This window comes from Motacilla alba, chromosome 19 (assembly GCF_015832195.1).
Source record: "Motacilla alba alba isolate MOTALB_02 chromosome 19, Motacilla_alba_V1.0_pri, whole genome shotgun sequence".
NCBI lineage: Eukaryota > Metazoa > Chordata > Aves > Passeriformes > Motacillidae > Motacilla > Motacilla alba.
In genome coordinates this window covers 7,627,000-7,906,585 of record NC_052034.1, presented here as the reverse complement: position 1 = coordinate 7,906,585, position 279,586 = coordinate 7,627,000, and the positions used below count along the sequence as shown (strand labels likewise).

General features: G+C 48.9%; 6 protein-coding genes and 2 long non-coding RNA genes across 12 annotated transcripts; 2 read left to right on the top strand and 6 right to left on the bottom strand.

Annotated features, from left to right (window-relative positions):
- Positions 1-14,157: 14,157 nt before the first annotated feature.
- On the bottom strand, positions 14,158-17,761 carry LOC119709954. The gene is made up of 2 exons (XR_005259462.1): positions 17,456-17,761; positions 14,158-15,020 (listed from the first exon to the last, which is right to left on the bottom strand). It is a non-coding gene; the product is annotated as an uncharacterized LOC119709954 (long non-coding RNA).
- Positions 17,762-59,559: 41,798 nt separating this feature from the next.
- LOC119709851 lies at positions 59,560-61,489 on the bottom strand. Of its 2 annotated transcripts, XR_005259431.1 has the most exons (4): positions 61,424-61,489; positions 61,036-61,177; positions 60,773-60,866; positions 59,560-60,465 (listed from the first exon to the last, which is right to left on the bottom strand). It is a non-coding gene; the product is annotated as an uncharacterized LOC119709851 (long non-coding RNA). The 2 variants fall into 2 exon arrangements; XR_005259430.1 differs by lacking the exon at positions 61,424-61,489 and having other exon boundaries at positions 61,036-61,415.
- A 5,608-nt stretch (positions 61,490-67,097) lies between these two features.
- Positions 67,098-73,424, bottom strand: LOC119709758 (E3 ubiquitin-protein ligase RBBP6-like). Its single transcript, XM_038157911.1, has 2 exons — positions 71,359-73,424; positions 67,098-71,101 (listed from the first exon to the last, which is right to left on the bottom strand). The coding sequence occupies exons 1-2, from the start codon at positions 71,522-71,524 to the stop codon at positions 71,028-71,030; spliced, it is 240 nt and encodes a 79-aa protein (XP_038013839.1). The 5' UTR covers positions 71,525-73,424; the 3' UTR covers positions 67,098-71,027.
- Positions 73,425-73,581: 157 nt separating this feature from the next.
- Positions 73,582-168,773, bottom strand: CLIP2 (CAP-Gly domain containing linker protein 2). Of its 3 annotated transcripts, none has more exons than XM_038157909.1 (17): positions 168,660-168,773; positions 138,525-138,743; positions 117,626-118,164; positions 105,546-105,670; positions 99,726-99,939; positions 98,601-98,798; positions 97,365-97,468; positions 95,852-95,912; positions 91,928-92,032; positions 89,468-90,412; positions 86,977-87,034; positions 85,477-85,560; positions 84,929-85,085; positions 83,635-83,794; positions 81,458-81,643; positions 78,018-78,080; positions 73,582-77,527 (listed from the first exon to the last, which is right to left on the bottom strand). In XM_038157909.1, the coding sequence occupies exons 2-17, from the start codon at positions 138,634-138,636 to the stop codon at positions 77,516-77,518; spliced, it is 3,123 nt and encodes a 1,040-aa protein (XP_038013837.1). In that variant the 5' UTR covers positions 138,637-138,743; positions 168,660-168,773; the 3' UTR covers positions 73,582-77,515. The 3 variants fall into 3 exon arrangements, with proteins under 3 accessions (XP_038013837.1, XP_038013835.1, XP_038013838.1); XM_038157907.1 differs by lacking the exon at positions 168,660-168,773 and adding an exon at positions 155,479-155,961; XM_038157910.1 differs by lacking the exons at positions 91,928-92,032; positions 168,660-168,773 and adding an exon at positions 155,479-155,959.
- A 5,728-nt stretch (positions 168,774-174,501) lies between these two features.
- Positions 174,502-182,465, top strand: RFC2 (replication factor C subunit 2). Its single transcript, XM_038158388.1, has 11 exons — positions 174,502-174,768; positions 175,861-175,930; positions 176,731-176,772; positions 177,168-177,274; positions 178,425-178,526; positions 179,253-179,353; positions 180,010-180,167; positions 180,532-180,597; positions 181,072-181,152; positions 181,491-181,604; positions 182,249-182,465. The coding sequence occupies exons 1-11, from the start codon at positions 174,650-174,652 to the stop codon at positions 182,357-182,359; spliced, it is 1,071 nt and encodes a 356-aa protein (XP_038014316.1). The 5' UTR covers positions 174,502-174,649; the 3' UTR covers positions 182,360-182,465.
- A 2,217-nt stretch (positions 182,466-184,682) lies between these two features.
- On the bottom strand, positions 184,683-201,222 carry LAT2 (linker for activation of T cells family member 2). Its single transcript, XM_038158371.1, has 13 exons — positions 199,025-201,222; positions 196,833-196,935; positions 195,633-195,672; positions 194,210-194,253; positions 193,350-193,404; positions 192,647-192,690; positions 191,863-191,901; positions 191,259-191,289; positions 191,042-191,121; positions 190,579-190,644; positions 189,749-189,811; positions 188,826-188,928; positions 184,683-187,620 (listed from the first exon to the last, which is right to left on the bottom strand). Exons 1-13 carry the CDS (start codon positions 199,208-199,210, stop codon positions 187,602-187,604), a joined length of 873 nt encoding a protein of 290 aa, XP_038014299.1. The 5' UTR covers positions 199,211-201,222; the 3' UTR covers positions 184,683-187,601.
- An 8,358-nt stretch (positions 201,223-209,580) lies between these two features.
- EIF4H (eukaryotic translation initiation factor 4H) lies at positions 209,581-221,207 on the bottom strand. Of its 2 annotated transcripts, XM_038158078.1 has the most exons (7): positions 221,056-221,207; positions 215,508-215,689; positions 214,527-214,591; positions 214,319-214,418; positions 213,586-213,651; positions 211,575-211,733; positions 209,581-211,453 (listed from the first exon to the last, which is right to left on the bottom strand). In XM_038158078.1, exons 1-7 carry the CDS (start codon positions 221,112-221,114, stop codon positions 211,317-211,319), a joined length of 768 nt encoding a protein of 255 aa, XP_038014006.1. In that variant the 5' UTR covers positions 221,115-221,207; the 3' UTR covers positions 209,581-211,316. The 2 variants fall into 2 exon arrangements, with proteins under 2 accessions (XP_038014006.1, XP_038014007.1); XM_038158079.1 differs by lacking the exon at positions 213,586-213,651.
- Positions 221,208-223,306: 2,099 nt separating this feature from the next.
- Positions 223,307-279,357, top strand: MYBBP1A (MYB binding protein 1a). Its single transcript, XM_038158225.1, has 27 exons — positions 223,307-223,495; positions 223,669-223,764; positions 224,569-224,652; positions 225,069-225,143; positions 225,564-225,671; positions 226,517-226,707; positions 226,997-227,164; positions 227,350-227,467; positions 228,777-229,066; positions 229,687-229,794; positions 230,380-230,508; positions 231,227-231,430; positions 232,072-232,180; positions 232,607-232,694; positions 233,743-233,894; positions 234,601-234,690; positions 235,295-235,420; positions 236,113-236,277; positions 237,281-237,438; positions 238,282-238,416; positions 239,628-239,733; positions 241,984-242,115; positions 243,638-243,706; positions 265,318-265,431; positions 276,929-277,030; positions 278,124-278,248; positions 278,740-279,357. The coding sequence occupies exons 1-27, from the start codon at positions 223,307-223,309 to the stop codon at positions 279,236-279,238; spliced, it is 3,930 nt and encodes a 1,309-aa protein (XP_038014153.1). The 3' UTR covers positions 279,239-279,357.
- The last annotated feature ends 229 nt before the right edge of the window (positions 279,358-279,586 follow it).

The following is a 279,586-nucleotide window of genomic DNA, read 5'->3' as shown; positions in this document are numbered from 1 at the left end:
GAGAACTACACTGCTTATGATTAAGTAGAGCTATTATTGACAGAGCTAATGAAAACAACTAATTGGAACAGGGAATTAGAAAGTTGTGTCATTTCCAACAATTCCCCCCTTTGAAAGTGATCTTAATTATTTCTTTTAAGATTACTTCCACCTAAATCATTGAATATTTAGAAAGACTTCAGACACTAAAATGCAATCATTACTATTAAACTACTTAATAAAACTTTTTGGCAAACCTTATCATATTTTATATCTAGAGCTATTTGATTTTGCCAGCATTTTATCTTGGGCTTGTTATTCTGGGGTTACATTTGAAAGGTCACACATTTTGTTGCAGCAACTATTAGGATGCTTTTGTCTGCCACCCCTTTAGCAGCTTTGTCTGCCAGTCGGTTTCCTACACTAATTGATGTATTTCCAAATGGATGAACTTTACAATGCATGAGAGCCACTTTGGCATGTACCTGAGCACTTTCTAGTAGTTGTCTGATAATGTCTTCACCTTTGACAGGAGATCCTTGAGCTGAAAGGAGCCCTCCTTTGTTCCAGAGAGCTCCATGGGCATGTACTGCTCCAAATGCACGTTTAGAATTAGCCCATACGTTCCCCTTCTTCCCCTGAGACAACTCCAGGCTGCCATAGACTGAGCAGCTCAGCTTTGTGTGCAGAGGGGGTAGAGGTCATGAGATGGCTTGGATTGGGCCCTACTGCACACCCAGATTTCTGCTTTCCTTTGCTCACAGAATTGCTCCCACCTGTGGACAATTCCCAGTCCGCATCTTCTACCAGAAGATCTCCTCTGCTGGAGTGAAGCTGCTCAATGGTTAGAACACAGTCATGTTGTGAGGCTTCTTTCTGCTACAGACTCCAGGAACACGGCTGGGTGCAAGGCAAAGGACTTGTTTGCAGTCCCACATCATCCCGGTCCAACAAGACAACTTGTGACTGTTATAGGTAAAATGCCAATCAGGCCAAATCAATAATTTGTGAAAGCCAAATTTTTAATAATAAAAAACCAGAATTTATTTCGCATTTTGGATTAAAATTTGTGCCAGCCACGAATCGACAGGACAGGGCTGAGCCCGGGACTCGGCTCTGGGTGAACGCAGATCTGAGCCCCTCGTGCATCAGCCCTGGTGAGGTCACAAAGTCTGCTTGGATCAGTCCAGGTTTTATACTCCTTTTCTTGCCCGGAGCTACTTTTCCTTTGTCCTTTTCTTAGTCTGACGAGCTTTCCGATGTTTCTCCAGTGTGGAAGAATTCTATCTGATGGACAAACAGTGCTGAAGCTGGAGTCTCTGGAATATTCATGCCGTCCTCTTGTTCTTTGTCCGGCGTGTGCAGATACCTGTCTCCCCCTTGGACAGAAGCCACGTCGCAATACACAAACGGCGTCAGGGAACACATACACGTTGAAGAGAGTTTACGGGAATCGGGTACTTCACAAGCTGGTGAGATCCCCAGAACTGGCTATTCATGCTAGGCTGACTGTCAGGAATGACGCTATCTCTGGTTATCGGTGGCCACGATGGGCCGCTGATGTCTCGGGCGCTCCGTGATTTAGTCAGGAGTTCTGCAATAGCGGAGCTTCTCCTTCACTTGCTAATTTCAGCTTCCAGTCAGTGTGCATCTGTGTATACTGTGTTTCAAATGAAGCATGAGGTAACCAGTTTCCCAATCCCTGTGGCTGATTCTGTGAGCTCAACAGTTTTATGTCAGTCCCCAGTGACATGTCTGGACATGTACCTCTGTGTATTCTATCCCTTCTGAGTACAATCATATTGTATTCAAACATGAATTTTAATAGATTTATAACAATACTTTAGCATTTGACTTGGGGGTAACCAGTGGCCTCCTTTTTGTCCTAGAACAGAGAGGACCAAGGGCGGAACATGAACAGTCATTATCTGGCCCCTGGTCCATTCTGGGCTTCTTGTGTTAAAAGGCAGTTGCTGCTACAAGTCAAAGGCAGTTCAGGAACATCCCTTAACTTACACTGTCCACTTGTTTGGAGAAATATCCTGCGGCCCTTTTCCACGTCCATAACCTCTGAGCTAACACCCATAGTGCAACATGTCAGTGTTCATGAACAAACTGCTCAAGAGGCTTGGTCAAGTCAGGTGATGCCTGTGCAGGGCTGACATTAGAGCTCTCTTGGAGTCTCTGAAAGCCTCTGGCATTCTGGAGTCCACTGTAGCACCTCCTTGGTGTAGCACCTCCTTGGGCATTTCTCAGGGCCTCATATAAAGGTCTTACCATGGGCCAGAATTAGGAATCCAGAGCCCACACCAACCACCCGTTCCTAGAAATGCTCTTAACTTGCAACTAGACCTTGGCTCTGGAGTTTGGCTCTGTCCTTTGGGTTCCAAGGCTTTGCTGTCCCTGAGAAATGGTGAACCTCAGATAGGTAACATGCTCTTTGGCACTTTGGGCCTTCTTCTTGGGTACCCTGTAACTGGCTTGCCCCAGAAAGGTCCGTGAGCTTAGAGTCATTTCAGTGCATCCAGCTTGAGTCCCTGTAGCAATACCACCTCCATACTGCAGCAAAGTGATATCCTCATTCTCCTTTTCCCATACCTCCAATCTTTTGCCAATTGGTTCTTGTCTTGGGGTGACAGTATGATACTGTGTCCCCTGTTGTCTGCTTTATGCCCAGACATGGGTCCTGTTACTTTAAGCTAGGTCTGAGAGAGGGGTGGAAAGCCGATGGAATTCTTTTGTGCTGTTTTCACCCATCCTCCCCCAGGCTCGCTCAGCTGTGTTGTGCAGCACATACAGAGGGAGTACATCTTCGCTTTTAGCTGGCTTCTTGTTTCTCTGATGATGCAAGAAGTTTTTCCAGGACTGTGGCTTCTTCTCCTGGAACTGTCTGGCTTTTCCCCGGTCCAAAGCACCAGAACATCGCCGGGAGCCCTGCGCCACGGCCCGCGGGGAGGCCCTGGGATGCGGCTCCGGACTCGGGAGGAGCCGAGCCACACCTACAGAAAGAGCTCTGAATCCAACAGCTTTCTCTGCAGCGAGAAGGTTTGAATGTCTAACATTATTCATTCTTTTTCCCCTGCCTGCCTGCACTCTGTGTGTTAAATAAACAGCTTTTTTCACTTCCTCCAAAAAATCCCTTGCTGTGGGTGGCAGGGAGTGCCAAAACCTGTTTTCTTTAGAGGAGATGTTTCCTCCTAACTTGTCTCAAATTGAGACATTTCTCAAACAATGTGGGGCAATTTTTGAACCCTGGAGGAGAAGTCCCACTTCAATTTGGTTTCATGGCCCATCGAGGAACTTTCCATTCAAGAAACAAGAGTTGACTTTCAGTTTCAAGGGCAATGCAGAAAAAAGCATCTTTAACATCCACAACATTGGACTCATCAGGACTCATCAGATTCCTTAACTGGGGTAAAAAGTGTATAAGGACTTGCTACCACCGGCTCCAAGTCTCACACGATTTCACTGACTGCTCTGACACCTTTTACTGGCCTGTGTTCCTTAGTATGTGGTTCCTTTACTGACAGGAGAGGAGTCCTGTACTGTGACTCACAATCGCCTAGAGATCCATCTTGCAAAATTTAGCAATTCATTCTTCTAACCCTCTTCCAGCTTCTAACTTCAAGGAATAATTTTTCTGCCTAACCAGTTCTCCGTCAGGCTCCAACTGAATCCTTACTGGTTCCACTGCTTTTGATTTCCCTGGAATTCTGTTGGTCGATACCAACACAGTGACAGTGTTTTCCACCTCCTCCCACCAGGGATGTGCAGGAGGGAAATATCGATCCCGCATTCCCTGCTGAACATTATGAGCATGCTCGCTCTCAGCCTCTTCCCCCAATTTTGCCATTGCCACAATTCCTCCACCTGGAGTTAACAGTGTGTCTGCAACTACCTTACTAAAATCCCAGGGGTCTTTGCCTTGGACTCACTGGATTAGGGCATCGGAGGATCTCCCTGAAAAATCTTTGGAGTGCACTGGAGTCCTCTCAATCCTGTGAATCCATGGAGCAAAAGAAGGAGGAAAGTTCCATCTGGGTCATTAGAAACTGTCACCAAAACTAGGATAAATGAAATCCTCAAACATGGCCTTTTTACATTAGCCAGTTAGGAGATACTTTATTCTGGTCAGGGCATGTGGAGGGGATAGTTCCAGCCACACACACACACAAAACTTTTGACTTAGTTATCTGTTTTTAGCAAACAAAGAAATGAATGGTCAGCCATTCTAAATCACAGAATTCTCTGCATTACTTTGTATTCTAACCTCTACAAGTTAGAGCTTTCTTGCTTCTCATCCTAATCAGCCCACATTTTCCAGTCTGTTTATTATCTTTTTCAAGGTACGGAGTTTTCCAGCATATACTGAATTGTCTTTATTATTCTCTTCTTTGTCCTCTGGTCTATGCAACAACTCCTTGGAGGGCTATAAATTCTGCATTTTACATGTCCACTTTTCAGCTTTGTTCACTGAAGGTGTTCAGGATTAGCTTAGCAAAACAAAAACTCTCCCTGATTTTCCCAATCAAACTCTTAATAATTAAACACCCTCTGAAAAGAAGTTTAGCTACCTGCTGGCTAAGAATTCAACATACACTGCTAAAGACTAATTTGAAAAATTAATTATAAGTTATATATTGCAAGCCCCTAAACCTGCTGAAGAGCTTTGGAGCAGGAAGGGCTAGGGGTGAAGAGAGCATGTTTTGCAAAGGGGCAGGTGGGGGTGGATGGCTGGTGTTGAAGGGGAGAACTGGCTTTGTCTTCCACCACAGTGGTGGGGACATTGGCAGGAGAAATGATTTCATTGTCTTCTTTCTGGACTGTCAAGCTGACATAAAAGCTGACTTGCAGGAAAACGTACAAAGGCTTCACCCACGGAGACTCTTTGCCCTGAACTCCTGAGGAGAAAGGAGTCTATGCCCCAACAAGCCTAGAGCTCAGCCAGGGGCTCACGCACAGCACCCCACTGCTTCCCTGGCAAAGGCTGATCCCAGTGGATGCTCCAGACCAGGCCTCAGCTTTGCAGCAGTGGAGGAACTGGCTTAGATGGAAAAATGCACATCTTACGCTGATCAAAAGAAAAACAACGAGGCTCTGCTCTCCTGGGAGACCTTTGAGCACTTTTTGGCAAATCAAAGGACTACCAAAGGGCTGGAGGGGGACTTTGAACACGGGCCTGGCATGGGAATGGCTTCACACTGAGAGAGGGGAGAGATGGCTGGGATATTGGGAAGAAATTCTTCCCTGTGAGCGTGGTGATGCCTTGACAGAGTCTGCACCACTCCCGCAAGTGCCCAAGACCGGCTTAGATGGGACTTGCAGCACCCTGGCCTAGCGGAAAATGTTCCTTTGCCTGGCCCAGACTGGGTGAAATGCCATGATCTTTTAGGCCCCTTCCAGCCCATGCCATTCCAAGACTCCATTAATCTATGACTTCATGACTCTGGCAGTGGAGTGGGGTGCGCTGCCTGGCAACGGGAGTTGTGATGAGCAGGGGCAGCAGCAGAGCCGGCCCCAGTCCTGCAAGGGATACGGAAGGAGGAAGGAGCCTGCTGGCTACTCCGCCTTTTTATTATCGCTTTTGCTCGTTGCGTCTGTCTCCCCTCTTGTTCATCCCATTTGTCATCCATTGTGCTCATCCCCGACAGACCCAAGTGGGAGAAAGGCTTGTGAGAAATCGGGGACAGAGTGTGTGCAGTCATGGCAACATCCCTGGACACACTCAGCCTCTCCCAGATGCTGGATCTGGCCATTGGGATGCCCCAGGAGGGGACTGTTCACTTTGCGGCCATGCGCAAACTGCTGCAGGCCATGCTGGAGCACCTGAACGTGCAGTACCTGACCAGCCAGGAGCCGTGGCCGGGCCAGCTGAGTGGCCCCTCGCTTGCTGATCTGGCCACTAACATGGAAAAGATGAAGAAAGAGATGGAAGACTGCAAGAAGCAGATGTCCGAGGTACAAGCTCTTCCCAGCCCCCTGGGCACTCCCCACCAGACAGCCCCTCCCTGCTTCCTCAGGCAGCAGTGCCTGGCTCTGCCCTCACGGCCCTGGCAGAGCCGCTGGCAGGGGCTCTTTGCTGTCTGGCTGGGCTTCAGCGCTCTGGCCCTGAGCCCACTGGGGCAGGTGGCACTGGGACTCTCCCTGCTCACCTGGCTGTGCCATGGGCTGCCCGTGGCAGGCTGGGGCTCTTTGGGCTCTTGCTGCCCTGGCCATCACCTCTGACATTGCTTTTTCTCGGACTGTTTCACAGGTTGTTCATGAAGTGGTTGGTGGAATAAAGGCAGAACTTTCCCATCTCTCAGAGGATTTTAGGAAGATGCAGAAGGCCCAGGTTTGTGCAGACCACGGTGGTGGTGAATGTCATGTTGCCTCCACTCCTTGTCTCTGATACTACTTTCTCCTACAGTCCTACATGGAAGAGGAAATTAAGAAGATGCAGGACGAGGTGAACTGCTGCTGGGAGCAAGTTTTGGGTCTGAGACCGCAGCCCGTAGCCTCTGCTCTGCTGGCTGGAGGCTCAGCAGCCTTGGCCTTGCTCGATGCACGGACCGTGCTGCCTGCAGAGCCCTGCCAGCCTGGCTGAGCCCGGCCCTGCACTGTCCCCAGCGCTCCGCCAACCACAGCAGGGCTCAAGGGCTTGCGGCTCCCCACTGACCCCGCGAGAGGCTCACTGCCACCACCACTGCTCTCTCCTAGGGCATGGATCTCCGTGAGGAGGTTGACAGGATAAAGACAACACAGATCCGCATGGAAGGAGACGTGAAGAAGCTTAAGGAGACCCCTGCCTTAGTGAGCTGTTGGGTCGTGTCATCTTTGGGCTCTCATGGGGAACTTCGTGTGGCTCCACAATCAGGGTTTGGGAGCAGGCTCTCAGGAGCAGGTGGAGGACCCTGGCTCTGCCCATGCAGCTGAAGGGCCCCCACGCTGGGACAACATGATGTCTGTGCCCTGACTCTACTGTCGCTGGCATTCCTAGATTAAGAAGATGGGAGAGGACCTTAAAAAGCTGAGGGAGGATGCAGCCAAGTGGAAAGAAGAGAGCAGCAACGAGATCTCTCAGCAAATCGAGTAAGAGGACAGGAGTGGGTTTCATAGCCTGGGGGGCTGCAAGGGAGCCCAGATGGTCTGGCAGCATCCTGGTTTGTGGGCACGGGATGCCCAGCAGCCCTGCAGGGGTAACCCTGCCCTTGCCCCCCTCCCGCTGGCCAGGGCTTTGCGGCAGGAGACAAAGCGTGAGCTGCAGATGATGGGAGAGCAGCAGGAAATGAGGTATACCACGCTGGAGCAGCTGGTGACTGAGACAGTCAACAAAGTGAACGAGCAGGTGAGGTCCTGGGGGAGCACTCCCATCACTCCTGGCTTGGTGCAGTAGTCCTGGAGCAGTTTCCAGCCATATTCCTTAACTGGCTGGGGCCACCCAGCACTGTTGATTCCATTCATCTCATCTCTGAGCCAACTTCTTCTGCCTCTCCTGCAGCTTGGTGAGAGAGGCGAAAGTGAGGGCCTGGAGGATGAGCAGGAAGACGAGAATGGAGACTGCTCCAGTTGCACCTTCAACATCAGAGCGTGTGTGGTGAAGCTCCTCCGGCGCTGCGAGAAACTCCAGGAGCAGGTGGAATCCCTGGAGTCACGGCAGATGGCCATGGGAAAGAGCAACAAAATGATGAGGAAAAGTGTCAAGGTAGGCATTTGGCAGCAGGGAGGACTGAGGACATCCCCTGGGGTAGACCCACACTGCCCCAGATTGGCCTGGACCAGTCAGCGGCGTGAACAGAAATTAAAGCCTTGATGCAAAACATCCTGCTGACACTGAGAGCTCATGGCCACTGGCTGAGTAATGCGGGTCTGCCCCTGTGGAGCAGCCAGACTGCCTTCTGCTCAGTACCCGGTTTTTCCTTCAAAGGAGCTGGAGCATGACCAGGAGCGGCTGCAATACGTGGAGGCTACAGTTGCACAGATGAAAGGAGACTGTGAGAAGCTCAGCTTTGTTTCTGGGACCCTGCAGAAAGACTCTAAACAAAAGCAGAAAGAAATCGAGGTGTGTGGCTGAAACTCCTGTGGTGTCAGAGCATCCCCCAGGCTTTCCTTGTGATTCCCGGCAGAGATGACAAGGATGCCTCCCAGCTGACCTTTTCAGCACTGTGCTGGCCCCAAGTGCCTTTCCTCAAGGTTTTTGGGCAGGGGGAGCAGGTTGTGTTCTCCTGGCCAGGATGCAGCTCCAACATAACTGTGGTGTCATGGGTTCCTTTCTGTGCTGAAAGATGCTGTTCCAGTCTCTGGAGAAGCTGCAGACGGAAAAAGCAGATCAGCAGGACGTGATGGCAGCGATGGACATGGTACAGTCTAGAGGGGCCTCTGTGCATGCCCAGGGGTCCCCAGGCAGGGTGACAAATGCCACCTTGTCCCTTTGGGGGCTGGGTGGGAGAACTGGCCTGGGCAGGGAGAATTTCCCAAGCTCATGGGGTCCCTGACCCTTCAGATGGTGGGACCAGCTCACCAGGGTGCTGGGGCAAATGGGGCCACAGCAGCCTGAAAGGGGCATGATGGCCTGCAGGAAGCACGCCTGCCTCTGCCCCTCACACACACTGGCCCTGCCTGGTGTTCCTCATCCCTTTCCCCACCCCTCTCCTGCTGTTCCCGTCTGCTAGAAGGCGGACAAAGCTGCCCTGGGCCGCAAAGTCAATAGCAGCCAGTTTGAAGCAAATATGGAGCGTCTGGATGAGAGGCTGCAGGAGTTGCAGAGCCAGATTTCAGGCCAGGAGCAGCAGTGGAACAATACGCAGCAGCAGCTCAGCCTTGTGGAGGAGGAGAAGGTGAGGACTACCTCGTCCCCAGCGTGAGGAACTGGCACCTTTGGGACTTGACAGCCTGAGGCAGCATCCCTCTGAGGATCCCCCTCCAGGCTTTTCCCTGGAGGGCTCCATGTCGCATCCTGGAGCAGCTGGCTGAGGCTGTGCACCTCTCCGCAGCTGGATCGCCAGGAGCTGAAGACTTTCAGTAACCAGATGGAGGAGATGTGGAAGAGAAGCATTGAGGATCTCGAGAACAGGCTGATGCGTGAAAACGCTGCTGGGTATAAGAAGTAAGTTGGTGATGGAGATTCCGATGGCTTTGGGGACAGCGACGGTCCCATTGCCTCCAGCTGTGCCACACACTGCCCCTGTGGTCCCCTGCCACGGGACCGATTCAGCTGTGAAAGGAAGCACGGGGATGCTGATGAAGCAGCTGCAGCTTCTCCTTGCAGCAGCAGCGGGTTCCACGCAGGAAAGGAGCAACGGGGAGAGGGCAACTGCAGGGTGGAGCCCTCCCAAAGCAAAATGGGGGTGTGGGCGCAAAGGCTCCCAGAAGCCAGGCCGGGAGATGGCAAGCGCTCCTCCCAGGCAGGGCTGTGACACGCAGCGTCCCAGAGCTGGCTGCTGCCCTGCCCTGCTGCCCGTGCACACAGGGGACTTTGGTGCCAGAGAGGGGCTGAAAGGGCTGCAGGGGCTGCTTGGGACAGTGACATGGGTGCCCGTGCCCTTGACCTGGCCTCAGCCAGCACCTTGGCGATGGGGAGAAACAGGCTCAAGAGCCCACGGTTCAGCCTGCAAACGCCGTGGCCCTGTGCAGTGCCCTGCCCAGCCAGCTGCTGCCTGTGTGCTGCAGGGCTGTGGCCCCAGGAGCTCAGGCAGCCCTCTTCCCTCACCCTCCTTAGGCAGCTGCCGGTCCCTTTCACGTGCCTGTCCTGTGACCGCATGCTCACCGTGCAGGTTCCTGGCCAGTGAGTAGCACCGGTGCAGCGGGGACAGCGGGGCTGGCATGGGGGCACGTGGGTGCCAGCAGTGACCCGCTGTGCTGGGCGCAGGGGTGACAGTGTCTGCTTGGGAGGGGCTGATGTGGGGAGCCCCCTCTGCAGCCCTGCCCATCCCCAGGGCGTCTGGGGACTCATGCCAAGGGCCACGGCCAGCGGGATGCCATGGGCTACAATCCTAGGGCTTTGGGGCTGCTGCCTCCAACAGGAACAGGTCGTTTGTGCCCTGTCCCACACCTGTGACTCCTGCCCTGCCCAGGTACCCCGAGACACTCCCGTATTTGCAGCCGCTGCCCCCCAGCAAGGAGCCCCAGCAGAGCAGCCCAAGGTAAGCGCCCTGAGGACACATCCCCGGCTCCCGGGGTGCAGGGTAGCCCTGGCACAGCAAGGAGGGCTCTGCACCCGGGCTGGGGCAGAGGAGCCTGGCGGCACTGCGCAGGGCAGGGGAGCAGAAGGCAGCTGTGCAGGGCCAGTGCTTGCCCCATGTCTGGGGGCTTTTGCATTCCTTGCCTTGCACTACCCTGTCTGGCCCACCTCTCTGTCCCAAGGTTGCTGAAAGCACATCTGATGGGCTGTGTCTGTTTTCAATCTGAGCTCAGGCTTGGTGGGGAGTTGTGTGCCTCCTGTGAAAGGACTTCCCAAAAGCAATCCCTGCAGCTGGGACAGTCCAGCTCCTGCCAGCTGGTGTCTTGTGCACAGGCACCTGCCATGGCCATGGCCAGCACACCTGGCCGTGGCGACAGAGCCAGCAGATCCAGCCTGGTGGGATGGGCTTGGGGCTCCTGCAGCAGGTGGGCAGGAGCTGGCAGGGACATGCCCCTGCAGGCAGCACTGCCAGTCCCCTCCCGGGCACAGCAGGGTGATGCCCAGCATGCCGCAGGGCTGGGCACTGAGTGTCCTCTGCCCCATCCCACAGGTGGACGGTGGTCCACGGCAGGGTCTCCCGTGTGCCACAGAGCTCTGGGGACCATCAAAGCTCCACAGTGCCGAACATCAAGGCTTCCCCAGAGAAAAGTGGTCAGTCACTCTTGACAGTCCCGAAAAAGGTGGGCATGATGAAGGTGGGGACACAGAATGGTGACTGAGGCTTGATGGCATTGCTGACTATCCCGCAGGAATCTGTGCCTTCGGTCCCCGGGGAGAACTGGGTTGGGAGGGTTATTGGGGGATGCTGGATTGGGCCCTGCATTGCAGCCAGTTGCCTCTCCTCCTCAGCCCAGTGTGACCCTGCTGCAGCGCAGTGATGGACACATCTCGAGGGGCCGTGATGAGCAGCTTCCTGTGGTGAACAGGACTCTGAATGAGTCAGGTATGGCCCTGTTAGGGCATGGGGCTTCATGTCGACAGGGGGCTGATTATCTGCTTGGGTACAGGCTGGGAGATGAGTCGGGCTCTGTGTACAGAGCTGGGTAATGTGGCATGGGTATTTTACGTCTGGGGCAAGAAGGAAGGGGCAGAAGGGAGCAGGAGGACTGGCCCATGGGGAAACTGAGCTTGGAGCTGGAGTAAGACGGGAGAATGGCCAGTGTGGGACAAGAGCTTGAGACCTGGTGGATGGGGCCAGCACTTGTGGCAGCTCAGCCTTGCCCTTCACCCCCCAGGCCCTGCCGCCTCACGAGAGCACCGTCCAGGCACAGCCAGCAGACACGTCTCATGGGCACGAGGGCTCGTCCAGCCTCTCCAGCTGCGCCAGACATCATCAGCGCCCAGCCAGCTGGAGAGGACTCAGCGCCCAGTGCTCGATCTGGCACATCTTGTCAGAAGCGAGAAACGCCTGTGACAGCAGTCACAGATATGACTGTTTAGTTGTATTAAGTTACTAAGTTAGTATAATTAGGTTATGAAGTTAGTTGTATTAAGTTATTAAGTTAGTGTTATTAGGTTATGAAGGTAGTTGTATTAGGGAATGAAGTTAATAAAATCGTTTAAAATGCCAGGCAGAGCCTTGTGTCAGCAGCCCCTGTGTTCCCTTGGCTGCCCGGCGCTCCTTCAGCTCCTTCCCCCCCGCCGTGGCTCTGCCCCCGCGCTGAGCAGATCGAGCCCCGGGCCGGGCCCTGCGGCTGCTGCTGCTCCCGTGGCGCCTGCGGGGCAGCTCTGAGGCTCTGGGCCTGCTGTGGCAGCAGCAGCAGCGCTGCAGAGCCCGCGGCCCTGATGGGCTGGGGAGCCGCGGGCACATGGCCACGGGGCCCGGCTGGCACTGCCGGCGCTGCTGCTCTCGGCTGCCGCCTGAAACGCTCCCAGGCAGCCCTGGCGCCGCCTCAGGAGCCGCCTGGAGCCGGGCCCGAGGGCTGGCCCCGAGCCGGCCGCCAAGCGCACTTGTGCCTTCATCTGTGCGCGGGGAGATTCCAAGCTCGTCTGTCAGCTTCCTCCTCGCCTTCCTTGCTGAGGGGCAGCGTTGGCGGCTGGCGCAGCGGCTTTCCTCCCGCACGGCTGGCAGCCCCTTGGCCACAGCTCCCTGTCAGGAGCCAGAGCTGCTTTCCAGCCGGGCCCCCCGGCGTGTCCCGCAGCCTGGGCCGGCTCCTGCCTGGCTCCAGCTCCCTAAGGAGGGTGAGGGAAGAGGGCTGGCTGGGCTCCTGGGGCCACAGCCCTGCAGCACACAGGCAGCAGCTCGCTGGGCAGGGCACTGCACAGGGCCACAGCGTTTGCAGGGTGAACCGTGGGCTCTTGAGCCTGTTTCTCCCCATCGCCAAGGTGCTGGCTGAGGCCAGGTCAAGGGCACGGGCACCCATGTCACTGTCCCAAGCAGCCCCTGCAGCGCTTTCAGCTCCTCTCTGGCACCAAAGTCCCCTGTGTGCACGGGCAGCAGGGCAGGGCAGCAGCCAGCTCTGGGACGCTGCGTGTCACAGCCCTGCCTGGGAGGAGTGCTTGCCATCTCCCGGCCTGGCTCTGTTATAAATAAGAAGCTTGACTAGGCCAATATTCAAGCAGCAATCAATTTATTAATTAAGGTGGTAAAGTATGAGCAAAACAGCGCTGGGTACAGTGGGGGAAGTTTTCCCTCCAACTGCACGCTGATGGTTGGGGCGTACAGATATTTATAGGGGCACACATAAGCTTTTTTCAGCAGTTTCTATTCCTAATTTTTACGTCACAATTCTATACACTATTGTGAGTTAGTTTTTCTCAGGATGTACCCCAGAAAGGAGTATTCCCAGATGGTGGGGTCCGACTTCCGAAAGAAGAAAGAGGTCTTCCAGCTGGTGCGGTCCAGACTCCAGATGTGGGCCCACCTTTTAATTGCAAAGACTATAAATCTCATAGCAGTGATGTCCAGCTTCCCTTGGTCGAAGCTATCAATCCTTGGGTTGATGTTCATCTTCCTTTCTCAAGCTGCTTTTTACTGTTTTGCTAAGGTGTTGAGATAAGCATATTTCCTTTACATATATTCTAAACTTATATTTTCAAAGTTCCTTACTACAAGTAATATTCTAAAATTATACTTCAAAAGGTTATTATTGCAAAGCTGTTTAATGCTTAGCTACGTGCAAAAAGTTCCTGTCCAGTAGCAACATCTTTAAAGCTTTATTTCAGATGCTATAAAAGTTAATTGCAAACAAAGGATAAGTTCAAAGGCCTTCTTCCATGCTTTACTCCCTCAGTTATTTTTTTGGAATTCATCCTTTAATTGTCCTATGATCAGTTTCCATACATATCACAATCACAAGCACACATGCTGCCTGTATGTACCTGACACGAAACACAGCTTTGTATCTCACAGTCCCCCCTCTGCTTGTATAAATTTTCATTTATCTTACTCATTCGTGTCTGGGCTTCAAATCTGGCCAAAACTTTGGAAACTTTTCCTTTTTTGTCTTCTTTCTTTAATTTCATTATTTTGGCTATCTTAACTGTTTTCTCAAATTGGCCAGCTTCTCCTGTAGCCAATTCCGGGTTTACAGGCAGCACAGTAACCTGTGTGCTTTGAATAACTGAGTGGATTAGTCAGGTGAAACATGGAATAAGGCAAGGTAGAAACAACACCTCAGCTAATGAACATAATATCATGAACTCCATTTTATTTCACTAAGCTCCCCCTCTTATTCTTTGTAAATCATTTGGCTTGAGCAATATTTCTTGTTTACTTGCATCTTCTGGACTATGCTGGTAAAATAAAACAAGGGGATTACACAAAGAAATATCAAAACAGTTATAACATATAAAAGGAAAAAATCTTAATTTCTTTTATCATTTTATCTCTAATATATTACTCTACCAGCTAGGATTTTATATTGTTTTTCTAATTTTGGACTGGTACCTGGGTTATTTTATTTTATTTTTTTTTTTTTTTACATATATATATATATCATTTACTTTTTCTAAAATGAATTTTCTGTGGCTATCAATTTTCAACAATCTGATATATTTAAAACAAATCCATCTCTCTCCTTTTGGACACTCAATTCCTTGTCTATTACTAAATTTTCTTAAGTTTCTTGCAATCTAATAATTTTCTCCATTTTACCTATAGGTTCTTAATTAGGATGGGTTATAACAGTGGCTGTTGACATGGGTGTGTGTAATAAAAGAGGAACTTTGGTTTCTTTCTATATGATGCTTTCTGTAGCATTTGTGACATGATCTTGCTGGTATCCCGAAAGGGAAAAAACAACAAATGAGTGACAGAAACAGGAATAACAGAGGTCCAGTATGGCTTATATTCCCACCTCCCACGCCTGTGGAGTTGCAATCCACAGCAGGTGTATTTGATCTTCTTGGTGGCGAAATACAGAGGCCAATCTGGTCTTGCCCTCTATTTCCTTCTCACTTTCTCTCAGCTAATTTCCAGACAAATTCTTAATTATGGTTTCTCACCTGTTCCTCAGGTACTTCTCATTCAACCGATACTAATAATTCCCATCCACAAAACAAAGTTATTACTTTAACACTTCTTGCAATAAGAGTATAAATTTTGTGAACCACAATACTAATTATTCCCACAATTCACACATTTACTTACAACCTAGGTACCATGTCCAGTATCAGGATGAATCAAAAAAAAAGTAAACCAGTGATGTAAGCTTTTCCTTATTTCTTAATTAAGTGTTATTCTTTGTACATTTCTTGGATCATTGGGTTTTCTTAAACTATTACTACTCAATCCCGGTTTGAAAGTCAATTCGGTATCACCCAGTTTAAATGTGATAGTCTATTCTTCAGGTTTCTTCACAAGTTCTTTGATTTTGTTGGCATAAATTCACTCTCTTTTCATGGTTCAGACTGCTGTTTCAGTAGTGCTTGGAAAGGACTTCTTAATAGCACAGTGTTAAAAGAAAAACAATACTGCATTAACTTTTACCATTAGCTTTCTTCAAAACTTCTGGGTTTAGTTAAAAGTTTTTTCTACAGCTGTCTCTTCTTCTTGTACCCAGCTGTGCTAACAGCTGCAGGGGCAAACTCTTCTTTTTGTGCGACACAATTAGTTAAACAATAAAGGCTAGGCCAAATTTAACATGAGATGTCTCACACCTATTGCTTTTTTACCTTTTTGACACCATTTACTTGTTTTAACTTTACAGACCTATTCCTCAGAACAAAAGCCTCCTCTTTTTAACAGCAAACAAAACAAACAAACAAACAAAAAACCCACAAAAAACCTTACTTAAAAAAATAAACCACTTTGCGAGGTTTGGAGAGTCAGCAATTTCTGCCTTGATTTTATCTCTTTTAGTGCTGGCCTTCCTCCCCCTCTTTTTCACAGCATTGCTGTCAAAGCTGTTCCTCGCTGTTCCCTCTCTTTCTCTTTTTCTCTCTCTTCCTTTTTCTCTCTCTCTCTCTCAACCTACTTGCTAGGGCTGAAGCTGCCATCCTGGACTCAGGACCCTGACAGTCTGGGAGCCACCCCGGCATCTCTGCCACTGGGCTAGCCTGCTCCCGGCCCGCAAACCTGTTTAATCTGCGCCCAGCACCGCCGCCGGATCACCTCCGTGAATCGGTCCCTGCCGCAGCCCCAGAGACCCCGCTGCTCCTACGGGAGCGGTCAAACACTTCTCAACCTTGACAACTCTAAATTTGGCGTCCTGGGTGCTCCTGACATTCTTTTTCTTTCTTTAGTCTGCATATCCTTTTTTCTTTTCAAGGAGGGGCTGTTCTGCTAAACCTTTTCTGGACCCCAGTTCGGCATTGAGCCGAACAACCTAACAACCATGTGTTAAGACCCTTCCCTGCCCTTTATGCAGAAACTTCATTCACACTTCTGCTCTCTTCTAGCACCAAAACATCACCATTCCACTTTCCAACATCTCAGAGTCCACTAACAACCCCCTTTCTTCAACTTCCCTCTTTCTTCTCTTCTTACTTTCTTTTCCTTTTCTTTTCTTTGATTCAACACATCTCAAACTGTACAAGATGTACACACAACTAGTTTACTTCTTTTTATAGCTTCCTCCTCTTGAGTACTATAGTTTTTTTGTTTTTTTTTTTTTTTTTTTTTTTTTTTTTTTTTTTTTTTTTTTTGCAGTTTTTTGCAGTTTCTCTTGAATTTCTCTCCATAGTGTTCAGCTGGATAGTCTCTTTTAATTTAAAAGCTGCCTCCTTTGCAGCTTGATCAGCTGTGTTATTTTCCTCTTACTAAATGCCTTGACCCTCGTTGGTGACCTTTTACATGTACTACTGCTATTCTCTTAGGTCTTTTCAGGGCTTCAAGCACTCTAATTATTAACTCTTGATGGATCAGTTTTTTCTCTTGAGTATCTATTAAATCTCTTTCCATCTAGATTTTTCCAAACGTGTGTATAATTCTAAAAGTATATTTTGAATCTGTATAAATAGTCCCCACCTCATCTTTTAAAAGTTCTAAAGCTCAGTATAAAGCAAATAATTCACAAGCTTGAGCTGACCAGTTAGAACTTATTTTTCCTCTTTCTATTACAGACATGTTATCTCCTTCTACAATAGCATATCCTGAACTTTGTTTCCTTTCTATCACTCTTTTTTACTGCAGCTACGAAAACCTCAGCTTAAACTTTCACCTTCTCTTCCTCTCTTCGCACATAAACTTTTTGTGTTTCCCTTAACAGTTCTTGCAAACCTCTCTCCTGCCATCCATCTAACTCTTCAAGTTTCTTTCTAATATCTTCCCATGATTTTGCCACAAACTGAGTTTTGATTAATGCTTCCTTCACAGCTGTATCAGGATCTAATCCTGAATACATTTGTATACTCTTCTTTATTCTTTTTCACATTTATTCCACAATTTTAACATTACCCCAAGGGGCTGTCATGGGGTATATCTGGAAAACTGCTCCCTTTTTTCCGGTACCTTCAGTACCTCTATTATCCAGCTGGTTTATACCAGCTCCTGGGTTTCTGCTTTGGCATTTACCCATTTTATCCTAACAGGTGTTCCCTCACTTGCCTCGACCACACTTGTTCAGAACTTGGTCATTTCTTGTCAAGGATTTCTATAATAAAAAGTCCCTTCTGCCAGTACTGCGTCCCGCCTCTGATTCACTAAGAAAAATCCCCCCTGACTATTACTGCATACCGCCCCCGACCTTTTATATACAGAAAATCCTCCTTCACTCGCTTCGTTCCTTCACCTGCTGCTCCCCTCGCGGGGATACGGAACCGAGGTTAGAAGAACTCCGCAATCACTTCGTGACCAGGTCACGTCTCACACACACACCATTCACACTCTTTCACGTCTACACCCGTTCTTATCCCACCTAACCAAGCGATACTTACAGCCTCCTTTTCTCGCCTGGGTCTTCGTGCACGAGTTATTACAGGTGAACTTACTGCAGTCTACTCCGGGAGCTCAAAATTCTTTTGCTCATAATTTACCTTAGAAATTTCCTCTTCCCTGAAAGATTCCCCAGTCACTCAGGGCCACCTGAGGCAAAAGCCTGCAAGGTGGGGCGCCTCCCTGAGATCAGGAGTCTCCCTCAATGGATTTGGAAATTTTCCCGGCCAACGCACCAAATCTGTTATAAATAAGAAGTTTGACTAGGCCAATATTCAAGCAGCAATCAATTTATTAATTAAGGTGGTAAAGTATGAGCAAAACAGCGCTGGGTACAGTGGGGGAAGTTTTCCCTCCAACTGCACGCTGATGGTTGGGGCGTACAGATATTTATAGGGGCACACATAAGCTTTTTTCAGCAGTTTCTATTCCTAATTTTTACGTCACAATTCTATACACTATTGTGAGTTAGTTTTTCTCAGGATGTACCCCAGAAAGGAGTATTCCCAGATGGTGGGGTCCGACTTCCGAAAGAAGAAAGAGGTCTTCCAGCTGGTGCGGTCCAGACTCCAGATGTGGGCCCACCTTTTAATTGCAAAGACTATAAATCTCATAGCAGTGATGTCCAGCTTCCCTTGGTCGAAGCTATCAATCCTTGGGTTGATGTTCATCTTCCTTTCTCAAGCTGCTTTTTACTGTTTTGCTAAGGTGTTGAGATAAGCATATTTCCTTTACATATATTCTAAACTTATATTTTCAAAGTTCCTTACTACAAGTAATATTCTAAAATTATACTTCAAAAGGTTATTATTGCAAAGCTGTTTAATGCTTAGCTACGTGCAAAAAGTTCCTGTCCAGTAGCAACATCTTTAAAGCTTTATTTCAGATGCTATAAAAGTTAATTGCAAACAAAGGATAAGTTCAAAGGCCTTCTTCCATGCTTTACTCCCTCAGTTATTTTTTTGGAATTCATCCTTTAATTGTCCTATGATCAGTTTCCATACATATCACAATCACAAGCACACACGCTGCCTGTATGTACCTGACACGAAACACAGCTTTGTATCTCACAGCTCCTGGGAGCCTTTGCGCCCACACCCCCATTTTGCTTTGGGAGGGCTCCATCCTGCAGTTGCCCTCTCCCCGTTGCTCCTTTCCTGCGTAGAACCCGCTGCTGCTGGAGGGAGAAGCTGCAGCTGCTTCATCAGCATCCCCGTGATTCCTTCCCAGTTCTTCCGACTGTAGCCAGGCAGGAGGCGGCCCAGGCTGCGGGACACGCCGGGGGGCCCGGCTGGAAAGCAGCTCTGGCTCCTGACAGGGAGCTGTGGCCAAGGGGCTGCCAGCCGTGCGGGAGGAAAGCCGCTGCGCCAGCCGCCAACGCTGCCCCTCAGCAAGGAAGGCGAGGAGGAAGCTGACAGACGAGCTTGGAATCTCCCCGCGCACAGATGAAGGCACAAGTGCGCTTGGCGGCCGGCTCGGGGCCAGCCCTCGGGCCCGGCTCCAGGCGGCTCCTGAGGCGGCGCCAGGGCTGCCTGGGAGCGTTTCAGGCGGCAGCCGAGAGCAGCAGCGCCGGCAGTGCCAGCCGGGCCCCGTGGCCATGTGCCCGCGGCTCCCCAGCCCATCAGGGCCGCGGGCTCTGCAGCGCTGCTGCTGCTGCCACAGCAGGCCCAGAGCCTCAGAGCTGCCCCGCAGGCGCCACGGGAGCAGCAGCAGCCGCAGGGCCCGGCCCGGGGCTCGATCTGCTCAGCGCGGGGGCAGAGCCACGGCGGGGGGAAGGAGCTGAAGGAGCGCCGGGCAGCCAAGGGAACACAGGGGCTGCTGACACAAGGCTCTGCCTGGCATTTTAAACGATTTTATTAACTTCATTCCCTAATACAACTACCTTCATAACCTAATAACACTAACTTAATAACTTAATACAACTAACTTCATAACCTAATTATACTAACTTAGTAACTTAATACAACTAAACAGTCATATCTGTGACTGCTGTCACAGGCGTTTCTCGCTTCTGACAAGATGTGCCAGATCGAGCACTGGGCGCTGAGTCCTCTCCAGCTGGCTGGGCGCTGATGATGTCTGGCGCGGCTGGAGAGGCTGGACGAGCCCTCGTGCCCATGAGACGTGTCTGCTGGCTGTGCCTGGACGGTGCTCTCGTGAGGCGGCAGGGCCTGGGGGGTGAAGGGCAAGGCTGAGCTGCCACAAGTGCTGGCCCCATCCACCAGGTCTCAAGCTCTTGTCCCACACTGGCCATTCTCCCGTCTTACTCCAGCTCCAAGCTCAGTTTCCCCATGGGCCAGTCCTCCTGCTCCCTTCTGCCCCTTCCTTCTTGCCCCAGACGCAAAATACCCATGCCACATTACCCAGCTCTGTACACAGAGCCCGACTCATCTCCCAGCCTGTACCCAAGCAGATAATCAGCCCCCTGTCGACATGAAGCCCCATGCCCTAACAGGGCCATACCTGACTCATTCAGTGTCCTGTTCACCACAGGAAGCTGCTCATCATGGCCCCTCGAGATGTGTCCATCACTGCGCTGCAGCAGGGTCACACTGGGCTGAGGAGGAGAGGCAACTGGCTGCAATGCAGGGCCCAATCCAGCATCCCCCAATAACCCTCCCAACCAGTTCTCCCTGGGGACCGAAGGCACAGATTCCTGCAGGATAGTCAGCAATGCCATCAAGCCTCAGTCACCATTCTGTGTCCCCACCTTCATCATGCCCACCTTTTTCGGGACTGTCAAGAGTGACTGACCACTTTTCTCTGGGGAAGCCTTGATGTTCGGCACTGTGGAGCTTTGATGGTCCCCAGAGCTCTGTGGCACACGGGAGACCCTGCCGTGGACCACCGTCCACCTGTGGGATGGGGCAGAGGACACTCAGTGCCCAGCCCTGCGGCATGCTGGGCATCACCCTGCTGTGCCCGGGAGGGGACTGGCAGTGCTGCCTGCAGGGGCATGTCCCTGCCAGCTCCTGCCCACCTGCTGCAGGAGCCCCAAGCCCATCCCACCAGGCTGGATCTGCTGGCTCTGTCGCCACGGCCAGGTGTGCTGGCCATGGCCATGGCAGGTGCCTGTGCACAAGACACCAGCTGGCAGGAGCTGGACTGTCCCAGCTGCAGGGATTGCTTTTGGGAAGTCCTTTCACAGGAGGCACACAACTCCCCACCAAGCCTGAGCTCAGATTGAAAACAGACACAGCCCATCAGATGTGCTTTCAGCAACCTTGGGACAGAGAGGTGGGCCAGACAGGGTAGTGCAAGGCAAGGAATGCAAAAGCCCCCAGACATGGGGCAAGCACTGGCCCTGCACAGCTGCCTTCTGCTCCCCTGCCCTGCGCAGTGCCGCCAGGCTCCTCTGCCCCAGCCCGGGTGCAGAGCCCTCCTTGCTGTGCCAGGGCTACCCTGCACCCCGGGAGCCGGGGATGTGTCCTCAGGGCGCTTACCTTGGGCTGCTCTGCTGGGGCTCCTTGCTGGGGGGCAGCGGCTGCAAATACGGGAGTGTCTCGGGGTACCTGGGCAGGGCAGGAGTCACAGGTGTGGGACAGGGCACAAACGACCTGTTCCTGTTGGAGGCAGCAGCCCCAAAGCCCTAGGATTGTAGCCCATGGCATCCCGCTGGCCGTGGCCCTTGGCATGAGTCCCCAGACGCCCTGGGGATGGGCAGGGCTGCAGAGGGGGCTCCCCACATCAGCCCCTCCCAAGCAGACACTGTCACCCCTGCGCCCAGCACAGCGGGTCACTGCTGGCACCCACGTGCCCCCATGCCAGCCCCGCTGTCCCCGCTGCACCGGTGCTACTCACTGGCCAGGAACCTGCACGGTGAGCATGCGGTCACAGGACAGGCACGTGAAAGGGACCGGCAGCTGCCTAAGGAGGGTGAGGGAAGAGGGCTGCCTGAGCTCCTGGGGCCACAGCCCTGCAGCACACAGGCAGCAGCTGGCTGGGCAGGGCACTGCACAGGGCCACGGCGTTTGCAGGCTGAACCGTGGGCTCTTGAGCCTGTTTCTCCCCATCGCCAAGGTGCTGGCTGAGGCCAGGTCAAGGGCACGGGCACCCATGGCACTGTCCCAAGCAGCCCCTGCAGCCCTTTCAGCCCCTCTCTGGCACCAAAGTCCCCTGTGTGCACGGGCAGCAGGGCAGGGCAGCAGCCAGCTCTGGGACGCTGCGTGTCACAGCCCTGCCTGGGAGGAGCGCTTGCCATCTCCCGGCCTGGCTTCTGGGAGCCTTTGCACCCACACCCCCATTTTGCTTTGGGAGGGCTCCACCCTGCAATTGCCCTCTCCCCGTTGCTCCTTTCCTGCGTGGAACCCGCTGCTGCTGGAGGGAGAAGCTGCAGCTGCTTCATCAGCATCCCCGTGCTTCCTTTCACAGCTGAATCGGTCCCGTGGCAGGGGACCACAGGGGCAGTGTGTGGCACAGCTGGAGGCAATGGGACCGTCGCTGTCCCCAAAGCCATCGGAATCTCCATCACCAACTTACTTCTTATACCCAGCAGCGTTTTCACGCATCAGCCTGTTCTCGAGATCCTCAATGCTTCTCTTCCACATCTCCTCCATCTGGTTACTGAAAGTCTTCAGCTCCTGGCGATCCAGCTGCGGAGAGGTGCACAGCCTCAGCCAGCTGCTCCAGGATGCGACATGGAGCCCTCCAGGGAAAAGCCTGGAGGGGGATCCTCAGAGGGATGCTGCCTCAGGCTGTCAAGTCCCAAAGGTGCCAGTTCCTCACGCTGGGGACGAGGTAGTCCTCACCTTCTCCTCCTCCACAAGGCTGAGCTGCTGCTGCGTATTGTTCCACTGCTGCTCCTGGCCTGAAATCTGGCTCTGCAACTCCTGCAGCCTCTCATCCAGACGCTCCATATTTGCTTCAAACTGGCTGCTATTGACTTTGCGGCCCAGGGCAGCTTTGTCCGCCTTCTAGCAGACGGGAACAGCAGGAGAGGGGTGGGGAAAGGGATGAGGAACACCAGGCAGGGCCAGTGTGTGTGAGGGGCAGAGGCAGGCGTGCTTCCTGCAGGCCATCATGCCCCTTTCAGGCTGCTGTGGCCCCATTTGCCCCAGCACCCTGGTGAGCTGGTCCCACCATCTGAAGGGTCAGGGACCCCATGAGCTTGGGAAATTCTCCCTGCCCAGGCCAGTTCTCCCACCCAGCCCCCAAAGGGACAAGGTGGCATTTGTCACCCTGCCTGGGGACCCCTGGGCATGCACAGAGGCCCCTCTAGACTGTACCATGTCCATCGCTGCCATCACGTCCTGCTGATCTGCTTTTTCCGTCTGCAGCTTCTCCAGAGACTGGAACAGCATCTTTCAGCACAGAAAGGAACCCATGACACCACAGTTATGTTGGAGCTGCATCCTGGCCAGGAGAACACAACCTGCTCCCCCTGCCCAAAAACCTTGAGGAAAGGCACTTGGGGCCAGCACAGTGCTGAAAAGGTCAGCTGGGAGGCATCCTTGTCATCTCTGCCTGGAATCACAAGGAAAGCCTGGGGGATGCTCTGACACCACAGGAGTTTCAGCCACACACCTCGATTTCTTTCTGCTTTTGTTTAGAGTCTTTCTGCAGGGTCCCAGAAACAAAGCTGAGCTTCTCACAGTCTCCTTTCATCTGTGCAACTGTAGCCTCCACGTATTGCAGCCGCTCCTGGTCATGCTCCAGCTCCTTTGAAGGAAAAACCGGGTACTGAGCAGAAGGCAGTCTGGCTGCTCCACAGGGGCAGACCCGCATTACTCAGCCAGTGGCCATGAGCTCTCAGTGTCAGCAGGATGTTTTGCATCAAGGCTTTAATTTCTGTTCACGCCGCTGACTGGTCCAGGCCAATCTGGGGCAGTGTGGGTCTACCCCAGGGGATGTCCTCAGTCCTCCCTGCTGCCAAATGCCTACCTTGACACTTTTCCTCATCATTTTGTTGCTCTTTCCCATGGCCATCTGCCGTGACTCCAGGGATTCCACCTGCTCCTGGAGTTTCTCGCAGCGCCGGAGGAGCTTCACCACACACGCTCTGATGTTGAAGGTGCAACTGGAGCAGTCTCCATTCTCGTCTTCCTGCTCATCCTCCAGGCCCTCACTTTCGCCTCTCTCACCAAGCTGCAGGAGAGGCAGAAGAAGTTGGCTCAGAGATGAGATGAATGGAATCAACAGTGCTGGGTGGCCCCAGCCAGTTAAGGAATATGGCTGGAAACTGCTCCAGGACTACTGCACCAAGCCAGGAGTGATGGGAGTGCTCCCCCAGGACCTCACCTGCTCGTTCACTTTGTTGACTGTCTCAGTCACCAGCTGCTCCAGCGTGGTATACCTCATTTCCTGCTGCTCTCCCATCATCTGCAGCTCACGCTTTGTCTCCTGCCGCAAAGCCCTGGCCAGCGGGAGGGGGGCAAGGGCAGGGTTACCCCTGCAGGGCTGCTGGGCATCCCGTGCCCACAAACCAGGATGCTGCCAGACCATCTGGGCTCCCTTGCAGCCCCCCAGGCTATGAAACCCACTCCTGTCCTCTTACTCGATTTGCTGAGAGATCTCGTTGCTGCTCTCTTCTTTCCACTTGGCTGCATCCTCCCTCAGCTTTTTAAGGTCCTCTCCCATCTTCTTAATCTAGGAATGCCAGCGACAGTAGAGTCAGGGCACAGACATCATGTTGTCCCAGCGTGGGGGCCCTTCAGCTGCATGGGCAGAGCCAGGGTCCTCCACCTGCTCCTGAGAGCCTGCTCCCAAACCCTGATTGTGGAGCCACACGAAGTTCCCCATGAGAGCCCAAAGATGACACGACCCAACAGCTCACTAAGGCAGGGGTCTCCTTAAGCTTCTTCACGTCTCCTTCCATGCGGATCTGTGTTGTCTTTATCCTGTCAACCTCCTCACGGAGATCCATGCCCTAGGAGAGAGCAGTGGTGGTGGCAGTGAGCCTCTCGCGGGGTCAGTGGGGAGCCGCAAGCCCTTGAGCCCTGCTGTGGTTGGCGGAGCGCTGGGGACAGTGCAGGGCCGGGCTCAGCCAGGCTGGCAGGGCTCTGCAGGCAGCACGGTCCGTGCATCGAGCAAGGCCAAGGCTGCTGAGCCTCCAGCCAGCAGAGCAGAGGGTATGGGCTGCGGTCTCAGACCCAAAACTTGCTCCCAGCAGCAGTTCACCTCGTCCTGCATCTTCTTAATTTCCTCTTCCATGTAGGACTGTAGGAGAAAGTAGTATCAGAGACAAGGAGTGGAGGCAACATGACATTCACCACCACCGTGGTCTGCACAAACCTGGGCCTTCTGCATCTTCCTAAAATCCTCTGAGAGATGGGAAAGTTCTGCCTTTATTCCACCAACCACTTCATGAACAACCTGTGAAACAGTCCGAGAAAAAGCAATGTCAGAGGTGATGGCCAGGGCAGCAAGAGCCCAAAGAGCCCCAGCCTGCCACGGGCAGCCCATGGCACAGCCAGGTGAGCAGGGAGAGTCCCAGTGCCACCTGCTCCAGTGGGCTCAGGGCCAGAGCGCTGAAGCCCAGCCAGACAGCAAAGAGCCCCTGCCAGCGGCTCTGCCAGGGCCGTGAGGGCAGAGCCAGGCACTGCTGCCTGAGGAAGCAGGGAGGGGCTGTCTGGTGGGGAGTGCCCAGGGGGCTGGGAAGAGCTTGTACCTCGGACATCTGCTTCTTGCAGTCTTCCATCTCTTTCTTCATCTTTTCCATGTTAGTGGCCAGATCAGCAAGCGAGGGGCCACTCAGCTGGCCCGGCCACGGCTCCTGGCTGGTCAGGTACTGCACGTTCAGGTGCTCCAGCATGGCCTGCAGCAGTTTGCGCATGGCCGCAAAGTGAACAGTCCCCTCCTGGGGCATCCCAATGGCCAGATCCAGCATCTGGGAGAGGCTGAGTGTGTCCAGGGATGTTGCCATGACTGCACACACTCTGTCCCCGATTTCTCACAAGCCTTTCTCCCAGTTGGGTCTGTCAGGGATGAGCACAATGGATGACAAATGGGATGAACAAGAGGGGAGACAGACGCAACGAGCAAAAGCGATAATAAAAAGGCGGAGTAGCCAGCAGGCTCCTTCCTCCTTCCGTATCCCTTGCAGGACTGGGGCCGGCTCTGCTGCTGCCCCTGCTCATCACAACTCCCGTTGCCAGGCAGCGCACCCCACTCCACTGCCAGAGTCATGAAGTCATAGATTAATGGAGTCTTGGAATGGCATGGGCTGGAAGGGGCCTAAAAGATCATGGCATTTCACCCAGTCTGGGCCAGGCAAAGGAACATTTTCCGCTAGGCCAGGGTGCTGCAAGTCCCATCTAAGCCGGTCTTGGGCACTTGCGGGAGTGGTGCAGACTCTGTCAAGGCATCACCACGCTCACAGGGAAGAATTTCTTCCCAATATCCCAGCCATCTCTCCCCTCTCTCAGTGTGAAGCCATTCCCATGCCAGGCCCGTGTTCAAAGTCCCCCTCCAGCCCTTTGGTAGTCCTTTGATTTGCCAAAAAGTGCTCAAAGGTCTCCCAGGAGAGCAGAGCCTCGTTGTTTTTCTTTTGATCAGCGTAAGATGTGCATTATTCCATCTAAGCCAGTTCCTCCACTGCTGCAAAGCTGAGGCCTGGTCTGGAGCATCCACTGGGATCAGCCTTTGCCAGGGAAGCAGTGGGGTGCTGTGCGTGAGCCCCTGGCTGAGCTCTAGGCTTGTTGGGGCATAGACTCCTTTCTCCTCAGGAGTTCAGGGCAAAGAGTCTCCGTGGGTGAAGCCTTTGTACGTTTTCCTGCAAGTCAGCTTTTATGTCAGCTTGACAGTCCAGAAAGAAGACAATGAAATCATTTCTCCTGCCAATGTCCCCACCACTGTGGCGGAAGACAAAGCCAGTTCTCCCCTTCAACACCAGCCATCCACCCCCACCTGCCCCTTTGCAAAACATGCTCTCTTCACCCCTAGTCCTTCCTGCTTCAGAGCTCTACAGGAACAACGCTTGGTGAGCGGATACAGAGCTGACTTACGAGCCAGCAGAGGAAACAAACCATAGAGGACTCTCAACTCCGCTTCCAAGTGTTGGGAAACCTGACCACATGCATAGGGAATATATGTCCTGCACCCTGGCCTTGTCAGCCACTTTCTGCTGTTTCTTTGTCACACATGGGAATATGGGAGACTCCTTCCAATCCTCTCTGGCACATCTTCTCAGCTTTAATTTTAGCTGAGCTCTTTGATTCGATATCTCTAATCACTATTGCCTTGGTTTGTTTGTTTGTTTCACCTTTCAAGATGTTTTCTTATCCCAAATTTCCTGAGCTTTTCATTGCATACAGTATGAGAAAGAAAACCAGCAGCAAAGGCAGCTGTCTGCCGTAGTGACCAATCAAGTGCATTTCCAGGGACATGACAAGGCTTGTAAGAAGCAGCACATCTAGGGAAAAGTAGAGCAAAATCAGTTCCTTTCCATGCGGGGTTGTTTATTGTCCAAATCGGTCTTGCAAGAGATGGCAGGAAGATGAAATAAGAAGAGTGAAGAAGAACAAGAAGTGAACAATTAATCACCAACATGAAATAACAACAGTGAATAAAGAACAATGAAATAAGAATAGGAAGGTAGAACAAGAAAGAAGAGCAAACAATTTAAAACATGAATAAAAAACGGGAATGAAGAATGAAGAATATGAGTTAAACTGGCTTGTCTGTCTTCTTGACTTTCTTCATTGGAGGCTCCATTCCAGCTGGAGACCTTGGCTGTGGATGTTGTCTCCTCTATGGGTGAAAGAAGGACACGATGAAGTTAATTCAAAGAACCCACTCAGCCCGCCCAGTGCAGAGGGCACTACAAATGCCTTGGTGTGAGCAGCCAGCGCAGAGCTCTGCGCTCCAGAGGGCATTTCCGCAGGGAGCAATGGGTGAGTAGAGGGCTGGGAAGTGGGCGCTCCGTGCCAGCAACGGGGAGAGCAAAGGTAGGGCAGCTGAGCGAGAGGGAGAGGCTCCATGCTCTGGTTCTTGCACACTGATGGGGAGCAGGGGCACCGGTGCCCTTTAGGGGCACTTGCCACCTCGGAGCGCCAGCTGCTCATGGCCTGTCTTCTGGCTCAGCCCAGCCAGGCCCCTGCTCCAGGGACCAGCAGTGAAACGTGCCTCAGGCAGCTGTTGGCTGCTTTGCTCTGCCCCAAACTATGCCCTGTTTGACTTGTCCACCGCAGATGCAGGGGGAAAGGGCAGGTTGTGAGCCCTCGGGCAAGCTTTGCAGCTTGCAGGGAGCAGCCTGATGCTGCCCAGCATGCTCGCTGCCCTCCTGCACCTCACAGGCTCCTGTTAGCTGTGGTGCTGGAGCCATGGGAGGGACGGTCACATTTCTTCTTTGCTTCTTCTCCCTTTCTAGCAGCTCCTTGTCTTCTGCTCCTTGCTTCCCTGCTCATCTTGTCTTCACCGGGCCATTCTGTGCACACGCAAAGCCTAAACACCTTCAAGAAATCTCCCTCTAGTGCTTCAGAGAGTGCCCTGAAGGGAAATGGTAGGTAGCATCCCATGGACATCGGGTGTTAGGTGCACATGTACAGTACCCAGCCAGCTCTGGGTAGGGCAGGACCGTGCACTGTCCCTCGCCCTGGCCCTGCTCCAGAATGGAGAGCGGCGGAGGTGTACCTGTCACCAAAATTCAGAATAAAACTTAACAACAACGTAGTATTCAGAAGCGGGCATTTCTTTCTTGCGCAGCCCAACTACAGCTGTGGATGCACAGGGGAGAGCTCCACCAAAGTGCAGGCATGGGGCCAGACGGTATAATAGGCATTTATTCCCCAGGGCATTTTTAAATGTCTTTATTAGCCATAAACATTGAGTATCCCTTCTACTTTAGGTGTCCGCAGAAGCCCATCATTGCCTTGGGCCACCTTGATTGGTTACTGAGCTCTCAAGGTAGCAGTGACTGTTTCATGAAGTGCCTCTTTGGCCAAATTTGCTCTGCTGCTTTCAGCAAGGTTTTCTTGCCACACAGCATTGTGAGAAGCATCCCTGCAGCGTCCTTTCTCCGCTCAGAGCACAGACATTGCTTCCTCTGTGCTCGGGTCCATGCCAGCCCCGCACAGGGCGCTGCTCTGCGGCAATGGGGACACGGGGAAGCGGTGCCCGCCGTGTGTCCCCCGTGCGTTGCCGTGTGTCCCCCCGTGTCGCCCTGTGTTCCCCCGCCGGGGGAGCTGCTCTTGCCCGGCATGGCCGGGCCCAGCCGCCGGGGCTCGCCGCCTCTGGGCAGGAGCCGGCCCAGGCTGCGGGACACGCCGGGGGGCCCGGCTGGAAAGCAGCTCTGGCTCCTGACAGGGAGCTGTGGCCAAGGGGCTGCCAGCCGTGCGGGAGGAAAGCCGCTGCGCCAGCCGCCAACGCTGCCCCTCAGCAAGGAAGGCGAGGAGGAAGCTGACAGACGAGCTTGGAATCTCCCCGCGCACAGATGAAGGCACAAGTGCGCTTGGCGGCCGGCTCGGGGCCAGCCCTCGGGCCCGGCTCCAGGCGGCTCCTGAGGCGGCGCCAGGGCTGCCTGGGAGCGTTTCAGGCGGCAGCCGAGAGCAGCAGCGCCGGCAGTGCCAGCCGGGCCCCGTGGCCATGTGCCCGCGGCTCCCCAGCCCATCAGGGCCGCGGGCTCTGCAGCGCTGCTGCTGCTGCCACAGCAGGCCCAGAGCCTCAGAGCTGCCCCGCAGGCGCCACGGGAGCAGCAGCAGCCGCAGGGCCCGGCCCGGGGCTCGATCTGCTCAGCGCGGGGGCAGAGCCACGGCGGGGGGAAGGAGCTGAAGGAGCGCCGGGCAGCCAAGGGAACACAGGGGCTGCTGACACAAGGCTCTGCCTGGCATTTTAAACGATTTTATTAACTTCATACCCTAATACAACTAACTTCATAACCTAATTACACTAACTTAATAACTTAATACAACTAACTTCATAACCTAATAATTCTAAGTTAATAACCTAATACAACTAAACAGTCATGTCTCTGACTGCTGTCACAGGCGTTTCTCCCTTCTGGCAAGGTGTCCCAGATCGAGCACTGGGCGCTGCGTCCTCTCCAGCTGGCTGGGCGCTGTTGATGTCTGGTGCGGCTGGAGAGGCTGGTCGAGCCCTCGTGCCCATGAGACGTGTCTGCTGGCTGTGCCTGGACGGTGCTCTCGTGAGGCGGCAGGGCCTGGGGGGTGAAGGGCAAGGCTGAGCTGCCTCAGGTGCTGGCCCCATCCACCAGGTCTCAAGCTCTTGTCCCACAAGAGGACATTCTCTCATCGCCATTCTCCCATCTTACTCCAGCTCCAAGCTCAGTTTCCCCATGTGCCAGTCCTCCTGCTCCCTTCTGCCCCTTCCTTCTTACCCCAGACGCAAAATACCCATGCCACATTACCCAGCTCTGTACACATAGCCCGACTCATCTCCCAGCCTGTACCCAAGCAGATAATCAGCCCCCTGTCGACATGAAGCCCCATGCCCTAACAGGGCCATACCTGACTCATTCAGAGTCCTGTTCACCACAGGAAGCTGCTCATCACGGCCCCTCGAGATGTGTCCATCACTGCGCTGCAGCAGGGTCACACTGGGCTGAGGAGGAGAGGCAACTGGCTGCAATGCAGGGCCCAATCCAGCATCCCCCAATAACCCTCCCAACCCAGTTCTCCCTGGGGACCGAAGGCACAGATTCCTGCGGGATAGTCAGCAATGCCATCAAGCCTCAGTCACCATTCTGTGTCCCCACCTTCATCATGCCCACCTTGTTGTGCAGTACCAGGAGACGCTGGAGCTGCGCACTGGTATGTGGGGAAGCCTTGATGTTCTGCGTTGTGGGGCTGCTGCTCTGATGGTCCCCAGAGCTCTGTGGCACACGGGAGACCCTGCCGTGGACCACCGTCCGCCTGTGGGATGGGGCAGAGGACGCTCACAGTGCCCAGCCCTGCGGCATGCTGGGCATCACCCTGCTGTGCCAGGGAGGGGACTGGCAGTGCTGCCTGCAGGGGCATGTCCCTGCCAGCTCCTGCCCACCTGCTGCAGGAGCCCCAAGCCGAAAGCAAAAGCCCTTTCCACACAGGGAAAAGCCCTCCGTGCTGTGCCAGGGCTACCCTGCACCCCGGGAGCTGGGGATGTGTCCTCAGGGCGCTTACCTTGGGCTGCTCTGCTGGGGCTCCTTGCTGGGGGGCAGCGGCTGCAAATACGGGAGGGTCTCGGCGTTCCTGGGCAGGGCAGGAGTCACAAGTGTGGGACAGGGCACAAACGACCTGTTCCTGTTGGAGGCAGCAGCCCCAAAGCCCTAGGATTGTAGCCCATGGCATCCCGCTGGCCGTGGCCCTTGGCATGAGTCCCCAGACGCCCTGGGGATGGGCAGGGCTGCAGAGGGGGCTCCCCACATCAGCCCCTCCCAAGCAGACACTGTCACCCCTGCGCCCAGCACAGCGGGTCACTGCTGGCACCCACGTGCCCCCATGCCAGCCCCGCTGTCCCCGCTGCACCGGTGCTACTCACTGGCCAGGAACCTGCACGGTGAGCATGCGGTCACAGGACAGGCACGTGAAAGGGACCGGCAGCTGCCTAAGGAGGGTGAGGGAAGAGGGCTGGCTGAGCTCCTGGGGCCACAGCCCTGCAGCACACAGGCAGCAGCTCGCTGGGCAGGGCACTGCACAGGGCCACGGCGTTTGCAGGGTGAACCGTGGGCTCTTGAGCCTGTTTCTCCCCATCGCCAAGGTGCTGGCTGAGGCCAGGTCAAGGGCACGGGCACCCATGTCACTGTCCCAAGCAGCCCCTGCAGCCCTTTCAGCCCCTCTCTGGCACCAAAGTCCCCTGTGTGCACGGGCAGCAGGGCAGGGCAGCAGCCAGCTCTGGGACGCTGCGTGTCACAGCCCTGCCTGGGAGGAGTGCTTGCCATCTCCCGGCCTGGCTTCTGGGAGCCTTTGCGCCCACACCCCCATTTTGCTTTGGGAGGGCTCCATCCTGCAGTTGCCCTCTCCCTGTTGCTCCTTTCCTGCGTGGAACCCGCTGCTGCTGCAAGGAGAAGCTGCAGCTGCTTCATCAGCATCCCCGTGCTTCCTTTCACAGCTGAATCGGTCCTGTGGCAGGGGACCACAGGGGCAGTGTGTGGCGCAGCTGGAGGCAACGGGACCGTCGCTGTCCCCAAAGCCATCGGAATCTCCATCACCCACTCACTTCTTAATCCCAGCGGCGTTTTCACGCATCAGCCTGTTCTCGAGTTCCTCCATGTTCCTGTTCCAGGCGTCCTCCAGGTGCTTACGGAAAGTCTTCAGCTCCTGGCGATCCAGCTGCGGAGAGGTGCACAGCCTCAGCCAGCTGCTCCAGGATGCGACATGGAGCCCTCCAGGGAAAAGCCTGGAGGGGGATCCTCAGAGGGATGCTGCCTCAGGCTGTCAAGTCCCAAAGGTGCCAGTTCCTCACGCTGGGGACGAGGTACTCCTCACCTTCTCTTCCATTGCATCGCTGATCACCTGCTGCGTATTGTTCCACTGCTGCTCCTGGCCTGAAATCTGGCTCTGCAACTCCTGCAGCCTCTCATCCAGCTCCTCCATGTTCTCTTCAAACTGGCTGCGATCGACTTTGCTGTCCAAGGCGGCTCTGTCCACCTTCTAGCAGAGGGGAACAGCAGGAGAGGCGTGGGGAAAGGGATGAGGAACGCCAGGCAGGGCCAGCGTGTGTGAGGGGCAGAGGCAGGCGTGCTTCCTGCAGGCCATCATGCCCCTTTCAGGCTGCTGTGGCCCCATTTGCCCCAGCACCCTGGTGAGCTGGTCCCACCGTCTGAAGGCTCAGGGACCCCATGAGCTTGGGAAATTCTCCCTGCCCAGGCCAGTTCTGCCACCCAGCCCCCAAAGGGACAAGGGGGCACTTGTCACCCTGCCTGGGGACCCCTGGGCGTGCACAGAGGCCCCTCTAGACTGTACCATGTCCATCGCTGCCATCACGTCCTGCTGATCTGCTTTCTCCTTCTGCAGCTTCTCCAGAGACTGGAACAGCATCTTTCAGCACAGAAGGGAACCCATGACACCACAGCAAGGTTGGGGCACACTCCAGCACGTAGGAGCCCACCCCTCTGCCCCTGCCCAACAACCTGGAGGAAATGCACTTGGCACCAGCACTGTGCTGTGAGGAGGGCAGAAGGAGATTGCTGCTCATCCCTGCCTGGAGTCGTCTTGGGGGATGCTCTGACCCAAAAGCGCTTTCAGCCACACACCTCGATATCTTTCTGCTTTTGTTGAGAGTCCCTTTGGAGGCTCTTGGAGGCAAAGCTGAGTTTCTCGTAGTCTCTTTGCATCTCCAGAAGCTTGTCTTCCATGTGCTGTCTCAGCTCCTGATCCTGCCCCAGGGATGAAAGAACAGAAGGTGCTGACCAGAGGGGGTCTGGCTGCTCCACAGGGGCAGACTGGCATTACTCAGCCAGTGGCCACGAGCTCTCGGTGTCGAGAGGACGTTTGCAGCAAGGCTTTAATTTCCGTTCATGCCGCTGACAGCTCCGGGCCAATCTGGGCAGGTTGGCTCTCCCACATGATTACAGCAGAGCACAAGACAGCACGAGGGAGGATGTGGCATGGACCTCCTACAGGACTGAGCCAGGAGTGCTGGGAGTGCTCCCCCAGGACCTCACCTGCTCATTCAGCTGGTCGGCTGTCTCAGTCACCAGCTCCTCCAGCATGGCATTCCTCTTCTCCTGCTGCTCTCGCATCTTCTGCAGCTCACGCTTTGTCTCCTGGCGCAAAGCCCTGGCCAGCGGGAGAGGGCAAGGGCAGGGTTACCCCTGCAGGGCTGCTGGGTATCCCGTGCCCACAAACCAAGATGCTGCCAGACCATCTGGGCTCCCTTGCAGCCCCCCAGGCTATGAAACCCACTCCCGTCCTCTTACTCCATTTGCTGAGAGATCTCCTTCCTGCTCTCTTCCTTCCACTTGTCTAAATCCTGCCTCAGCTTTTTAAGGTTCTCCTCCAGCTTCTTCATCTGGGAAGGCCAGTGACAGCAGAGTCAGGGCACAGACATCATGTTGTCCCAGCGTGGGGGCCCTCCCTTCAGCTGCATGGGCAGAGCCAGGGTCCTCCACCTGCTCCTGAGAGCCTGCTCCCAAACCCTGATTGTGGAGCCACACGAAGTTCCCCATGAGAGCCCAAAGATGACAAGACCCAATAGCTCACTAAGGCCAGAGACTCCTTAAGCTTCTTTATGTCTCCTTCCATGAGGATCTGTGTTGTCTTTATCCTGTCAACCTCCTCACGCAGATCCTGGGTGAGAGCCATGTCCTACGAGAGAGCAGTGGTGGTGGCAGTGAGCCTCTCGCAGGGTCAGTGGGGAGCCGCAAGCCCTTGAGCCCTGCTGTGGTTGGCGGAGCGCTGGGGACAGTGCAGGGCCGGGCTCAGCCAGGCTGGCAGGGCTCTGCAGGCAGCACGGTCCGTGCATCGAGCAAGGCCAAGGCTGCTGAGCCTCCAGCCAGCAGAGCAGAGGCTACGGGCTGCGGTCTCAGACCCAAAACTTGCTCCCAGCAGCAGTTCACCTGGTCCCGCGACATCTGGACCTTCTTCACTTCCCCTTGCACATGGCGCTGGCCAGCCTTTAACTTTTCAATCTCCTCCAGATGCTGGGAAACCACCATGGTCTAGGAGAAAGCAATTGTCAGAGACAAGTCTCTGGGGAGTGTGTTTAGGAAACACGACCTTAGAAGAACCACAGTGATCTGCGCCGACCTGTTCCTCCTGGAACTTCTTCATCTCCTCTGATATGCGGGAATGTTCTGCCTTTAAGCCACCAATCTCCTCACGAAGCACCTGTGACACGGTCCAAGGAACAGGGATGCCAGAGGTGATGGCCAGGGCAGCAAGAGCCCAAAGAGCCCCAGCCTGCCACAGGCAGCCCATGGCACAGCCAGGTGAGCAGGGAGAGTCCCAGTGCCACCTGCCCCAGTGGGCTCAGGGCCAGAGCGCTGAAGCCCAGCCAGACAGCAATGAGCCCCTGCCAGCGGCTCTGCCAGGGCCGTGAGGGCAGAGCCAGGCACTGCTGCCTGAGGAAGCAGGGAGGGGCTGTCTGGTGGGGAGTGCCCAGGGGGCTGGGAAGAGCCTCTACCTTGGACATGTGCTTCTTGTATTTCTCCATCTCCTTCTTAAATACTTTCATGTCAGAAGTGACCTCAGCAAGCGAGGGGCCACTCAGCTGGCCCGGCCACGGCTCCTGGCTGGTCAGGTACTGCACGTCCAGGTGCTCCAGCACGGTCTGCAGCAGTTTGCGCATGGCCGCAAAGTGAATGGCGCCCTTCTGGGGCGTCCCAATGGCCAGATCCAGCATCTGGGAGAGGCTGAGTGTGTCCAGGGATGTTGCCATGACTGCACACACTCTGTCCCCGATTTCTCACAAGCCTTTCTCCCACTTGGGTCTGTCGGGGATGAGCACAATGGATGACAAATGGGATGAACAAGAGGGCAGACAGACGCAACGAGCACAAGCGATAATAAAAAGGCGGAGTAGCCAGCAGGCTCCTTCCTCCTTCCGTATCCCTTGCAGGACTGAGGCCGGCTCTGCTGCTGCCCCTGCTCATCACAACTCCCGTTGCCAGGCAGCGCACCCCACTCCACTGCCAGAGTCATGAAGTCATAGATTAATGGAGTCTTGGAATGGCGTGGGCCGGAAGGGGCCTAAAAGATCATGGCATTTCACCCAGTCTGGGCCAGGCAAAGGAACATTTTCCGCTAGGCCAGGCTGCTGCAAGTCCCATCTAACCCGCTCTTGGGCACTTGCGGGAGTGGTGCAGACTCTGTCAAGGCATCACCACGCTCACAGGGAAGAATTTCTTCCCAATATCCCAGCCATCTCTCCCCTCTCTCAGTGTGAAGCCATTCCCATGCCAGGCCCGTGTTCAAAGTCCCCCTCCAGCCCTTTGGTAGTCCTTTGATTTGCCAAAAAATGCTCAAAGGTCTCCCAGGAGAGCAGAGCCTCGTTGTTTTTCTTTTGATCAGCGTAAGATGTGCATTATTCCATCTAAGCCAGTTCCTCCACTGCTGCAAAGCCGAGGCCTGGTCTGGGGCATCCACTGGATCCACTGCGGTGCTGGTGCCATGGGAGGGACGGTCACATTTCTTCTTTGCTTCTTCGCCCTTTCTAGCAGCTCCGTGTCTTCTGCTCCTTGCTTCCCTGCTCATCTTGGCTTCACCAGGCCATTCTGTGCACACACAAAGCCTAAACACCTTCAAGAAATCTCCCTCTAGTGCTTCAGAGAGTGCCCTGAAGGGAAATGGTAGGTAGCATCCCATGGACATCGGCTGTTAGGTGCACATGTACAGTACCCAGCCAGCTCTGGGTAGGGCAGGACCGTGCACTGTCCCTCGCCCTGGCCCTGCTCCAGAATGGAGAGCGGCGGAGGTGTACCTGTCACCAAAATTCAGAATAAAACTTAACAACAACGTAGTATTCAGAAGCGGGCATTTCTTTCTTGCGCAGCCCAACTACAGCTGTGGATGCACAGGGGAGAGCTCCACCAAAGTGCAGGCATGGGGCCAGACGGTGTAATAGGCATTTATTCCCCAGGGCATTTTTAAATGTCTTTATTAGCCATAAACATTGCTTATCCCTTCTACTTTAGGTGTCCGCAGAAGCCCATCATTGCCTTGGGCCACCTTGATTGGTTACTGAGCTCTCAAGGTAGCAGTGACTGTTTCATGAAGTGCCTCTTTGGCCAAATTTGCTCTGCTGCTTTCAGCAAGGTTTTCTTGCCACACAGCATTGTGAGAAGCATCCCTGCAGCGTCCTTTCTCCGCTCAGAGCACAGACATTGCTTCCTCTGTGCTCGGGTCCGTGCCAGCCCCGCACAGGGCGCTGCTCTGCGGCAATGGGGACACGGGGAAGCGGTGCCCGCCGTGTGTCCCCCGTGCGTTGCCGTGTGTCCCCCCGTGTCGCCCTGTGTTCCCCCGCCGGGGGAGCTGCTCTTGCCCGGCATGGCCGGGCCCAGCCGCCGGGGCTCGCCGCCTCTGGGCAGGAGCCGGCCCAGGCTGCGGGACACGCCGGGGGGCCCGGCTGGAAAGCAGCTCTGGCTCCTGACAGGGAGCTGTGGCCAAGGGGCTGCCAGCCGTGCGGGAGGAAAGCCGCTGCGCCAGCCGCCAACGCTGCCCCTCAGCAAGGAAGGCGAGGAGGAAGCTGACAGACGAGCTTGGAATCTCCCCGCGCACAGATGAAGGCACAAGTGCGCTTGGCGGCCGGCTCGGGGCCAGCCCTCGGGCCCGGCTCCAGGCGGCTCCTGAGGCGGCGCCAGGGCTGCCTGGGAGCGTTTCAGGCGGCAGCCGAGAGCAGCAGCGCCGGCAGTGCCAGCCGGGCCCCGTGGCCATGTGCCCGCGGCTCCCCAGCCCATCAGGGCCGCGGGCTCTGCAGCGCTGCTGCTGCTGCCACAGCAGGCCCAGAGCCTCAGAGCTGCCCCGCAGGCGCCACGGGAGCAGCAGCAGCCGCAGGGCCCGGCCCGGGGCTCGATCTGCTCAGCGCGGGGGCAGAGCCACGGCGGGGGGAAGGAGCTGAAGGAGCGCCGGGCAGCCAAGGGAACACAGGGGCTGCTGACACAAGGCTCTGCCTGGCATTTTAACTTCATTTTATTAACTTCATACCCTAATACAACTAACTTCATAACCTAATACAACTAACTTAATTACCTAATACAACTAACTTCATAACCTAATAATTCTAAGTTAATAACCTAATACAACAAAACAGTCATGTCTCTGACTGCTGTCACAGGCGTTTCTCCCTTCTGGCAAGGTGTCCCAGATCGAGCACTGGGCGCTGCGTCCTCTCCAGCTGGCTGGGCGCTGTTGATGTCTGGCGCGGCTGGAGAGGCTGGTCGAGCCCTCGTGCCCATGAGACGTGTCTGCTGGCTGTGCCTGGACGGTGCTCTCGTGAGGCGGCAGGGCCTGGGGGGTGAAGGGCAAGGCTGAGCTGCCTCAGGTGCTGGCCCCATCCACCAGGTCTCAAGCTCTTGTCCCACAAGAGGACATTCTCTCATCGCCATTCTGCCATCTTACTCCAGCTCCAAGCTCAGTTTCCCCATGGGCCAGTCCTCCTGCTCCCTTCTGCCCCTTCCTTCTTACCCCAGACGCAAAATACCCATGCCACATTACCCAGCTCTGTACACAGAGCCCGACTCATCTCCCAGCCTGTACCCAAGCAGATAATCAGCCCCCTGTCGACATGAAGCCCCATGCCCTAACAGGGCCATACCTGACTCATTCAGTGTCCTGTTCACCACAGGAAGCTGCTCATCACGGCCCCTCGAGATGTGTCCATCACTGCGCTGCAGCAGGGTCACACTGGGCTGAGGAGGAGAGGCAACTGGCTGCAATGCAGGGCCCAATCCAGCATCCCCCAATAACCCTCCCAACCCAGTTCTCCCCGGGGACCGAAGGCACAGATTCCTGCGGGATAGTCAGCAATGCCATCAAGCCTCAGTCACCATTCTGTGTCCCCACCTTCATCATGCCCACCTTGTTGTGCAGTACCAGGAGACGCTGGAGCTGCGCACTGGTATGTGGGGAAGCCTTGATGTTCTGCGTTGTGGGGCTGCTGCTCTGATGGTCCCCAGAGCTCTGTGGCACACGGGAGACCCTGCCGTGGACCACCGTCCGCCTGTGGGATGGGGCAGAGGACGCTCACAGTGCCCAGCCCTGCGGCATGCTGGGCATCACCCTGCTGTGCCAGGGAGGGGACTGGCAGTGCTGCCTGCAGGGGCATGTCCCTGCCAGCTCCTGTCCACCTGCTGCAGAAGCCCCAAGCAGAAAGCAAAAGCCCTTTCCACACAGGGAAAAGCACTCCGTGCTGTGCCAGGGCTACCCTGCACACCGGGAGCTGGGGATGTGTCCTCAGGGCGCTTACCTTGGGCTGCTCTGCTGGGGCTCCTTGCTGGGGGGCAGCGGCTGCAAATACGGGAGGGTCTCGGCGTTCCTGGGCAGGGCAGGAGTCACAGGTGTGGGACAGGGCACAAACGACCTGTTCCTGTTGGAGGCAGCAGCCCCAAAGCCCTAGGATTGTAGCCCATGGCATCCCGCTGGCCGTGGCCCTTGGCATGAGTCCCCAGACGCCCTGGGGATGGGCAGGGCTGCAGAGGGGGCTCCCCACATCAGCCCCTCCCAAGCAGACACTGTCACCCCTGCGCCCAGCACAGCGGGTCACTGCTGGCACCCACGTGCCCCCATGCCAGCCCCGCTGTCCCCGCTGCACCGGTGCTACTCACTGGCCAGGAACCTGCACGGTGAGCATGCGGTCACAGGACAGGCACGTGAAAGGGACCGGCAGCTGCCTAAGGAGGGTGAGGGAAGAGGGCTGCCTGAGCTCCTGGGGCCACAGCCCTGCAGCACACAGGCAGCAGCTGGCTGGGCAGGGCACTGCACAGGGCCACGGCGTTTGCAGGGTGAACCGTGGGCTCTTGAGCCTGTTTCTCCCCATCGCCAAGGTGCTGGCTGAGGCCAGGTCAAGGGCACGGGCACCCATGTCACTGTCCCAAGCAGCCCCTGCAGCGCTTTCAGCCCCTCTCTGGCACCAAAGTCCCCTGTGTGCACGGGCAGCAGGGCAGGGCAGCAGCCAGCTCTGGGACGCTGCGTGTCACAGCCCTGCCTGGGAGGAGCGCTTGCCATCTCCCGGCCTGGCTTCTGGGAGCCTTTGCGCCCACACCCCCATTTTGCTTTGGGAGGGCTCCACCCTGCAGTTGCCCTCTCCCCGTTGCTCCTTTCCTGCGTGGAACCCGCTGCTGCTGGAGGGAGAAGCTGCAGCTGCTTCATCAGCATCCCCGTGCTTCCTTTCACAGCTGAATCGGTCCCGTGGCAGGGGACCACAGGGGCAGTGTGTGGCACAGCTGGAGGCAACGGGACCGTCGCTGTCCCCAAAGCCATCGGAATCTCCATCACCCACTCACTTCTTAATCCCAGCGGCGTTTTCACGCATCAGCCTGTTCTCGAGATCCTCCATGTTCCTGTTCCAGGCGTCCTCCAGGTGCTTACGGAAAGTCTTCAGCTCCTGGCGATCCAGCTGCGGAGAGGTGCACAGCCTCAGCCAGCTGCTCCAGGATGCGACATGGAGCCCTCCAGGGAAAAGCCTGGAGGGGCATCCTCAGAGGGATGCTGCCTCAGGCTGTCAAGTCCCAAAGGTGCCAGTTCCTCACGCTGGGGACGAGGTACTCCTCACCTTCTCTTCCATTGCATCGCTGATCACCTGCTGCGTATTGTTCCACTGCTGCTCCTGGCCTGAAATCTGGCTCTGCAACTCCTGCAGCCTCTCATCCAGCTCCTCCATGTTCTCTTCAAACTGGCTGCGATCGACTTTGCTGTCCAAGGCGGCTCTGTCCACCTTCTAGCAGAGGGGAACAGCAGGAGAGGCGTGGGGAAAGGGATGAGGAACGCCAGGCAGGGCCAGCGTGTGTGAGGGGCAGAGGCAGGCGTGCTTCCTGCAGGCCATCATGCCCCTTTCAGGCTGCTGTGGCCCCATTTGCCCCAGCACCCTGGTGAGCTGGTCCCACCGTCTGAAGGCTCAGGGACCCCATGAGCTTGGGAAATTCTCCCTGCCCAGGCCAGTTCTGCCACCCAGCCCCCAAAGGGACAAGGGGGCACTTGTCACCCTGCCTGGGGACCCCTGGGCGTGCACAGAGGCCCCTCTAGACTGTACCATGTCCATCGCTGCCATCACGTCCTGCTGATCTGCTTTCTCCTTCTGCAGCTTCTCCAGAGACTGGAACAGCATCTTTCAGCACAGAAGGGAACCCATGACACCACAGCAAGGTTGGGGCACACTCCAGCATGTAGGAGCCCACCCCTCTGCCCCTGCCCAACAACCTGGAGGAAATGCTCTTGGCACCAGCACTGTGCTGTGAGCAGGGCAGCAGGAGATTGCTGCTCATCCCTGCCTGGAGTCGTCTTGGGGGATGCTCTGACCCAAAAGCGCTTTCAGCCACACACCTCGATATCCTTCTGCTTTTGTTGAGAGTCCCTTTGGAGGCTCTTGGAGGCAAAGCTGAGTTTCTCGTAGTCTCTTTGCATCTCCAGAAGCTTGTCTTCCATGTGCTGTCTCAGCTCCTGATCCTGCCCCAGGGATGAAAGAACAGAAGGTGCTGACCAGAGGGGGTCTGGCTGCTCCACAGGGGCAGACTGGCATTACTCAGCCAGTGGCCACGAGCTCTCGGTGTCGAGAGGACGTTTGCAGCAAGGCTTTAATTTCCGTTCATGCCGCTGACTGCTCCGGGCCAATTTGGGCAGGTTGGCTCTCCCGCATGATTACAGCAGAGCACAAGACAGCACGGGGGAGGATGTGGCATGGACCTCCTACAGGACCGAGCCAGGAGGGCTGGGAGTGCTCCCCCAGGACCTCACCTGCTCATTCAGCTGGTCGGCTGTCTCAGTCACCAGCTCCTCCAGCATGGCATTCCTCTTCTCCTGCTGCTCTCGCATCTTCTGCAGCTCACGCTTTGTCTCCTGCCGCAAAGCCCTGGCCAGCGGGAGAGGGGCAAGGGCAGGGTTACCCTTGCAGGGCTGCTGGGTATCCCGTGCCCACAAACCAAGATGCTGCCAGACCATCTGGGCTCCCTTGCAGCCCCCCAGGCTATGAAACCCACTCCCGTCCTCTTACTCCATTTGCTGAGAGATCTCCTTCCTGCTCTCTTCCTTCCACTTGTCTAAATCCTGCCTCAGCTTTTTAAGGTTCTCCTCCAGCTTCTTCATCTGGGAAGGCCAGTGGCAGCAGAGTCAGGGCACAGACATCATGTTGTCCCAGCGTGGGGGCTCTCCCTTCAGCTGCATGGGCAGAGCCAGGGTCCTCCACCTGCTCCTGAGAGCCTGCTCCCAAACCCTGATTGTGGAGCCACACGAAGTTCCCCATGAGAGCCCAAAGATGACAAGACCCAACAGCTCACTAAGGCCAGAGACTCCTTAAGCTTCTTTATGTCTCCTTCCATGAGGATCTGTGTTGTCTTTATCCTGTCAACCTCCTCACGCAGATCCTGGGTGAGAGCCATGTCCTACGAGAGAGCAGTGGTGGTGGCAGTGAGCCTCTCGCAGGGTCAGTGGGGAGCCGCAAGCCCTTGAGCCCTGCTGTGGTTGGCGGAGCGCTGGGGACAGTGCAGGGCCGGGCTCAGCCAGGCTGGCAGGGCTCTGCAGGCAGCACGGTCCGTGCATCGAGCAAGGCCAAGGCTGCTGAGCCTCCAGCCAGCAGAGCAGAGGCTACGGGCTGCGGTCTCAGACCCAAAACTTGCTCCCAGCAGCAGTTCACCTGGTCCCGCGATATCTGGACCTTCTTCACTTCCCCTTGCACATGACGCTGGCCAGCCTTTAACTTTTCAATCTCCTCCAGATGCTGGGAAACCACCATGGTCTAGGAGAAAGCAATTGTCAGAGACAAGTCTCTGGGGAGCGTGTTTAGGAAACACGACCGTAGAAGAACCACAGTGATCTGCGCCGACCTGTTCCTCCTGGAACTTCTTCATCTCCTCTGATATGCGGGAATGTTCTGCCTTTAAGCCACCAATCTCCTCACGAAGCACCTGTGACACGGTCCAAGGAACAGGGATGCCAGAGGTGATGGCCAGGGCAGCAAGAGCCCAAAGAGCCCCAGCCTGCCACGGGCAGCCCATGGCACAGCCAGGCGAGCAGGGAGAGTCCCAGTGCCACCTGCCCCAGTGGGCTCAGGGCCAGAGCGCTGAAGCCCAGCCAGACAGCAAAGAGCCCCTGCCAGCGGCTCTGCCAGGGCCGTGAGGGCAGAGCCAGGCACTGCTGCCTGAGGAAGCAGGGAGGGGCTGTCTGGTGGGGAGTGCCCAGGGGGCTGGGAAGAGCCTCTACCTTGGACATGTGCTTCTTGTATTTCTCCATCTCCTTCTTAAATACTTTCACGTCAGAAGTGACCTCAGCAAGCGAGGGGCCACTCAGCTGGCCCGGCCACGGCTCCTGGCTGGTCAGGTACTGCACGTCCAGGTGCTCCAGCACGGTCTGCAGCAGTTTGCGCATGGCCGCAAAGTGAATGGCGCCCTTCTGGGGCGTCCCAATGGCCAGATCCAGCATCTGGGAGAGGCTGAGTGTGTCCAGGGATGTTGCCATGACTGCACACACTCTGTCCCCGATTTCTCACAAGCCTTTCTCCCAGTTGGGTCTGTCGGGGATGAGCACAATGGATGACAAATGGGATGAACAAGAGGGGAGACAGACGCAACGAGCAAAAGCGATAATAAAAAGGCGGAGTAGCCAGCAGGCTCCTTCCTCCTTCCGTATCCCTTGCAGGACTGAGGCCGGCTCTGCTGATGCCCCTGCTCATCACAACTCCCGTTGCCAGGCAGCACACCCCACTCCACTGCCAGAGTCATGAAGTCATAGATTAATGGAGTCTTGGAATGGCGTGGGCCGGAAGGGGCCTAAAAGATCATGGCATTTCACCCAGTCTGGGCCAGGCAAAGGAACATTTTCCACTAGGCCAGGGTGCTGCAAGTCCCATCTAACCCGCTCTTGGGCACTTGCGGGAGTGGTACAGACTCTGTCAAGGCATCACCACGCTCACAGGGAAGAATTTCTTCCCAATATCCCAGCCATCTCTCCCCTCTCTCAGTGTGAAGCCATTCCCATGCCAGGCCCGTGTTCAAAGTCCCCCTCCAGCCCTTTGGTAGTCCTTTGATTTGCCAAAAAGTGCTCAAAGGTCTCCCAGGAGAGCAGAGCCTCGTTGTTTTTCTTTTGATCAGCGTAAGATGTGCATTATTCCATCTAAGCCAGTTCCTCCACTGCTGCAAAGCCGAGGCCTGGTCTGGGGCATCCACTGGATCCACTGCGGTGCTGGTGCCATGGGAGGGACGGTCACATTTCTTCTTTGCTTCTTCGCCCTTTCTAGCAGCTCCGTGTCTTCTGCTCCTTGCTTCCCTGCTCATCTTGGCTTCACCAGGCCATTCTGTGCACACGCAAAGCCTAAACACCTTCAAGAAATCTCCCTCTAGTGCTTCAGAGAGTGCCCTGAAGGGAAATGGTAGGTAGCATCCCATGGACATCGGCTGTTAGGTGCACATGTACAGTACCCAGCCAGCTCTGGGTAGGGCAGGACCGTGCACTGTCCCTCGCCCTGGCCCTGCTCCAGAATGGAGAGCGGCGGAGGTGTACCTGTCACCAAAATTCAGGAATAAAACTTAACAACAACGTAGTATTCAGAAGTGGGCATTTCTTTCTTGCGCAGCCCAACTACAGCTGTGGATGCACAGGGGAGAGCTCCACCAAAGTGCAGGCATGGGGCCAGACGGTATAATAGGCATTTATTCCCCAGGGCATTTTTAAATGTCTTTATTAGCCATAAACCTTGCTTATCCCTTCTACTTTAGGTGTCCGCAGAAGCCCATCATTACCTTGGGCCACCTTGATTGGTTACTGAGCTCTCAAGGTAGCAGTGACTGTTTCATGAAGTGCCTCTTTGGCCAAATTTGCACTGCTTCTTTCAGCAAGGTTTTCTTGCCACACAGCATTGTGAGAAGCATCCCTGCAGCGTCCTTTCTCCGCTCAGAGCACAGACATTGCTTCCTCTGTGCTCGGGTCCGTGCCAGCCCCGCACAGGGCGCTGCTCTGCGGCAATGGGGACACGGGGAAGCGGTGCCCGCCGTGTGTCCCCCGTGCGTTGCCGTGTGTCCCCCCGTGTCGCCCTGTGTTCCCCCGCCGGGGGAGCTGCTCTTGCCCGGCATGGCCGGGCCCAGCCGCCGGGGCTCGCCGCCTCTGGGCAGGAGGCGGCCCAGGCTGCGGGACACGCCGGGGGGCCCGGCTGGAAAGCAGCTCTGGCTCCTGACAGGGAGCTGTGGCCAAGGGGCTGCCAGCCGTGCGGGAGGAAAGCCGCTGCGCCAGCCGCCAACGCTGCCCCTCAGCAAGGAAGGCGAGGAGGAAGCTGACAGACGAGCTTGGAATCTCCCCGCGCACAGATGAAGGCACAAGTGCGCTTGGCGGCCGGCTCGGGGCCAGCCCTCGGGCCCGGCTCCAGGCGGCTCCTGAGGCGGCGCCAGGGCTGCCTGGGAGCGTTTCAGGCGGCAGCCGAGAGCAGCAGCGCCGGCAGTGCCAGCCGGGCCCCGTGGCCATGTGCCCGCGGCTCCCCAGCCCATCAGGGCCGCGGGCTCTGCAGCGCTGCTGCTGCTGCCACAGCAGGCCCAGAGCCTCAGAGCTGCCCCGCAGGCGCCACGGGAGCAGCAGCAGCCGCAGGGCCCGGCCCGGGGCTCGATCTGCTCAGCGCGGGGGCAGAGCCACGGCGGGGGGAAGGAGCTGAAGGAGCGCCGGGCAGCCAAGGGAACACAGGGGCTGCTGACACAAGGCTCTGCCTGGCATTTTAAACGATTTTATTAACTTCATACCCTAATACAACTAACTTCATAACCTAATACAACTAACTTAATAACCTAATACAACTAACTTCATAACCTAATAATTCTAACTTAATAACCTAATACAAATAAACAGTCATGTCTCTGACTGCTGTCACAGGCGTTTCTCCCTTCTGGCAAGATGTCCCAGATCGAGCACTGGGCGCTGAGTCCTCTCCAGCTGGCTGGGCGCTGTTGATGTCTGGCGCGGCTGGAGAGGCTGGTCGAGCCCTCGTGCCCATGAGACGTGTCTGCTGGCTGTGCCTGGACGGTGCTCTCGTGAGGCGGCAGGGCCTGGGGGGTGAAGGGCAAGGCTGAGCTGCCTCAGGTGCTGGCCCCATCCACCAGGTCTCAAGCTCTTGTCCCACAAGAGGACATTCTCTCATCGCCATTCTCCCATCTTACTCCAGCTCCAAGCTCAGTTTCCCCATGGGCCAGTCCTCCTGCTCCCTTCTGCCCCTTCCTTCTTACCCCAGACGCAAAATACCCATGCCACATTACCCAGCTCTGTACACATAGCCCGACTCATCTCCCAGCCTGTACCCAAGCAGATAATCAGCCCCCTGTCGACATGAAGCCCCATGCCCTAACCGGGCCATACCTGACTCATTCAGAGTCCTGTTCACCACAGGAAGCTGCTCATCACGGCCCCTCGAGATGTGTCCATCACTGCGCTGCAGCAGGGTCACACTGGGCTGAGGAGGAGAGGCAACTGGCTGCAATGCAGGGCCCAATCCAGCATCCCCCAATAACCCTCCCAAGCCAGTTCTCCCCGGGGACCGAAGGCACAGATTCCTGCGGGATAGTCAGCAATGCCATCAAGCCTCAGTCACCATTCTGTGTCCCCACCTTCATCATGCCCACCTTGTTGTGCAGTACCAGGAGACGCTGGAGCTGCGCACTGGTATGTGGGGAAGCCTTGATGTTCTGCGTTGTGGGGCTGCTGCTCTGATGGTCCCCAGAGCTCTGTGGCACACGGGAGACCCTGCCGTGGACCACCGTCCGCCTGTGGGATGGGGCAGAGGACGCTCACAGTGCCCAGCCCTGCGGCATGCTGGGCATCACCCTGCTGTGCCAGGGAGGGGACTGGCAGTGCTGCCTGCAGGGGCATGTCCCTGCCAGCTCCTGCCCACCTGCTGCAGGAGCCCCAAGCAGAAAGCAAAAGCCCTTTCCACACAGGGAAAAGCCCTCCGTGCTGTGCCAGGGCTACCCTGCACCCCGGGAGCTGGGGATGTGTCCTCAGGGCGCTTACCTTGGGCTGCTCTGCTGGGGCTCCTTGCTGGGGGGCAGCGGCTGCAAATACGGGAGTGTCTCGGCGTTCCTGGGCAGGGCAGGAGTCAAAGGTGTGGGACAGGGCACAAACGACCTGTTCCTGTTGGAGGCAGCAGCCCCAAAGCCCTAGGATTGTAGCCCATGGCATCCCGCTGGCCGTGGCCCTTGGCATGAGTCCCCAGACGCCCTGGGGATGGGCAGGGCTGCAGAGGGGGCTCCCCACATCAGCCCCTCCCAAGCAGACACTGTCACCCCTGCGCCCAGCACAGCGGGTCACTGCTGGCACCCACGTGCCCCCATGCCAGCCCCGCTGTCCCCGCTGCACCGGTGCTACTCACTGGCCAGGAACCTGCACGGTGAGCATGCGGTCACAGGACAGGCACGTGAAAGGGACCGGCAGCTGCCTAAGGAGGGTGAGGGAAGAGGGCTGGCTGAGCTCCTGGGGCCACAGCCCTGCAGCACACAGGCAGCAGCTCGCTGGGCAGGGCACTGCACAGGGCCACGGCGTTTGCAGGCTGAACCGTGGGCTCTTGAGCCTGTTTCTCCCCATCGCCAAGGTGCTGGCTGAGGCCAGGTCAAGGGCACGGGCACCCATGTCACTGTCCCAAGCAGCCCCTGCAGCCCTTTCAGCCCCTCTCTGGCACCAAAGTCCCCTGTGTGCACGGGCAGCAGGGCAGGGCAGCAGCCAGCTCTGGGACGCTGCGTGTCACAGCCCTGCCTGGGAGGAGCGCTTGCCATCTCCCGGCCTGGCTTCTGGGAGCCTTTGCACCCACACCCCCATTTTGCTTTGGGAGGGCTCCACCCTGCAGTTGCCCTCTCCCCGTTGCTCCTTTCCTGCGTGGAACCCGCTGCTGCTGCAAGGAGAAGCTGCAGCTGCTTCATCAGCATCCCCGTGCTTCCTTTCACAGCTGAATCGGTCCCGTGGCAGGGGACCACAGGGGCAGTGTGTGGCACAGCTGGAGGCAACGGGACCGTCGCTGTCCCCAAAGCCATCGGAATCTCCATCACCCACTCACTTCTTAATCCCAGCGGCGTTTTCACGCATCAGCCTGTTCTCGAGATCCTCCATGTTCCTGTTCCAGGCGTCCTCCAGGTGCTTACGGAAAGTCTTCAGCTCCTGGCGATCCAGCTGCGGAGAGGTGCACAGCCTCAGCCAGCTGCTCCAGGATGCGACATGGAGCCCTCCAGGGAAAAGCCTGGAGGGGCATCCTCAGAGGGATGCTGCCTCAGGCTGTCAAGTCCCAAAGGTGCCAGTTCCTCACGCTGGGGACGAGGTACTCCTCACCTTCTCTTCCATTGCATCGCTGATCACCTGCTGCGTATTGTTCCACTGCTGCTCCTGGCCTGAAATCTGGCTCTGCAACTCCTGCAGCCTCTCATCCAGCTCCTCCATGTTCTCTTCAAACTGGCTGCGATCGACTTTGCTGTCCAAGGCGGCTCTGTCCACCTTCTAGCAGAGGGGAACAGCAGGAGAGGCGTGGGGAAAGGGATGAGGAACGCCAGGCAGGGCCAGCGTGTGTGAGGGGCAGAGGCAGGCGTGCTTCCTGCAGGCCATCATGCCCCTTTCAGGCTGCTGTGGCCCCATTTGCCCCAGCACCCTGGTGAGCTGGTCCCACCGTCTGAAGGCTCAGGGACCCCATGAGCTTGGGCAATTCTCCCTGCCCAGGCCAGTTCTGCCACCCAGCCCCCAAAGGCACAAGGGGGCACTTGTCACCCTGCCTGGGGACCCCTGGGCGTGCACAGAGGCCCCTCTAGACTGTACCATGTCCATCGCTGCCATCACGTCCTGCTGATCTGCTTTCTCCTTCTGCAGCTTCTCCAGAGACTGGAACAGCATCTTTCAGCACAGAAGGGAACCCATGACACCACAGCAAGGTTGGGGCACACTCCAGCACGTAGGAGCCCACCCCTCTGCCCCTGCCCAACAACCTGGAGGAAATGCACTTGGCACCAGCACTGTGCTGTGAGCAGGGCAGCAGGAGATTGCTGCTCATCCCTGCCTGGAGTCGTCTTGGGGGATGCTCTGACCCAAAAGCGCTTTCAGCCACACACCTCGATATCTTTCTGCTTTTGTTGAGAGTCCCTTTGGAGGCTCTTGGAGGCAAAGCTGAGTTTCTCGTAGTCTCTTTGCATCTCCAGAAGCTTGTCTTCCATGTGCTGTCTCAGCTCCTGATCCTGCCCCAGGGATGAAAGAACAGAAGGTGCTGACCAGAGGGGGTCTGGCTGCTCCACAGGGGCAGACTCGCATTACTCAGCCAGTGGCCACGAGCTCTCGGTGTCGAGAGGACGTTTGCAGCAAGGCTTTAATTTCCGTTCATGCCGCTGACTGCTCCGGGCCAATCTGGGCAGGTTGGCTCTCCCGCATGATTACAGCAGAGCACAAGACAGCACGAGGGAGGATGTGGCATGGACCTCCACCAGGACTGAGCCAGGAGTGCTGGGAGTGCTCCCCCAGGACCTCACCTGCTCATTCAGCTGGTCGGCTGTCTCAGTCACCAGCTCCTCCAGCATGGCATTCCTCTTCTCCTGCTGCTCTCGCATCTTCTGCAGCTCACGCTTTGTCTCCTGCCGCAAAGCCCTGGCCAGCGGGAGAGGGGCAAGGGCAGGGTTACCCCTGCAGGGCTGCTGGGTATCCCGTGCCCACAAACCAAGATGCTGCCAGACCATCTGGGCTCCCTTGCAGCCCCCCAGGCTATGAAACCCACTCCCGTCCTCTTACTCCATTTGCTGAGAGATCTCCTTCCTGCTCTCTTCCTTCCACTTGTCTAAATCCTGCCTCAGCTTTTTAAGGTTCTCCTCCAGCTTCTTCATCTGGGAAGGCCAGTGACAGCAGAGTCAGGGCACAGACATCATGTTGTCCCAGCGTGGGGGCCCTCCCTTCAGCTGCATGGGCAGAGCCAGGGTCCTCCACCTGCTCCTGAGAGCCTGCTCCCAAACCCTGATTGTGGAGCCACACGAAGTTCCCCATGAGAGCCCAAAGATGACAAGACCCAATAGCTCACTAAGGCCAGAGACTCCTTAAGCTTCTTTATGTCTCCTTCCATGAGGATCTGTGTTGTCTTTATCCTGTCAACCTCCTCACGCAGATCCTGGGTGAGAGCCATGTCCTACGAGAGAGCAGTGGTGGTGGCAGTGAGCCTCTCGCAGAGTCAGTGGGGAGCCGCAAGCCCTTGAGCCCTGCTGTGGTTGGCGGAGCGCTGGGGACAGTGCAGGGCCGGGCTCAGCCAGGCTGGCAGGGCTCTGCAGGCAGCACGGTCCGTGCATCGAGCAAGGCCAAGGCTGCTGAGCCTCCAGCCAGCAGAGCAGAGGCTACGGGCTGCGGTCTCAGACCCAAAACTTGCTCCCAGCAGCAGTTCACCTGGTCCCGCGACATCTGGACCTTCTTCACTTCCCCTTGCACATGGCGCTGGCCAGCCTTTAACTTTTCAATCTCCTCCAGATGCTGGGAAACCACCATGGTCTAGGAGAAAGCAATTGTCAGAGACAAGTCTCTGGGGCGTGTGTTTAGGAAACATAACCTTAGAAGAACCACAGTGATCTGCGCCGACCTGTTCCTCCTGGAACTTCTTCATCTCCTCTGATATGCGGGAATGTTCTGCCTTTAATCCACCAATCTCCTCACGAAGCACCTGTGACACGGTCCAAGCACAGGGATGCCAGAGGTGATGGCCAGGGCAGCAAGAGCCCAAAGAGCCCCAGCCTGCCACGGGCAGCCCATGGCACAGCCAGGTGAGCAGGGAGAGTCCCAGTGCCACCTGCCCCAGGTGGGCTCAGGGCCAGAGCGCTGAAGCCCAGCCAGACAGCAAAGAGCCCCTGCCAGCGGCTCTGCCAGGGCCGTGAGGGCAGAGCCAGGCACTGCTGCCTGAGGAAGCAGGGAGGGGCTGTCTGGTGGGGAGTGCCCAGGGGGCTGGGAAGAGCCTCTACCTTGGACATGTGCTTCTTGTATTTCTCCATCTCCTTCTTAAATACTTTCACGTCAGAAGTGACCTCAGCAAGCGAGGGGCCACTCAGCTGGCCCGGCCACGGCTCCTGGCTGGTCAGGTACTGCACGTTCAGGTGCTCCAGCACGGTCTGCAGCAGTTTGCGCATGGCCGCAAAGTGAATGGCGCCCTTCTGGGGCGTTCCAATGGCCAGATCCAGCATCTGGGAGAGGCTGAGTGTGTCCAGGGATGTTGCCATGACTGCACACACTCTGTCCCCGATTTCTCACAAGCCTTTCTCCCACTTGGGTCTGTCGGGGATGAGCACAATGGATGACAAATGGGATGAACAAGAGGGCAGACAGACGCAACGAGCAAAAGCGATAATAAAAAGGCGGAGTAGCCAGCAGGCTCCTTCCTCCTTCCGTATCCCTTGCAGGACTGAGGCCGGCTCTGCTGCTGCCCCTGCTCATCACAACTCCCGTTGCCAGGCAGCGCACCCCACTCCACTGCCAGAGTCATGAAGTCATAGATTAATGGAGTCTTGGAATGGCATGGGCCGGAAGGGGCCGAAAAGATCATGGCATTTCACCCAGTCTGGGCCAGGCAAAGGAACATTTTCCGCTAGGCCAGGCTGCTGCAAGTCCCATCTAACCCGCTCTTGGGCACATGCGGGAGTGGTGCAGACTCTGTCAAGGCAACACCACGCTCACAGGGAAGAATTTCTTCCCAATATCCCAGCCATCTCTCCCCTCTCTCAGTGTGAAGCCATTCCCATGCCAGGCCCGTGTTCAAAGTCCCCCTCCAGCCCTTTGGTAGTCCTTTGATTTGCCAAAAAGTGCCCAAAGGTCTCCCAGGAGAGCAGAGCCTCGTTGTTTTTCTTTTGATCAGCGTAAGATGTGCATTATTCCATCTAAGCCAGTTCCTCCACTGCTGCAAAGCCGAGGCCTGGTCTGGGGCATCCACTGGATCCACTGCGGTGCTGGTGCCATGGGAGGGACGGTCACATTTCTTCTTTGCTTCTTCGCCCTTTCTAGCAGCTCCGTGTCTTCTGCTCCTTGCTTCCCTGCTCATCTTGGCTTCACCAGGCCATTCTGTGCACACACAAAGCCTAAACACCTTCAAGAAATCTCCCTCTAGTGCTTCAGAGAGTGCCCTGAAGGGAAATGGTAGGTAGCATCCCATGGACATCGGCTGTTAGGTGCACATGTACAGTACCCAGCCAGCTCTGGGTAGGGCAGGACCGTGCACTGTCCCTCGCCCTGGCCCTGCTCCAGAATGGAGAGCGGCGGAGGTGTACCTGTCACCAAAATTCAGGAATAAAACTTAACAACAACGTAGTATTCAGAAGTGGGCATTTCTTTCTTGCGCAGCCCAACTACAGCTGTGGATGCACAGGGGAGAGCTCCACCAAAGTGCAGGCATGGGGCCAGACGGTATAATAGGCATTTATTCCCCAGGGCATTTTTAAATGTCTTTATTAGCCATAAACCTTGCTTATCCCTTCTACTTTAGGTGTCCGCAGAAGCCCATCATTACCTTGGGCCACCTTGATTGGTTACTGAGCTCTCAAGGTAGCAGTGACTGTTTCATGAAGTGCCTCTTTGGCCAAATTTGCACTGCTTCTTTCAGCAAGGTTTTCTTGCCACACAGCATTGTGAGAAGCATCCCTGCAGCGTCCTTTCTCCGCTCAGAGCACAGACATTGCTTCCTCTGTGCTCGGGTCCGTGCCAGCCCCGCACAGGGCGCTGCTCTGCGGCAATGGGGACACGGGGAAGCGGTGCCCGCCGTGTGTCCCCCGTGCGTTGCCGTGTGTCCCCCCGTGTCGCCCTGTGTTCCCCCGCCGGGGGAGCTGCTCTTGCCCGGCATGGCCGGGCCCAGCCGCCGGGGCTCGCCGCCTCTGGGCAGGAGGCGGCCCAGGCTGCGGGACACGCCGGGGGGCCCGGCTGGAAAGCAGCTCTGGCTCCTGACAGGGAGCTGTGGCCAAGGGGCTGCCAGCCGTGCGGGAGGAAAGCCGCTGCGCCAGCCGCCAACGCTGCCCCTCAGCAAGGAAGGCGAGGAGGAAGCTGACAGACGAGCTTGGAATCTCCCCGCGCACAGATGAAGGCACAAGTGCGCTTGGCGGCCGGCTCGGGGCCAGCCCTCGGGCCCGGCTCCAGGCGGCTCCTGAGGCGGCGCCAGGGCTGCCTGGGAGCGTTTCAGGCGGCAGCCGAGAGCAGCAGCGCCGGCAGTGCCAGCCGGGCCCCGTGGCCATGTGCCCGCGGCTCCCCAGCCCATCAGGGCCGCGGGCTCTGCAGCGCTGCTGCTGCTGCCACAGCAGGCCCAGAGCCTCAGAGCTGCCCCGCAGGCGCCACGGGAGCAGCAGCAGCCGCAGGGCCCGGCCCGGGGCTCGATCTGCTCAGCGCGGGGGCAGAGCCACGGCGGGGGGAAGGAGCTGAAGGAGCGCCGGGCAGCCAAGGGAACACAGGGGCTGCTGACACAAGGCTCTGCCTGGCATTTTAAACGATTTTATTAACTTCATACCCTAATACAACTAACTTCATAACCTAATACAACTAACTTAATAACCTAATACAACTAACTTCATAACCTAATAATTCTAACTTAATAACCTAATACAAATAAACAGTCATGTCTCTGACTGCTGTCACAGGCGTTTCTCCCTTCTGGCAAGATGTCCCAGATCGAGCACTGGGCGCTGAGTCCTCTCCAGCTGGCTGGGCGCTGTTGATGTCTGGCGCGGCTGGAGAGGCTGGTCGAGCCCTCGTGCCCATGAGACGTGTCTGCTGGCTGTGCCTGGACGGTGCTCTCGTGAGGCGGCAGGGCCTGGGGGGTGAAGGGCAAGGCTGAGCTGCCTCAGGTGCTGGCCCCATCCACCAGGTCTCAAGCTCTTGTCCCACAAGAGGACATTCTCTCATCGCCATTCTCCCATCTTACTCCAGCTCCAAGCTCAGTTTCCCCATGGGCCAGTCCTCCTGCTCCCTTCTGCCCCTTCCTTCTTACCCCAGACGCAAAATACCCATGCCACATTACCCAGCTCTGTACACATAGCCCGACTCATCTCCCAGCCTGTACCCAAGCAGATAATCAGCCCCCTGTTGACATGAAGCCCCATGCCCTAACCGGGCCATACCTGACTCATTCAGTGTCCTGTTCACCACAGGAAGCTGCTCATCACGGCCCCTCGAGATGTGTCCATCACTGCGCTGCAGCAGGGTCACACTGGGCTGAGGAGGAGAGGCAACTGGCTGCAATGCAGGGCCCAATCCAGCATCCCCCAATAACCCTCCCAAGCCAGTTCTCCCCGGGGACCGAAGGCACAGATTCCTGCGGGATAGTCAGCAATGCCATCAAGCCTCAGTCACCATTCTGTGTCCCCACCTTCATCATGCCCACCTTGTTGTGCAGTACCAGGAGACGCTGGAGCTGCGCACTGGTATGTGGGGAAGCCTTGATGTTCTGCGTTGTGGGGCTGCTGCTCTGATGGTCCCCAGAGCTCTGTGGCACACGGGAGACCCTGCCGTGGACCACCGTCCGCCTGTGGGATGGGGCAGAGGACGCTCACAGTGCCCAGCCCTGCGGCATGCTGGGCATCACCCTGCTGTGCCAGGGAGGGGACTGGCAGTGCTGCCTGCAGGGGCATGTCCCTGCCAGCTCCTGCCCACCTGCTGCAGGAGCCCCAAGCAGAAAGCAAAAGCCCTTTCCACACAGGGAAAAGCCCTCCGTGCTGTGCCAGGGCTACCCTGCACCCCGGGAGCTGGGGATGTGTCCTCAGGGCGCTTACCTTGGGCTGCTCTGCTGGGGCTCCTTGCTGGGGGGCAGCGGCTGCAAATACGGGAGTGTCTCGGCGTTCCTGGGCAGGGCAGGAGTCAAAGGTGTGGGACAGGGCACAAACGACCTGTTCCTGTTGGAGGCAGCAGCCCCAAAGCCCTAGGATTGTAGCCCATGGCATCCCGCTGGCCGTGGCCCTTGGCATGAGTCCCCAGACGCCCTGGGGATGGGCAGGGCTGCAGAGGGGGCTCCCCACATCAGCCCCTCCCAAGCAGACACTGTCACCCCTGCGCCCAGCACAGCGGGTCACTGCTGGCACCCACGTGCCCCCATGCCAGCCCCGCTGTCCCCGCTGCACCGGTGCTACTCACTGGCCAGGAACCTGCACGGTGAGCATGCGGTCACAGGACAGGCACGTGAAAGGGACCGGCAGCTGCCTAAGGAGGGTGAGGGAAGAGGGCTGGCTGAGCTCCTGGGGCCACAGCCCTGCAGCACACAGGCAGCAGCTCGCTGGGCAGGGCACTGCACAGGGCCACGGCGTTTGCAGGCTGAACCGTGGGCTCTTGAGCCTGTTTCTCCCCATCGCCAAGGTGCTGGCTGAGGCCAGGTCAAGGGCACGGGCACCCATGTCACTGTCCCAAGCAGCCCCTGCAGCCCTTTCAGCCCCTCTCTGGCACCAAAGTCCCCTGTGTGCACGGGCAGCAGGGCAGGGCAGCAGCCAGCTCTGGGACGCTGCGTGTCACAGCCCTGCCTGGGAGGAGCGCTTGCCATCTCCCGGCCTGGCTTCTGGGAGCCTTTGCACCCACACCCCCATTTTGCTTTGGGAGGGCTCCACCCTGCAGTTGCCCTCTCCCCGTTGCTCCTTTCCTGCGTGGAACCCGCTGCTGCTGCAAGGAGAAGCTGCAGCTGCTTCATCAGCATCCCCGTGCTTCCTTTCACAGCTGAATCGGTCCCGTGGCAGGGGACCACAGGGGCAGTGTGTGGCACAGCTGGAGGCAACGGGACCGTCGCTGTCCCCAAAGCCATCGGAATCTCCATCACCCACTCACTTCTTAATCCCAGCGGCGTTTTCACGCATCAGCCTGTTCTCGAGATCCTCCATGTTCCTGTTCCAGGCGTCCTCCAGGTGCTTACGGAAAGTCTTCAGCTCCTGGCGATCCAGCTGCGGAGAGGTGCACAGCCTCAGCCAGCTGCTCCAGGATGCGACATGGAGCCCTCCAGGGAAAAGCCTGGAGGGGCATCCTCAGAGGGATGCTGCCTCAGGCTGTCAAGTCCCAAAGGTGCCAGTTCCTCACGCTGGGGACGAGGTACTCCTCACCTTCTCTTCCATTGCATCGCTGATCACCTGCTGCGTATTGTTCCACTGCTGCTCCTGGCCTGAAATCTGGCTCTGCAACTCCTGCAGCCTCTCATCCAGCTCCTCCATGTTCTCTTCAAACTGGCTGCGATCGACTTTGCTGTCCAAGGCGGCTCTGTCCACCTTCTAGCAGAGGGGAACAGCAGGAGAGGCGTGGGGAAAGGGATGAGGAACGCCAGGCAGGGCCAGCGTGTGTGAGGGGCAGAGGCAGGCGTGCTTCCTGCAGGCCATCATGCCCCTTTCAGGCTGCTGTGGCCCCATTTGCCCCAGCACCCTGGTGAGCTGGTCCCACCGTCTGAAGGCTCAGGGACCCCATGAGCTTGGGCAATTCTCCCTGCCCAGGCCAGTTCTGCCACCCAGCCCCCAAAGGCACAAGGGGGCACTTGTCACCCTGCCTGGGGACCCCTGGGCGTGCACAGAGGCCCCTCTAGACTGTACCATGTCCATCGCTGCCATCACGTCCTGCTGATCTGCTTTCTCCTTCTGCAGCTTCTCCAGAGACTGGAACAGCATCTTTCAGCACAGAAGGGAACCCATGACACCACAGCAAGGTTGGGGCACACTCCAGCACGTAGGAGCCCACCCCTCTGCCCCTGCCCAACAACCTGGAGGAAATGCACTTGGCACCAGCACTGTGCTGTGAGCAGGGCAGCAGGAGATTGCTGCTCATCCCTGCCTGGAGTCGTCTTGGGGGATGCTCTGACCCAAAAGCGCTTTCAGCCACACACCTCGATATCTTTCTGCTTTTGTTGAGAGTCCCTTTGGAGGCTCTTGGAGGCAAAGCTGAGTTTCTCGTAGTCTCTTTGCATCTCCAGAAGCTTGTCTTCCATGTGCTGTCTCAGCTCCTGATCCTGCCCCAGGGATGAAAGAACAGAAGGTGCTGACCAGAGGGGGTCTGGCTGCTCCACAGGGGCAGACTGGCATTACTCAGCCAGTGGCCACGAGCTCTCGGTGTCGAGAGGACGTTTGCAGCAAGGCTTTAATTTCCGTTCATGCCGCTGACTGCTCCGGGCCAATCTGGGCAGGTTGGCTCTCCCGCATGATTACAGCAGAGCACAAGACAGCACGAGGGAGGATGTGGCATGGACCTCCACCAGGACCGAGCCAGGAGTGCTGGGAGTGCTCCCCCAGGACCTCACCTGCTCATTCAGCTGGTCGGCTGTCTCAGTCACCAGCTCCTCCAGCATGGCATTCCTCTTCTCCTGCTGCTCTCGCATCTTCTGCAGCTCACGCTTTGTCTCCTGCCGCAAAGCCCTGGCCAGCGGGAGAGGGGCAAGGGCAGGGTTACCCCTGCAGGGCTGCTGGGTATCCCGTGCCCACAAACCAAGATGCTGCCAGACCATCTGGGCTCCCTTGCAGCCCCCCAGGCTATGAAACCCACTCCCGTCCTCTTACTCCATTTGCTGAGAGATCTCCTTCCTGCTCTCTTCCTTCCACTTGTCTAAATCCTGCCTCAGCTTTTTAAGGTTCTCCTCCAGCTTCTTCATCTGGGAAGGCCAGTGACAGCAGAGTCAGGGCACAGACATCATGTTGTCCCAGCGTGGGGGCCCTCCCTTCAGCTGCATGGGCAGAGCCAGGGTCCTCCACCTGCTCCTGAGAGCCTGCTCCCAAACCCTGATTGTGGAGCCACACGAAGTTCCCCATGAGAGCCCAAAGATGACAAGACCCAATAGCTCACTAAGGCCAGAGACTCCTTAAGCTTCTTTATGTCTCCTTCCATGAGGATCTGTGTTGTCTTTATCCTGTCAACCTCCTCACGCAGATCCTGGGTGAGAGCCATGTCCTACGAGAGAGCAGTGGTGGTGGCAGTGAGCCTCTCGCAGAGTCAGTGGGGAGCCGCAAGCCCTTGAGCCCTGCTGTGGTTGGCGGAGCGCTGGGGACAGTGCAGGGCCGGGCTCAGCCAGGCTGGCAGGGCTCTGCAGGCAGCACGGTCCGTGCATCGAGCAAGGCCAAGGCTGCTGAGCCTCCAGCCAGCAGAGCAGAGGCTACGGGCTGCGGTCTCAGACCCAAAACTTGCTCCCAGCAGCAGTTCACCTGGTCCCGCGACATCTGGACCTTCTTCACTTCCCCTTGCACATGGCGCTGGCCAGCCTTTAACTTTTCAATCTCCTCCAGATGCTGGGAAACCACCATGGTCTAGGAGAAAGCAATTGTCAGAGACAAGTCTCTGGGGAGTGTGTTTAGGAAACATGACCTTAGAAGAACCACAGTGATCTGCGCCGACCTGTTCCTCCTGGAACTTCTTCATCTCCTCTGATATGCGGGAATGTTCTGCCTTTAAGCCACCAATCTCCTCACGAAGCACCTGTGACACGGTCCAAGGAACAGGGATGCCAGAGGTGATGGCCAGGGCAGCAAGAGCCCAAAGAGCCCCAGCCTGCCACGGGCAGCCCATGGCACAGCCAGGTGAGCAGGGAGAGTCCCAGTGCCACCTGCCCCAGGTGGGCTCAGGGCCAGAGCGCTGAAGCCCAGCCAGACAGCAAAGAGCCCCTGCCAGCGGCTCTGCCAGGGCCGTGAGGGCAGAGCCAGGCACTGCTGCCTGAGGAAGCAGGGAGGGGCTGTGTGGTGGGGAGTGCCCAGGGGGCTGGGAAGAGCCTCTACCTTGGACATGTGCTTCTTGTATTTCTCCATCTCCTTCTTAAATACTTTCACGTCAGAAGTGACCTCAGCAAGCGAGGGGCCACTCAGCTGGCCCGGCCACGGCTCCTGGCTGGTCAGGTACTGCACGTCCAGGTGCTCCAGCACGGTCTGCAGCAGTTTGCGCATGGCCGCAAAGTGAATGGCGCCCTTCTGGGGCGTCCCAATGGCCAGATCCAGCATCTGGGAGAGGCTGAGTGTGTCCAGGGATGTTGCCATGACTGCACACACTCTGTCCCCGATTTCTCACAAGCCTTTCTCCCACTTGGGTCTGTCGGGGATGAGCACAATGGATGACAAATGGGATGAACAAGAGGGCAGACAGACGCAACGAGCAAAAGCGATAATAAAAAGGCGGAGTAGCCAGCAGGCTCCTTCCTCCTTCCGTATCCCTTGCAGGACTGAGGCCGGCTCTGCTGCTGCCCCTGCTCATCACAACTCCCGTTGCCAGGCAGCGCACCCCACTCCACTGCCAGAGTCATGAAGTCATAGATTAATGGAGTCTTGGAATGGCGTGGGCCGGAAGGGGCCTAAAAGATCATGGCATTTCACCCAGTCTGGGCCAGGCAAAGGAACATTTTCCGCTAGGCCAGGCTGCTGCAAGTCCCATCTAACCCGCTCTTGGGCACTTGCGGGAGTGGTGCAGACTCTGTCAAGGCATCACCACGCTCACAGGGAAGAATTTCTTCCCAATATCCCAGCCATCTCTCCCCTCTCTCAGTGTGAAGCCATTCCCATGCCAGGCCCGTGTTCAAAGTCCCCCTCCAGCCCTTTGGTAGTCCTTTGATTTGCCAAAAAATGCCCAAAGGTCTCCCAGGAGAGCAGAGCCTCGTTGTTTTTCTTTTGATCAGCGTAAGATGTGCATTATTCCATCTAAGCCAGTTCCTCCACTGCTGCAAAGCCGAGGCCTGGTCTGGGGCATCCACTGGATCCACTGCGGTGCTGGTGCCATGGGAGGGACGGTCACATTTCTTCTTTGCTTCTTGTCCCTTTCTAGCAGCTCCGTGTCTTCTGCTCCTTGCTTCCCTGCTCATCTTGGCTTCACCAGGCCATTCTGTGCACACACAAAGCCTAAACACCTTCAAGAAATCTCCCTCTAGTGCTTCAGAGAGTGCCCTGAAGGGAAATGGTAGGTAGCATCCCATGGACATCGGCTGTTAGGTGCACATGTACAGTACCCAGCCAGCTCTGGGTAGGGCAGGACCGTGCACTGTCCCTCGCCCTGGCCCTGCTCCAGAATGGAGAGCGGCGGAGGTGTACCTGTCACCAAAATTCAGGAATAAAACTTAACAACAACGTAGTATTCAGAAGCAGGCATTTCTTTCTTGCGCAGCCCAACCACAGCTGTGGATGCACAGGGGAGAGCTCCACCAAAGTGCAGGCATGGGGCCAGACGGTGTAATAGGCATTTATTCCCCAGGGCATTTTTAAATGTCTTTATTAGCCATAAACATTGCTTATCCCTTCTACTTTAGGTGTCCGCAGAAGCCCATCATTGCCTTGGGCCACCTTGATTGGTTACTGAGCTCTCAAGGTAGCAGTGACTGTTTCATGAAGTGCCTCTTTGGCCAAATTTGCTCTGCTTCTTTCAGCAAGGTTTTCTTGCCACACAGCATTGTGAGAAGCATCCCTGCAGCGTCCTTTCTCCGCTCAGAGCACAGACATTGCTTCCTCTGTGCTCGGGTCCGTGCCAGCCCCGCACACGGCGCTGCTCTGCGGCAATGGGGACACGGGGAAGCGGTGCCCGCCGTGTGTCCCCCGTGGGTTGCCGTGTGTCCCCCCGTGTCGCCCTGTGTTCCCCCGCCGGGGGAGCTGCTCTTGCCCGGCATGGCCGGGCCCAGCCGCCGGGGCTCGCCGCCTCTGGGCAGGAGCCGGCCCAGGCTGCGGGACACGCCGGGGGGCCCGGCTGGAAAGCAGCTCTGGCTCCTGACAGGGAGCTGTGGCCAAGGGGCTGCCAGCCGTGCGGGAGGAAAGCCGCTGCGCCAGCCGCCAACGCTGCCCCTCAGCAAGGAAGGCGAGGAGGAAGCTGACAGACGAGCTTGGAATCTCCCCGCGCACAGATGAAGGCACAAGTGCGCTTGGCGGCCGGCTCGGGGCCAGCCCTCGGGCCCGGCTCCAGGCGGCTCCTGAGGCGGCGCCAGGGCTGCCTGGGAGCGTTTCAGGCGGCAGCCGAGAGCAGCAGCGCCGGCAGTGCCAGCCGGGCCCCGTGGCCATGTGCCCGCGGCTCCCCAGCCCATCAGGGCCGCGGGCTCTGCAGCGCTGCTGCTGCTGCCACAGCAGGCCCAGAGCCTCAGAGCTGCCCCGCAGGCGCCACGGGAGCAGCAGCAGCCGCAGGGCCCGGCCCGGGGCTCGATCTGCTCAGCGCGGGGGCAGAGCCACGGCGGGGGGAAGGAGCTGAAGGAGCGCCGGGCAGCCAAGGGAACACAGGGGCTGCTGACACAAGGCTCTGCCTGGCATTTTAAACGATTTTATTAACTTCATACCCTAATACAACTAACTTCATACCCTAATACAACTACCTTCATAACCTAATACAACTAACTTAATAACCTAATACAACTAACTTCATAACCTAATAATTCTAAGTTAATAACCTAATACAACTAAACAGTCATGTCTCTGACTGCTGTCACAGGCGTTTCTCCCTTCTGGCAAGGTGTCCCAGATCGAGCACTGGGCGCTGCGTCCTCTCCAGCTGGCTGGGCGCTGTTGATGTCTGGCGCGGCTGGAGAGGCTGGTCGAGCCCTCGTGCCCATGAGACGTGTCTGCTGGCTGTGCCTGGACGGTGCTCTCGTGAGGCGGCAGGGCCTGGGGGGTGAAGGGCAAGGCTGAGCTGCCTCAGGTGCTGGCCCCATCCACCAGGTCTCAAGCTCTTGTCCCACAAGAGGACATTCTCTCATCGCCATTCTCCCATCTTACTCCAGCTCCAAGCTCAGTTTCCCCATGGGCCAGTCCTCCTGCTCCCTTCTGCCCCTTCCTTCTTACCCCAGACGCAAAATACCCATGCCACATTACCCAGCTCTGTACACAGAGCCCGACTCATCTCCCAGCCTGTACCCAAGCAGATAATCAGCCCCCTGTTGACATGAAGCCCCATGCCCTAACCGGGCCATACCTGACTCATTCAGTGTCCTGTTCACCACAGGAAGCTGCTCATCACGGCCCCTCGAGATGTGTCCATCACTGCGCTGCAGCAGGGTCACACTGGGCTGAGGAGGAGAGGCAACTGGCTGCAATGCAGGGCCCAATCCAGCATCCCCCAATAACCCTCCCAACCCAGTTCTCCCTGGGGACCGAAGGCACAGATTCCTGCGGGATAGTCAGCAATGCCATCAAGCCTCAGTCACCATTCTGTGTCCCCACCTTCATCATGCCCACCTTGTTGTGCAGTACCAGGAGACGCTGGAGCTGCGCACTGGTATGTGGGGAAGCCTTGATGTTCTGCGTTGTGGGGCTGCTGCTCTGATGGTCCCCAGAGCTCTGTGGCACACGGGAGACCCTGCCGTGGACCACCGTCCGCCTGTGGGATGGGGCAGAGGACGCTCACAGTGCCCAGCCCTGCGGCATGCTGGGCATCACCCTGCTGTGCCAGGGAGGGGACTGGCAGTGCTGCCTGCAGGGGCATGTCCCTGCCAGCTCCTGCCCACCTGCTGCAGGAGCCCCAAGCAGAAAGCAAAAGCCCTTTCCACACAGGGAAAAGCCCTCCGTGCTGTGCCAGGGCTACCCTGCACCCCGGGAGCTGGGGATGTGTCCTCAGGGCGCTTACCTTGGGCTGCTCTGCTGGGGCTCCTTGCTGGGGGGCAGCGGCTGCAAATACGGGAGTGTCTCGGCGTTCCTGGGCAGGGCAGGAGTCACAGGTGTGGGACAGGGCACAAACGACCTGTTCCTGTTGGAGGCAGCAGCCCCAAAGCCCTAGGATTGTAGCCCATGGCATCCCGCTGGCCGTGGCCCTTGGCATGAGTCCCCAGACGCCCGGGGGATGGGCAGGGCTGCAGAGGGGGCTCCCCACATCAGCCCCTCCCAAGCAGACACTGTCACCCCTGCGCCCAGCACAGCGGGTCACTGCTGGCACCCACGTGCCCCCATGCCAGCCCCGCTGTCCCCGCTGCACCGGTGCTACTCACTGGCCAGGAACCTGCACGGTGAGCATGCGGTCACAGGACAGGCACGTGAAAGGGACCGGCAGCTGCCTAAGGAGGGTGAGGGAAGAGGGCTGGCTGAGCTCCTGGGGCCACAGCCCTGCAGCACACAGGCAGCAGCTGGCTGGGCAGGGCACTGCACAGGGCCACGGCGTTTGCAGGCTGAACCGTGGGCTCTTGAGCCTGTTTCTCCCCATCGCCAAGGTGCTGGCTGAGGCCAGGTCAAGGGCACGGGCACCCATGGCACTGTCCCAAGCAGCCCCTGCAGCCCTTTCAGCCCCTCTCTGGCACCAAAGTCCCCTGTGTGCACGGGCAGCAGGGCAGGGCAGCAGCCAGCTCTGGGACGCTGCGTGTCACAGCCCTGCCTGGGAGGAGCGCTTGCCATCTCCCGGCCTGGCTTCTGGGAGCCTTTGCGCCCACACCCCCATTTTGCTTTGGGAGGGCTCCACCCTGCAATTGCCCTCTCCCCGTTGCTCCTTTCCTGCGTGGAACCCGCTGCTGCTGCAAGGAGAAGCTGCAGCTGCTTCATCAGCATCCCCGTGCTTCCTTTCACAGCTGAATCGGTCCCGTGGCAGGGGACCACAGGGGCAGTGTGTGGCACAGCTGGAGGCAACGGGACCGTCGCTGTCCCCAAAGCCATCGGAATCTCCATCACCCACTCACTTCTTAATCCCAGCGGCGTTTTCACGCATCAGCCTGTTCTCCAGTTCCTCCATGTTCCTGTTCCAGGCGTCCTCCAGGTGCTTACGGAAAGTCTTCAGCTCCTGGCGATCCAGCTGCGGAGAGGTGCACAGCCTCAGCCAGCTGCTCCAGGATGCGACATGGAGCCCTCCAGGGAAAAGCCTGGAGGGGGATCCTCAGAGGGATGCTGCCTCAGGCTGTCAAGTCCCAAAGGTGCCAGTTCCTCACGCTGGGGACGAGGTACTCCTCACCTTCTCTTCCATTGCATCGCTGATCACCTGCTGCGTATTGTTCCACTGCTGCTCCTGGCCTGAAATCTGGCTCTGCAACTCCTGCAGCCTCTCATCCAGCTCCTCCATGTTCTCTTCAAACTGGCTGCGATCGACTTTGCTGTCCAAGGCGGCTCTGTCCACCTTCTAGCAGAGGGGAACAGCAGGAGAGGGGTGGGGAAAGGGATGAGGAACGCCAGGCAGGGCCAGCGTGTGTGAGGGGCAGAGGCAGGCGTGCTTCCTGCAGGCCATCATGCCCCTTTCAGGCTGCTGTGGCCCCATTTGCCCCAGCACCCTGGTGAGCTGGTCCCACCGTCTGAAGGCTCAGGGACCCCATGAGCTTGGGAAATTCTCCCTGCCCAGGCCAGTTCTGCCACCCAGCCCCCAAAGGGACAAGGGGGCACTTGTCACCCTGCCTGGGGACCCCTGGGCGTGCACAGAGGCCCCTCTAGACTGTACCATGTCCATCGCTGCCATCACGTCCTGCTGATCTGCCTTCTCCTTCTGCAGCTTCTCCAGAGACTGGAACAGCATCTTTCAGCACAGAAGGGAACCCATGACACCACAGCAAGGTTGGGGCACACTCCAGCATGTAGGAGCCCACCCCTCTGCCCCTGCCCAACAACCTGGAGGAAATGCACTTGGCACCAGCACTGTGCTGTGAGCAGGGCAGCAGGAGATTGCTGCTCATCCCTGCCTGGAGTCGTCTTGGGGGATGCTCTGAGCCAAAAGCGGTTTCAGCCACACACCTCGATATCTTTCTGCTTTTGTTGAGAGTCCCTTTGGAGGCTCTTGGAGGCAAAGCTGAGTTTCTCGTAGTCTCTTTGCATCTCCAGAAGCTTGTCTTCCATGTGCTGTCTCAGCTCCTGATCCTGCCCCAGGGATGAAAGAACAGAAGGTGCTGACCAGAGGGGGTCTGGCTGCTCCACAGGGGCAGACTGGCATTACTCAGCCAGTGGCCACGAGCTCTCGGTGTCGAGAGGACGTTTGCAGCAAGGCTTTAATTTCCGTTCATGCCGCTGACAGCTCCGGGCCAATCTGGGCAGGTTGGCTCTCCCACATGATTACAGCAGAGCACAAGACAGCACGAGGGAGGATGTGGCATGGACCTCCACCAGGACCGAGCCAGGAGTGCTGGGAGTGCTCCCCCAGGACCTCACCTGCTCATTCAGCTGGTCGGCTGTCTCAGTCACCAGCTCCTCCAGCATGGCATTCCTCTTCTCCTGCTGCTCTCGCATCTTCTGCAGCTCACGCTTTGTCTCCTGCCGCAAAGCCCTGGCCAGCGGGAGAGGGGCAAGGGCAGGGTTACCCTTGCAGGGCTGCTGGGTATCCCGTGCCCACAAACCAAGATGCTGCCAGACCATCTGGGCTCTCTTGCAGCCCCCCAGGCTATGAAACCCACTCCCGTCCTCTTACTCCATTTGCTGAGAGATCTCCTTCCTGCTCTCTTCCTTCCACTTGTCTAAATCCTGCCTCAGCTTTTTAAGGTTCTCCTCCAGCTTCTTCATCTGGGAAGGCCAGTGACAGCAGAGTCAGGGCACAGACATCATGTTGTCCCAGCGTGGGGGCCCTCCCTTCAGCTGCATGGGCAGAGCCAGGGTCCTCCACCTGCTCCTGAGAGCCTGCTCCCAAACCCTGATTGTGGAGCCACACGAAGTTCCCCATGAGAGCCCAAAGATGACAAGACCCAATAGCTCACTAAGGCCAGAGACTCCTTAAGCTTCTTTATGTCTCCTTCCATGAGGATCTGTGTTGTCTTTATCCTGTCAACCTCCTCACGCAGATCCTGGGTGAGAGCCATGTCCTACGAGAGAGCAGTGGTGGTGGCAGTGAGCCTCTCGCAGGGTCAGTGGGGAGCCGCAAGCCCTTGAGCCCTGCTGTGGTTGGCGGAGCGCTGGGGACAGTGCAGGGCCGGGCTCAGCCAGGCTGGCAGGGCTCTGCAGGCAGCACGGTCCGTGCATCGAGCAAGGCCAAGGCTGCTGAGCCTCCAGCCAGCAGAGCAGAGGCTACGGGCTGCGGTCTCAGACCCAAAACTTGCTCCCAGCAGCAGTTCACCTGGTCCCGCGACATCTGGACCTTCTTCACTTCCCCTTGCACATGACGCTGGCCAGCCTTTAACTTTTCAATCTCCTCCAGATGCTGGGAAACCACCATGGTCTAGGAGAAAGCAATTGTCAGAGACAAGTCTCTGGGGAGTGTGTTTAGGAAACACGACCGTAGAAGAACCACAGTGATCTGCGCAGACCTGTTCCTCCTGGAACTTCTTCATCTCCTCTGATATGCGGGAATGTTCTGCCTTTAAGCCACCAATCTCCTCACGAAGCACCTGTGACACGGTCCAAGGAACAGGGATGCCAGAGGTGATGGCCAGGGCAGCAAGAGCCCAAAGAGCCCCAGCCTGCCACGGGCAGCCCATGGCACAGCCAGGTGAGCAGGGAGAGTCCCAGTGCCACCTGCGCCAGGTGGGCTCAGGGCCAGAGCACTGAAGCCCAGCCAGACAGCAAAGAGCCCCTGCCAGCGGCTCTGCCAGGGCCGTGAGGGCAGAGCCAGGCACTGCTGCCTGAGGAAGCAGGGAGGGGCTGTGTGGTGGGGAGTGCGCAGGGGGCTGGGAAGAGCCTCTACCTTGGACATGTGCTTCTTGTATTTCTCCATCTCCTTCTTAAATACTTTCACGTCAGAAGTGACCTCAGCAAGCGAGGGGCCACTCAGCTGGCCCGGCCACGGCTCCTGGCTGGTCAGGTACTGCACGTCCAGGTGCTCCAGCACGGTCTGCAGCAGTTTGCGCATGGCCGCAAAGTGAATGGCGCCCTTCTGGGGCGTCCCAATGGCCAGATCCAGCATCTGGGAGAGGCTGAGTGTGTCCAGGGATGTTGCCATGACTGCACACACTCTGTCCTCGATTTCTCACAAGCCTTTCTCCCAGTTGGCTCTGTCGGGGATGAGCACAATGGATGACAAATGGGATGAACAAGAGGGCAGACAGACGCAACGAGCAAAAGCGATAATAAAAAGGCGGAGTAGCCAGCAGGCTCCTTCCTCCTTCCGTATCCCTTGCAGGACTGAGGCCGGCTCTGCTGCTGCCCCTGCTCATCACAACTCCCGTTGCCAGGCAGCGCACCCCACTCCACTGCCAGAGTCATGAAGTCATAGATTAATGGAGTCTTGGAATGGCATGGGCCGGAAGGGGCCTAAAAGATCATGGCATTTCACCCAGTCTGGGCCAGGCAAAGGAACATTTTCCGCTAGGCCAGGCTGCTGCAAGTCCCATCTAAGCCGGTCTTGGGCACTTGCAGGAGTGGTACAGACTCTGTCAAGGCATCACCATGCTCACAGGGAAGAATTTCTTCCCAATATCCCAGCCATCTCTCCCCTCTCTCAGTGTGAAGCCATTCCCATGCCAGGCCCATGTTCAGTGTCCCCCTCCAGCCCTTTGGTAGTCCTTTGATTTGCCAAAAAATGCCCAAAGGTCTCCCAGGAGAGCAGAGCCTCGTTGTTTTTCTTTTGATCAGCGTAAGATGTGCATTATTCCATCTAAGCCAGTTCCTCCACTGCTGCAAAGCCGAGGCCTGGTCTGGAGCATCCTCTGGGATCAGCCTTTGCCAGGGAAGCAGTGGGGTGCTGTGCGTGAGCCCCTGGCTGAGCTCTAGGCTTGTTGGGGCATAGACTCCTTTCTCCTCAGGAATTCAGGGCAAAGAGTCTCCGTGGGTGAAGCCTTTGTACGTTTTCCTGCAAGTCAGCTTTTATGTCAGCTTGACAGTCCAGAAAGAAGACAATGAAATCATTTCTCCTGCCAATGTCCCCACCACTGTGGCGGAAGACAAAGCCAGTTCTCCCCTTCAACACCAGCCATCCACCCCCACCTGCCCCTTTGCAAAACATGCTCTCTTCACCCCTAGTCCTTCCTGCTTCAGAGCTCTACAGGAACAACGCTTGGTGAGCGGATACAGAGCTGACTTACGAGCCAGCAGAGGAAACAATCCATAGAGGACTCTCAACTCCGCTTCCAAGCGTTGGGAAACCTGACCACATGCATAGGGAATATATGTCCTGCACCCTGGCCTTGTCAGCCACTTTCTGCTGTTTCTTTGTCACACATGGGAATATGGGAGACTCCTTCCAATCCTCTCTGGCACATCTTCTCAGCTTTAATTTTAGCTGAGCTGTTTGATTCGATATCTCTAATCACTATTGCCTTGGTTGGTTTGTTTGTTTCACCTTTCAAGATGTTTTCTTATCCCTAATTTCCTGAGCTTTTCATTGCATACAGTATGAGAAAGAAAACCAGCAGCAAAGGCAGCTGTCTGCCGTAGTGACCAATCAAGTGCATTTCCAGGGACATGACAAGGCTTGTAAGAAGCAGCACATCTAGGGAAAAGTAGAGCAAAATCAGTTCCTTTCCATGCTGGGTTGTTTATTGTCCAAATCGGTCTTGCAAGAGATTGCAGGAAGATGAAATAAGAAGAGTGATGAAGAACAAGAACAAGAAGTGAATAATTAATCACCAACATGAAATAACAACAGTGAATAAAGAACAATGAAATAAGAATAGGAAGGTAGAACAAAAAAGAAGAGCAAACAATTTCGAACATGAATACAGAACAGGAATGAAGAATGAAGAACATGACTTAAACTGGCTTGTCTGCTTTCTTGACTTTCTTCATTGGAGGCTCCATTCCAGCTGGAGACCTTGGCTGTGGATGTTGTCTTCTGTATGGGTGAAAGAAGGACATGATGAATTTAATTCAAAACTGTTTCTCTCCTCACTTGTTTTCCTCCGAAATTTGGTTTACATGTTTTCTTTCCTCTCCATATGCTCATGTGAAAGCATTTCTCAGCTGCTGCCATAACACTGCTGTCCTTGGAAGAACTTGGTACCTTGGAGAAATTCCTGCTGCCAAGGCAGAAGAGCAGCTACTGTGTGAGGGCAAAAACATCCAGGAGGGTCCATCTCTCTCCACTCTCCTGTGCCCAATGAACTTCCAGAGCTATGGATGGATTTTGGACTCTCTGCATTGCTGCCTTGGGACAATGGATTTGTCCTGTTCTTGTCCTTCAGTTGTTATTTCCTTGCTTACAGAATCTGGGATTTTTAGGTGACCGCTGGGATGGATCAGCTACAGTGGCAACACTCTCTGCCCTGAAGGACAGGTGGTGGCCATTATGGTGGCTTTGCCACTCAGACATTTCCCCATGGCTTCTCTTGGTCAGTTTTGGTCAGTGCAATTCAATCCATACTTACAAATTAATAATTGGGATGGCATATTTCCCACTGGGAGTAAGCATTGCTCCCTTTGTGTTGGGGTCCTTCACCTCCACCATAAAACTCATAGGAATTCCTGAGCTCCTTTTAAGCCTGGGAACAGGGCTGGTAGATGATGATGGAACAGGACCCAAGGGTGGCTTCAGGTCACTGCAAGTTTTTCGGGGTAAAAAAAGAGGAAGGTAGGAATGTGTGTCCCTTGTCAGAACAGATCCTTTGTCAGAGATAAACGTGATTCTTCCATGTTCTTCCAAGACCAGATTTGACCTTACCAACACTTACTTGAGGGGCTCATAGTAACGGCAGGACTGGATCATCATGGCTTTGATCTTCTCCTCCTCTGCAGCATTGGCCTCAGCCAGATTCGAGGTCTGTGTGACAGGGGAGGGTTGGACATACACATGAAGAACACGTTTTAGCCTCCACAGCCAAAGACAACAGCCTCCACGCAGCCCAGGAGAGATCAATCTCTTGAGGTTTTGCTTTCACAGATATTCCTTCACAAAAGCAACCAATTCAGAGATTTAATAAATGGGTGTTTCATTGACACAGTGTTTTTCTGTACAGGAACAATATCCAGATCCACCTCTCTGGAATCATTTCCATCAACATTTACAGAGAAATCTACAGACACTTCACCAATGTGTTTGAACCCAAATAGTTTACAAAACACAGCCAAACCCCACCAAAACATGCCTAGGAATAGACCCAGATTCAAATATGGCACTTTTTACAAAGTAATAATGATACCAAAATAATTTACACTGTCTGCACTCAGACAAAGGAGATTGTGTTATCCACTGTCCCCAATTTGTGAACAAGTGCAGCACCCGAAGAATTGATCTATAGCTGTCATGGCAAAAAATTCAAAACTCAAGCCTCACAAGTGTCCTTGTTCCAGGAATGTTTGTTTTGGCTGCTGCAAACTTCCCTGAAATGTCCATAACTTACAGTCAGTTCAGTTCTTCTGTACACATTTGTACAACACAAACTGTTAGTTTCCAGTGCAAAACTGATGATAGAAAATGGGAAACAGGTGCTGAAGTGCTGCTGCTTTGGGTCTTGAAAAGGAGTAATGCTGCAACATTATGTTGGGGCTGATAAGGTGCTCCCCTTTCCTCTTCCCGACCTGGGAACTTCTCTTTCTGGGATAGCATCACAACATTCATGCATTTTAAACTTACTGTAAACACCTTAAGTTATTAAAAATACAGTTTTGATCATATTACCACAATTATCCAGCTGTAGATCACCATATAAGATTTTAAAAGACTAAGCAAAGGATTTTTTTTCAAGTATTTGACAAAGAATATCTCTATACCTTAATGAGCTGGGCCAGAGAAAGAGGGGCAGAAGAGTCAGAAATCTGTTCACAAAAGAATTAAACCATATTCAAGTTCAAAGTCCAGAAAATTAATACAAGGATGCACTGTTTAGAATGAAGTGCAGTGTGTAGGAAGAAGTGTGAGGCTGGGGTTTTACGTACTGCCTTGGATGTTCCCCTCACTGGCTCATTTTGGTTCCTGGCAGAAGAAACAGAGGTGATCAGAAATTAAAATGAAGCACTTGGACCCAGCATCAAGCAGTGAAAACCAACAAGAACACCTGAACCACAAACCATGATGTTCTGATAGTTGAGTGAATGTGGAAATTTATTTGTCTTCATAAACTCTTCTCTCTTGGTACCTCCAATGCAACTAAAGCCTCCAAAATCTCATTTCTATGGTCACCAGTTACACAGGAGTGTAGTTTCTTAGCCAGAACAGTGACAGTGTCAACGCTCAGGAGTGCAGGTTTCTTTCAGGGAAAGATAACCCCTCCTCTGCCAAAGCAATACCAGACCTGCCAGCAGCTCCATCTCCAGAGTGGTGTTTCTCTGAGGGAGCCCAAGCCCTGTGTTCAGATCTCTGCCATCCTTAAGCACAACAGGGCCAAAGTGCCCAGTGTGTTACAGATGCTACAGTGACTACAAAGAGTGGTAGAAAGGTCACCTGGAAGCCTTTCCTAGGGGTTGGTGAAATTTAGGAGCTCTGTGGGGGGAAAAAAAAGAGTCTTAATTGGCAGAATTTCCTTTCAGGTGATCTTGAAAATGCAACAATATTTTGGGAGCTATTTATTACATTTGCAGACTTCCTGAGACTCCACATACTCAGTGATCTGTGTCTGATTCAGGTGCTCAGGAATCAGACACACAACCCCTGTGACAGCAGATCCTCATCCCTCCCACATATCAGCCACTCTGCCAGATATTCCTGCCGTGTTTCCAGCTGGAGGGACAGAAAGCTCCTCTGCCTGGGAAACTGCCATCGCTGCAGCTGCACAGCCATTGCCTCGTGATTGTCACACGCAGGAGCTGATGGGGTCTGAGTACTGCCAGCATCCATCCTCTCACTGCAGGGCAGCACCACACCAGGGGAGGGCCCGCCAGCCCGAAAGGGAGGATGCTGTGACAGGCCAGCATGAAGCATCCATATTTGCATTAACCCCAAACAAAGCCATGTTTAGAAGCACAACACTGAGGCATCCAGAATTCTTGGTGTCTCTTCTACAGACAGGTCTCTCTTCTACAGTCCCCAAACCCCAGTGCAAGAAATAGTCAAATACTGACAACCAGGCTTTTCTCAGATGGGAACACATTAGAAGTTTATTTCTAATAATATGTAATTGTTACGGTGTGTACCTGTCATTACTATGAAGTCAATAAAAGCAAACACATACAATCTGAAATGTCCTCATGTGGAAGAAACAGGATCTGTGACTTGGCTCTCAGCCCAATCATCCCAAGAAGAAAACCAAGAGAATCACCTTAGGAATTACCAGTGTTGGAGTTTGAACCCCACGTCCCTGCAAACCTAACAGTGTGAGTCTGCTTTGGAGCAGATGCATTAAAATCTACACACGAAAAAGGAAATTACCAGCAGCTTTGACCAGATGCAGTCCAAGTGCCTCTGCAAACCCATATCCAGAAAAGAAGTTCACACCCTGACATCCCTCACAGGGAATGCAGAGCTTCATGGATACTCACATAGCTCGAGCTGGGACCCTCTTCACGATCACCGAGACGTTCTTTGGGATCTGTGCATCATCAGAGTATTCTGGGAAAAGCACAAATGCAGAAGAAGTATGAGTCAGTTGGGAAGAATGGAAATGGACATGGAATTAGATAGCACATCACAGAATCCCTTTAGAGCTGCAAAAGCCAGTTTTAGATGCGCCACTGTGCTTTCCCACTCTGGCTTTTGTCCCCACGGCAGAGCAGGGCTCCCACAGCCTGGGGCACTCCCACAGCCAGCGGCTGATCTGTGCCACTGCCCCTGGGTGGCCCCGGGGCCCGGGCCCGAGCCCCACTCACCTTCACTGGTCTCAGCCTTGAGGATCTGCAGGTCACAGTTGGCCACCTTGAGCCTCTCGCGGGCCATGATCTGGCGCTTGAGGTCACCCAGGGAGATGCTGTGGCCATGAAATGTGACCACGTCGTAGCTCAGCTTGGAGAAGAACTTGTAGTGGACACCTGACATGGCCCCGCAGCGCCGGCCCGGCCTCGGCTCCCTCGCTGAGCTGGCTCCCAGCCCTGTGCTGGCTGGGGCGGCTCGGGCTCCTCTGCCTCAGGTGCTGCCCAGGGCAGCCAGGACAAACCCTCAGCGCTGGCACCCACCCAGAGCATTGTGACCTCTTGGCGTGGCGCCGAGGAACCCCAGCTCTGCTCAAAGGGACCATCATTATCTTCAGCACACACGGAGAGCAGGCACAGAGCACCAGGGTGGGTGCACGGAGGAAGGCTCCGTGTCTTCCTCTGTTGCCCTGTTCTTCTAAAGTTCTTCGAAGCCTTCTGATGTTTACATTTTTGTAATGGAGTTTCTCACGCACTTTTCATGTAACTAGTGATTGTTTTACGTTCCTTTCTGGAGGAAGAGAATTGATGGACTGTTAGTTTGACCAGTGTGGTTGGAGAGGTAGCAATTTCATCCTCCAATCCACGGTCACTTTTAGAATTCTGTAAATATCGAAGTCCAGAAATAAATATACCTTTTTTGCCTTTGACATCTCAGTGTGTGAGTGATGTTTGTTTCGTGTCGTGTTGCAACATTCCTCAGTGGTTCTTTCTGATGAAGGCTGGATGTCTTCATCACCGTGCCCTTTTCATCTCTCTCCTCTAGGCATGTGCAGTCTCTTGTTGGCTGTTTCAGCGATTTTCTCACTGGTTTCAGCAAGCTCTGCCCTTCATTTTTTGCAAGTTTTGTTCCCTATTTCTTGCCAAGTTACATCCTGTGTCTCTAGCTTGTGACTAAAATTTGGTAGCTCCTATATTGGCTACAAGGTATCTTATGCTTTCCCAAGTATGCCTAGGCACAGTGCTTTTAGCCCTTGCACTGCCAAGACCCCACACTGCACAGGGTTAGGGAGCTGCTGGAGACAGAAGAGTGTCTTACCCATGCTGAAAAATAAAAAATAAGGGGGTATATCAGGGATATCTGCACAGAGTCTGTTACAGCTCTGGGGTAAGGCTGCATGGACAGTTTTCATGGTAGTGTCATCAGGCACCTGTAATTTTCTTGGGGCTTTGCTCTGGAATAAAACCAGCACCTGCAAACCTCAGCTGCTCTTGAAAAGAATTTAAAACTTTCAGGTAATCTTGGTAGAGGAGAATTCTAAATCCAGGAAAAGCAGGAGCCAGGAAGCAAGGGGAAAATCATTCCAGTTTTTCCCTGTATCTTAAGCAGTTGGCAGTTTTCTATAAAGGAACGACAGTCCCTGGATGCAGGGAAACATGGCAGAGGAGATGGATGTTCTCCTGCTATCTGGGCAGTGCTGAGCCAGGGCACAGGCCACAGGCAGTCAAGGAAAATCCCAGCTGAGAAGTTGTACCATGAAAAAACCACTATAAATCCATCCAGTCCTGCCTCATGGGTGGCAGCGTAACTCCGTGATGCTCAGAGCATCCACGTGGACATGGTGGGAACAAGGGACAAGAGAGGAAGGGGCTGGGGGGTGGCAGCTCCTCCTGGACTGATTCACTGCCATCCCCATTTCCATGTGCTCTGGAGGGCTGTGGTAAGGACCTGGAAGGAATGAGGATGACCCAGTCACAGTCTGTGCAAAATGAAGGTGGCACTGCTCAAACACACATGGATCGGAGCTGAGGTGCAGGGAGGTGGGTCTGGCACAGCACCCTGTAACACTCCTCACCTCAGGGCATTGGGGATATGTCAGCAAGGGACTGGGGAGACAATTAGATGGAAAATAATCATGGATTAATAAATAGCACAACCAGGCTGAGGCTTGGGAGGTACTCGATGGCAGGAGCTGTCCAGCCAGGAGTTGGGGCTGGGCTTCCTGTCCCCACCTCTGGCATGGGGTGCACATGAGCAAATGTCACTGTGTCCAGCTCAGCTCATCCCCGGGACAGCTCTGCAGCCTCCCAGCCACTTGCAGAGCCCAAACACAGATGGCTCAAGTCACTGCAGGGCAGGGGGAATAGTGCCACAGCCCCATGGCCCCAGCCCCTTCCAGCTCATGACACTGTGTGCACTGCAGAACTCCCTGAACACGCCCCAGCAGCCCCAGGATGCCCAACTTCAGCCACAGAGTTTATTGTTTAGTAGGAGCTCACCACACCAGCAAGCCAGGACAAGGGGGATGGTACATGAATACAGATGTGGAGGAGTTACACAGACAGATTTGTACAGCTTTTGTACAGAGGAAGAAAATGAATCAAATAACAAAATAGACATTAGCAGTCAAACTTTTTTTTTGTCTTTTTTTTGTATCATACTAACAAAATCTGATAGCCAAAAAATGACTAAGCTACAAAATTGTAATACATACTGTATGGGTAAAAGGTTATCATCCATTTATACATCTAGTATCATCTTTTTTCTGGTAACTTACAGGAGGCCTATAGGATCTTAGTGTATTAATAACTCCCTACAGATAGTGCTGAGCTGCTAAAGCTGCTGAATAACGGAGTATTGGAATTTTCATTAAGACTTTTACAGTGCCATTTGCATCGTTTTGTTTAATGAAACCCTTATGCATCTCTACTGCAAGTCAGAGGAGCTGCTGGTGGCTGGGGGGGAGGCAGGAGCTGTAAGGCCTTGGCTGGCAGCTTGGCACCTGTCATTCCAGAGCTGTAACACCCAGGCAGTTTGGTACCATCATTCCACAGGGCACCAGCACGGTGCTGCCCTTGCTCCAGCTCTCTGGATGCTGCAGGAGGGATAAAGCTGACATTCCCAAGCAAGACTCATTTTTTCCCCTTTGGTCTTGAGAAATAGAGAAGGAATCACTCAATACTAAGTAGTCTCCATTCCAAAGGCTGTTTTTTCAGTGGATAAGGGCTCATCTCTCAGCAGAAAAGCATCACTAACTGTCAGGGCAACGCCACTGCCTGTGGGGGCTGCTCCTTCCCTCGGAGCCCGGCTGCGTGTCACCCCCTGCTCCCCACCCGGCACCGCTGCTCAGGACACACCTGCAGGTGGAAAACCAGCATGGCATTCTCAGGCTGGGAGAAAGGCTGGGGAAAGCACAGCCCTCCCTTACCAGCTCTCGGGGATCGAGGTAAGAGCAAGGCTGAAGCCAAGGGGGGAGTGAAGGCACAAACAGGAACCAGCCCGGATCAATAACAGGACAAGGGGGCATCACTGCTCCAGGGCCCCAGAACTCTCCCGAAGAACCAAGCCAGTAGGACCAAGGATTGTGAAGTACTTTATACATCACCACACAGGTAAAAATAGCACTTAAACTTACAAATAAATAGAGGGGATGGGGAATCTCCCCCTTGTCCTTTCCAAGTTTGTCCCTAGTGTGGTCTCTTACCACCTCAGGAAGGCAGCCAGAGGCTGGTGCCCGGGGGAAGCCTGTGCTCATTTTGGAGAGGGAGGAAGTGAGTGAGTGCAATCCCTCCTGGTCCCTTACACAGGGCTGAGCTGAAGCCCACATGAGCACACAATCCTGTTGGCATTGTGGATGGTCCTATTTGGGAGCAGCTCCCATGGACCTGCACCCCAGTGGGTGGGGGATTCAACCCTCATCCCAGCAACACAGTGACCACAGAGCCTGCACAGAGAGCCAAGCAGTGCCAACAGCTCCTGGCTGATCCTCAGAGACCAGCACAGTCATTTACAGCCAGAGAAGACCATCAGCACTAACTCTGAACCTGGTCTGAACCCCTCTGTTCCTGGGGGAATGGCCCCTGGCAAGAGGCAGGAGCCAGAGACTCTTCCAGCCTGGCAACTTTGGATCTGATCAACAGAACCAAATACATGGTCCCCATGGGCACTCCCAGGGGATCCCACTCTGTACAGAGCCAAAGGGAGGTGAAAAACAGAGATATCTCTGCTGCAGGTGAAGGCAGCTGGTCACAAGTCACTAGAAGACTCAAACAGGAAAAGAAGTTACAAATCAGAATGGGGCCTCCCTCTTGCAGGTGCCCAGGGAAGCCCACGAGGTCTGCAGACATGACTTTAGAGACCATCCAGCCAACAGGAGCATGTGGGGAAACATCAGCCCTCAATTCTTAAAACCAGCAGTGAGGTATTCACTATTGAGGGCTGTAACAAACAAAAACTCCCTCTGGGACTTTCCAAAATCACTTAGAAGATGAATACTCAACCAGGAGGGTTTTGGAGACCACTCCTACAATCCCCTGGGAAACTCCCAGAGCTAGGCAGAGATGTGGCAGTCTTCCCGGTGATTTGTAAGAGTTGAAGAAACACTTCTACAAGGCAGGATGGAATTGTACACAAATTATTTCCAGCCACTTTGATCCCATGCTCTGCCTCCTGCTACCACGAGCAGATTGCTGCTGTGATTTCTGACCTGTTTTACTCCCCCTTCCTCTCCCATCCTCCTCTGAAGGAGAGGAGATCACCAATCAGGCATCAGGTGAGAAGGGTCAAATATTCAATGTCATCCTCCTCATGGCCAAATTACAGTCCTGAAGCTCAAGTCTTTCCCAGGCTGCTTCTGGCTGCCCATCCTTTAAAAAAGCAGGAGTCTGGCAACCCACTAAGAAAAAGTGACATAACTTTGTGGGAAATCAGGGCAAAAAGCAACAGAGCTGATGTGCCATTGTGTTCACCTGCTGGGGGTCTGGCTCAGATCTCCTCTCCCATCTTGTCCTTTGTGCTATGCCCCATCATAGCAGAAAGAGACTGGAAGAGTTGGGCACGAACTGAGAGAAGCCTGGAAAAATATTGCTGAGACTGTTCCCTGTGCTGCTGAAGAGTGAACCTGAGCTGGGCTCTTTCACACCTGTAAGAGCATGTTGTCACCTTCCTCTGCCCTATTATCACTTGGGAGCTGTGGTGCAAAGTTGGAGTAAAGCCTTGGGAAAAAGGAACAAGATCCTGTGCTGGTATGGACACAAGAGCTGTGTGGGCTCTGGTCTTGGATTGCCTCTGCTCCAAATACACCCAATTTATGCACAGAGGATTGCTGAAGCCATCCAAGTCGGGCTCACAGCAGCACCTTCACCTCATCCATCTCGGGCAGCAGGGGATGGACATCACACTGAAGAGCCAAGGACAGCTCTGGAAAGCAGCAGGCAATCACAGTGAGCTGTTAAATTGAACAGGCAAGGAGGGAACCTGTTCCCACACTGTCCCCACTGACTGCCCCCAGCATGGAGCTCCGAGGCCAGCAATGCTGAGATCCAGCACCTGTGGAGTCCTGAGCTCACAACAGGGCCCGTGAAGCCCCAGGAGAGAGGGGCACCGAGCTGGACAGCTGGCTATGGCCCAGGACTCCAGCAGGCCTGCTCAGAGATCCCACTGCAGGAAGAAAGGCCAACTGCACCCAGGCAAGGTGTGCCTGACCCCAAACTCAGAGCCACCACAGCTTCTTCCCCAGAGGGCAGGGGAGAAGAAACAAAATAAATATCCCTCTGAAACTGGATTACTTCCCACAACATGCTATTATACAAGAACTAAGTGCAGCCTCTGCTCTAAAACAGTGATGTCTTCCAAAAAGGAGGAGGGGAACATGTCCCCAAACCTCACATCATCAGCCCAGCAGGTTTCACTCACTTGTGCAGGTCCTCAGGACACCAGGGTGTGTGGGAGGGAAGGGACAGACCCCGTGAGAAGGGTGCAGCCTATGGGCACATGCTTTGAACACCACAGGCAAATCTCTTTGCAGCTCCTGTGGGGCTGCTGGGACCCACTGACACTTCAGCCACAGGTCAGGGCAGCTGTCATCCAAACCACGTCAGATGGTGGGACAAGGGCAGCTCACACAATACAAATTCCACAGTCAAAACCAATACAAGTAAGAAACCAAACCCAGAGAGGTCTTTCTGCTCCCTCCTGGAACAATGGCTGTCTTGGAAAACTGGACTCTGGGATTGTCCTGATTACATCAGTTAGTACATTATAAACATTGTCCTGCTTTAAAGTGAAAATACTGTGTGTGGTCTTTTGGAGGTGCTAAAGCCAGATGTGGTGTTGTTTTTCCTGACTGTGCAGAGGAGCTGATACTGGCGTGAAATGATCCTTTCCACCTCCTCTCTATCAGAGCTTCTCCTAGGAAAAAAACAGATCTTGTTAGGCAAAAGCACAGAGGCTTTTTTTGGAAGAGGCATGGAGTAGAATGTCCACTGCTCTGCCCAGTATGGGTAGATGAAGTCTGCTGTGGGAGGCCAGGACAGCACATCCCACAAATGCCACCCATGCAAAGGGGACAGCAGAGAGCTGAGGCTGAGCAGGTTCCAGCAGGGGCTGCCAGGAGAAGTGACACAGCACTGACCCAGGAGACTGTGGGGGAGCTCCCTTTGCACTGCACCTCTGTGTGCCCCTCATCACCACCCTCTCCATGGCTTCAAGGGGTTTCTAGTGAGGTTCCCACCACACTTGGCAACTGGAGTTGTGCAAAGCCTCTTGCTTTTGCTGTGGGAATGGCACAGTCAAGCTGTGCTGGCAGAACTACCCTCAACCAAGTGCTGTCCCCACCACAGCAGGCAAGAAACCACACAAAGCAGATACTGTTTTAAATAACATTCTACTCAAAACTTACCTCTTGCTTGTGGGATTTATCCTGCTGGTGAATCCCATTAGCAGACCCAGAATTTCCAACAGTCTGCAATGGAAAACAGACACCACTTGCTGAAGAGGGACAGATCCTGGTTTTGTTTACAAGCACTGAAATCTGGCAAGACTGCCCTGTCCTTCCTTAGCTGCCCACTCCACACAAGGAAAGGAGGGTGCAAAAACCCCACCCCACTTCTGGGAAGAATCTTCCTGCCCTCTGCACCCTGGCTCAATCCCCATGTGTCAGACTGCATCCCTCCCAGCTACCAAACATCCGCCAAGCTCCTCATGGACACAGTCCCACTATTCACCCCAACCCTTTAATACCAAAAACCAAATCCAGCCAAGGGCAGTGTTAGCTGCAAAGCATGGCTTACTGAACATCCAACACTGAAAAGGACATTTGCCATTCCCTGTTTCCCATCTCCAGGGACAAATCTGGCAACCAGGACAGGCTGTTCTGTCTTTAAAAAGCACAAGAACTTTTAAACATTTATAATGTTTCTCTAAAAAAGCAGTATGGAGCCCTTCAGCTTCCCAAACACAGTACAGCCAGGATGAACAAGAGAAGAAGCTGCAGCCTGAAGCCCCAGCATTCCAATGGAACGGGAATGGAATTCCCAATGCAATGGGCCTTGGCAATCAGAGTCACATTTGCTGGTGAACTGCTGATGGCGTTATGGGGAGACAAGACTGCAGGGTCTAAGAGCCCCAGTTTCCATCCTCACTGGGACCATGAAGGTGCAGAATCAACCCTACAGGACAGAGGTTTAGCTTGATCACAAACACCAGGCAGAAATTCAAACTAAGCTCTGGTAAGAGACTGAGCTGTTTGCCAGGGCTCAGCACCTCCCACCTGTCTGCAGCTCACCCAGTCTGGGCACTGACCACACAGCTGATATCAAAAACCAGGCCTGAAGTTTGGTCTCAGAACATGGTCACAATAATGAACAAAGTGGTGCAATTTGTTTGAAATTAAATAAAAAGGCTCCCAGAGGAATCACTAAAACCCTTCAAGAAAATGTCTGAGTGCCAAATCCTTGTTATTTCCTGCAAAGCTGTGGCTCAGGAATCTCCCAACACAAGGAGAAGGCAAAGATTTTCTTTCTGCCAAGGCAGATATCTGGGCAACAGCTGCTTCCATCAGAGAGGAGACAGGAGGCTGGAAGGTGGTGCAGAATGAGTTGCAGTGGGCATGTGGCTTCTGGGGAAGAACCATCAATTCCCTAACTGCAGCAGGATTTGTTTGGACCAGCAATGTCCTCAGCCTGAAAGCCCCTGGTTAAAAGTTCTCCTTCAGAAGGGGAAGGGTGAACAGATTTCAAACTGAAACTAGGAAGCCTTGATCCAGACCTCCCTGTAAATAGCACTTTAAAAACCTGACATCAGCAGAAATTTGAAGCCAGCCTTCCCACAGTGATCCTCTGCTTCTCTGCACCTTGGTTTGTAGTTGCAGACATAATGCTATTCTGTCATGTCTCTACATTTTCTTAAGCATGAATATATCAAACTAATAGAGGGATATCTTAGCTGACCTCATAAGGTCTGTCCCAATTCACTTCAGGTAAGATTAGTCATTTTCTAGAGCTGAAGACGAAATAATTACCACCTGCACAACTTCTGGAGATGGGAATGCAAAAGGGAAGATTTCCCTTTCTCAAGAGACTGTGCATTAAAGCAAACAGAGAAGAACTTTCCCCTCCTGTAGCTGCCAAGAGATGAGGCTGTCATGATACATTTGACACACAGCAGTCACAGCAGAAGTCACTCTGGAGGTCCCGACAGGATTATGACACACCCTGGACTGCCACAAACATGTCATCATGACTCCATCAGTCCTGCCTGCTGCTGGCAGATGCTTCACTGCGGGATAGAGAGACTTGTGTGCAACACACAGATGTTCAGTGAGCCAGCAGATCTTTCAGGGTTGCAGTTTTTACCTTGCACCCTCCTGACCACCTCCACACCCATACCACTGCAATGCAAACGGTGTTTGGTGTATCCGAAAGAGACTGTCATGGGATGAGAAGGCTTGAAACCCCCCAGATTACCTAACACAGCATATCTGCACCTGTATCAGTGAAATAAAGCTCTCTGCCCATTCTGTGTCCAGTGGCTTCTCTGTACTACCCTAAGGTGTCTGCTTGAATGCCAGTTGTAACTCATTCTTGCAAGAGAAAGACATTTTTTCAGCTGAGAATTTAAATGAGGAAGTACAAGAGAAATTATAGTGCATCTGAGCTCCAAAAGCCACTGCCTAACTGCAGACCCAAGAGAAAATACAGCTAGAAGAACATTCAAGGACATGAAACACAAAGCTTGGCACAAGGGGCAGATCACTTTGCAGGAGGAATCAGCCAGGGCTGAGACTCCACAGGTATGAGATGGAAACGCCAAATGTTGAGAGCGAAGCTATTTGTACCCTTCAGTTTCATAAAGAAGGATGTTAGACAGGCAACAGAAGCAGCTTTTCTTTAGTCAGAAGAAACAAAGGGAGATCAGAGGAAGTTGTGGAGAGAAGACAGAAACTGGAGTGGGAGCATCCACAGTTCACCAGCAAACTCACATCAGACACCAAGGTGGTAAGAGAGCTGGTAAGAGAAATGGAAAGCATTTTCCCAGAGTCACCTGCAATGTTTCTGCTTAGGGACACCCAGATAAACCTCTCAAAGAAGAGGGATGCCAGAAAAACTTCACCTCTGAGTCATGAACACCTGCAGCCAGACAATACTGTACGCACAAAGAACAGTTACTCACTGTGCAACTTCCCCAAAACCCCATGTTTAGCAACCATTCTCTGGAGCACAGAGGGATCTGTGATTACCAGCTAGCAGGGATTTTATAGCATTAGGCTACATCTGGCTGAACAAGGCCTTGTCAGGTTGCTCCCAGCAAAGAGGGGACCCAGCTGATGGCATCACCCCCTGAGCACAGGGCATGATCCCAGGGGATCGATGAGTATTGTAAATTCACGGTGAGCCCTGTGGCAGGAAGAACGATGCAACTGACTCCATATTCTCAGAAGGCTAATTTATTACTTTATTATACTATATTATATTAAAGAATACTACACTATACTATACTAAAGAATACAGGAAGGATACTTACTGAATGCTAAAAGATAATAATGAAACTCGTGACTCTTTCCAGAGTCCTGACACAGCTTGGCCCTGATTGGCCAAAGAGTGAAAACAGCTCACAGCAGAACCCAATGGAACAATCACCTGTGGGTGAACAATCTCCAAACACATTCCACACGAGCACAGCACAGGAGAAGCAAATGAGGTAAGAACTGTTTTCCTTTTCTCTGAGGCCTCTCACTGCCTTTCAGCTTCCCAGGAGAAAAACCCTGGGCGAAGGAATCATGCTCAGAGAACGTGAATGCTACAGATGAGGGCTAAGCAGCCCTGTTTGCTGACATTGTACCTGTGTTTTCTCAGAGGAGAGTCTCATGGCTTCCATGAGCTTCTCCATCTGGTGCCCGTGCTCCAGCGCGTTGCGCAGCACGTCCTCGGTGCTGACGAGCCGGTGCTGCAGCCGGATCACCTCCGACTCCGAGGAGGGGTCGATCAGCGAGTACCGCCGCTGCTCGGGCGCCGACTTCTCCTTGTCCTTGAGGAAAGGGAAAATGGGAGATGTTACAGCAAAACCAAGTACCGCCAGCCGGGGTCTATGTACAAATCATGAACGGGACGGGGCTGCTGGGAACACGCCTCGAGCTGTTTTATTTTCCAGCATCAGTCTCGTTACATGGTTATGACAATGGGAAGATGCCAGCAGCTCACATCCCCGGCAGCAGCCAAAGAACTCAATGTTACAACTCACTTTATAAGTTTTTTGACCAATCACACAAAGCAAAAGCATATTGACAGTAGTTCCATGCAATCACTGTAAGCACACATACCTTTGGTTAAAACAATGCTTGCTTATTTCAAATACAACACATGCTTGTAAGCCTTCAAACACAATGCACAGAGCTCCATTATTCAGCTTAGAACTTCCTAATATCTCTCTAGAGAGACTTTTCTGTAGCTTAGGGAATTATTCTGGACAAGCATTAATACACAGACCATTGTTCTATTTGTCCTTACTTTTCTACTTCTTACATATTTTTTTTGCTGACAAATCCTATGGCTACTGCTTAGCTCTGATCACAGTTCTGCTACCTCTGAGGCCTGCCTTTTATTGCATTCCCAAAACCCTCTGATTTTACGGATTCCTACACCAAGAGCTGCAGAAAGTCAAGGTAGAAATCCATATAACCCCTAGAACAATGCTGCAATTTCAGCAGCAGATGGGGGCAGAGCACAGCTTGGATCAAGTGACCAGGAGCAGCTCCAGTTTGTTCCCAGCAGTTCAAATCAATTATTCACATCTCGGCCACTGGAGGACGTTGAAGTACACGGGAATTTGAGGACACTGCTTATTCTTGGGTCAGAGAATCTGTAAAACACGTGGGGTAGCTGAACGACCTTCAGTTTCTCCCACAAACTGTAGCCCTATTTAGCCATGGATCTAAAACCTGAGTGAACAGAAAAACACTGGAGAAGGACAGAGCAGGCTACAACTTCCTCACGAGGGGAAGCAGAGAGGCACACACTGACCTCTGCTCTCTGTGACCAGGGACAGGACCCAGGGAATGGCTGGAGCTGTGCTAGGGGAGGTCCAGGTTGGATATCAGGGAAAGGTTCTTTTCCCAGAGGGTGCTGGCACTGCCCAGGCTCCCCAGGGAATGGGCATGGCCCCGAGGCTGCCAGAGCTCCAGGAGCCGTTGGACAGTGCTCCCAGGCACATGTGATTGTTGGGGTGTCCTGAGCAGAGCCAGGAGTTGGACTGGATGATCCTTGTGGCCTTTCCAACTCAGGATATTCTGTGATATATGACATGAGGATTTCTTTGCTGTGTAATGAGGCGCTGCTAAGCCAGGCCACAGCTCAGTCACTGTCAAGAGAATCCCCATCAGATGCCGAGCAGCACAAAAGAAAACACAAAGACCTGGAGCAAGAGTGAAGGGCTCAGACCCCTCACCCCCCACTCCCCTCAGCAGTAAAGAGCCCTCCAGCCCCTAGGCTGTGCCCAGGATTGTAGGAAATAAATGTATAAAAAGGTTTTAAAGTTTAACAGAAGGTTATATAAGGTTGTACAGAGCATATATAAGGTTACCTTACACACTTCACCATATGTAACAAATAATAAACAAAACCATCAAAAAAGGGGGAAATGTAGGAAATAAATGCTACAAATAAAACATAATAAAACAAAATAAAAAACTAATGAAACAAACTACAAATAAAACTAAATACTTTAGAAAAATAGAACTATGAAACATACATTGTAGTGGGACCCACAAAAGATAGCTTTAAATAATTAAGATATCTACAGGATGATGTAACAAAAAACTAATAAACCAAGAAACACTTATAGTGTATTGTAATTTAAAAAATAATTCTAATTGTAATAGCACCAATATAACACCTATATTATCTCACCCTTCTCATAAAACTAAAAATAAAATAGAACTTTTTAAAACACCTCTCAGTTACCCCATCTCTGGCTCAGGAAAAGAGCGTTATCCAACACAGGATGGGTTTTAGTGCCCTCACCAGCACAACCAGTTTCTCCCGGAGCCCCTTGATGTCATCCTTGAGCTTCTGCTCCTTCAGCCTCCACTCAGCCTTGTGCACCTCGCGGCTGAGGTCGCGCTCCGGCCCCGGCGAGTGCCGGTTCGCCTCCAGCAGCAGCGCCCGCAGCTCGTTCAGGCTCCTGCCGTGTGGAGAACCACAGGCACTCGGTTAAAACGGTCCAAGTTTAACGGCAATGGAATGGTTGTAAAAACAGTAATACAAATTAGTGCAGTAAGAATTTGGACAATTAGAGTTAGGACAATAAAAGCAAAGAATTATGAATGTTTGGATGTTCTCCTCTTGAAAACAAAGGGACTAACAAAGGATTAACTCTTAAAAGCAACAGCCTGTTGCATATTCACACATCTCGTACATGATTCAAAAATTATTTTCAGGCAAAGGATGTTTTCTGCTTATTGTCAACTTCTCCCCCTTTATCTTGTAAATCATGGTCAGACTCCATGGAGCCTGCAAGATTACTTCTTCACCATAAGGAGGCAATAATTCTTCCCTTTGGGATCGTAGTGTCATGTTGCTGTTATCTCTGTGCAAAGAATTTCTTGATTATCTCATCCCTTTCTTGAGCTGGTTAAAAAGTATCTTACATAGCATAGTTTCCATTTTAACATTATGTTATAACCTAAGACTATATTTAACACACTACTTAATAGAATAAATACAGCATAACTTTCTAACATAACACATATAATATTCATTTTAATATTTGCAAAAGCCAATCATATAATATGCATTTTTCACATGCAAGCAGCAGCAGGAAGAGATGAAGACTTTCCCAGAGCCCACACACCACTGGAGCCCTGCTGTGCTCCCTCCCACCTTTGCTACAGATCCAAAGAGAGGCCAGTGAGCAAATCTGACCCAGCTCCCACCACTCTTTTCTTGTCCCACTTTGCCAGCTCTGAGACTGGGACCTGCACAGGCACTGCTTGAGCAGGGCAGCAGCCAGCTTGGCTGGCTTGTAGGTGACTTCATTCAGCAAATCCTCTGAGCTGCCTTGCAGCTCCTGGCAAGCAGTGAAAGGGCAGTGCCTTTTGAGAATTCACAGCCTCTAATTCCAACCAAATTCACACATCAGCATCTCTAAAGAACAAGAAAGCTGTGGGCTGGATTTCAACAGTGCAACCCTACATTTCCTCTGGTGGTCATTACAGTACTCGAAGGAACATGAAGGAACAGAGCCCCTCTGTCCCCTGCTCAGGAACACCAATATTCACAGAGCCCCTCTGTCTGTCCTCCAGACCTGCACACTGACCTTTCCTTCTTGAGCAGCTCCTGGCTGATCAGGACCAGCTGCCCTGAGGCATCATGTGTTTTCTTGGTCAAGGCTTCCAGTTCTCCTTCCAACCTCTTCTTTTCTTTGAGCACCGAATCAGCCTTCTTTTCTGCTGTTTTGCATTTATTTTCCAAAGCTATGAGAAGCAGAGGATTCAGGGGAAGAAATGTCACTTAGTCCTTTATTATATCCCTACTTTTTGCATTTTCCCAATTCCTACTCCTAAAAGCACAGATGTAATTAACTCTTGACTGGCTGTAGTTAAGGGAACACACCCAGCTTGACTGACTTCTGCTTCATTAGCTTTCCACATAAATAAGCCCAAACCCTCCCTCACAGGACACAAATAACTGCTGCAGTTTGTGTTCAATTCCTGAATTAATTTCTACCAGCAACAGCCATTCAGAAACCAGCAGCATCATGTTTTACATCAGCCTATTTCAGCTCTGGGCTCTTGTTCAACACCAGGCTGTAGGACAAGCAGGGCAACATTTCATCCCCACCAACACTGGACTAGGGAAACTTACCACTTACTTGGGCCCTTAGAGTTTCAGTCTGGGTCACCAGGGATGACACCTCTTTGTCTCTTTTACTCAGCTTGTCCTGGAGGTCTGCGGGGGAGTGAAAAGACAAGGATGAGAGGGTTGGAAAATGCTTTGTGCAAATTGGGAAGCTGTCAGGTGCACAGCATGGGCCAGGGTGCAGTGGGCACCGTGGTGGTACCTCTGTGGGCAGAGAGACACTGCATCCCACCACACTGGGAGCTGGGATCACTCTGGGAAGCTGTACCAGACAGGTACCTCTGTGGGCAGAGAGACACTGCATCCCACCACACTGGGAGCTGGGATCACTCTGGGAAGCTGTACCAGACAGGGTTAGGAAAGCAACCTCAGCGGAGGAGAGGAAAAAGGCAATAAAATATTAATTTAAAAAAAAAAACCAAAAGGACCTTTTAGCACATTTCTTTGTGCACCTCCTACAGTGGAAGGCAGAGACTGTTTCAATAGACATGTTTTCTGGAACTGATGCATTTCCATGCTCGGAGCTGTAGATCTGAAGTCTGATGCTTTTGTGGCTCAAATCTGACCTGGCTGTTTTAGAACATCTGTCTGGGGTTTGTTCAGTGTGGAAACAATGCACACTTGGACTGAGTGGCCATTCAGAGCAGTGGCTGCTGGATCTAGTTAAGGCACTAGGCAGGAATTACCTGTCAATCAGCAAACAATTTGGTGTAGAAACAGATTAGTTTGGTTTGAAAAAGCACTTAAAAATCATCTTGTTCCACACCCCTGCTTTGGGCAGGGAGACCTTCCACTATCCCAGGGTGCTCCAAGCCCTGATCAAACCTGTCCCTGGGTACTTCCAGGGATGGGGTATAACCTGAATGTGTTCTACAGAATCCCTTATCTGCAAAGATAGAGGCTTGTGGACAATGCCTGGCTTGCACTGAGGGCAACAGAAACAGGACAAAATACCTCTGAGGCCAGCTCTGCTACTGCTCAGACTCAGTGCTACAGCTCACCCTCTGTGAGGGGGCTGAGTGCAGTTCAGGTTGAAATACACTTTATACAAGTTTCCTGAGTGTGTAAGTCTCACATTTTGTTAAAAGGATGGATGTGATTTATAGTAAGCTTAATAAAAAGTAACTATCATTATTTGAAGCCAGTCACATTAATGTCTACCATTCTAATTCCTCTCCTGTGAGCAAATAACATTTAATGTCTGAATTTTACCTGCTGTATAAATCAGTGATGGGATGGAAATGCACCTATTTCCCCAGATTTGTCTCCAACCTGCACCATCTGCATGGAGAGTATCTAACACAGGTAAAAACATCCACCCCTGCATATGCTCAGCTTGATTAGAAGGAAAAAACACATCCAGACAACAAATGTCATATGGCAAATTTTGACAGATGAAATGTCTTCCTGAGCCCCTGCCATGCAGCCATCCCTGAAAGAGCAGAAAGCTGGAAGAAGGTGAAGTGTACAAGTCACTAGAACAGGGTAAAAATAAGAGCTTCATACCTTCCATAGTCTGCTTCATCTTTATCTTTTCTTCTGAAATATCATTCGTCTCAATCATCTGGAATAAATGTAAAATGTAAGATATAAACTAACCCTTTACCCAAAGATAAGCAGACGTTAACAACCACAAAGCCCCATCCAAAGCAGAAGGTATCCCAAGTCCAAGTTAGGATGTTTTACATCCTTCCCAAGAGGGAAATAAAGGCTTTCTTGAGGAGCCACTTGTCCAGCTGGGTACTACTGAGGCTGACCAGAGTGCCCACACACAACCCACAGGTGATCACACCAGCAGGATTCACCCAGGAGGGAACAGAGCTCGAATTTTTCCCCACGGTTCGGGTTCAGCCCTGCACACACAGAGGGATGGAGGAGCTGCTGTCCCTCACACCAGGCACCTCTGGGCAATCACAGCAAACACCAACTGCAAATGCCCTCCAGCATGCAGCTTGACACCCACCAGTCAACAAGTTCCTCAACTTCTGCAGATCCTAGCTGTGCCCAAAGTTATAAAAACGCTGATAAAACAGTAATTTATTACAAACTAATGCATTCGTAAAAATAATAACAAGCAAATGCCTTGTCCATACAGGGGATTCTGCTTTTTCCCCACCCTCTTTGAAAAGCCAGAGACTACAGAGCTTCCAATGCCAAGTTTTCTGTGGCAGAGGCCACAACTGAGCCCTTCACACCTCCTGCCATCCAGCAGCCTTTGCTGGGACCTCAGCACATGGCCAGAGCCAGCAGCTGCTGTGGCCACTACAGTCAAGAGCCCCAAGGTCAGTTCTTTGAACTCTGGGCTGTGGGACAAGTCAAACAGAAGCAGGAAAACCCCCAGAGGAGAAATATGCTTCCTGATGCACTTTTGGTATGGAAAAACTATTTAACTGCTCCTGGGAAGCAGCTGTGGCTCTCCCTTGAAGGTCTAGGAAAGACTGCCACAAGACACCTTTGCTTGTTTAAAATACTTGGACAGTGAATACTGCAGTCACTTTAAATTAACTCAGAAAATTTTAAATAGAACTTGCCCCATGATACTCAAAGGCTTTCCCCATGCATTTCTTCCCATGTTCTGATTTTGACACATAGTTGGAATAATTACTTCAAGACTTCCCTGGTTCTAATCCAGTGTCAGTATCCCCCAGAGCCCTTCCATTTATCTAAAGGGCTCTGGAACAAGGCTCCAGCTTCTTCTTTTCCATTCATTCCTGTTTGAATATTGGCTATAATGTCTATAATGTGTCACATGTTGTAATAACAACCCTTTTTTCCCAGAGTCCTGGCTGTACTTATTGTTCCCAACTGTCCTTACTAGAGGAACATCCTGGAGCAACCCTTCAAACACTATTAATGCTGGAGATTCCTCCTTGGCCTTTGCCTCTATTGTCCTCAGCGTGCCTATTTCCAAGGTGTGGAGTTCTGACTTAGACCACATGGAATTCATGGGCTTGACTTTGCTCCCTGGAGGTGCAACTGGTTTCAATGGGGCTGTTCACAGTGGGAAATTAAACACAGGCATTGAATTCATCTCATTGGCATCTCTGTCTGGAACAGAAACTACATCACCAGTGAAATTTCAACACAGTATTCTTAAAATGTGCACACTTTACAGCTTATTTTAATTTTATGCATCCCCACAGGATGTAAATTGGGTTTTTCCTCATTTCTCATGCAAAATCCAAACACAAATAGGGGCCCAGCCCCCCATGAGTAGCAATCTTCCTGCTCACTACGGTGCAGACCCAGCCACAATTCCTTGTGCCACACCCAATGGCAGGATGATGCATCCTGTGGCAAACAGTCAAACAAAACAAAAGGATGATTTAGACACAAAGGCCTCAGTAAATTGACCCCTTAATATTACTGCTCTTATTTCAGCCCTCCCTGGTCTCATATTCAATCAGGCATTTTATTTCCTAGCCTGGTGCCATTCTGACCCTTGCTGGCAGCTTTTCCACTGTAACCCTCAACACCAGCCTTTCCCTGTCTCCCACATGTGCTGTGAAGCCCCTGCCCTGCTGTTGACACAGCCCCACACTGCACCTCTCTTGCTCCAGGTGCTGAGCAAGGCTGACTCTTTTTCCACCCTATCCTCCAAGCACCCCCAGAGAGTCCTGCCCAACAGCACACCAAGGCTGCTGCAGCTCTTGGAGAAGCACAGCTGCATTGCAGGAATGATGGTTTTCCAGCTCAGAACACTGCTTGCTCAGGATGAGAGCCCATCCTGACAAACCATGACAGCCCTAGTCTGCTGCCACAGCAGCCTCCACACCCAGCTGTGGCCCCACTAGCACCTTTTTTCTAATTGTCCCACTGTCCCATTGGCTTTCTAGAGTGGAATGACACCTTCAGCCTGGAGGTGCAGTGCAGAAAGAACACTGTCAGTGGAAGAAAAAAACATCCAGATATTTAAACCCTCAGAAAACTGCACAAGGCAGTGGCTGAGAAGTTACCAACAGTGATAATAAACAGCAAAATGACCCCAAAGTCATACATTTGCATGCTGAGAAGGATGCAGGGCCTCCATGGACTGCAGCTTGTTCTCTAAGACAAGCACTTTTTCCTGCAATCTTTGGATTTCCTGTTTGCTGTGGGCTTCTGTTTTCTGTAATGTTTCATAGTCCAACATCTTCTTTTCAGCCAAAGATATCTGCTCTTTCAAGAAAGCTATTGCTTGTGTCTGATCTGTATATTCACCATGAAGTTTCTCCAGTTCATGCACCCTCAGCTCAGCATCTCGACACTTGTCCTTCACATCTTGGAGCTCAAGAAGGTGCTGACTGCTTTTGGTTTCCAGTTGCATTTTCCAGTTGCTGTTGCTTTTTTCTACTTCATCCAAAGCCTCCTGCAGCTTCAGCTTGAGACTCTCTTTCTCTTTTATATGGACAGCTGTCTCAATGTCGTGCTTTGCTTTCAGGTTCTCCAGCTCAAGCTGGTGCTCCAACTTTATACTCTCCACCACTGCCTTCAGCTCCACAATCTCCTTGTGCTGGGTGTCAGGGCCTGAGTTGAGCGTGGCTTTCAGGTCCTCCAGAGACTTCTGGTGGTCAGAAGCTAACGTGTCCAACTTGGACTTCCAGTTGTCCATGAGCCCCATGTTCTCGTTAGTGGCCTGCTGAACTTTATGCTTCAGGTCAACAATCTCCTGCGAGTACTTCTCATTGACAGACTTCAGCTTCTCCATCTCCTGCTGGTACTTCTTTAGCGTCTTCTCATACTTCTCCTTCAGCTGGCTGCTCTCCTTCTGGTGCTCCTTGTTGGCAGAGAGCAGCTGATCCCGCAGGCGGAGAGCCTCTGAGTGCAGGCCCAGGCTGTGCTCGGGGCTCTCTGCCTGCTGCGAGCTCTGCAGGCACTGCCGCAGCTCGTCCACCTCGCTGCACCTGAGGCTCAGCTCCTCCTCCAGCTGCAGGATCCTGGACTGCTCTGCCACCGTGGTCAGCTGCAACACGACACAACACAAGGTCAGTGCACCCCTCATGGCCACACCTTCCCCTTAGCAAGCGTTCTCCAGTGGAAATAAATCCAAAGCACATCAGTCAAAGTTCAAAGGAAGAGGTAAAGAACACCTGGTGCCCTCCAACCTGAGCAGTTTTGCACCAGGGTAACCAGCACTGACAACTCACAGTTATGTCTGTGCCAATTGCAATTTATTTTTCCTAATACAAACCTCTTGCTTTCCACAGAAAAACACCTTGGAAACAACCCTTAAAATTCACTAGGGAGCAACAGTGGTTTATGAAAAATAATGTCCTGGAAGGGCATTATGTTTCCAGACCAGGCATCTTGCCAGATGATGCACAGAGGAGATGTGACTGCACATGCAGGAATTTCACAAGCATCAAAACCAGCATTAAGCATATCATGTTTCCTTTATTGCTCAGCAATCCTCAGCCTGCAGACCTCTCTTCCGTAACAGAATTTGTTTACCCTGGTGTAAAAAGGAAAAGGGATTTTTACATATGAGTACTTGTTAGAGTTTATCAGCAAAGTCAAAATAACAAAGGAGGCTAGAGGATGCAAGACAATAAATCTGGCCATGGTACACATTTAGCTTAAGGGCTATGGATCCATGTTTTGCCATCTGAATGTAACCTGGCAGGGCTGAACTCCCTGCGAGTCACAGGGAGTACAGGGTGCTGCCACTATGGATGGAGAAGAGGATGAAACATTAGAAAAAGGCAAAAGAAAGAAGGAAACCGAGCCAAACTCCAAGAGATCAATTTCACTTCATTTCAATTGCCATTTGCCCAGCAGCCATCAGCCCAGGAGGCTGGTGGTCATTATTTTACACGGGCACGGGGGGCTTCAGACCATCCAGACCTTTTGGAGACCCTCCCATCAGTGTTTTCTACAGCTCTCAAACCCATTCCTGCTCACTGCAGCAAGTCTGCTGCTTCCCACACCACGCCAGCATGAAAAAGCCCTCTCCACATCTGGCTGCTTGGAGGATTCCTCTGGGCAATCTGTCCTGTTGCAGGCAGGGCCAAGGATCAGAGTGGGCCCACCTGCATCCACCAGCACCTGCCACTTCAGATGGCAGCTCCCACAACTGGCAGGGGAAACTGGAATGTTGATTGCAGTGTTATTTCCTCTTACAGCCTGGGGGGAAGGGGCTCAAGGCAGAATGAATTGTGCAGGGGGTGGATATTATTGGGATATGTTAATTGAAAAATGAATTGTAGGAGCTCATGTGTCAGATGGTGGCGTGGGGCAGAGAAGCAGACTCAATCTGAGAAACGAGTTCCCCACAAGAGAAGCAAAGCTAGAAATGACATCATACTATTTCTGGGAAAGAGAGCAAATAAAAAAACCAAACAAAATCAAGGAAGCTTAAGTTCAAGCCAAAATCAATCAACCCCACAAAAACCAAAAGAAAGAAACCCAAAGCAAGGCATCATGAGCGCCAGGGCAGTGCAAGCGCTGTCTGCAGGCAGGGCAGGTGAGGGTGCATTACCCTGGTGTCCTCTAATTCTCTGAGGAGTTTTTCAGCCTGTGCCTTCTCAAACAGCAGGCTCTGCTCGAGCTCCCGAATTCGGGCATGCTCCAACTGCGTCTGAGTCTGGGCACACAGAGAGAAAAAAGAACAGTGGAGAGGAGAGCAGGGCAAGGGAGAGAGAGAAAGAGAGGGAGAGAGAAGGCTGCAACATCATCTCCTGAGAACAAGACAAGGAAAGGCCGTTCACAACAGGAAGAGAATAAAAACCCAGACAGGGAGGAAAAATCCAACCAAACAGAAAACGGTCCCTACAGGATTTTACAAGGTACTCATGGGGCTCTTCAAAGGAAAAGTGAACCTGTGATGGGAAAACATCCTTCTGCATGAGACACCTGCTCCAGTGTCTTCCTGCATCAGCTGAAGACACTTCCTAAAAAGCAAAGCTCCCACCAGCACAAGGCCCTTGTACACACACAGACAATGCAAGACATTGCAAGGATTCTCCACATCTTTCCTCAGGAAGAGTCACAAGGGTGACTGAAAAGAGTTGGAAGTTCCCATCCTCTTTTTGCTCTGGAGGCAGCGTGAATCCTACACTAAGTGGGGAAAAAAACCCCAGGTCATACTGTACATGGCATGTTGTAAAACAAAAATACACTGCACTGAAGAGATCAGGGAATTGAGATCCCAACCTGTTCTGGAAATCAGTGCTTTGAGTTTGAACAGGCTTGACATGAATTTCAAAGTGACTTCTGTACAGCAAAACTCTACTAATTTTGGCACAAGAAAACAGAACTTTTTTGGCTGGTTGGTTGGTTTTGGGATTTTTGGTAGGTTGGTTGGTGGTTTATTTTCAAGGTTGGTTGTTTTGGTTTTTTTTTTGACAAATGATTCAGCTAAGCACAAGATGTTCATGTTATCTGCCCAATGCAGGAGCACTGGTTCTGGGCATTGCTTCAGCACTCCACAACCACCACTGTATTATCATGTAAAATTCTCTATAAATAAAAGAGGAGAGGAGACATGGGAAGGTGCATGCACACTCTGGCCTTCACATTTTTTTAAGCTTACAAAACCCATGTTTTCCTTAGAATTAAACTTAATTAACCTATCAAGTTAAAAAATTAATTTAGCAAAAAGCAAACAAACCTGCTCAGAACCATTTTTTTATCCCCATTTTTTTGCCCTTCATTTTCCATATAATTATTTGCTTCCCCCCTCTTTCTATTGGAGCCAGTTTTAAGGATTTTCTACCCTTCCCTACAATAAAGCAAGGCTTGGAGAGTTGTGCACAAATTACAGAAACAGAAGTTTAAAAAAAAAATCTGTTTTATGCTTGCAAAATGTCATTGTACATGTATTCATAGATGGTGAAATAACTGCCATTTATATTCAGATATCTCTGTATTTTATGTGCCTTATTTAACCCCTGAAGGAGGGGAGGAAAAGATGTGGATTCAAGTGCCCAAATACCATCAAAACCCCAAATTATATAACTTAAGTGCAAAGGTAGGATTATTGCATCTTAATTAAAAAAAAAAAAAGAGAGAGGCATTTAATGCATTAAATAAAATTAATTTTGCTCCCTGTAAAGCCCAAAGATTCACATCTCAAGAGGGAGCACCAGGATTGATTTTACTAAAAATAATAAATATTCTGTTGATACCAATTAATTAACTGGCGGCAGCACAGCAGGCATTTGCTGACCTATTATGAAACTCATCTCTGGACTTCTCAAAGAGATTCTCTCCAGGCTCCTGAGGTTAACACAAGTGCCCAGCCAAGCCCTCAGTCCCACCTGCTATTCTTGCTCAGTATCTATTAATCCTGGTATTTTCAAACTCTGGAAAAACATATGAAAGTAGAGGGGGGCAAACCAAACAAAAAACTGTGGAAAAAATTAGATTAACTGTTTTACAGTCCTTAAATCTTAGCTTTACATTCAATCCTGTATTATTTGATGTAAATTGGTTTGCTAGTACTAGCCAGTATGAGTCAGAACCTCACATCCAAAGTTTTCTTGCACTTTGAGGAAGCCCAGATATGAATTTCAGATTTATTTGTAGCTATTAGCCTTAAATTACTGTTCACAAATTATAAACTGACTTCCCACTGGCATTTAAAGGCCTGCTGCAGGATCCAGGAGATGAGCATGAGAGAGTTCCTTGATGAGGATAATACTTCCTGTAAACCATGGTTTTCCACCACAAAAAGTATTTCCTGAAAGTTTTTCCTGCATTAGCTTTTCAACTTTCAAAGCTCTTGAAAGCTTTTCCTGTATTTGTTTTTCATCTCCCAAATCCCTACAGCATCAGCTGCCAACCAGGATTAAAACTGGGTTGAAATCATAACTACATTTCAAGGCTAAATCCACAGCTGCTCTATCACAGGTCCAAAACCTTGATCTCTATCTTCAGGCCACCAAGACATTTTTTCTTTCAGTAATTACTTGCTTCTGGAAAGCTTAACTGTCTCCACAAAAAAGCAGGAAGGTGAGAATTAACTCTAGTGGGTCAATTATTCAGTCTGAACATGCAAATTAGGCAGACAAGTTGTAAAATCTGGCCCCAGCCAAGCCCTCTGCCAATGCCTGAGCTGGGACTGATGCTGGACTCACGGAGAGCACGCCAGTTCCCTGGGTCAGAGGAAATCAAGCATTCCTGAATTATTTATTCTTTTGTACAGACAAGCATGGAAGTGAGGACAGGACCATAATGTCCTGCTGAAAGCTTGGCCATATCCCCATTGCAAAACAATTCCTTCCCAGTCCAAAGGAAAAACAAATCCAAGACTGTGAGTCCCAAACTGAGAATGAGAGCCCTTATCTATATCAGCTTATCATCCTGCTAAGCATGGAGGCTTTATAAAAATATATATCCAAATATACCAACCCTGGTCCCATTGCCATAATTACTCAGCCAGGCTTAAACACTTGGAGCTTACAAAGGGACAGTTCACTGCTCTCAAAGGGAATGATGCATGCACCAAGCACCCTTCTCTAGAGCACTGTGGGAAAGCTGTCAGCTCAGGGATGAACAGAAATCTGATTTTGCTCTCACACAACAGGCAGAAACTGCACTGCTGTGCTCCCACAAAGGTCTGCTATCAGTGCACTGCAAATTTACACCCTGTCAAACATCTCCTTCAGCTCCTAGATGAAGAAGAGGGGTTTATGCCAACAGGATCACAGCCACAGCAACATATCCATTTCCTAGTTTTTCCATTTTCCTGGGCTTTCATTGCTACGAGTGACAGTGAAGCACAGGAGCAGGGCCCTTGACATTTCTGGCAGTTACTAACCTGGCACTCCAGCTAAAGAGACAGAAAACTCCCTTGATTTACATTTGGAGAGCAGAGCCTTGCTTCCACTGAAAGATGTTCTGTTCCTTTTTCCCCATGGAAAAGCCTCCCACTCAAGGGCCAACATCACTTCATCCCAACATCCCTCCCAGCCTGCACAAAGTTCACTGCACAGCATTGAACAACAGCCCCTCGCAGGGGCAGGGGGTCAATCCTCGTGTCAGACCCACACTCCCAGGCAGTGCACTCCACAGGGGGATACCTGGATACACACAGATATTCCAGCTTTTTGGCTGGAATTAAATAGCATCCAGTCAGGAGACTCCATGTGCCCATGAGCTGCCGAGAGCAGGACAGCACAGGGACAGGAACTGAACTGTCCGTTCATTTCTAGGGTGGAAAAATGTATGTTCAACACATTCAGACACAGATTTTAACGTGGCTGAGCAACTCAGAGTGACAGATGAACTCCAGGCAGCCCCAAGTGTGATCACACCAAAGAACAATCCTCACAGCTCACAGCAGGTCCAAAGCCATCAGTAAAGTATTGTTAGAGGGGAGCAAAAGGTGGCAGAAGTCACTCAAGTGAGGCCCCACATGCAACTCTGGATCCCACATTTTGGCAAGATCATAAGGAATTACCTCCAGATCCCCTTTTGTAATGGATTCTTCCTCCACACGGAACTGCAGGTCCTCCACTTTCCTGGGGAGGGAAAGGGACACACAGAGCAATCAGGAACCCTCAGCTCAGCACCCTCTGGCTAAGCAGCCATGGCACATCAGCCTTTCCACTGTTAACCAAGTTCTATGGATCAGCACAACCATCAATGGAGAGAATAGAAAAGCTGCCCAAAAACTACTGATAAGCTTTTAGTGTTCTAAAACCACCCACCCAATGATAAAAAATCACATCGTGGCCTGCAGAATCAAGGTCTGAGAGGGATACAGACCACCTCTGCATACAAAAGCTCAGCAGAAACTGAGCAGCAAGCCCCGTGGAGCAGGACAGGTACAAGCAGCTTTCCACACGCAAATGTGGCCTTTTTGCAAGGTACATCCCCTCAGACACACAGGATCATTCCTCTGACACAGGATCCTGAAAACAAGCAAAGCACAACAAGGTTTCACTGGATTATTTAAACCTTGTTATCCAAGCACTGGGCAATTCCTGTGCCAAATGCACAGGGTCCATACAAAATATCCCAAGGGAATGGGATCCTCTGCCTCCTTGGCAGAGGGTGGGGAACTGTGAGCTACCCTGGCAGAGAGAAGAGCCTTCCCCACAGATTCTACAGGCCAGTCATGCAGAAATGCAATAAAACCACACACGTTAACACAGACATGCCAAGGAAACTCTTCTCTTTTGGAAGACAGAAGCCAGTAACAGTAGAAAATAATTCCATTTTCTGCTAGACTCACCCCTCTTTTTCTCTTTACTGATTAAAAAGCAAAAGGCTGAGTATGTTTAGTTGGTAGCCAGATGTAAAGACTATGATTCTGTTACAGATAAAAATAGCTGTGAGTGTACATAACTAACTCAATAAACAAGCTTCCTTGTCTAAACCTCCTCTAATTAGAGGAGGGAGGCATCTGTTGATATTTAGAGGAAAACTCAGCTGTCTTGGGTTAAAAGGCCTCCTGAAGCTGAGAAAGTCAGGAGTATGGGGAGACTTATGCATGAAAGAACATTTCATCCTCAGGAGGGGCATCAATAATTGAAATCAACACTGTTTTCAGCTATTTAATACACAGAAATGTTTTTTCTATTCCCACTGAAGAGTTTAATTATACACATGGAGCACCTGGACTCCAAGAATGACATGCAGATCTGCACTCTGATCCCGAGAGGAAACGTATGCACAGGAGCTAATGCATGCATGGGGGCCTCTGGCATGTGAATCACACTGCAGTAAGGCTGCACTCCATGCTGGCTTCCCTTCCTCACAAAGAACATCCTCAGGATCAGCCCATCACAAGTGGAGGGGAGGAAGGGGACTGCAGCAAATCCAGGAGGGTCTGTGATGGCCCGAGGTGCACATGCCTGTTTATGACTCAGTTTTTATTTCACACTGTATCTTTAAATCAAAACCACCCCAAGGCTTCACACTGTCCACACATGACTTCACCTCCTCACACCCCTCCACTCCTGCTTTACCTCTTCTCCTCTTCCAGCTGGTTCAGCAGCTCAATCTTCTCCTTCTGCATCCCATCCACCAAGGCTCGTGCTCGCTGGAGGTTTCCTTCTGCCTCCGTGACATACTGGAGCAGAAAAAGAGCCCAAGACACAAAAGTCAGCCTCATCTGAAGCAGCACAAAACTGTTCAAGAAAGGGTCAGAAGTAGGGAACAAAATTTTGATGATCTGTTTCAGAGGATGCTGTGGTAAGAGCACATTTTCCAAAGTGTTCAGGATGTAGGGATCAAGACAACAAACACTGCTCTGTCTCCAGCAGCTGTAAGTGATCCATGCTTCAGTGCCTCTCTGACCTGACCCTTTTGGAGACTCCAGCTCTGGTTAGGGTTAAGAACTTGAAGCCTGAAAAGTTCTGACAATCTGGTCAGAGGTTACCAGAATTCAGCCCCAGTCATGAAGCAAAAGAGGTATTTCAGACTTCTGTTGATTCATTTGTTACTGATAATTACTGGAAAACACAATACACAAGAAGAATGTCAGCTTGCAGTTGATTTCCCAATTTCTCCTGCATTTCTGACAGGCAGGTGTGACCCACCACTCAAACATACAGCACCATCCCTGCTCTCAGGTAGCTCACTTGGCTTTAAAAGCATGAGTAAACAATTTAGGACAACAGCAGACAATGAAGAACCACATACTGACAAATAGCACAGACACAACTCTCTTTAAGCAATTTAATACATAAAATACCCTCTGTACAAATGCTTGTGCAACAAACAAACAAACAAACACCAACCTAAGATGATCAGCCTGTTTTCCTTCCAGATTTCCTGCCCTTATTAACGTTATAAAAGCATCCCCTCTGTGGGAAAGCAGTGGTATATGAACTGGGCTGCTGTTCTCAGCACCATAAAATCACTGCAATGCAGTCCCAGCCACAGCCAGATTCAGTGGCTGAGGGGAATAAATTCGTCCTCCACTTGCATTTCAGCATTGAAATGTATTGATCCACCAGACACAAACTATCTACAGCCTCTGGTCTGGCACAGCGCTTTCCTGCTCCTGGCTCAGCACAGAGACAGCACATGTGACACTGGGAGGGTGGAGAAAGAGCCTCAGCTTAACTCACCACAGAAAAGGCAGAAATTCAGAGCCCCAGTTTCACACACCGTGGTAAGGCTCTGATCTGACACTTTCAGGGGATATCAGACATTCAGACATTTGACAGCTAGTGATAAAAAGCCCCATCTCCTCCTACCTGCTCGTGCTGGGCCTTCATGATGGCAATCTCCTTCTCCACCTCACAGATGTGGCTGGTGGCTTTGGCCACCTCTGCCCGCTCCAGGTCCCGCTCTGCCAGCAGCTGCTCAATGTGCTGCTGCTTCTCCTTCAGGGCCTCCTGCAGGGCTGTGGTACCAGAGATCTTCCGGGCATAGCGGGACGAGGTCTCTGTCAGCTGGGAGAGAGTCCAAAAGACATGGGGTAAAGCTGTGTCCTTTCCAGCCCACAACAGCTGAAGTCCCCTGTTAAATCTGGGACGCTGCTCACCCAATGATCATTTATTCAGCTGAAGAGAGCTGCAGCTCCAGCTCTGGGCCCTACAGGGCAGGTGAAGTCTGAGAAACATCTGGACAATGCTCACAAGCTCAACTGCTCTTCAGTACTGCAGTGAACACAACACTTCCCAAAGGACACAACGTGGGGTGGGAACTGGGTCAGGGAAAATTAGCATGCATTCTGTCATCTGCTTTCTTGGATACATTTTACTGATGGCCTGCACTGATGAAATCCCGAAGAGTGAGCCCAGCTGGGTAGGCTGATCTCAACTGGAGACCAGTATGGGTTATTTGATCCACTCCCAGGAATGACACTGTGCCCTTGTCCCCAGCCAAGAGGGCTGTAGGTGTTTTGCAGCAGCACCACAGCAGAGCCAGAACTTTTAATGGGATCACTGCCTGCTCTGCTTTCTGCCTGCTTGAGCACCTGCCAAAATGCCAGGCATGTGATCCAGGACATTGTCACCCTCCACAGTGAGACAGCCACAGCAGGAGCTTTGCACAGCTGGTCTGTGGAGCAACGTGACCATGTGAGACTGGAAAAGAATGTCCTTTTTCTGCAGGGATCCCTTATAAACCTGCTCTTGACAGCAGAACTGAGATTCATCCCACTGCAAATTGCAGGCTCTTCAATGGGCACAGCTGCTTGGTGTCCATTACCTGGAGGGAGGCTGTTTGTGAGGTGGGTGACAGTCCCACACTCCATTCCCCTCACCTCGTGAATGGGGAAGGAGCAGCTGCACTGGAAGAAAACCCCAACCCTCCTGCTTTGTGAAGTTGGGTACAAAGGTAGACTGAGGAGCAGAGACCACGCAGGAGCTACTCACCAGCCCACTGCGGCTGGGCCTGCCCCCGACCGAGGAGGCCACGGAGCTGACGGAGCTGATGGAGGAGCTGCTGGGGCTGTGGGTCAGGGCTGACACCCCCATGGCCATCCTCTTGCTCTTCTTGGCCTTGGCAGGGCTGGTTGATGGGAACCCAATCCGGATCACCTTGTGGATAGGAGCAAAGAGGCCAAACTTGGGTGGGCACTGAAAATACCTGGAAAACAGGAGATGCACCAAGTGAGAAGTGGCAGAGCAGCCATCTCACCCAAACCTTGCAGAATGGCACTGCCAAGCAGTACAAAACCCACAGCTCATGTCTGGGTGCTTTGCTGTGGCATTGTTTCACAGAATTCACAGAATCACCAGGCTGGAAGAGACCTTCAAGATCATCGAGTCCAACTCAGCCCCAACAGCTCAACTAAACCCTGGCACCCAGTGCCACATCCAGGCTTTGTTAAACACATCCAGGGATGGTGACTCCACCACCTCCCTGGGCAGGCCATTCCAGAACTTTATCACCCTTTCTGTGAAAAACTTTTTCCTAATATCCAACCTGTATTTCCCTTGGTGCAGCCTGAGGCTGTGTGCTCTGGTTCTGTCAGTGCTGCCTGGAGAAAGAGACCAACCCCACCTGAGCATAGCCAGCCTTCAGGTGCTGTAGAGTGATGAGGTCACCCCTGAGTCTCCTTTTCTCCAGGCTAAACAAGTGTGTACAAGTACTTGGATCATTCTCCTTTCCTACTTGTAGCACTGGCAATCTCCTTGTTTGCCTTCGTGGTGCTTTAGCAGGGTAATGGCCAAGCAGCAGCTGCTGTGCACTTTGATAGGATGCCAGGAAAGACACAGCTGGTAGCCTGGGGAGCACATATCCCAGAACATAAGCACAGCCACAGCACAAGCACTCCTTCCTCACAACCAACCTTCCCAAAACTTGGGTGTGCTCTTTACCCTGCTTTGAGGATAGGGATGTAGGGAAGTGTGTCTGCAGGAGATGTCAGAAGATGGGCAAGGCTCTACTCTGTGAGCTCAGCAATGAGACAAGAGGCCATGGGCAGGAAATTCCAGCTAAAAATGAGGAAGAACTTCTTCCCTGCACGTGACCAAGGTCTGAACAGGCTGCCCAGAGAAGGTGTGGGAATATTCCAGAACCTTCTGGACACAGTATTATGCCATGTGCTCTGAGATAACCCTTCCTGAGCAGGAAGGTTGAACTAGGTGACCAACTGTGGTCCCTTTCAACCTGACCCACCCTGTGACTCTGTCAAATAAAAAGATCTGAATCACACAGTTCTGTATAAACATTCCACGGGATAAAAATCTTTTCTCCCAAAACAGGAGAAAACAGCAGCTCAAGCCTTTGAGGCTAAAAATATAATTACAGCAAACTCCAGCTTGTGCCACCTCCTTTGGGTGGCAGAGAAACTGTTTCCTATGCCATCAAACTTGGAGAGATGAAAGCATGGAAAAGGGAGGACCAGCTAATTACAGTGCATGGTCTCTTCCACAACTGCACTGAGCCCAATGATTCTGTCTCTCCAGAGCCCTCTTCCAGAATAAAAATGAGCCACAAGTCAGTGTCAAACCCTGGAAACTCCTTCAGGGCCTTGGCTGAGCAGCATGAGCCAAGGTTCATTTGCTGCTGGCCAGCTGCACTGCAGCAAGAAAAACCAGATCACCTCCACATGGTGTCCCCTAGCTCCAGGGGAGCAGCCAACACAAAAAGCTCCTCTAAGAGCCTTTTCACAGGCCTCCCAGCAAGAACAGGGCTAAATACAGGCTCATAAAACAATCTGTCCTATGTTAATATAAAAAAGCAGGTTCTGATGACTAAATTACACAAATCCAGTTTTACTAGCACAAGTTTTCTCTCTCCAGATGTGAGCAGCTGTTTCCCCAACTCCCTTTTATTTTTAAGAGCTGGCAGCCATACAGCTGTGTCACAGGCAGACCCCTGTGTGCTCGGGAGCCCAGGGAACAGCCTCATCTCCAGCCAGATGAGAATAAAATTAAATTTTAAACATCAGCTCAGATCCATGTTTTTTCTATAACAAACTTTAAACAACCCCTCTACAACCCCAGATCTCTCAGCCTCCTCGACTTCCTGCCAACACAGGCCCTTGGGTTTTAAAAAACAGCCACACCACAGGCTGACCTCTTGCAAACCTGCCAAAGCCCTGCTCAGCATCATTCTCCCGAATTCTAGTAGGCACAGGCAGACCAACAGCCCCTTCCACAGCTCTGCCTGCTGTAAGCACGGCCTGGTACCGTGGCTGCACAACAATCCCAAATGTTAATTCCCTTAAAAGCCTCTGACAGCTTTTAGCAAGTTTAAACTTGCATCACTATGTCTGCCCATTTTCTTTCAGTCCAGATTGAAAGTAGTTGCAATTAACTTTTATAATTCAGAAGCAGGAATTGGGTCCAAACCACTTGGCAGAAAAAAAAAATACATGAAAACCAAGAGCTGCTCTCACTGAGTGTGGAGGAACTCAGTGCTCACATTACAGAGAGGAAACAGGGCAGAAAAGTGATGGCAATGCAAACTGCAGGTGGAAAACAGCACAGGAAATGTTGAAATAGATGGAAAAACCTTCAGTGTCCAAGGCTGACAAACAATGCAAAAGTAAAAGGTCTGGGCAGTTTAGTGAGCAAGGACTCCAACTGGAGCAGAGAGAGAAGGGAGAACAGTCAATTAAGCAGGTAACATTTAAATTGCTAGAGATGAGTCCATGGAACTTGCTTGGCTTTGTGGAACTGACACCAAACCCAAGCACACCAGCCCCTCTGCAGTCTCCTGTGCAGCCAGGAAAGCAGATGCAGCAAAGCTCAGTGCAAATCAGCACCATCTGATGCACAGAGAGGCTCCCCACAGTGACACCCTGTCCCCTGGGCCACTGCTCCTGATCCCCAGCCTGCAGGCAGCCTCCACTGAGGAGCCACAGCTGCTGGGAAAGCCCAGCCCCAGGGCCTTCCCTGGATGCATATCCACACCTGAACCTGCAGGAAAATCAGTGACCCACTGTGGGAAATGGATTTGTAGAGAATTCTAAGCCTGACAAAGCTCACACAGTGTGCACCTGTGAGCAAACCTTGAGATAAGAAATGCTGGCTTAGAAATGCCATGGGATAGGACAGACATTGCTGAGAGAGAAATGGAACTAGAAACAAGTTCCAAAGGATGGCCTTACAAACAAGACTGGATACTTTAGAGAAACAGAACTATGAAAGATGCACTGCAGTAAGACTCACGAGGGGTAATTTTAGATTATTAGTTTTAGGCATTTACAGCATGGTGTGGCAAAAGCTGATAGGCCAAGAAACATAATGTATTGTAATTAAGAAATAGTTGGCTTCCAATTATAATAGCATCAATTATAACATCTGTATTGTCTCACCCTTCTCATGAGACTGAAAACAGAACAAAAGTTTTTTAAACCCCTCTCAGTTACCCCATCTCTGGGTCAGAAAAAGACATAATCCAACAAGCCACCCCAAATTTCAGCCAGTTCACCACCAACTCAAGTGGAGCTGCCTATGGCAGCAAAGGTGGACAATGTCACCAAAGGCTCCTTGCTACCTCTGCTGCCTCCACCAGCTTCAGTGCCCTGAGCTCCAGTTGTGGCTTCCCCCTCCTTCTGCAGCTGCAGCAGGCAGTGCTGGGCTGGCTGGCCAATGCTCACTGGACAGCAACCATCACCAAAGCACAGCCTGCAGCCCTGGGCAGCCTCTGGCAGGACAAGATCAGCACAGCCTCAAGAAGTGCATGGTGCCACAGCACACAGGGCAGGCTGACTCAGGGGTGCCTGCATGCCCCAAGGGAGCTGGTTTGACTGTGCTAGCTTCTCCAAACCCCTGCTGCTAAATGGGCACTTGCTACAAGAAAATCAACGGCTGGATGAAGGCTCGAAAGGACAGACACGGACAATGCTGCAGCCTTGCTCTGAACAGTGTGAAGCAAAGGAGAAGCCTCTGCAGGCAGGGCACACACCAGAACAGCCTCAGCCAAGATGCAGAAGTTTCAGAAGACAGATGATTTCCAAAAGCTGGATTTCCAAACCACTTCCAAACCACAGCAACAGAGGTACGAGGATGAGAGGCAGACAGCACTACACTCACATCTGCCTTTCACACCTTCCACATGCACAGAGGCAATAAATACTTTCTGAACACCATGAAAATTAATCTTCCAGATAGTTTGAACTGTATGATAAAGAAAGCAGAGACTTGCATTCACTCCATGATTTATTCTCTGCCATCCTGGTTCCTTTATTTTGAGAACAGGCTGAAACTCAGCCATCTGCTGCCAATCATTTACTGCTTTCTTGCCCTGACATTGAACAAGACAGCTTTTCTCTTCATTTAAATGAAAGCACATGGCTGCTGGACAAAAAAAAGCTGACCCAACGCAAGAAACCTTTATTAGAGAACATGAGATCTAACAAGGCAGGAACTCTTAGCTCCTCAGTTTCAAAGTTATAGGTGGGACTTGATGATATCAAAGGTCTTTTCCAACCTAGTAAATTCTGTGAAAGATAAATCTCACCCTCTAAAGCCAGTCTGCATTCAGAAGCTCCAAGAAACCAACAGTATTTCCCACTTAAGGAACTTGTGTAGGACAAGGAATCAGTTGCCCCTGTATTTGAAGCACGGTCAGAGCTGCTTTACAATTTAGATTTGAACACCACCAAGCTCAAGATCCAAGGCCTGGGTCATTCCATTAACTAAATTCCACAAGAACAGAAAGAGTTCCCAGCAAGCCTGTGAGATGTCCCTGCTAGTTTTATAGGTACCAACAAGGTCTTTTTTGGAAAAGAAAAGAGTGGAGGGGCCTAGGGAGTCAGAGGTGGTAAGATCAATCAGCAGACACCTAACCCACTACAAAATTAGTACAAGGACAGAAAACAACCACCAACTGTTCTTTCAGTACTCTGGAAATTTGTTCCCAGAAAGGAACAGAATAAAACATTAGGCTGAGGAGAAAAGAAAGTAAAATCTTTGTCTTTTGTAGCTCTAACAGGGTAACATAGCACAAGAAGAAAGTTTATGACAGGAATGTGTGGTAGACAGCAGAGCAAATACAATCAACAGAATCAGTTTCTAGCAAAAATTAAATCCCACTGTAAGTTATCTTCTCTCCCTACTTTCTCCTGTTTCCTAAAGCCATTCAGGTTCCTCCTTCACAGAAGTTATCTGATCCTGCTTTAAAATGGCCCAGTGATGAGGTTTGTATTGATCTCCCTGCAAGGCTATCCAAAAACCTAAAAGACTCAAAATTAGACTCTTACTCCCAGCCCACAATGTCCAACCCAGCACAGCCCTAACTCTCTGTAGGAATGTTGATAGAGTGACCAATTTACCCTTTGTCTCTTTAAAAAAATGAAAAAAGCCCAGAAGTTTCTCTCAGTTTGGTAAAAAGACACCTCATAAGACCTTTGAGACTTCACTTCAAACCTAAGGCTACCTAATTAGACAGAAGCCAAAAAGTCCCCCCTAAGTAATTCACTAGAAAAAGAAGAGAACAACATAAATAATCACTTTTGTAGAGCGTTTTTAGCAAGAGCAAGAACCCCTTGCCCCTAGCTCAGAGCTATGTTATTTCACCTTTTATTAAAACTTTTCTGTTTCCAGCACCATCTCAGAAGCCATCCCACTAATTTTATACCAGTCCAAGTAGCTAAGCCATCTCAAGTCTGATGGGTTCCTCTCAGAGCTCGTAAGACCTAACTCAAGGAAAAATCCCATCAACTCTCCTCCTGGGTCTGATGGCATTTTCCCCCCAGGCACCCCAGGAGGTGTGCAGGGGTTCAGAGCACCCAGTACCTTGTGCCAGCAACTGCCCCATCGTTCTTGCCCAGGGGCTCATCCAGCTCCACTCCACACCACTCTCCTTTGGCAAAGTCCGTCTCTCCCACGTAGCGCACCACGCCTGTCTTCGTGCCACCCACCTGCCAGAGAGAAGATGGCCAGAGAGAAGGGTTTAGAGAAGATGCTCAGAGAGAAGAGGTTTAGATAAGGTGTTTAGAGAGGTTTAGGTAAGAGGATTAGAGATGGCAGCACTGTGTAGTAACAGGCCCCTGGCCAGATAATAATTATTATAGACTCTGATTCACAGAAAGCTGATCAATCTCTGTTTTTGTTAAGAAACCCATTGGTTTTATACACAGCTGGACTGTCCATAAAAACTCTTTATGACTGTTTTTATGATACAGCTGGACTTGATTGGTCCTTTAATTAAAACACTAGCACTATTGATTAATTAAGAAACCACCTTTTGGTACATAAATCTCTGTAACACATTCCACGTATTCACAACAACAGGTGCAGCAAGTGACAATAAGAATTGTTTCTCATTCTTTTCTCTGATCTTCTCACAGCCTTTTCCCAGCACGATGCCTGGGAAAGTTGTGTGTTGGTCAGAGAGCTGCTGCCACACTTCCACTGACACCAGGGGACTGAAGCTGGGACAGGTATTTAAAGAGGGGGACAGACATCTGTATTTTCTGGTTTAGATCTGATGAAATCAGCAGACAGTTCTCAGACTGAGTTCTATCTAATTGTTATAAAAACATTAACATATTTTACCAAATATAAAATGTTAATGCTTTTGTAGTTGTTTTGGGAAAAACAACAACAACCAAGCATAAAGCAGCTAAAAAGAGCTCTTTCTGGAAGTTCCAAAAAAAATGGAAACAATATTGAATAGTTCTCACACCATGTTCTCCCAGCACTTAAGTTGTCTTTCCAATAACTGCAAAGTAATCTTGGGACTGCCTGCCTGGAAGGTATCAGAGTAAATATAATGAAAACATATTTCAAGGTGTCAACTAATTACACCAAGTTACCTGTGAGGCCACAGAGGAGTTTAAGCCCTGCAGGCACAGCTCATACCTGCCTTGCCTGAAGAACCCTGACCTGCACTGACAGGTTTTCCAACAGTTCTGGGCAATACTGGGCAATACAATGACAGCAAGAGCACAGCTGAGCCAGGAAAGCATTCACTGCTCCTCAGCTTGCTCCCAGGATGTAGAAACTGCTCAAAATAGAGGTGTTCCACTTTTATCTTCACTTCCTACAGCAACAGTGCTGACAAACTGCATGGGAGTGGGGCTCAGCTCACTGCCAGGCATCCTCCAGCACAGGTTTCTTCCCCCACCATGGTAAAATAAGAATAAATCACACCTTTTTCTCCTGAATTTACACCTAAAGTTCTTAAAGTTTGCAGTTTACTGAGGAGACTCAAGGAGGGCAAGTCAGGAACCTTGGGAGCTGTGCCTTGATCATTGCTCTGAGAGCGCTGGCACTGAGCAGCAGCTGCCTCTGCTCTAAACACTCCCACTTAGACACTTGGGCTGAGAAAAGGAACAGAGAAGAGGAGGAGGGTTGTTCTTAGGGTTCATACTTCAAGTAAATCAGTAAATGCTCTAAACCTTTCTAGCCTATCTCTGCTAACGCCTAAATTCCAGGAAGAAAGCTTAAAAATAAGTTTAATTTTAAATTTGCAGCTTCATCCCGAATGACTAGCAGTTATTCATTTTCTTAATACTAAAATGAACATTAAAAGGTACCAACAGAGTATTATTTTCCTACAGAAAACAGTGAGAGCTGAATGCAGAAATCTCTGGGTTTGTGTATGTCAGGGTAGGAATGTTAGGTTTACCAAGTCTAAATTCCAAAAAATTGCTTATGTAAAGGAAAAAAAGAGTTTTCCTAGACTAAAAATAACTGCACCTTTATGGACTAAACAGCACAGCTCTGAAGTCTGGGTCCTACCTCAAATCCTGGGAGGCTGCAGCACACAGCTTGAGTTAGTTCTCTGGAATTTCTCCACTAGGGATTCAAAGCACTGCTGCTTATGGAAGAAAATCTTTGGGGATGTTGCTCTCTTTGCTACAGGACAAAGTAAAATATTTGCCAGCAGGAAAAGGATCGTAAGAAAACTTTCTGGTTCTACATTGTGCCCAGGAGTAAAAAGACAATTCAATTGCAGTATTAGGTACTTGGCAAGTTACTGATTTGAACAGTCACAGTGAATTCTTCACCTAACACTCACAGTTAAATGCTGGTCCCTGTTTTGATTGATTTTATACAAATTTAGCCTCTTAATATTAATGCAATGATTTAATGCCATTCTAATACTTTTCTTTAGCTGCAAGTTGAACTCCATATATGTGCAATTAATCTTAATGTCATTCATAGGAACTTACCATTGCTGGTGTGCCCCCTCAATTTTATTTTTATTGAGTTTTAATTCCAGATGTTGAGTCAGATAGTTCCTTTACCAAGCCATATGACCCTGACAGAGTCTCATGTAAGCCTTAAAAACCCAATGAGCTCCCTCCATCAGTGTAGCATATACTGCAGGGACCCACTCTTCCACCCGCACAAAGAACCACTCAGGTATGTCCTCATCATTATTATTTATTTGAGAAAGCTGAAAACTACCCCTTCTGACCTGATACACACATTATTTATGTAACACTAAAACTGTGCAGTAAGAGTGCAGGTCATGCTCCCAGCCAAAAGCCCCAGAGAAGTCTAAGCACAGATCAGGTCCAAGACTCCCCTGAACAGCCACATGATTCCCTCCTTCCAGAGCAGTGTATGCTATTTTCACTCTGGAGCTTTAATTATTCTGCCCTCCTCTCTGTAGAACACCCCCTGCCATCCAGCACCACGTTCTCCCCAAGCCAAGGCAGACACATCTGCTCTCCAGAGCCTGGGCTCCCCCAGCCCAGCTGGCAGGGCAGCCCCAAGCCAGGATCAGGTGTCACACTTGCATGCCAGTGCCTGAGCCTCTTGCTGAACTCCCCATCTTCTGGCAGGCATGCAAAAACTCTGATGGATGGAGAGTCCAGAGAGTTCTCCTGTCTCAGACATGCAGATTTGTTCAGCTAATGCTGCTAAAATAAATAATGCTTTGAGGAAGCCAGTCAGCAGGTTGTGCCTGTGTGGCATTCACGTTCTCTGAGCATGATTCCTTCACCCAGGGTTTTCTCCTGGGAAGCTTAGAGGCAGTGAGAGGCCTCAGAGAAAAGGGAAACAATTCTTATCTCATTTGCTTCTCCTGTGTTGTGCTCGTGTGGAATGTGTTTGGAGATTGTTCACCCACAGGTGATTGTTCCATTGGGTTCTGCTGTGAGCTGTTTTCACTCTTTGGCCAATCAGGGCCAAGCTGTGTCAGGACTCTGGAGAGAGTCACGAGTTTTCATTATTATCTTTTAGCATTCAGTAAGTATCCTTTCTGTATTCTTTAGTATAGTTTAGTATTCTTTAATATAATATAGAGTAATAAAGTAATAAATTAGTCTTCTGAGAACATGGAGTCAGATGCATCATTCCTCCCAGACGTTGGGAAAAATATTTACAATACCTGTGGAGGAAACGGACTCATCAGAACAGAATGTTTGATTCTATCAGACCCTTCAATAAATCAGAGGTGTCACCTTGGCAGAGGATAGAAGGCAGCCAAGGAGGTGAGTAATGGCATGGCGTAACTCGTGGGAGCTCAGAGCCATGCCTGCCTTGGATCCCACTGTCTGCAAGCCAGGTGTGAGCAGCAGCTGAGCATGGGTGGCTCCTGTGGCATGGAGACCAGAGGATTTCAACCCAGAACACCCCAGCCCAGTGCTGGCAGCAGTGCCACTCCAAGTCATGAATTTCTCTCCAGGGAACTTGTTTGCATGTCTCAGCCTGGCCCTGGTCAGTCACAGCCACATCTCCAGCATGCCCAGGGTCTGGAGTGAGGGAGGGGCAAAGTGGGGAGGGCAACCCCTCTCTCTGCTAAAGCCTGAGACAGCACAGAATTAACAAGGCTGCCACCAGCCTCAGTTCAGACATGTCATGGCTTCTGGAGTTGACAAGTTTCACTCAAAAATAATAAAACTCACAAAACTTTTCTGAGAAGCCTTTAACAGTTACCTTACCCAAACTACTGCTGAGATTATTCATGCCCAAGAGAATGGGATTTTACCAAATATAAAGTGTTAATGCTTTTGTAGTTGTTTTGGGAAAAACAACAAAGCAAAAAAACAAGCATAAAGCAGCTAAAAAGAGCTCATTCTGGAAGTTCCAAAAAATGGAAACAATATTGACACAGTGATACTAGATCTTTTGTTCTGGAGATTATTTTGACCAGTGTCAACACTCCAAGTTTCTCCACCTCAGGTAAAAACACTTATGGTTAAGTTTAAACAAGCTTGTGGTAGCCCTTCCTCTTCAGCTTCTGTTGAGCAGCCTCTGAGCCACACACCTTGGAGCTCCTGGAACATTCAGCTCCAGACTGAAACTCTCTGCCCCCTTTTTCATGCCTTTAATCAACGATTATCTTGCTGACTTGTCCCTTCCCCAGTGAAACACCCCCAGCAGTTTCAAGAGACAGTCTTGGGCTTGACCTTCACAACAAAATGAAGCCAAGGATATCTGAGGCTATTCAGCAGGTCTGTATCTACTGGTGAGTCAGAGCAGCACCATGCAGTCATGGAGAGACATCCACACACCTTCCCTGCTAATTGTAGTATCATTGACATCACACTTTACTGTGCTAATCCCATCAAAATGACAAAATGGCATGCAGACCAGTATCCCAGGGCTGAAAAGACAACGATGCTAATCCTTCCTGACACTGCCTTCAACAGAGCTAACATATCATTTAAACTATTTACCAGATGAGCAGCAGGACAGATCTCAGGCTGGCTGCTGAGAGTGACACCCCCTCCAGCCTGTGTCTGCTCTCTGCTCCTCACGGCCCTGCTCATCCCACAGCAGTTTCTTGCTCTAAGCAAGAATCTCTTGGGAGCTGCCCTCACCCTATGGCCTGTGGGCATTGCTCTGCTTGCAGTACACTCCAGTACTGCTCAGGAAGAAGAGAAAAATAACATTCTCTGTGCCTTCCAGGCCATCAGGGACTGTCCCCAACCATGTCACACACATTCAAGGGGTCAACAATGGCTGAGGCACCTGCTTGATCATATTCCCACGCAGAAATCCAGAGATAACACTGTCCTTTTCTGTTTAACATCCTAATTTACCCATTTAAATTGATCTTCAAATTGTTTCCACAAGACAGGGCTGCTGAGCAGAGGCTGGAGGTGGGAACACAAAGTGCCCAGCACATGGACAAGACCTCTCTGCAGAGCTCCCCTGTCCCCTGCTGGGCCCCAGCAGAGCCCTGAGACTCCTGCTGCTCACCTCTGGGAAGAGGAAGGAAGGGGTTGAGGGAAAAGAGCACACACAGGACACTTGCTCCACACTCTGAGGACCTTCAAGTGCTTTTTGTGTGCAGCACATCAGCTTATTCCACTCTGCTACTGGGTGATGCCAACAAGAACTTGGTAATCCCCTTTACTGGACAAGTGTGGCCTGTTCTGGTTAGAGCTGTGCCTGCAGGCTCTATCCAGCTGGTAAACTGGAGCAACCATCCTTTCCTTGGGGATGAATGGCTGGGTTTATTTCCCCCTCCCCATACTCACCCACCACTAAAGGATCCTATTTCCACCCAAGCTGAGAGGCAGGAGCTGTGATTTCCCATCATACACAGTTTAGCTCTTCTAGCATTGAAAATCACTGTACAATAATACTTGATTTACAGAGGGTGCTTCTGGCAAAGGCACAGGATGAGGATCCAGCTACTGCAGACCACCTGAAATAATGCAAGGGGGTAAAAGTGTCCATCACATACTGGGGCTGTGTCCCAGCTGCAGCCAGGGCCAGTGTTCAGCAGCTGGTGAAAGGTGGAGAACTGGCTTGTGGTCAGGTTTAGCTGTAAATACAACTTACCTCCATGTGCAATCTGGCCATCAGCAGCTTTATCTGATTGAATAAATACCATGTCATCTGAGAATGGCAGAACTGGCTTTTAAGGTAAGGGGAAAAATAGACAGCCAGGAATTACAGGCCAGCCCTCCCTATGTGAAGCTCCAGGAATTTTATAGTTTCTTTTCATCCAACCACTCATCTTTGTGCCTACCCATCCCCACAGCCCAAGTCAGCATTGCACAGCAATGAGTCTGACAGCACTGCTGATGCAAGACATTTCTGTGCATTTATCTGTCAGGCACCAGGGAGAAAATAATATCCTAGGGAGGTGGTGTAAGAGGAAAGCCTGGAATTACAGCATCCCCTCCTGGGGCTGGCTCCACTACCAAGTCTGCCTGTGTTGTTAACAGTTTGCTCCACTACAGTGCACTTCCAGCTCCCATTTAAGTACAGATACTGCACCCAGCAGACAAGGGCCAGGCAGTGGCTCAGCCCAAAGGAATGGTAGGAGAGTGTGCACAAAGAGCCTCTAAGGGTTAATGTGGCACCAGGGCAGGGCAGTTGCTTTGGGCTATTTATTTCCCTCTTTGTTTCACTGCCTAGAAACAGGATTTTTAGGTTAGAAGGGATCCTAAAGTTCATCTTGTTCTACCCCTGCCATGGGCAGGGACACCTTCCACTACACCAGCTTGCTCCAAGCTCCATGCAACCTTGCCCTGAACACTTCCAGGGATGGGGCAGCCACAGCTGCCCTGGACAGCCTGCACCACGGCCTCACCACACTCACCAGGAAGAATATTTCCTAATATCAAACCTAACCCTAAGCTCTGTCAGTTTGGAGCCTTTCCCCCTTATCCTGGCACTACACACTCCTGTAAAAAGCCCTTTTCCAGCAACAATCTCATACAGTGAGCAAAGAGCCCCAGCTAGGAGTCCTAGGTGTTTTCTTATCTCTTGAGTCCTGCAAACAGCTGGAACACTGCACTTCCCACTGCCTGTCACAAACTTCCACAGGGACAGAGATCCATCATCCCCACACTGCCACTCTGCTACACTCCCAAGCCATGACACAGCCATTGCTGGAGCGCCAAGCAGGCACTGGAATACTGAGAATCCTGCCTTGATAGGACTACAGAATGGGATCCTTCCTTCTTCTCTGCCTGGTTAGCAATAAGGGAATATGCCTGGTGATTGTCTGAGAAAGGAGCATTATTGTATTTGCTGGGAATGTCCCAACAAAGGCAGGAATGATGCATCTGACTCCATGTTCTCAGAAGGCTAATTTATTACTTTATAATACTATCATATATTAAAAAATACTATACTATACTAAAGAACACAGAAAGGATACTTACTGAATGCTAAAAAGATAATAATGAAACTCGTGACTCTCTCCAGAGTCCTGACACAGCTTGGCCCCAATTGGCCAAAGAGTGAAAACAGCTCACAGCAGAACCCAATGGAACAATCACCTGTGGGTGAACAATCTCTAAACACATTCCACACGAGCACAACACAGGAGAAGCAAATGAGATAAGAATTGTTTTCCTTTTCTCTGAGGCTTCTCAGTTTCCCAGGAGAAAAATGCTGAAAGAAGGGATTTTTTCAGAGAACGTGAATGCTACAGAGCATTGCTGCACCTCTAGGACTCCCCAAGCTGGGAGAGCTCCAGTGGTTAACCAGGAGAATAAAGAGCAGGAATCCTTCCTTCATGACACCTTGCATGCCCTTCCAGCAGCAAGGCTTCAGTCTCAGGCACTGAAATAGCTGAGGAATTTTAGCAGCAGAGCAGTGAGCTGTCTCTGCCCAAGGAGGAGGGCTTAGGCTGCAATTCTCCTGCCCAGGGAGCTTCTCAGGAAATTATTTCTCACTCAGGAGGTTCAATGCTTTCTGCAGCTCTGGGCTGGCTGGGCAGGGCTGTGGCAGGGACAGTTGGGGGGGATTCTGAAGAAAGTACTTGATTAGTTTATTCATGAGTGCTTTCCATCATTTGCCAGGAGCTTCAACACACTGCAGGCAGAAGCAGTTTGCAGCAGGCAGGGAAGATGATTAAAACCACACGCTCAAGGGGAAAGCCAGGATCCATTTCCAGCAGCCCAGGCAGCTCCACACAGCCTGTCCAGGTCCAGCTGAAGTGCTGCTGTTCCAGCATTTGCACTGGCTTTGAAGACCTGCAAGCTCCAGCAAAATCACAAACCTGGCATCCACCCAAAAGGTGTCTGGGGCAATACCCCTCAGCAACAGAACCAGCCACTGGGAGATACCCTGGCCCTTAAACAGCCTTATTTATCACTCCAGTTCAATGCTGAACTGCACAATTCCAGTTAGGAAATGCAAGCATGGCTGAAGGGCAGAATACCTATTCTAAGAGGAATATTTTTAGTTGTTTTTTTTGTTTTGTTTTGGTTTTTTTTTTTAGGCTGACATACAATAAAACCACCTACTTTCCCCACTTCTGCAGGAAGCAATGGCATCTAAAGGGGAATGATTTCAGCTGCTAAGAAGGCCTCTCCACAAAGAATGCAAAATACATTTTCTTAGGCAAAAAACCAAGCAGAAATTCCTCCCAGGCAGAAAATGCTCCACTGCTCTGTTTCCAGCCCTTCTTTCCCTGCAGAAAGGCAATAAGCCAGCTTCACATTAACAGAACTTCAGCAATTATCCCATTTCAGGAAGCTCAGCTGTCACTAAAGCAAAGGTTAATTGTCCCACATTTATTTGCCAGACTTCAAGAGATGAGTTCTACAACATTAGGGTGGATTTTTCATCTCTTTAATGCAATTTTTACATCTCTGGGAAAAAGTCCGAGTGCCAAAGGCAAATATTATCTAACTCTTCTAATGGAAAGCTTCTAATGGAAAGCTGAAAGTCACTTTCTGCAACTGCTGGAGAGTCAGAGAGTGTCTTGGAACAAAGTAACTGAAAAGCAAAAATGTCTTCAAGCTATAATGGACTTTAATGAAGTTAAAGAAAGGCACCACCAGGAAATAGCCTGACTGCAGAGAGCCAGGTGTCCCTCTGGCTGACCTGGAAGGGTCCCCTGCAACCTCGGGCTCCATCACAAGCACTCACTGAAAACATGTCCTTCCTCATTTGAAAAGCCTTTGGTGGATCTCATACATCTAAAAGCCACTCTCAGATAAAAAGATACTCTTTCAGAAAAGGAAACACTAGGAGTAATGAAGACAACTAAAACTGTACCAATCCATAGAGGATGAGCAAAGATTGGCTCAGGGAATTTGAGGCAACTCAGGTTAATCCAGAATTATTGTTTATGTATTCCAATACCCAGCATGATTAACTGACTTCTCCCATTAGTAAAATAAAAACTGCCAAGCCAAGCAGATGTGAATGAACCATAACAGCAAATTATCTCTTCTTGTTATTATCTGTTCTTTTCCTGGATCTCAATGACTGTGTGCAAACAATTCCTCATGTTTCTGTAAGCTGAGCATTCCTGCTAGAACCAGGGAGAGACTAAGCTTATTCCAGGCTCACTCTTCTGGAGCTATTTATTACACTAACAAGTCACAGCACAAACTTTATCTAGTAACATCTGAGGTGGATAAATTAGCAGGCAGGGAGGGCAGGCTTTTAAGGATGCACCCTCATTAAAAAAAATTAAAAACCCAATCATTCCCAAAACACAACTCAACAGAAGACCAGAGGAGAGATGCTCCCAGGTTGTATTGTGTGGCTATGCCAAAATTCACTCTGTGTGGGCCCCACTGAGGTGAGCAATGTGTTCAGGGAACAGGTCCCGTCTCAGAGAACTTATGGTCAGGAGAAGAAAGAGGTAAAACAAGTCTGGAGAACATCATTCCATTGCCTGCCTGCTTCAGAAAGAACAGAGCCAGGTTTACCATAGATTTTATATTTTGCAGTTTGCCTTCTATGGCTGCTGCTTCTAAAATCACAAGTTCTCACCTGAAGACTTCCCTGCAAGACGTAAAGGAGAAAATGTCAGCAAGCAGACTGATTAAAAGAGGGCAGATCCTCAGGTTCACTTTCCCCCATGTGTGGCTGCTGTACCACACCCACCTGAAGCATCAATGCTTGTGCAAACAGAGGACAGGGCTGCCACCGTCCCTGCCCACCCTGTCCTGGGACTGCAGGGACAGCAGCAGCTTTGCTGCCAGCAGGGATGGGGAGGGATGAGAGACTCTACTGAAGGAAGCAGACAGACCCTTGAGCAAGGGTCAGCTCCTGTGCACATTTTGGGGAAAACACGAGAAAATAAAACTCACTCAACTCTATAAACCTACATCTTCACGGTAGGTTTACTAAGCATCATCCAGTGAGCACAAGCAGAACCAATCTTCACTTTCCCTCCCCTGAAAATAATGAACTTTACATTGTTTATATTTTACATAACTAAAATAAAAACGATTGGACAATCCAACATTAGTCCCAAAAGGACATTTGAGACTGGCTCTGACCGTCCCACACACACTCCCGATTCACATGGACTGTGGAGCCAGCTCTACCAAACACCTGTCATTAAACAGATGTCCAGTCTGTCCCCCCCCACAACCACTGCTGGTTCTGGAAACAGCTGCAACACTGCATGGATAACTTTAAATGGGATTCCGATTATCCAGGGTGTGCAAAGCCTGACCCCTCTGCAACCTGCCATGGCTGTTGGTCAGAGTCACCTTCACCTTTCAGATGCAGAGATATTACTGGGGGTACAGGCACAACAGATCTGTGCTCAAAGGCCTGGCTCTCCCAGTATTTGATATCACACTGTGTATCCCACACACTAACAAAACTAAACACTCTTACACTGCTGCAGGACAGAACGCAGTCTTCCTGTCTTTGATATCATTCTTTCCCTTCTCCATCTCCTTTGCTAGGACACAAATGGTGACAAACTAGGTGGCAAACCTCCAGTAACCCATCCCTAGTACAAGTGTGGCATTTTGGCGTAGTCATCAGGTAGTCTATTCCAAATAATGAAAATAACAACAGAATCAGATGTAGAGAACTCATCCATCACAACACTGATCTCTCCTGAAGTCCTGCAATCTTCTGAAAATTACTGGAGGATCCTTTCTGTACAGGAAAGGAGTTTGTGTCACATCTGACATAAGAAAACTGAACCATCAGAAAGAGTGACCAGCAGGACAGACTCTTGTAAGTTCTTTCAGACTATGTACAGCCATGTGCAACAAGACACTGCTGCAAATTCCTTGAAAACTCAAATAATACCTCCATTATGGAGTATCACTAGATTAGAATATAATAAATTATTTTGCTTCTATTTCCCTCTTATTTCAGTTGTTCTCTCTCTGACATCTTTCTACAGTTCAGGACTTGTCCAATACAAGAAGTACTTTGGAACATGCTCTCCTGCACCAGTATGAAAGACAGACATGTCCAGAAGACACAGAATCCCAAATAAGTGCAGATGTTTGATGCCTGCTTGGCCCAGGCCTCTCCCAAGACCATGCTCCATCCCACACCTCACTACCAACCCTGTCCTCCTTTTGTCTCATCCTGAAGCTGACCAGGAGCACTCATCAGGGGGACAAATCCTTGTCCTTTGCCATTCCAGGGGGACCCCACTGTTGGAAGCCTGGATGCTGAGAATTTAAAACTTTCTGTGCTTGAAGGCACAGACCCACAAGAGAGCACTGCATTTGACCTGAGGCTGTGGAAAAGGCTTCCACAACTGATTGACAGAACTGGGATTGCAGGTGTGGAGTTGGTTAGAAGTGTGTAATATCACAGGGTAGAAAACTTAAGAGTTTGGGGTCTTAGAATATAGAAATAAATATGAAGCAAGATGGAAGTTTTGGGATGGAGGCAGGTTGTTCTTCTCTACCTTCTTCTTTCTTCTTCTCCATGGGTTTGGGTGGTGTTTTGTAATTGGGCAGAAAAGTCCACATTGAGGGCTTCGAGGGATCAGTTATTGGGTTAAAAGGGAAAATAATCTAGGTGTCATTTCTTAATTGGATGGTTTAGTCTTAAAAGACCTTGTAACAAGAGATTGTTGGCCATTTTGTGCCTTCTAATGAAACACTGCTGAACTCATGGTGGTGAGGCTGTTTCACTGATCAGAAATAATAAACACCTGAGTCTGAGCATGAACCACCATCTCGAGTGCCTTCAATCCTGACCTGGAGAAACCACAACCAACTCACCAGCACACGATCCCCAAGCCGCAGGTCCTTCTCCCCCTTTTTCACCGACCCGCTGTCCGACAGGTTGGATCCGGACTCGTTGCCGGTCTTCATGGCGCTGTTGAGGACGCTCTCCCGCAGCGGGATCACGCGCGAGGACAGAGGTGGCGTGGCCGTCCCCGAGTGCAGGGACAAGTTCTGAGCCGTCAGGGAGTCCACGGAGGGGGCGTCGCTCCCCGAGCCCTCGGCCACCGGCTGCCGCGTCAGCTTGGACGGTCGCGTAAAAATCCCCTGCAGCGGCTGGCACTCGAAGTAGCGCACTCCTCCCACGGAGCCGTCATTCTTACCCACGGGGTCATCCAGAACAACCCCTGCCCACTGGCCTGGGGCAAACTGCGTTTCCCCAAGGTACTGGATCACTCCTGGCTTCACTCCGTTCACCCAGACGCGTTCGCCCACCACGAAGTCTCCCAGGAAATCATCGCCCACCTCGGCGACCTTCGAAGCCGACTTCTCGGTGCTGGTGGTGGATGTGGTACCCTGCTTGTGTAAAGGTGAGCCTGTGGATCGAGGAAAAAGAGGTTTTGGTATAAGGAGAAGTCCTAGAAGGAAGCCAAAACACCAGGAAAAGGCATTTACAGAAAGAAAACATCTGGGAGAACAACTTAGATTGCAGGTGTAAGCCCTGTGAAGATAAAGCCTGAGTGATGCCATTACTTACCTTTTTCAGTGTTAATCTGCACAGATCCTCCATCTGCTGCCCAGTTTCTGCAGGTCTCACACAGAACATAAAGAAATGACCCCATGTCTTCATCCCCTGTACAATACCTCAGCCCCCTCACAGCCCCAGGGTAGGGATAAGCTCAGAAGCACGGGAGTGATGGTAAGTGCGTAAGGACCAAAGGGAGCCCAATGAACTGCTGCTGGGCAGGAAGAAGACAAAGTCATCCTTCTACCCCAAAAAATAAATTAAAAAAATATTTTTTGATTTAAGTGTGAGGTACTGATGTTTTAGTACTTGACACTATGGGAACCCCACTAACAGCTCCTGTTGGACCACACATGGGCCTCCACAAATTCCCCATTTTCCCAGCTGCTGCTGTGCCCTTTGCTGAAGCAAGCAGACACCTGGGGTGTGTTCAATATAAACAGCATCTCTCTAAACAGGAAGCACCTACAAACCTTCATGCACAGCCTTGCAGGGTCACACAATGTGCATGGAACTCAATAAACTGGCAATAAAGAGTGCCCTTTTTCCAGCATCAGCCTTCCAGCAATTCTCTGCTGCCTGGGGAAGGAAAACTGCAGGTGATGCTGGTATTCAGTGTTCTGCTCACACTCTCAGGCAGAGTCTTGATCAGCCAAACTCTCCATAATACAAAAGGGGACCCTTAAACACATGACAGGTGCCTGAATGGGAACAGAGTCGACCCAAGCAAATGAGACAGCAGTGACCCAATTCTTGCTGACCCCATTGTCAAACTCTCCTATCACAAACTTTGGGCTTTCAGCCTGGGCCCCAGGCAACAAATGACAAGGACATGAGAACTTCATTTAAACTCTCTGAGGGTTTCCCTAAAAGAAAGCACAACAGAAACTGAGGAATTAAGCTTGCAAAATAAGATCCAGCCAGTCACACACCATGGACCTTCAGCCATCCTCAGCTCTCAACAGCCCTGAGGTCCCAAGTGTGGCTCTCCCACACAGCTGGTGTAGGGGGTGTTTGCAGGAGGCTTGGCCCCACATATCCTGTGCTCAATGAAAGCTCCCTGGACTCTTCAGCCCAACTTTCAACTGAAGTTTCTGGGTGCCACCAACCAGAAAACTCTAAAGCACAGCCAGGAAAAAATTTTACTTGCTACCAGAGAAGGCTGGCAGAGGACATCCTGAGCAGCTGCAGAGACAAGCCAAACTTGAGTGCTTATGTGTAATGAACTGTGAAACTTGTTCAGCCTCAGCCATCACTGTGGCTCAGTCCACAACACTTCTACAGCTCTTCCACAAGTAATGCGCCTGACAGATCAGGCTCAGCTCCTAGAAAGAGTGAAAAACATAAAAGCTCTCAAAGCAAGATACTTCAAAGCTTTGCTAGAGGTCTAGGAAAGAGGAAAGAAAAGGGCACCAGGGCAAAAGCAGGAAGAACTTCGCTTCTGCTACATCATCAGCATTATGAGGGATCAATTTTGACACTTGGGTTCTTATTAGACTCCAGATTCAACTCTTGACAAATTTCTATGGCCATCACTTTGGGGCCCCTGGAAGCTGTACCTCTGTTTGGTCTGAACCTTATCTGAACAAGAAGAGAGCAGCAATAAAGGTGTGATTGTACAAACTCCTCTCATGAACAGAAGTATCTCCAACCAGCTCACTGGGCTCAGTGAGCTGGGGCTGGAACAGCTCTTGAGAAGATCAGCCAAAAGGGACATAACACATGGGAATGTTCAAGAAAATCCCATGATGGGCACAGGAAGGACAGTAAACACTGTCCCCAGCTGTGTGAATGCTGTTCCCAGCTGAAATTGTTGGTGGCAACAGAAGCAATGGAGCTCCCAGCAGAGCTCAGCCAGCTCCCAGGGAAGGCCTTCTCCTGGCTTCTGGACCCTGCCTTGGAAGTTTCCTCAAACTCATGTGTTCATCAAGAAGTTCTGGGGGCTTTTGGGCAAATTTATGGCATTTAAGCTTGTGTCAATCTCAATTTTGTAGGACAGTACGCCAAGATGAACTCCATCAGATGGACAGCATTACATCCAAGAACCAGTTTCACCTTACAAAAATTAAATTCAAAGACTATGAGGATGCTTAGAGCTTTTGATCTTTACAAAATATTTTAAATAAAAATAAGTGTGAAGGAAACAGGGCTCCATCCATCTGAACTATAAAAACAATCACAGGCAGAAAATAAGGCCACTATTGCCATTTCAATGCTTAATAGCACAAGACAGTCAAGCAGTCAGATCAGCAAGTTACATTTCAAGAAGGCTCTAAGTTAAATAACTAAAGCTGGCTACAGGGTTTTATCACCAACAAGGTCTGTGATGGGTAGGAGAATAAATTAAATTAGAAACACAACTTACACCTTGGTTTTGTGCTTGGCAGAGCACTCTAACACACAAAGACCATGCCACTGCCATGTCTGTGCACACGTATCCACCATGCCAAGGACAGCCAAACTCAACCTACTCTACAGGGAACTATAAGCACATAAAATCTGGGGGGCTCTGCTACTATTTGAGAACAGATCAAAACTGTTTTTCTAGACTTACTGAGCCTGAGTTTCAGCATAGCTCTTGATTTCAGGTGTTAGTTAATGGTCAAGACACAGGTCACATTAACTCTCACAAGCACCCCTGCAATGTGGCTGGGATAAGCAAACCTTTCAGCAGCAAAGCTCAAGCAAAGAAAGGCAGGAAGGCTGCCCAAGGCTGAACAAACAATGCAGCAGGATTTAAAATTGCATTTAGACTCACTGTATTTCACTGCAAGAGCAAACACCTTCAAAACTGACCTGAACAAGCAAAAAAATAAAGAACAGTTCATTGGATTCCTGGTGCAACACTGTCCTCCCCCAAAAGCCAAAATTTTAGTGGAACTGTACACGCTCTTGTTCATTTGAGGTGCCTGTCTGGTATGCTGAGCTACAGTAATTACATCTCAGGGAAACAATCCCATCCCAGGCTCCTGAGCAGTGCAGGCAGAAACATCATTATTCTTGAGCATGAGGTGAATTATTCAAAAATACAGGATGTAAATAAGGAACTGCCTGAAGGTTCACCTTGTTTGTTATGGCCACAGTGTAGAAACCTGTGTTTTACATGGCTTTCATTACCCATACATGAAATAATAACCACAGAGCAGCTAATGGGCTTTGGTGCAGCAGGTTTTCAGAGAAGCCAAGAGTAACCATGTTCAAGTTGAACTCTTTTCTCTTGGCTTTTACTAACCCACTAGCTAGATGGCAGACAGCATCCCAAGTAGTCCAAGCAGACTAAGCTCTGGTCCTCCCAGGTAGGTATCTGGTCACCAGCCTTTCAGAAGGCAAATGTAGCAATGAGTAACTTGATTTTATTCCCATGAGTACCTTAGGGTAGCCCAAAAGTGAGAGCAGCTGATGGCTCTGCTCCCAGAGACCTGACATTGTCACTGCCACTCTCCAGGTGCCTCTCACAGCTGAAGGGAAAGCCACCCAGGAGGACTGCCATGAAAGAGTCCTGAGCTTTTCCAGCCTCAGGGCACCTAAAGAGTTGGTGTATTGGTCTGTGTCACTTGGATTTGCTGTTTTGAAGAAGAAAAGTCTTGTTCTAGGCAGACTCCCCAGAAAAATACCAACAAGTTCCAAAAAATTCACTGAGAAAAAAGTTCCAAGAAACAGCAAACCAAGGGTACAGATCTCAGGTATGAAACTGAGAAGAGTTACACAAAAGAAACCCACCCAACAGAACAAACTGGGTACTTTCAACTCCAGCCCTGCCAGTACCTGCTGATGCCAACCAAGAAGCCACAGGAACTCTCTGAAGGTCACCACTAGGCTCCAACTCAGCAGCTCACCTGGAAGCCAGCGATGAGGAAGGCTCTTCCTGCTCGATCCAAGAGGATCTCCCTGTGCTGCTCTGTCCAGAACAGACCTCACCTGCTAGTCAGGACTTCCACAGCAGCAGCTGCCCTCCTCCTCTCACTGGGACCAGGCTCCAAGGCACAACAAGCAGTGAGCAGGATCTCTTCCACTCAGGCTTTCCAACTTTACAGCCCCATTGTGTTCATTAGCTGGCTCATTCTTTTCAGATTAAATGGGCTTCCTGTAGGTCACAGCTCCCAGGGCTGAGCAGCAACTTGTAAATCAAAGTCACACAGAGCATCCACTGCATGCACATCTTATCCAGCTCCAAATCTCTGCTTTCCTGCCCTTCACAAAGCCTACACACTGGCCACCTCTGTGGCAAACCTGCTGCTTAGAGCTCTTCCTGCAAACTCATCCCACTAGTTTTAGGGACCCACACTGACAGGGCACCAATACTTCAGGAGCCAAATTCCTACCATCCAAGAGCTGGAGAGGTTAAAAGTTTAACTGAAGTCTCAGCCTTTTCACAGGGCTCTTGTTACCGTGTCAATGAAAGCCATGTGTCCAAAATCCCTTGAAGCACAAGGACTTCTGCAAAAAGGGCATGGATTCTTCCAGCTCTTGGAAACTGCTGTAGGAAAGAGCGAACAGAAGCTTTGTATAGTACAGAAGCAAGAAACCCCCCTCAAGAAAGCTCTGGAACCTGAAGTGGCAGGAAGAGAGCACTTGCTCTGAGCAGCAGCAGGAACAGCTTTCCCTGCAGGATCCCTGACAGCACGCTCAGCCTCGTGCAGGTTTCAGTCCCATCCACTGAACCCATCCATCCCCTCACTCCCTCCACATCCTTCATCCTCCCGCAGCACCCCAGTTGCTCATTTCTTACCACCAGGCAACTGAAACAAAGGGGAAAGGAAACTTGTATCTAAAGGGGAGGAGGGAGAGGAAGGGAAGAGCAGTGCAGCGTGAGAGGCAGCGCTCAGTGAGGGCTGCCCATGGATTTCCTACTCCCTGCAGAACCCTTTTGTGGTCTGACTGCTCCCAAGACACATGCCAGGCACCACAACTGCCAAAGGACTCAGAAATGCAACAGCCTGTTGTGTTGCCATGGGAATCAGGAGACAAGCAGTTAATTGATGAAATAGAGGCACACTAGATTTAAAAGAAAGAGGAAAGAAAAAACTACAACAAAAACCCCCAAAACCCCAACAACAAAAAAACCCAACAAAAAAACCATACACACAAAAAAAAAAAAACCCCAACTAACTAAACAAAAACAAACAAACAAACAAACAAAACTTAAAATCACAACCAAACAGAAAAAAAAGAAGAGAGATTCCAGAGTAGCATCTTGTGCCAGGAAGGAGAGAGAAATAAGCACAAACATTACATTTACAGAAGAGCTTTACAGTGGCCCTAAAAGAGGTTTTTTTCCTTTTCTATTTTAATTTTCAGAGGTTTTTACCCTCAAACATCACCACATCACAAGACATGCAGCACAGAGTTGCCCACCCAATCCCAGCTGTGTTCCCTCTCCATGGTAAATGAATAAACTTCTCATCCACTACCCAGCAACAAAAGGTGCCCCAGCCTGGCAGAACTGCCACTGGCACAAGACTGAGGACACTTCACCCTCCTGTCATTGGCCCCTGCTGTAGATGCCACTGACCTGTGATGGGGCAGCAAGCTGTGCAGTCTGTGAGCATCTCAAAGTGCAGCCTTGCAACCAAACCAGTCAAAAAAACTCGTGGTACCAGCTCTGCTCCTCCCAGCCCAGGCAGGGCTTCAGGACAGTCCTGAGACCAGGGCACTGTAATGCCCATTTGAAGCCAAGATTTTGTCAGCTGGAAAACCCTGCTGCTGGCCACAGGGGTGCCAGCTCAAAGGACTAAGGTCTGGTTTTACTGCCACAGGGATCATGCAAGAGCCTTGGAGCACCAGAGCAGCCTGGCTCACTGCTTGGTTCAATGCTCAGATGGTGAGGTGGGGATGGCACTCAGACACTATCCCTGCTCAGAGCACCAAAGATCTGTGGTGGATGATAATACCCCATCTGTGGTATTCACACGCCCTCTGAGCAGAGCGAAGGTGTGAGAGAAGCAGAGAAAAGAATGATCAAACCAATTCTTATCTCATTTGCTGCTCCTGTGTTTGTGCTCATGTGGAATGGGTTCTGGAGATTGTTTACCCAAGGTGATTGCTTGACTGGAGTCTGGTGGAATTGTTTATGTTAATTCCCCATCCAACAGCCCACCACCCTCCACTGTGGGCTGGAGGACAGCTTGGTCTTGTCCTTACAGCCACAAAACTGCCAGCTCCTGGTGCAGTGAGCTTTACTCACCTATTTACACTGCAGTTATTGTGAGCTCCTCTGGGCCTGCAAGGCCATTTCATCTCCAAGCACAGCACTGCAGAACCTCACTGAGGGAGAACAGAGCTCATCAGAGCTTCCCCTCGGAGGAGGACAGTGCAGAGCATCTGCTCCCTACCACCTACAGCAGCTTGTCTACCGGGCAAGAGAGAAGGATGCACAAGCTGCTGCACCTCCAGGAGCTGCCCCTGTGCAGGGCTCAGGGATTCTTCCCTCGGCAGCACCACCAGCAGCAGCCACACAGGCACAGACTGCTGGGGGAGAAGGGCCGGTGCCTGCTGCCTCCACAGCTCTCACTGATGGTGAGCCCTCGCCACGTGGAATTTCTAGGTTACCACATGGGGATTTGAGCTTCTCAAAGCAACCTGGATTACATAAACAGAATGCTGTTAGCAATCAGGTGAAAGCCAGCCCATTGTCACATGGAAATTCCAATTACTGAGCACAGCAATGAAGCAGCTGTTTTCTGCAGGATTTATCACAGCCCTTTCAGAGCAGAGAGGGAAGAGGTACCTGTGAGAAAAAGCAACACTTTGCAGGCAATAGCCAAGTGCCAGGCAGCACACTGTGGGAGGAAGGAGCCCCAGAGATTTATGGCTGACTTGGAAACAAGGGCTGAAAGCTCTGCAAGTTCAAAGCTGAAAAGTCGGGGCTGTGATCTGGCACAGAGGCAAGCTCTGCATCTGGCACCCTGAAAATGCTCCCAGGAATAACCCCAATGGTGTGGATACTAAGATCTGACACAACTTCAGCATCCCCTGAAGAGAGGAGGCACATCCAGAAATAAAACTGCAAAGAGGAGGAAGACAGTAAGAATGAGAATTATGAATGAGAAGCAAAACTGAGTAAGGACCACTGCAGAGATGTCCTGCACTGAATGGAAGGAGATGCCCATTGAAACAAATATCTGCCTCCAAAGAGGCAGCTGGGAAGGGCAGTGAGCCTCACACAGACACCCCAAACAAAGCCTTTCTTATAAAGGTCTCATTCAAGATGCTGACTGGTACAAAATCTGCTCTGCCACTGGCAAGAGGCACATTCTTGGTGCCTGCTAGAGATGGAGGAGTTGGGGGTTACCAGCTATGCTAGATCAAATCCCCTATAATTCTGAAAACAAACAGCAAAGCTATATATTTATGTGTGAGGATTTAAAGTTTGTTTGTTTTTTCCAAATAAACCACGGTACTCAACAAAATATGCAAAGCAGATTGGCTTTGGCAGTACAAGGGAGGCAAGTGACTAGTAGAAAATGCACGAGGTTTCTTTCACTGAGGGATAATTACCTTGCAGCATATGGATGGATCTATTCACCTCAAAATTGCAGTCTTAATTATTATGTAATTATTATTTTTAAAACCATATTCTTTCAACATTCAGTTTTCAATACTCTATTTAACATTTTTCAGCCTTAAAACAGGGTCTATATATCACACCTCTGGAGAAGCACCCTGTTTTCACCAGAAAGAATGAAAACAAAAATCCCACAACTTTAATAGCTTTGCAAGTTTAACAAAGACTGGAGCACCCATATCTTCTCCCTCAGCATGTGCCACCCCTCATCTCTAGAAATAACATGCAGACACATTTGCAAAACTAGAATTTAATAAACAACAGGTTAGTATGTTAAAGGGTGTATTGCAAAATAACAGTTTCCATTCTTCCTTAAACAATAAAATCACTTAAACTAGAGAACATTCCACATAGAAGCATTACTCACTTCATTCACCATAACTTATTCTAACAAGAGAATACAGTTTTCTATTCAAGCAAGCCCTTAGCTCTAAAGCCTCACTAAGTTTTGTCCCACTAGCCCCACAGGCAAACTGGGTTACCTCCCACTGACCACTGCAAGTAATGAAAGACTTCAGGGCAGAAAGGAGCATTAGAAAGCAGCCCAGGGTAACCTATGAGAACAAGAACACCAGCTGGGGAGGGGATACTCACAGGAAAGGCTCCTGCCCTGCACGGGGAGCCTCTTCCAGCAGCCCGAGGGAATGCCCGGCTCACACTCGCCCTCGGCTGCAGAGCTGCAGTCTCACCCTGTGCTCACTGCTCCACAAAACTAGCACAAAGCTGATTTCTTGGAGTGTTTTCCTTTCAAAGAAGCATGGAGCAGCTCGAGAAGGAGCTCAGCCTAAACCCCCGTGCCCACAAAGCCCAGCACACACACACACGTGCACAGCTGTCTGCTGTTCTCTGGCTCTGGGAATCTGCAAGGCACAAGTGTGGTTTGGGGGCTGCTGTGATGGAAGTGAAGACAGCTGCTCTCACTGAGCTGATCCAATGACAGAAAGAAAGAAAAGGAGGCAGACACAGGTCCTTAATAAGACATTTATAAACGATTTCCCAGGCAGAACACTGGCACTAGCACAGAGAGAGCAACAGTCCCGGGACTGTTCTGAACTGGAGAGTTTTATCTTGAGCACCAAACACTGCAAAGAGCAGCCAAGTGAAGCACAGTGCTTGCCCCCCAGCAGAAGAACTAATTGAGCAGCAGGGTTTTGAAATTTCACAGCCTTTTTACATATTGGAATTTTTCTCAGGCATCATTCCCACACAAAACCCACTTGGATGGACTCTGGGACCACTCCTAGAGCACCAACTGAGATGAGCAGCCAAGCAGAACATTGCTCAAGCAGGTGCACACAGGAAGGCCACTGACTCAGTGATTCAGAAAGGATAGCATTAGCTCAGTCCCATCAAATGGAGAAGAGAAGGCACCAAAAAAAGAGCCTGGCTTTGTCTGGAAGCCGTTTATTACTTTCTGATCAGACTGGAGCCAGTTCAGGGGATCCCAGCAGCTCCCTGTTCTGGGAACAAGATGCAGGAGAAGTTGCTGTGTGTGCATAACTCAGGGTGTTTACTCCCAGGGCATAACCTGAGCAGCCATGCACGAGCAGATTGACTGTACCTCTAACAATCCATGGGAAAGAAAAGTGAAATGCCAGGAGACAGTCCAGTTTGACTCCAGCTTTGGCACAGACTGCCTGTGGGCACAGTTTCACTCCAGCTGTGGAACAAGCATTGTAACCTCTGGTATATCCTCAGAGTGCTCAGTGACCTGGTTACCCCAGGCAGGTCACACTAGCTCCAGTGCAGAGCAGTATTCTCCCTGGTGGGACAGGACATGAGCTGTGCCACTCATACCTGTGCTCCCACTGCACTGGGAGCACTGCAGGGGCCCACACCCCCCCCAGCTCAGGCTCAAAGCATCCTTTATTTGGTACATTTGTGCAAATGGAAGCTCAGGCAGGGAGTGTTCTGCTGGCAGCAGGGAATCTCCCCATGATAAGGGCTGGACATTAGCAATACAGCACAGCAGTAAGACCTTCCTCACTCCTCTTCTCTTGACAGATAACCACCTCTCGTTTCTACCTGCTGAATATCATAAATATTTCTTTGGTACAGCCACAAGCTTTTCTCTGACTTTCTAATTTTACTTTGCTCTGCTTCCTCCTGGCAGGAGTTGGGATAATCTTCACAGCAATTGCTTTTTACAAGAGCTGCCAGCCTGCAGCCACATTTCCTCATGCCCTGTCTGCAGCTACTCTTGAGGGGAGAAGTAGGAAAACTTAACACCTGCCACATAAGAATGAAGGAGGATGTTTTGCTGGCACCTTAGCTGCATGCTGAGAGGCTGGTTTTCAGTGTGACCAGCTATGCTCAGAAAGAGCAGAGTTTGAGCCACTGGGATGCTACCAGTAGGCAGACAAGCACATCCTTTCTCCCCTGTACGTAGTTTTTTCCCCCTCCTCAGTAGAAACATGACATCAGTACAATTTCACCATCTCTTTGAGTCATCCACCCGAGAGAGGGAGATCCCTGCAGCACCCCAGGATCCCAGAGGAACTATAGCAGAGGTAAAAATGACCACTTCAAAACTGCCAAGCAAACTTGGGCACAGCCCTGGGGCTGCACTGTGCTGAACACAGCTTTGATTCATCACTCCTTCAGCCATTTATTCCTGCAGCCATACATCCATGCACAGCGCAGCCTGCCCAGCACACAATGGGCTGATTGTACACAGCTACACAGAATGCAGAGAGCTGGGCTGACTTTGCTTTGCCTAATCTAATAAAAAGGATATTTGAGAGCAGATTAACACTGAGTCATTCCAAATACCTGGCTTTAACAGCTAAGTATCCAACTCAAAAGGCAATGAGCTGTACATGAACAGGCATCATTGGCAGAAAAGCCAAGTCACCTGTTTGCAGTGGCTGTCTTTTGTTTGGTTTTTCTTTTTTTTTTTTTTTTTTGTGGAAAGTAAACATGACCATGACGCAGATCTGATCCTAAAACACATGAGCTATGATACAAACACGGATCCCCACAGCAAGTGTTCTCAAACCCAACAGATCTAAGCCTCAGTGACCACCAGAAATGACATCTTACACCATTCCAGGAGTGGTGGTGGGGAAACTGCTGATGTGAAGTGAGAGATCACAGATAAAGCTTGGGAGCTGATGAGTTGAGCTGCACTGCAGACTGAGCACAGGGGCCCTCTGGGCACAAACTATGCTCCCATTCCCAGTGCACCTCACTAGTAGGGTGTACACCTTACTCACATGTGGATTATGACTCTCCCTCCTGCCACTTCTTCATCACTTTATCAGATGATCAGTTTTAGGTTTTTATCTTCTGAACACCCAGCCAGGACAGACTCAGTCACTGAGGATGAAAGCCCCAAGCCCTTTTGAGGGTTCAGAATTTTCTCAACATCGTACCATCTTCACCTGAAATTCTTCTGCTCAAAACTCCACCAAACCCTTCTAATTTCTGGCAAGATTTTTTTTCTGAGCAAATACCTCCAAATAAAATATTCTGTAGAAAGTATTTCTGTGAAACAAGTTATACAGCAATACAAAGGGCTCCTGTCATCTTCAGGGACATGAATCCTAAAGAACTGTGCAGATATAGGTGTGAAATTAGACAAGCATGTGCACGACAGAAAGTTACCCTATAGCTCAATGACTGCACACCCTCAGCCAAATCCCAAAGGCACTCATGTTTACAGACACAACACTTCAGTCAGTGGAAAGGATCAGAGAGGGAAGCTGCTGCTCCTGTGCCAGGACTGGGAGGAGAAAAGGTCAGAAAAATCTGCTGGCCAAGACAACTTCCACTTTCACCTCTGACTTACAGGATGACATGGGCAAGACTTACTTCCTTAAGTTGTCTTTGGTATAAAAAATGGGTAATACTTGTAATAAGTTGTCACAGCCTTCAAGCTTTACAGGAGGTGCTGAGGCATTCAGTCTTGAACAGAGAGGTTCCATGTGTGCATAGGAGCTTATAATGACAGAAAGTGAGAGTGACTTACAGCTCCTGCTTGGGAGGAATTCCTCAAGCAGGCTGGGAACAGTCCTGCAGCAGAGTTAACTCCTGCTGCCCTACAACTGGAGCACTGGCAGGGCACTACCTCACACAAATTAACTCCTGAACCTTGGTGCAGGTTCAGCTTTTAAGAAGTTCTCATGGCTAAGCTCATCACTGCCTTCCTCTGAGACCATTTCGAAGTCCCCATTCACAAACGTTTCCTTTCTCACAGAGTTCTGCAGACACATGCATGGACTGAACTGCTCTGCTGCATCCTCTGGTGCACAGTGCAGATGTAGCACACAGGACACACATTTACTGTGCTGGAAAACAGCAGTGCCAAACACATTTTCTAGCAGAGAGACCAGCAACTGTATTTTGAATAGAGCTGCTGAAGTCACAGACAGCTCAATTTTGACAACTCTTATTATTTTAGAGTGAGTGTTGTGATAAACAGTGTTTTCCTACAGTTCTCACTCCTGCATAAAAACCAGTTTCTCTGTTGTATGGGAACAGGATATTAATTTACTTACTAGCATCTTTATTAAAAAGTAAATATCCTACTGAACTTAAAATAAATAGAGAATAATATTTGTATTCTAAATGTTATAAAGCTTTTGGGGAGTTCAAGTCACCTACTAGACTGCTTGCAAGGAAGATGCTCACATGCAGAGTCAGTGTGTGCTGGTTAATTCCACCCTGTGGCAAATATTATATACCAAGAGTCTGATGCCACTTTAATTCTGCAGACTCTCATCCCAAATCCATCTATGCCAAAGGGAATCTTTCCTTTAATTTCAATGAATATTGGCTCAGGGCTTTAATGATTAATCTGCTCTAGCCGGATTAGTGCAATTGTTGGAGGCAGGACACGCGGGAGCAGAAGCTGCATCCCTGCTCTGATGGGCCTAAGCACAACCATGGTGATGCCACTGCAGACACTCCAGCCCAGCTGAACAGGATTCAGTTCATTATATTCCAACCTCCATAAGCTGAACATCTGTGGGAAGCAGATTTTCATTCCCTGCTGTTCTGTGAAGAGCTACAGAGAGAGCAGGAGGGTGTCTGACCTCCATATGTCTTTGCTGTGTGCTCATGCCTCACCCACAATGAATGAGCTGAACATGAAGGATTAATTACATGAAATCCTTCTAAGAGTATCTAATCATTAAGACAATTAAAATCAGACTCACAGTTATCTCTGTATGTTACCTGTAAAGCTGATAAAACTATTCAATGCCCTTTTATATTGCTTGGAATGCACTGAATCACCTCTTGGGAGAGGAATGCCACCAAAGGTGGTTCTTCCCTCGAGGAGGGGAACCAGGAAGGGTGGAGGAACCACCACCTTCAAAAACCCCAGTACAAAAGGTATTTCAGAGTGCAGGATGGCAGGCAGAGCAGCTCATGAAAGGTACATGGGAGCTGAATACAAGCCCTATGCAAATAGCCAAGTGGCTGGTCCACAGCCAAGCCAGAAAACTTTGGCACAGGATGTGCCATGAGGATGAGGACAAACATTGCAGGGTCTCATGACAGCACCTGAGTGCACGAGTGACTGGATTTGGATGGAGGGACATAATCCCCACAGGGCACTTCAGCCAAACCCCAGAGCGATGAGGGGACACGCTCAGGCTCTAATGATCCCTCAGCAGGGCTGCTGCCATGCCTGCTGCAGTTCCCACTCCTGAGCTGCACCTCAGCCCTGGGTCAGCACAACAGCAACTCTCAGTTGCAGTTTTTCCTGTTCAGCCCCTGAAAACAATCTTGTTTTCTGTCAGATACCTGTTAGCTCCCTGACCAGGTGACTGCCTGTGCAGACCCACATCCTGCAGCTCTGGCTACTGATGCAGTGCTGATCTGCTGACACTGTCACTGAGACATTTGATCCTCAAACACCTCTGGCACCTCAACCTCCTAATTCCCCAAGGAACTGAGGACACTGTGTATACAGAGCCATTAACATAAATCACAAAATTCACAGAATCACTGGGTTGGAAGAGACCTTCAAGATCATCGAGTCCAACCCAGCCCCAACACCTCAACTAAACCCTGGCACCCAGGGCCACATCCAGGCTTTGTTAAACACACCCAGGGATGGTGACTCCACCACCTCCCTGGGCAGGCCATTCCAATATTTTATCACTCTTTCTGTGAGTAATTACTCTTTCTCTTCTTCCTAATATCCAACTTATATTTCCCTTGGCACAGCTCAAGACTGTGCCCTCTGGTTCTGACAGCTGTTGTCTGGAGAAAGAGCCCAACCCCACCTGACTACAGCCACCTTTCAGGGAGTTGTACAGAGAGCTCATCAGACTTCACCAATGACACATTTCCAGCAGGATCACTAATCCCACCCCAGGCTTGCAGAGTGGATTTAATTGAGGACAGCACTTGGATGGGAGCTGACAATACCAGTCACTCCACGAGGCCTGATGCAAAACAGCAAAACCAAATGTTTGCTAGAAATAATAGCAGCCTCTGGGCCCATGATGTGGGGTCTCCTCTCTCAATTCACCAGCACACAACACCCCAAGTTAATATTAATCAAGAGGCACAAAGCCTTTGAACAGGCAAGAATTAGGTCCCTGTGTCTGTGCCAGTCAATCAGCTGCTCTGGACATTACAATCCCATTTCTTTTGTTGCAGGCAAAACAGTGGTTTAGTATCTTTAATATTTATTTGGGAATTAGAATGAATAGACTGATACAAAATCAGAGAGCCTCAGCAGTTTCTTGCAGCTTTATTAAAAAAGCCTGTGCTAAGATGCCACCAAACCACCAATAATTACCTGAGAACAGCCTCCTCAAGTTCTCTCTTAATACTGAGGCATAAATTTCCCAGGAAGGACACCATCCCTCCCTCTGTTTTTTACCACAGAAAATTCTAGAAGTAACAGAAATTGCTTCTTACTGCTATGCATCCAGTCAATTTAACTTAAAAAACATCCTGAGAAACTCGAGGGCGAACAACTGATTTCCAAGTTCATTTACCAAGATGTAATTGTTAACACTGTGGCAGATAAATAAAAGGGAATGAAGATTTTCCACTGGGAAAGGCAGGAGCAAGGCAGTAAATGCACAAGAGAGCTAAGGTGGTGGTGAGATTGAGGCTCCTCCAGCAGAATTGAGGCAAGCACAGATCAAAAGAGACTTGGCCACAGAATTGCTGAGAGTCACACTAGAAGCAGCCCTCAGAACATAATCACATTGCTAGAAAAGAAATGTTAAAAGAAAAGTTAACCCCCTCATGCAAACTCAGCCCTGGGGCACAGCAGTAACTGTCCCCCAGCAGGGACCAGCCTCAGCCCATCAGCACCCAAACTCCAGATGCAACTAACCAGCACCCAATACCCAGCTCAGGCTTATCAAACCCTCATTACAGCATATTTTAGCTTAATTACCCTATGGAGCCAGTCATCCCATTCTCTTGAATGGCCCTGGGAACGTTCCAGTCTGCTTCACTCTTATTTTGAGGGAACAAAAGCAACACACAGTGTTTGCAGAAGCAGACACTATGCCAACATTATTAGCCTTGTGCATTTATTCTTCATGAAAAATAATGCATGCACACTTATATGAAAACAAGAAGGCATTGCCAGGCTCCCAGCAATGTGCTGTATAGTTTAGCTCTCAAAGCATAGTTTTTTGCAATAAAACTAGGTAACAGCTGAAAAGCAGTTCTGATATTGTTAGCCATGCCTAAATATGAAATTCATGTGGCAGATACTTGCACCTGCCCATTCAGAAACACAGGATCCCTCTGTAAAAGCCAAGGTCTATGCTGGATTCTGGCTGGATGCACATAAGCCTCACAGAAAACTTATTAAGTTTGGGCTTTTTTGCCTCCAGCACTGAAGTCTCAGTGTTGCCCAGCCCCATCTGCAAATACAAGTATTTCTGCTGTCCTCTTTTGCTAGATTTTTTCAATTGAACAAGAGATTTAAGAACCATAAACAAACACTAGAGCCAGCTGACAGCCAAATGAAGTATGAAAGGCAAATTTCTCCTCCAACCACGTCACTCTAACACTGCTCTGAACAGACAAAACCCACTCTGAAATGTGAATGCTTCTCTTCCCAGCAGCTTTCACCTGTTCCACCAGCTGGGAGGGCTCTGTGGGCCCATTCATCACAGCTTCCATTCTCTTTCCATCTTGCAAAAGCAGGCTTTAGGAGGAGGGTGGGAAAGGAACTGAGACATATGAGCTTTGTAACAAGAAATCCAAATATTTTATTGAGCTCTTTACCCATGACCCACACCTTTGGCACAGAAACCTCTCCTGAATGTGGGGTCGAGAGCAGTGACTTTTTTCACTTGAAACATGGGAAATAAGCCAACACATTTGTGGGAAATGCTCTCCTAAGGCAGCTAGAGATGAATTTTCAGAGATGAATTGTCTGGTTAAGGAAAATAGTTACTGCAAAGCAGCAGAACTTATTTTTTCCATTGTTCCAGTTTTACAGGAGAGAAGGGAGGGGGATAGCCAGCATGGACATTACTCAAGGCTAATTTCTTCCAGGAGTCCACGTCAGCTGCCAGTTCCCCATTGACTTGCAGAGGAAATGGCAATTTCTGTTCTTTTAAAAAAAGCCCACAACCACAGCAAGCCAATGTACCTAACCCAGAGCACCCCCACAAAAACTCTTATTCCTAAAGGCTCTGTGAAAGCACCAGCTCAGGTAAGGAGACAACAACTCTCTACTCAAGGAGAGTTCAAAGAGGACACAGGACATTCCATGAGCAGAGCTGACTCTGAATAAGTTTTCAGGAAAAATAACTCAGACACAGCACGTGTGACAAGCTGGCTCAGTGTGACTGCATTTGGTCTCTGTAGAAACCTACAGCCAGGAACTGTGAATTCTTACAGGCATGCATTCACAGCAGCTCCCATCTGCATTGACCCTTTTTCTGGTACATCAGATGTGAGCTGTCAGGAGTACATGGAAATGTTGAAGAGGAATCTCCATGCCTGGGAAAGGGAGAGAGAAATGAGAGACAGGTAAGAGACACTCGACTCTCTACAAAAGAATACGAACAGGACACTGGGCAAAAGAGAAAGGAGAAATCAAAGGAACTTTGTGTATTCCAGAGTAAGAATAAAGGGCAGTACCTCCACTTGCACTTGTGCAGACAGGATTGATAAACTTATGGGAGGGGAAGAGGATCAAAAGTGTGAAGCTTTAAAAAATTCATTTGCTAATGGCTCTGACATATCTTAGGTACAACAGGAGAAAAGGCATCTTCTCTTAACATGCAATCTGAAAGATCTAATCCCCATTTGAGGTCTTTCTGAGCCAGCCCCAAGCTTCCAGAGCCAAGGAACACGGCAGAGGCAACAGACCGGGCACTGCTGCAGTTTAATTCTGGGCTTTCTTAGATTTATGGTTCTCTTCTGCAACTACATTTCAGGATTTTGAGAATTCTATCCTCCACCAACGTAGCAAATTCATATACATCAGTGTTGCAGCTCTGTATTTTGTAACCCAAACCACTCTGGTTTTCTTCCATCAAGCTCCAGAAAATGCAGATATCTCCTTTGGCTTTTCTGGCAAGAGGAGGGTAAGTGCAGAGGCAAGGAGCAAGGCAGCAGTTCAGGGCATGTAATGAATTTTTGTGGAGTCAGGAAAACCTTATCAGCCTCCCAGGAAGCACCTTCAGTGCACAGACACAGGTCATGGAGCTCATGGTTTCTGCAGGGCTTCTCAAACACCTCACACAGAGACTCCTTCTTACAACTTTAGGACCTCATATAAAATCTAGTGGCCCAGATCTGACCAATCCCAGGAAATGTAATGAAATCCAGCTTCCACGGCCATCTACCACCAGATTCTTTGGCTGCAGGCATCCCCAAAATTCACTTTGTTGTGTTTTGTTTTTGTTTTGTTTTTCACAAAACAACCATAGCAGTCAGTGCCTGCTGTGGTTAAGGTTTCAGTGATGTGGACACTTGGCTCTGGAACAGAATTAAACCACTGTAACACAAAAAAGGAGCATTTTCTCTTGTAGTTTTCCCCTACCAAAGGCTGAATGCCACGACTGTGCTGTGGCTGGGCCCCACAGCCAGCACAGATGCTGCTGCTCTCAGAGAAGGGCACACAGGCAGGCCAGCAGGATTTTGGGATGCACACTTTGCTCTCAGATTATCTTTGGAAAGGAGAGCAGCAAGAGGCAGCTGGCCAGAGCTCTGGAGAGATCTGCAGGAGGAAGAGCAGGAGCAGGCCATGCAGGGACACAGCTCCTGGGCAGGACACTGAGTGAGAAGGTGCCACAGATAACACCCAACCCTGCTATACCCCCAGCCCACGGTGTTTAAGCAACCCCACTGTGCTCTGTTCTCACCTTCCAGGTGGGAATGGCTCAGGAATGGCTCAGGAATTTCCAAAAGCCTCCTGTGCCATCCTGAGAGGCAGAGGAGCAGCAGTACATCTGTCCCCCAGCACCAACCCACCATCTCCAGACTTCTCCCCTTCTCCATGCCCACTTTTTTCCAGGAATAAAACTCAGAACTCCTCAAGCAAAGGTCAGACTCCATTTGGAGCCTCACAGGGTACTTGGCTGCACATCCCTTGGTGGCAGATGGCTGGAGCTGAACAAGGCACAAAGGAGCTCCAGCAAACAGGAGCTGCATTCAGCCCAGAGGTTGCCTTGACCCTGCCACTGCCTGACCCGTTCATACCACAAGACACACAGCAACTGTGCCTGCTGAGATGCCACTACAAAGCCTCTGGGGGGAAGAGAGGCCTCAGATCTTTTGCCTCATTTTGGTGTTTTTCACGTGATTAAAATCAACTGAAAGCAACTCCACGACATGCTGCAACTATAAATCCAAACTGAAGCACCTTGAGAGAGTCACAACAGGGCAGATACAGCCTTTTTTACCAAAGTGAAATGAAAAACATGACATGCAAAACTCCCATCTTGAACAATAGAGGCCCATCACTGGAGTTCAGGTTCATTTCTCAATCACAGTTGAGGGCATGGAGAAACAAGGGGGAAATTCAGAAATACAGGGTCAGAAGAATAACTTCAAAATACACAGCCAAACCTATCAAACTTTTCCTTTGTCAATTTATGCTTTCCTCCAGGAAACAAATAAAATGATACTTCAGTATTTTAGATTTGGGCACAAAATAAGGAAATCAGGCTTTCTAGTATTAAAACCCATTCCCACAAAACTGCAATCCAAACATTTGTTAATATCCACACACAGGGCCAAGTCCTCAGCAAGGGAAGAGCAGCTCCTCTGCAATCCCTACAGGGCTGTATCACACCAAAGGGTCTGGAACTCTGCCCATGACCCCAAGCAGTGATGGGCCCCTCAAAACAGGACCCTGCAGATGTGCAAAAAGCCAAGTCAGAGCTGTGGCTTTTACAATCCCGATTGGGGAAAGAATTTACAGTGGCAGAGGTTAAACATACACTATTGGTCACTGGAAGAAGAGAGAGCTCAGCTGGAGGAACCATGAGCAAAGCTCAGCCCCAGATGTGCAATAAGGGAGCTCAGCAGCAAGCAGAGCCTGTGTGAACATCCTGTGCAGAGGTTGTGCCTGAATCACCATCCCAATGTGCCCAGGCAAAACAGGAACCTCAGAAATGGGTATTTTTTTTGTTTTGATTAAATAATTAACACTTCTGCATTACTCTGACAAGAGACAGCATTGCCTGGTGACCCTCATTTTGCAGCATTATTATCCCAGACTAATTTTTCCAAGCATGCTAAAGCAAATTTTGACCAATATTATCCCCTTGACTAAAAACACTGTCTGAGAGATAAAAGGCATTCCTGATTCTGCTAAATGCTCTATATTTTGGAGACTGAAACACATAGTAAAGCAACCAGGCATGTAGGAAGTGGCCTGAATTATAAGGACAAGAGGTTGACAGAGCTAAAAAAGCAACCAGTGACCTTCTCAAATGAAAGTGTAATATAGTGGAAGCACAAGTTTTGATAGGATATACATCATCCAGATGTGTTTCCCCAGAAGCAAGAAGAAAGCCCTTTTTAACAAAGTGAAATGAAGAAAAATTACCTACAAAACTCTCATCTTGAAATTTACTAAATTATATATAACATTAAAAAACCCCAGCAGCCAATAAACCAGAAAAAATGAATCCTAAGCAAAACACACCCTTAATTGGTTTTGAAGTGTTAATTATGCTGATAATGGCAGTCTGCATAGCTGATGTATACACTGGATAGAGATCAAGATGTGGAGGTATGTGAAGGTAAGTCATTATTCAAATCCTAGGGCTTCAAGTGTTTCTGTTTAAACAAAGGCACTAATTTGACATAAACAGCACAGGCCACATCACCTGAAGTGCTCAGTTAGTGCTCCTACATCCTCACAGGCCAATAGCAATGGCTACAGGGCAGTGTTTAAGGTGGGGGAGGTTCCCATCTGCCCAATTAACAGCCCTTCCCTTGTCAGTGTCTTACAGGTACCTCTGTCAGCCCTGAACATCTGGGGATCCATCTGTCTCCCACCCACTCCACAACTTGCCTGTCCTGTCATTACTTGGGAGAGGGAGCCCATTTATTCACCCTGGTGAATTCACATCTGGTTTGATCCCTCAACCCACACAGAGATGGGGAATTTCACATCCCACAGAGCACTGGCTGCACTGCCCCCAGGCCAGGCAGTCCCCTGGGGCAGCTGATGCCCTGCATGGAGCCCTCACCTTCTTTGGAGCCCGTGGTGGCAGCAGCTGTGGTGCCCCCTGACGCCCGTCCCACGGGGCTGGAGTGCTTCCCAGCCCTGCCTGGGATTTTAAGTCCACTTGGTTTCAGCATGATTCCTCTCCTGTGTGTCAGACTCCTGGTGCCAGTGTCTCCAGAGCTGTCCTGGTGTCACTGCTCAGGCTTCTTGACGGTGCACCTCTTCTTCCATGGTCACACACCTGGGGGAGAAGAGCACAAGGAAATCAGATCGAGAATGAGCAGGAGGGCATGGGCCAGGCTCCCAAAAAGCAGTGCCCAGCTCTGTCCTCACAGTCCTAGGAGAGTCAGAACCTTTCATTTCATCTCCTATAAAACCAGGGTGATCACTTCCCTTATCTCCCATCTCCATGTTACATTTTTTTCATCAATCTCAAAGTCCTGGGCTAAAGGTGAAACTTCCTGGAGCCATTAAACAAGATTTTAAAACAGTTTGGGATTTGAGTAACTGAAATGGTTTTGACTGGTTTTAAACCCTAAAGCCTCAGTTCAGCACCTGCCAAGCCTCTGTGGTGCTGTCAGAACCCTGACAGAAGGCACCACGCTCCATGCACAGCCCTGGGTCTCCCCAGCCTTCAGGGCAGCCTCTCCAAACTGGCAGGGGAAGGAGGGATGGGGTTTTCAGCTCCCTTCCTTAAAGACAAATCCAAAAACTTATCACAGAATAAAAGGGCATTTGACCCTATGGATTTACAAGAGAATTTGAAAAAAAACAAAAACAAAAACAACCAACCTAATTTCCTGAAATTTAAGCATAACTCTACCAACTATTCATTAGTGAAGTCACAACCCTTCCTTATGTTATTCCTTTCCCAGCAGGCAAATGGAATAAAACCTCCAAATTCCTTGCAGGGATGTTGCATCAACAAGCACATTTCATGACAAGAAAGGAAAAATAAAGGAAATTTCTAAGTTGTTTAAAAAAAAAAAAGCAGCAACATTCCTAATGGATAAAGAAAAATAATAAAAAAATTGAGCCTATAAGCCAAAAGGAAGCTGAGGCTAGAATGTGGAGGAAAAAAGGTGGCAGCAGAGTAAACCAGGGACAATGCCAACCTAACAGCAAGGAGAGCAATCCAAGGAGCAGCCAGAAACTGGGGACACTGCTTCCTGGGCAAAGGAAAGAGGCAGCACCCCTGAGAATCAAAAATTTACAGATGCAGCAAGGAGGAATTGCAATAATAGGATGGGAAATGATTAAGGCATGAGTGAGGACTTGAACAGAGGCTGGGTCAGAGTGAGCAAGGGGCTGGCAGGGCTCCAGGAAAAGCTGCAGGCAGACACAGAGGAGGGAAAACCACAAGGAGAATTCCAGAGCTGTATTCCTGAGGGCTCACAAATGTCTAAAACACCAAAGGGCAGTAAGAGTCAGTCATCCTACATCAGCTTAAAGAGACAGAGAAAGGAAGGATCAGCAGAGACATCCTGGGGAGGGAGATGAGCAAAACACTGAGGGATCAAGGCCTTTTCCCCATGTGCCCACAGAGGTGTTCAGTAGCTGGGCTGGATTCAGACACCTGCAGACATTCAGCACTGGATGCTCCAGTCACATCACCAACAGCAGGAATAACAGACAAGAGCAAGGAACTCTTCTCAAGGAAGAGAAAAAGCCAGCCTTTCTGCAGCAGGGCTGGTAGGAACAGCTGTCAGAGCTGGCCAGGAGGCTGCAGCTTCCAGCTCTGTTTAGCATAAAATAGGGAGACAAGGAACTGAATTTAGAGGTGAGAAACATTGATCAGCCAGGTTCCTGTTATCTGTCAAGCCATCAGATGTGGCATCTCCCACCCACACCATCTCGTACACAATTTGCCCAGGGCTGGCTTTGATTTTACAGAGAAACTTGATTTCTAACTCTTCTGCTGGCAGGTGATGTGCTCTACCTAAAGATCTCCCTCCATCAGCTCCAGCCCTCTCCACAACATGACCTTGCTCCTGAATTTACTCATTTTTTGGTCCTACGTTTTGGTTTCAAGGTTGGATGGTGTACTCAGGATTAAGCAACCTGGGGCTGCTGGTGCTTCCACACAGCTGGCTGAATTAACCAGGAATATGGATAAGAAAATAAAAAGACACAGGGAAGGAAAAAACAGCAGTAGAGAAGAATTTAAGTAAGAAAAGGTGCCAGAAAAATAAAAGGATTTTACAGTTTTTCAGTCTTCTGTTAGAGAGCATCTCTGGATCCTTAACTCTGCAGCCAGAGCCATATAAACTTTGGGGAACAGCGAATTTAGTGTGTTCCTCTATTTTGCTGCTCATCTTTGAGGAAACAGGAACTTCAGTTCATTCACTCTCCACATCTCATTATCCTTAAAGAACAGCTGTCCACTCCCATCACAGGATATTGTGATTTTCTGCTTTTTCTCAGGACAACTGGATATTTTTACACTGGGGGGAGAAACAACAGGAAGTGTATTCCCACCAGATAAATATTTCTGCCAGGAATCTTTACACAAACACATTTGCTTTCAACACACTGATGTTAAACCAAATGAACTCCACAGGCTGCTCGTCATGCTCCCCCTGGAGCAGACAGATGCTTTTATCCTGAAATACAGCCAGTTCATGGCCACACTCACCGGGGTCACACACTCAAAACCTTCTCCAGTGCCACTGGGAGCCAGAGCAGATGCCCTGCCTGGCTGTGCCCACTGCGTGTCAGCTCATGGGGAGGGTCTGATGGGCAAAGCCATCCATCTGAAGTGTCACTGTCACAAGCTGCAGGCTGGCCACAGCCAGGGACAGCTGCCTCAGCACACCCCAGCACATTCACCACCACACAGGGCAATCAGGATGAACTGGAGTAAATTTTACTGTAAATGCAGTTTGTCAGTACTACACAGATAAAAATAAAAATACTACACAGATTTAAAGATGTCTGTGCCTGCTGCTAGGGACAGATATTCCTCCTCTGTCACCAGTTTCTCCCCCACTTCAACACAAATATGTATGAGCAGATTTTTAGGAAGCTTTGAACACAGAGCTCTTCCAAATGACCATTAGGTCATCTTCACCACCCAGAGCAATGCTGCCTGAGCCATCCTAGTCCCACATTAGTTCCTGCCTGAGTGATGCAGCTTTTATGCTGCAGAAATATCCTGGGCCTGGGACACAGGCCAGTATCTCCACAGGGCACTGCCCTGCTCTATTAGAGATAACAACATGCTCTGAGCTCCCATACAGAACCCTCAGCTTCCCAATGGGCTCTATTAGCAGAGCCCTCCTGAAAAACCTGTTTCCAGCTCTTCCAAAAAATCTGCTTCCAGCAGCAGAGGCTGAACACAGGCAGATATGTGGTGTAGGAAACACATGAGCCATCTCTCTTCCCTGGTACTGAAATCAGACAGAATAGTCCTTAAGCCCTATCCAGAAACTTCAGGGGAACAGAAAATTTCTATTCTCCATGTGATTTATCATTCCTGTATTCCACCCCATATTACCTGTACAAGCTGCACACTTTGCCTTCCTGCAAAACTTCATGGAAATGTGACTTTCTCCAGATACACTGTAAAGAAAATCCCACCTGCTCCTCTGGATACTCCAGTGCCACCAGCTCTGCTTATTTTGTTTTTATTTCTTTTACAAGATATGACAGACAACAAGCATTTTCAAGATCTCTGCTAGATTCTTCCTGCAGTCTTTCCATACGGGGATGAATGGTTCTGTGTGTTCCCACAACCAAGAAAAGCATCCCAGGAATGCACAACTCAAAATCCTGCCTCAAACAACCAAAATATTCCATTCCCCATCTTTCCACCAGAAAAGGGGACAGCTGAATGTGAGTCACATCGGCTCAGATTCAGAAAGGGGAACTGTCTTGGGGTGATTTTATGATGATATTTTATTTATTTGTCTGCTTTATGCCCAGAATGTCAGGGGTGTCTTTAAGAGGAGCCAGGGCAGAATCGCAGCCTGGGATCGCTCCGTTCAGTCGCTCTCTCCAATGTGCTCCGGGGATGTGAGTCTCATAGGCTCAGATTAAAAAGGGGAACTGTCTGGGGATAATTTTATGATGATATTTTATGTACTTATCTGCTTTATGCCCAGAATGTCAGGGGTATCTTTAAGAGGAGCCGGGGCGGGGTCCCAGCCTGGGAACCCTCTGTTCAATCTCACTCCAATGTGCTCCGGGTGGCGTGGGCTGGGGAAAGCGAGTCACAGCGGCTCAGATTAAAAAGGGGATCTGTCTCGGGGTGACTTTATGATGATACATTATGAACTTGCTAAAAACAGGTTAGAAACTGTTGTGAAATAGTAGATAATTAAGCATGTACTGTTAGTTTGGTTGTTATATTGTAGAAGGGGTTTAAAGGGTCGTTATAACAAACACAGTACTCAGTGTACCATGACACACCTCAGTGACTGCACCACCCCAGCCTGGACAGAGCTGCCACGGGCCAACCGAGCGCCTTGAACCTGCGTGCAAATGAAGGATCCAAGAAGAAACCAACCCAAAGGGACAAAAACAGGATAAAAAGGGGCATCTGACCCAGTGACTCTGTCCGGTTCCACCTGGGACATCCTCGGGGCCATCGCTGCTGAGCAGCCCCAGCGCCGGCGCTGCCGCATCCTCGGCGGGATCGCACCTGCTGGGCCCGCGGGCCCAACGCCTCAGGCCTTGCTTTTATCAGAATAAATGCTGAAATCGCTTTAGTACCGGCACTCTGGTCTCGTTTATAACAACACACTCGTCTGCTCTGTGCCGGAATGGCGGGGGTATCTTTAAGGGGAGCCGGGCGGGCTCGCAGCCTGGGATGCTCCGTTCGATCGCTCTCCAGCGTGCTCCGGGTCGTGTGGGCCGGGGAATGCGGGTCACATCGGCTCAGATTAAAAAGGGGAACTGTCTGGAGGTGACTTTATGATGGTATTTTCTGTACTCATCTGCTTTATGCCCAGAATGTCAGGGGTGTCTTTAAGAGGAGCCAGGGCAGGGTCGCAGCCTGGGATGCTCCGTTCAATCTCTCCATTGTGCTGCAGGGATGCTGCCCTGTTCCTCTTGTTGGATTGGGTTTTTTGATAGCTTGAAGCAAGAGTTTTTTCCTCTTTCCTTCCCCCTAGCCTGCAGGCTGTACTGGGAATCCTCCTTTTTGGTTTTATGTTCCCTTGAACCGTTTCTGCCTTGGCTTGTTTATCCTTTCGGCCCGGCCACCCCGAACCGGAGACCTCGGAGGAGCTGAAGCACCTCGAGAAACGGCTTTAAACCCACACCTTCGGCTCTGCGGGGAAATTCAGCAGCTTTCCCATCTGCCCTGCTCCGGCCTGAACTCCTCTTCCCTCCCACAGACAAAGGGACCCGTCACCATTATCCCGGCCATGCGGTCAGCCCGTCCTCTTCTTCCCTGGGCATTTCTGGCTTTTTTGTTCTGCTGTGGGTGGGTAAGTTTCTGGGAGTTCATATCAAGCATTTATTCAATTCTTTACACACACCCCCCCTTTTTTTTTTTCTTTTTTTTTTTTTTTAATTAATAAACCGTTTTTGAGGATTTTTTCCCACTGGTATCAATTTCTCTCATTGGCAGAAGGGAGTACCTGAAGCCCTTTCCTCTACAGAGGAAACGCTCATTCCAGAGTGTAATCTTCTGAAATTTCTCTCCAAAATGGAGACAGGAACTGCCTTCAACTAAGTACAGATGTACAGCCAAGAAACACCTTTCACCAGGAGCAATATATCTGGATATACCTGGCCAGCACCATGGATAATTGCACCAGAGCAGCACACATTAAAAACAAATAACTGCAGGTGCTCAGAGTCAATTATTTCATAATTGATATAATAAATAATTATATTGTTTATTATAACAATTTATTAGTTGTTATATTTATATATTTATTTATATAATGTTCTTATTGATATAATTGAATAATTTCATAGTAACACAATCCAAGGACTGGAAGAAAAAGTTTTTGGCAACACAGCTTATCCACAGACAGGTTTTGTGCTTCCCCCATCTCTGTTACCCTCATTCTGGAAGGCACAGCAGTACTTGCCAGATGGAATAACATCCATTCAGGACAGCAGTAAGTTACAAAGCACACACCCAGACCCAGCACACTCCCCAGAGGAAAGCCCTCATGGGTATACACAAAATAAGGATCTCTTCACCTCGACTCACAACAACTGCAAGCCACAGGAACATGTTTCCAGACACCAGAGTGAGTTGGCCTGAATCCCATCCTGTGCCTGGTGCTTCCTTCTGGCTGGATCTGGATGGAAGAAGTGTTTACCCAGCAGGACACCCTGGACAAGGCATGGGGATTTCACTGTAAGAGCAGACCCATGCAGAATTCCAGCCAGCTGTATCTGAATACTGCTCCAACAGTTTGGTCTAGATTTAGGTTTCTCATTTTCTGAATTTGAAAATTCACATGTAAGAAATTAAATTTGAATTTTTCGGTCAGAGATCCACAGATCTTTTTAGGGATGGGGCCCATAGGAAAAAAAGGTAAAGAACAGCATTTAATTATTAGATTGAGGGAAATCAACATTATCATGTTGTCTGAAAGGTTAATGATAACAATGCAGAGAAGCAGGACAACACTTTCTTTTTTTAATAATTTTGGCTTATGTAAATAATCAGTGACTTCAAAGACAACTATTTGGATAGGGAAAGGTTAGCAAAAGAAAGGCTCTGTTTTCACTATTCCCATCTAAGACAACTTTTTGAGAATCAGTTCCTTGTGCCATTATTTAAACACTATTCCATCTTTCCTCATGTTCATGCTACAGATGAGGAGCACCAGGGTTTGGGAGGCAGCACATTTGCAGATGGAATTTCAGCCCTTTCGGGGCTATCATGGCTCAATCTACACAAAGGCTCTGGCATTAGCCTCCAAGAGATTTCAGGATTTCATCCCCTGATCTCTGGCATTCTCTTCACAATCACTGGGTTCATCCCCTGACTCCTGTCAGAGCCCGTGAAACTCAGGGTGAGAGCAAACCCAGCTTAGAACAGCCCTAGAGCCACCCCTGCTTCCCCTCTGAATCAAACACCACCACTGAGGGCAGAGACCCTCAGCATCATGCACTGGAAATGCTCACAACAGTAGGTGAAGCTCAACATCTCCCCGAAAATAAAATGCTAGAGGAGACTGTGATCCCCTGATCACTTGAGGAGCTCTGCCCTCACCTCAATAAGCACACAGAATAAAGGCAAAAAGCTTTCAGAGCCAAACCTGGTATTCCTTTATTAGGCCTTATATAAAACCTTTACTGGCCTAAAAATACTGATTTTTTTTTAAAGTTATTTCTTGTTTCTGAGCGTTTGGTTGCATCCACTCCATATTTCCAAGCCTTTCTGCACCTTCCCCACTCCCAGGAAAATGAGATTTTCAGGCAGCAAAGCCCCATCTCCTGGAGGTCTTACTCCTGGATACATTCATTACTGCTATGTTCCATGCCAGGGACAAGAGAAGTAAAGATTTGGTGCCCCAAGCTCCCAACCTCACAACACTGACCATGCTGCAAAGGTGGGTTAGGGATTTCAAGAACAGAATTTTGCCTTGAAATCCAAATCCAAGGGACAGACTTGAAGCTCTCAGTCTTGTGTGAAAGGGCCAGGAAATGAATCCAATCAGAGACAGGATGTGATAAGGCCAAACTGCAGCTTTGCTGATAGAGACAGAGATTATGCTGAGAAGAAAAGGCCATTTTATCTTTTAATTCCTTAAGATGCTCCATCCCATCCAAGGTAATCGTGCCATTCCCTTCTCACTTCTCTGATTAGTTCCTCCAGACAAGGCACCAGAAAGCCATTTCTGAGGCACGTGGCAGATTAGCAGCAAATCCTTGCACTTAAATGAAGTACAGAGGAAATGAGAGACACTCATTTTTAATTAAGGTCAGACTCCTCTTCCAAGAAAACCTTTCCTTCTCCCATAGAGGGAATGGAGACAGAGCACGGCAGGAATGAAAGGAGCATACTGCTCACAGGTACATGTAGGGAAAGGCAGGGAATTCTGTCAGCCATCAGGCTTTTTCTCTCTTGCAGTTGGAGAATTCAAATAGGTTTTCAGCCATACAGCTCAGTTGTCACGACATAATTTCCCTGACAAGTGTGAAGTGTTGTTAACCTCCAGAGAAGGTGTGCTTAGTCTTCCTGCTCACTCAAGTTTTGTAATAATTAGCACAGAATGCCAAGAGAAAGCCTAGAGGACTTTTAAATAAAGCTCAGGTATTTTTAAAACTAATTCTAACCTGAAAGACCAAACATCCTGTGTTTTACTTCTAAAATAATATTTTTTAAAGGAACAATATGCAAAACCCTCCTATTGCACTCTAAAAACCACAGTGCAAATCCTGGCAAAGTGCAGAGGGAAGAAGCCAAAGTACATTCAATGAAAGTCATCACATAACCTGTGGAGCAATTTATGGGCTGGATGAGCTTGTGCTCCTCACACTGGCAGAATGCCTGCTGAGGACTGACACTGCAGATAGCAACAGTTCTGTACTAATTGCAGAGCACAACTATCTCTAATTTGCGAGGAAAATCCTGGACATGGTCTTGGTTCTGCATGAGTTTCTGCTCCCTAGAGTTCATCCCTGGGGGCAGGGGACAGTGTCCTGCAGAGATTCATTAGGGGCATGACACCAAAGTTGCAGGCTCACACAGGAAGGGAACACGATGTACACAGAGGTTTCACTGCTGCTGTCCTGCAGGTCAGTTCAGACTTGATTTATTGCCACTCTATTCCATTAGAGAAGGAGGCTCTGATAAAATCCAAGTTCCCAATTCACAGGAAGTCTTATTTGTCAAAAACAGCATCTGGAAGAGGAACATGAGGAGAGAAAGCCAAGTGCAGGAAACACAATGATACATGACATATATGTTCCATTATAATGGCTTGGCATTTTTCTACTGGAGAAACAATTTCTTTAATTAAATATGAGCCATACAACAACCCAGCCATGCTGTGCAGGCTGTGCAGAGCTGCAAAAAGATCTGAACTTTTGGAATTTCCTTGCTTTTGACTGCTAATTTAGTACAGCACTAAAGTTCACGCTGGCACTTTATCTGTTACTAACTGGAGTTCAGATGAATACAAATATTTTAACTGGTGCACTTCTATAATCTAACCTCTGTCCTGAACTTTGATTATGAAACAAAACCAGGAACTGGGTCCCTTCTGCCCTTATTTTTCCCCCTTTTACAAGGCAGGCTCTGCAGACCAGCCTGTCTGATGGCACTGCAGTTGCACCACTTTAAACTTGCAGATGGTTTGGTTTATAAGACTGGGATGCAACAAGTTTCTGGTGTACCTTGGGACACACTGGGCTTGCCCCTAAAGTCCTCACTGTGCTCCACTAAAGCTGTCCAGTGTCTACACACACTCTGAAGTGCACCAGGAAAAGGCACCATGTCAATGCCATCCTTTTTGTCTTGGAGACCTGGTCATCCCAGGATGAAACAGAAGCCTTGCCCTGGGCCACTGCCCCTGCAGGTGTAACATCTACTACAGAACCTCCTCAGAACAACCCCAGTGCAAACACCAAGGGAAACCTGGCTTCTCCACAAGCTGCCAAAACCTCAGGCAGGGATGCAGGATAGGAATACACAACCCTGCCCCTGCTGCAGCCCCTCTCCATGAGTTCTGAAACCACTGTACAAGAGATTGCATTCCAGTTTTAGCCTTTGCTGCCCAGCAAACCCCCACAGCAGTTGCCAGTCCCAATTTATCCAAGCCAGCCTTCTGCCCACCTGTGCCCTTTGCACAACTCTGACACCCTCCCATTGTGCCCAGCTCCCAGCTTTGCCCTTTGCCTGCCTTCTCTGTGCCACTGTGAGCAAGCAGTGCTCTCCTTTGGAGTCCTGGGATATGAGACTCACCAGCTCCTGGGCCATCTCAGCTGACCTTCTCCAAGCCTCCTCACTTGATCTCAGTCTGTTCTAGACATGGGCAACCCAAAGTGCAGGCTGCATCCCGGGCAACCTCACCAGGCCAGGGACAAACTTGATGCCAAACACTATGAGCTGACATAATCTCATTCCTTCAAACAAAGCAACTGCTCCCAAAAGTTTAAAGAATAATTCACCCACCTTCACACTCTGGGTGTTAAGATACAACAGGAAGGAAGCTAAAAAGTAAATACAGACTATGGTAGAACCAGTTGGGATGGAAGGGACCTCTAAAGATCCAACCTGTAATGACCCATAGCTAAGATACAGCACTGACAGGACTCCTGCATCCCTCTTCCACAGGGGTCACTGATGTCCTGGCTACACACAGAGGGATGGTAACAGCACCAGTCTATCAGCTGAGGGGGGCAGAGCAGGGGGTTACACCACTGCTACCTCCTGAAACAGCTGAGGTCACCAAACCAAAGACACAGCAGCAGCAAACCCCCTCTCCCTCTGGGACCCCAAGTGCAAACCCCATCCCCTCCACCCACACGGGCATCCTGCTTGCTGTACCGATGGCAACAGGGCAATGCTGAACACAGTTGTTCCCAGAAGCACCCTCCTCCTCCTCCCTGCTGATTCACCAGCCCAAACTCAGCCTTCCATTTCAGCAGATGACCTCTGGGCTGTGTGCATTAATTGCTGCTTTCTCCTGAGCCTCTCTACAAACACCACCAGCCCTCACTGACACTGACATACCCACACAGCTCCCACCACAACCAGTGGTGCAGACAAGGAGAACAGTAATCTGGAGAGTTTGCTTTCAGTCAGGATGTGTTAATCATGGAGTTTCTTAACCTGTGACCTCACTCATCTCACACACTCCTCACACAACAGGAGTTTGGACAGCTCATGGACCTTAAAGTACAAGAAGAAACACGTCTTATTCAAATTACACCCCCTTCATATTCAAATTACATCCCTATCAATGACCAAAATCATAACTTTGCCAAGTTATAATACTGACAGATAAGGTCCAATTTGATGTTATCTCCTCCTGCCACACAGATCCTTTTCCTGCACACCTCACACCCTGCCTTGCAAAAGCCAGCATTTACTGTGGATTGCAGCACATGGAGAGAGGCAAGATCCCAGCTCAGAGCCTCGGGGCACAGCAGCACAGGATGGCTGCCCAGGATGAAATACATGGGGAGGCTGGGATTGCAGTTTCTAGGGAGGGAGAAGGTAAAACCCCACCCCATGCAGTCAGACTGCACAGCAGCTGTGGAGACCCAACACGCCCACCCCAGCAGGAGCTGCTGGGCTGGCAGGAACAGGAGAGGTTAGGTTAGCACATCTGGGCCAGGCTGTCAATCCCAGCCTCCTTGCACAGCAGGAGCTGGGGTGCTGCACAGCCTGGTTTCAGTCAGCAGCTCTGTCCAGACACTGCCATGCCACTGAGGAGCACACACAGCAGCCCATGATGTGTGGATGCCAACAGCCAGAAGGAAAGGGTCTGCATAGACAGATCAGTGCCAAAAGTGAGATGTAATTGTTCATATCTGTGGAGATAAGAGCTTGCACTCAGCCTGCAAGCAGGTAGGCAGGACAGATGGAGCAGCCCACCACACTCCTGGAGTACCACAGCACTACATGTTCCAGCTGGAGCTTCAGAGTCACCACGTGGCCCTGGCTGCTCCTTCACTTCTCACAGAAGCAGGCTCTTCCTATGCCACTAGTGCAGGCAAAGCCACAATCACAATTTTGTACAGAGATCAGATATAACCTCATCTAGCCAAGCAACTACAGTGCCCTTACGACAAGCAGCCTCCCTGCATCACAATGCAGAGCAGTGGCACAACATCTCTAACTCAAACTGGTCATGTTTCAGCCAAAAAGGAAGAGCAAAAACTGAGTTGTCACTCCTAACAATGGCAATCAAAGCTGCTGGCACCCTAAGGCAGAGTGCATCACAGCACTCCATAAACCTGAATCATATGATCACCAAAAAGCACCATTTGACTTTGACATTTCCATGTAAATGTGCTGGAAGTGCTCCTACACCTTCCCAGCACCTAGCCAATGTGCTTTAGGGAGGTTCAGGGATAAAAAAATAGGAATAGTGCTTGCAGATGCTTCAGAGACATCAAGATCAAGCTTGCAGGAGGCATTGATATTGCCAGTATTTACTAGAAATCCACATAAATATATGTATGCAAAAGCCACACACATATAAACAAAGTTTTCCTGTGGATGAGATTTAGCAAGTTCAAAAAGCTACGACAGGGGCCCCAGTAAAAGCCCAGATAAACAGACAGATAAAAGAGTGAAAGGCAAAACATACTTCCTCCAACAGGCAGCCTCTGTCTCAGCAGCATTTCCACCCAAACCTGCATTTTTGTGCCATGCTGTCCATCATGAAATCTCCATTAGGGATGGCTGCTGGATGGGTCATCAGCTAAACATGCCAAACTTACCAGCTGGGAAACAAAAGTCCAGAGGGGAAAAAAAAAAAAAAGGCACTTATGCAAGGTTGCAGAGTGACCTGCTCCAATTTGCATAGTAAGGATTTCAGTTATAAAACAAATAGCTAAATGTTAAATATAGCCAAGGAGGAGGCTTTATTCACCAGGGCCAGCTTCATGCTGGTAGGAGCCACAGAGGTAGCACAATACATGACATACAACAACCAATTATGAGGCTACAAAGCTCATCAAACACAACTGGAGAGGCCTCTTTTTCCAGGGAGGTTTGTTCTGCAGCCTGGACAGTCCCTGCATCCAGGGGAGGCACTTGCAGGTCATGGATGTGAGTGTTCACAAAGGATGGGGAAGTGTTTGTTTCAACAGGCAGCTGCTTTCTGTGCCCGTCAGGCTAGTGAAGAGTTCCCAGTACTAATAACAGGACACAGAAGTTGTCAAAGCATGATGCAACAGAAATACGGGAGGAATATGCCAAAGGAAGAAAAAGAACAGATCAGCCAGAGAAATCCTTTGTCAGTGACGATGTCAGAAGCTGGTGCCTCAGGCTGGAAGCCTTCCCTGCCCCACCAGAGGATGGGCTGCAAAAGAAGCTCATGATGCAAAAGAAGTTGTGTTGCTTTTTGTCAGTGAAACAACACCTTTGTCCTCTGTACAGAAACAGGCAGACAGGCAAAGTGATGATGACAACAACAACAACAAAAACATGCACTACAGAAAACTGTTCACACTGAGCCAGACTGCCCAGAGAGGCTGTGCAAATTCCTGCATTGCTAGAAAAACAAAAATCTTCAAACCTCTGTCTTGAATGACAGGTGAAGACAGATCCAATCTGGAACAGACAGATGGATCAGATGATTTCTTGAAGTTTCTGTGAAATCTTCCCAGTGTAACCAATATCCACGTGGTCTTTACTACACTATGCAAGTTATTCAGTAAAATAAAATAGAATTAATTTCGACCAAGAGCTCTGGCACAGGCAATACAATTTAATTTGCATTACCTTTTTAAAGGAAGCATGTGTGAAAGCACAGGAAAGGGATTTATAAGGAGCAGAAAGGGATTTAAAAGTTCCAAGATCCACATATACCAAACATCCCCAGAGCATTTCATTCACAAACCTCAAAGAAGGTCAGAATTACAACACCCTTTTTGGACCTGGGAGAAACAGATGGAAAGAAATTATTTTTCTCAAGACTTCTGAAAAAATAGTGGCAGAGATGGCACCACTATCTCCCTGAATATCTAAGCCATCAAAGCACTGGGGAAGTCCTTCTGAAGTGTTTATTTTATAGACACACAAGATAAATATTTTCAAAAATAATCATTCGGCTTTCACAGGCACAAATGGAATTATCAAGGGAATCAACAGCAGAATTCAGAGCATAAACTCTCAAAAGAAACCAAAGTTTAGATTCCCTTTGTGCTTCAGCAGACTGGGACAAGGAGATGGAGACTCCATGACAGGCTCAGAAACTGCAACATGGAATTTTGCCAGTCTGTGCCACATTCCTCTGCAACTATGCAGGTGATTAAACATTAGCTCAATACAGATAAATAACTGAAATGAAAATATCACTTAATTTCAGTGCCAGTTCAAGTCAGCATCGTATTTAATTCCATCATTCTGAAGAGAAAAAAAAAAAGCAACAAAAATATGAAAAAGTTGGCTTTATTTATTCACACATCTTTCTTTGCTTATGCTGCATCTGAGCCAGCCATGGCTGTTTTATAGACACAGTTTCACTTATTTAGAATGGGATAATAAAAACTGTACCAGTGTATGGAAATCATTTCCAAAAAGCCTGATGCAGAAACATTGTAGTTTCCTGTAGGTTTTATTTAAAAGGGGTTTCAACAGGATCTTTTTTTCAGGAATAGCAGAAAGTATCAGTCACATGCACAGAAGTAATTTTTCCACAACAAGAGCTACTGCACTATCATATAAAATCAAGAAATTAAATCCAGCTATGAGGGAAGTGCGTTTGCTTTGTCCTGTTTAGCATCAGCACTCCACAGAGCACACAGACTGCTCTCAGCAGAGCAGGGAAAGGCTCCAAGAGCACGGGGGTGCTGCAGAAAGAGACTTTGTGCAGTGAGACACTGAGAATTCTGTGTCTCCATCAGTGTCAGCCACAGAGAAACAGCTTCCACGTGGGATAAGATAGGGAGGACTCACATGGAGAAAACAGGAATGGAGTAGGACACAAAAAAGACCAAGCCCAGTTCCTTACTCTAACCTGGGATTCTGGAGTGAGCATGGGCAGTTCATCTTTATTCAGCGACTTAATGTGGTTGTTTTAAAAAATTGACCAGTAAAACAAAGCCCAAATCATGCTGGAGTCTGACATCACCAGGACTATCGTCCAAGGGGCTCTCCCTGGCCAACAAGACCCAAAATTCTACCATAAATGCCACAAAAACAGTGGTAAAAGAATAACAGCCAGAGACTGATTACTGGGGGCATTTAAATCAGCAACAGAGGAAAAATAGTGTTCTCAACCCATGTCAGCAACTTCCTTGGTCATTCTTGAGCCCTTGGGAGATGGAGAGAAAAGGTATTTATAAGGTATTTATAAAAGGCATCCATTAAAAAATAGATCTGTCCATAAACATCTACAGGTATCTCTATAGATAAGTGCACACAAGTGTCTAACTCAGGCTAGCAACAAGTCACATTCAGGCCTAGCTACCCATACCTGGCCTTTCCCAGAGCTTTGAAAGTATCTAAACCTTGCCATGCATTGTACTCTCTGCAAAGTGCTACCGACACCATGTGCCTGGGGTATGGAGCTTGCTTTATGTACTGTCTCCTGTCCTCACCAGAATCATAAAACACCCTCTCCAAAAAAAAAAAAAAATTATTTTCCCCAAGTTTCATGGACAGAGGCAGCATTTTAATAAATAAACCCAACAGCCTCAATCAGGAGGTGGAACACCTGCCTTGACCCATTTTAACCACCCAATAACGCAACAGAAGAATCAACCTGAATGTCCTTACACAGCCACATCCCTTGGTACCAAAAACCCCTCTTTGGGTTCTCCATCACTTCTTCTGCCAAACCAAAAAGCACAAATGGGGATAAAGAGGAAACACACCAGGAACTGCTCTTTGCTTGTAGATTATGGCAGCCTCCAAGGCTGGAGGAGCCCATACCAACCTTGGCCTCAGCAGATAATCCCATCCATACTGATTCTAAGAGCATCTCCTGAGAAAACACATGAGGTTTCCCTTAACTGAAGGCAGCCCCACATCTCTGCTCCTGAGATGACAGACAGGCTCCAGCACAGCTTCTCCCTGCTGTGCTGCAGTGGCTGGTGCTAATGCTGTCACTTGTGCCACGTCTCAGAGCTGAGCCTTTGAAGTCCTGTACTCCCAGAGATTTCTGGTAGGCAGTGACAACTTTCACGAGAACACAGCTGTTTGATGCAGACTCCCTCCTTCCTAATCCGTGGCAGGCTCTAACAGCAGGCAGGTAATTTCTTAAAATGCTCTATCTCATACCCAACTGTAAAATCAGGAGCTGCACTATGTTCAGAAGCATCACCACACCAGCAATGACAGACCCGTGCTGATTAACGGGGCTCTCTTGGAGCACTGATGGGGACAGGAATGCTCTTACCAGGCAGCTGGGCAGAGGCTGGGCCAGCAAGCCTAGCCAGGCACCCCAAACATATCTCTGTCCACATGCAGACTGGTTCTTGAGCTGCAAGTCACCCTCAAGGAAACACTTCCAGCCAGCAGTAATGGATGGACGGGTAAAACTTGACACCCATTCCAGCAGGATGAGTTTCTGAGACAAGGTTTGTGGGCCTGTGAGCCCGATGCTCAACAGAGCAGCAAATAACACTCGGTGCTGACACAGTGCTTTGTCTCCCAGCGCTTCCAAAACGCCGCTGCAGCCTCTCTGGATACTGTGGAGATAACAATTCCTGCCTCTGCCTGCATCCCTGGATGCTGCCCCGAACAGCCTTTGCTGTCTGGTGTCAGGAGATGCAAGGGGCAGAGCCCTCCTGAATCTGCCTGGCTGCTCATGCCAATGTCAGCAGCTCAGCCTGGGCCTTCCTCAGAGGCACATCTTGCACCAGACAAAAAACCCACATCAGATCCTGCAGGATGCGGTTCATGTCAATATCTGGATCGTTAAACAAGAAAAACCGAGCGAGGACACCGAGCCCAGCAAGCAGTCAAGCCTCCCAAAGACAAAAGACAAATTTCCTGCCGTTTCAAGCCCAAAACTCGCTCGGCACCGAGACACGGATGCTGACACCCGCTCCCAGCTCCGTCTCCATGGCATCGGGCCGCTCCAAGCGCCTTTCCCGTGACCCAGGAGCGGGGAGCGCGCCCCGCACCCCGCCCGGGGCTCCGTGTGGGGGCGCGCCCCCGGCAGGCCCGCAGCCCGCCCGCCGCCGCCGGGTGCCGAGCAAGCAGCCGGGATGCCGGCCCGCCGGGGATGCTCGGTGCCTTTCCCAGCCCAAGGACAATGCCGCCCATCGGTACCGAGCGGCGCATCCCCGCACCCCCTCCATCCATCCATCCCTCCATCCCTCCTTTGTGCCGCGGGCTGGCCGGGCGCTGCCGTCCCCGCCGCTGTCCCCCTTACCCTGGCGCTGCCCGGCGGGGCAGGGGGCTCGGTGCCGCCGCAGGATCGAGCCCGGCCGGCAGCCGCCCTGCCACTCCCTGCGCGGCCGAGCCGGGAGCGGGAGGAGGGATCTGGGCGGCGGCGGGAGCGGCGGGGGCGGAGGAGGATGCGGGGCGGCCCCGCCGCTCCCGGCTCACGGCCGGGCCCACGCGAACAAAGGGGCCGGGCCGGGGCCGCCCCGCGCCGAAATCCTCCTGGTTGCCGGGCCCCGGCGCCTCCCGGAATCGGGTGGAAGGGTGGAAAGGCGGCGCCGAGGCTCCTCCTGGCTGCCCGCAGCCCCGAGCGCTCCTGCCCTAAAATCCGAAATAGTCGTAAAATCCCGTTTTGCTCGCTGGAGCCGCCGCTTCCCTCCCCGCAGCACCGGGAAGGGGCTTTGGGAAGGAGGAGCTCTCCAGGCGCACCTGAATTTAGGTGGTAGCGATTTTGATTGATAAAAGAAGGGAAGGGCAGGAGGTGCTTCCTGTAAAAAAAAAAAAAGGAGAGACCCCTAATTAGCCGGGATTTAACGGGGAACGCAGCAAAGAGAACACATCTGCAGCCTCGGAAACTCGTTGATTCCAAGCAAGGATGGTCGGGCTGAGGTGGTGATCGTCACTTGGCCTTCACCGCTTCCTGCTGCTCCCTCCCAGAGCCGTGCCTGGGCTGGCATTGCCCGGAGATACAACGGAGCGGGGCCACACAATCATTTAGGCTGGAAAACCCCTTCAAGCTCATGGAGTCCAACCACTACCCCAGCACTGACAAGGCCATGCTGCTCCATGTCCCCAGGTGCTAATTCTACACATCTGTTAAATCCCTCCAGGGGTTGTGACTCCACCACTGCCCTAGGCAGCCTGTGCCAGGGCTGGACAATCCTTTTGATCAGGAAATTTTCCACAATATCCAATCCAAACTTCCCCTGGTGCTACTAGAGGCTGTTTTCTCTTGTCCTGTCCCTTGTTCCCTGGAAGCAGAGCCTGACCCCCACCTGGCTGCACCCTCCTGTCAGGGAGTTGAGGGGGGTGATAAGGTCCCCCCTGAGCCTCCTTTTCCCCAGGAAAAGGAACACCCCCAGTTCCCTCAGCCACTCCTCATCAGACCTCCATACCATACCCTATGCAGCTCCGCTGCCTTTCTCTGTACGTGTTCCAGCACCTGTCTAGTGCCTGTGCCCTGAAACTGCAGCCCTAATTTAGACAGGAGTGGAAGTGCTTTGCGCAAGGGCCATAACTCTACTCAGTGTACTTTATTACCTCTGCAGACACCCACATCCCCCAAGGGGCAGCCCAGGATATTTTGCACATCAGATGCTGTGGTGGAAGGCCCCAGGGCATGCAGAAACAGAGGAGGCTCCCACCCAGCAGCAAATCCCCAGATCTGTTGCTGTGACACTGCTCTATTTTGCCTGCAGGAGCCCAAAAAAGCAGAGATAGAAATGAAGGAGGTGCAGGCACCAAAGCAGAGGAGAATGGAGCTGAGGTCAACTGAGCATCACCCAAAATATGAGATTTGACAGTCCTCGCTTTAGCAAGAGGATCCAGTCCCAGGAGGCAGCTGTAGGCATCCTCATTTTCCATCTTGCAGGGAGGAAGCCAAAGTAAGAAGTGAAATGGAAATGGCTGGTCCAAGGCAAAAATAGAACCTGAAGCACCTGACTTCAACGCCTCTGCTTCAACTGCTAGTTACTGAGTTACTGTATTTCCCTGACATTTTCCTACATCCAAGCTCAAGTCATTGCTTTGCAGTCTGTATACAAGAATTTTTGTCTCCTCTCCAATCTATAGTTGCCTAGGGAGACAGTATGGCACCAGGAGAAGAGTGAGATGAGAAGGTGCCTATGGAATCAGGCTTGGACTCCAAAAGGACTTCTCACTTCTCCATCCAGCTCCACCCCTGCTATGCCAGCTCAGTCAGTCCCTATCCTTAGGTCCAAGTCTCTTTCCTTACCCAAGTGGTGGTAGAGCAATGATGGTGACCTCCCTTTGTGAGACTAACAAGAAGCATTACATGCAGACATGCCTTTGGTAAGGAGGAGTGTAAATGTAAAGTTCTGAAAAAAAAATCCTCCTTAATATTCTCAGGTGCTCCAGGGTAGGATTTCAAATCAGGAATTGCTTAGAAGTTAAACCTCATTTTTTATTAATTGTACATTTTTATGCTCAATTTTATATACACTAATTTGTTCTCAGTACAAATAACTTCCACATAAATGTTTAAATTACAGCCCTGTTCTACATGACAAAGAAGGTCAGCAGGTCTGGGGTTATATTTTGCCTGCAAAAAGTATGTGGTACCCACAGCAGCTCTGGGAGGAGAGTCAAGCCCACTGGCTTCAACGTGATGAAGCCAGAAAAAAGTTCACAGCTCTGGCAGTCATTTCCTTGAATCATTTTGACAAATCTGCCTCTCTGCTAAACCTTCTCTGGGGAATTTCCAGGGAGAGCAGGAAAGATTATCCAGGGACAGAGCTCTGGGAGTGATGTGGCTGAAGTGCCTGTAGATTTGAATTTGTGTCTTCTATCAAGTGCTCTCCCACAAAGCTGTCCCTCAGCTTTTGTTGTACCTGCTTGTCACAAAGCTTCAGGGTGACTATAAATGTTGAAATGCTGTCATGCCACAGACACTAGTATTTCCCAATAACCATTTCTTTATTCACAGGGGCTTGTGTGCAGGCAAAGAGTCCCTCACTGATATCCCAGGCATGGGAGAGCACAGGAGACACTTAAGTTTCAGCCTTGTTAATTTTACACGGGTGAGCAGAATAATGACTTTAATTAAACCATTATGTGTAGAGAGCTGGTATGTAATCTCTGACATCTCTGGGATATCACATTTGCCTGATAATACTCTCTACTACCCTCTTGTTTTCTGTGATATGATCTATATCTTGTTTTGAAAAGTGGCTTCTCACAGATAGGCAAAACTGTCTCCACTTGACTGATCCATTACTGGGATTTGACAAGTATTTGCATTAGCTGTTGGGATCTCTAAAAACTTCAATGCTGCTTTCTTTTAAATTACTCTGACAAACAGAAGCATTACACAGACAATGTAACATAAAAACCAAGGGAATATTCATGCCTGCATCTAAGGAAACAAAAAGAGCAAACATTTTGTGTTTTGCTGTTATCTATATTGTTTAAATAAAGACAGCCAAAATGTTGAAGTACCTTTCCATTTTATTCACCAGCATCAGAGATAAAGCACCTCTGCAAAGAGCTGATGAGGCATTCAACTTGTCACATAGCAGTAAGTTACCCACCCTAATGCCCCAAAACTTCACTTGTTCCCCAAAGGCAGCGACCTTTCAAAGATGACAGTTCACATAAAGGCCACATGAAGGGCTGGCATCCAGACCCCAGGTGCCAATAAGGGTCATGCGTTGAATCCCTTCATTCTTTTCCCTACCACAGGCCTAGAAATCCCTGCCTATGTACTGTGGGAACTGAGTGGAGGCAGAAACTATATTAGAAAATATATATTGCACGACTTCATTACTGTCAACTTTCAGTTATGTGATTTCCAGCACCTCAAAGGTGCAGCTGCAATGACAGTGTAAGCTCCTACTGTTCAGTCAGGCTGACACTATAAAGAGCCTTCTGCATCTGGGGGCAGAACACAAAATTCCAGCATTGGTGGGAGGAACAAGATTAAAGCAGTGATCTGAAGAAAAGCTGTTTTTTTCCTTTGATTACAGAGCTGCTGAAAGACCTTCTTATCTTGATGATCAGTGGCTGCTTTAGGCCTTAGTCATTCTAGGCCAAGACTAAAGTTCAGAAGCTTCTTATAAACAGTCTTTAAATGAAAATTAAGATCTTGCATGGTTGCAATGACTCAGCCAAGTAGCGACATGTTTTCAGGCATTTGTTATCTAACCCAGAGCCACCACAAAGCCTCTTATATCCAGCAGATTCTGTTGTGTCTAGATAGGTGAGAGAAACCTCTCATCTTCAGACATTTATAGGCAGCCAACTGTCTAGGCTTTCTATATCATGAGTGCAGAGGAACAGGCACTGGGGTAGAATTCCCCTCATCATACTGCAGGCACCTAAAATGGATGAATTGATGTCTAATGATGCTCTCTTCCATCCATGAATTAAAGGGATATTTGAGAACTAGCCAAATGAGATGTTTAAAGTTAAGTGATGAGAATCCCACTCATCTCCCTTCCAGAAACACTCAGCACAGCTGATGGAGCTTATTTGGGTACACAGGGCTCAGAGGTGCGTGCTGGGTACACTCTTGTCTGAAGGCTTCACTTTGCTCTGTTTCACTGAAGAAATGTGACGTTGGCCAGGATTCAACATGGGCAAGGTCTGGCTCCAGGACCCTTTAGGGGAGCACACGTGGCTTGTGCAGTGTGCTGCAAAGTGCTTTGTGAAAGGCTTTCTACCAGCTGACTTCTGTGAGTTCCTGTATCTTTTTTAACATAAAAGGAAATGTGGGTAGAAATAGGTTGAAGGATCATGGCAATTCTCATTAATTATGAAGATCAAGAGGAGCTCTTACTGCTTTTTTAGTGTGTTTCCTATACTGAAATTAGTGCATTAGCTGTTACTTAAACTCCAACCATCAGAATAATTTCATCATTAACACAGCCCAGTTCCTGTTGTTCTACATTTTAAAAGTCAACTACCTTGCTGCAGAAGCAATGATTCCAAGGAATGTGGGACAGCACTGCACACAAATACAAACCAGTAAGATGGATCACGCTGCACGATTGAAGAAATAGTGCCATGTTCATCACAAAGGCTGTTTCCTGCCCATGAGCCCAAAGGCAAGTGGATGTTCAGAGAAATTCAGCATCCATTAAGTGAAGGCCTTCTGAAATTATGTGTTTGTCCAAATACCCTATGCAAGTTCACACGGGCAGTGGAGAATTTGGAATAGCTCTTTTATTAAGTCAGTAGATTATCGTCAGTCTTTCATCTGAGGATGAAGCTCCTCTTTACAGATGAAGTAAATGAGTCATAGAGAGAAGAAATAATATCTGTGAACATAGCTGTTCATTCAGCTGAAACAGAAATGTGTTGGTTGACATCTGCATTTCAGAGTCAAACATCTACAACTAAGCATGACTGAGAAAAAGCAATACAGGAGGATCAGAGCATGGAGAGACTGAAGGGAGATTTGGCAGTAATGAGCATAACATCTTATTCATGGGTGGCAGGGAACAACACAGCAAAAAACCAGAGGTTAAGTAGTGAACAAAACATTCCAGCACAGCACCGTGTATTTATTTTCCCTGTTATTGCCCTAAACCTTGTTGCTTGTCTAAATCAAGACTAAAGAGAAGACTGTCCTTTATTAGTTCATTTTCAAACATCAGGGCAACTGCAAATTGCACTTACCCAGGTGGGCATAGAGATAAAAGAGACTTGTAAGCCTCCTGACCTCAAAGGTGAGCAAAAACCACCTTATTTTGTAGACTTGGAATCAAATTTGAGAGGGATATGTTTATTGTCCAAGGGCCCCTCTAACACACAGAATATCCAGATAACCAGATCCTGGGCATTATCATGTTCTTCATTCAGTTCATGCACTTCTCTTTACACACATTCAATCGAGAGAAGAAAGCCAGCCTTAGGGCTCCCAGTGTGGTTCCTACAGTCTATTGATTAGGTGAAGCATAGCCTGTTCTATAAACCTCTGATAATTCCCTGTATAGTTCCATGTCTCCTCCAAAAATCAGGGAGACAAAGATCCCATAATGGGGCAACTCTGCATTTTTCCATTTGTCAAAGCATCATTGGCATGCCTGCAAACTCTCCAAGCTCAGTCTCTGTGCATTGCAAATCAAAATTCCTTCTGGATCAATATTTTTCATTGGATGTCAAAAAATTCTCTTCTATGTAGCTCTTCTTGTTGTCAGCAGCGGTGTCAAGATTTATTGTGTTCTCTGACCTTGTCAAATAAGTTCTGTAACAAACTGGAGCTAGCCTGTACTTTGTGAGAAAAAAGAAAAAAGCTGTTTATTTCCATGTTGTTTGAGTCTTGCCACAAAGACTGTTTTAGACCCAAAAGAAGTACCAGATGTTTTCTAGCAGAGCTACAGAATGTACTGTGAGAGGCAGGAGAATCCTGTTCCTTTTCATGAACTGGAGCATGTTAGAAGATCAAAGCTGAGGGACAGGAGCCAGGATGAAAAAGTTTCCTATCTCTGTCCAAGGCTTCAAAAAAGATTTCAGTACCTACAACCAAAGCTGTGTTTAATGGGGAAGGGGAGGGAAATGAGGCTTCAATTTGACACTTAAGCCAGGCTTTTAAAATGTCGTCAGCAGGCAGTGCCGGGACATGGTTTGGATTGCTGCTGTGGCTGTGGGCACTGAAACATCCAGTTCAGTTTCTCAGCCTTTAATTCTCCAGAAAAGCAAAACCATCCTTAAAAAAGGCTCTGACACTGTAATTTAACATAGGGGATGCTTTCCCAGAAGATCCCAAGGCACACAAGGAACAATCTTTGTAACAACTTGCAGATGAGAAAAATTGGAGCATGAAGGCCCACAGTCCCATGCAGGATCACCTCCAGTGCACTGATTCCCAGTCACTAAAGCAGCCAGCTGGTCCCAAACAGGTTTGTGTACTGGCTGGGATATAAGTCTCACAGTAATGAGCTCTGCCAGAGCTCTATGTGAGGTATGGAATAGTAGCAATTTTCCTGTGTAAGGCAAGAAGGAGTCTGGAAATGGTAGGAGGCTGTTAACAGTACAACCAACTGCCCTCTGCTTCCTGCCAAAAAGGGATACTTTCAATTAAGGAGAGGTTTCAAACCAAAGACCATGTCTGACCTAATTTAAATACCACAGGAATAGGCAGAGCATAAATACCCAGCCCAAACCCTCAGCACATCATGTCTCAGTTCTGATGGAATAGGCTGTTATCCTGTCACCAGGAGAGCACTGCAGAACCATCCACTGATCCCTGCTGCCAGTTCTCAGTAAGATGGTAAAAGGTTTAAAGAAAAGGTTTATAAAAAATAGGTTATTTTTTATGCAGAAATATTATAAAAGGGTTTATAAAAGGAGGTTATTTCTTTATACAGAAATATTACATCCTGTGACAGGAGAGTAGCAAGATGCCCCAAATGACCTCACTCACCAGCTGGATATTGCTGCAGGAATTGCCAGGAGCAAAGGGCAGCCTCGACTCCCAGAAATCCCAGCCTTACTAAAACAGATGTAGAAAGGTTGAAAAAGTTTGATCCTTTGCCAGGTGTTCATTTTCATTTTAGAATGTTTATTACAGAAAATCCTTCATAACATGGATTTTGGCTGTCAAATGCCATGATACAACCCAGATCCAGGAACTTGCACACACTCCTTCAGTTTCCTGTCAATTTAGTTGTATTAATTGCACTACATGAACTACATATGTTCCAGTAAGAAAGAATCACAGTGAAAATGCAGCCAGGGTGGTGTTCTGCAGAGCACTGTACAGCAACACATGAGAATTGGATTGTAATCCATTTTTTGGTTTTACTGCTGGTGTAAAATGGAAACTCCCTGCGTGTCAACAACTGCTTTCACAAGAGCAGAAGAGAAACAGTGATACTAACCTGATCTGTAACATGCTTTAACTCATCAGAATGAATCTGGAAGGCACACATTAAAAGAGCTAATGCTGCCTTCTCTGTTCCAGTCCTAAGTACTGACAGATGAGCTCAATATAATATACAACAAATATGAAGTTAATAAGTGAAAAAACCCAAATATAAAGCTAACAACTGGGAAAATACAATTAAAGTAAATTATCCTGTGGAATTCAATGCCAGAATATATTAGAGGTAATTAACATAGTTATATTGCAGCAGTAACGATGTAATTCTAATTAAAATTTTAAAGTATGAGACAACTCAACTCTTGAAGAAAAGTCAACTTCTCTGAACAGATTCTGTGATTGTTGTATACCACACTTGAGGTTTTTTTCTCTTTTCTTTGAGCCTGTGGTAACAGGGAACTTCTCAAAGGGGGTGTTTGCCTGAACAGGCATCTGGCCTGTTCCAGTCAGTAATTCACCTGTACCTTCCATTTCACATCTTTTGCAATACTTCTAAGAATGTTTGTGGTAACAAAACAGAAATAGCAGGTTACTATCTGAGATGTTTATTGAACAAAGGAAATAAGAAATTAAAATAAGCTGCTTTTTTTTTTTTTTGTTATGCAAAACACAAATATAAATTAAGCCATGTAATGCCCATTTAGCATGCTAAGAAAAGAGATAAAGATACTTACAAACTGGGCTTAAAATGTCATGGAAACAGCTGTCCTCCCAGCAGACTGAAATTTGTTTATTTATTGTATCCAGGCAAGTTTGGCAGAGAAACCCTCTGCATTCACACCTATGTGTCCCACCAAAAGCTGTGATTTTTAAGCAGATTACAAATACCAACCCAAAATCCAAACAAATTATTTTACCTCGTTGGGTTGTTTTTTTTTTTTTTTTTGTTTGCAAGTGGGGTAGATTTAAGAGATTATTAATGCTTTGTGACATCAAGGTCATAAAGCAAAGCCATATTGTACTTCCAGAGAGAATTGCCATCCAAATGACATACTGCTGTGACTTTCAGGTGCCAAAAGTCAAGGAGTTGAAGTCTAACAATTTCCCCACTTAGAATACCCAGCTCATGCAGATCCTTCTTTACAGGGCTGATGTGACTGAAGCCCTGAAGTTGTTTCCATGGAACATAAAGAGGATATGAGAGATGACCCCTGTAAACAGCACTTCAAACTTGCAGAGCAGTTTCACTCTCCCTATCCCCACATTGCAAAAAAACCCACATTGCTATATTTAAAGACCAGTTTGTGTCCCTGGTAGATCTAGAAGTACATAAGCAGGTCATTCTGGGCAGCAGATGAAAAGAAAGTAGAACCTTGTTGGAACCACTCCATCCATCATTGCTGCCTTGGGACTGTGCTGTTTTGAGAGGCGTCCAAGTGTATGAAAAAATCTTGTAAGCCCATATCCCAGAGCAGACAGAAGAGTGAAATACTTGTGTACCAGTGTGGGCTTGCAGGAGGCAGGCATCATTCCCAACACAAAACAAGACCTGTCCCACAGCAATTCTGCCATTTGTTTTCACAGGAAACGTGCCTGGAGACTGCCAAAGCCAAGGCCTCAGCAAGGGCGTGCTGCCACCCAGCTCTGCTGGAAGTCCCTGATCTCTGCAGCAGCAGTTTGCAATCACTTCCCAGCTCCACAACCCACAGCTGGCCTGTATGGGCTTGTCTCAGTGAGAGATGGTTTTGTCACCATTGCCATGAAACTTCATCCAAGCACCCGGTGCTAGGAAGCACATTGTGCTCCCAGCCCGCTGAGTTCAACAAGGAATAGCAGCCCAAATTTAGCAAAAGTCATAAATCCAGGTTTAACTCCACCTCCAGGAACTATATCCAGGAAATCAATTAGATTAATCAGCTCCACAGCGAGCGTGCACTGCTGTGCACAGTGCACTGCAGGTGCACAGTTCCCTAATCAGGGTCAAGCCTTTCCCTGTGCTGTATTTTTGAGGTGCAATGGGATGTCATTAAGAGACAGCATAAGCTTTTAGTTTCTAAACCCTTCATTTCTTCAATAAAGATCCACTTTGCTGTAGCATAGGATTTTCTAATTATACTCTTCCCTTCTACTCTGTTTTCCAGCTACATAAAGAAGTCAAATACCTTGCTTACACTGACTGATGCATTGGGGAAATAAAGTCTACTTCTGGCAGCCATCTTTTCAATAGTTCATTTCCATAAAATTCCAGTTCTAATAAACTGATTTATAACCTACAGTCTAGACCAGGTGAGGTGTATCTTGTTCCTCTGTACACCTTTCACTTGATGTGCACACAACAGGCTGTAGCACTGTACCCTGAGGTTATTTTCTACATTTCCATTCTGAGATGAGGTTTACTAAGCACAGTTGTGATTATTACAATGCTCTGATACAAGGGAAGTTCATAATGGGGATTCTGCTGTATTCTGGATGTATTAGGTCAAACCATCCACTCACAGTTAAGCCCAGTGAAGCTTCTGGCAGATAATCTGTACAATCCATCCCATTTTTAAAGCTGCTATAGATGCACTTTACAACAAAGATTGTGTTTGCAGCTCTGCATTTCTTTACTCCACTCCAACAAGTCTCCTACAGTGAAAGAACTCAGTGCAGGTGGCATCAGCGTTGCTGTATCGCCCATCAACAGGAGATGAACCCCTAGAAGGCAGCGAAAGCAACAGCTCAAGTCCAGCTCACATTCACTCTAATGACAATATGTAACATTTTGTGACCTTTCAGCACCTTTATCACTTTATGCCGTGGCATTTCAGGAGGTTTTAAAATAGGAATTCACTGATCAGACAAAAAGGGATGTCTCTGAAGAACAGTATAGTCCACAGAGGACTTAGAGCACACAGTTTATACAGCCCTACTGCTTGGGAAGCACCTTGCCTGACTAAGAACCCTCCTCTAGTGCAGCAATAAACCATATTTTACATTAATAACAACTGAAATGCTGAGCAAATGTCTTGAACAACTTTGTTTAATTTAAGAAGTGGATGAAATAACTAAATAATCACCAAATATCCATTGTAGGAGTGGAGGAATCTGCATTTCATGTTTAGGGATTAAAACTAATACTCTTCAAAATCTAAAACCTTTGTCTGAGCTGTTGGTCAATTTGTATTTAAACAAACCTGTACAGTGTCCTACACAAATACCCTGCATGTACAAACATGTAAATACATGCATACAGACATGCTTATTATATGCATAAACCCTGCACAAATGTAATTGTGTAAGTCATTAAAGAAGGAAGTCAAATGTGCTCAGTATAGGGAATAAAGGCCAAACCTCTCTCTTCTTGGGCAAGGCATTTCAAACTTTCCTGGTTTAGTTTTGCCACCTGTATACTGGCAGCATCTTTTCTCCAGTAAATGTGCCACCTGGATGAAAGAGATTTTTAGCCATTCAAGTAAAGTTTCTATCAAAATGTCATTAATAAGCACACATGCAGAACTGGAAAGCTAAATCCAAGAACGACTTGGAAACAATTGTAAAAATATATCTACCAAACTGACCTGTTCTTAGCTGATACGAGTACTGAATTCAGGGACTGTCTTAGGAGAATTATTAAGGAGGATGCAGAAATGGTGTGGGAATGAGTCTCAGATCTCAGCTCTGGTACCAGTATAACAGCCAAAAGAAATACCTGCATGAAAAGCTCTGCTTGGCAGCCTAGAAATCTCCAGGACAAATGATGTTTAGGGGATAAGAGTTCCTAAAGCCCAGAAAAAAACCCCATAGTAAATACTTTTTGTATTTACTCATATGGGTAAGAAAGCAGTATTTGACATCCTTTCACTTCATCCATTAAGTCTTCAAAGTAGGAGCTCAAGCACAGTAACCAACTACTTAATATTATTGTTTGCATATCCTATTAACTCTGAACTAAGTGCCAAGACAAGAGGAGCTGCAAGAAAAATTAAGCTAATGTAAAGGAATTTTGATCAACTCTTGAAACTCATAGAAAAATCAAGGTGTGATTCAGCTATGACAAGAGATTGTACAACTCTACATTCATCTGGACAAATAATAAAATAATAAGGATAAAAAGGTGGAGAAGAGACTGAAAACCAAGCATTAGCCATCAAAAATTTCAGTTCAAACTGAAATGTTTTAATTCCTTGGTTACAAACTGCTTGAAATAAGGTATTACAAAGTCAGCTGTTCCTCAGTATTGGCTCCACAGCACAGCTCACACTGCAAACAGCCACTGGACTAAACCCTCGAGCCCTTTCCTCTCTCCTCTGTTCTCCTTGTCAGTGAGGCCAGAGGCATCAGCAACCACAGCAATAAAAAGCACTGGCAGTGGTTTCTTCCCTTCATGGCTCCAGGAGAACAGCTCATGTTTTATTCATTAAAAACGAGGCCTCTGGAGGTCTAAGCAAAAAAAAAAACAGGAAGCAAATATTTCTTGGGGACAGTTGGTCACAGGCTGGCAAGTGCCCAGGACATCAAGGAGGGGCAGGGGTGCAGGGTGGAAGAATGAAAGCTGCTTTCTGTGCAGAGGATCACAAAGGGAAACTGCACCCAGAATGTCTGTGTGCTGACCCAGAGGGGAACACACTCAGCTGGTGTCCTGCAGTGGGGATCCTGCAGGGAGTCACTGCCTCAGAGGGGGAATCCAAGATGTGCAGTCAGCACAGTTGCATTAAAATCCCCTCAAGGTTTAGTTAGGAGAGCTTAATATTTACTCCAGCCACTTGCACACGCTCTTGCTTTGAATTCTCTGGGTAATTCCTCTCTCTACTTTGCCACACTTCACTCACATCCCAAAATTATATCACTCTAAAGATTGTTTTGCAAGTGCCTTTAGAATAGAACTAAAAGCACTTGCAAAAGTACCTTTAGAATAGAAAAGTGCCTTTTAGAATAGGATCACTCCTGAGGCCAGAATAAGCACCTTCATGGGGAAAGAGATCTCTTCCCAGATAGACACACAGCCCTCTTCCATTTCCTCGTGCCCCCAGTAACAGACCCCCCTTGTTACCAGTAGAGAAAACAATCCTCTGCAATCCTTTGCTTTCCTGAGAAGATGATGTGAAGGTGCAGATGTCATTTGTCATCTCTAGTTGTGTGCAGAGGAACAGCCATCAGTCCCTCACAGCTCAAATCCAGCACTGGCTGTGCCTCCCCTCAGGAGCCCTTCCATGAGCACTGACTGGTTCTGACTTTAATTATTTTGCATAGGACGCTTACAAAAACTTTCTGAGAAGCCCGAGCTTCCTGTGAATCCTGGAATCTTAAGGGAAAGAAAGATGCTACTTGTTACTTTCTGACAGACTTCCTAAAAGATGACTCATGCAGAAGAGTTATTTCTTGAAAACCACAGAAGAAATGTAATGTTTTACATTAACATGCCTCCTTCGTTGCTTTAATTACTGCCTAATGAATTTTAGCTCTTAGAATACCTCCCCTGTAGGGCTGAGCAAATGAGAAATAAGTCATAGCAGAGCAGTCAGAATGAAAGGAAGAGGAAAAACCAACACAATAAAAACCCACACACATGAGAGGCAGAAGAATGCACACAGAGATCTGAAGATGATAACTCCTTTTTTATTTTTGCTATTTTTCTCACATTTTCTATCACGAACACTTTAAATCAAACCAGACTTGACCCTTACCTTGACCTTTTGCTAAATTCATCCTTTATGATTAGGAACTTGATAGCTTGGAATACAGCAGCTCTTCCTTCTGATACTTCTAAATCCATGCTCTGCAGACTTGAATGAATCCAGAGTTCCAGAGCTTGGACTGGAAGTTAAATCCTAGAATGCTGATAAACAACAACACTATTGCAGTTCCATCTGTGACGTGTACAGAATGAATGCAGATGAATGCCAAGATTATTCTGTTGCATTCAGCCACACAAGGTCTCTGATCAAATTTTGCCCAGCATTTAAGAGACTAGATGCAGCTGAAATGAGTTGCATAATGTCATGCAGTACCAATTAGGGGCAGTCAGTGGAGAATGTTCCCAGACTGCTAATGCAAGGAACGAGCACAAGGAAGGACAAATGCTGGATGCACTCTGGCAGTATTGTGCTGTATCATGGCTACATGGTGTCTGACCAAAAGTCAAGCAATACTGTGACATTAAAAACTACAATTCCCTTTATATCATATTTGTTGCAAATTCCTTTTGAAGTTTCTGGTAAACATAAATCAAGCCAGTCCACATTCCCATTTTTATGGGAAACAGAGACCAAGTGTTACATCTGAAAATGCAAAGAGAGTGGCACACTGGTAAAAGAATGCATGAACCCATATTGCCTACCTCCATTTCAAACTCTTGGATTGTACCATTCATCAGAGCCCCCAAATCATTCCTCTGGTTCTGCACCAGCTTGGGGCTGAGTCTTCAAGCAGAAAGCTCACAGAGCCATCATGTTCCTTCTTCTTCTCTAAGATCCTTCCCCTTACACAAGGGAGCCCCAGCAAGCACTTGGTCTGCAGGATGATCATTGCAACATCTTCATTGGGCAGTGAGTCATGCACAGAGTCACCTTCTCAGCTTCCTCAGTAAAAAGGTGAAGGCTGTGACCTCCCTGGAGGCAAACAGAACCCTGCTGCTGTCACTAATGGTGACAGAAGATCCTGACACAGAGGAGAAAAGGTGATGCTCCATACCAGCCTCACCAGCAGGTGCTCCCAGGGAGGCTGCACCAGAAGAAAAAGCATGGCAAGCACTAAAGATCATTCCCCTCTCCTACACTTTCAGCTTCATCAGCTGTGTTAGGAGCCAACAGCTGCATTTTGGCATCTAGGAAAAAAGTATGCGTAGATAATTCACCTGGTTTTGCAGACAAAAGAGAAATTCTAGGAGAAAGTGTATTTTCTTGGATGTCATGGGTGACCTGTGTGGCTTTAACCCAGGTGTCCATACTCCCTCTGCTGACTAAAGCTGCAACCACGCGGCTGGACTTGGGCTGGACACTCGATGCTCTCTATTATGTGCTCAAAGAAAAAGAAAGGAACTTTCAGTCACTTTTTCAGTCTTAAGCATCCAAACGGCAGGAGAGTAGGACTGGCTAGTCACTGCTGCTGCATCCTCTTCTTGTAACCTAGTGTAAAGCTCTGGACAAATGCCTCAACACATGCAGAAAAATCATAATAAAGCTTCTCTGGCTTAAAATGGCACTTAAAACCCATTCTTTTAAATATTTTCAGATGCTTATAGAAAAGATTTGTAAAGATGTGCAACTTTAGAGTCTCCCAGTAGCAATAAGCTGAACTTGATCTTTCCAGCTGCTCTGTCACCTCGACCTGTGCCTTGCCTCACTTCCAGCACTATGAATTTCCTAACTGCAGATGTTGGTGGCACACTGCTTAAAATTTTGTGTGGCAGCATTAAAAAAAAATATTTAAAGGGACTTCATGAAAATGTAAAAAGCAGTGAGATGCTGCAATAAAAGTGCTCAGGTGTCACTTTGTATTTACCCAGAGTGTGCTGGTGAGCTGCTGTTGCTCTGCAGCTCTTGGCAATGCACAAGAGTAAGGATGAGGCAGTGGATGGAGAAATAAAACAGGGAGATCGTCGTGTGTTTGTGAAGAGAGAATGTGGGACCTCAGTCATTACACTTAGCAAGAGATTTTAAAGGGTACCCATAAAATTAGCTCAGCGCAGCTGTACCCCTAGGGCCACTGTATGGATAAACACATGAAGAATGGACAGGGCTCATGATGCTACAAGAACAAGGACAAGTGAATACCTGCATGAACTGACAGCATCCTCCCATCCTGCTCTAGAGGTCAAGCACAGCAGCTCTGCAGGAATCAGGGCCCCTGTCAGTCTTGGGTGCAGACACGTCAGGCCCAGGAAACCTCCTAATGTGGTGATGCCCTATTTCCTGAAGCACCAGCCAGCCTCCCTTCTAACAGCCCCATCATTACTTCCACTCCCGCTATTTGTTCTAGCTCTGCTCTCTGCTTTCGGCCTCAGTGACCACAAGATAAAATGGTTGGGAGCACAAGAATTCATTCCCCTCTCTCCTGCCTAGCTGTGTGAAAGGGAGAGAGCACAGAGAGGGACAGCCTGCAAGGGGACTGCAGGCTGCACAGTCCCTGGCAGCGAGGTGATCTGTGCTCTGTGACCCACCTGTGGCTGTCAAACAGCAGCGGCTGCAGCTGGAGCTGTAACTGCAGCAGTGGGGCCAGCGATGCACAGCCCAAGGAACCCTGCACTTCTCTCAAAACTGCAGCTTAAGGTCTCAGCCCCTGGCCTTCTACACCTGCAGCATAACATGCATGACTGTTAGCCCTAACAGTAACAGTTAGCTGAACTCACAGATTTAACCCGAAAGCAAAACAACCTTGAACAGTAAATGGTTCTCCCTTCCCTCCCCAAACCACTGCACATAAGAAATTTTTATTACTGAATATACAGATCCATACTTTTTGCTAACAATTGCCAAAAGTTAAGTTTCCTCTCATGCTTTATTTTTATTGATTTCTGGGTTTTACACCTCACATCACCCTTGCTCTTGCTTTTCACTGTCTTCAGCTCCTGCCTCACTTTTAGTATGTTCTACTTTCAATTTGTTGTTCAAACTCCAAACAAGCCACACTCACTTTCACCAACCAGAGCATGCAAAGCAGCAGTTATTTTGCCACAACTTCTGCATTTACCCAATTCTCTGACAAAACATGTTGTGCTGGGCTTCAGCTTCCCCACGGGGACTGGAGCTTGAGCCCTTGACTAGAGCTGGTCTGAGAGGAGCTTCCATATGATCTGTAGAAGACTTGTTCCCTACACCTCAAGAATCTGCAGCTGGGACTTCCTTGCTGCTGGGCCAAGATCATGATTTATTTCTCTGACGGGGATCTCCACTACTAGTAATAGATGCTGTTTGAATACACTGAAGAGGATCACTCCCACTGATGAATAAACCATCAGCAAAAAGCCTTTCTCTGTACTCTATGCTGATTACAAGTACTTAGCAAGCTTTTCTATACATCTTTTGGGGGGTGAGGGAGAAAGCTCTGAAAGAATCATCTTAAATTCAGGAGTGTTCTCCTTTCAGGATAACACAGTACATCTGCATACACGTGTATTTAGGCACTGCTGGTGACACGCCAAAAGTTCTGCTATTTCAGCATTGAATTTGGAATTCATTTCACTCTGGATGTATCCTGTGATCTCAGCTGCCAGACTACAATAAGAACTGTTCGGATTTTGGGACATGATGGGTTTTAAAACTTTCAGCTCACATGTGCCTGTCCACCTGCCACCTTTCCCTAGCAATTTTGTTGTGCCTTCAATAAATACTTGTTCTGTGTTTGATAAACCACTGTGAGAGCTCCTGCCTACGTTAGGGCTGCAGCTCTTTAGGAGACCATGCTCAAAACCACATTTCAACTGTTAGCAGAAACATATCACAAAATCTGTCATCAGGCTCTCTGCAACAATTCTTATCATTAGCCTTTCTTATTGTCCTTTGAGTGCTTATCAGCAGCAATTCCACACGTGGAGTGGTAGAATTAATGCTAGCCAGGAAAGTGATATCTTATCTAGAAGCTGGTACTTCCTAAGAGCAGAACTCCTGTTTAGTTTGGCAAGAAATCAAAGCATGTCCAGGGTGCTGCACTGACAGGCTGTTGTGACCAGCAGCATTTCACTGTCTCATGCTGGGTTCTGATGAGCACTGCAGAAAATGAAATCTAAAGAGTAACAGAGTGAGTTAGAGTATTACAGGAACAAGCAGTTTAAATACCAAAAAAAAAAAAAAAGAGCAAACTCTTCCCCTCATATGGCATATAATATAATTGTGGTGTTATTTATTAACCTTCCTTACCTCCACTGGAGGTGGTCAATCCACTGCTGATGTTAACGCAGCCAGACACGTGAAGGGTGCAGAACAATTCCATTTTTACCCTTACATAACAGTTATCCCACAACCACTAGGAACTACTACAGCTATTAATAAAAACAGAGTGCAAAACAAGATTAAACACTTACCATAAAAACTCAGATATGAGACTGCACTTCACAAACCAGAAACTTCACCCTCCAGAGTTTTAGAGTCTTAGGAGAAACTCGTTAAACTCCATCACTGTCAGGCCACAGGCAGAACCAGTTTTACAGGCTGAAGGCAAATGCTCATATGTCAGCCTCAAAATACCAATAACAGGCACTGACAGTAACACAGGAATACAAATGTTGTGATGAGTAAGAGGAAGTTACTCCCTCAGAGGAGCATCACTGCTCACACTGAGCTGCAAATATGGTCAGTTCTGAGTTCCTGCCTCACACCAATCTTAAATTAGAAACACTTCCCAAGGAATCAGGGCCCAGACTGAAGGACAGATGCTCTGTGCACTGAGCTAACACAAATGTCATTAATTATGTGGAGCATAAACAGAGCTGAAAGATGTACCAAGGCCCCAGTAACTACTGAGGTTGAGATTCAGTACTGATTTCCAAATTCTGATGCTATGGAAACAACCCAGTTCTCTGTCAAGGGCTGGTAGCATGTAGGGGCACCAATAAGCTTGGTACCATAGCACCTCATTAAAATTATAAATTAAGAAAAGAAAAGGAGTCTTGAATGAGGTGGATGAGGCACCTTTACTTAAACTGGAAAAGAACAGTCAGAATCATAGAATCCCAGAATGGTTTGGGTTGGAAAGGATCTTCAAGTCCATTTCATTCCACCCCCTGCCATGGAGACACTTTCCAGTAGACAAGATTGCTCCAAGCCCATCCAACCTGCCCTAAACACTTCAGAAACAGGGCAGCCAGCGCTTCCCTAGGCAACCTTTACAGATTATATGTGTTCAATAAATAGAGCCAGAATCATCCCCCAACTATAACAAAACTGCTTACAATATTTTGCAATGCATCTTCTATTGTTTTCATTTGGAGGCGGGGGGAGGAATAGAGGTAGATAGAAAAAGCAAAGTTTCAGACCCCTGAAATGCAAACATGTTACTATCTTAACAAGCAGTAGGGTAGGAAGCCCAAACGGACGAGTACAAGCCCACCCAGCCGTGCTGAGAATGTTCTCCCCTCACCAACAATCCTTCCCCGACACGGCCCAGCCCGGCACGGCCATCACGGGCCCGGGCTGCCTCCTCCCCGCCTCACGCAGCGGCCACAGAAGCCGGAGACCGGCCGGAGAGCGCACACCCCCGCCTGGAGAGCGCACACCCCGCCTGGAGAGCGCACACCCCCGGCAGCAGAGCGCACACCCCCGCCTGGGGAGCGCACACCCCCGCCTGGGGAGCGCACACCCCGCCTGGGGAGCGCACACCCCCGGCGGCAGAGCGCACACCCCGCCTGGAGAGCGCACACCCCGCCTGCGGAGCGCACACCCCCGGCGGCGGAGCGCACACCCCCGGCTGCGGAGCGCACACCCCCGGCGGCGGAGCGCACACCCCCGGCGGCGGAGCGCACACCCCCGGCGGCGGAGCGCACACCCCCGGCGGCGGAGCGCACACCCCCGGCGGCGGAGCGCACACCCCCGGCGGCGGAGCGCACACCCCCGGCGGCGGAGCGCACACCCCCGGCTGCCTCCGCCAGCCCGCCCCAGAGGCGGGCCCGCCCGCGGCCCTCCCTCCCCTCACGGCGGCGGCAACAACAAGGAGACGGGCGGGGAGCACCAGCTGCGCCGCCATGGAGGTGGAAATGGCGGAGGATGAGAAGGCCGGGCCGTCGGCAGGCGAGAAGCGGGGAGCCACCGACCCCGCGGGGGCCGCGCCCGGCGGCGGCAGCGGCCACTACGAGCTGCCCTGGTGAGCAGGGGCAGCGCGGCCGCCCTCAGCCGCCATGGCCGCCCGCCGGACGGAGAGGGGGCGGGGCGAAGGGCGGGCGGGGCGCGCGGTGATTGGTGCAGAGCGGGGAGGGAGGCGGGACTGTGCGCGGCAGAGCCAATGGGGTGAGGGCGGGCCGCTGGTGGCGGGAAGGCGGGGGTTGTGGCGGCTGAGGGGAGCGTGGCGGCCGGACCCGGCCAGGGCCGGACCCGCGCGTTCAGCGCTGTCCCCCGGTGCCCGCCGGGCTGCAGGAGCTCAGTCTGGAGCGGAACCGGAACTCTGCCTGCGCCCTGTGACTTTCCCGTCTGTTGCCGGGGCTGGGAAGGCAGGAATGACAGAATGGTTTGGGTTGGCGGGGATCTTAAAGGCCGTCTCGTTCCAGCCTCCTGCCACGGGCAGGGTCACCTTTCACTAAACTAGGTTGCTCCAAGCCCCGTCTAACCTGGTCTGGAGCAGTTCCAGAAGTCAATAGTGAAGAAAATCCCACTGTTTACCACTGGGAATAAATGGGAAGGAGAACAAACAAACAAATGGAAGGAAATCCCATGTCCTTGTAATGCAGAGAAGGTCAGCCCTGCACTGTGCTGACCATGGGACAACACGCAGGGTGGCCTCCCCTCAGGCTGAGGCACCAAATTCCTGTTCGAGTTGAGCATTTTTTCCTCCTTTTGCTTTTTTATACCGATGGAAGTAAAACCTTTGAGGATGGTACAGCCCTGGCACAGGGTGCCCAGAGCAGCTGTGGCTGCCCCATCCTTGGACGTGCCCAAGGCCAGACTGGACCTGGAGCAGCCTGGCCCAGTGGAAGGTGTCCCTGCCCATGGCAGGAGGTGGAACGGGATGGGCTTTGAGGTCCCTTCCAACCCAAACCGTTCTGGGGTTCTCTGAGTCAGGGATTAGTGCTGTGGAATGCTGTGCTTGGCAATGACAGACACCCTGCAGCACTTGCACTGAACTCATGTCCAGCCATCTTTATCCTGTGCTCTCTTAGCATAATCCTCTTTGTCCATCACTCTAAAGCTCAATTAAAGTGTTATTAGATGTGGTGAAGTGTGTGGAGTTTTATTTTTACAGGGTGGAAAAGTACAGACCCATGAAACTGTCCGAAATAGTTGGAAATGAAGATACTGTGAGCAGGTTGGAGGTGTGTAGCTGTCCCTGTATCTTTTTACAGGTTATCTCAAAAAACCGTATTTTTGCATAGATCCACACTATTGTATGTTTACATCTGTACTTGAGTGTGTGGAAGAAAGCTTCCTGATTTACTTTAAAAATTACAAGTTTTACGTGATATTTCAGTGGTGTGTAAGGAAATATGCCTTCTTCAATTGGGATGTTTTAATTGAGCATTTGCTACAGTTTAGAGAATTTGTAGTGTTACAATAATACTGTTTCAATTAATAAATATAATTCGTATAACAGCAGAAAGAATTATAATAGTTTTTTTTGGAAAAGAAGTGTTTTCTATATCAATTCTTCCCTGAAAGTGTCCAAGATGATTTTGGATGGGGCTTGGAGCAACCTGGTCTAGTGGAAGGTGTCTCTGTCCAAGGCAGGGGGGTGGAATGAGATGGGCTTTAACGTCCCTTCCAATTCTAACTATTCCAGGATTCTATAATTCTATGACAAATTAATCTGTGAGCACAGTATTTGTTAACAGAAAGATTATACTACCAACTATATAATTAAAACAGATGCAAAGGAAAGGCAAGAGTACTAAAGACCTGTGGCATTAAGTGCTTTTAAATACTTCCATATGATTCTAGGGGCTGATTTCTAACACTTCAATTAAAAAATTGAAAAATATGAAAGAGCAAGGTTCAAAAGATTAAAATACGAGGGGAATTAAAAGAAGCTTGTTTCTGATGCTTAAAATATAACAGAATGGAAATGATTTGCTCCTGTTATTTTCTTACAAAATTTCTTTTTATCATTCTTTCTTAGGTCTTTGCAAAAGAGGGGAATGTACCAAATATTATAATTGCTGTGAGTATTGCTGTGTTGTGCTGTATTTCAGTGTTGGTCCAGGATTTGAAATCTAGCCAGGATGGCCTCCCAGTACAGATGGGCTTTGTGCCTGAGTGTACCAGTGAGGGAGATGTTGGTTCTGTGGTTTTGGAGCAATGTTCTTGACAGAATGCGCAGGGAAACAAGTTTAAATCTACCTCAGGTGCCTGCTGAAACACATCCTGTGCTTCTCTCTGCAGCATGTTTCCTCTGCTAGGAGCAGGATCCTGAGCTCAGGCATGGCTTCCAGGCTGATGTGTGCTCTGCAGCTCCTCTCTTGCAGCCTTTTTTCATGACTGAGGAGATTTGTAGAGAGCACAGCTTAGGAAATTTCTTTAAACTTACCAGCAGTTGTTGCACTGTCACATTTTTAGGGCCCTCCAGGAACAGGTAAAACCACCAGTATCCTGTGTTTGGCTCGTGCTCTGCTTGGTCCTGCATTAAAGGATGCTGTTCTGGAGCTGAATGCCTCAAATGACAGGTGAGAATCCATAAACCTTACCAAATTTTTAATGAAGAAGCAAGTTTCCATTAAACTGAGGCCAGTTTGATGGGCTTAATGCTACAGTAAGACCTTTAAGATTTATTTTAGTGCAGTCTTTCTAACTAAAAGACAATCTTTGGTGTTCACCCATCAACACAGATATTATTTATTGATGTTTTATAAACTTTATAGATACTTTCATATGTGAAAATGCAAACAGATAGAGTGCAGAATCCATATTGGTACTTTTTTCCTCAAATCTATTTGAAAGAGTTAAGCTGCCCACTGCATTCATGAGGATCCTAAGAATGAAAAGTGAACAGGCTCTTTATACTCAAACCCTCCAGTGCTTAGAGTAAGAGAAATGAGGGTTATAAGGGCAGCTGAGGATTAAAACGTAGGATCAGGGTGTGAGGTGTGTAGAGGACACTGACTGTACTCCAAGGATCAGGCACTAAGGGCTGATTGTATTTCCCAAGTTCTGTTCAGAGCCATCCTGAAGTATTCTGGCATTTCCTGGTGGGTTGTCTGAGCACAGTACGCTTTACCTGTTCTGTTAGTACCAGTTATAGAAGAGCTACAGAATCGCAACATTCTTTTTGTAAACAGAACAAAACAGTAAAATCCTTTCTTAATAAAAGTAGTCTTTGAATGGACTCTCTCTAGGAAAGTGTCTGTGTTGTGTTGATATGATTCAGTGTTGATATGATTCAGTGTTGATAGGATTCAGTCTATCCAGCTGTTTTTCCTGAACTCTTCTGAGCTGCAGCTGGGGCTGTGGATGGAGCTGTGGGAAGAGTGGCAAAGCAATCTTAAATGCTTCTCCCTTTGTTTATTTATTACCCTTGTGCCAAACATAAGTCATTTTGTGGTGGTACTGCAAGTAAGGTTACTGGCTTTGTATATATTTATATTGCTACTGTTAAATTATTTTCTTCAAGACCCCCAAAACCAAGGATTGTTGGTGTTGGAATCCAAATCAGTGGGACAGTCTGGCTTGAAGCTTGGTTCCACAGCAGTTGTGCTGAAACAGCTGAAGGGGCAGGAACAAACAGTGGTAGAATCAGGGGCACTTCAGCTGCTGTGGCTGCTGAAAAAAATCTATTCTGTATTTTCACCCAACTTATCATGAGTCTTGTTTTTCCAGAGGCATTGATGTTGTAAGAAACAAAATCAAAATGTTTGCCCAGCAAAAGGTCACACTTCCGAAAGGTCGGCATAAAATAATCATCCTTGATGAAGCAGACAGGTATGTTGTTTTTTCCTGACCTCAGCTCCTGTGTGAAATGTGCTGCATCTCTCCTGCCTGTAGGGCTCCAGTCTTGGACAGTATTGAGTGCTTTATCAAGCTGTTCAAAATAATTTGTTAGGATATGGATATGGATTGAACAGGGATCTTAGGGGAGTACTCACAGCAAGAAGAGATCATTGCTTGAAAAGACATGCTGAATATTGACATGGAATGCTCTGGATATGAAACAGAGCAGTTTACTGGAAAGATGCCCCATCCCTGGAGCTGTTCAAGGCCAGGTTGGACGGGGCTGGGAGCAACCTGATCTCGTGGAGGGTGTCCCTCTCCATGGCAGGGGGTTGGAACTGGATGAGCTTTAAGGTCCCTTCCAACCCAAACCATTTTGTGATTCTGTAATTCCTGCACTTTGGAAAGAGTTTGGCTCATGTGGAGAATGTCACTGGATGAAAAAGGGACATTCCCTCCCTCCATGTTCTTAGCAGTGTTCTTCAGAGCATCAGTGATTTCATTTTGCATGCAGTGGATGCCATTTTGCACGTTATGGAGGTCTCAGTGACTGCCTGCGTTGCAGGGTGGTTCGTTCACATGACTAGAAAAAGCTGCTCAGTTTATCAAAGCACAGCTTAATATCAGTGACCTGAAGCTTGTATGAAAATAGTTCTTAGGCTGCACCTATGAGTGAGTGAAGGGCAAAATCTGCTCTAACTCCTTGTCTCCCCTCAGCATGACAGATGGAGCACAGCAAGCATTGAGAAGAACAATGGAAATTTATTCCAAAACAACACGCTTTGCACTGGCGTGCAATGCCTCTGACAAAATCATAGGTAAGTGCTGCTGGTTCCTGGGTGTCCATGTCATATGTTCTCCATACTGTTGGCTAACTTCCAAGGCAGCTGCCAGAAATAGCTTGATCCAGTTTGCTGCAAGAAAAAAGCATGGTACGTCTGAAAAATCAAGCCACCTGTACATCAGCAGATAAAAGAGTTTATTTGTGTAGTCAGGGAACCCTCTGAGCAGCTGTTTTAGATGGACTGCAGAAGCAGACTTCTCTTGCTTTGGGATTAATCTGCATCCAACTCTGCCACAGTTTAGGATGTTTGATGTATTGTTTACTGGGTATTGAACCCTTTTTGTCATTTCTGAATCACAGTCTTAAGTTTGCATGTAGGTGAACACATTGCACCTTAGACTTCTTTTGAAAAAATAACGTGATAAACATCTATATTCAGAAATCCAGGAGAGCAGAGGAAGCTGAGCTTTGTATATATTTCCACATATCTGGGCAAACTCCATTAGCACGTTTGGGCTCAAGGGAAGGACTTTAACAATTGTATGTGCTTAAGGAGAGGCTGTGTTCTGCTTGGAGCTTGCATGTCCTTTTTCTTTAAAAGACATGAGAATTGTTGGAAACTGAAGACATATGTTTGGTTGTGGGGTTTTTTGAGAAAATAGAGAAGCTAATGACAATCTCTGTCCTCAGAACCTATTCAGTCTCGGTGTGCAGTGCTGCGTTACACCAAGCTGACAGATGCACAAATACTTGCCAGGCTGCTGAAAATTGTTGAGAAAGAGGATGTACCATATACAGATGATGGACTAGAAGCCATTATCTTCACAGCCCAAGGTGATATGAGACAGGTAAAAGGAGAAAGACAATAAAACAAAGGCTTCTGTTTAAAGCAAAAAAACTTTTGAATTGCAGCTCTCAAGGATTTCTCTCTGGAGAGGTAAAGCAAAGGAGGATGTGACTTGTGGCCCAAGAGTAGCTAAACTGTTTGGTTTTGTGAGGGTTTAAAATGCTCCTTAAAAGTGAATTGGTGGGAAGTGGATGCCAAATTTGTGGGAGGAAATAAAGTCAGCATAAGTTTGTGATTTTTTTTTTCTGTTGTTTAATGGCAAACTGCTTATTTGGCATCATTTCCTGAAGTGCATTTCATCCTGAGGAGGGGAGTGAGAAGTAGAGCACTTCAGAAAATAAATAGTCTTATTTTTTCTTTCACAGGCATTAAACAACTTACAGTCCACATACTCTGGATTTGGCTTTATAAACAGTGAAAATGTCTTTAAGGTCAGTAATAGCTGAACACAGTTTTGCCACAAGTTCAGCCCTGTGGCTGTGTGAGATTCCTTTGGACACATAAGCCTTTTTGCTGGCTTGCAGACAGGCCTGTGTATGTAGCAGTTACAGCATTAGACTTTAAGTAGCCCTTGTGCCTTTCGAAAGGACATCCCTAATGGCACTTCTTTGAGACCTTCACAGCTCTCTCAGAGCACACAAATCCAATAGCTGCTGGGAAATCTCAGTGATAACATGGGAATCTGTTACTTGGGTGTTCTCGTTTCATGCCGTGGAGTCTGCCATATAGAAGAACTACAGAATCACAATATAGAAGAATCTGAAAAGTCAGATATTTAAAATTTAGTCTGTATTATGGAATATTTCTGATTCGGTTCTTCAGCTCCATAGGAACTTGGTGAAAGTACCAGAAGTTTAATGCAAAGTCTTCTGACATTTTAAGTGTAATACTTGTCTTGGATACAGGTATGTGATGAGCCTCATCCTCTGCTGGTGAAGGAAATGATACAACACTGCATAAATGCAAATATTGATGAAGCATACAAGGTTGGTTTTCATGTCTTGTCTTCAGTATAGCCAGGCATTATTTCTGTACAAAATTTTTTGTTTGCTTTGAGGAATTCACAATGTGTATTGTTTTTTAAGATAAGGGCAATACCATGTAGATGAGTTGATAAACTAAATCTCTTTTGGGCAGGAGTTTTTTCAGATAAATAAGCCAAGAAGCAAAAAAGGAAGTTGTAGTGAAATCAATTGCTAGATGCTTGAGGTTAAATCAGCTGAAAAACAGTACATGCAATTTCAGTAATGATATACAGCTGTTCCAAAGTGAATATCCTTGACTCAGCTGGCAGATAAATGGGGGATTATTCTTGCCTGCACAGATTCTTGCCCACCTGTGGCGCCTTGGATACTCTCCAGAAGATGTCATTGGCAACATCTTCCGTGTGTGTAAGACCTTCCAAATGCCAGAATATCTGAAACTGGAATTCATCAAGGTTGGTACTAACTCAGCTCCTGATGGGGCCTTTTGAGCCTTTTTAAGAAGAGGATGTGACTGGGGGCAGCCTCAGGGGTTTCTGTTAAAAATTTGTTGTATATTAGTTCAAAGAAAGTGTTTCTTGACTCATTACTGCTTTCTTTCCCACTGCATCATCAATTTGTCAGTGAGAAGTCACCTGAAGTTTAGCATCTCAACACCCACAGGAGTGCCAGAAGTCTCTTTAGTGATCAGCTAAAATTAATAGCAGATGTAATGCTGAATTTGTTAGTTATTTCAAAGCCTCAAATAACTCCTTGAAAATGTTTTTCAAGTGCATACTTGATTCTAGTCCAATAGATAGTAAAATATTAAATTAACAGAGAGTTGACAAACAGCTGGTGTTAGGGAATCACTCTTCATATTTGAAACCTGTCCACATATGCAGGCACCTTGCTGCTTATAAAGGAATGGGGAAATACAGGCTTTGATTTTAAATCAAAAGGCATTTTAGTTGGTTTATAGGAGTAGATGCATTCTCTGAAGTACGAGTGACTCAGAGCTGGTCTTTCAGCAGTAAGGGGTATGTTCTGTTTAGTCATTAGTAAAACATACACAGACTGGGGGAGCAGACAGCAGGTTTGACAATGTCTCTGTCACCAGGAAATTGGCTACACCCACATGAAGATAGCAGAAGGTGTGAACTCCCTTTTACAAATGGCTGGGCTGCTGGCCCGGCTGTGCCAGAAGACTGCAGCCCCTGCAGCCAGTTAGGCACCTCCTCCAGCCTTCTGGGAGGAAACCAGGATTTGTTGCAAAAATGTTTCATACTTTTTTACTTAGACCAATAAAGCTCTAAAATTTACTTTAACCCACGAAATTGTATGTGTTTTATAACCAGGACAGAAGAGAGGACTGGGACAGTCCAGAGCGATTGCGGTCTGTCCAGTGCACTCAGGGAACCTGCTTATGTCCTTGGTATTGAGACCCAAGCAGGAGAAACAAAAATGGAATCCTGTTGTTAGGGATTACACTTCAAGCCTGGTCATGAGGGATCTTACCAAGACCAAGAAGGATTTTTTTTGCACAAAATGCAGCAATTACTAAAGTTATAATTGAGACACGTTGAGCAAGTGCTGCTTGGTCCTGTGGCTAGGGAAGGTATTTTCAGCAAACACACAGGAGAAATATTACACATTTCTTAATGATGCCACTATATTTTGAATATTCCTTTTGTAATCTTTAAAAAACTTTACTAAATTCTGGGATGCTCTGCATTTGAGTTCCTTTTCCACTCCCTGCTTGTCCAGGTTAGGTAATGTCATAGTTTCAGCCTGCCAAGAAGCTGCAGAATCATGTTTGCCTGTCCAGTTTTGGAAACACCTTGCCAGTGTAGATGGGCAATTAAATGTGAAATGCAGAGAGAAAGTAAATATAAATTGAATTTGACCACTTACTATGATATGTGAGACTTGTGTCTCCAAGCAGATACATCTTAATATAATTAACAGAATCACAAGATTGGAAGAGACCTTTAAGATCATCAAGTCCAACCCATGCCCCAACACCTCAACTAAAGCCTGGCACCCAGTGCCACATCCAGTCTTTTTTTAACACATCCAGGGATGGTGACTCCACCACCTCTCCAGGCAGATCATTCCAGTACTTTTATCACTCTTTCTGTAAAAAAAATTTTCCTAATATCCAACCTGTATTTCCCTTGATGCAGCTTAAGACTGTGTGCTCTGGTTCTGTCAGTGCTGCCTGGAGAAAGAACCCAACCCCACCTGAGCACAGGCACCTTTCAGGGAGTTGTAGAGTGATGAGGTCACCTCTGAGTCTCCTTTTCTCCAGGCTGAGCACCCCCAGCTCCCTCAGTGGTTCCTCACAGGGTTTGTGTTCCCAGCCCCTCTCCAGGCTCGTTGCCTCCTCTGGACGCGCTCGAGCATCTCAACTTCATCATCCTTCCCAAACTGAGGGCCCAGAGCTGGACACAGCACTCGAGCTGTGCCCTCACCAGTGCCCAGTGCAGGGGCAGAATGACCTGCATCAAGCTCCTGCTGGCCACACGATTCCTGACACAGGCCAGGAGCCATTGGCCTTCTTGGCCACCAGGGCACAGTGCTGGCTCATGTTCAGCCACTGTTGACCCGTAACCCCACATCCCTTTCTGCCTGGGCACTGTCCAGCCACACCGCCCCAGCCCAGAGCATTGCAGGGGTTATTGTGGTCAAAATGCAGGACTCAGCACTTGGGTTTGTTACACTTCTGTAGTTGCACTTTGCCCATCCATTGAACCATTCCACGTCTCCCTACAGAGTCCCCCTACCTTCCAACAGACGGACACAGCTCCCAGCTTGGTGTCACCTGCAGATTTATTAATGAAAGACTCAATCCCCTCATTCATGTCCTCAGTGCAAACATTGAACAGAGCTGGCCCCAGCACAGAGCCCTGAGGGACACCCCTGGTGAGTGGCCCCAGCTGGGTGCAGCACCGCTCACCAGCACTCTCTGGCCCGGCCATGCAGCCAGTTCTGAACCCAGCAGAGAGTGCTCCTGTCCCAGCCATGGGCTGCAGCTTTTCCAGGGAATGCTGTGGGAGACAGTGTCAAAGGCCTTGCAATTAAGCATGGTCTGGGTACAGCAGTTACACAAAAGAGTGCAGAGGCACAAGTTGCTGGTGCTTGCACTTCGCTGCCCATTTTGTTGATGATTTTCACCCCAAGTGTTCAGTTCCCCACTGCAGCTGTCTCGGTGCCAAATGGATATTTCCTGGCAGCACCAGTTGGCTTCAGCCTGAGGACTGCTCCTGCACTGAGACAGGGGCTGGGCACACCCTCCTGTTCTCTGACAAGCCAAGGGGGTCACAAGTTTCAGCAGCAAGAGCTGGTGGCATCGTGACTTTCCCCTCAAGTCTTCCTGCAGCTCCTCTGGCAGAGCCTGCAGACAAACATTTGTGATTCAATGTGCAGGAGAGCAAGGGAATTGGCAGCTGAAGTGCAGGGAATGCAGCAAACAGCACCTGGAATAATGGACGTAATGCTCAAAGTCCATTCTTTCTTCACTAGATACGTATTGAACTTAAGCTTTGGTTCCCACCCAGTGAGTTACTATCAGCACAAACTCTATTAAATACACAACTAATAGTTTAGTACTGGGGCTTGAGCTGCTGAGTTCTCTACAAACACAGCATCACGGCTTTTGTCCCTAAAAACTTAAATAAGGTTAATTTTCCTTTGACTGCACATGACAGCCAGCCTACTCTGTCTTTGCTTTCTCATTAAATGTGTTCATTGGAATGGGGAAGGAAGAGATGTTACCATGGATGTTTTATAAACCAGCAAACACCCTATTTGGATGACTCAAGGCCAGTCCTTACCCTGTGGGATGTGCTGCCCACAGTGGTGGTGCCAGTGGAAGGGTGAGGAACACGAAGGGTCAGGTTCCTGTTCCTACCTGGTTTCAGAGGGTTTCTTCTCAGCTGTATTCAGTAGCTGCATTTCACAGCTCCAGTTTGGAGCAGACTCCCCTCAGGGCTAATCCTTTCCAGCTCTGCAGGGACATAATCACACTCACTTTTCCTAAGAAGAGGACTAGTATTGATCCCAGAGGCCACCACCACCTCCTGCTCTCCACAGGCATTTGTTCCCCCTGAGTGCAGAGCTGCTGCTTTCCAGCACTCAGACTCCCCAGCTCCATTTTCAGAGCTGCACCAGCCAGAACTACTTTTCTAAAGCACCTTAAATTGAAAACAGGAAGTGAATTTCTCACTTAACTGCCTACCTCATGTGGAGAGAGGTGGACCCAGGGGAGATGTAGGTCTCCTTGCATTAGGTTCAAACAAGTGTCTAGCAGTTCTGGCTGAGCACCAGAAACCCTTGCACACCTAAAGCTAGTCCCAAAAGGACCGCATGTCAGTGAACACACACATCTGTACTCACTCATTGCAGAGAAAAACTGAGGTTGTTCAGAGCCAGACTAATAACAAACATTATTGATGAGAGTTCCTGAAACAGTCCCTGGATACCTTCCAGTGCAATGAGATGATTGCCTGAGAAGTGCTCCAGAAGCTTTACAAAGGATTTACGCCTCACTACAGCTGACTGCTCTGGAGAGCTGCAAAGGGGGATTTGCTCAGACCCCAGTGAGTGAAGGGAAGAGTCTTCACATCCAGTTCTGCCCTGCCTGCTTTGGCTCCACAACTTTCAAACCCAGGCTTTGGCAATGGGAGATTGGAAAATTGTACAATTTTCTTGTACCAAGAAAATCTAACTGGTGTAATCTGCCTCCCTGCTTCATGAGGAGAACAATAAATCTTGTATTTTCATGTTCTGACCATGCACTGACCTAATGCCTAGAACTTTCTGGGAGGTCTCCAGCTGGGTTTGTTGCTGTGTGCCAAGGATCTGTCACTGCTGCTAATCTCCTTCCTATTCATGAGTGGCTCCCTTGGCTGGGAGATGAATCACCAGTGGGTAACATCACCAGACACCACTCACAACGCGCTCACCCTTGCAGTGAACAATCCACAGTCCGCAGCACTTCATGGAAAGTTGAAGCTTCTTCAGGTGCCGAGGATGAATCCAACAGTGCCATAGCCCTGTGAGCTCCAGGCACACCTTCAGTGACAAAAGCACCCTTTGCCTGTCACTGTCTGTGCTGCTGGCTCAGGGGGACCCTGCTGCCATGCACCTATGCAGAATTTGCAGAGCATTTGACCATCAGGAAACCTAAGGGTGTGAGGAGAAGCTGGGCTGGGGCGAGCAGAAAACCAGGCTGTAGCTCCCTGCCTGTGTGCATCCCTGAAGTGCACTGAATTCCTCTGTTGTAAAAGTCCTGTGGAAACTTGTAGCATTTGTAGGGACCACTAACAAACCTTCTCCTGAGCCAAGCTCCAACCCACCCACCGTTTCAGCCCACGGTGGGCACCTGTGGTCTCTCTTGGTGGTTCTGCTAAAATTAGAGCCAAGTCATCTGCAGCAGGAAGCACCTGACATCCCTTCTCCCACACCACAGCTCTCTAACCCTTAGCTTCCCTTCTCTACTCACTCACCCTGAGTGTGGCCTGTGTTCTTTTCAGTTTTCTGATCTGATTTTAGGAAGAAGGCTTTTAATGTGTTTTCTCCCCATAAGATCCTGCACATCACTCCATGTCACCTCATGTCCTCCCATTTCTTTGTCACCTGATCACGCAGACATCTATCATTGCAAACCAGAGCAAAAGACATTTTCTTTGGAAGCTTTTCAGTTTAATAAATAAGTGTTCCAGAAGGGCCAGATCTGCACATCAGGGCTCAGGAGCTAGGGATTCTGTTTCTGGGATGATGTTCCAACGGCCATATTGAAGGACTGGTTTCTGAGGCTGGTGGATCTGACTCTCACAGTTGCCGCTGGTTCTTTGTATCATTGTAAAACAGATACTGAAACATGAGGAAAACTGCCATAGACCAACACTGTGAACTATATGCCCATGGATAAGCAGGCATTTAATCCTCTTTAGCTTTTGTGAACAGGTTGGAATTTCATTCAGCTCCAGACAGCCACTGCTGTTATAAACACCACCTCTGCCTCGCCAGTTGGTGAAGGAAACTGCTTCTGTAGGAGAGCACAGGAACTAAATCAGAACCTAATCCCTCTGGCTTAATACATTGTGCATGAGTCACCCTGACAAATTAAGTAGCTGGCTGCATTACTGCTCAGCAAGTTAAGGATTCATTTCATGCCTGAAGGAGAAGACATTGCCCAGCCTGCCCATCTTCGAGTGCAGGGAAATGGGATTGGGATGAGGAGCCTGGGGCTTGCCCGTGGTCGCTGGGGGCAGAGTGCTCTCTCCAGCTGCTGGTTTGCAGTAGGACTTCTGTGGGGCTTCAAGCAGTGCAGTTCTTCGTTCAGTAACACCCCTTCTATGTCACTGCAGGCACAGTTTGGAGGAGAGATTTCACTGAGGGATGAAATCTCCCCTCTCCCTGTGTACACACTCGCTGGGTGCGCTCTTACAGCTCAGCAAAGGATTTCTTCAGACTTTATGCAGAATACTTGAAATAAGAGGAGAAAAGACAGTGAGCCCACTGGCTTTTAATCCCTGCTATCAACTTATCTCTGCTGCCTGCTACATTTTCTTTCCAGGGACAAGTAGTGACATACACTACAAAATGTCCATGTCTAAGCAGAAACCCCAGTCGTGCTCCTGGAGGAGGATCCCTGATCAGAGCAGGAGGCACAGAGGCACCAGGAGCCCATTTCTCAGTTCAGCCTCCCTTGGTGGAGAACTTCTGCTGGCATTTGTTGGTGGGACATTGAGATTTCAGAATATTACTCTGCTAGCAAAGGCTTCAACAGAGGCATCCTTATAATGGCAAAAAGATGCCTGGCAGCAAGATATGGTCAGGTTTCTCAGGCTGGCTTTTTCCATGTCCAGCTACATCCAGCAGAAGCAAATGCCCTAGTGTGCAGAACAAGATGACTGTGCTTTGCTTGGTGGGGACAAATCTTCAGTATTCTGCATGGCTTCAGAAAGGTTCAATTTTGGGACAGTCTGGGGAATATAAAACCCTCTAAAACTAGAGCAGCTGTCAAGTGGCATAAGGACAATCCCACTGGGCCTCTGTAGGTGCTCAAGAGGGTAAAAACCCAACAAGGAGAGTGATACTGGTCCCAGTGATCTCCCAGCTGGAGTCCTAGTCCAGTCTGGAGCAGGGTGAGCAGCACTAACCAGCACATCATTCACTGGCCCTCAGTGTCATGCAACCTTCCTGCAGCTCTCTGCAGTTTTTTTACTTTATCTGCCTTGAGTAATTATTTATTAGCAGAATCAGGCTGGTGCTGATCATGGGGCAGAATGTGTGGTCTTAGCACAGCAGGCAGGGCTCAGCTGAGGGAATCCCTGCTCGGAGCAGGGGGTTTGGGTGTCCCTGTCCACAGCATGTGGCAGCACTGGCTCAAGGTGTTCTGGAGCAGTTTGGAGCTCCTGTGCCTATTGGAGGAGGGCAGTGCTGGAGCTGGGACATGGACTTGGACAAATCTGTCTCCATGGTCCGTGTTAGTCAGCTTGGCATCAGCCAGGATGAGGCACTCACAGGGTGGGCTCCTCACACGCCTCCTCCACCCACGTGGGCTGCTGTGCTGGTGCTGCCAGCAAGGGCAGAGCTCCAGCTGAACTCCCTTTGGCATAAACCAAATCCTCCCACCCCTGAATAAACCCCAGAAACCAAATCCTTCCACCCTGCATTAACATACCAGCCATTTACTCTGTTTCTGCCTTTGCTCTGGCAGCAGGGCAGGGCCTGACAGGGGACCTGTGTTGACGTAGTCTGGCTCATCATCCAGGCTTTCTGTCGGTGGGGCTGTGGGTGAGGATGGGAAGCTCTTATCAGTGAGTGGTGTAAAAACACACAATGTAAAAACACACAGACCACTGACACTGCATGTGTCCTGCCAAGAGTTAGCCTTTGCTGCTGACATGTTTTTGTGTCTGGGCTAAGAAAACTCAGATCAGTGTCAAGGTCTCCTTGAAGAGGCTTCGGAATGATCACATCAAATTTGCAAACACTCTGGGCAGCTCTTCAGAGCCAAAAAAGAGAGTGTGCAAACAGGAATCACTTTGCTTAGACAACTTTCACACCAGAGCTCTTAAATATTTATGTGTACACTCCCCACTGTCCCCCAGGCCAGAACTACCCTCCTGCCTCACAGGAAGCCACATGTTAAATGAAACTGTGGTTAAAAGGTCAGCTTGAGAAATAGGGCCCCTGACCACAGCAGGGGAGTCAAGGGCTGAGCCACTGGGTGTGCACAAAGTTCTGTGGTGCAGGGGATTGCACAGCTGTGCTTGTGCTGGGGCAACCCCAATTGTAAGAGGATTTAAGACCTGAAGAGCAACATTTTTCTGCAGCAGCCCCTGGTCAGGGTTTAGGCACTGCCACTCAAAAGGTGGCCTCTTGAGTACGACAGACACCACGTCCCAGCAGAGCAGCATTCAGTTACAGGAGTGTGCTACAATTTGCACATTGCCTTGGATATTTATCATGGAAAGTTGGGGAAGAAATTCACTCCAGACAAGGGTGATGGCTGCATTGCTCTTGCATGGTCTATGCTGGCCTAGTGCTCCAGGCACTCTGCCCATAAACCCCATCCCCAAACTGCAAATAACAGCTGAGAACATACCTTGCCCTTGCTGGCGTTTCCATGTGAGTATTGTCATGCTGTTCTCATAGTCTACAGCATCATCTGTGACAAGGAAGAGTTTGGGCAGGACACTTCTGAACAGCAAATAGACAAAAAGGGGCCTTTGTGAAACCCCCTCCTGCCCCTGCCCCGACTGCGCCTGCACGTGGCTGAGTTTCCAGCCAGCTCAGATCTGCTGATGCTGCCTCATCATTTTCCAGCCCTGGCCACGTGCCTGGATATCTGCAGGCATGGATGGGGATCAGACAGGTCCCTGCTGCTCCTGCCTCCTCTAATCACTCTGCACAAAGCCAGGCAGGGGCAGGGAGGCTTCAGCAGTGCAGAAAGCAAGTGTTAACTCACAGAAGGAAACCAAACTGACTTCCTATTTCGATTGCAACACCCCAGGACTGATGCTGGAAGCCCTGAAGGGACACTGTGGTCCAGTGTCACCCTCCACAAGCTTCCTGGCTGCAGCCTTCTTGTGGTGGACTTGGTGAGAAACCTGAGCTAGGGGCCAGAACTATAATCATCCTGGCTAAAACAACACTAAAAACCTAGAGATGCAGACCCCAAATCTCCTGAGTTGCTGCAGAAACCACCAAGTCAAAGGCATCAGGGTGGAGGTCACCCTGTGCATTTTCCTGTGGAAGAGGGCAATGTTCCAGGCCTGCCCTGTGCCTGCAGCAGCCCCTGTGTGCCAGCTCCATGGCACAGAGCTGGTAGGAAGAGCTGAGCTGTGAACAAGCAGGTTTCTCTTGGCTAAGCAGGTCACCATCCTTCTCTGCACTTTGTGTGACACGCATGACCCGTGGCAGCAGCACCCTTACCTGGATCAGAGCCCTGAGACACTCCAATGGTGACATTTTCATAGGAATAGGAATCCTCATCTTTCTCTGATGGAGAGAAGAAAGAGGAGTGACAAAGGACCTATGGAAGTGTCAGTGACCTGGGAAGACCCCTCAGCACCTGCAGGAGGGGGCTGTTTCCCACCATGAAATGTAGATTAGCTCAAAACTGTTAGTCTTAGTGACAGCCTGTGGTGACTGAGGGATGGAATCGGGTGCTCACTCCCACAGGAGCACAATCACCAATGGTGCTGGGCTGTCCTGTTTACAGGCAACAGATGGGCTGATGTGGGCTTGGACATCCCTCAAATCACACAGCTCTGCCACACCCCTTTAATGAATGTGTCCCCTGGACCCCCACTTGCCTCAGGCCATACACAGTGATGCTCAGACCTCAGAGAGAACAGCCTCACATGGGACCGCCAGGCTGGATGAAGGAACCCACCTGGCTTGCCTGGAGACCTAGCACGGGGTGGCTTGAAGAGCCTGCTGCAGTTGTAGTAGTGATCCAGAGACATGGGCTCCCTGTGAGAAGAGCAGCACTGTTAGCTCCTCCTGCCCAGCTCAGCCTTCCCAGGCTGAGCTATGGGAGCAGCAGGACAGCACTGGGACCAGGATGGCTCTGCTCCACCGTGCTGGCAGCAGCAGCACAGGGTACTCACACATAGGCAGGATCTTCTTGCAGGCAGTTCTCTGTAAGAACAAGGGTTTGCTGTCAGCACCCCACCATGGCATCAACCTGAACAGCCCCCCCCGGGCACAGCTGGACCACCCCCCAGCACAGCCACAGCCCCAAAGCCTGTGCACAGCAGAGCCGGGTGCCTGGAGCACAGGGAGGTAGCCCTGATCCACCCCAGCTCCTGGGAAAACCCCGGCTCACCACTTCTCATGGACACATCCTGCCAGCTGGCAGGAGATGGGGAATATGCGTCCTGGCTTGGGAAAGGAGAGCACAGCCCCTCTCACCAATAATCCTCTTAGGGCAAGCACCAGCTCACCCTGCCCCGGGAGGGAGCAGCGGGCTCGGGAGCATCCGTCCCCCTCCGCTCTGCCCGGTAATCAGATCAGTGTGTGTCTCACAAAGCAATCTCTAAATTGACCCAGCCAGAGCTCTGCCAGCTGCAGAGCTGGCTGCCTGTGTGCTCCCTGCCAGCTCCCATTCCCTGGGAAAAAAATGTGCTCCCTGCCAGCCCCCATCCCCTGGGACCTCCATCCCATCGGCAGCCTTCCTTCCCAGACCCCCAGGCATGTGGCTGCAGCACTTACCTGCCAGGAAATTCTGGTACCTGGGCTCGTCCCTGCTCCCTGGGGACAAGAGAGGGACACATTACACATGAACTGAAGCTGAGTGATGGGAGCAGTTGGACAATGGAGGGAAGCAGCAAGTATTTCAGCACCAGCAGCTCCATCCCGCTCAGCTCTGAGGTCGGGGGACACTGCTGCAAGGCTGGACACTGCAGGGTTCGGGAGCTGGGACAGCCAGGGGTGATATTTTAAACAATCCGTGCCTGTGGCTGTAACCAGGACTGGTCAGCCACAGCAGGATGAGCCCTGGGCTCTAAACTCAGACCCAGGATAGACCCAAATTAAGATGGACGTGGACCTGCTGGAGCAAGTCCAAAGGAGTGCACAAAGGTGCTCCAAGGGCTGAGCCCCTCTGCTCTGGAGACAGCCTGGGAAACAGAAAAGAGAAGGCTCTGGGGAGACCTTAGAGCCCCTTCTAAGGGGACAGGGACTTTGGACAAGAGCTGGGAGTGGCAGGACAAGGGGCTATGGCTTCCCACTGACAGAGGACAGGGTTAGATGGGATATTGGGAAGAAGTTTTTCCCTGTGAGGGTGGGGAGGCCCTGGCACAGGGTGCCCAGAGCAGCTGTGGCTGCCCCATCCCTGAAAATGTCCAAGGCCAGGCTGGACAGGGCTTGGAGCAGCCTGGGACAGTGGAAGGTGTCCCTGCCCATGGCAGGGGGAATGAGATGATTTTAAGGTCCCTTCCACCTCCAAGAGCTCTGTGGTTCATTGTGTCTGTGCCTGTCCCACGGAGCTGCTCACCATATCCAGGGTGATGGGAAGCACTGAGCTCTTCAGTGGCTTTACTGAAAGAGAGAAAAGAGACCTAAAATCCCAGGTCTGAGCAAACCCTGATGCAAAACCAGCAAAACCCTGATGCAAACCCTGCAAAACCAGCAGTTACACACCATCAGAAGGACCACCCATGAAACCTCCCTGAAGTTATCAAGTACACACAGAGCAAGAGGAGATTAAGAATTTGGGGTAAAATCCCAAAATGGGAATAACTGTGGTTGAGTATTGCAGCAGAGTTACAATGGCTGTGAAGTTACTGAGGGTTTGGGTGATGGGGAGAAGGGGATTTATGACACCAAACTGCTTATGAGTGAATAATGGCCATTTCTTTTCCATGATGTATCTGTTATGTAGAGCCACAGCTCACTCTCCTGCGTTTGATTTAATCAGTTGCCAGAAGAATGCAGCCAGACTGAACAAAATCCAGAAAAAGTCTAAATATATTATTGACCATCAACAAGTGAAGCAACCCAATCAAGTTGAAGATGTCCCTGCTCCTCACCAGGGGGTTGGACTAGGTGACCTTGCAACCCAAACTATTGTCTGATTCTAAATACAGCCCAAGCCATATCTACAGGGCCTAGAATGCAATCCCAGATGTTCATCTGTGTTGGGTGAACTTCATCCAAGTTTGGCTCTAGAGCCAAATTTTATTTGAGCTTTTTCCTACCTTGCTATTGGTAAGTTTTCAGGTTCCTTACTTTTTTCCAGCCTTCGGGATGCAACTGGCAACAACAACAAAATTCCTGTGTTAATTATTATGGCAGAAGTCAAAGAGCACAGAGCATCCACCAGAGAGGGATCCCTGGGACTGGCAAGCATTTTCCTAATGCATCCCAAAAGAGCTTCCAGATTGTTCCTTGAATGTTCAAAAATGGTCAAAACAAGTAACAGCTAGAGAAAAAGCTGGTGTTTGTGAACAGAGCTGGCAGACGCTCGCTGGAGGAAGCTACAATCCCAGCTGCTGCCCTGTCACCTACTGCCCCACAAACCCACTTCATCTGGAGCCATTTTCTTCCCTCCACACTGAGAGCTTTGGTCAGGCGGGGATGAAAGACTTGCAGAGGGGTTGAGGGGCCTGGAGCCAGCAGAGTCCTTGGCAGGGCAGAGCCATCTGCAGATGGACACACCACACAGGGACCTGCAGGAGCTCCTGGTGACACTACACCCAAAGCTCAGCGCTGAGCCCAGCCTGCTGCAGGAAGCAGAGAGGGGGGATGATGGGTGAGTCACTCCTGTCACACACACCTTCATGCTCACAGGGTGCCCAGCGTGGTTCCAAGAGCCCCAGCAGCTGAGGTGCCACTTTTCAACGACATCACTTTAGGGAATTATTTTCACTGCAAAGGGCACTTTTTAAACTGGAGCTCAGAATTCACATACCCAGAAGCACCTAAGGTGGCTTGGACAATCCAGGTCTCATCATTTCATGGCTTCAAGGAGACCCTTTGAACATTACTTTCTCCCTGTTCTGTGCATGCAGGGCCCTCACCCCACGAGGCAGGAGCCACATGCAGTGTTCATACTCACTGGTATGGGATCGGATCACCTCAAACCTCTGCTGGCTTTCGAGCCTGGAAAAAACAGCAGTACAACCTCAGCTGAATTTTGGGGTTTACAACAAGGAAAACAGCTACAAGAGACCTGACTGTTCAGTGAGTGGAGGGCAGACAGCACCACGCTGGGCTCTGTGAGATGCCAAGCTGCATTGCTCAGCATGTCATGCATGTATGACCTGGGAGCATCTTCCTGGACTCTTCTTTGGTCCTTTAAAGATAAGATGTGGTTTAGGACCAGTGGTAGAACAGCCAACATCAGCAAGGGAAGGATCCAGGGATGAGGAAAACATCATTTAGGATGATTCTCATTCTGATGCTTCAGCCACCAAAGGCTAAAAGAATTTTTACCCACAAAAAAATGGATGTTCATGCACGAAATGGCTTCAAACCCCACTGCTGCCTCTGCCCCTCCCATCATCCCTTAATATCAACATGAATAAAACAATGTTATCAGTGATAACCTATGCCCAGGAACCTCTTTACTTTTTAGTTAATAGGAGAGCTGCTTTTCAGAGCACAAGAGAATTCAACACCTTTTCTACTGCAGGTATTTCCACACAGGTACTCATTAATTCCAATTTTGGGAACCCTCTCCCCCTTTCTCATTGGGCTTGCCCCATACTCAGCTTGGACTCATGGCCCAAGGCTGTGAAAAAACCCAAACATAGAGTCAAACCACTTTGCTTGCAAATCACACCTCCAAAAAGAGCACACAACACCACAAACCTGAGCCCAAACCACCTAATCCAGGTATAAATTTCAAGAAGTTGGGACAACTCAGCAAGAGGCTGTGAGGGACGGAGCCTTCAGTGGCAGCTCCATCAGCCTGCAATGGATCACTCTGGAGCCTTTCCCCACAGAAACAAAACCCCAGCCCCTTGGAGGCCTCTGCAGACCCAAAGCTTACAACCCAACTTTCCTTTTTTTAATGTCATTTACTCTGCTATGTCTGTTGCTGAAGGAAACAAGGGGCAGTGCTTGAGTGTACACTGCATTTCCTTCATTTTTTTGCTGCAGGTCAGTGGTTGCTCTGGTACATGGTCCAACCAGCACCAGCCAAGGCCAGGGGCTTCTTTATGGAGCAAATAATCTTCCCATCTCATCTCAGGGCAAAACAGAACAGGATAAGAACTTGCCCTTCTCTCCCAGACCTTTTCCAACTAGTTACTGATTGAACGTCATCACAGTCAGCTTCAGTTTCATTTTGGATTATTCTCTGTAAAGGCACTGCCCCTTCAGCAGCACCTTGGGCTGGGGCACACTGCCTTGCATCCCATCCTGGCATTATTTTATTTTATTTTATACAAACCCAGATTTCACCCCAGGGTCTGGCTCTGGGGCTCACCCTGGCTGAGTTGTCTGGGGGAGGAACACGATTGGGAAAGGCAACTTACTGGCTCCTCTGCTCGTTCAGCTGTGTCTCCCGTTTGGTGGCTGGAAGACAAGGGAACAAAGAGCTCTTAGAAAGGCTGATTTGGGAGTTAGAGATCAGAAAGGCCAATAAAATATATTCACAAAACTTCTTCAGCACGTCAGGACAGCAGAGGCGGCGAGCAGCAGTTGCAGTAGGGTTTTGATGAAGTTTTTTGAAACTATGTTTAAATTGTGGTTTTTGTCTCAACCTCCACAAAGCAAAGCAGCCAGTCCTGCCCCCAAACCCCAAACTGCAGCCTCCCCCCATTAGAACCCACCCAAAGCTCGGGGAGGGGCTCAAACCCCACTGGGTGCTCACCCTACTCTCTGTGTGAATTTATCCTCCAGATTCCCCTTCCTTGCCTGCCCCTCTGTCCCAGACCCTCTGCAGGATTTGTGTAACTGGAGCTTGTCCTCCCAGGTGGAGTCCCAAAGGCACCCACCACGATGACCGTGTAGAGGGATCTCAGTGCTACATCTGCCCCAGGCAAGAGGGGCTGCACTTTTAGGTGTTCCTTCCCCCTTGATTCTCTGGCAGAGCCTCTTCCGTGCTCAAGCTGTGGGAGCATCCCTGTGGAAGCTGGGGAGAAGGTAACAGCAATGCCCTGGAGAGATGCACTGCAGACTCCAGGCACTCCTCACAGCTCAGGGCAAGGAAAGCAGCTTTCCCCCACAGCACTCTGCAGCACTATGTCAATTTAGCCTGGCTTTGTCCTCCCCATTGGCCCGTTGGCCTTCCCTGCCCTTTCCCCTATGTGTTCATGTTCTAGAGAGTTCTCCCTTCCCTGTGTTCCCAATGGTTTGTGCAACCCTGTCCATCCACCCTGGCATTCCCTATTGGTCCCTGCCCTGGATTTACACCCTGGGCCACCCACAGTCTGTGTCTTTGCCCCCTGGACCCCTTCAGTGTTAGGCTCCAATAAACTCTCATTGGACCTCCACACCTGGACCCTCCCGTGTCTTCACCGTTGAGTTGCTTTGTGTGTGTGTCTGTCTGTCTGTCTGTGCTCTCGTGGCTCCCACCCGTTGGCATGGGACGCTCTCGGTGAAGGTTGCACCCACCACCGCCACGGACCACATCCCCAGAAGGGCAGAGCTGGTACCCAGCTGAGCAGAGCCAAACCCACGCGGTTTGGGGGCATTCCAAGAGGGAATTCCAGCCAGGGCTGGGCAGCACTTACCTGAGAGCTGGCACCTGATGCAGAGGCTGACGGCCGCCCCGAGCAGCATCAGCGCCGCGGCCGCCCACAGCTCCGGCTGCAGCATGGCCCGGCCAAACCCAGCCTGAAACACACAGCCAGGGGACCCCGTCAGCTGTGGGGGCTCAGGGGGCTGTGAGGCCATCCCTTGTGGCATTCACATTCTCTGATAAAAATCCCTTCGCCCAGGATTTTTCTCCTGGGAAGCTGAGAAGCCTCAGAGAGAAGGAAAACAATTCTGATCTCATTTGCTTCTCCTGTGTTGTGCTCATGTGGAATGTGTTTGGAGATTGTTCACCCACAGGTGATTGTTCCATTGGGTTCTGCTGTGAGCTGTTTTCACTCTTTGGCCAATGGGGGCCAAGCTGTGTCAGGACTCTGGAGAGAGTCACGAGTTTCATTATTATCTTTTAGCATTCAGTAAGTATCCTTTCTGTGTTCTTTAGTATAGTTAGTATAGTATTCTGTAATATATGATAGTATTGTAAAATAATAAATTAGCCTTCTGAGAACGTGGAGTCAGATGCATCATTCCTGCCTTCGTCAGGGCATTCCCTGCAAATACAATAATCCCTCGGAGAGCTTTCAGCCCCAAAAAGCCAGGTGCTGTTTGCCCTCCCACCCCCACAGAGCTGGGAGGCTGCTGAGGATGCAGAAGGGACTTTGGGCTTGTAGCACAGGGCAGCAGAGGTGATGCCCTTTCCTGCACTGCTCTGAATGACTCATTCCCAGTCTCCAAACCCACCCTGCTGCCATCAGATCTGTCAGCAGACAGTAATCTTTTAATATCCAGAAGAGAGGGCAAAAGGGAAGCCCTCAGCAATATTTAAACAGTCAAGACCTTTGCACAATGTGTTCTGGCTCTTTCCTGCAGCTCAGAGTGACTCCCAGTGTGAAATTCCCCACTCCTTTTTCTGCACTGAGCTGGCTCAGTCACTGGCTCTTCCCTCCTCTCCATGACAGGCTTTTCCACTAACAGCAGCTAACATTTTTTAACAATCAGCACGATTTGGCTTCAACTTCTTCCTTTAAAATGCAAAACATCCTACAAATATCACAGAAAGCAGCCTGCTGGCACTGAGGTGGATCAGTTAGCCCATTCCTGTTCCCCAGGGTCAGATTTTCTTTAGTTACGTATTATTTTAATTTATTTTGGTTTTTAATCAACTTTCTTTTTTCCCTAGGGATGGAGAAACTCCAACGTGCCAAAGGCCAGAACATCATCACTCTGGCTGGCAGGAAGCTTTCCTGCTGCCTACCTTCAACCTCTCTTATTACAACTTTAGCCTGTATTAAATTGGTGAATGAATGAAGAAAGATATCTTATAGCAATTGATAATTAAAGTAATTCAAAATAACAAAACAAATGCCAGTAGCAGACAATAGAAAGCAGCAGCTCAGCACCTTCCGCCTCTGCTTGAATAAAGTGGAATAAACAACATTTCTGTGCCCTAACTCAGCAGAAGTTTGGAAGTTGCTCTGACAACTCGTTCATGTCGGAGGAAACCCAAAGCCTCCCATGGCAGCTGAGCCCGTGGGGCTGAGCAACTTCCTCCTGTCCCTGCCTGGCACTTGGAGCAGCAGCTCTGTGGTATTTGCTGCGTCCCCAGGACGAGGGAGGAATTGATTAATCTGACTCCATGTTCTCAGAAGGCTAATTTATTATTTTATGTTACTATATTATATAAAAGAATGCTGTACTAAACTATACTAAAGAACAGAGAAAGGATACAGACAGAAGGCTACGAAGAATGAATGATAAAAACTTGTGACCCTTCCCGAGTCCCAACACAGCCTGACTGTGACTGGTCATTAAGTTAAAACAATTCACATGAAACCAATCAAACATGCACCTGGGGGTAAACAATCTCCAACCACGTTCCAAAGCAGCAAAACACAGGAGAAGCAAAATGAGATAATTATTGTTTTCATTTTTCTCTGAGGCTTCTCAGCTCCCCAGGAGAAGAATCCTGGGCAAGGAGGATTTTTCAGAACATATGACAGTGACACAGCTGAGTGTGTTGGTGGGAGCTTTGTGCTCCAGTTTGCATTGAAGTCTCAGCCCTGTGCCACAGTCCTAATTATCAGGGCAGGGTGAAGGTAATCATGGTGTAAATCAGCATGGGGTAGGGAAGGGAGAGGAAGGAAAGTGCCTCATTTCCACTCAGACAGACCTTGAGCAAAGCCAGCAGCAATGGCTGAAGGGGTTTGGTGTCAGCATCTTCCCAGTGGTTCCCATATGGCTGTCCAGAAGTGCCCTCACCCTTTGCTGGAGAACAAACTGGGCTTATTCCTCTTGTGTTCCAGGTTCCCTGGGCTCTCCAGCACCTGGCAGCTACCAGCAGCTCTCGCTCCACCATGGCTTTGCCTTTCACAGGCCCCCAGAGGCCTCTCTTTCCCTTTTTTTGCAGCACTTTCTGAGGAAGATGAGGTGAGTTCTTCTAAATTTAATTGCCCAGACCTCCATGCACCCACTCCAGAGGTGCAGGACCAGAAGCCAAAAGAGCCTAGTCAAAACCATGTGGTTTTTCTATCATTTTTCCTTTGCTCAGCATCCCCCAGGGAAATCATGAGCTGTGGCTCATCCCTAAAGCATCTCCAAGAGGCAGCTGAGGGAATTTGGTCCAATGCTGGTGACTAAAATACAAAGGGCTGCAATGCTGCTGTTTTGTGGGTTTCCTGTCTTTTTTTCTTTTTCTTTTTTCTTCTTTTTTTTCTTTAAAGTGAACGCAAGGCAGAGCTGAAGACACCTGACAACGCTGACCTAGTTTGTCCCGTTGCATGGCAGGCCTCCTGCTCCCTTCCAGAGCCAGTTTTATTTTGGTCAGGGGCAGTGAGGCAGCAAAACCTGTCTGCTCCTGAGCCCAGGGACACAAAAAGAGGTTATTTGAGGGGCTGATGAAGAGGACATGGTGTGTCCCACCCCATCACAGCTTTATGCCCCAAGAAAGCCCCAAGACACACACGCACATCAGCCTGGAGATCATTTGTGCTCCCCAAACACCCAAATCCATGGAAAATCCTTTCTTTTGGTACAAGCCCTGCTCTGGTAAGGAGCTGACAGAAGGAGGTGATGAACAGATTTATGACAAGCAGAAGGCTGGAAGCACTTACTCACGGCTAGCAGGATATAAATAAAATATTTGGAAGGCTGAATGTGCTTCCCTGTGCTCTGCCTCAGGGAGCTGCAGAGCAGAACAAACAGCCTTGAGCCATGGAGGTCCCTGCACAGAGGGATGTGTGGAGCTCATGGATGGCCAGCCCTGCTTCCAAGATGCTAAACCCAAACTCGGGGAGAAAACAGGTTCCCATTTAGTTTAGGGGGGACACTGGGATTGTGAGGCAATGCCTGCTCTGTTCATGCACTTCTCTCTTCTCCTCTTGCCTGTTTTTCCCCTTTTTGTGCTGACGAAGCCAGTGGGACCAGGGCACACCCCGAGCACCACGACCCCACAAATCCCTCAGGGGCAGCTGCTCCAGACAAGCAATTCCTGGGAGAGCAGCACGCTGGAGTCTGGACACAGCTGTGGTCTCCTGTCTTCCCAAACAGGGCTGCTCCTTCTCTGGCCTCAGATATTTTTAGCAATCAAGGAGACAGGCTTTTTCTCACTAAAAAAATTTGGGAAAATTAATGAACTTGCAAAAGGTTATCTACTCTGTGCCAGGTCTTGTCCTGCTTTAAGGATTCACCCCAGTAACAAGGCTCACGATGAAGATCCAAAGGAAGGAGAGGTGGTTTTATCCAGGAAGACTAAAAGGTCTTCTGCTTTTAATTGCACTGAGATGGAGAGTAGGAGGACATGGACACTCCCTGTCCATCTCTCCAAGAGCAGCACAACAAAGTGAGAAAAACTTTTGAATTGAAATAAGGCAATTCTGGCTTATAAAATGAGTGGATATAAGCTGGATATGCACAGGCTAGAAATGAAATTCCTAATGGATGGAAAGTCTGGAAGAACTTCCCAAAAGCAGCAGAAGAGGCACAAAGCTCACTAAAAAAATCTGCAAGAGCACTTAAAGTGAACTTTAACTATTTTGCTGAGAAACCAGGAGTGTGAGGAATGTGTGGATGTGGCCTCAGCAATGCCTGGTTTTCCATGAGACGATTTCTGATGAAGACATTTTAGCCCTTTGCAGATGTCAAGCCCACCCCTGAGTTCACATTGCAAGATAAAGACTAAAATAAGGTATTTATATTATGTATTTAATGTATTTATATTATGTATTGTATCAATCAAAAAATGCCCAAAAGGCAAATACAAACCAGTCACTTTCTCTCCCCTGCAGAAAGTTCTGTGGTGTGCACAGTAAATTTGCAGTAAATTAATTCTAATTCAGGCTGGTGGGATGAGTCACTGCTATGAAATATGAAGTGGAGAGTGTATTTAAAGACTCACCATATGAAATTCAGCACACTGACTTGTTGAACAGATGCAATATTCAGCTTGAGTCGATGTCTCTAACGTGTCTAAGAAAAGCAGCTCCACTTTCTGTTTGCTCGTGTGGCACAGATTGCCACAGAAAGTCCCATCAGTTCAGGAATTAAAGTCTCAGACCAAGGAATCTCTCCTGTGGCTGGAATGACTTCAATGACCAGCACTGAGCCTTCAGCAGAGCTCCTTTCCAGAGGTCTGCACATCTCATTTCCTACCAGATTTATGCCAGGGCCAGGCTTCTTAGGAAGGCTGCTGCCATGGAGTAAAAGTCTGGGGTTTTTACAGCTATTCAGGCAGATCAGCCTTTCATGCCAACAGATGCATTTCAGTAGAACTAATGATAAAAGGGGAAAGTTAGAATTGATAAACCAACTTCCACATAGATTATAACTTTGGAAAATGCTTTTTAAAAACCTTGGGGGGAAAATACGGTGCAAAACCCCAGTCACACCAGGCATGGCAGCACAAGAAGGTAACTCACAGAAATATCTTGTATTTGTAACTGTTGCAGGCAGCACTAAAGCCTCCCAGCATCATTCACTTCCACTGGGAGCCCAGGGGATGCCATGTTAGCAATACAGGCAACCCCTGTGTAACTAAGGACTCCAGAACCACAAAAATGAGCCAATCTCACACAAGATTATCCCAAAATTATCCTCTTCTGCTAAATTACCTGCCTCCTGTCCCATCTTACACTGAACATTGTTCACACAAGAGAAAACTGATGCAAAACCAAATCTCTTTCTATCTCAAATTAGCTATTTCAAGCACTTACATGCAGTGAAATAAATACATTCATATCCATGATGCCAGTCAGCTCTGAAATCAATGGAAAACCCAGGAAGTGTTGTTTGAATCAGCTATTTTTAAGGACTGGGCTTTGGAGGGGGAGCAGCGTGGGCTGCTGCAGCCCCAGAAGCTACAGGCAGAGCCAGAAGAAGGACCAGGCAGGGATGAGGGAAGCTCGGCACAGACCCAATCTTCCAGAATATTTTAGAAGATGTGAATGCAGAAATAATGTAATTAAACCCACACTTCCATCAGTAGATGGATGAGGAGATGTAAAGAACAGTGCTGTAAAACAGACAATCCAGGTTGTGTGGGATGGGCTCCTCTCAGGTCCAGAGGGGTCTAAAATGCTGCTGGGAAGAGAGAGTTGGAAATTCCTACCTTGGAGCTGAAGATGGCCTGGAGCAGCGGTGAGGAGGGGACATCCACCACGTTGCTTTCCAGAGAGGTTTCACAGGGATGACCTTGAACCTCTTTAAAAGGTCACCAAGGTGTAAGGTGGGATCTCTGAGCCCACTGGGACACCCCACTGTCCCCACGGAGCCCCAGGCGCCTCCGGGCCTTTCCTCTGCCCGTGCCTGCCTCCCTCACCCACCTTACCCACGGCCTCAGCCGCTGTCCCTGAAGTGTCCCAGCTCCTCCAGCTCCTCCAGCTGCCGGGGCTGGAGCTGGTTCCTGCAGAGCTTGTGGCAGTTGCTGGTTTCCTGTCCCCTGTGAATCACCAACCCCAACATCCGCTGCCCGGCCGGGCGGCTCCGGGAGACGCCGCCTGCACAAACCCACCGGGGTCACCTTGTGTCCTGTGGGGAGAGGAGAGGCTCGGACAGCGTGGGACCAGACACGGCACTGAGGTCACCTCCCTTGAGCTTCAGATGCTCTTGGTGCCCCGCAGAAGTTCAGGCCTCCTCTCAGCACAGAGCCTGCTCGGGAATGCCGCTGCGCGCTGGAAGCGGCAGGTGCTGCCAGGAAACCTCAAAGCAGGCACAGCTTTGCAATCCTTGCAGCTTTTGCAATCCCTCTCTGCGGTTTATGGGAACAAGTTACAAAGGCAACAAACAGCCTGAGGTCCCTACTGCTAACGGCCAAAGCTGCAGCTCCTGTCCAGTGCTGTACGAATAAAACCAGTTCTTATGCTTCAGCATAATTGGCACAATTTCACTGCACCCCTAAAAAAAAAGCAATTCCTCCAATGTTTTGGTGCTTGAGTGGAATAATGAGGGCTCATGAATTTCCTATTCAGAATTTCTCTGTTGGCTTAAAGCCCCATCACAGTCCACGACAGAGGGATCCTGCTGCAGCACTAGGGAAATCTGCACACACACATCAATAGTACGAGAGCCACGGGGCACACAAGTTACAACCATAAACAAAACGTTTCACGCTGCTCTCACTAAGGATCTACAAAGCCTCTCTTACATGTAAATTGTTCAGTAAAGGGAAATTTTGTTATATTTAAATTAGGGCAGCCACCTACACCCAGCTCTCTGTGCAAGAAGGTGACTCGTTGTCATAAAAATTATTAAGGAGCCAACTGGTTACAATTTTTGCAACTCTGGGATGAAATCTGGCTATCAAACTTTCAGAGGAAATGTTACTTCAGTAAGAGCATTATCCACTGTACGTGCAAATAGACTTTCTCTCTCCCAATTCTAACCTGAGATGCAAAAATAATGCACCTTCCAGAGACATTCCCAGACAAAATCTGGGTGCTGCAGCCTCTCTTGAAACCAGTATAATCTGAACCAAAGATAAAAAGAGGCAGACTCAGCTTTTAATTGCTCACATGGTTTCTGGGTGGTCTCTGTGTAAAGGACATCACAAAATGTAAAATAGTTTTTTCACTGCCAAAAGAGTTGTTACAAAATTGGTATTTCTAGCAGAGGTCTTAGCAATTATAGTTTATGAACAGCTTTCTAGCAGGGTTTTTACACGTTCACACATAGGCTGACAACAGAAGTTTTTTGCAAAAGAGTTCTTATAGCAGAACTGATACTCAAAACATGCTGGAGACATTTAAAGTTCATCTTTTGTACCCAAAATCAGTTTCATCAGGAACAGCCACTACTAAAAAGGTGCCACGTATTTGTTTACAGGTTCTCTGGTGAGTCTCAGCTGCAGGTGAGACTCAGTGCTGTGGTGTGGACGTTACCCTGGCTGGCTCGGGCTGCACCTCGTGTTAGTCCCCAGACTGTCCCCTGAGGGACCACTCAGCCTCTCCAGGGTGGGCAGAAGCTGCTCCTGTGCCCAAGGAGTGACACGGCAGAGTCACCCCAGCGTGATGCCACAGCTCTTGGGCAGAGGGATGCCTTTCCAAGGCATCAGTCCTCTGGAGAGGCCAACCACCCTGACTGGAGGGTGATTAGTGCAGCAGCACACGCCTCTGTGTGGATCCTGTCTCCCTTCTTCACATTTCTCCTACAAAGGGCTGCATGTAAAGGTTTAGGATGAGTCCTCACTCTGAGCACTTCCCAGCACAGCCACAGGTTCTGCTCTTCATGAGGCCAGACCAACTCTCCTCCAACACACACAAAATGACCCCTTCAGGTCAAACCCAGCTTGGGAAACCAGGCTCTACCCTCCTGAAACCCCTCTGCCTCATCGAGACCAGCTGCTAGAAACAATTTCTGATTTGAGAAAAGGAGCAGCATGTTTTTATCAACTGCAATAAGTTATAGAAACAGCACATTGTAATTTCACTGTTTTGTGTTCTTTTCAAAGCTCATCCATTTCAACTTGGGTTTGTTTTCCCCCCATAACATAGTTCCTGCTCCTTCAGGAAGGCTCACCAGTTAACCTAACCCCCTTTTTCACCTTTTGATTCAAAGCTGACAGGATACAGAGAGATTAGAACTCATCTTCTTCTGGGCTCAGCTTACCTGGCCCTGGGAAGCCAAATGCCCTGAGGGCTGATCTACATTCTTTCAAATAAAGGTGGGGGCTGCTCAAAGACCAGCTGACTTTGCTTGAATCAGGTGTTGGGACTAACACTGATCAAAAATCAGGAGTGAAACAAGGACTGGAAAACAGGGCATCATCTAAACCCCTTCTTCTGCACAAACACACCCAAATGCTGGAAGGCTTGAGAAAGCTCCATCACATTTTCCAAGCTCCAACAGGCTCCAAAGCTCAGCAGCTTTGCAAGTCAAGCAGTGCTGTGCACCAGCATCAAGCCCCTCTTGCTTTGGGACAGAATGAGGTGTGTCTCATCCCAACCACTAACTGGGATTACAATGCATTCCATCTGTTTAGCAACATTTTCACAGCAGCTCTAACTCAAGCCACATCTTGGAGGAAATTTTCTGATGTGCTGAAGTAGTGCTGGATGGTTTTGTATTCACCAAGAAACTTTTCTCTCTACTGGAGTGGAATGAGCTTTCCCCCAGGCAAAGGGGAAGCGCAGCCTCCTCCCCTGCCCCAGCTGCACGTTGGCTCTCTCTGAGATGAAACTGAAAGTGGCTCCGTTCCTGCTGAAGGAAAATAAATGCTGCTACCCAGTGGAAAGTCATCTCACAGCCAGGACGCCTGGGTGCTTCACAAAACTTTGGCCAAGTAGACTTTGCAAAGATTAATCCCAAACATCCCTCTGGTACTAAGCTTCCCTTTCTTATCCTGCTGAGTTCATCCTTGTGGACACAATAATCCTTAAATTTGAAGACAAAAACCTAGAAGGTTTGAATGCTTTTATTTGAATTTTTATACAGCAATACAAATTATACAGATTTGTTACAGTACAGATTTTGCAGGGGTTTATAGAGGTACTTTGTGAGTTTTTGGTTTATTTAAAAGAAAGGGGCAGATCTCGGGAGCACGGTGACATGAACAAAACAATCTCGTGGTAGGAGGCAAATCCTGACCACAGGGAACACTAACCTGGCTGAAACCTACTGGGCAGAAAGGTGGTGGTAGCATTCCCAGCACTAACATCCCAAAAACATCAACCCTGGGATACTCTAGAGCTTTACACAGGAATTGGTGAGCACACAGGTAAGAGGGTTGTTCCTGTAACAGTGCTGAAAGTCCTCGAAGCCCTTGGATGCACTTTGCTGCAGAGGGGACAGAAATGAGGGAAGCTGATGTCACACTGAACCTGCTGTGAGCAGGTGATGGCACAGAACAGAGTCGCTGCCACGATGGAAAAGGAAACCAGAAAATGCTTCAGTCACTCAAACAGGTACAGTGAGATGAGGAACACAATTCCAGATCTAATAGTGCTGACACCACGTGCCCACCGAGACACCACCAGAACCTAATGGCTCATGCCTTGTGTCCACCTTGGGTTCCCGTGAGCACACAGGAGAACAGCAGAGCTTCCCTGCAGGCCCTAATGCACAGGAGAGGGGCTGAACATATAATGCCATCAAGGTATTGCTATTACTAATGTGCATCAGGCTTGAGAGTCAAGTGTCTGGCACTGAAGGGTTAAAGCCTTTCAGCAAGCAGGGTCAAAAATATGATTACACCATCCTAAATGCTTCTATTCAGTTTGGTTTAATACTGCTACAGAAAGTGCTATCACAAACAACAGAATAAATTACAGATTATATAAATAAAATGTATGCACCAAATAAAAGATGTCTCTCTGCCACTTTTAATATTCTTCGTTCCTGCAGCGGGTAAGAGACATTTAAGAGGAGGAAGATGAGAAAATTTCACTCTCAGCTAGAAATCAAATTCTTTTTCAGCCACAGAAACTCCCCTTTCTAAAAATTTAAGACAAGCAACACCAACTAAATTGCACCCCGAGAATCCATCCCAGGGAAGCCCTTGAGAAGTACAAAGGTAACTATATTCTACACTAGAATATGCTGGGATAGGCAAGCAGTCCCTTTCCTTCAGAGCCTTTGCACTCCACTGGTAGTGAAAGACAGAAACCATCAGAATGTAAAACATCAACTTAATACAGATTTCAAGATGCTCAATGTTAACAGCTCCTCTCCCGTGCTCTTGCTGTGAGTGCAAATAACCACGAGACAGCTTCTGTGCACAGAGAGGGGATGGGGCTGGCACAGAAAACCTGTGACAATGCCTGGGAGCCACCTGACACACAGAGCCTGTGTCCAAAACACACCCAGGGGAACAGGGGGTTTCCAGCAAAGTCACTCCAAGCAGATTTGTCCAAAGAAGGCAGCAGGACAAGGGCTGCTCTGCAAGCTGCAACATGCCAGCACTCTGGTTGAAGAGGTTGCACATATATTCCAAAATTTGCTGGCTTTAGTATTGAATCTTTCCTATAAATAGGAAGGGTTGCAATATTACAGGATTTGCTCTAATTCTCACAGTTTTATCATCTTTCCTGAAGACAAGTCAGCAGCCAGTACTACAGGTAGCAAATGCTTCTAGGCTATGTACTAAAGTCAGCATTGAAACTTAACAGTGTTCTTAAGTTAGAAGTATCAGTATCATCCAAAACTGCCTGGGACAGCAAGCTTGGCCACAATCATCATCAGCCCTGGGACACCTGGGGAACTTCAGAAATTCAGTCAGCAGTGGAGATTCACAGCAGACTGGTGAGCAAGCTGTTGCTGCTTTAGGAAGGCCAGTAAGCCACATTCGAGGGCATGAATTTAATGTGACTCTACCATCACCAGCCCATTACTGGAGTGTGTGAACACTCCTCCACCTCTTTCTTCAGCCATCAGAACAACCTTGACAGCCACAAGCACAAAGAGCCCCCTCAGAAGTTGCTCCAGGCTTGCACAGCCCAGCGAGTTGGCAACACACCCGTGCCAGCACTGGGTGCTGCCCCGAGGACTGGGATGAGCTCTCCCAAGGGCATTCCTGGACTCAGTTCAGTGGGGGCTATTTTTTGGTGGTTGACAGCAGAGTTTTACAGCACATTAAATGCTACTGTCCACTGCTGCAGTGCCCAACAGCTCTTCCAGACTCCCACCTTCCCTACTTGCAACCATACTGGAGTAACATGGCAAAGCACTTCCTACAGTAGCAAAGCAAACTTGGTTTCCGTTCCAAAACCTGCCTGGTGCCTTCCTGCCTTCAGTTTTGTTTATTTTTCTAAGTTTAAGCTGGAAGAAAGCACTGCACAGCTACCAGAAATAACTCAGTGAGAGCATGAATAGCCACAAAGAGAATGATCCATTTGCTACCCTGCTGGTACCTCCTCAGTCTGGGCTTTGCCATGCCAGGCTTAGCTTTAAGCAGCAGGTAAAGTTAAGCATCACAGGTTAAACCTCAACTGCTTTTCCTGGTAGGATGGGAAGAAAATAATCTCACTTCCTCCTACAAAATTTAAATGCCACATCCATATATTAAATATAGTTGTGTTAAGTTGACAAAAGCTTCTGTAAAGGAAAATGCCTATCCACTGAATTTTTGAAGGAGGGAAAGAAAAAGGACTGGAGGAGTCTGACCCTGAGCTACATAGGAAGCACAGTGTGGAATGCTCCACAGAAACCAGGCAATGCATGAATGTTTGCAAATGAAAAATTACTGAAAAAAAACCAAAAAAAAAAACAAAACAAAACAAAAAAAAACCAAGAAAGATGACACAATGACTTTGGGATCAGGCTGCATTCACTAGTGGGGAACCCTAAACCAAACCAGTACTAGCAGATACAGAAAAAGCCATCTAGAACTAGGATAACCATTTGCCACCTCTCTCACTCATCAGGGTTCCTTTTCTCATGCAGTGATGGAACCCCTGCTTGCAGCAGCACCAGTTTGACAGAACAGCTGTGGCTAAATGTGGCAAGAGCTGCAGGGGGCCAGCTCTCACCCAGCTCTCACCCAGCCCTGCTCTTCCACACTCCCCAGGGGGACAGGCAGGACAGCCAGGGGCTGGCACACCCAGCTCCAGCTCAGGACTGGGACTCTGCTCAGGCTGTGCTAAGAGCAGGTCTAAAGAGAGGGTGGACTGAGCAGCTGGAAGCAGGAACACTTCCCATCCTTTCAGGCTATGGAAAGCAGTAAAGCCAGCAGGGAGGCCAGAGCTCATTTCCTCAATAAAAACATGGCTCTACCTCTTTCAACTTGCCCTGCAGTACATTAGAGCACAGCCCCAGCCCCAGGCTCCTGCAGCACGGTGCCTGCTGGGAAACGGGTCAGTTGGAAAAGGCTGGAGGAAGCTGGCAGAACAGCAGCAGCTGATCCATTCGCTGTCTCAGCACAAAGCCCACATGACACTGGCCAGCACTCACACTGGAAGGACGCATCCTGCCTGGTGCTGGCCACAGGGCAGCAGCACCCACCTGGAGGAGCACAGCCTGGTCAGCTGCACCACCTGCAAGCTGCAGGAATGCCAAATCCCACCTGGCAGCCTCAGCAATGCACTCAAGCGACACTGAAGTCACAGGACAAAGAAGTTGGGCTCATTTTCACCCGTAATTAATTTTTACATCACTGTTCCAGCACTCTTTAGATTAGATTCCTCCCCTTTATCGTTTCCTCTTCCCCCCCTTATTTTGTATGAGAATGGGACAAATTAACACAATATTTGAAAACTGAGGGGGGGAAAAACATGGTAGAGTAGACTCAAATAAAGACCAATGTTAAATATTACTTAATGTTTTCTTTTATTTAAAAGATCATTCACAAAATACCATATCCATAAATTTATTTTGTTATGAAGCAGAATGTGCTAAGTGTTTGGAATTCTTTTTTTTTTTTTCTTTGTTTTTACATTTAAAAGTCAACTGTCTTGACTAGAAGTGAGTTTTTTAGATGGGAATTTGTTTTTAAAATCTTTTCCACATTGAAGATGTAAATAGATCAATTATTGGTTTGGAATACAACCACACAAATGCATGTCTGTCTTAAATTAAGTATTAGTGTTAGACAAATGGTTCTTATCTCAGAAGCAGATTAAGTGAAAGGCAGAAAGAAGGAAAGAGCAGTTCTGTAAATTGCTGGGACTCTGACTTACAATGGGAACCTTAGGGAAGAAATTCATCGCTAGCAGTGGTGCTGGTAGTGGGGCAGCCGTGCTTCCAACCTCCTCTTGCAAGAACTCTGGGGTGCTGGCTGCTTTATCTGAAGGCTCTCAGCACTGGCAATATGGGCCCAAGCTTTTCCCATACACTGGACATGTCCAAACTGCAGTGTGGTAGAACCAGGTTTTGGTTTTCAAAATTAATGATTTCTCCTTTTGCTTCAGCCTCCCCTCCCTCCTCCCACACAACACTGACAAAAACATTTCAAGGGAAGAGAGGTGGAGTAACAAGAGATGCTTTTTACCCAAACTTCTACATGAGAATCTATAGCAGAAAGATTTCTAATCTGCCCATTTTCAGGGTATTCTGAAAGCTGAGGTCCTAAAACTGTACCCCACTGGGCAAAGAAATACAGGGGATAGTGACGATCAAATACTGCATGGCAAAGTATACACTCCTTCAACAAAAATAAAAAAGTCAATTTTATTTGTAGAAACTTCATTTAAAAATTTACCAAACATGTAAAACCCAAAAAAGTAAGCAGAAAGAGCCAGTGAGCAGTTGTGCTCAAACAGGCATGGCTTTGCAGCACTAACCTTGAGCTCAGAGTTGTAGTAGCATCATACCATTTGGAAGTCAAGAGCCAGCAGGAAGAGGCTGCTGGCAGAGGCTTTATCCATACTGATTCCACCAGCTATTCACCAGGCCTGTCAGGCAAGGCATCCATTAAATTGATCCTTCCTGGCAACCCATGTGAAAGGGCAGCTGCCCCCCTTAGCTTAATAAGGGGCTCTGCTGTGAACAGTGACTATCACCAATTGTCATAAATGGTATTTCACTACTTGGTTAGAACTGTAAATTTCTGTTCAACTCATCTGGACTCTTCAGTTTTCCTCTTCAGAGCCACAGCAATACAGAACGAGACATGCAAGTCAGAAGAGGAACACTGAGGAAGTAAAAGGAAACAATACAGGGAAATAACTAAGTCTAACCTGTGCTTCTAAAGTAAAACAAACCCAGAAAGGAAGAAGTGAAGCAGCACCTTTGTCCAGAGACCTCCACACTTGTGGAAGCAGCCACAATGCCTTATCTACTGGCAACTGTGCTGCTTGGAAGGAAACAGAAGAGGGAAACTCAGCACGAAGCAGGCACTAGATACAGCAAAGCCAAGAACGTACTAAAAACCACTTGTTAACAGCTGACATGCATTCACAAGCTCTGTGTTTTAGGTTTCAAAGAGGACAAATACCAGATGGCAGGAATGGTAAACTGCAGGGTTGACATTCCAGCAGAGCTAGTCACTCTGTACTGTCTTGCTTTTTCTCCCGCCTCCCCATTCCCTCTCAACCCCAAACTCAGTCGTGTTCTTTTACTACTTCCTCCCGGGGCTTGGCTCCTCCAAAGATGGCAGAGTTTGGATTGGCTACTTGATTGAGGGGAGTATCGACTGTTCGAGGTTTGAGCTGGAGCCGGGGTCGCTGTGCTCTTTCCTCTGAAAGGAAAAACATTCCACTGGTGAGATCTGCCTGGGAAGGGCAGGAGCTTTAACCTGACAGGGAAACCAGGAGTCTCCTTTGTGGAGGAAGAGCAAGCCACACACAGTAGGAGTTTACCTTCTGTTGGCTCTCTGAAGTCCATGGAAGACCCACGAAGGGGAGGCCCATCTCTGAAGCGACCGGTGCCACCACTTCCCATGGAGGCACCTGGCGGCCGCCGGTCTCCAGGGCGGGTTCCTCTACCCCGACCTCCCAAGAAGTCATCATCTTTGAATCCTGAAGATGGAAGACAGTGAATTTAAAGAGCATCTTTTGCAATGTATTTAATCTAGATTTATCTGGGTGACTGGAAAACCTTGCTAGTCGCTGTCAGTCCAGGGTGATGCACTGAGAGCCTCTGTTGGCAGATTGTTTCAGAGCTCTAGCACCTTCTGGAGGAGTTGTTCAGGTTCCATTTGAAACCAAGTATACCATGCCAAGTTCAAAAAGTGCTTTATCCACTTAGAGGCTTATTGGTGTGTTGGAGAGTGGGTCAAGAGAGTTAAAAATATGAATCTTGGCTGAAACTTGAGTTTGTTAACATCATTAGCTGAGTTGAGAGACAGCACTAGAGGAGTACTCAGCCTCAGTACCCAGAGTACTTCCATAGCCAGATCACCACACTGGCTACAACCTTAGCATGAAATCCATAGGAGCAAACTGGAAAACAGCTGGGGAGTAGTGAAATGCACTTATAAAACAGAGTAAAACCTCAGGGCTGTTTTAGCTGTACTGACCAAGCATTTAGTAAATTAATTAAAGGGCTGGGGGGAGGAAGGAAGACATTGAACTGACTGCATTTCTTCAGTTTATGTATCACAAAAAAAAAAAGTTTATCAAGAACTATCTGTTGCTGACCAGAACTCCAGTCTGTACCAGTGACTACCCCCGAGTATCTCTCCAAGCCCCCACTGCCTGCATTTCAGTGGGAGGACGACACTTCAGGCTATCAGCATACAGAAAGGCAATACACTCAGATTTTCAGAAGCTGCCTGGAAGAGAAAGTTGTTTGGTTCCCAACTGAGATTTTCCTTTCCACTCCAGTATTTGGCAGAGTTGCAGAGCTGTCCCTTACTTACTTCAGTGCCAAACAAGCCATCTTTAAAAACTTGATCTAGAGCAAGGCTGTACAACCTGAGAAGAAAAGCTTCCGTAGCAGCTAAGACTGTCATGTTAAACTTTTGGCTCACAAATCACTCATCCAGCATTTAACAGGCTGAAATGCATCCACATTTGGAGAAGCTGCCAAAGAAGGTATGAAGCTGTGACACAGAATGCTTAGCTCCAAAGGCAGGTTAAGCGCAGCACTGCAGCAAGCTCCTCTCTCCAGCACCATGCTCCAATCCATGCTGGGGGCAAGGGCACACTTTGCTTCTCCTGCATCCTTCATTCCACTCACGCAGAGACCAGACAGCGCAAAGTTGTACTTGCCAACATCTCTCCATCAGAAAATGGACCAAACCCATGAGTTCAGAGGACAAAAGCAATTGTGTTAATGCCACCCTGCATTCTAATAGCTGGAACTGACTGGAAGTTAAGAGCAAACCCAGTGGCTCCGTCACTACCTTGCACTCAGCAAGCTCAGTCACTTGCTGCAGCTGCATTACCAAACAGGTCTAAGAGTTTAGGAACATTTTGCATTCACAAGTACTTTGGAACACTGATCAGACTTCAGAGAAGTCAGTTACTTCAGGGATATACATATAATGACATCACATCTCCCTGAGAAGATGAAAGCCTCTGCTCTGACAGAGTATCAGCCTTCCTACATGATCTGTCTGTTTCTGCTACTATTCAGACATTTCCATAGTTGTATGCTTGAGAAATGCTTAAAACAGTAATCAATAGGCTATATCTGGACAAGAATTCTGTCATTTATGGCTGTTTCACAGAATTTTCTATTGAGACATTATTCCATTTGCTCTCAAGGCTATGGAAGACTCCCCATGACGAATCCCACCAGAGCTGCAGGATGTCCAAAGTTGGTACACACAGTAGATTCAATCAAACCAGTAATGGTGACAAATGAAAATGAGAACATTTCAGTGCCTTTTAGGCTTCCTATCTTTATAAGTGTTAATACTGATACCAGAATTGAAGTCATCTCTGGAATCCCATCCACCTCCTCTGGATTCTCTGGAACCTCCTCCCATTCCTAGGAAAAAAGCCACAATTGTGTTCAAGTCTGAAGCTGTGGGAAAGACTGAGCAAGGGAACACCAAACCAATGTTTCAGTCCTTCAATATTCAAAGTTATGCTGCTGGAAAATCCTTTTCTTTTGGTACTATCAAGTTCCATTGCACAGGAACAAACAGTCAGTTTAAGTTAATCAAGAATAAGTGGCCAGAAAAGTTTCTTTAGTACACATTCAAGGGAAACCTCTGGTGAGTCTGGTTCAACCAACCTTCAACTACAGGCAAGAATGTTCTTACACTGGAACAAGAGACATACTCCAAAATTAGCACTTGTCTACACGTGCTTACTCACTTTTCATACATCATCATAAAATAGTAGCAGATCAGACTGTTGGGCTTATGATTGTCCTCTGCAAGACACAACACATAAGTAGGGGTATTGGTCTCACTTCCTGGGTTAGGAGTGACAACACATCCAGCCTCTGGACACAAAGCACAGCTAAATTTCAGACACCTCAGGAGCAGCAGCAGCAGCTGGTTAGAAACACATACATATATACATACAAAATTTCATCTTTCAATATCATCTTCATGTTCATTGCATGCCTTGTCTTAGCATTAGTCAGCACCAGAAGCCATAACTACAACCATCATATTTAAGAAGCTACTTAGAAAAATGGAAGTCACCTCTGTCATCAGGCCCGCCACCTTTTCTGAAGCCAAAGCCACCTTTATCCTGTTTCCTGCCTTCTGCTATGTCCACTCGGAGTGATCGGTCACCCAAAAGCTGTTAAATCAAGGGGAGAGTCTGTTCAGGATGGATCAAAAGGGCTGCCAAAGAGTTTGAGACTTTTGCTTGTCTTTGATTTCACAAATTAATTGCAAGTGTACTTACTGCACCATCGTATGTAAGAGCTTCCTTGAGTGACTCCACCTCATCGAACTCTACGTAACAAAATCCTGTAAGAAACCAATCTCAAGTTAATGGCACTTTCAAAGGCCTTTGTAAGAGGCTACTCCTCCTGCATGCCTGCTAATAGCTGCCTTCTCTTCCAAACATGAGTTGTGATGTGCACATACAAGATGCACATGGCTCAGAAACCAATCTTCATCAACAATGAACACATTTACCTGCACCTGTTAATGATGGGGCAAATCCTGAAACAGAACTCTGGGCACTCTGTGGATGCCAAGAGCTTAATTCCCTTTTCCACAAAGTTCTCATTATAGGTTAGATCTGTGCCTTCAGACAGTTATTAGCTGAATATTGACACTTCATTCCTGGAGTTTTTAAACAAGAAATTGAAATACCTATGTGGTCAGCAGTGTGATTTTGTGCCATCACATCATTTAGTGATTTACTCCTTTTCAAAAGCCCTCTGTTACCCAAGGTAATCCTTTTTCATCCCTTAAAGTAACTTAAAAATATAGTCCATTTCCTCCAAACAATTCCCATAGCAGTTGAATTTTCATCCTCTAAAACAACTGCCTGAATGGGTTATCTACTTGCCGTTTCTCCCTGTCTACTAAAAAAAGACAAGAGCTGAAGCAATGAGAGTCTCCTGATGTAAAGGAATTAATACTTAAGGTCATAGGATTTAAGTGGGTCAGCTCTGGTAGAATTCACACCAGACAAGGTTTGAGAAAGTTCTTTTATGTCAGGGCAAATATGGACCCTCACTCAGGTTACTCTGTATCTCAGGATGATGAAACAGTGACTGTCATTCAAATGATACACTTACACATCAGTGAAAAAGAAAACCTGCATAAGTCAACATAAAATCAGAAAACTGTGCTTTAGACTGAAATTCCCTTTTAAAGTGACTTTCTTTCCTACTAATTTTTCATCTACCACCAAAGAGCTCTGAACACTCACCTTTAAATTTGTCTGTTTCCTTGTCTCTGACTAGTCGTACGCTCCTTATGCTGAGATCCTTGAAAATGGCATCTATGTCTCCTTGGACAGTGTTGAAGGGCAGATTTCCCACATAAGCTGTGAAAGGGGGTTCTGTTGGCAGCTCTTTATTTCTGCGGGAACCAAGGCCACCACCACGAGACCTGTTGGAAAAAGCACAGTGCCTCTGGAGCTGCCTCCCAGCACAGCCACCCTGGGTGCAGCCCATAGCCCTGCCCAGGGGCTGTGTTTAGCTGCAAGTCCATTTTCCCTCAGCTTCGGTCAGTTTTTCTATCCTTCTGCCTGTACCTGCCACCTGAACTGCTGGTCAACTCCTTCCAGTATTACCTGATGCAGTACTTCAGTGGGAAACTGAATACATTACCAGGTGAATTCATTCATGAAGTGATGAATGAACTTCTTCACCCACAATTCATTAAGGAAAGCAACATAAGGTTACCTCTGATGTCCTCTGCTCAAAAACATTACCTCTAAAAAACCCCATCTTGGAACTCGTTTTAAGAATAATTTATGGCAATGAAGAAATACTTGTATGGCACACATTTGTCAGCTTATCTGGAAATTAAGCTGGATCCAATGCTTTTAACTAAGGAGAATATTACCAACACCCACTCCACAATCATCCAAATAATCTCAGCAACATTTAACTCATGAGAAACACCTTCCCCTAAGCCTGAAGCTGTGGCCATAATTGCTGGATAACTGGACTGGAATGCTTTGAACTGAACACAAAATAAATTTGGTCGAACAAGGGGTTCTGAGGCAGAAAAAAAATCACGTGATCTCTGGATGCTTACTTCTTTTGCTTGTGAATTGCAGAGGTAAACTGGGTGGTCTTTTCCTGTCTTGTCCCTCAGTACCAGTGAAACTCTTGGCACTGTGTGCTGAGAAACTAAATTGTACCAGCTAAATTCTTTACTCTACTAATGCAACACATCTGTGTGGACTTCCTGCAGAGCCCAATCTTCAAAAGCCAGCTTGGAATTTCTACACAGAGAGCAAGGTATGTACAAGGCAGCCTGAAGTCAAAGCTCCTAGACTTGTTGACTACAGGATGTCACTGGTTCCAACACCATTTGTCCCACATAAGTAATCTCTGACCTTTACCTGAAATATCTACTTACTACTCTGTCCATCTTCCCTTTATCACCTTCCTTCTACTGGCTCTGCTTGTGTCTGTTCCCTTCCCCTGAGGCTCCCCGTGCATTTAAAACCACGGTGGAACACGAGCTGTACCAAAGCAGGATTTGCCAATCTGACATGGACCAATTACACAGCTGCAGAGTCCTTCCTAAAATCCAGAAGGTCAAATAATTTTATCATTTCCTTTTATTCTGGCTGGTTGCATGCAGTCAAAAAAAGCCACTGGGCAAGCAAGGTCCTTGACAGTATTTTTTTCATTCAAGAATAAATATTTTACCACTAATGAATCAGATAATACATTAAGCTTGAATAAGATTCCTTGTCTCTTCCTAGGTGAGCCTGTCATTTGTGCCTTATTTTGCAGCTCCATGCAAGAATCATTTGTCACCAACACTATCAACATGCTGCTAAATCTACTTGAACTACAATCTACATATCTTTAATTAGTGTCCACCCAGGTTCGCATTTTAGCATTTCTGACAATATTCCTCATCTGCCTTTGTCTCATTAACAAGTCAAAAACATACTGGAGAACTAAAGCTGTGATAGTTTTGAATTACTTTAGTCAGAAAACTGAGTTTTAAGGAGGAACTCCAAGAAAGCTGAGTTGCTGTTCTAAATAATCCCATAATACATAGAATCAGTTCCATGCCTTTGTCCTCATTTATCATCTACAGCATTAGGAACAGCTATTAACATACTTGCATCCAAAAAAGAAAATCTTTATGCTTATGTCCTCCAGGAACATCAGAACAGAACAGAAAGGAGCATTCTCTCCTTGTCCATATTCTCAGGACATTCCCTGAGCTGGCAGTCACCTAAAATCCCAGCCTGGAGTTGAGTGTGTGGCCAGACCAACAAGGTGATCGGGACAGCTGCAATGAGCACTTTGCCAAGCTAGGAATGAGAAGAGGAACAAAGGCTGGAACTACAACTTCCATCAGCACCCTCCACTCAGCTCCATTGGAGCCACTTCTAAAACCACCCTCTCCATCCCCAAAAGAATTTTCTGTGCTACAGACAAACCTCCTTTCTACCATGTGTGGAAATCCATGCCCTATTGTGCAATCCAGACTGATTTTAAAGCCAGAAAATTAAACAGTCTTCTCCAATTTGATGTTAGGGCTTTGGTTATCAAATATATAACTGTACCTTTGGTATTTAGTTTCCACTTGAAGAACAGGAATGGTCAATAACTGAGTTTCAAACCAAGTTTCTTATGGAACTCAGGTATAGCAACAGAAAAAGAAACTATTTCTGTATTTCCCTACATTTTTCCAACACTGAAACAGTGAAATAAAAGAAAAGGGCTGACTTCAGTAACCAAACAATGAGATTGGAAGAAGATTCTCTCATTTGCAACAAAGTAGGACAAAAGTAAAAAAATAATTGAAAACACATCCGAACTAGGCAAAGCAGAGTTCTGAATGAATATCTGCACTTCCCCCTCTAAACTTCTGCTTAGACACAATTAAGTAATAATAATTAATATGTCATCTTACTGTGAGAATCTGAAAGACACGACTTGATTTCCTTGTAAGAAAACCAAAGCAGAAAGCTGAAGAGGAAAGCTTGCTTCTAGCAACACCCCCATAATTAAACTTTGGTGGGCTGAGTTAATGACTTTGGCTACATTGGGTAGAAAACAACTCCCATTTTGAAGCTACTCTTATGCAAAGTTTAGTTGGGTCTCCAGAAAAGATCTGCCAGAAGTTCAAAATGAGGGATATTTTGAAAGCCAGCATCAGAGTTAGATAGCCTCTCCCCAGAGATCAAAGCTCAAGATTTGCCTTTTGCACAGCACAGAGACAACAGCCTACCCTGGGTTCTGACAGCAGAGCCTTTGTGGGGCAGCACAAGGGTTAGCAGGATGACAGTGCCAACCACACCACAACACTAAATTCAAACCCAACTCATTCAAACAACCCAGGACATGTCTGGAGTAAGTATCACATGTCTTGAGCAAAATGCTTACCCACGTCTAAAAATGAGGAGTAATCTTTTAATGCTAGATGGGTAAGACACAGGATGCGAGCTGCCAGAAGCACAAGGACTAACTCCCCACTTTCACTGAGCTGTGCAGCACTCCAGCAGGTGGATCTCAACCTTTCAGCACTCCAGCAGGTGGATCTTAACCTTTAGTAGGGTGTCCAGCACTGCAAGCCACACCTAAATAAACAGCCTAGCAGTGACTTAGGAGTGGTAAACACTCCCCTTCTTTCAACTCTGAGCTCTACAGACAGTTTCAGTTTCAACTAGGCCTTGGTATACTTACCTACAGGTTTTCCTGTCAAATTTTGGGCTCCAAATACTTTTAAAAAGCTTCTAGTAAGCCTTTTGTCATTTATGTCAACACCACATTCTTCACCAGGAATGAAGTGACTTCTTTAAGTGACTTCACAGTATCCCCTGGTGTTATGATTCAGCTTTTAGTCAGTGCATCACTGAACATCTCAGGGGCAGCAAATCCCATCTCATCACACCAGTCCCATCTTGATGCTCTCCCACCGTTATTTTGAGGATGATGAGAAAGAGGCAGATAACTTCCCTATGTTAGAACCTGTTGGGCACTGATTTCCCATCTGCCACACTGAAATCCTGGGCTCACTCACTATGCACACCAAAGGTTATGCAGAATGCAACTTGCACAAAAACTGCTACACCTCTGCTGAGCTTACACTATTCCTACAGCCCTAGAGTGCCTAAAAAGGAGCAGGAGCCACTTCCAATTAACTTGGGATTCTTTAATGGGGACCTTCAACAACAGTCATGTTTTCATTACACTTCATATGTGACAGGACTTCATACAATGTACACAGAGACTGAATTGTGAGTTAGCTATTAGTAATTAAATAGTGATAACGACAGATTAGATAGAAGTGTACACTGGACTCTAATATTAGTAATTCTGATGTTTGGAACTGCAGGTGAATTAGAATAAGTGCATTTTCCTATCTGTAAAGACATCTCCTAATTTGCAGGATGCCTTTAGTTTACCAAGCAAGGATCCCCACCCTCCCTGACAGCAAATTTAAGTTCTCTCACAGGAGCCTGAATAACATTCTACCTGGCATTCTATTGCTTCACAGAAGATGCCTACACTGACTAGATACACTGTGCAGCAGTATCTGAGTTTACAAAGAGTCAAGTATCACTCCAGGCTGCTGGCAAGGCTATTTTGTTACAGAATTCAAAAAAATAACAGAAATGCAAGCGGCTACATCATCTGTTTGCTCTGGGACCTCTCTGAATTAGACACAAAGGGTACCAGTGCATGAAAATGAGCTCAAAAAGCTTAAAGCGTCAGAGTCCTTCCAAAGACAAAAAAAACTTACTGCTGTTCTAACTCCAGCAGCTCCTCCCTGCTGCCTAAAGAGTCTGAAACGAAACCAAGTTATTTATCTAAGAGCAGAAAAGGACACGAACACACTTTTGATCAGCAAATACACCCTGGAAGATTAGATTATACAGCAACACACTTGTGAAGATTTGCTCACAGAGAAGTTTATTCCACAGATTTATGCCTACTGTTTTATTTCAGAGAAACTGGTAACAGCACCAGCCTCCAAAAAAATCAATTGTTTGATTGCACCTTCCTAGCTTGATTAAAACAAACTCCTAATTACGGGTTATTGTCTCTGTAGCTCCTCCCCTAAACACTCTTCAGCAAAGAGAAGAGACAAGCGCGATTCCTCAGGATCAGGGATTTGCAGGCAGCACCCGGAGCCCCGGATAACGCAGGACCGCGGCTCCCGGCGCTACTCGTGCGGAGACACCACAAAGCCCTCCCACTTCCTCCCGCCGCAGGCACCACAACGCTGCCCGCTCCCGGGGGCGTCTCGTCCCGCCAGCACAGCGGCCTCCGGCCCCGCTCCAGTCCTTCGGGGACGTTCCCTCCGCCCATCCCGGCCCCGCACAGCTCCTCACGGCCGCCCTTGGCTCTGGCCCAGCACCTCCCTAAATCCCCCCTCCACTCGCCTCCGGGACGGCGGGAACAGCTACACCCTCCTCCTCCCGCCCCTTCCCGGCGCTCCCGAGCCGCCCGGCCCCGGATCCTGCGGCGCCGGCCGGAGCAGCGCGGGCACGGCCGGGACCCCCCAGGACCGCAGCCCCCACCCCGCCGCACAAAGCGGGGCCGGCGGAAGGGCACCCCCCGGCCCGGGGGAGGGCGGGCGGGGGGCAGAACGAGCCCGAGCAGCTCCCAGAGGCAGCGCCCCCGTCCCGCAACCCCCGCCCGCCATCCCCGCGGAGCGGGGCAGGCCGGGCCCCGCGGCCGCGCCCCCGCCTCGCCCGGCCGGGGCCGCTGCTCCCCGCTGCCGTCCCAGCTACGGGGGGAGCCCCGAGCGCTGCCCCCGGCCCCGCTCACCCGCGGCCGCCGCCGAAGCTGCTGTAGGCCCGGTCGTCGTAGGGATCGAAATCCGCCATCGCCGCCGCGGCCTCGTCCCCGTGCGAGCGTGACAGGACCGCGCCCGAGGACCCCGCAACGCTTATATACGGCGGCGCGCGGGCCGGGGCTGCCCCGCGCGGTGCCTGCCTACAGCTCCCCGCCCCGACGGGGCTGTCCGCGCCGGTGCCTGTCGGGAGGTGCGCGGCGCGGCTCGCTGCCGTCGGCTGCGGGACGGGATCTGCCCGGGATGTGCCCGGTGTCTGTCGGGGATGCCCCCGGGATCTGCCCGGGCTGCGCTGCGGTGACGCTCCGGTGAGCGTTGGACACTCCGGTGCTGATGCAGGGCCAGCCAGCGGCTCTCATTCCCCGAGCATCCCGCTGTCGCTGCGGGCACGGATCACAGGGCTCATGGAAATGGATCCTGCTCCAGGTGTCACAGTCATCCACAGTGATCACAGGGATGGATCCTGCCCCGGGGGCATTCCCTGCACTCCCGCGGTGTCTGTCAGCCACACGCTGTGTTCACAGGGCTGCTGGAGGATAGTGCTGGATTTTATTGCAAATTATGACAACGGGCTGTACCCGAGAGCTGCACAGTGTCTTTAAAAAACACCACTTGTACCAGCTGGTTTGTCTCCTTTTGCCAAGCCATAATTTAATGTTTTCTAATAAAACCACACCACAGATTCTCATACGATAACCAGCCATGCCCACGCCCCGTGTCCCGGACCCCGCGCTGCCGATCCCGGCTCACCCCGCAGGCTTTGCCGCTCTGTGCCGGTCCAGCCCCGCGGGGACAGCATCCAGCCTGGATCCCGGATCGCAGCCTCCCTCCGGTGAGGGATGCCCGGGAGCCCTCGGGGCAGGGCAGAGGAGGGAGGAATGAGTCCTGCGGAGGAGCAGGGCTGGCGGCCAGGGAGGGAACGTGGCGCTGAGGGGTGCGGGGCTGTTGTAAAATGTGGAATATGTCAAGATTATCTTAAGTAGTAATGTTCTTTAATGTAAGGTCTTTGCATACTTTCAGCAAGAAAGGAAACCCAACCTGTGGGGCAGGCAGCAGGCAGCATCCCTTACTCAAGGACATCCTGGAGCATTAAAGATGTCGTCAATTCGGATTTTGATGTGCATCTGTGTATACTTTGCTAACTTAGCAGAAGGCTCAAGGTCCATGTATCCCGTAGCTGATCTCTGTTCATTATAATTCGAAAGATCCTGTGAAGACCCTTCCCCTCAACAGGTGTAGAAGTTAGCTGATGTCACGCAATTTGTAAATTACGAATCAATCTTGATAGACGGGCAGCACTCGGAAAGTTAGTAACTCTGAACTAAGTATAAACAATGGTTTGAAAAGCCCGGTGGGGTGTGCTGGATTTGTGGAACACCACCGAGCCCCGCGGCTCGCGAAACTCTGAAATAATCCATCAGTGTGTCTGTCCATCGAGCGTGCCACGATCGGCTTGCGGCACACCGGGAAAGCAACCCGAATTTGTGGGATCAGGGGTTGATGGAGCGCGGGGGAAAGGGCGGCCATGAGGGGAACGGGGTCTGAGGGGACACGGGGGAGGCCGAGAGGAGCGGGAGGCGCCGAGAGGAGCGGGGCTGAAGGGCCGGGAGGAGCTGAGGGGAGCGAGGTTGAAGGGTCATGGGGCGCTGAGGGGAGCGAGGCTGAGGGGTCATGGGGCACTGAGGGGAGCGGGACTGAAGGGCCGGGAGGTGCCGAGGGGAGCGGGGCTGAAGAGTCATGGGGCGCCGAGGGGAGCGGGGCTGAAGGGCCGGGAGGAGCTGAGGGGAGCGAGGCTGAAGAGTCATGGGGCGCTGAGGGGAGCGGGGCTGAGGGGTCATGGGGCACTGAGGGGAGCGAGGCTGAAGAGTCATGGGGCGCTGAGGGGAGCGGGGCTGAGGGGTCATGGAGCACTGAGGGGAGCGAGGCTGAAGGGTCATGAAGCGCCGAGAAGAGCGGGGCTGAAGAGTCGTGGGGCGCCGCGGGGAGCGGGGCTGAAGGGCCGGGACGCGCCGAGGGGAGCGGGGCTGAAGGGCCGGGAGGTGCCGAGGGGAGTGTGGCTGAAGGGCCGGGAGGAGCTGAGGCGCGGCCATGCGGGGAGCCGGCCGGAGGCACCGGGGGGACTGAGGAGAGCGGCTCACACGGCGGCCGAGCCCGTCCCGCGGCGGCCGCGCTGCCCCGGAAGAGGCGGAGCGGGCGGGCGGCCCCACGTGCGGCAGCGGTGGCGGCATGGCGGGGATGGAGCAGATGGGGCAGATGGAGCCGCGGGGCGGCGGCGCGGCGGTGACCGACCCCCGCGGGGTGCTGCGGCAGGGCCGCGCCTTCCTCGACTTCTTCTGGGACATCGCTAAGCCGGAGCAGGAGGTGCGGCTGGCGGCCACTGAGAGCCTCCTGCGGCACCTGCGGGAGGGCAAGAAGGTGAGGCGGGGGCCGGTGGGTGCGGGCGGGCAGTGGCTCATCGCACGGCTCATCCCTCCGCTCCCGCTTGGGAACGCGGCAGGGCGGACGGGGCGCGGGCCGGGCGCGGGGGTCTGGCGGCCGGGCCGCGCTCGGAGCAGCCCGGACGCCGCCCAGCTCGGTCTCTCTTGCAGGATGATGAACTCAAGTACACCCTGAAGCGGCTGGTGGAGGGGCTGGGAGCCACCCGCGAGGCCGCCCGCCCTGGCTTCAGCTTGGCCTTGGCGCAGGTCAGTGTTTCCCAGCGCGGGTCAGAGCCGTCGGCTGCCTCTGTCCATGCTTGGGGTCACTTTTGCTGTGTGTGGAAGTCTAGAGGACTCCCTTCTGTGCACATGGGAGGGAAGGCTCTCACAATAACTGTAGTGGTTTTAAATGGTGCTACTCTGCTTTAGAAACTCTTATAAAGTTAGGAACGATACCAATGTCACATTCATATTACAGAATTCAGTCCTGCTTCCAGGACCATCCTTGATTTACAAATTTTGACCAAGTTTTCAATTATTCTGTGTTTAGTACTATTACTGCTTTTTAAAACTGTCTTGCTCTTGGTCTTGGTTGGTTGATGTGGGATATCTGCCCTTCCTCTAGACCAGTTTGCTCTGAGTCCCATCCAGCCTTGCCTGAACATTTCCAGGGATGGGGCAGCCACAGCTTCTCTGGGCAACCTGTGCCAGAGCCTCACTGCCCTGATAGGGAATGATTTGCTCCTAATATCTAAGCTAATGTGAAGTAATTCCTCCTTGTCCTGGCACTCTGGGACTCCAGAGTCCCTCTGCAGCTCTCTTGGAGCCTCTTTAGGCACTAGAACAAGCTCTGAGCTCTCCCTGGAGCCTTCTCCAAGCTGCACATCCCCAGCTCTCCCAGCCTACTTCCTGTTCTGTACATCTTTCCTGATCTGGTTGTCTTTATTGTGGCCTGATAAAGCAGCACATCTGCTGCTGTGCTGAACAACTCTTCAGCTCTATTTTAGCTTAACCCAAGATAATGTCAGGAAATGGAAGAACTGCAAACAGCTACTCCATCTCTCTCCTCAGGTTTTGCAGGCTTTTGAGGAAATTCCACTGTGCAGCATTTTGGAACAGATAAAAGAAAAACACAATCTGGAAAAAGTGAAAAAAGTAAGTGAGCTCATGGCAACATTTGCTAACTGCTACTTCAAATGAATTGTTCTCTATTCTTTGAAGTCTTGGTGTATAGTGTTGTTTTGGGGTTCATGTTAAAGCAAGTGACTATAACGAAATAACAAATATTTCTAGAAATTGGAAGTTGATGACACTGTCATTTGGCCCTGTTTTAGGTGAGATTTGTCAGTGTGATGAAGAGGTACTCTAGGACAGTTCTTAAACATTGTGTAGGGGGTTGCTTTTCAGTATGTTCTGATGTTCTCTTCCCATGGTGGGATGTTCAAGGCTGGATTTTCCTGCCATCTTGCTCCACCGATTGTGTAGCTGCATGTAAGCTCTAGCCTCTCAGGAAAGTAGATTTTTACCTATTTTCTTCTTCTTTTTTTTTTCTTTTTTTTTTTCCCTTTCAGAAACTGGTGAGAAATGCTGCTTTTGGGAACTTTTTTGGAGTGATGGCTCTGTTCCAGTCTGGGCGGCTTGTGAAGGTAACACTGCTGTCCCGTGTGTCAGTTCTGCTTCTGGGGCTCCTGATGTGGAAAGAGGATTGACAGAGAAAGGCTGGGTCACTGGGTAATTGATGCAGTGCCACTTGAAGCATCAGTTCAGTTCATTTCTCTTGTGCCATCCATGGACTCTTTGTGCCTTTTAAATGTCTGTTTCTGAGTAGAATGTAGGAACTGTGTCAAATAGTACAGGAGGCTCCTACCTCTCCTGGAAGGAAGGGATCTGTTGTCATATCCAGCTGGAAAGCACGATTTTGCAAAAAGCTGAGTGACCAATCAAGGAATAAAATTGTGTTTCTAATTACAAGTAGGCAGAAACATCTAAAGAGTGGATTATTACCTGAGCCTTCAGCTTAATTTCTGATATATGTCCTCTGGTTTTGGCTCATCTTTCCTTTCTAGGACCGGAAAGCTCTCCTGGAGAGCATCCAGCTTCTCCAGCAGCTGACAAATCACCAGACACACCTCAGAGATCTCCCACGAAAAACTCTCATTGACATCACCTCTGAGGTACAGGCACAGCGTGTGGGCTTGGGGCTTGTGGGGCGGGAGGAAGAGAAGGTTTGGCTTTGGGGTCAGATCTTCCTTTAGTTTGCTCATAGCTGGAAGTTATAGGGGGTGTGGAAGAGTGAGTGTAGACTGTGGGAGCTGTCCCTATATTGCCTGTGGGCAGATGCTTGTATTCTGGGAAGGGTGCTCCGGTTTAGCTTCGTTTGATTTCATTGTGAACAATCCCACAGCCTGTTGTTTCCCATGTCACTGGCTTGGATTATGTGTTAGACCATGTGCTCCTTTGGACAGATGTATGCTGAAAACTCTGAACAGCAGATCATCTTTTTTTATGCAGCAAACCTGAGCCTAGGGTTGAATTTTGGGCTGTTGGGAATGAAATTATGTAGGGACAAGGAGTAAAGAGCTCAGAGTATGTAGTAAAAGAAAAGAGTTTATTTCCTTTTTTTTTTTATGTGGATATTATTTGTAGATATGAAGACTAGCAGTGTTAAATCAAAATGGAGAGTTTCCTTGTCCCTGGGTTGCCTGGCTGTACAGGCAGAGCAGTCAGACAGCAGGAGAACAATTGCAGCTGGAGTCAGTTGACCAGAATTGCTGTCTGATGACAGCACACTGTCCTACTCCCCATGGTTAAGCACCTGGGACTGTCTGGCAGTCATGGACACATCCATTATTTATTTTTCATCGTGTCACCATGAAGACTATTTCTAGAGTTTCCAGAGCACTGCAGGCTTTTAGTAAAATGTCCTCCAATACAGATACTTTAATGTGCTTACTTCACTGCAAGTTGGTAAAATGCCCTCAGATAGTTCTTATATGCTCTCACCCTCGGTCCTGTCTAGGTACCTGAAACTGTGTTTGAGGAGGTCCTGTTTGACATCTTGCAAGGTGACCTCTCTTCAGCCTTCACATCTCCAGAGAACCTGCACCTTTTGCTTGTGGGTATGCAGAAATTCCCTGGTGTTTTGAAACCTAAAAAGCTGAAGAAGCTGTTTGGCTCACCTACTGTTGTAAATAAGGAAAATGTTTCCAGGTAAGTTCTTAAATAAGGACGTTTAAGTGAACATTATTTTCCTCTTGGCTAACAGCGAGAGAAATGTGGCTGTGATTCTGATTCCTGCTTGTATTTGCCACTACAGGTGCTGCTGAGGGTTAGGTGTTAATTGTTATGCAGGTTCCCCAGTTATAGTTGTGTCATTTCTCCCAGGGGGCACAGCCTGCAGTTCTTGGGAAATGTTCTGTGTCTTTCAGCAGGATGAATTTGGCCTTCAGCAATTCCCTTTCAGGTCAGATCTCTCACATTATTTGATTTCTTCTTCTAGACTTGTAGAGCTTCTGAAAAGTGCTGCCAGGTCTGAGAAGGAAGACAAGAAATTGCCCAGTGTAGTGTTTGATTTGCTACAAGTTGCACTGAAGGAAGGTGCCTTTGAACTGTTCTGGAATGAAGTTGTGGAGGACGGGCTATTGAAGGAGAAATCAGGACCTGTGAGGTTTGTTTTAACATACACTGTTTGTGGTTTCTCATGTTACCCTTCTGTTTCTTGACCCAGAGGTTTTGACTTTGTCTCCCTGCATGCTCCTGTACCCCGCCCCAGCACTTCCCCTCTGGCTTAGCCCCGTGTGTGGATTTACTGCTGTGCCTTGCCCTGAGGGAATGTTCTTTGTTCCTCCCCAGTTACATGTGCTACCGCCTGCTGGGCCGTGCTCTCCCCTTGCTGTCCATGGAGCAGCTGCAGGTGGTTCTCAAAGGGAAGGTGATGCTGCACTATGGAGAACACGTGGTAGCAACTCAGGTAGGTCTTTGAACGAGCTAAAGGCCATATCTTCAACATGAGGAAGTCTCTGCCCCACTTACAGTTTTAAATCATCTTGTATAAAAAAAGTTTATGGAATTTTAGACATTGAACTCTTACGAAAAGCAAGGTTATTGTATGACCACTGGTTGCAGTGGACTGAGTATAGCCTGTGTTTGATTGTCATTGCCTGTTTTAAGGGTATGGAAACTGTTCAGCACTGTCTCACCTGCTTTCATTGCTGCTGCCAGGAAAGCTCTAATGATGGGGGAGGCAGAGGAAGGGCAGCCCTCAGCAAATTGACAGTGTCATGTGTTGTCCTTTAACACTCCCTTTGCTTTTGTGTGTCCAGAAGCTCCTTTTTGTTTATCATTGTGCTGGGTGTCGCATGAACATTGGGAGGCAAAGACAAAAAGGGACAACTCGTGCTTTTGTTTGTTAGTGCTTGTTTCAAAAAGCACGTCTGAGGTTATAGCACAAAAATTTTTTGGAATTGGATTTTGGAGCTCCTCTTCCTCTTTCCCTACTGGGAAGCCAGCAAACAACTCAGGCAATAAACAGAGGAAAACTAAAAGGGGAATACTGATAAAACTGTATTTTAGCTTGGCTGTTTGTGGTAACACAATCCCAAACCTCCTCACGTGTGCCCAGAAATAGTAGTTGTATCTTGGGAGAGCTAGGTCTGTGTGACTTTCTTATTTTGTTATCAGAGCAGCCCTAGGTGTGTGGGTTTGCTCTGCTACTGCATACCATGGTGCCTCCCTAAATGGACCAGCTTTTTCCAGGATTTATCCACTGGCTTAATAGTTTCCCTATTTCTTACTTTTTGTGCTTGTTGCACAGTAAATTAGGCTGTGATCTTCCATGTGCTTAAAAATTTTTTAATTTGGTTCCTGTCTGAAATGTAGAAATCCCCTGAAGACAATGAGACTAAATGGAAGAAGCTCCTAATATTGTTGATGATGAGAGAGTAATGATGAAAAGATCTTTGTTTGGATTTGATTCTGTTGTTGGAGTTGTTTGGTTTCTTGACATGGGTTGTTTCGAGAAGTAAATGCTGTTACCTTGTAGTTCCTTATGGGATTCTGGTGATTGTTGGTGATGGAGCTGGACAAAGCTGGAGTCTGTTATTTACTGGCAGTTATCTTCCTGATTCCACTTTTTTAATCAACAAGGGAGTAAATAAACCTGATTCACTTGAGAGGTCCCTTCCAACCCAGGCCATTCTCTGATTCTATGTTTTTTATTTACAGAGCCATTCAGTCTGAGTGTGAAGTTCCTGACCTGCTTCTTTGACCATGTTTTTCAGTCTCCCCAGGGATTTAAGTTTGCTGCAGAAATGGAGGGATATATAGATACATTTCTGAGTGGCTGCGATGACCCAGAGAGGCAACTGGCTGTGATGATGGGCTTCTCTACCCTTACCAATCAAGGGAGGCCAGTGTTGTTGAGTGCTTCCAGAGTAGTCAGACACCTGCAGGCAGAGGCCTTGCAAAAATACATCTGCTGGCTCAAAGACATGTTCCTCAGGCCAGACTTGGACTGTTGTTTAGACTTCTCAAGTAACCGGCAGAAACAGAACCGGCAAAACGCAGACATGTGAGTACATGGGTATTGCACCTTCCTCTCAGCGTTTGCTGGTTCCCTTGCCACGAGTTTATTTCCTGTGTTTCAGAAAGTTTAGCCCCAGAATCTGACTCTTTTGCTGGGATAAAATTCAATTCTGCAAGCATATTGAGAACCAGCCAGCCTGCCCAAAGCAGACTGGATCACAAAAAGAGCCTTTTCTCTTCTTTTTCTAGTCCTGACAGTTGCTTTGGAGAATATATCTGGTGGTTTCCTCTTTCACTGCAGCTTCTCAGGTCTTTGTAGGAACTGTGCCTCTCTTTTATCTGTGTGTTGGGCACGCGGGCATTCAGGCCAGGTTTTGTGTTACCCGGCACCTATAAACCTCACTCTGCTGACTGCTGCAGTTCTTGAAGTGCTTTTTGCTCACCTGCAGACTCTGATGAGGTAAATAGGTCGCCTTTTGCATAGTAAAAGACTTGAGAAGATTATATCTCTTCTTTTGTACCTGTTGCTTTGTTACTACATAACTTTGCCAGTTTTGGTGTAAAGCCTCTAAATGTCTGAAAGTCACCTCCTGATGCAGTGGATTGTGCAGTGTATTTATGTAGGGTTAGTGTTCAAACTGCTGATTGTGCCCACCTTATTCAAAGAGCGCAACAGAAGATTGCTCGATTGAGAAGATGGATCATCCACCGACTGGTTAACATCACTGAAAGTGCCACCAGGAAAGAAGAGAGCCTTGTGATGGACATTGCCAGGTGAGATGGATGTAAAGGCACGTATGCTTGGGACAATGGTGTGTAGCTCAGCAGCAGTATTCCAGATAAGCTGTCCCCACGACAATAGGCAAATCCAGTAGTGGAAATGCTCCATAATAAATCACCTAGGAGTTAAGGTTTTGTTTTCAAAATACCTTCTGCACAATCTGACTAACCTGTGTCATAAGTAGATGGCACTTAAAATCACATTAGTCAGTCCCATTTATTTTCAATAAATTTTCCATTCCTGCTTGCCTAAACTGCTTGAAGATATTATTTTTACCAGGTCTTAATAAGTATTTATCTGTCACTTTAAGTGTCTTGGAGAGTATGACCCACATCTGACAGTCTTAGTATTGTGTTTTGTGGCCTCAAGTGTTGGTGCTTCACTTCTGTGAGGTCCTGAGCATCTTTTTCCCTTCTTTACCCTGTGTGTCTTGAGAAAACAGTCTCATTGTAAATATGCTTTTTTCAGTGCTTGGACTTCCTTGAATGAGGAGCTGTTTGGTTTGCATGCATGGGCTGATTTTGCTTTGTTATGACCAATCTGGGTTTTCATTTTGTTCCTATTTCTGTCTATTGTAGGTTTTGCTTCTTCCATGCTTTCTTTGTTGCTAAGAAGAAGAAGAATTCCCAGATAGCTGAGGCTAGTGTCCTTCCATCAGAGCCCCTAAATGAACGGGATCATACAGAGACAGCAAATTACTTCTTTGGGTAAGGATTTGATTGCATGCTTTAAGCTTGGAAATTGCTCTTTTTTCCTGAGGATAAGATCAGCTTGTGAATGGTGTGGCAAGAAGTTTGGAGTGGTAGGCTGCTATTGGAGGATTTCTTCGACTCCAGCACAAGGAAATGGCTTTTTTTATGGAGATGGATTTTTCAAAGATCATGTTTTGTCCATGACAAATGAGTATATATGAGATGATGAGTATATGTGCAGGTGTGGAGTTGAGCTCATACTGCTTTTTCCCATAGTATTTCCATTGCCTCTATTGTAGACTGGAAGGGAAAGGACCCAAGAGGGTGCTGGGATTGTGCTGGAGGCTCTTGGTTTTCTGTCCACTCTGTGTGCAAGGTGCTGGTGACTCCACAGCCCTCCCTGTACTAAGGAAGATGGAGTTGGTAATAGATGCTTTTAGGTGATTGCCAAACCTGAGTAAAAGGAAAGCAGAGGACATGGTGGGACACAGAGTGAGAAGCAACTGAGATTAATAGTGTCCTTGAGATCATCAGATGGCTTGGGGCCACCAAGATAATGAGCTCTAAACTCCTGTCTTGGCTACATGTGTGGGTTGAAAGTTGGGCACTGTCAGTCTGGGCTGCAGTGAGTGACCAGAGCTCTGGGATGAGTGCTTTGCTGGTGGGTGTTACTTTGGACAGTGGGGCCATTTGGTTTCTGTGACAGTAACATGGTGGCTGTCTTTCTTTGCAGGTTACTTCAGACATTAAACACCCTGCCTGTTTTGGGGGATACAGCAAAGGCTGCAGCCTTGAGAGAGAAGCACGTCCATGGTGTGACTGCAGATGGGAAGCTGTGGATCTTTCTCCTTGTTGAGTATGCCAACAAGCTGCTCTCCACTGAGCATGTCAAAGCTGTGAAACCTTTTACCAAGGAACAGAGGGATATCTGGGAGAGGTGAGATCCTTGGGAAACTGGGTGCTGGGTTGGTGAAGTGAGAAAGGTGGGAAAGCCCTGGTCTTGGTTTCTCTTTAGGACAGTAAAAGAGGGGTTATGCTGTCTTTGCCTCGTGGTGCTCTGGTTGCTGTAGCACAGCCATTTCACAGGCAGTGGCAGTTGTTTTTCTTCCCTTTGAGTATCCTGCACCCATGGCTGGGTTTCAGAGTGTCTTTCTTTTCACCCCATTCCTTTCTTCCTCTTCCTTCTATGTGTTAACTATGTGATAGCCATGTCCTTTTCTATTTTTGTTCATCGTCCTTCTCCCAAACATGATTGTAACAGTTTGCTCATCTTTTCTCTTAATAATGCCTGTACAGACTTCTCAATGACTCTTTTCTGAGTTTGATTCCCCATAAAGGTCTAGGCTTGGCTGTGGTGTTAGGAATGTAGTCTGTGCACAAGGGCAGTTTTTTATAACCCACATTCAGTCAGATACTATTATTGGGTTAAGATTGTGTACTAAAAGAGTATCCAATGCCAATAAATTAAATGTTAAGTGCACAAAACAGCACTGTAGTTTTGGTCACGTTTTTCGTCTAGTCACATGAGACGATTTGCTGTTGTAATTGTGAAAAACTCAGAGAGGTTTCTTTCTTCAGAACACTTCAGTCTGTGAAGAATCTGCAGAAGAAGGAAAACAAATCAGACAGTGCTAAAGTTGGTGCTTTCCAACAACTTCTGCTTTCAATGGCCATTCATCTTTTCAAGGTAAAATCTCTGATGAATATTTCTGTAGTATAAAATAGGCTGATAGCTGGGCTTTCTCAACACCAAGATGGGGAGTTTCTCTGTGTTCAGAGATCCAGCCTCTCAGAACCTCTGGCTTCTGAAAATGGGCAACTGGCAGCTAATAAGCTGTGATTCTTACACTGTCTGAAGACATGTAGTGGGCAAAGCTTGGCCTGACCATTAGTTCTGCCCTTGATTTGCTGCTGACTGGAGCAATTTTTACTTAGTTTCATGTTTGTTTGGTTTTTTTTTTTGGTTTTTTTTTTTTTTGCAAAAGAGTTGTAGTAGCTGGTTGTAATATTTGTACCTGTTTGGAGTGGTCCTTAGATTTGGAGCATATTCCTTCTGTTGTTATTGGTAGTGGGGAGTTCTGAGCCTTTTTCCTGTCTGCTTGTGATCAAACAGAATCAGTCTGAAACGGTGGAGGTTCTGAGTGACCTTCTGAACTGCACAGAGAGGGCCTTCAGCAAAGAAGCCAAAAAGAAGAAAACTGGTGAGTCCTTCCTACAGAAGGAAAAGGAGTGGGACTGCTAGTGGTCTGTCAAAGACAGAAGATGGCAGTTCTGCGTTAGTGAAGCACTCTGCATTAGTTCTGGCTTGATGCACTTACCCCCAGGAGAATCCCTTCTTCATTCTCTTTCTGTGCTGTTTTAAGTCTCCTGCTCCAGCTCTGTCTTCATTGTCAGTGGGTTGTGTTCCTGTGTGCCTTGGGAAGGAGAGCTGAGCTCCAGAGCTGCCCTTGTTTGGGTGAGCACTCCCAGGGAGTTCATTCTCCTTGAGTCATTGTTCTGTGTGGGCCAGTGGCTGGTGGTGACCTGGTGGTGTCTGCCTGGCAAAGCTGTGGGCTCCAACACCCAGCAGGCATGAAACTTGTTTCCTTCTTAGCTTGAGTTCTGAGCAAAATAAATGTGTCCTCTGTGTAAACACAGCATGTTTGGAGATGGAGGCTGATCCTTGTTTAGGGCCCATGGATGCTCCAGGTTGGGACTTGACCAGGAAAAAACATGGGTTGATATTTTGATTTCCTTCCAACTGTGGTCTTGTTCTCCTGAAATCCATGTAAATCAACTTGAGGGCACTATGAAAATAAAAGCTGTAATTCCTTAGTGGTTTGGTTGGTTGTAGAGCAGGATTCCCAAAGTTTTGGACTAAAGCACGAATTTCAAATGCCATCACTTTTCATGGGCTGCTGTGACTTCTGATTTCACTGGAAACACTATAAAATGCATATACCTTTACTGACCTGCTGCTAATTGCTTTGATGTGGCCAAGTAGGTGTCAGGCAACTTGCAGAACTGCTAATCTAAGCAATGATTTAATAAATAGTAGCTTTTGTTACGTGGTAAGCCTTTGCAGTGGTCAAAAGATCATTTCAAATATGTTTCTCCCTGTGGTTTTTTCCTCCCAGCCTTCTGGCCTGTGTTGCTGAGTGGTACTTTTAAGAGTCAGCTAGAAGGACAATTTTTATTCCTTGGTGAATTTTTCTGTAGCTTTTACTGATACACCAATGCCTCTTCCTGTCATTGTTTGTTCCTGTGCAGACAACTCGGAGCCAGGATGGGTTGAGGTGATGGTGGAAATCCTTCTCTCCCTCCTTGCCCAGCCCAGCCTCCTCTTACGTCGGATTTCCAAGAGTGTGTTTGTATGGATATGCCCTAGCCTGACCAAGAGGGGCTTGCAGCTGATCCTGGATGTAAGTGAGGCACTAGCAGGGCCTTGTACTGTTTGCCTGTTTTGTCCCTAACAGATGTATGTACAAGCATGTCTCAATTTTGGGTTTAATTTAAAGTCTACTTGATTTAGGAACCGTCCAATGATGTGTGCTACTGAATTTGAGCTGTAATTTAGAGACAGTTTGGGCTATTTTTTGTTTTTGTGGAGGAGGAGTTTGGTTGTTTTTTTACAGGAGCCTGAGATCTGCTAACTTCAAGCTGTATTATTTAATAGTTTTAGGCTGAAGAAATTCCTGGCTCAGTTTATATAACTGGTAGGTTTTATATGTGGGTATAAATGGTAATTTTTTTTTCTAGAAAGGTGCTTTTTTCATAGAGGTGCTACAAATAAGTGACACTAAAAATCTGAATTGTTCATACCACTAAGAAAGGTGATGCCTACTGAGAAAATAATATGTGGATTTCAAAGATGGGCTGTCAGGTACTTTGTTATGAACCTATACTTCTTTTGTAACAAACCAAGGTGTGTGATGCCACCAGCCTCTTCAATTTTCTCCACCTTTTTTTGTTACTTACAGAAAGAACTTGGCATGTTAACAAGTAGAAAGTTAATGCCCTTACTTAAAATTCCATTTTTCAGCTGGTTTACTGTGCTGAATTTTCTGTCTGTTGTACACAAGAAATGGTTAAAAACAAAACAAAACATGCAAGTCCTGTTTTTTGTAGGTTTTTGACCCAAACCAAGAGCAAAATGAAGAAAGTGCAGTCGTTGTGATGGAAGAATCAAACAAAAAGACCAAATCTGCCCAGGACACGGTAATTGTGCCATTGCCAGTGGCAAACACTCCTCATATCCTCAATATTTAGTGGTAATAGATTAACATCATTACTTGAGGAAAATGCTTGTCACTCTATTAAGGTTTATTTTAAAGGTTCAACACACGAATGGCTTGTTGGAAGTGCATGCTCGAGTCTCTTGGCCTGCTGTCGTAGGTGTGGCTGGTTGAATAGATGCCTTTCTGAGAAGAAATAGCTGCATCCTGAAAGGAGCACAGGCCTGTCCTTTTTGCAGCCACAGGCAGAATCGTGGCTGTGATGCACAGCCAGCTGGATTCCTCACATTTTTAAGGACTGTAGAGATTCAAGTCATGAAGCATTACAGGCATCAGCAGAGAGGAGGGTCAGATGGGAGCTGCTCCTTGGAAGCTTCTCTTTGATACTTATTTAATGTGTCTGAGAAGTCTGTATTATATTCCACTTTAGCCCTTGTGGAGACCTGGTACCCCATTATCTGAGGTGTCTGTTCTTGGATCTGAGGGCTAGAAGGAAGGCAGTAGGGGAGGGGAGGGTTGAGGTTTTATTTCTGACAGTTGAATTGGGCTTGTGTGGTGGGCTCAGGAGATGAACTTCCCTTCCTTAGGATGAAGAAGGAAGTGAGGACTCCTCGGATGAAGACAACACTGACAGTGAAGATGAGGAGAGTGAAGAGGTTGATGATAATTTTCGCAGTCAGCTGATGAAAGTTCTCCAAGGAGGGAATACTTTGGTATGTATTCACTGCCTGCCTTGATACAGATACAAGGAGGTTGGGATGGTGAGAGATGATCTAGTAACCCTCATCCTGCCTGAACTCATGCAGTCTCAGCCCTTGCATCCATCTTTGTATGGCACTTGAAACACTCATGGTTCTAGGTGATCTGTGGGAATAAGTCACTTGTCCTTTTATTTATTGTTCATATGTCTTGAGCACTTTAGCTTGTTCAGTCCAGCCTGACACAGCTTGTGCTCCTGCCTGTAATAAATGAGATTGATGAGAACTAAAGCACTGAGGTGCTGTTACGTGTGTTGGCTGGCCTGTGTGGAGGAGTATTCCCTGAAGGCCACTCTGGAGACTTACTATAGTAATGGAGTTTGATTTAATGATCCCAATAAAGGTGACAGGCATAGCAACATATGAAGCTCTTTATTGAAGGAGGAACAGCACAGAGGGAGTCAGGTCAAAACCTCAGCCTTTCCTCTCCTGATTCTCTCCTCATGGTAGTACTGTGCAGCCAGATTACCTGATGGGAGATATAAGTGAGATTTTTCATGGGTCTGAGCATCTGTATTTCCTCCCTACAGTATTATTCTGGGTTAGCTACACCCCTCTTGAGTCTGGTCTTGGCTCTGGTTCCCTCCCCACTGTCCTTCTGAAGTATATGAGTTGATGTGTTGGGTTTTCTCTCCTAAAAACAAAAGGAAGGAGATAAGAGTGATGAAGAGCTGGATGATGAGGCTATGATGGCTCTTGACAAGAACATCTCAGCCCTTTTTGCTGAGCAGCAGAAACGGATCCAGGCGAAGAAAGATGAGAAAGACAGAATGCGGAAAGAGAAGATCCTGCGGAGGGATTTCAAGGCTAAGGTGGGAGACAAGTGTTTGTGTGAAGACCTCTGGCTTAGTAGCATGTCTTGAAGCCTATGCATGCTATGAGCTACCTAGGACATTCACATATGTCATGAGCTCCTGGAAGATGGGACTGATTGTTCTGGCTTTGTACAGCACCTGGCACAGCACTGTTGGGGTCAGTGATTGGGGCTTCACAGGCCTCTTTGGCCAGGATTGTGCTGTCAAAAAGTACATCATGGTTTTCATTTGCTGATCTGAAATGCTTAAATTGATAAGATCCTTTCCCTCAGCTACCCAAAGATGCATGTCAGTTTTTTTTTTTAACTGGACAAGCTTGGTGTTCCTGAATGAGACATACATAAAGTGCCTCGGGTCATTTTGCAACATGAGCTTTTTTTGCCAGTAAATTTGGGGGTTTTGCTAAACCCCGTGGTTGGTTGTGACTGTAATGCTGAGGTCAGGCCGCATGGTGTCAGCATGGACCTTCTGGGACATTCCAGCATCCAGGGACAGCTCCAACTGCTCCCAGACAGAAATGGGAGTCAGGAGTTAGCCAAGGCGGAATAGTGAAGTGAGCCAGTGGCTCTACTGCATTTCCCTTCTGCTGCTGTTCTATAAAAAGGCTGATTTTATGCTGATGTACTGTCTGTAATTCAAGGGGGCTTGCAGGGGTGAGAGCTGTCAGTCAGTGGTGCTAACAGGGACCTGTGCCAGGTTAGAGTGACTGCAGGTCTGGCCAGGTGACACTGATTCTTGTAACTGTTCTTTCTGAATGGTGTCACTGCATGAAATACATTCACAACCAACAGACAACTCTAAATATTCAGTTTCAAATTTTAATTTTCAGTTTCCCATGCCTTAACAGTAGAAATGATACCAGAATATGTACAGATCTCAGCTGTAAATAATTTTCTTCAGCCCCCTCCAGCTGCTCCACAGCCTACTGGTAGGTGCTCTGGGTAAATACATCTTGTTTCCCTGTCTGCTGTACTCCTCACATGGATAACTGTGTTTGCAGGTGTTGGATCTGATTGATGTGTTCCTGGTTAAGCAAGCAGAGAACCCTTTGGTGTTTGATATCATTGAGCCCCTGCTTCAATTGATTGAACAGTGCATGAGCTCTGACTCTGACAAGCAGGAGGTTGACTTCCTCCAGAAAACAGCTAGTATCTTCAAGTAAGTGTCCTTAGACCTCCAGGTGATAGACAATGGCTTTTGATAAACAGCTGTGGTATTGGTTGAACACCAGGAGCTGCTCTTTCTAAGGTTGAAGGCAATTGCTATGCTTAGAGATTGTGTAGGTTAGATTACCAGCACCACACACATACACAGTGCTTAGTGATAACCTGCAGGAAAGGAATTAGGATCTGGATTTTCTGGGCTAAAGGACTTGAAGAGTCAAACCTGTTTGCAGGTGGAAGCATCAAGAACAAACACAGGTACTGCAGGTATGGAGTCATGTCACTGAATACCTCCGTGGGCCTCTGAGCTCTGAGTCAGACCATGCAACAACTCCCAAGGCTTACAGATCTGCTGCTGTGGCTGGAACAAACTCTCAACAAGTTATTTCTGAGACAGGCAGAGTGCAAACTCTCTGTTCAGGGCCAGAAGTGAGGGATGATACCAGCTAGACAGATAAATGCATGCTGTGTCACATGTGTCCTCTGTGTACTGCTTCTTGACATCCTCAGCACTCTAAAGCATTTTCAGTGCTGCTCTCTCCCCAGTTGAGAAGCAGTTGTGAAGTAACAAGGTTTGAGGTAGTCAGTCCCATTTGTGGGAGCTCTGAAGGAAAGTCATCTCTGATGTCTAAATTTGTGCTTGAAGGTGAAGAGTGTTCAGAGTCCTCACTCTTCTTGCCACAGCCATGTGCTGCCCACAGCTAGCATTGTTTGTTACCACTCACTGTGTTCTGGTTTTGCTCTCACTCACCCTGACAGAGTGATGTGTTCCTGGCCATCTGCTCCCCAGAGCTCTGGCTGCAGGTAATGGCTTTGCATTTGTCTCAATGCTGTGCAGGAACTCGCTGTGCCGCAACAAGCAGTACTGCAAGAGAGTGGCCTCCCTGCAGGAGGATGTGCATGATTTACTGCAGAGACTGGTCAAGAAAGCCTGCAAGCACACTGACTCTGCTGTGGCTCTCTACTACTTCAGGTGAGCGTTCACAAGGAGCTTCTCTACTGATGCTGTGAGATCTGAGCAGGTGTGATGTTGTGTGTTTAGAGGTCTGGGAAGCAAGAGCCTTGCAGAAGGTTTGGTACCAGCATCTGTGTCTTACATAAGGACTAGTCAGTCCTGGCAGTCTGAAGCATTTTCAAATATGTCTGTTTTTTGGTGATTGTCTTTTATAGCTTCTGTGATACAGAAATGGCCTGGTGCTGCTGCTGCTGGTGGGAAGTGCTTTCTCGAGGCTTCCTCTGGGAGTAATGCAGTGTGTGTGCTTCAGTGGGGGATGAGTACATTTCCTAATTAATCTGTGGTGATTGTTCTTTAAATGCAGTGTTCACTGTCTCCATGATAGCACAGTGAGGGCAATAGCCATCCAGTCCTGACTGTACATATCAGTTCTCCTTTGCTGTAGAGTACAGAAAAATTAGGATAAGCCAGATAGATATTTGTTAGAAAGAGGAGTGATCCTGCTGTTCTGTGATGTAAACAGGAGTGCCATTTACCAGCAGGTTCTCTTGTGACATGCAGCCAGTTTCATGAGGGCTTTCATACTCAGTCTGGGATTTTTCAGCTCAGCTGTGTGTGCAGTGGGTACCATGTTGCATGGCCAGCCCAGTGCCATCAGTCATTATTGGTTCTGCAGCACATCTCCCCCGTGGCTGTGCAGGAACTGTGGTACCTCTGGCAACATGGGGCTGGCTGTGTATGCTGCATGGCCCCTGGCAGCTTCCCAGCAGTGGCAGTCCTCGGAGCAGTGCCCAGTAAATACTGCATCTTCCACAAGCACAGAGGTCTGCATGCTCTCCCAATGGAGAGTTCTCCAGCCTGAGTTCTTCAACACATGGCAGCTGAGGCTGAGGCCATGCTGCAGCACTGGCTGAGCTGTGCAGGCTCAGAAATCCTGGGCAAGGTGCAGAACTCCTCCAGCAGTGCCAGTCAAAAGCATGAGCTTGAGGAAACAAGGCTGACAGTGGAGATATCTGACTGTGATGACACATAATGAAATGATTCAGCTTCCTGAGATTTCTTTGTCTTTAGGTCTGGCCAGAGTGGGTTAGATTGAGAGAAGGGACCCTCTCAAATTCTGTAACCATCTTTGCTACAGAGTAAGCTGCCTGTGCCACTTGGCCTCTGCCCTTAGGTAGCTTCACTCTGGCGCTGTGGTAACCGCTGTCTTCTCCCCTTTTGTTTTACAGTGCCTCCTTGTACCTGCTCAAAGTGTTGAAAGGAAACGCATCATCAACTGCTCCTCCCCCTGAGCCTGAGAAACAGAGTGACAGCAGAGCAAAGCAGGCATGTCAGGTAAGACATGAGGCTGCTCCTGAGGATGTGTTTTTGCCAGTAAAGCTGCAGTACCTGGTTCTGCTGAGTGAGCCTTCCTTGTTCATTGTCACTGGGCCTGTTGCTTGCAGGTACCTGTCTGCCTGATTTCCATGACACTGAAAAGCTCCCCATACCTTTCTGACCCTCACCCTGCTGGCTTTCACCCTTTCCTGCCTGCTTGCCCATAGGCACAGGGACTGCTGATTCAGTGGATCCAGGTTGATGTCCAAAGAAGCCTCGTGTATTTGTGCTTTCTCCTCCCTGATTTGCTGGTTTTTCCATTAAACTCTGGGCAGTGACTCTTGAGTTTTTTCCTGAGGGTGCTGAGGAGCAGGAAGACACAGAACAATGGTGGATGAGAGTAAACTCCTATTCCCCTGAGGTTTGGGCTGAGGTGAAGGGTGAACAGTGTGTGGAGCAGCCCTGATTTTGGTGGTAGTTGTTTAGAGGGAGACTTCATCTGATTGTGCTGCAGGTATCCATTACTAGGAGACCCTTAGTCTGATCCCCTTTCACTTACTGTCTCTGCTGCATTTCACAGGTCTCAGAGTAGGTCACCCTTTGTATTGGGCAGCCCACTTCAGTCACCTCCACTAGAAACTTAGCAAGCAGTGTCTCAGTCTCAGCAGCTGAGCCTGGCCTTGCCTCTGAGCCCCTCATATTGAGCACAGGAATTAGTGCCTTCATCTTGCTGACATCTTGTGGGGTAGAAAAATAAACAGAGCTCCCTCATGGAAATTACACACATTGAGGTATTACTGGAGGCTGAAAAGACAGCCAGTGTTTCTAGGGCTTAGGGAGAGGTGGAGGGTGTTAATCCAAGTAGCTCCTGTGCAGTGCTGGGCCTTTTGTGAAAGAAAAACAAAATGGGAGATCCGAGGGGAATATAAACAACATACTTGACTTTGAGGCTAGAGTGAGGCATGCTTCACAGCATCCTTGTGCAGTTTCACAGGGAAGCCTCTTATTCCAATGGAGCAGAGCTCTGGTCCTGGCCAGGCAGGGACAGAGCCAGCAGCTGACATGAGCTGCCAGTTTGAGGGAAATGATAGCTCAGTTCCTGTCATGCTGCTGATGCTGACTGACATTCTGTTGAGGCCAGGGAGGTTTTGCAGTGGGAAACCAGAGACAGAGGTATGGTGTGTTTCACAAAGCTGTGCTTTGTGAGCACAATTTGGAGCTTTTTAATAAGCAGGAAAGTGGAACTAGAGCAGACACTAGGATGCAGTAGCCAAACTTACAGAAAAACTATAGAAGAAATTTTTTTCAGTAAATATATGCATGGAAGGAGAAATCTTTCCCCTGCAGATGTGTGTATCAAATAAGTGCTGAGTAGAGACACTCAACTAGAAAAACTGAGGTCATGTTTCAAGACCTATCTTCATTGTTCCACTTTAGCCCGTGTTCAGCTGCAGTAGCACTGGGAGTTTGACCTGAGAACAGGACACCACGTTAACTTGGCTTTAGATTTCCATGGGGCTGTGGAAAAATTCCTTGGGCAAAGGTTCACTGCTGTGAAGATTACAGCTTTTTCCTCCTAATTTTTCACTCTTCCCAAAAAGCAGTACTTCCCTGGCAGTATGAGAACAGTCAGGAATGTTGGGATGCAGTGCTCCACACTTGGCTCTACCATGACTCCTGTTTGTTTAGATCCGTGTAGCCTGAGCAGGTTGCTGTGTGTCTGGGATTCTGGCTTCCCACCAGAGGGGGATATTGGAGCACGGACACAGTTTTGGATTGCTGGATCCTTGATCAGTGCTAGGGCTTGCATGCTGAGTACCTAGGAGTCCTGGACATAGGTGCTAAGTGTATGTAGATACAGATATGTACATACACTAAAATCTACAGGTGCAAGTAGCTCTTCAGCTGAGAACAAACACCATGTGCACAGCCCAGCTACTGCAGGACGGGCTTGCAGTGCCCTGTGAGCCTCGTGTACTAGACATGCCAACCACAAACCTAGAGCACAGCCCCCACACTACATGGAGTGTGTGTAGTCCTACTAGGAAGCTGTGCTGCCCTTCAGTGACAAGGTCATATGGCTGTCAGTGCCTGAGAGAGCATATTTGGGGCCCACTTGGCTGTTTATTCATGGTTCTGTGTCGTGTCTCAAGCATAACTAGTTGTTGGGAAAACCTCTTAGGACTGATGAAAGTTAATTTATTCGTTGTTAGTGATTCATTCTTGTATTTCACTGGAAATGCTTTTGTTCTGTGTTGCTCCCTGCAGCTTTTGAACCCAGGCTGTTTGGATGTGAAGAAGGTGGTTGCTGTCTATCAGCAGGCACTGACCCAGTTCCTCAGCAAACGGAACAGTCCCCTCACATGCTCCATGTTCCATGACCTCTTCAAACGCTTCCCAGTAAGTGCTGCTGCCTGTGTTGTCTGCTGCTGGCTCCAAAGTATGACTATAATTCTGGGCAAAGTAGGGAGAGACACTTCTCTGCTTTATTGCAGACTTTTGAAATTGCTGTGAGGTTCCCTTGGGTTCTCACCTGTTCAGACTCTTAAACTCTGACTCAGTTTTTATAGCAACACTGCAGGAGGCCAGGATCTTATTTATGGTTTGGACTGGGATACTGCATGCAGAAAGCAGGTGAACAGCAGGCTGCTCTTTAAAACACAGCCTAAGAAGCTTTACTTTTTTACCAGTATTCAAGACAACATGGATGAGCAAGGTTTGCACAAAGGCAAAACAGGTCACCTTGCTTGAACAACCAGTGTAGCTCCTGTCCAGCTCTGCTCCCACTGCATGCTCAGTTTCTCAGTTTTCTTCCAGGAAGGCTGAGGAGTGTGAAGTCTAATTGGAGTCTAATCTTCAAGCCTGATATTCAGACAGTGCAAGTGTCTGAAATGTTTGAGGTATTTCCTGCAAGCTTGATCCAAGCCTGGGGCTGGTCTCTTCTATGAGGACAGCCGGTTTTTGAGAAACAGGCCATGGGCCTGAATGTCATACAGTTCTTCAGGGGTTTTTAGGTCAGAGCAAGCTAGAGACAGCTGCCAAAAGCCCTTTCTCCAAACCTTTTAGAATTGATGTGTGATGTGAGGGAGGGAGGAGATGTAGGCTTGTGTAACAGGGGAAGGATGCTTTCAGATTGAGGACTCCATCCAGGAGAGAGTTCCTGTGCTTGCCTGCTTTCTTAGGGCACTGGCCCACGATGCCTTGTACCTAAGTTTGAGAAATGGAGGGGAAGCAGGGCTGTGTGTTGCCCACACGGACAGCAAACTTAAGATCCCATCTGCAGTTTTCTAAAGCCTCTGGATTCCATATAACTGTTCCTTGTAGAGTTATCTTTTAAAATCACCACATCCACATGTCTTTCTGAATACCTCCAGGGATGGTGACTCAACCATTGCCCTGAGAAGCCTGTGCCAGTGCCTGACAACCCTTTCAGTGAAGAGATTGTTCCTTATACCTAATATAAACCTCCCCATGTGCAACTTTAGGTCCTTTCCTTTTGTCCTGTCATTTGTTTCCTGGGAGGAGACCAACCCACACCTGGCTACAGCTCAACATGTTCCTCTTTGTCTGGGACTGGGGCTGTGCACAATGTGAATAGACACTATGGAAAGTGTCAGCCAAATGCAGACTTCAGTTTTCACTTGGCAGAGCACAGGGGGTGAAAAATACTTGCCTGATTTTTCCAGGTGAAAAGAGGTGAAGAGTTTTGCTGCTGCTTTTTGTTGTGATCAAAATTTCACTCAGAGCTGGTGCGAAAAAAGCTGTTAATTTTCAAATAAACTGTTGCTGGTTTCTGGGCATTTCTCCTTTTTGTGTCATTTTCTTCTTACTCAGGAGGCTGTGTAAAGTATAGACTGTTTTGCTTGAAAAACAAACCTGTCAGCCAACCACTAATGAGAGACTGTGTCTTTCTTTGTTACAGATCATGTGTAAGCCATTAGTAGATACTCTGGTTGAGTTTATCACAGCAGCAGCCAGGCAACATCAGCAGGTAAGAATGAAAGTAAACAAACAAAGCTGTATAACAGTCAGTCAGAGAAGTAACTTAAACATGGCAGCTCAGATGATTTTTAATACGTTTATAATAGACTTTTAGGGCTGCCCAATTTTGGAAGTGGCTTTCAGGGGGGCAGAGCTTTTGCAAATACTGCCTTGCTGCTCCAGGGGTGTGAAGTTGTGGAAGTGCCACACAGTGTATCCACAGTCATGGGGGTTCTTTGGTAGCATCTCCTTTAAAAACTGCCTGCAGCTCTCAGGGTTGAGGCCTGATTGTAGTAGGGGTTGACTCCAGTTGCTTATTCCTTCATGACCTCCTTCTTGGTAAGATGTTCCTTGGTATTAATGGAGTATGCCTTAGTCCCTGCCTCCTCATGCTACCTCCAGGTCAGGTTCTTGAGCCTGTTCTGTGCCTTGCTGGCTGTCCTGCATTTCAAAGTCTGTGTGCTGCTGTATTTAGTTTAAAACCACCTGTACCACAGATCTGATTTGTGATGGTTGGTTGCCTGTGCCTGACTAACACAAAATTAGTGGAGCCTTATCAATAAAACATTGCAGGGTGAGTGCACAGCTCAGTGTTGCTGGAGCAGGGAATGAGGCCTGTCTGGATTTTCACTGCACTGGGGGGGCTTCCACATAGCTAATAACCAAAACCCCTCTAGGCCAGTAGCACTGTCTCAAACTTTCCCACCCCCCAGCTGTAGCCTGTCTGTCCCCTGCTGAAGTGCATCCTAGATTGATCTCCCTGTGTCAAAAATAGCTGTTTTATTGTTTCTGATCATTGGAGGGAATGTGAAGGGGTAGGTATGTGTTTACAGTAGGGCTGCTTTACATTGTCAGTGTAAATTGCAGTTCAGACTCTTTCACCCAACAGGAATGGCTTTGATTTAAAGAACACCCAAAAAAAAAAAAGAAAGAGTGAATTGAGCTATTAATAATTTCAGTGGATGCTAATAAGGATGTGTTACACAAACAACAAATTAATTGTAGGGCACGTACTTGATCCCATCCTCAAGAGACCAGAACAGCATCCCAAGCAGACAGCTCCATTATGTGGAGCTTCCATTATCTTTGCTTCTCCACAGGGAATAGCATTCTCCTTCTTTCCAGGGCTTCCACCAAGCTGTTCAAGCTTTGTTTGCAGAGCCTGTTTGCCTGTGGGTGGGAGGAGTAGGGGAGGACATGTGGAGTGTGTGGGCACAGAACATGGATATACTGCTGTTCAAACAAAGGCACATGGAGAGTGAGCTCTGGAAAGCCTGTGCAGCTTGGAGTTGCAGCTTTACATTTTTTACACAGTGCTTCCTTTTCAGGAATTCTGGATTCCCAGCATCAAATGTCCAGTTTGTCACATCTCAGTTAAATTTTCCCACTGATTCTCAGTGCAAATGTGTTTTGGGGTATCCTAATGGGTAGGGTAGAAGTCAGGCTAGGTGGGTATATATGGCAAAGTGATGTGGGTAAAGAAGGGGGGTAACTTCTCCCTAGCAACCCCTGGGAATATGAGGTGGAGGGACTCAGCTTCCAAAAGGGCTGTACTAACTCAGGGGTCCTGAAAACACTAAAGCTCTCAGGATACTCTGAATTTGGCCAGCCCTGATGACTGAGGGGCAGGTGGGGTGGTCTTCCACTTTTAGCCCTGAATATTGGCTTCTAATCATTAAACAGGCTTAGTCCAGGGACTGGAGGTTTAATTCCTGTTTTAACACTCCTCTTGTTAGTGGTGATTGTTCTGGGTATGGCTGCTGCATCTGTATGGACAGCTAATCCCACTGGGATTCTGACTTCCTGGCTCTGCAGATGGCTTTAGCAGGGTGTCCAGGGTCACACCAGGTGGGAAGAGCCATGCTCTGCACAGGAGGGTGGAGGCTCAGCTCTGGGCAGGTGTCTTGTGTTGGCCTGATAACAAACCCTGGGGTTCTGGGCCAGCAGGGCTGCTGGCCACTGTCCCAGCCAGCCTGGGGGACAAGGAGATGCACCTTCAGGATGAGCTTTAAGGTAGTTGTGAACAAAATGAAAAGTGATTTGTGAAGAGGATGTGAGGGGACTGCTCCTTCCTCCTTACCCTATATACCTGGAAGTTTGTGAGAGCAGCATGGAGGCAGGGAGTCTGTTCCACATCTCCCCTCAGCCAGACTGGTCCCTCTTTTTAGACCCTCTAAGTATAGATCTTGTGGCCACTGGCCTACATGGCCAGCTCTTACTTTGAGAAGATCTGCTCTTGCTGGGGCCTCTAGAGTAAGGTTAAACTTGATCATTAAGTGATTCCTCTGGGCCAGCCTGGCTGAGGTGGTTTGCAGAACGTTGTGCACAGCAAGGCCTGGGGTCTGGTTAAGGAACAGCAGACCTGGACTGTGTGTGCACTGTTGTTCCTGTGCCTGCTGCAGGACTGTCAAACTCAGTTTCTGGGCAGAGGTAGCAGAGAAGAGCCTGTGGGAAATGCAGGAGCCATTCAGATGCTGCTCAGCTGGCACTGGCTTGGAGAGGAGCAGTGTGGCCTCTCCAGCCACAGCCATTAGTCCTGGGGACCTCCCTGCCTGCCTGCTGCCCAGGTGTTCCTGCATTTACATCACAAAATGGGACATGAGGGTGATTTGGCTGAAAACTTACCTTGCCCTTGCCCTCATAGTTTTTCCCCTCCTTTTGCCATGTTAAAGTTAACTTCAGTCAATTCACTTACAGCAGAGGGACAATCTGTTCAGGGGCAGGAGTGTCTGGCTGAAAGCTGTGATTTATTTCATCAGAGGCAGTGCTCATTAACGTGAAATTATAGTTTCTGTGAAGTCAGTACAAGAATATTGTAAAGAAGAGATTGTATGTGGACTTTTGGCTGTAGCTGATGCCCCAGGCTTGCAGTGGGTCTTGCACTGCTGCAGCCTTTCTGTGCATCCTGTGTGCCTCAGTCGGTCACCTCTAAAACCTGGAGAGCAGCAAACCCTCAGCAGCAGTGCTGTGTCTTTACAAGCAGAGGTGTTTGTAGCTATTGGATTGGGAGCTTCTTTCCTTTGGCCTGGGTGTTTGCTGTAGAGTGTTTTGGAGATATTCCAAGGTTGCATCTTGATGCAGAGTTTAGCAAAAGAAAAGGAAGCTTTAAAACTTTAGCTCGTGTGACTGACATTGTCAGCCCTCTCCCTCTGACACTGTTCCTACATGCCTAAAGGAGCAGTGAGGTTGTTCAGCTCCATGTTGAAGTAATTTGTGAGATAAAACGGCACTTTAGCGGGGGGGTGAGAGCTCTCAAAGCAGTTTTAAGTGTGGCTCACTTAAAGTGATTGGGTTGGTAAGTTTTCTCAGCAGTAAGCTCAACCTGTGTAACAAGTTTTAAACTGGAAAGGTGAATTTGCAGTGGTCTTACTGGGACTGAAGCTCATACCTCTGGCCAAGTTCTGCTCCTCTGATGTTACTACTGGGGCACAGATGCCTGCAGGGGACAGAAATGCAGCAGTTTCCCTGGAAAAGGAAAGAGATGGAGGGATTGGTGTTATTTCTGAGTGGGGAAACAAAGGCAAGGGATGTTTTAACCAGAGAAGGGGGGTTGTGTCCCACCCTGAATTCATTCAGCCCCTGTTTAAACCTCTACATCAGAAAGATACAAGGTGTGTGTGACAGTGGATTTGCAAAACCACCTTGCTCCAGGCAGCTCATGCTTCTCAGCTGGAATTCTCACCCATTGTGAGACCACCCTGGCTGCAGGAGCCTGTGACTCTGCTCTGCTAGTTCAAATTCATTGTGCCTGTGGCAGCTGGTGCTCTGAGTGCTCAGTGATATTGGCTGGCCTGTTTTCAAACTCTGCCTTTCTTCAAGTGGGAAGTTTTAAGTCCCAAACATGCCTGTGTGAAAGTTAAAATGCTTCAGGCTTAAAAAAAAAATAGTGTTTGGTTGTCACTCATTTATTGAACTGAGAAATCTGGTGGGGTTTGTGATGGTTTGGGTGGGGTTTTTTTGTTTGTTTTGTTTCGTTTGTGGGCTTTTTAATTTAGTTTTTTTTCTACAGTAGCAGTTGGGATGCCTTTCACAAACTTTTGTTGATCCTTGCCATCCCATATGTATATTAAACTAACATATAACTTAAGGCTGTACTGTCTTCTCAGAATATGGCCTGCCTCATCCCTGCCATGTGTCCCTGCAGTGCTGTCTCTTGTAGAAAGAAGTGACTAGAAACTATACACAATCACTTGATTGCAAGCAGCAACTGTGAAGCTTTTCAAGAGCACCTTTAGAGTGGGAGAAGTGCTACAAGTTAAAGTAAAAAAAGGAAGAAAGAGGTAAAGAATGACTTTGTAGTGCAGTCTAATCTAAGTTGTTGAATGCAGTTCTGCAGACTGAGGTGCTGAGAATCAGTCACACTGTGACCTTGTCCTTGCAGAAATGTCTTCAATGGCAGGAGAATGGGGCCAGTGCCCACATCACTGTGGTGGGAATAGAGTATAAGAAATGTGTAAAAAGCAGCTTTACCCCCAAAGAGTTGCAGCCAGGCCAATTATCCAAGATCAGAAACAGGTTTGACTCCCAGCTGTAACCAATAAGGAAGAACAGTCCTATAAGACAGGGAGAACTGGGACCTAGAGTCAGTTGCTGTCTGGGCTTTGAAGAAGAAGGAGCAGTGTTGAGAACTACCCATGAGAAATCTCTGAGAAGGTATGGGACTCTTGCAATAAGATAGCAACGTTTTTACAATGAGAACACAACACATCACAATGTTTTTGTACATCCAGGCAGCTCTGAGAGCTTTCCCTAAGGTGCTACACCAGAGTGAAGTGCAGCTGCCATTCCTGGAGGGCAGTGACCAGGCACACCCTGGTGCTCTGAGTGCTCAGGTACAAGTGGCAGCTGGGGAAAGAGACCCAGGGATAACTGGTATGGGAGAATGACAGCCCATCACAAGGGGAGCTTGCATTGTCCCTTTGAGTTGTCCTGGTGCTAGTGAGTTGTGCTAAGTGTCTGGCACAGATGATCTCACTGGCAGTGCAATTAGCCACCAGAACGTGTGTGGTGCTGACAGCATGGGGGAGGCTTGTGCTGTTTCAAGGATGAGGGATGTTCCTGTCAGCCTGATGTCTTCCACAAGCACTAAACATATTCTCTCACATTCTGTTAGGAGAAAAACGTGTGTGAGCTAGTCCTCACTTCCTCCTCTCTTAGGACAATTCATTCTTACTGCTGCAGTTGCTTTCCAGGAGACTTGACCTTCACATTGCTTCCTTGTGCCTGTTTCAGTGGGTGTAGTGTTGCTCTTTCAATATGCACAAAAGCCTGTTTTTTTAGTTTGTGCTGATGGAGCATAAACCAGGAATCAAGATATGTTTAATTTAATGATTATTGCATGACTCAGCTACATACCAGAATCCTCCTGAGCCTTAGGTGAGGAATGTCTTCCTGGTTTATTTTTAGCTGTATTGGTCTGATGAGCAGAGCTACAGTAACATCTGATTCTGTAATTGTGCAGTCCTGGGCTGTCCCTGGGCTGATGCTGTTGCAGCACAAACCCCTCAGTGCTGCACTGGTGGTAATTGTGGTGAGGTTCTCACTGCAGTATCCCCCCATTCCCATTCATGGGGACTGGATGAGTCCATGAGCTAATGTTTCTACCCTAAAAACTCTCTGTGAGTGTGAGGATCAGGTAAAGAGGGAGAAGTGTGGCTCCTTGCACTGCAGTGCCCAGGTGTGCTGCTGATGCAGGCTCATGCAGGCAAGGGCACCTGCCAGCTCCCAGCTGGAAACAGGCTGGAGCACAGCCTCTCTGGAAGCCTGGCCTGGAACAGCTGTGCTTTTCCCTGAGAGGTCCAGCTTTGGCCAGCAGCATAGGAACCAGTTTGGAAATGAGCACTAATAAATGAAAATTACTGCTGCCAGGAGTAAGATCCTCTCTCCATCTTGCTCGTGGCAGGCACTTAAAACCTCTCCTAGTATGAAACTTTTTCCATGGGTTTACAGAAATGGATTAATATCCATCCCTTGTTCTTTTTCTTTTGGGAAAAGCACTGGGAGTGTACACATCAACACAATTGCTAAGAGCCTCTGCAATGACTTTTGCACTGTGGTCACACATCCATTTGAATACATTCCTGCCTTCTTATTTACATTCAAAGCTGTATTGATTGAGGATGTTGCAGTAGCTGGAAGCATAATGAGACTATATTTGTCCATCAAGTGAGTTTATTTTCTGTGATTTGGCTGGAACTCTGCAGAGCTGATGTAAGTGCAGAGCTGTCATGAAACTAATAAAAGTAATTTTACTTAGTGTGGAAATGAGAATGGGCACTGAGACAGAGTTCAAAATGTCATCTTATGTCATACAGATTCATTAGTATTTCAGAATGTGTTTTTATAAAGCTGTCTGTGACAAGGAACCCTTTAAGATCTATCTAATAGAGAGTGTATTTTAGGTAAGTTGCTAATTAATCATGGTGCTTTGGCAGTCTCCCCAAAGAGATCAAACATGTATAGACAGAATTTTACAGAACTGAAGCAGGTCTATGCTAGAGCTGCTGTCACCAGAAGAGTAAAATATGATCCCAGGTTCCTGCCAAAGAGGTCTTGGCTGGTTGACAGTTGTCCTTCTGAACAGTTTATGTTCTACGTAAATATCTAAGTTAAAAATTAATTAAACTTTAATACAGCAGGAGCAGGGAAAGTGCTGCAAAGCCTCAGAAGCCAGCACCCCTCTGTGTGAGTGTTTGGGAGTATTTCACTTCATGCTGGGGGAGATGAATGGATCCCCACGTTAATGCACCATGCCCTGCCTGTGTGCTCACAGATAGCTGCCAGCAGGTAGTAGAGGAAGAGCTTGTTATGGAACATTTTGCATAAGCTGTTACTAAAAATGAAGCCAAATAAACTTCCCCAGATAAGAACCAGCACCAGTTCAGCTCTACCTCCTGTGCATGAGGGATGAGCACTGGGCAGGCAGCTGGTGAGAGCTGAGCAGTGGGCCTGAGTGAAGGCTCCCTTCCTTCAGAGCATCCTCTGTCCCTTGGCATGGTCACACACCCTGTGCCCGTGTCCTCTGTGAGGTGTCACTGATGGTCAGACCCTCAGGAGGTGAATTGTCCCCAGGCAGTGAGATCCAAGGGATGCAGTGCTGGAGGGGCTGTTGCCTGTCAAACCCATCCTTTTCATCTTCCTTAGGTCAGTACGTGCCCTCTCCTCAATAAAAAGAAATCATTTGCAGCTGGAAAATCTATGTCAAACTGACATGCTTTGGCTCCAGTCAGTGTCCTGTTGCTGTTTTTATTTTGTGTAAGAGGATGGTTGAGGAGAATCTGTGTTTTGCAAGGTGATGCTGAACTATGGGTGGGCTCTTGGGCATTTTTCATCTATTTCATCACAAACCAGCAAAGCCCTGTGACATGAACTAGCTCTAGATATGTAAACTGTCCACTGAAGTTGAAGGGAAAGCAGTTGAATGCTTAGATGCTTTGCTGGGTCAGAGCCAGAGTGCTCTACATTTTTGTGTAGATATTTTCAGTTCCCAGACCTTGAGGATGGTTGTGCATGTGGATGATTGCATCCCAGCCTTGCATTTTTGAGAGTGTTTCTTGCAGTGGGATTGCACAGTAAAACCATTTTCCTTTGATGAGCAGGGGAACTTTGACAGCATCTATAAATAGTCTCTGTTCTTTGGAAAGGTGTCTGATGCCACAGCAAAACATGTCTCCCTGAGGAATTGCTTTCTAGGCTGTGTTTCTCTCCAACTTGTGTGAGATGGTTGAAAATTTAAAAGGTGTGTTTACATTTTTCAGGTCCTCCTGACTGCATTAAAAGCTGAGTGCTCAAAATCCCATGGCATAAGTTCTCACTTGTATTTGCATTGAGAACTTGGTGTGGTTGTGGTTTATTTCAGTTTAATGTGGATTCCCTGTCACTGAAACTGCAGGGTCCCTTGGGAGCATCATACATGTTGGGAGCTGTTTGTGTTTGTTTGTTTTTCCTTCATACAGTTGTTTGGTTTTTTATTATACTTCTTGGTGCCTTCTAAGGGCCTCTGTCTTTTGCCAGAAGTGTCTACAGAAGTGTCAGACACGTGCCTGCATTGCCCACAAACAAATCCTTAGTGATACCAGCATTAATTGACTGGCACAGAGATACTGCCCTGCTATCTCTGTATTCCACCATGCTCAGTGTAGCACAAGCAGAACATGAAAATCTTCTGTTTTTTGTGATTCTGGAGATCTAGGGTGTATTTATTCTGCTAACTGCTGTTCAGCTGATTGTGCTGATGATCATGTAGCAAATCCTCAGTAATGGAGAAAACATTCTAGTTTGTTGCTGGGAAGAAATAAGAAAATTAAAAGGTCACATAAACTCCAATTCTTGCTGTAGACACAGCTGCTGGTAAGAGCTGTCCAAGGAGGGAAGTGCTCCAGAGCAGTAACAGCCCTGCATGTAGGATGGACTTGCTGGGTTAGATCTAAACCATATTGCAGTGATTTTCCAACTCTGAGTAATTTCCTAGCCTACTAAATTAAACTTGCCATCTGACACATGGGGAGTTGATAGTTTTTAAAAAGCAAGTTGATAGTTTTTAAAAAGAGATTGAGCCACCCAAGTGTGTTGTGCTCAGCCTCCCAAACACAGCCCCTCCAACAGTTTGAGGAGTAGGTGTTTGTGTGGAGCAAATGGGAAAAGTTTGCTCAGAGACAAGGTCATTACCATGTGTTTAATAATGGCATAACAAACACAGGAGGGGAAGAAGTGGCTGTGGTGTGAGAAAATGAGCTACTCTCAGTCATATGGACTCAAGATATATTAGTGTTGCAAAATACAAAAAAATTTCAGGATGGAACCCTGTTGAAGTTCTGGGGAATGATTTATGTTCTCTTTACAGGGGATCTTGGTGTGGGAGTACTGTGAGGTGTGTTGGAAGGGTGTTTTGTTGGCAAGTGAAAAAAGATTGGGGCTTCTGCAGCATGAAATGAAATGCCAGTCTGGGCTCTGCTCACTGACAAGGATGTCCCTGAGTGTTTGTGTACCAAGTGGCAGGTCCGTTTTTGTTGTAGTATGGGGGTGTGGGAGTTGTGGGGTTTGGCTGCTTCTCTTTCTGCTTTCCCTTGGCACTTATTAAAATGCCACTCTGCAAAAGCTGAAGCACAAGAAAGGAGTTCAGGTGGCTCTGCAGGATTTCTCAGCAGCCTCCACACAGAACAGGGTTTGCAGCCCTGTCCCTCTTCCCAAGGGGACTCTGCCCTCTGTATTGTCATCCTGCAAAATGAAACGAGATCTGCTGGTGAGCATCCAAAACAATGAATCTTCAAAGTTCAACCCAGTACAACTTCCCTTTTTTTTTTTTTTTTTTTGCTTAGCAATGCTTTTCATTTCAATATTCCAAGCTAACAATGTTACTGACGTGCGAGTACCTTTTTTTTATACTGTATGAAGGCTAAACTTCGGTGGTTGATGTTTGAGTGAATTGGAATTCTAATTTCTCATTATCTGCTGATAAATGTTCTCCAAAGATGAAAACCTTTGTTCTTGCAACATCAAGCCTGGTCTAGTGTATCAGGGGCAGCAGCTAAAAGCACACAGTGCCTAGGCAACATGGGCTTTTTTTAATTGTGTGCTGCTCTTAAATCTCCTAAATTATTAAATTAGACTTCAGCAGTGCCTCCTTAAATAGGCTGCATTATGCTGTGGCTGCCTTCTGAATTGCCTCAAGAAAATCCTATTGCAAGTCTCTTCTGAATTGAGGGTTTTGCTTTGCTTTGCTGTGCAGAGGAGACAACTGGATTGGAAAGTGTTGGGAGGAGCAGTGAGGGTGAGGCAGCTGGGGACAGTTTTGGTCTTGGTCTTACCACTGTGAGTAACTGGAGGTGTCAGTGGAGCCTCTTGGTGTTCAATACTGCAATATATAAGTAAGAAATAAATAGAAATTGACAAAATTAAAGCTTTTGGGATGGTTGGTTTGGGTTTTTTTTTTTTTTAATAGGAAAGCCAGAGAGAATGTCCCACATGATTTCCTGAGAGGTTTCTTGGCCATGTTTCTTTGAGCCTCAGATACTGGGATGTCCTGCAAGAGTCTTTGCTTTGGTTTCTTAACAAAAGAACATTTCTTGTTTTGATGTTTAGGGTGAGAAACTTGTAAAAGCAATGTAGAAATGCTTCAAAATAAACAGGTTCGTATTAAGAAACCAAATTGTTTTACATTATTTTTTTAAATTGTGACTGTATCCTTAACTGGGGAGAGAAGAAGAAAATGGGCATATTTTCTGATTATTATTTTCAATGTGGGAAAGGGAGGCTTGGTTGCTTTGCACAGAGTCCATTCCTGTTCTTTTCTCCTCTGGTCTCAGTGTGTGCTGTGGTTCCAGTATTCCCCTCCAGGGTTTCATTCCTGTGACTGTGCATTACAGGAAGAGCAAAAAACCATCAGAGCTCCTGGATGCTAATTTGTGTTCTGCTGCTGATTTATCTTTATCATGGCTCATTTAATTATGGCATCTTTTCATTTTTCAAGAATTTAGGGTAATAATAGATTGACTTTTTTTTTTTTTTTTGAGCAAAATATTAAGACTGGATTGCCTTCCTGATATAGTAAGTGGTTACCCCAGGGAGAAATAAATCTCTGTGTTGACCAAAGCAGCAGTCCAATATCTGGATTGCTGTGTCCCAAGGGTCTGCCTGTTGGCTTCTGTGAAGGAAGAGCAGAAGGTTTTCCCCAGCCCTGAGTGCTCATGAGGGGTGATTTGGGATGATGGGCTTTAAAGCATTTACAGCCTGGTGTGGCTAAAGCTGATAGGCCAAGAAACACCTATAGTGTATCATAATTAGTTGGCTTCTGATTGTGATGGCATGAATTATAACATCTGTATTGTCTCACCCTGCACATGAGACTGAAAATAAAATAAAAGTTTTTAAAACACCTCTCAGTTGCCCATCTCTGGGTTAGAAAAGGGCTTAGTCCAACACTCACCATTTTGTTGTTTGCCAGTGCAATATTCAGAGTTGGTATCTAATACCAGCAGCCAGGCCTGGCCAGGGGTCCTGTGTATTATTTTGTATGTTTGTTGTTTTGAGTGCACAAATGTCCTGCAGACCCTTCATCTGAGGCAGAAAAGCTGCCAGTGCAGCCAGTATTTAACATGCAGGTATCCTCTGAAAAACTGCCCTGTCAGATCTTTCTGTGGGTATGGATTCCTCTCTACTCCCTTTAAAATACAGAACCTTCTTATTTGTATCATTACATCTTGTTAGACTGTGGTGACCATAGGGGGAAGCTTTAATTTTTCTTTTAATTATTTTTTGCCTCTCCTAGCTGCCAACAGAGTAGTGCTGAAGGAAGCAGCTGTACCTGTGCACTCTTGTATTGGGCAGAGGTGTCCTGCTGCAACGAGCAGACTCTCCCAGATGGCCCCTCTGGTTTGTCAAGTGCAAGTTGAGGCTTTTCCTCTGGCAAGAACATCCTCCAGAGCACTGTTTGTAGGAGCACCAAGCATGGAAAAAGTCCATTCCTTGGCAGCAGTGAAGAGAATGTGATTTGCAGAGTCCCTGGTTAAACAAAGTAATGATGGTTTAGGGCATGAAGAAACCTGTGTGGGTGAATGCTGGATGTATGGTCTGCAGGCTGTATATATAATCTGCCAGGACTGCTAGTCCTGGGATTTCTGCTGTCTCAAGTACATTTAAAACCCATTTGTTGTGACTGTGTCAGTGAAATCAATGAGTGCCTTTACCTGTAGGGCCTGGGCTGTCGTGCAGGTGCAGCTGCATTATCTGAAGGTGGTTTGTGTGGGGTGGAGCTCAATCCACATTTCCAGCCAGACTGAGCTGCAGTGGTTAAAGTGCTTGTCATGCTGTAGCCATTTTCAGGTTGTGGAGGAGGAGGAGGATGTGCCAGTGTAACTTATGAGATAAACTTTCTGTTGTCTGGCAAGTGCTCAGTCACAGCAGAATGAAGTGAGCATCTCATCTGATCAATCGACTGCTGCTCTTCAGAGCCCTGGGAGCTGCAGTGGGATCATAACAGGTTGCTCAACTTCTCCTTGCTACTGCCCAGAGCAGGACATCTGAGCCACAGGTGAAGAGGTTTATGAAGGATAATAAAAATAGAGGGGAGAGGGGAGTTAGCAGGAGGGGTAGGAAGGTGGAGATTCCTTTGCAGCCAGTTTTGTCTCTGCTTCCAGGAAGCTTTGTTCTTCTTCAGAGGAAAGGTAGCAAAACCTGAAACCCAAAGGTAGAGTATCCAAAGTAGGGACCAAGGTCTGATCTAGCTCAACGTCCTGTGGTTTTCCTCTACTTGGAGACACTTTTGCCATCCCAGAGTCTTGGTCTTGGGATGGGGGTGAGGGATCCAGTTCACCTGCTACGTGAGCAGGTGATTGCTCTTCCATTTTTTCCATTGCTGAGATAGTGACTGGGAGGTTGACCTGCACTGGGAATTCTTGTATGGATGTATGTTCCAACAGTCCCAGGAGGACACACACAACCCCTTTTGTTTGCAAATTGCTGTTCTGCATGTTTACACCAGCCAGAGAGAGGAAGAGGTTTGGGAATAAAAGTTAAACCCACAGAGTTCATTCATCATTTTTGTGCTCAAGAAGGCCTAAACAGGTCATTTGTACAATGGTGATGGTCAAATAATTAAACATGTCTTGTATGGCAATTATTTTCAATGTACTAATTATATGTAAGCTGTTGTGAGTGGTTGAAAGGTTCCTGCCAGATCTGTGGAAATCTGCATTTTTCCTGGGAAGGAAGAGCAGGTGAAGATGCCTGAAGCTGGGCTGCAGTGCAGGCTAGCTTGTTCCAAACCACTGAAGGTTGCAAGAGTTTGATGACCTAGGATGTTTGGCAGGTGTACACTGAAATTGCGTTTCTTGTCCAAGGTTGTAAAATGTGATTTAGGTGTCACTGAAATGCTTTGCATGTTGTAATGAACCAGCCTTGCAAAATTTTTCTCATTCGTTTGTCGCAGGAACTTAATTTAAGCTGTAAAACATCATTTGTTTTCATCACTTTTCAGCGCAGAGAATTTTATTCCTGAGCTTTCTTTTTTCTTTTTTTAAATTTTTTTTCTTTTCTGGCAAGGCCAGACTAAGGGAGGAACCTGCATTCTGGCCCAGAGCCTGATGTTGGGAGCACTGTGAAGGTGTTGGAGCAGGGGATGGTGGATGATGGCTGGGGTTTTGATAAGTTTTTACTTCTGCATTCTTCTATGATCTCTGTTTCTGGAGGCAGAAGGACAGACCTGGAAACTGTCATCTGTGTCCTGCTCATGGTCTGCTGGCCTTGGACAGCAACATTGCACCTTGTCAGGGCTGGCCTTGAAAAAGCCATTTCCTTAGTCTGAGGACACTGGGTGGTAGCAGGAGTTACTGAATTCAACTCCAAAGCCAGGTGAGCATACAGGAGATGTCTTCATGGTCTTTGTGGGCACTGTGAGCTCCCTGTGACTGTGCTTTCAGGCACCAGGAGTTTGTCTAGTGACTGACAATGTCTTTGTGCCAGGCAGGAACAGGGTGCAGGGAAAGCTCTTTTCAGGTCTCTAAATCAGAGGGATAATAGGGTAAATTTGGGGTAAAAATTTTTATGTCTAATTTTTAAACCAAAAAATAGTTGTGATGTTGCTCAGGTGTCCTTGCATGGGCAGTTCTGCACAGCTGAACACGCCAGCCACATTCTCCTAACAATCCACTTATCCCAGAAGGTGTGAGCACTTTCCACACTGAAACCTTTTAGACAGCTACTAAATGTCAGTCTTGGCTCTGCTATTTGTCTGTGCCTTGTTTCAGTGGTGGTAAATGGGAAAAAATAGCTTTTGTTACCAAAAATAGGTTTCTTAAGCCCCAGCCAAGGCTTCGTCTTATCCTCCCTCCCTGTTGGATTTGAAATGTGTATGAATCACATCTGTGTGCACATGCTGTGTGAGAGACACTGCAGTGACATCCTGGGGATTGAGGAAAAGTCATTTGGCAAATGTTTCTTGAGCACCTCTGGCTTTCACTTCTTATATCTAAAGCATTCAAATGAGTTTTGTATGTTTTGAGTAAATAATTGGTGTTTGATGCTTGTTCAGTGAGGATACATGTTAAGGATCTTGATGCATAATTTTTTGTTTGTCCTTAAATTTGGAAGGAATCTTCTTCTGTCCCTCTTTTTGTCTTCCTCCAAGGAGGCCATGGAAGTGCTCCAAGGGCTGGAGCCCCCCTGCTCTGGAGCCAGGCCAGAAGAGTGGAGGTGTTCACCTGGAGGAGAGAAGGCTCCAGGGACACCTCAGAGCCCCTTCCAGGGTCTAAAGTGGCTCCAGGAGAGCTGAGGAGGGACTGGGGACAACGGATGGAGGGACAGGACAAGGGGGAATGGCTTCACTGCCAGAGGGCAGGGATGGATGGGATATTGGGAAGGAATTCTTCCCTGTGAGGGTGCTGAGGCCCTGGCACGTGGTGCCCAGAGCAGCTGGCACTACTTCTCTGGAAGTGCTCAAGGTCAGGCTGCATGGGGCTTGGAGAAACCTGGGATAGTGGAAGCCATGGCAGGGGTGGAACAGGATGGGCTTTAAGGTGTCCCATGCAGGCCAAAGCATTCCATGATTGTGTGGCACACACGGCATACCTGATACCTACAGCCATTGCCTCTGACCAGCCTGCTGGGAGTGGGAGCTTGTGTGTGGATCAGATCCAATGTGGTGGTTTATTGTCCCATCCCTCTCAGAATTTGTCCTTTTGAATAACCTTCAAGGCTGAGTTTCCAACTTGGACTCAGCTCCCAAACCAATAGCAAACAGAGCTGTAGCTCCTGGGCTCTGAAATACTCAAAGGCATGAATCAAACGTGACTGAGAAATAAGAAGCCTTGAAACTCAAGACTGCTCCACTGGAGCCTTTGTCTCCATCCCACGTCCAATGGGAAGGTAAAATTAAGATAGTTTGACTGTGTGAGCAGACATGGGGGTAGATTGGCACTTGCTTCATGGCTTTGGATGCTCTTTTCTTTTTAAAAAAGATGTAAGAGTAATTAGAAGAGGCTTTTGCTGTGGTGCTCTGGATCTCCTGCTCTGTGGTAATAAATGGCAGGTTGTTCTCCTGTAACCAATACCACTAAGGTGGAGCTTTTGGATTTTTGGAGTGGGTTGGTTGATTTGTTTATTTTAAACATGTAATAAATTACAGATAGCTGAGGAATTTATTTCATAGTTTAATTATTTATTGAAATTCAAAGAAAACTCATTTAGAATTTCTCATAATCTTGGCCTCTGTTCTTTTACCCAGCTTTCCTGGTAGCATTTGTCACAAATGCAGCATGTGATTCATGAGGTTGCAGTCTCAGAGGGTTTGGGAGGAGAGAATTTCTAGAAGTGCAATTATTTTTTGCCATATCCCTGTTGTGTAGAATAGTCTTAATGCTGAGGATTACACACTGAGAGCTGCTGTTTTATGCTGTGTGCTGGCACTGAATCAGATGTGCTGCCAGGGCAGGCTGTGTGCCACGAGGGAGACATCAGTGCTCTGAAATACCAGTGGCCTCTCTGGTGTGATACCAGCTGTATATTTCTGTCTCCTGGACTTCCAAGAGCAGTAGAATGTTGATACTACTAAAACTCCTGATGCTTCTTCACCTCTAAAAATGCTAAAAATGTATTTGAGTTGCACAGACCTGTAATTTTCCAGGTAAAATGGTTTCTTTTTATATATACATACATATATATATGGAAATATGTATATGAAGGGAATGAGATGCTCTTGCCACACTGGTGACAAGTTTCATGTGGATGAACTTTGTTCATGCTGCAAAAACAACAGGCAAAAAGATGAAGAAAATCCATCTTCATATCTTTGGTGAGCATTTAAACTCCCCACTGCTTCCATTACAAAGTGTAAGGAGATGTGATAAGCTCTAATACTGTCCTGGGTCTGATTTAATGAGAGTTTCTGTCCTGCCATGTCCTTGAGGCAAGCCAGGTGAAGCTGCAGCCTCTTTCCTGCAATCTGGAATTGGCTGTCAGGGAATTTGGAAGGGTTACTCAGCTGTAGCCTGCAAACTGCTTTGGGATCACCCAGCAGAACTGCTGGGTGAAAACTCAGAGCTGGGGTTTGGTGTGTCACAGTGCAGCACATCTTAAGGCTCCTGCTCCTCTGATGGCGGCAGTGGTGGCTGCTGATTTCTGTGTCTTTTCTCTCAGGAGTGTGCCTGGGTGGCAGGTTTTGTTCACTTGTTTGCAAAGCCACCTCCAGCCAGTATCCTAAATCACCTGGGACTGAGAAGTGTGTGTTTTTGCATCAGAAACAAATGTCCTTATATTAACAGAGTGCTTTTCTTTGGAAAAACAACTCTGAATTTAGGTCATGCCTTCATCTCTTCAGGATTGCAAACAGAATCTCTGCAATATTGCAAAGGCTTATTTGTTTTGGTGTTTTTTTTTTTAACAACTGCAGTGATTGAAAACATCTTGATCTGTTCCCCTGCATCCAGCTCACCTGGCTGGGGACTGGGGAGAGCAACTTGTGACCTGCTTGTGCTAGGTACCTGCTTTCAAGGGGAGAACAGTGGCTTTGCTAGGGGTTTAATCCATATTTACCATATTTAATGGTTCAGCCTGATGTCTTGTTATGCATATATATATATATATATATATATATTGATATGCACAGATATCCCTGTGCAGGATCAAGTTGGGCTGTATGCAAACTCCTCTCACGCTCCTTTTGGCTGAGGTGGGTGAGCACACCTGGGAATTACCAGCACATCTTGGTTACTGCAGGGAGCACATTGCCTGTTTCAGAAGGCAGTCACAGCCATTTGCATTTGTGTAATTGTTGTAGATAAGAGAGAAATTAACAAAGGCACAGAAAACCTTAGGGTCAGCACTGCCCTTCTTATTGTTCTCTGCTCCCACGTGGACTGATAATGAGCCTTTCTGCCTCATTTAGTTATATGCTTGATAGATATATGTGGGAGTCTGTAAGTGTATCTGCTGTGCCTGCTTGTATAGACTTCCCTTGTATTTATTTTATTTTTTTTTACTATTTTTACTATTTTATCATCTTTTTAAAAACTGGCATTAAGGAGAAAATGTTTTGATTAGGCAGCTGGGTGGCTTCTAGTGCACAGGATGCACTGCAGCATACAGCTCCCTCTAGAAAAGGCTCTAATCTGGCTGTCATGCTTGTAACTATTCTCACACATTCTCATTTCAGAGTCTGTGCATATGGGGGCATGACAGTCCTCTTTCCTGAGCTGGACTGGAGTTTGGTAGCTGGGACTCGTGAGTCTTCTGCTATTTTTGTCCATTTATGAAGTGTTGATCATGCTTGGCTCTCTCATGGAACGCTCTGTCAGGAACACAGCAGGCTTGATTTGGCACTGAGAAAATGCAGAGACTCTTCTGTGATATTCCTGGGGACGGTATTGTTCTGTCAGCCTCCAGAATTGCCAAATGCTTGTAAGACATTCTGAAATACCAGTGCTGCTGGGGAGGGCAGGAGGGAGAGAGACGACTGGGTTGTCAAGTGGTTGAGCTCCAGCTCTGTGCTGGATTTTGTGGAAGTACTCTCCAAACTTCAAATTGCTGCTGGTCTGTGATTTGATGGTAAAACATGCAGCTGGCCATGTGTAAAATACACATCATGCATATATTAAGGGTAAATGATGAGCTGTGAGAAATTACAAGGGTTGAAAGTATTGATGCAAAAGATTTGAACTAGCTGGGGTGGCTTGGCTCCTCCTAAGGTGCTCTGTGTGTGGTTTTGTATTTCAAAAGTCTCACTGAAACCTCTGCATTACAGAACTGAACATAGGTAAATTTTGTGGCTATTCTTAATTTCTGAAAAGATCTTTCTGTATTCTAGTATTGCTGCCACTGTTTGGTGATGCTCCAGGGATGTGTTCCCAGAAGTGGCTGGGGAGATCCTCATTTCAGGAGATGACTTCAAAAATCCCTTCAGCAGTCTCATTTTCTTTTTTAGGCTATTTTCATTAAAAACATTGAGTGTTTGCATTCCCAAAAAGTGGGATATGTTGAGATAGGCAAGAGAGTGGCTTGTGGTATCTCTGAGTAGCCCTCTAAAGCAGGTGTGGGGTGATAAATGGTCACTCCTGTGTGCATGGATGTCACACCTCTAACATTCAGCTGCATTGTGTCCATGTGTTTGAGAAGATAAAACAAGGAAAATGAAATGCAGCAGCAGAGCTGTTTCTCTGCCAGCTCAAGGAGATGGCTCTGAAGATCTGACTGACTTTGGGTCCCTCCTTACTTTTGAAAAGCACTCATACTCTTACTCTCCTTATATTAGGTGATAAAGCAAGGCCTTTTTTTGCCTGGTGAAGCTCCTGAAGGTCATGAAAGTGATTGCTCTTTGAGTGTTCAGAATCCTTTTTGCAAATCCTGTCAGGAACTATTTTACAGGGAGCTATTCCATGCCCTTCCAGCCAGTGGTTTGGTGTTTCTCAGTCCTGACAGATGAATTGTGGCTCAAAAGCCATTGCTGGGCCTGTTGCTTTCCAAGGGGCTGAGGCAGCTTTGTGCTGCTGGTTGCTAGATTGTTTTCTCTGGGTACCTTTGCCTGTTAAGAAATCTTCTGATGGCATTCAGGATCCTTCTTCATGTGCTTATGGATGCTCTGACTGATGTGTGATGGTTGCACCACCTTCTAAAGAAAACTTGGTGCCCCTCCTGGTTTGGTTTGAATTTGCTGAGGTGGGATGGCACCAGCAGGAGGATTGAGAAGTTGTTGTTGTTTCTTATTGGGTTTTTCCTTGGAGCAGGATTGAAGCACTTGATTTTAGTTTTGTTTCTGCCCCTGCTGTTTTTGGCTGAGTCCAGTGATGTCAGTCCCTCTCCCTGTGGTTTAACTTTTGCTGTTGATCTGTTCAGTTTGCTGTGAAAGAAAAGGCTGTATGTTAGTAACAGCTCTAGGAACAGAGAAATCATTGACTCTGGGGTGAATATGATAACCTTAAACTACAGCATAACATGGTACTGATGACCCTGTAGTTATCAGTGTCATATGTACTCTCAGATTGAGATGTTCTTAAGCCAAATTTTATTTCAATCAACAAGTAAATATTTTATTTTTGTGGTTTCAAATGAGAAAAGTTGTTTGTGCTTAGTACTAAATTATCATTGGTTTAAAAAACAATCAGGGAAAGGAATAATGTTGAGTGGAGCAATAGCAGTGTTTTAATTATGTGACACTCAAAACATATTTTCACTTTACTGGAATCTAATACACAGGCTGGAGGTGTGAGAGCTCTGAGTGTGACAGAATTACTAAAGAGTGCTAGCACCAGCCAGGATCCTCAGTCGGGTGTTCTGGCTTCCTCATTTATGTCACACAGAAGGGAATGCTCAGTGGTTTGGGTTGGGTTTTTTCCCCCCCTTTCTTTTAAAACACTTTTCAGGCTTAGTGCTTGCTGAGGAGTAGGTCCCACCCAGGGGCTGTTCTCAGTGCACTGGATGAGTCTCAGGTCTCCAGAGCTGCCATTCCACTGGACAGCTGTGATTTCCTTCCAGTTCTTTTCCTCATTAGCTTGCAGTGCTGCTGCCCGATGCTGACAGGAGCAGTTCCCCAGGTGCCCCTTGGCACTGGTGCCTCTGGAGTTAACCCTTAGTCCTGAGATATCCCAGGATACCTTCACACAGCCCTGCTCTCTGCTTTACACCCACTTGCAGTATAAATGTGTTTGTAATTTCAGAGGAGAGCTGGTGCCTGGGGGTTTGTGACCCTGCCTGGGCCTTTCAGAATGAATTACAGTCTTTCATCTACTCCAAGGGTCACATTCTCTTTTTAATTGCACTGAAGTGACTTTCCACTACATTTGGTAGACACATGCCATAATTTGTTCTGTAAGACACAGCCTCCCCATAATTACAAGGACTATGTAAGCCTGCCTGCCTTGAAGATGGTGTTAGGATGTTCTGTCATTGAAAGAGCATAAATCTTCTGACATGGCCTCACTGGTTCCCTGGTGCATTTTCACCTTCCAGTAAAGAACAGAATTTCTGTGTGCAGTGAAAGCTCTTTCTATTTGGATAATTCTCTTCACTGGCCATACTGGTGCAAACTGGAGGTAAGCTTACAGGATGTGTGACATTATCTGTTGTGAAACAGGTACAAGTGCTGATACTCTCCAGGGAGCAACCTGTGTTCCAGTGTCCATCTGTCCCAGAAGCCTGGAATGTGTTGTGTGGGAAACACAGACCTCCTTGAGCTTGTGACATGTTCTGTTTGACTGCCTACAACTCTGGCTGGTCATCCTGCTCCCAGGAATTCCAGGGATTCCTTCTCTTTGCTCACTTTGAATTATTCAGTAAATAGCTCCCTAGAAATGACCCACTAAGAGTTTTTATCCTCCTGCTCCATGTTTTTCAGGTTGCTTCTGGTTGACCCAAGGGGTCTCTGGAGGCCAGGTTGGGTATCACCAGGTTGCTTTTATCCTTGAGGTCTCAGACTTTTAATCTCAATGATGCCTCTGTAAGGAGCTTTACAAACTTTGCTCATTTGTTTTCTGTGATATGTGGTTAAAGAACAGCAGCTGTTGCTTTCTTTGGATGAGATTAGCTCTTGTAAATCCTTCTGATTTTTGATATTTGTAACTGCATTCAATTTTGGTCTGTGTGATGGCAGCTAGAGGCAACATTTTTTTCTTTGTATGAGTAGAATTTGCTCACTAACTCTGTGCTGCTAGAAAAATTTCCCCCTTAAATCCTCAAAGCTATTTGTACTAATCCTCATTACTGTATTTTGTGTATTTCTCTATTTTGCCTTTGACTAATGCTGCATTTTTCTCTTGTACCTAAGAAAGCCTCAAAAATAGGAATTCTTAAATAGAAAAGGATATGTAACAAGATTGCAGATTACTGTTGTTTTTCTAGTGGCCATTCTTTTCATTGCTGTGTTAATGTAGAGGCTTAATGAGCAAGTTAGACTCCAGGGCAAGGCCCAGTGCTGCTCTGAACAGCAGTTCCCGTCTAGTATTCCTTTGAAATGGAGCATTTGCTATCCTGCCAGCTTTTATTTTTTATTGTTTGTGCCTATTGCATTGGTCAGGGCCCCGTAAAGGGTGCAGTCACTCAAAGGTGCTGCCTGAAAACTTGGGGACACTCACAGTGATGCCCTTGGAGCAGCTGCTGGAGCATGTTTTGGGTATAAAATTTTGGTGCCAAAATCTAGAACTGTAATGATCCCTCCGCTCCTCTTTGGCCTTCTCTTTTCTATGTGTGCATTCAACCAAAACCCACCACCCTGGCTCCTGAGGGGTGACTCTGGAACGAGCTAGGGAATGGTTTCAAACAGAGCCTATTGCTGAAGGAAGGCAGATTTAGGTTGGATATTAGCAAGAAATCCTTCCCTGTGAGGGTGGTGGGGCCCTGGCACAGGCTGCCCAGGAAAGCTGTGGCTGCCCCATCCCTGGAAGTGTCCAAGGCAAGGTTGGATGGGGCTTGGAGCAACCTGGGATAGTGGGAGGTGTCCCTGTCCCTGTTCTGGTCCCTGGCAGGGGAGCAGAGATGATCTTTAGGGTCCTTTCCAGCCCAGATCAGTCTGTGATACACCTGTTAGGTGAGGATAAGCTGCCTCCCCTGCATGGTGTGTGGAGCTGTTTACTGTAGCAGGGTATTTCCATTGCTCACCTTCCCTGGAGAGTTTCATGTTCTTCTCTCCCCTTTGTCTTTCAGGCCATGGCCTGTTTGCTTCTCCACAGAGTTCTGCTACTTCATGAACTGAAGCTCTTCGTTACAGAGGAGGAGTGGGAGGGATTGATCACCAGGAGCATCAGCCAAGTGACACAGGTAACAAACTCCAGCATGTTTGAAGTACAGATGACACCTCATGGTGCTGCTCTCATTTGTCTGGTGCTTGGTCTCAGAGCTGCAGTCTGGGACTGGGCTCAGCTTAAGTGGTCTTGGAGACCTTGTGCCTGATGGCAGCAGCTCTGAGTAGTGCCCACCAGGCTGGCAGAATTCTTGGAACTCCACTGTGGTGTTCCTGGTGCAGCTCCGTGAGGCTGTGTATACATCCAAGAGACAGAGCTTGGATTTTAGGGAATACACTCATACAGATCAATTTAAGGTGTTTTAAAAAAAGAAAAAGGAAAATGACAAACAGTGGAATGGTATTGTGAACATTAATTTCAGGACACGTCATGCAAGTTCTGCATTGGAATGAACTTCAGGGCCACAAAAGTAGAGCTGAGGTGCACTGGACTTTTGACTCCTGGTGCATTGCAGACATTATGGATCAGACTGCCTTGCTAGTATTGCTCATCAGGGAAACCTTAAAATGCATTGGAAAATCATTTGTACAGAAGAAACAGTGGAGGAAATTGCAGGGCTCCTGAGTCAGTGGCAAGTGCAGATTGTACCTGAGGACAGTGTTTGGGTGCAGCTGTTGTGTGAGAGATGATCTGTGGGACAGGAGGTTGAAGAAGCAAACGCCATTCACTTTTATTCTTGTGGATTGATGTGGGGGGAACCAAGCAGCCAAATTAATGTTGTGATGTGGTGACTAAACTTGATGACATGGGAGATTCCATCCTGGAGTTCCTACGTAACTGTAATAATGACCTCTTTCTAAGGGTAGCTTTCATTACTTACTCATGCTGGCTACATGGTAATTTAGGCTGTTCTGTAATTTGCTGTATTGAAACAGAACAATTAGATCTGTTTGTTTCTGTCAAGGAGGGACAAAATCTAAGCAAGTGTAAAACAGGGAATTTAAAGATGATGTTTATAATCTGGATCCTCAGTTTCATTACACACTTTTTATTTAAAGATTACATCAGGAATCCAGTGGGTGGAGTTAGGTATGATTTTGTTTCTCAGCTACATAAAACATGCCACTCCTCCCAGCCTGGTCATTTCCATGCTTCTCTCTAGCAGCTGAATGCATGCAGAACTCAGTGATTCACTGGGAAACCACAAACATTTACAATGCCTTCATGTTGTTCTTCTCAGGGAGAGTTTAGCAACTTGCAACCCATCCAAGATTAAGATGAGCTTTGCTATTAAAGTTTCCTCAGTGCCTCTCATTTCTGTGGTCATGTGTGTTTAAAGAAAAATTCCTGAGAAATACTGTCAGTTTGTTTGGGTTGTCCAAGGTTTACCCTGTGGGCAGGAGGCCTCCCGTACTGTTAAGTGGCAGTGGCATATGGCTGCTGGTTCTCTTTATGGCCTGAAAAAGTCCTGAGATAACCTTTTTACAGACTGCTGTGGTGTTCATACATGTGGGGGTTTTGTCTCCCTTCCTCCTGCTCCCCCATGTGCTGGTGGGGCTCTGTGGGGCTGGGCCAGCTGCACATTCAATATTGCTGTAGTGAGAAGGGGTCAAGGACTTTATATTCCACATAATGGTTTTGATTCATAACCAAAGGCTGGCACTTGTGCTGAAAGACTTTCTAAAGCTGCAAAAGAAATGCTTTGTCTTTTTGGTGTTGCAAAAATGTTCACTTCTCTGGTTAAGAGCTGTAAAAACATGTAGTGCTCTATGCTGTAGTAAAACAATACTCACAGTGTCGCTGATCTCTTTTAAAGATGGTAAAAAATCTCTTGTAGTAGAAGTCAGAGGCTGGGAACTGAGCAAATTTAGAATCTGTAGGAAGTATGTATTTGTCAAAGAGATTATTCCACCCCTGAAGTAACTTGCTGAAGGGTTTCTTAGCCCTGAATCTCCAGGTGGAAGCTGTCTGCTTGGCTGACAGAGAAGCTGCAGGTGGGGAGAAGTTCCAGGCCCCATGTTGAAGTTATGGGGTGAGTTTGTTTGGGAAGAGCTTGGACTGAACAACAGCCCTTTCTGCCACTGCTGTCCTCACACACTCCTGCTTAGCTGGAGGACTGGGAGGATGTTTGCAGAGCTCTGAGTTCTCCTGCAGCTCAGTCTCATCCCTTTTCTTCTGAGACTTGTCTCCATGGGCCATTCTAGGTCAGCTGTGGTTTTAGAGGTATGTGAGTGAGTAGGTGCTGGCTGCTGTGGGTGCTTACCTGTGAGAACCTGGACTGAAAGCTGTGGAAAATTATGATATTTATTGCCCTGCCTCTGGCTGAAACGTCTGTATTTGTCATTGGCCATTCCTGCCACTGTCCCTCACAAATAGCTTTAAGAGGAAAAAAATTCTGTTTGTGAATTTTGTACCTTTCTTTAACCCAGGGAGAGGTTTGCAGCTCTTTACCTGATGTGCTCTTGTAATTGAGGTGGTGCTGTTGCTCACAAGGACACTGTCACCTGGAGGCTGTGCCACACTCTGTGTCCTGGGTCACATTTGCAGCTAGGAGGCTGTAGCTCTCCAGGTGCAGGACTGCCCTGGCAGGCTTCAGGCTGTCACAGAGGAGGAGATATTATCTCCTGATGCCTGCCTGCTTATCCTGTCTTGCCTGAGGGATTGCACTGAATACCTGCTGAGATCCCTTGCTGAGGAGCATCCTCACCAGGGAAATCTGGGGTGGGTTAGGCAGGGATGTGAGCTGGAACTGGGGAAGAGGCAATGTGAGACAAGTGCAGTCTTGGATATCACTGAATTATGCAGGCAAAGCTAAGAGGCAGATGAGGGAGAATCAACAGCCAGGAACATTAAGTGAAGAGACAGATTCCTGAAATAGCAGCTCGAGCTGCTGCAAGGCAGTGGCTCTTGTGCTTACATAAGCCAACTTGACCTTATTTGTTCCCAAATTGTTTAAGCATGCTTATAAAACATACATCACAGCCATGAGGGATCCATGTTTGCCCTCCTTAGTCAGTGAGGCAGGGCTGGATGTCCCATCAGGTACTTTGGAGTTGATTTCTTTGTGTGAGAGCTCTGCTTGCTGTTGGTGCTCTTGGCTGGTGCTGCTGGGTCACCTGGGCAGAAAGTGTTGTCCACAGCCCTGCACTGCAAAGGTGAGGAAGCAGAAAAACACCTCTGACACACTTTTGCCTCCAAATCCCATATGGTTACACAAAGCAGAATCTTGCTACAGTTGTTCAGGTCTGTTCTGACTGGGGATCTGGGTGGCTCAGTTGTGTTCGTGGTATAAAGAAATAGAGTTCATGTTGTGAGTGACAGAGCTCACCTGGGATGCTGGAACATTTGACAGAAACATCTTCCTCTTGGAGAGCTTTGTTCTTTATCAGCTGGTCTCAAAGTGCTTTACAAAGGCAGTTCAAAGCTCTGAGTTGTTGATGTAATGGAGAAAGTATTTTGCAGAAACCCAAGACATAATGGATTTGGTTTGGTAGAGCTGTTCATCCTGTTTTACAGGTGACACTCCTTGGCTGGGAGCTGAGCCAAGAATCAAACTTGGGTCTCCTGAGACATCTCAGAGACCTTTTCTGTGCCTGGACAATCTGGCCATCTCTTAACTTGGCTTCAGAGCATCCCTGTGTGTTGGACAATGATCTCTGTCCCAGCTCACCTCTGCTGGCTGAGGCTGCCCTCAGTAACACAGTGAAGTAGCTGCAGAGCCTGAGATCCAGTTCCCCATTCCACACAGGAAGCTCTCGCCCAGTTTTGGTGAGGGATCCCTGGGTTTGCTGCTAGGGCCCACACACTCTTTTTTACTCTATCCAGCATCTCTCCATTTGATCTTTCAGCTCTCCCAGTTGTCACTGGAGCCACATTTTGGTGTTTGCTTCCCTTGTTAGATATATTTATGTTTTCTTTTTATATGTTACAGAATTGCTGTCTTGGCTTTGGAGCGACCTGTACCAATTTGTCAGTAACTCACTGACAGATTCAGGGCAGGAAGTTCCAGGTTCTGAATACATCATTTCATTACCTTTTTTTGCCATCCCTTTCCTAGGGACCAGCTTGCCCTCCTGAACTCTGAGGTGTTCTGTGTAAATCTGAGGTGTTCTGTGTAAATCCCAACTTATGCTGAAACTCCCAGTTATGATGTGAAAGTCAAAGGGAGTGCAAATAGTCCAGGAAATACATGTTCAGATGGTTGTGAGCTTCAAAACAGAACAGCCCTCAGAAAACTGTTGTTAAAACTGCTTTCTCTGGCTTGAACACAGTGATTTCCTGAGGGTTTCCTTTTTCTTCTGCAATAAGTACATCATAAGAAGAGACAAACTTTGCTGCTGGTTTTCCCTTTGCTTGTTTTGTCAGTGTCATAAGGACTGGCCAGAGCAGACAGGGTTCCACTTGGCTGTTTGAAACCCAGGTGGGATCAAGGCACCCTGCACTGTGAAAGCACAATCCAATATCTAGGTTCAGGGCAAGACCAAAGCACTCCCAGTCACCATTCTGGAGGCTTTCAGATCATCACATAATCCCAGTGAGATGCATTTGATGCCTCCATACACTTAGGCTTGGACTGGGCAGGCATGGATGAGGACAGATAGGGAATGACATGCCTGGGAAGGGATGGCATAGATAACCCCAGAGCTCCTTTCCATATCGTGTGGAAGTTCCTGTGTGCTCCCTGAAGGCCATTGTACAGCATTCCAGGGTTTTGTAGATGGTGTTGTTCAGCAAGGGTTTAAAATAACTATCTGGAGCCACTGAGAATGTGTAGGGGAGAGAGGGATACACTGTCTGGCCTTCCAGTGTAGACATGCCCTTAATTCCTGAAGGGCATCACATTTGATTATCAGTGTCTTAATTTGTAGTGAGATAAATTATTAAAGTGGCTTCATCAAATCTCTAAAAAAGCCATCCTTCATTTTTTTCCTTGAAGATTGCCTGAACCTTTATCTGTCCATCTTTATAAATTCTTAATTCATTGCCCTTTCTCAGCCTCTTAGCTTGTAAAATGAGGCCAGTACTGATTTAACTGATAGCTTTCAGAATACTGGATGTCTCTGTGGAGACTTCCTTTTCCTCTGTTCCCTCAGCTGTCCTGTGTGGTTTTTCCCTGCTGCATTTTTATATGGCCTTTGGGGAAAAAAAAATCCAGATCATTAAACTTGGGAAAGTGTCGACATCTTCTGTGAGGATGGCTTCTGGATTTTTTGTCTCTTTCCTCTAATAATTGCCAAATTAAACATCACCAGAAATGTCTTTATTTATACCCTTCAGCATGTGGGTCTGCTTAGTCCCCTGCCTTCCCTTCTTCCCAGTCAGGGGCAAGCAGAGACTTGGTGGCTCCCACCCTTTGGGAGCATTTCTTCATGACTTGTTTGTGTTAGAGATGCAAGGAAGTAAGTTTTGAACATTTGTACTTTCAATGTTCAGAAACTTAGTGAGAGAAAATGGATGGAGGAGGGGTGTCAGTGCTTCTTTTTGCCTTTAGGTGCTCCCAGCAGCAGCTGCTGCTGGCCAGGTGATGGTGGGACAGCCTCTCGTGGTGTGCCTGTCACCTGGTGTCCATGGGTTGGAAATGGATGTGGCTCTGGACAGATGAAAACTGGAGAGAAGAACATCCTGCTCTTCCCTCCTCTCTTCTTTGTCTTCCCTGGTTTAGGCCTGAGTTCTGCTTTGGGATCTGTTGTGTAGTGATTGTTATCATGAGAGGAAGTATTTGGGGCTGGCTTGTCTGGGTTTGGGAAGCTCAGAGCTGACTCCTGGCTCTGTTGTGGTTTGTGTGGCAGCATCTCTGTGAATGGGGGAATGCTGCTGGCTTCACCTCTTCCCTCTCAGGAGGAGCACAAGCACAGTGACAGCTGAGGGGATTCTGAGCATCCAGCATTCTGTGGGACAGTACCAGGAGCTGTGAGCACCCAGAGCACTGCAGCCTTTCAGCTGCTTCTCAGTTCATGCTCAGCCTCTCAGGCTCTGCCCTTCCTGAGCCTCACCTGCCTGGTGACATGGGATATCCTGTGCCTTGGCTCAGGTTCTGGACACGGCCTGTAGGACCCCAAATGAGCTCGCTGGGCTCCTCTGGGTGTGATTCCACTCACCTGAGCCACACCACAGCAAATTCCCAGGCTGTGCCATTGCTCTGGGGTCCTGCTGCTCAGGGGGCTGGGGCACTGCTGGGAGCTCAGGCCTCTGTGGGGTGGAACCTTTGCTGAGCTCTGCTGCTGCAGAAGAGGCTTTACCTGAGGAGCCCCAGGCTGCCCAGTGGTGTGAGGTGCTGGGGGGTTGTGTGTGTGTGTTTGCAGGAGGCCTTGGTGTCCAGCCATGAGTGCACACGTGGATCCAGCAGCTCCTGCTGTGCTGTGTGGGAGAGGGGCACGGTGGAGGTAGCACAGCAGGAATGCAGCCTGGCCGGGCTTTGCAGCTCTTTGTGATGGATCTGTCAGGCTGATCCCATGGAGGGGAAGGGCTGCTTGTTTCAGCTAGGCTGAAGGACATGCTGGGAATGCACAAATACTGTATTTGCTGGGAATGTCCCAACGAAGGCAGGAATGATGCATCTGACTCCATGTTCTCAGAAGGCTAATTTATTATTTTACAATACTATCATATATTACAGAATACTATACTAACTATACTAAAGAATACAGAAAAGATACTTACTGAATGCTAAAAGCTAATAATGAAAACTCGTGACTCTTTCCAGAGTCCTGACACAGCTTGGCCCTGATTGGCCAAAGAGTGAAAACAACTCACAGCAGAACCCAATGGAACAATCACCTGTGGGTGAACAATCTCCAAACACATTCCACATGAGAGCACAACACAGGAGAAGCAAATGAGATAAGAATCGTTTCCCTTTTCTCTGAGGCTTCTCAGCTTCCCAGGAGAAAAATCCTGGGTGAGAAGATATTTTCAGAGAATGAATGCCACACATAAATATGAAATGGTGTTCAAACTCCCAGCTGGGAGCTGAGCTTGTCTCTGGTGGCAGAGCACTCTGTGGCACTTGGAGTTCTGCTGTGTCTTGTGGGTGTGGGCTGAGCGTGTCCCCCAGTGGTCCCTGTGGAAGGGGCAGGGGTGCAGGCAGGTGTGGGTGTGGAGACTTGCAGAAACATTGCATGGCTCCCTGTCCCAGCGTGTTGGCATCTCCCCTGCAGGGGAGCTGGGCCCTGGCTGGGATGCTGGCTTGGGCCCTGGGTGTGCATACAGCCCCTGTGCTGTGATGGGTTGCAGGGGAGTTTTGGACTTTGAGCTGTGAGGTTATAACTACCTGCCAGCTCTGTTCTGCCTGTGGGACTGAGCTACTGCAGGTACCTCATGTGCTCTGACTAACTTGTTCACACTTGGTGAAGATGGGGGAATGCTGTGAAGTGCAGTGTGACATGGAGCAAAAGGCTGGATCCTGCAGTAGTTGGGGTATTTCCATGTGTGACACAGGAATGAGTGATGCAATAAACCCCACTGATTGTTAAGATGCTGGCAGTGTGCAGTTCTTCTTGTAGACATCTGAGCAGCAGAGAGCTTTGGATCCAGGAGTGCCCTCCTCCAGAAACAGCCAGAGGCTTTTGGAAGCAGCATGTCTGACACAACAAGACAGAACCATCTCTGCCAGCTGCATCCACACAGGGTGAGGCAGGAGCTCTGTTGCTGTGCTGGCTTGAGGTGAGATGGGAGTTCCAGCTGTGAAAATTGCCTCCATAGTTTTTCCTTTTGGAAAATGACCTGCCCGGATCTGCTGACAGCTCAGATGTGCAGACATGATTAACCATCACAGGTATTGCTGAGCTGGAGCTGGAGCTGAGATATCCTGTGAAATGGGACTGGCTGTTCCTGAAGCAGCAGAGTAAGAAAAGCAGAAAACGGGAGAAAAGCAACATAAATCAGCAAGTGATGCCAGTGTAGCTGTTGGGTATAAATCATCAGGTCTCTCTGCTTTTGGAATTGTGTAATGGGGTTGTGTGACCCTTGGGTTGGTAGTGCTTTCAGAGGCCAGGGAGTTGGATACCTGTGCACCAGCACATGGCAGAGAATCACAGAATAGTGGTTAGACAAGTTCTTCTGGGTTTTCCTTTAACTCTCCAGCACGGACCTGTAGCATAGCTGGAAGCAAACCCCTGCTTTGTGCCTCAGTCTTGCTATGTAAAACACATCTTTACCAGCCTTGTGCAAGTGTTTGTGATCTGATCAGTGTTCAAGGCTCTCCCCAGGGTGCTGCAGAGGGCTGAAATACTACTTCTCTTTTAAAGGCATGTTTGCCATCTGTTACATAACAGCTTTTGCTTTGATTTTATGGTTGGATGGTGTACATTCCCCAAATAAAATCAGGCTAGGCCTGTACAATGATTGACCTCTGCAACTGGGGTGGCAGAGCTGATTTCATCTCTCAGGGACCTGAGTGAGGGAGCAGAACACAGCATGCAGACAATGGCTGGTGTCCTGTGTAAGAAGTTTTATAATTACTTGAGATTAAATTATATAAATTCTTGAGAAAGCTGCTTTTGACTCCTGGACCCAGTTCCCATTGAAGAGGCTTTGGATGTCATTCCCTGGGATCCATTTTCTCAGGCTTGCCAGCAGTCCCAGCCCAAAGTCAGCTTCTTTTACATAACCAGGGAGCATGTTTGTGTTGGTGTCTCATGCTAACACAAATAACACAAATCCCATGGAAGCAAACAATGCAGATAACACAAATCCCATGGAAGCAAATGCTCCATTCTGCACTCCCTGATGTTGGAGGAGGAGAATGAAGCAATGCCTCATCAGAGATACCATCTCATGGAATGCTAATGGGAAGAGCTCTGAGTGCTGAGATGAAGATAATAAGACTCTGGGCTGAGCAGGAATTGGGATCAAGTCTTTAGGGAGGCTTCACTGTCTCTACCTACCACATACAGAGGTGGTGGTGGTTTTGTGTTTTAGTAGCAAATTTGTTTTACACCCTTTGTAGCAGAAGGGAAAGGGAGGAGGCAAATGTTGGGAAATAGTAAAACTTTATCTGAATCCAGCTTCCTTGAAGCCAGTCCTTCTTCTGGGCCAGAGAAAATTGTACAGTCTGTAGGGATGAATTATCTGCCGCTTGTTTGGCTTCTCCACTCACCCTCCTTGTTCCTCCTGGTCTTGGAGAGCTGTTTCCGAGTGATCCATTTCAGCAGGGAGCTCTTGGTTTGCAGAGCATCTAAATTGTACCAGTTTGCTTCTGGCTATTTATACTGCTGGAAGTGTGGTTGTGTTTCCAGATTCATGCAAAACACTGCTTTAAATACACAGGTTTAGTCCCTAGACTAGTGATGTTTTCCATCTCCAGCTGGGCCAGCCACTCTTTTCTTTCCACAGGTCTGCATGAATTTGGTTGGGTACCCCCCACCAGATGCATGTCCTAGCTTTCCCAGCACCTGAAAACTTGTGTACTGCTGAAAATCAGCCCCTCGGGTGTTGTTTCAGAGCTACAGAACTTTTCTGTTGGCTTCAGTAGGATTTATTTCAAACCCTGCAAAGCATCAGGGCAGCAAGAACAGGCAGAGCCAAGCCAGCATGATTTAAATGCAGTTGTCCACATCACTCGTGTACAGTGAAGAGAAAATGCAATTTATTTTTAACGCCTTTTTAATTCTAAAGTGTTTGTACATTGAAAGGATGAAATGACAGTTGACTTCACTTTGGCTCCATCTCACAGCACTGCCCTGATTCTTCTTGTCCCAAGGAGCTGACAATCCATGCTGATTTTCTCACACTGTGAACTTGTGCACAACTTAGCAAAATAAGGATCTCAACCTAATAGACTCTCTGAAAGGGGACCTAACCACAAGGAAGACCATTAGCCTGGCAATATTTTGTTCTTCAAATTACAAAGAAAAAATGTTTAAAGAAAATGTTTATGTAAATCAGTCTTTTTTGTTTATTATTATTTTATTATTAGTGGTAAGCCTAATAAGCTGCATGTGCCTGACCCATGGGGTGTTACATCCTACATGGGAACATTTATTTCTTTTTCCAATCACACCCCCTATATTTGTCTCTCTTTTTACCTGGCAGACTTCAGGGCTGTGGAATTGTGTGACCTTGTAGGCTGATGACAGCTCTGGAATAGAGATGCCGTGCATCTGTCTCTATCAGGAGAGAGTAATTAGCAAGTTATTGATAGTCAGATGAAGTTGCAGCTTGAATTCCAGCCAGCAGAATGGCTTTCTAATACAGGGCTTGAGTGGACCATCCTGAACAGGACATAACTGTATCTTTATTATTTAAAAAAGATACTCCCAGGGTGGGAGCCTGTACAGATAGTGAATAATTCTACTTGAAGGCTGCTGGTTTTGCAGACATGTGACCTTGCATCCCCACTTTCTATGCTAAAAAGTGTTCCCTGCACTCTTGCTGGCCATCATTATTTTTTCTCTTCTGTCATTCCTGGAAGAATTTGTTTTGGGGAATAGATTTCCTACATCTCTCAGTGTCTGCAAGGATTTTTTATTTTATTTGCCAGCTTGATGCTGATGTAGATGGAGGAGAGTTTGCTGAGTCCTTAAATTCTTTCCCATCTGCTTGGAATACAGGATCTGTGAGAGAACATGACATCCCACTGCTGGGTACAGGTTTGGGACAGGGACTTCTCAGCCTGAGGAGCTGAGGATGCTGAGCATGGGATGGCTTTGCCCCTTGGCTCTGTTGAAATGTCCAAATTCCAGGGAAAGGAGAGCTTGGCCACAGGAGCAGCCTTCTCTGGAGGAACAGGCTTTGATGGGACAGGCCACTGTCTACAGCACCCTTGTCCCTGCAAATCCTACTAGATATTAGTGTGGTGTGTGTGGGGCTTGCTGTGCTGTGCCCACACAGGATTGGAGTGGGGAGGAAAAGGACCCTGCAAGCAGGGATGAAGGACCAGCTGCAGGCAGAGGATCAGTGCCCCTGAGCCACTGGGCTGCCTCTTTGATCCAGCTGCCTTTCTATGGCTATTTTCTGCCCTTTTTGTAAATAACTGGCTTTTATGTGACCTATCTTTGGCATGCTTTTCCTCTAAGCCAGACCTTTCATTGTCTCAGAAACCCTGCAGCACACAGAGAGAGCACAGGGGAGATTTTCCCCTCAGTTACTTCAGTGAACTTAAGCTTGCCAAGCCCTGCTGCAGGCTGGCACCTGGGATTTCCTGGCATAAGTCCTCATGGATTTTTGCAGTAATGCTTAATGTGTAAATCCCAGCTCCTGAAGCTGAGCAGCTGTGGTCCATCAGGTGTGTCTCTTGTCTGGCAGCTCCTTGGCCTTTCCAGAGTGGGGTCAGGGATTATTTTACCTCTTCTTCTCCAGGACAGCAGCTCCAGTTGTGCTTTAGCTTAGAAGCTATGGACAGCAGCGAGGTTGTGCTTCTGTAATATTGTTTCTTAATTAAACTGGGTATCAGAAGCTTTCACCAAGTGCCTTCCTGAGCTTTTCCAGAGTTTGGTGGGGTTTGTGTTCCAGTATTACTTTGCTGACAGGTGAATCCTGCCATTCATTACTTCTTTCCTGCTTTCTCCTATGAAGTGTGATTTGTTTCCCCATCTAATGTCTGTTTCTTCTCAATCTTCTAATTTAATTTGCAGTGTTTGAAAACACTTGGAAAACCCATCATGAAGGCTGAGAAAGAGAAAGTTGCCAAGAGCTTGGAGCTGTTGAACTTTCTCCTTAAAACTGTGAAAGGGCAGGTGAGTGTGTGACCCAGTATGTGACAAATGGCTGCTTTCCGAGGATCTTCTCAATGTCACACTTGGATTTTGCCATGTGATTGCTACATCCCACCTCACTTCCTACCAAAAGCACCTCTAGAGGGAATGCCTGGTTGGATCTGAGGGCAGAAGAGCCCTCCTGTCTGAAGGAGTGATCCACAGTCTCTTCATGAGCTGATCTCCAGAGGAGAATCTGTGCAGTGTTCAGCAAACACTTGTGGCATCTGCTTTCTGAGCAGCAGAAATACAGCCTGAGGTACAGGGAGGGGGGGTTTATCCCAGGTGATTGCTCTTTCCTCTCCACTGAACTCCAGAGATCATGGTTCCCAAAACCAGACTTCATAGCTTTAAGAGCAGAGATGAAGCCTTGTTCTGGGGCTTTGTTTTCCCTAAAAGAAAAAATTACTTTTTTGAGCATGCAAGGATTTTCTATAGGTGACAAAATATGTCCCTAATGTGGTCTTATTTACTGGAGGAAAACACCACAGGCAGCAGAATTGCCGAAGTCCAGTTTCCTCCTGATAAGCCCAGAGCTCAGACCACAGCCTGTTTCTTTGTGAAGACCTAAGAGGAGCATGGGTGGAGAAGAGAGATTATTTCCAAGGCTTTTGTAGGAGCTGAATAGCCTTTGAGACAGCCCTTTCTGCCTGGCTTGAAGGAGCTTAAGCAGTGGGTAACAGGAGAGGGTGCCAGACCTTTAGAAACCAGGCTGAACACGCTGCTGCTGCTTTTCTTGGATGGGTACAGAGTCTGGTGTCTTCTTTCCCTGCTCCCAGCCATGGACAGCAGAGCAGGGCAGACTGAAGGAGCCTCCAGTTCTTTTTATGACACTGCAGTTCTCTTAGACTCCTGCCTTTCCTGGTAAAGCTCAGGTTTTCAGGCAAACCCAGCCCTTGATGGTGTGGTGTGACTCCCCAGTTTTGGCCCCAGACTGAAGTGGTGCAAACAGGCTCAGGGAGGAGCCAGGCAGGATTGGGAATCCCTGCCATAGCCTTCCCTAGGAATGGCCTTGCCCTGCTGTGAGTGCCCCTCCCCAGTCCCCTCTGCAGATTGCCTCTCTTGCCTCTTGCAGAAGCTGAGTGTGGAGCTGGCAGAGGTGGAGGAGGTGCTGCTCACCCTGCAGCAGCTGGAGGACATTGGGAGCTCTCCACGGCTCGACTCTCTCTACTGGAACGTCATGCGCTGGCTCGGTTACACGTACGTGGCCTTGCACCCTGGCATTCCACCCTCCCCGGGGCCTGCCTGCCTGTCCTGCTGCTGTGCAGGGAGCTGGGAGGGGAAAGGAAGTCAAGGCAGCAACTGCAGGGTGGAGTTTGATGGAGCTCCTTGGTTGGCGGGGTTGAGACCCTCATTAATGCTTGTTTGGAATACCGGGCTCACTGTTCTGTGTGCTTGCATCTTGGGATTTGTCCTTGATGGGCAGGGGCTGTAACAGCTGACTGACATGTCTGATGTCCTGTCACTGACATGTCTGATGTCCTGTCACTGACATGTCTGATGTCCTGTGCTGCCAGAAGAGAAGAAAGCCAGGGCCACAGGCAGAAATCCACCTCCAGGGGTGATACTCACCCTGTGCTTCCTGCACCTTTCTGGTGCTGCTGCCTGTTCGTGGGCTGCCTGTCACGTGGATCACACTGTTCCCTGGCTGTAAATGAAGTTGCTCTTGGTTTTTGGCATTCTCTCTGCAGGAAGCCCAAGAAGGAGAAGGCAGCCACTAAGCCCACCCAGGGAGCGGAGTCGCTGAAGCGGAAGAAGAAAGGATTCCTGCCAGAGACCAAGAAACGCAAGAATCGCAAGAAAGGCATCCAGGAGAATGGGGTGGAGCCAGGGGAGGATGGAGAACCAGCCCCAGAGGAAGAGCCCCTGGGAACAGAGACCCCCAAGCGTAAGAAAGGCCTCGTGCCTGGTGGCAGCAAAAAGCACCCAAGCAGGGGGGGCAGGGAGAATGGGGTGGCGAAGGCGGGCGGCGGGGACCCCCCCACTGCTGATGGAGATGCTGCGGCTGACAAGAAGAAGAAGAAAAGAAAGAGGAAAAACAGAAAAAGAAAAGGTGCTGCAGGCGATGAAGCTGAGCAGGTTCCAGCTGCAAAGAAAACCAAGGGGAATATTGTCCGGGAGACCCAGCAGAAGCAAGACAAAGCCAAGAAGAAAAGAAAAGAGAAACAAGCTCCAGTGCTGCAGGAGTAAACTCCATGGACTCAGCCAGGCCTGGCATGGCTCAGTAGACTGCTGAAATATCTTTAATATCTATAGTTTTTATACTTCCATGACTTTTAAATAAACCTTCCATCATGCTGAGCTCTAAAGCTGTGGGTCTGGCTTGTGTGAAGGGTTCAGCCTAGTGCACAGAGAGCTTCAGCAGGTTACATACCCTCCAGCCTCCGGGCACTCTCTCTTCTCTGGCAGTGCCAGAGAATTCTCCATGATTTCCCAAGGCAGAAGCAAGAGTCTGGTTTGGATTCCTTGGGGAGTTGGGGTGGGTGTGCTGGCACGTGGTCAAGCCTTGTGGGAGATTCAGAAGTAACTCCTAAAGGC

Coding starts and splice junctions, on each gene's coding strand:
- EIF4H (XM_038158078.1), bottom strand. CDS start 221,114: ATGGCGGATTTCGATCCCTACGACGACCGGGCCTACAGCAGCTTCGGC. Junction 214,592..215,507: donor GGAAACAGACAAATTTAAAG/GTGAGTGTTCAG, acceptor GGTTTCTTACAG/GATTTTGTTACGTAGAGTTC. Junction 211,734..213,585: donor CAGAGATGACTTCAATTCTG/GTATCAGTATTA, acceptor TTCCATCTTCAG/GATTCAAAGATGATGACTTC.
- MYBBP1A (XM_038158225.1), top strand. CDS start 223,307: ATGGCGGGGATGGAGCAGATGGGGCAGATGGAGCCGCGGGGCGGCGGC. Junction 225,672..226,516: donor TCATTGACATCACCTCTGAG/GTACAGGCACAG, acceptor GGTCCTGTCTAG/GTACCTGAAACTGTGTTTGA. Junction 237,439..238,281: donor AAAACAGCTAGTATCTTCAA/GTAAGTGTCCTT, acceptor AATGCTGTGCAG/GAACTCGCTGTGCCGCAACA.
- RFC2 (XM_038158388.1), top strand. CDS start 174,650: ATGGAGGTGGAAATGGCGGAGGATGAGAAGGCCGGGCCGTCGGCAGGC. Junction 174,769..175,860: donor GGCCACTACGAGCTGCCCTG/GTGAGCAGGGGC, acceptor TTATTTTTACAG/GGTGGAAAAGTACAGACCCA. Junction 181,605..182,248: donor TGAAACTGGAATTCATCAAG/GTTGGTACTAAC, acceptor CTCTGTCACCAG/GAAATTGGCTACACCCACAT.
- CLIP2 (XM_038157909.1), bottom strand. CDS start 138,636: ATGCTGAAACCAAGTGGACTTAAAATCCCAGGCAGGGCTGGGAAGCAC. Junction 99,940..105,545: donor GGGGCAGTTGCTGGCACAAG/GTACTGGGTGCT, acceptor CCTGTTTTCCAG/GTATTTTCAGTGCCCACCCA. Junction 97,469..98,600: donor TGAAGGCCCAGCACGAGCAG/GTAGGAGGAGAT, acceptor TTTCTGCTCCAG/TATGTCACGGAGGCAGAAGG.
- LAT2 (XM_038158371.1), bottom strand. CDS start 199,210: ATGGTGGAGCGAGAGCTGCTGGTAGCTGCCAGGTGCTGGAGAGCCCAG. Junction 194,254..195,632: donor CTGAACGAGCAGAGGAGCCA/GTAAGTTGCCTT, acceptor TGTTTTTTCCAG/GCTCGAAAGCCAGCAGAGGT. Junction 188,929..189,748: donor GAAACGCCAGCAAGGGCAAG/GTATGTTCTCAG, acceptor CCTCACCCACAG/CCCCACCGACAGAAAGCCTG.
- LOC119709758 (XM_038157911.1), bottom strand. CDS start 71,524: ATGTCAGGTGTCCACTACAAGTTCTTCTCCAAGCTGAGCTACGACGTG. Junction 71,102..71,358: donor CAAGGCTGAGACCAGTGAAG/GTGAGTGGGGCT, acceptor TGCTTTTCCCAG/AATACTCTGATGATGCACAG.